At 37.9% G+C, this 288358-nt stretch overlaps 4 long non-coding RNA genes across 7 annotated transcripts; 3 read left to right on the top strand and 1 right to left on the bottom strand.

Moving 5' to 3' along the window:
- Nucleotides 1-90041: 90041 nt before the first annotated feature.
- On the top strand, nt 90042-208501 carry LOC128777085 (uncharacterized). 2 transcript variants are annotated; one of them, XR_008422265.1, is made up of 3 exons: nt 90042-90134; nt 183073-183266; nt 207428-208501. It is a non-coding gene; the product is annotated as an uncharacterized LOC128777085 (long non-coding RNA). The 2 variants fall into 2 exon arrangements; XR_008422264.1 differs by lacking the exon at nt 207428-208501 and adding an exon at nt 188283-188958.
- On the bottom strand, nt 164213-172023 carry LOC109276392 (uncharacterized). The gene is made up of 2 exons (XR_002084646.2): nt 171794-172023; nt 164213-164501 (listed from the first exon to the last, which is right to left on the bottom strand). It is a non-coding gene; the product is annotated as an uncharacterized LOC109276392 (long non-coding RNA).
- A 1799-nt stretch (nt 208502-210300) lies between the features above and the next one.
- LOC109276393 (uncharacterized) lies at nt 210301-224001 on the top strand. Of its 3 annotated transcripts, none has more exons than XR_008422083.1 (3): nt 210301-212755; nt 213212-213321; nt 223882-224001. It is a non-coding gene; the product is annotated as an uncharacterized LOC109276393 (long non-coding RNA). The 3 variants fall into 3 exon arrangements; XR_002084648.2 differs by lacking the exon at nt 223882-224001 and adding an exon at nt 217061-217686; XR_002084647.2 differs by lacking the exon at nt 223882-224001 and adding an exon at nt 215027-215267.
- A 26460-nt stretch (nt 224002-250461) lies between these two features.
- On the top strand, nt 250462-270888 carry LOC109276518 (uncharacterized). Its single transcript, XR_002084705.2, has 5 exons — nt 250462-250786; nt 250884-251153; nt 257989-258172; nt 269546-269678; nt 270027-270888. It is a non-coding gene; the product is annotated as an uncharacterized LOC109276518 (long non-coding RNA).
- Nucleotides 270889-288358: the final 17470 nt, after the last annotated feature.

Genomic DNA, 288358 nt, shown 5'->3' with positions numbered 1-288358 from the left:
TTTGCTATTAATAAAAGAGACCAGAAAGAGGAGTGTGTGTGCTTGTGTATCTATAATTATGTGTGTATGTGTGTGGGGGAGGCAAATTGGGAGAAAACAACAGAGCAGATATCAGTTGATAAAATCTAGTGATTTTTTAGAAAGTAGAGAAAATACTTATGAAGACAAAAATTATACACTTATGTGATTTGCTGCAAACCCTCTGGCCAGCATCTAAGGAGGTAAGCATTTAACAAATATACAAGGCAGTTCAGCCTAGCAGAAGAAATGCCATGGGAATGCTAGGAAGATATCTAGTTGAGATCTTGGGTCAATCATTAAATCTCTCTGATCTTCAGTTTCCTTATCTATGAAATAATTTCAGTAATATACCCTCTCTTGCCTATTGTAAAAGTTTATTTTGAAGCTCAAGCAAGAGATTAGATTAAAAACCCATACATTCATAACAGATATTAAGTTTTTCAATATTGTTATTTCTGGATATATCATCATTTGCTAAAATCCCGCTCACAACAATCGCACACAGGCCTGGTCTTTGAAGGATAAAATATCAGAGAGAACAGTTTGATAAAGATTTCAGCAGCCCTTAGGTTGTTGTGGGGGTGGCCAACCTCCAAGATGGCCTCCAGTGGTCCCTGTTTCATAGTATTCCCACCCTTAGGTAATGACCTCCCACGCTGGGTCAGGGCTGGTCTGTGTGACCAAGAGATTACAGTTGAAGTGAGATTCGGTTAGAAAAGACACTGAGTGTCAGATGTAGTGATCCTGAAGCCTTAGGGCTTGGGTGCAAGATGTGAATATTCTTTGTAGCCAGAACTTGCCAAAGCTTTACTGTGTGCATACACCTATGCTAAGCTCCTCACTAAATCCTCACATCAACTAGCATGGGAAAGTGAGCCTGGCATTACATTTTCCTGTGCTTCTCTGTGCCCTTCTGTATTAGATCTTAGCATTGGGTTTATCTGAGGACTCAAATGTAGATCTATATTCAGAATTTTGGTCCTTTTCTACAAATGCCTGTCTAGCTGCTGGAAAGGTAGTTCCAGAGTATGGTATCTTGTCTCTCTTTTCCTCCAGACATTTTACCTCTACTGGTATGGAAAAAGAAAAAGTAAAAATCTCAATCATACAAAATGAATGCAAGAATTGTGTTGCTTTTAATAAAATCCCCATTGTACCAATGGGGATATTAGAGTGCCAGAGAAAGGTAAGGTCACAGTTGTTTCAGACAGTTTGAGCCTCTCAGAGAATACCTTCCTATTTCCTAAGATTGAAAAGAGAAAATAGCAATGTTTTATGTTTTGTAACAGAGACATACAAATACAGACAGAAGCCCACACACAATGCCTTCCTTCTCTCTTTCTTTGGGCAGGAAGGGTATGTGTAAATGTGTGTGAGCAGAGAGATTTATTGTGTAGACAGTAGATAGGTCATACTTCAAAGTGTAGTGTTCCAGGAGGTGCCTCTTCAAACTTCATTTCTCAATTAAATGGGGATAGGAGAATTATGGGCATTAATCCTCTTTGAGCTGAGACAGGGATTAAAACAAAAACATGTTTCACCTAGTCAGTAACCCTAGGAATCCATGAGACCTGAGCTGCTCAGATCAAATTTATTTTGAGAGCTCACTGAAGTATTTAAGCTCCCCTTGATTAGATGTTATAATGATCAGACAGAGGAGTACAATGAGCTCAACTTTGCTGAGGGCTTGACGACATTACCAACGTGGTTTATTCTCAGGCATGTGGCAATTTCATTAATTTATTCATTTTAATTTGGAAAATTATTTGCTCTAGAAAAAAGAGTTACATGAGGACTAATGTTCAATTTGTTTTTCGTGTTCTTTAAATGCTAATGATATGTATTAGTTTAGAGGGCCTGCCCTTTCACTGATTCTTCGTCCTGTGATATATGATATAATTACAATGGCAATTGATCTTTGACCGAAACGTTGGTAAAATGGAATGGAAGTCGCTTTTCATGTGCCAAGGTTACAGTTAAGGACACAAGAAGCTTTGCTCAGGCTTGCAGATTGGCTTACAGAGCTTTGTCTAACCCCAGATATTGATTATTTGCCGTTTGCAGTTATCACGTTCACCCACCTGAACATTAAGAACGGGATGAAAGCTGCAAAAATGACTCATCATGAGAAGGTGGTTGGGAGGTATCAGAGGTAGGGACAAAGTCTGTCAACATGGTTTGGTTTTGGAGGTTCACGAAAGGAACCTAGTACAAGCCTCACAAAAGATAAAAACAACTGGGAACCTTCTGGATCAGGAATGGGACTAAACCCACAAGTTAGAAGGCTGCCCTCTGCTCTGCTACCAGACCTTTCTAAGCCGCTGCTTCCTTAGCTCTAAAATGGAGTTAATAATAAATGAAGTACACTTCTGAGGAAATTCATAAAAAATCCATGTATTGTTAGAGTGAGAAAGGACCTGAGAGGTCATCTAAGTAACTTATTCTCTCGTTTTAGGTCAACTCAAAGGAAACTTGAATTATGTCTCCAGTAATGTGATAGAAACCTTCAAGCATGGTAAACTGCAGGCTCCTTCAGTTTTAAAAGGGCTGAGATTGTCAGTCATTCATACCTAAGGGTTGATGTTTATTTATCAATTTCTTTTCTAATACTTGCTTCAGCCAGAAAAGGCTTTGGAAACACTCAGCACTGAAAGGGAAAGAGACTCAGGGGATAGAAGGGTGAGGTTAACTGGACTATATTGATAAGGGACAGTTCTGGCATGAGACCAATTAGTGACTCAGTGGATATAATACCTGCATCTTCTATTGACCTTACATGAGCTCCATTGAGCAGTTCCATCAGGGTGATCTATATGTCTCACTGAATATTGATATGTCTAACTAGGTCACCCATCGTGAAGAGGAGCAAGCCAGTGCTGGAGGAGTGCTGTACTGCTCCCCAGGGCCGCATGTATGACTAGAATTGTTGACAAAACATACCCTATAGCCATACCTGAAAATCAAAGGTGAAGTTAAAGAAAAATAATGAAAGCAGAATTTCTCATCATGTAACTTTTCATAGTATTGACTCTTCTGAAAGACCGGCACTGTGCTGACTAGGTAAGTACCCAGAACTGGTGCAAGCCACCTGAATGACGAATTTTAGGCAGAGTAGCATATAGGTTAATGGCACAGCTGAGAAGCTAGGAAAGTGTTTGCATCTGTACTACAAGAAAAAAGCCTTGCCTTTTGAGCTATAGACCCAAAACACAGATTATTATGGAGAATGTCACTTCTGAATATAGACTATAATCTCCCTTGCACACACACACTTATGCATATACAGAGTGGTCTCCCAACTTTCTACCTGCCAAAAATACCTTTAGAAAAACGACCTCTTCAATATTTTGCTGATTTTGCCTCTCTTCTCTTGAGGAAGAGCTGGAGAACAAGTTGAAGGTCACTTCAGATTTTCCAAATCAATGATTCATTTAGCAATGTAGTCATGGCTTAGAAATGCAGCTGCATACCCGAAAATGAAAGGAAATAGGAGATTTCTGCAGCCCCAATGGGATCAGAGTGAGCAGCCTACATTAGTCAAGAGCCTGAGCCAGGATTTGAAAAGACATGCTACCGAACATTGAGTAAGCCGGTTTCGTTTGATTAGACAATGAATGCTTACTTAAGAATATTTGCGCTAATGCTCCCTCTGATTTAAGTAGGTTAGACCTGAGTTCCCAACTCCCAGTTATCTGTTTGCCAACAAAAACCATCACATTAGAGGAAATTAGCCATGATTTATTATAAAAAGTAAAGACTATAGTTGGAAGGTGAAACATTTCTAGAACTTTTTCAAAGACTCCAGTCCTTCTCAACTTATTGTATTGTTATAAAAAAGCTATTTTAACAGTTCCTGAAACAGAGGCTGACCCTTCAGAAAGCATATATTTATCATCATCCCTGTATTAGCCGTATTAAAAAGGCTTCTCGAGAAGTATTCCTGGGGAACAGAGAGAAAATTAAATTTTAAAATTAGCATGTTAGGGGTAGGTAAATAAATCAGAAGCACATCTTTCTTTAAATACCAAATACATAGCAATGGATGGTAACTCACAAAAACAGACATGGAACGTTTTATAGGAAATAGCATTTTATAAAGCAGGCTAGCATCAACTTAGTATTCAAAGATTTTTTAGAAATGATGACACCAAAATGATTGTAATCAGCAATAATACTGATCCTAATACTAATAGCAAAAATAATAGCATCTATAGTTCTTTCCTTCAGAGAAATGTGTTTGCTAAAAGTAGTAAGTGAAAATGCCTATAAATGATTTTGAGGAAAACAAAGTACTTTGATTGTTGGAAAAAGTCTTAGTAAAATGTTGCTGTGCATTCACTTCTAAAGTAATTTAACAAAAAAAGTGCATATATTTTAGGCACCATATTAATCAATATGTGAATAGATCGAGATACAATTTTATAAAAGACTAACATTTTATTTAGAACATTTTGGTGTGGACCATTTTAAATCAATGACTATCTCAGTCAAGTTTTTTCAAAAACCTTTCTGGGTTGCAGGTATTTTAAAATTTTGAATAGGTAGTTCATCATGAGTGTTAGTCTATCTACCTTGCCCTTACTAGTACTTTTATCCTTTGAGGTTTGGAATGTCATATCATTTGGCTAACTACTTCAATCTGTTCCTTCCTTCTGTCAATCTCTTTCCTGCAGCTGTCTTAAGCTCCTGCCCTCCATTTTTACCCATCACACACATATGGAGGAGTCACTGAAAAAATAAATTCCGTTGAAAGAAGTTTAAAACTTGCTTCAACGTGAATGATTGGTTCTACTGATCTTACTGAACTGACCTACCTGTACATTCAAAAAATGGATGCAGAAAAACAAACTCAGTAAAACCATTTTTGATTGAACTAAACACATGCTTAAAGTTGCCCATGCAAAACAACCTACTTAATTTCAAGAATTATTCTTAAAGTGGCTACTACATGCACAGCACCATGCTAGCACCATGCTAGGCCTTGGCAACATGCAACAGAAATAAGATATGATTCTATACCAAAACATTTGTAGCTTGGTTTGGAAACAAGGCATGCATCCATGTAATAAAAAACAATGTGCAATCAAATACTAAAATGTCTAGATCACAGAAACAAACACTATGAGGTATCGAAGAGAGAATTATGTTTGGACAAAGAAATCAGGGAAAGCTTCTCATTGGGACTTTGTGGTAAACGTCTTTACCCTTTCTCTCTGGGAATTATCCCTTTGCCCAATCCATCCATGTAGTTTCACAAGGAGCTTCCATGTGCTTACCTAACTCGGCTTTCTGGAAACAGTGAACTGATTGTTGGATGAGCTGGTTATGCATGCTAAACATTCCCTGACACAAATATTTGAGCTTTGATTCAAGAAAGTTTTGAGAAGTTTATGAACAGAGATAGAGGCCTACTTTACACTTCGAGAGCTGTTGGTGGATTTGGTTCCATTCATTAGATCAGAGAAACAAAGCATTCAATCTGTGGCAAAGAAGGAAATACAAAGGAAAGATTGAGAGAAAATCTATCTGGAATTTGAATCCCTCTTTCCAATTGTTCTTCATGGTAAGTCCAAGTTTTCTTCTTGGGTTCCATGTGACTCTTCATATCTTTGTAAAATGCCTTTTTCTTTGTAATTTAGATTGAGTGGAGATTCTTTAATTTTCTACAAAGAGTCTTAATGCAAAAATGAATCTGGCTTATTATTTTAGGCCTGGTGCCTTATTCTCATTAGGAAAATCTTGATCTATAAAGATTGGTTGGCAGATGTGTATTATTATCATTAAAATTACACATTTCCAGACCACTCTTCAGTCTGTTCTGTGAAACAGAGACGTTACATATTTGAGTAATTGTGATAACTTCATAAATTTGCCGAGAGATTGAATTTGCATAGCCCAGCATCATCTTAGTATGAGCATCTGAGGGACAATTTCCTACATCATTGAAAAGTAGAAAGTTGTCCTATATTCATGCAAGTCAAAAAGAACAGAGAAAAATATGTCAATCTTTTTTTTATTTTTATCATACAGAAACACACAGATGTTTATTTGTTTTTTATAAGTCTATAGCATAATTCATCTTTCAATTACTGAAGAGATGTTTATAGATGTTTACAACATATGATTTCTAATAACAGTGAAAAAGTCTGAAAGTGACTAACCGATGATAGTATGTTATATATCCCTATCTATACCTATACCTACATATTTAATCCAAGCTCGTGTGAACCTCATGAAAACCTTGTATGATTATTATTACCCCATTTTACAAATGGAAAGACTTGTACACATACAGTGAAAGACTGCTCAAGCTTATAAATAAAACAGTAATAGAGAAATCACTAGAATTGAGATTTGTTGATATGAATCTGTTACTTCCACCAAGCCTTATTTAATTCTTCCATAAATTCTTAGGAAAACTTAAATAATAATAATAATAAAATAAGAGTAATAATTATGTGGTATCATAATATGTCATCTTATAAATGAATCGTATTTCTTAGTGTTGGCACTAATACATGACTTTTGGGTTTCTAGAATCAGAGAGTGGTCCTGTTAGGAGGAAGTTTGAGAGCATAATTTAAATCTGTTCTTGTTGAGATTAGGAGCAAAGAATCAGGGTTTCTTCTCTGCTCCTATGCTATCTTGATAACATAATGGATGGCTGGATATTTACGTGGATAACTTTGGCATTTCTCTGAAAATAGCGTAGTGAAGTCTTTATCTCCTACTTAATCCCAAGCCTCAAGAGGGTTCTTTCCTCCCAGGTTTGTGACAGTGAACAGTCTTATGTATACAGTGTTCACTCACTATGTGATTTATTGATTATAATTCTAAGGATGGAAAATTAGATGATGTAAGTTAGAATGTCTCATGTCAAAATCATGTATTTAACATATTCCCAAAGGAGTATTAAATCAGTAAGAATGGAGTTACCTCCAAATCTTGGCAGAGCCTCCACAACAACTCTTAGCACTAAGAAGAAAAGAATACCTCTCAAATAATGAAATCAGTGCATTCTCTACCTGGACACCTTCCCACAGTTGATTCAGTTGGATTGTGTGCGTGCGTGCATGTGTGTGTTATACGTATGTTTTCAGTATTTTGTGCAAGGCAGCATAAGATCTCCAGGGAAGTAGGGCCCATATTACCAAAGGTGCAAAGGCAAGAAAATGCAAGAAGTATTTTAAAAATGGAAATAAGCCAACTTTTCCTGGAAAATAAGTGGTATGTAGAAGAAAAACAAAAGGTCACACACATAGAAGGCGAGGATGGATCCATATTTTACAGCCCTTGTAAAATGTTGGACAAACTTTTATACTTAATTTTGTAGTGATGGTGAATCATTCATGGTTTATAAATAAGGAAATGATAAAGATAAATATCAGATAGATTAAAGAGGGGGTGGCTGATGTAGGAAGGTCAGTCCAGAGACCATTATAGTTGTTACACTTGACCTAGGTCTCCCTACACACTGCCAACACTTTTGGAGTTGTTTCTTCAAGGCAGTCTCAAGGCTGCTAATGCAGTTTTTCACTGTTAACATATCAAACTTTTTTATATCCAGACATTTAAATTTTTAAAAATCCTAATTCAGCACCCTCCTGAGAGGGCTGAGTGCTTCACAAACATTCCGTCAGAACAGCCCTCTGAGAAAGGCAGGCAAGCTATCCCCCACCCTTGAATGTTGGCAAATAGAAAGTTACCTTTGATTCATCCTCGTGTCCTTTGAATAACTGTTTTGTTATTTCAATAAAGGTCAGAAGGCTTAATGCACAGGGAAAGGTTTGCTCAGGTTTTTTTTTCTTTATTTTTAGAAATGAACACAAACGCAAACCCTATTCACTGGTGGCTTTGAGATACACAGTTTCATCACCAAGAAGCAGTTGTGATTTCTAATCAGAAAATGAAACCCAGACAATTCTCAGGACCAGTCTCACTTTGGCATTGACTCTTCAAAACTGGGGCCATCCCCAGGAAGATGGACAAAACAGAAATAGTGTGGTCTTTTAGGATAAATTTTCTGTTTAAAAACTCACTTTTGGTCTAATTACAAATACCATCCTGTCACTTTGGCTATGTGGTTTAATCTTTGTTTTGTTGTTTGTATTTTTTTAAGGTGGGGCTACTGGTCTGAATCTTAGGCAGGATCGATGATACAAAACTTTCTCTTTCCATAAAGACAACATTCTGTTGGAGGGAGGCCCTATTAGCTGTATTCACGCTGATCTTTACAAATCTAAGCAAACATTCTTTTGCTCCCTTTCCACATCGTGGGAGGCACTTTTTCATTCATGTATTCAACTAACCCTTTTAGACATGACGTTTATCTCTCTTCCACTCTTGCCAAAGCAGTGTCTCAGGTTTAGTTGAGATGTTATACTTCTCCAGTTATTCTAAAAGTAGAAAGTTATCAACTTCACTGGGAGAAGCTGCTGTGTAATATCAACAACAATGATATAAACAACAGTAGCAACATATTATTGATCACTTATTAAATGCCAGGCTGAGTTTTAAATGTTTGGCAAGCACCATTTCATTTAGTCATAAGAAAACTCTAATAGAGTGAATATTGTTTTCACTTCTATTTTGCACTGAGTCAAAAGAGAGAAAGAGAGGTGAGGGTAGGTAACTCACTTGAGGTCATGCAGCTTCTAGGCATACTACAGTATTTTCTCCCTGACTCCTCTGCTTCTTATCAGCTGCTATGGAATCCATTCTAGGAGCCTGCTGAGATGCTAGAAGCAGCCCTACATGCCTTCATGTTTTGAAGCAAGATATAGTTTATTGATGAATACAAACCCATCAAGGAAATACCTTCCCAAATGATGAAAAGCTCTTTTTTATTTTATGGGCAGTTTCTGGAGTATATGTATGTGGAAATCTTGCCCAGTCCATTTTAATTCTTCAATTAAAGTAGAAAAACATGGAAGGCAAAAACGGCTTAACATTCTTCAACTTAGGTGTAAATTTGAGGGTCACTTATGCATTAATTCTTTCTTCTTTCTATAAATTACAAAAAGAGGTAACATCAATGAATTAGTTTTTGTTTTTATGTATCTCATTTAATGCTGTAATTTGGGAGACTTGAGTAGCTTCCTGTAAAACCTGTCAGGATAAAAAAGCTGATTTCAGATCTTCAAAGTTCTGGACTGAATAAGTAAGAGAAAAGTGCTGGCTGTGGATTATGAGTTTGGTCACAAACCTTCAAATTATGGAATTCTAATTCCATTTTTTGGTTGTGGTTCTCTAGGGCTCCAAGTGAAGATCAAAGGCCTCTTCTTGTTTTCATTTTTAATGCGTTAGTCCTTAAAAAGTAAAACCTACTGCACTCCTGGGTCTTTCACAACAGGATTCCCCTATGAGCTGACCCCAACTTCTCCACCACAACAAACAGATCATTGTGTGACCTGTGTGTAGATCAGTTCTCAGCCAGAATTACTCCAAGTCCTATTGACCCACATCCAGAGTCTCCCCCATCTGGACTAAAATACCAATATTCAGAACTTGAAAACCTACCAAAATGGACACCAGTCTACACTGGCACTCAGTTTAGAGTTCTTAGGTGATTTCTATCCAAGACCCTCTTTGGCAGAGCCCCACTTTCTCCCTCTCACCAACAAGAAGGAAAAAAAAAACACTTTCAGAATTCACAAATAGGGGAAAAATACTGTCCAAATGAACAAAATGGTTAGGGCAATGTGTTTCTACTACAAAATATTCATGTATGAGCATTCATTTATCCTTGATAATGTGTGGATATCTCAACCGTGTTATATTACTTAAGATAATTCTATATTCATACATAAGACTAATTGTGAGACCCCGTGAGTGTGTTTGGGTGCATTTTTAACCATACTTTATATGTGGTTTTATATGTTTTAACCACATATAAAATGGATATTTAAAAAGTCTAAACATTATTTCAATTGTGACCAAAAAAAAATTTTAATTGCTGAATTTATTCTTCCATATAGAGAAATTATCAGGGAGTGATATAGAATGAACTGTGAAGAACAAAAATAGATTACTCTGTGTGTGTGTGTGTGTGTGTGTGAATGTGTGTTCCCAGATGGTAAGAGTTGGTTCTATTCTTCCAAAATTCTGGTAACAGAGGCTAAACTTTGAAGCAACACAGAGAAAAAAGAATAAAATCATGAAAGAGTTCTATTCAGAGCGTGGAGACTCATATTCTGATAGTGAGATTATGTTCCACCTCAAAGTGGCTTGCAGTTCAACAAGCAAAGGGGAAACCATTTTAAGAACTAGATTACAATTTGTATCTCCAAACCATTAACTAAGCCCTATTGCACCAAGCATAATGATAAACCTCCATGTTTCTCTGACTTGCAACAAACTCTCTTACATTCAGACTTTTTCCTTTTCTTCCTGATTGGAACACACTCCCTGAAGCTTGCCCTCTTTCCCTCATCTGTCTACTACTCACTCTTCATCTAGTTGACTTCTCAAATATCAAGGTTCAACTTAGTGCCTATATTCTCTTGAAACACTACCTTGATCCCCTCCTTCTGTGCTTCTCATGAACCCTACAGCTTTCCATCTGTGTCATGTATGACACTGAATTATCTTGTTGCATCTGGTTTTGCCAGCAAACCATACATTCTATAAGTCAGAATCCATAGGCTATCTTGTGTACCTCTGCTTTCTTCTGTATCTAGCCTAATATTTGATATATAGTAAGTTCTTGATAAAACTTTCTGGTCCAAATGGGGAACAACTGCATCCCACAGTTTATCTTAGAGCTTCTTAAACCACACAACACTTTCCTATGTGTTCACAGGGAAATTGCAACATAGACTACCAAGCTTAGGACATTTCCCTCCTTACATTTATGCCATCTACCATAGGTAATCAAGAGCCAGAAATTCATTTTTTTCTCAGGCTTCACAACGGAAAAGTTGGCTTTGAACCATGCTTCTGATGTCCCACATGATTCCTTATTCTTATGTACACTGCTGGCCCATCTGCTAGTGGGTTTGCCCAACCATCTGGCTGAGTTACACTGTTTGAGTCTTTGCTTCAGCATCTCCTCAGAGCATTTTTCCTTCCATCCCATCGTGCAATCTTTCCACTTACTATCACTTTCCTCAACAGCTGATGCCAGAGTCCACCTCTGCTGCCATTTGAGGACATCACAAGTATCGGTGTGGAGAGACGTAGCTTCCATCATACCAGTCTTGCCTCAAGATGACTTTTAAACACTTTTCAGTTGTCCTTTCATTTCAGAAGTATTTTGATAACATCAAATCTCTCCCTTACAGAAGTTTCAGTGAAGTGAAGAAATGATGCTAGGCATTCAACCACTGTCCCCCAGGTCTCAGCCATATATCACTCCATTTACCTCAAGTGACAGACTCTAAGGAGAAGGTAGGATTGGCTGATCCCCAGAAAAGAAAGTTGATATATGTTGTTCTGGAGCCTGAATGAAAAAAAAGTAGTTCCAATAACATTTTGAAAACAATCATTAAGGAAACAACCCAAAAAACATTCTCTATAGATTTATTTCCAAATGAGTGAATACTGATAATTTCCTTTTGTTTAGTATGAAAGTTTCAGAAGAGGTAGTGTTGATATTTTCCTGCACATATATAATTTATATCAGACATGCATATACATACATCTACATAGCTTATGAAATCATCTTAGGAAGAAAAATATGCTACCACCCACTAATGTTCAAAAAAGTCCCCCCCTCTTATTGAAATTCCAGTATATATAAAAGACTTAATTTAGATATCACTATGATTTAGAGGTTTTGAGACCACATCAATTTTTTTATTGAGAGAGAGAGAGAGAGAGAGCCAGCACATAAGCACGAGGGGTAAGGCCAGAGGGAGAGGGAGAGAGAAAAAATTAAGCAAGCTCCACACCTAGTGCAGAGCATGATGCAGGGCTCAATCTCACAACTGTGAGATCATGACCTGAGCCAATATCAAGAGTGGGCGCTTAACTGACTGAACCACACAGGTACCCCAGACCACATTGATAAGCATATTAAGGAAATAAGAGACTGTCATTTTAACTTATTTCTCAAGATACAGACTTAAATGTTCCATGGAATGATCCCCTAAATGAACCAAGATCAATCAAAGGAATTTATGCCGAGGAATGTTGACAAGGGAAGCAAAGCAATGTAAATTTGACCATGTCTTTGTTTTCCTCAAGAACCCCTTTCTTTGGTATAAAGAACAAAGCTTCTTATAGAGCCCTGTCTTCCTGACTAACCTCATTTCATGCCCATTCAACTTGGTGCCCTGTGTTCTAGTTCTACTCTTACTAATACCTCCTAAGCTGTTCCTTGAAGAGTCTTTCTTTCCCTGCTATTCCAGACAGGCTAGACCATTTTGATCTATACTCTTAAATCACACTGTACTTCTCCACAGCACTCAGTAAAATTCTAAGTTAAATACTCATCTGTTTATTATTTGTTCTGAACTAAACTATAAAGTCCAATGAAGATAGAGAAGTTCTAGATAGCATGTTTGCCACTATATTACCACAATGGTCATTATGTAAAAAATTTTCAGTCAATATTTGGTGAATGAATGAATGAATGAATGATCACCTAATAAACTAGATGCCTTGTGATCTCCCTATGTCTTAGTAACACATTTTGTTCATGGTCTTTACCATGGGTCAGCTGGGTAACCCCACTCTTAATGTGCCAACCAGATGATCAGCTTGTGGGATGCTTCATCTCCTTTCTGTGTCTCCTGTCTACACAAGATGTTAAGGTTCATCTTCAGTCTCAACAATTCCATAAAGTTCCATATGGTCTTCCCCTCCAGTATGATTGTGTTCTTCTCAAGTCCTGTGGATTATATATTTTGCATTGTTACTTAACTGCATCATCATAGTTATGTAATATTTTCTCACACTGGGATGTCATGATATCTTTTTCTTTCCCTATCTCAGCTTTCCTAAGTACTTTCTTAGGTAGCCCAAAGACAAATAATGAATGACACTAAGAAACACACACACACACACACACACACACACACACACACACACACAGATATAGTGTTATTTTGATGATTTTGTCTCAGATTGGTGCCCTGAGGTTCCCACTAGTCACTTGTTACTTATATTTTGAAGTTAGTTTCTACATCCTAGGGACTCCCCACTTTCTCTTTACAATGGCATTTTGGCCAGTTTTTCTATGCCAAATGACCGTGACTACATTCAGTAAGCACTCTCATTACCCAATTCTCTTTTGTAAACAAAAAAAAAATCACTGTAACAAGAGATAAAACCAGGATATGCATTCAATCAATTTATATTGAACAAATGAATTATTGCCTACATATCTCTAGCTCTCTTTCAAATACATAAAATATATTAGAAAAATAGAAGGAAATCATTTCTCCTAAGTTCTGCAATCCTATTGACAATATAACCTATGACACCAACGTTTTAGAGAATCTATCAACCAGGTTGGACTTAGCTATCAAAGGCAACAAACCACTCGAAACTCTCAGAAATAAGACACATTAAAGATTATTTCTTTCTCATGTTATTTGTCCATTATGGGTCAGCTGTGTGGCTCCACTCTTAAAATATCCAACCAAAGGATTAGCCTGACGGAGGCTCCATTTCTGTGTTTTCACAATTCCCAAAGTAGAAGAAAGGAGAAACATGAATGTGTACTGGCTATTAAAGTTTCATTGCGCCCCCCCAAAAAGTCAAATGGATATGCCCAACATCAAATGGATGTGGAAGTATAATCCTACCATGAGCCTGGAAGAAGGAAAACAAGGATCACTTAAAACATTGCACTAATGACTAGCCCAGGGAGTAACAGCTAAATTTTGCAATGTAGATCACGCATTATAAGAAAACTGAGGAAAAGACAAGAAAGGGGATAGGCTTTATAGAACAAAGGGAATATAGATCTGAAACTGGTAGTCAAGAAGGAATACATCACAGTGCTAATTTTTAAGGACTATATTAATGAAATGTAAATTTACCATTTCAAACAAATGTTTTAATGGGGAGAAACAGTTGAAAATTGAGTGAGTTTGGTCCTAAGGAGTAGAGAGCAGCAAGAGGATACACTGCTGGGAAAACTGGCTTGGTATGAGCAATCCGAGTGGATGCCAACACTCTTGGAGAAGTATGGTGTTAAAGGATAAGGTACGGGCACAGCATCTGGAACTCTATTGTGAGGCAATATATGAAGTCAAGCACTGTGGAGTGCTGGGAGAACTGTGGTTCTGACAAGTCTCTCCATTTGTAGTGACACCCCACTGCAATGGACCAGTAAACAGAGATGGACCTTCCAGGAAGTTGGACTGCTATAATGAAAGGACATGTTCCATCCCAAGCTATCTGGTAGAACTCCCAGATTTGAGGGCAACCTGAGGTGTTAACCAGGAAACTTAGAGGAAAATTTAGAGAAGGAAAATTTGGTGAAATGTGTGTGTGTGTGTGTGTGTGTGCGTGCAGAAATTTGCAAAGTCTGTGAAAGAGGTAGTTGTGTGGATGGCTCATGGAATTTGGAATGAGTATGTGAAAAGCAGACTGGAAAACTTGGATCAAGAGAGGATTCCTGGTAAAGAGAACATTTTAAGAATTCAAAAAAAAAAAAAAAAAAAAAAAAAAAAGAGGTTAGAGAGGGAGGGAGCCAAAACATAAGAGACTCTTAAAAACTGAGAAGAAACTGAGGGTTGATGGGGGGTGGGAAGGAGGGGAGGGTGGGTGATGGGTATTGAAGAGGGCACCTGTTGGGATGAGCACTGGGTGTTGTATGGAAACCAATTTGACAATAAATTTCATATTAAAAAAAGAAGAATTCATCAAACAAATGTGACTTCACAGGGACTAGCCTTGTGTTTGTTTTTGGAGTACAAGTAGGATAAGTAGGTAAGGATATATAAGGATGTATTTGCCTAAGGAAACCAAACAAAGTGACCTGAATGTAGGGAAGTGAGAAGAACATGAAGAAAGAAAAATCAGATGTCTTTAATGCAGAGGATGAAGCTACTAAACCCCTCCAAAATTTTCAGATGACACCAATTGGAGCAAGAATTATGGACACCAAGGACAAAGTAGCAAGATTCTCATGTAGAATCCTTTGTGGCCTTAAGCAAGTAGCACTGTTGTAAGAGGACTCCAGCTCCTAACTCTGTTAACTTCAGTTATTTCCCAAATGCTCCAAATGGAACTGTGCCCACTCTAGTTGAATACCAGAAATTACACCGTGTTCATTTTTCCTCCAAAGAATCCTATGGAGTCTGACTTATGCTCCCAGAGCTTTTCTCCATTCAATAACCCTCTTGGTTCCTATTGATTTTTCCAAGGTCAGTTAAAAGTTAGATGTCTCAGACAACTTCATACAATGACTGTAACTATCAATATGCTTAACTTGCCATCACACCTGCGGCCAGGTGGAGTCAACATCCCCAAACTTACATGGCCTTGTGTGTTGCATCGGGTTTCCTAAAATATCCCTCTTCATTTCTACTCAGAATTCAGCACTTACTTACTCATCCCAAATTCCAATGTTGCTTAGTAAAAATGTATACTTAATATGGTTAGATTAAAATTTTGACTTTAACTTTTGTTTATATCATTAGTAAATCTGCTAAATTTTAAAATGTGCATAAAATACTCTCAGCCAAATGTGGCCATGTTATTTCTTCAGTAACCACTTACTCTGAAATGACTGTGCTTGTTGCTTGAATTGATGTTTGCCATTGAAGGGTTCATGGTCCAGTGTGGAAATCAAACACACAAATAGGTGAAGTTCCATAAATTCTGTGAAAGAAGTATGATGACCATACTAATGATGGTAGTGATGAAAAGAATTGAAGTCTTTGACAAAGTGCCCAGTTAAGTGTAACACAAGCCCCAAATTGCCGGGGACTCCATCGTTCTAAAGTGTAACTGAATGAATGCGCTAGTTGCCTGGTAATTCTGACATTATACAGCTGCTATACAAAATAACTTATTTCTAAATTTCTTCGGGCCTCTGCTTCTGTTATCTCGGATACATTTCAAATTTCACTAGGCCTCAGTTTCCATTTGCAATCACACACGAGGGCGCTGCTTTCTCTCCTAGGTAGGTTTGAAGGACCAATCAAAGGACGCAATGGGTTTACAGGAGAGCTAAATCTGGATGCCTCACATTTTCCTGGGGACAGTCTTGCCTCTGTGGCCAACGCCTTCTTGTCTTCAGTTATTTCCTGCTTTGTTATTCAACTGTTGATAATTAAAACATGGGCAGCTGTGTTGAGAGGACTAGAATGAGAATCTTGACCGCAGAGGTTTGTGTCAAACAAAGCGACCAAGGCAAGTGTGATTTATACACCATTGGTTACATATCTTGGCCAAGATGAAAGAAGAGAAGAGCAGAATCAATATTCTGTATAATTGTTGATTAGTAGTACTGTTCCTGCTAATTACATTCCTGAGATGGTTAGGGAAATTTTATTCCCCTGGAGAAAGCTACTCAGGAGTTATTTCATCTAGTTTCTATATTGATACTATAAAAATAAGAAGTATGGGCTATAAAAATGAAAAATCATTATTTAATCTCAGAGGTTCTTGTTTCTTTTCTTTCTTTTTTTTAAAATTTAGCATCAATGAAATAGATGCAAAGATTATTACTGAAAAAAATCTGTCTGAACTCTTATTTGCCAACGTCTTGGGAAACTGGACACAGGCTGTTGGCATCTTAGGTATCATGCCCAAGAAAGAAAAACTGATAAAAAAGACTTGTGAAAGTGGGTTTCACCTCAACTCATCCAAAGGGTGATAACATCATTGTTCACTAAATCTAATGAAGGCTAGAACCTCAGAGTTATCTGATGGGCCCCAAAACTAGAAAGAAGTCCCTCTTTCTCACTGTTTCTCTGCTCCTATCTCTGTCTCTACTTCTATTTCTATCTCTGTCTCTTTCTCTGTCTCTACCTCTATATCTCTTTCTCCTTTTTATTTTGTCCTGCAGAAATGGTTGTCTCTAGCTATCATACATGACTCAGTGGCTGGAGATATCTGAGCCCTAGAAATTCTTCTGGGTAGCCATGGTGATCCCCTTCTCTGACATTCTGCAATATTCGTGCTCAGCTCTCACTGACCACATCACTACCACTCCATCCAGTAAACTTCATGGACTCTGACCTCTAAGATTTCTCATTGCCAATACCAGTGCATGTTCAAGGGCCATTGTCCAGAATCTCCCAGTGGAAGTACTGGACATTCAACCCAAGATATCTAAATTTCAGACAATTTCTGTTTGACAAACATTTATTGAACACTTATCCTAAGCCGAACATTGTAGTAACACCAGTATGAGTAGGACATATTCCATTGTAGGTGGCAAATAATAACCATTGTGTGCTTACTATATGCTTGGTGTTGTATGAATTACTCTGTATACATTATTATATTTAATCTCTGTAGCACATCAATGAGATAGTTCATATTATTATGTTCTTGTTTCAGAAGAGGAAATCAAGGCTAAAAGAAATTTAAATCATTTGCAGAGTGATACAGGTAATCAGTCGGAGGGTGAAGATTCAGACCCAGGAAGTCTTTTTTCAAAGTCAAAGATGTTAACCACCACACTTTCCTCTCTCTCTCGGTACCTCATCACAGATACACATCTCTTCTTTGTTTAGTGGGGTGGCACCTAGGTGCCACTTTCACAATATGATTATGTCATCATTCTGTAGTGGGGACACAGATTCTGGCTAGATTTATCTACTTCTAAAGTAGCCTGGAGATCCTTAGGTATAATTCCATAGTGGGCTCTTCTGCTCCTGTATTTTGTAAGGTGTCATTGTCCTGTTCACAGCTCTGAGCCACTCTAGGGCATGGTACAGTAGTTGCTACTCTCAGAGTCCACATGCCATCTCTCTCCTTTACTTGTTCATAAAGGTGACCCGTATTCCCCATCCAGGGCAGCATAACTTCTACGTAAGAGAAATCATCAGATTCCAAAGCCTCCTGGTCAAACCCAGGGACCTCAGAATCTCTCTGACTTCCAGGATTCCTTCTTTGGGGTCCCTGTCCTTTACACATCACCCTTAATCCAGTGGCCAAGCTAAACATTAAAACAAAATGCAGTGGCATAGCTATGCTTCTCTGATGTCTGGGTTATCTTACTCTCCCAAAGGATCTTTGCTAAAGTACTTCATTTTCACTCAGTTAAAATCACTTTATATAGCAAATATGGAAACTAACTTAGCAAATAGAAACCTATTCCATTCTAGTTCCATTATAGCAATTTTCCACCATATTAGCCACCATAGCCTTGAATGTCCCCCAGATCAAGCTTTGTGGTTGAAGTCCTTGAGAGGCATCTTCTGTGGCATGCCAAGCAAAGGTTTCTCCTTGAAATAGACACTGTACGGTGGTGCCCCTAAGGCATCACTGCTGTCCTGTCATCACTACACACTGTCTTCTTGCCTATGGCTCTCACTGCACCTTTCCCTGTGGGGCTCTGTCCATAGGGTCATAATGCTTAAGTGTGTTCCCTACATCCACCTTCTGTACCCATAGTAGCTACCGTTGCATTTCTATATAACCACTGACTGATGCTAGGATTTTAAAGTGAAGTCCCTGAAAAACAGAGAAATATGGACTAATAACTAGTCTTCTACTACACAGTGTCTCTAACTGATGTTTGTTCCAGAACTTCAGGAGTAGAGCTAAGATTTGGGGGGAGGAGGGGCTTGAGGCCTATGTATCTAATTAAACAGTCTCTTTAAGAAAAATAATACAAAATAAACAAAAATAAAGAAAAAAAAATAACACAATATTATGGACAAAAGTGGGTAAAAATTAATATTTACATAGTATATAAAATAAATCAAGATTTCATATTTTAATTTTAGCAGTTTGGAAATCCCACAGATATTACTATATACAGATACAAAGAATGTTAATTTTTGAATATTCTAATATTTAAAATATTTTAAAACTTTTAATTAACATAGTATAAAATGAACTTTAAGTGTACAGTTTATGAATTTTAACAGATTTAGATTCATGCAACTACTAACACAATGAAGATACAGAACAGCTAATCACACCCTATCATTTCCTCATACTTTCCCTTGTAGTTAAACATACGCCCCAAACCCTAACCCCTGGAATATACGGATTTTTTTTTTTGCCCTTCCATATAGTTTTACTTTTTCCAGAATGTCATACAAATGGAATCAGATTCTATTGTAAACTTTTCAGACTGACTTTTTCTACTTAACAAAATGCCTTTGTGATTCACCCAAGCAGTTGCATATCTATAGTTTAGTCTTCTTTATTATTGGGTAGTATTCCATTGTGTGAATGTATTCACAGTTGATCTCTCCATAATATTTTTTTCTACATTTTGTGACAGCACACTATTTATAAGACAAAGATTTTATAATATTCGTTCTGAGATAATAGAAAATTCAGTCTTTCTCCTAACATGATTGAAATTTGATTTCTACAGCTGATAGATATATTTTTAATGTCTTTTCAGTTTTATCAATTTGTTTTAGTAAATTTGGGAAAAATTTTCAGATTATTATCAAACTCTATCAAATTTCCTTATACTTGAGAAGTAAGGTTTGGAAGAATTTTCTGAAGACTAGCTCTGGCTCCCTGTATTTTTAATTTTGTACATACAACTTCGATTTGTCTCCATTTCTGTGATCCTTTGGATGCCAGGTACCACATGGCACATTCATGCTGAGAGCCAGCCTCTGACCTTGCCCTTCATCACATCACTGCTCCCTGTGAGTCAGCACAGTGAGCAGTGGTAGGTCCAGGAAGGCATGACTGATGTGGGATAGCTAGGAAGAACTTAATCATACATGCAAACCTCAAACTATACCACACTGAATACAAACCAAATGTATCCCCAGCTCAACTGCCTCTCAGCTGAATCCCCAAATTTTCAATGTCTTCCCCAAAAGGAGGAAGTATGTGAAGGGGAAGAAGGCAAAGTTGAAATAGGTGATGGTCTTAAATGATAGGAGTTCATATATCTTACTTTGTGAATGTGTAGGGCTAGGAGGTCTTGTTTTCACTATCCTGCTTAAGCTGCCCTCCATGGAGACTAGGCCACATTATTAAAGCCTAAGGTCCAGGTGGTTGTGGACAATCCATTCCCATCCCATGTCATCCTCAGAGCTCCTGCTCTAGGTATAGGAAATGCCACAAAACTGCATTGTAGACCTTGTAATTTTTCTTTGGTTTTAGAGTGTGTTTCTCGATCATTATCTGCTTTTCCAGGCCTCTTTTACTCAGGGTTTAAACTGGCGACAATCCTCATATTATTTGCTCACCACTACCTGTTCTTAGAGGAACTCTATCTCATAAAAATCTGTCTGTCTATTTTTTTTTCCTCCTGAGAGTCTTTGGAATACTTCACACATGTGTTCCCAAATGAAATAGGTCAGTTTCCTGAGGGAATCCTCAAAAAATTCCTTGTACTTTCTGTTGATTATCTATGCCCATCATATAGAGTTCCAATGGTCTTGGCAGGCCCCCAGGTAACTCTCCTATAGGACTGCCACCACTAGGGGGCTTCTGTGGCGTGTAGCTACTACCCATGGCTCTATTGCTTCTGGAGGGTCCACTGGTGTAGCGTCTAAAAGATAGCAGTGCTGCTATCCTGGGGTAAAGTAGAGAAACATCTTGTTCCTTCCTGGTGAACAATGACTTGATTAACTGCTTTGAAAAATCAAACCAACAAACAATAACACAAACATCCTAAGGTGTTAACAAGCTGAAGGACCCTTGTAAGTGTAATATTTTCCTTTCCAGCTGGCATGTAGAGTGCTCTCTAGAGACAGTTCTCTAGTCTTTATTTCCCCAAGAGGAATCTTCTGATTCTGGGAGCCATCCTCTACACATTATTAAGATGGATAAAAGGTAGTCTGAGTGAGAGTGAACCTGCCACCTAGGGAATAACTACAGTGCAGTGTGTGGGTATACACGTGGCTGTTGATCAAAAGGGAGAGCTTTCACTCCGGGCTTGAGGAGACTGTATGTGGTGTTGTGTGGTTCAACATGGAGATAACAAAAAATGAAATGTGTTACATCTGTGGAACAAGAAAGTTGTAAAGAATAATCAGTATCCTCCTTGGTATAATGAAGACTCCCAACTACAAATCATCTTGGGATCCAAGAATTCCACTTCTAGGCATTGATTCTGAGAAAATAATCAGCAAAGTAAATGACCATTTATATGCCAGAATGTACAGGCATTATCTATTAAAGCAAATATTGTGAGAGAACTAATAGTCACTGTATTCACTTGCTAGGACTACCATAGCTAAGTACCACAGACATAAGCAACAGACATTTATTTTCTCACATTTCTAAAGGCTGGAAATCTAAAATCAAGGTGTCCACAGAGCGGTTCCTTCTAAGTATTCTCTCCTTGGCTTGCAGTGGATCTTCTTCTCCCTTTGTCTTCAGGCAGCCTTCCTTCTGTGTGTTTCTGAGTCTTCCTCTCTTATTCTTATAAGGATACCAGTCATTTTACATTAGGGCCCACTTTCATGATCTCATTGTATGTTATTACCTCTTTAAAGATCCTATCACCAAATACAGCTCCATTCTGGGATACTGGGGTTAGGACTTCAACATATGAATTAGAAGGGAAACAATTCATTTCCTAACAGTCACATAGCTGGAAATCCATTAAAATAATTATGGTGCATGTACTTTAGACTCTGTAGCCACTAAGAATTGTATTTTGGGAATATTTAAGGGTGTAAGAAAATGTTCACGGTAAAGAGTTAATTTCACAAACGGGTTATAAAATTATTTAGAATACTGATTTTATGAAATTATATAAAAAAAAAAACCCAGATCTATATTATATATGTTAAGTTAACCCAATTCTTGCCCCATCTGTTCACATGAACCTAACCTATATCAAATCTCACTGTCACAAGTTTCTGGGGATTGCGTGGGAGTGCTCAGTTCAAAGTCAGAATTCAAAGAGTTCGCCAAACCTTCTGGCCTGCCCCACTGGCCAACTAATCTCTTCTGCTATTCCAACTTCTCTTCAGAAGCCACTGCCCTTCTGGCATGATGGGGATGCTCACATTCTTCTCCTGGCATCACAGTTCATCCAGCTGTGCTTCCTCTCTCTGTATCCAGTGTCAACCCTCCAGGCACTGCTTGGTCCCAGTGCTCTCTGGCTACCTTCTTGGGACCTTTTGACACCAACAAGCTCTATGAAGTCCAAGGCTGAGTATTTTCTTGTAAGGTGGGGAAGGGTGTCCCATTCCCAGTGTTGCCACTTGTGCTGCTTGAGTTATAACGGTATAAAGAATTGCAGGTGAAACAGCACTTTCTGTTTAAAATTACATCTCCTGTAGTCCCTACAACTCATTAACATGATTCAAATGGGGATTAAGTTGGGAAACAACCCAAGAGACAGGCACTTCTAACTAAAGGATTCCTACCTAACATGATGCTTGGATCCTTCAGCTTTCCAGGAGGTTCCAGAGATTTCATGAGGTTTACTGGATATCTCAAATCTTTGCTTAGACCCAGGCATCAGGGATGCTTGATAAATATGTATATATGTTGGTATCATCATTTTTTCTAACTAATTTAACTTATTATATGTATATATATCCATTATAGATATAGATACAGATATAGATAACGATATAGATGCATTCTATCTATGTATCTATCAATCATCTATCTGTTGGGAGAAATACTAACTGTTATGTCTTCTGGATTGTGCAGTCATGGATATTTCCTTTTCTCTTTTATACCTGTTTAGTTTAAAACTTTTCTTTAGCAAGCATTTATTATTTTCATCAATTTTGTTTTAGATCTCTAAAATAGAGGGAAAATACTGTCTATAAAGAAATGATAAAAGAGCAGAAGCTCAAAATGACAGAACTAATCATTTCAATTTTACCATAATTTAAATTTTACCAAATTTAAAATTTTCAATTTACTTAAAAAATTATGTGTGCTTGTATAAGACAAGGAAATCTGTTTTTTCAGATGATATGTAAGGTCCTGAGATTTTCATTGTTCTGAGCATGGAAAGTGCCCATATCCAGAGGAGAGACAGCAGGGAATGTCCAAGTTGGACTCAGGGGCTTCTTAGGAGGCAGTAAGAACCCTAGCCATCAGTAGCCTAAAGTAGAGAGGACTTGGACATCTTAGCAGTTTTTACGTATGTAATGGGCTGCCTCATGGAACAAGAATTAGGTGGATTTATTGGATTAGATAGGTGTATCTGGATGGCAAAACTAAGATCAATATTTTCTTCCTTATAATACAAGTATATTGATGGCCTACCATATGCCAAGCATTTAAGGTAAGAGGAATAAAATACATACATTCCATGGAAGCAGACATATGCTCAATAATTTTTAAAAAGGACTCATAACAGTTTTTCTTAATAGAACAGGTTGTTTTTAATATAGTGAGTCTCTCAACCTTCAAAAGTTCTGAGTGAGACTGTATGACCATGTCCTAAGGATGCCATATCAGACATTTTCTGAGTCCATGGAACCTAGAGCTGTGTTTCACCAAATTTAGTATCAAGCAAAATCACCCAGAGGTCTTGGGAAAACACAGATTCCTGGGAACACCTCCAGAGACTCCGATTCAGCATATAATTCCATTTCCAATAAGCCTCCAGGAGATACTGATGCCTGTGGTCCATGGACCACAGCTGGAGTAGTAATAACCACGGTTAGGCTACCCCAGGTTCTTCTTCTGCCAAGATCAGTAATTCTAAGACTACAGACAGAGAAAAATGTCTGCTTCCTCAAGTGTATTGACCACAGCTTACTGAAAAGAGAAAGACGGCTGAGGAAAGCAAAGAAACACAACCTGATCAAAAGCAGGAGCTGCCCAAAGTGATAGACCTGTTTCTGGGGCAGTGAGATATTTAGAAGACAAAGTTTCAAGCAAGCCTCTCCTGATGATTCCTGTAAAATGGTTTCAAATATAAATTTTTTTTTTCAAAGATCCCCAATTACACTCTACACAGCTCTTAGATTGCACTGACAAAGCTTTAAAAAATGATGCATTTACTCCATGCAGGCAGCAGTCTCTGGAGCTGAAGCCTCTGCGTTAGTGATGTGTCGCAGCTGGTTTCAGGGCTGCGTTGAAAGCTTCAAGCTTTGGCACGACCGAGCATTAACTCAGCATTAAGCAGAAGCTTTGACACTGGAGACTACAAACTTGGATGGATTAAATACACATTTTGAATATCTCACAAAACACTAGCAGTAAGGGGGATATAGAGATTTTCAAAAAGAAAGAGCAAGAGAGGAAATAAAAAGCATGCAATGCAAATGAGAAGACACATTGGTCTGGCAAATCCTAGCTGTGGCACCTTCCCTCCACATCCTTCCCCTTTCTGACCAGGCAGCATTTATATCCATCTTTTCAAGGGGAATGGTCCTTTGAGATTTGAGCCTATGTGTGCAGCACTGAAACACAACAAATATTATTTGCTACGTGGCACACTCAAATCTAGCATCTCTTACTGTTGAAGAGATTCAAGCAGACTCCTTCTGCAGGCCAGCGCCTGCCCTCCAAACAGCAAAAACGTCACCATACAGTAAAAGCATTCAGAATGCTCACATCGGTTACTAAAATGCACTACACAATAAATGTCATCTTCTAGTTGTAGTGTGCATGTAATTTTTTTGTAACAGCTTCACAGGTTTGACTCACTTGATTCTTACCATAACCCATGTGTTCAGTTCAGGATTACCGCACCATTGCCTGGAAAAAAAATTGAGTATCTAAATGATTTAGTTCCTTGCCTACATGTATATAGAAGATTAAAGGAAATGTCAGTGTAAGATTCCAGTTTTCTAAAATCAAATTCTCAGACTTTTCTTCCACTATGCATAGCAATTGTTTCCAATACCTAGTAGTGCCATTACAAGTAAATTCTACTAATGTGTTAATTTTGCAATTCATATACACAACAGTCTTTATAAATATTCTAGAGAATCTCTGTCTGAAAATACAACACAATACTAGTAAGGAACAATAATATACTATTGTAAACATGCCAATGTTCTAAGGGTAGGGATTCAAAAGGTGTCTTTTAGAGTTGTCCAATCAGTCTGCCAGAATTCCATTCCAACTCCATGAAATTTATTGGTTAAACATAGCTGATTTCTTTTCCTCCCTCCCTCCCTTCCTTCTTTTCTTCCCTCCCTCTTTCTTTTCTTTTTGGAAAGTAGTGTTGGGGGCAGGGAGCTCTAGAAATGATAAACCCAAGTAAACTAAGAAAATAGCAAGGAAGAAAATGTGCCGGCACATTTTCAATGTAACCCTGTGTTAAGTACACAGTTTCACCAGATAATAGAACATTTTGGGATACGCATGCATATTTTGTCAACTTAGACCATATTTAAAAATTCTAACACAAATGTTTGAAGGTATTCATTTACCCAGTCACCTGACTACCTTTCTTCTGCCCCCACACAACCACCAGCTTTGTTTTTATCACTAAATTGCTTCAGAAATTGTCTAGATATAATGCTGGTACAGCCCAAGATCCATTTTCTTTCTCATAATTCTTCACCTTCCAACAAAGACTTATTAAGCATCTACCTCTAAGTTCCTGGGTTAGAAAGACATCAGATACCATCCCTGTTTTCAAGAAGTTTAGAGAGTGGGGAAAGGACGCATATTTTAACAAACACGTGCAATAAATTGTTACAGATATACTAACAGAAGTTTGTACGGGAAGAAGCTCTACCCAAAGAAGAAGTGGTCAATTGTATACTAACAAAACGCGCCTAGTAGATGGAATATTTTAACAAAGAGCTTCAATTAAGAGGGGTCCAATTGGACACCGCATGTATTCATACAGTTTAAGTTGGTAGAAATCCAAGGGGCAATCCCCACTGTTTATCGGTTGAACCTTAGCGGTGAGGACAATGCACTAGAATTTTGACACAAGCTGGATGGCCAGGGTTCTAGTGTGCTTCTCTCCGTATGCACATTCTAATGAGCTCAGACAGTTGCCAACTTCTTCTCACCTCCCCTTCATGTAGGGCTGGTGGACACATCTGATATCACCACAATTACACAATATAATTGAAAAGGAAAGAAGGTTTACAGGCCTGTCGTATGCAGGTGGGTTATTGCAGAATGAATTTATTCCTCGATTTTGCCTCTTTACCCTGGCTGTCTACATAAAAAGTTATCTGCAGATATATTAAAAAGTTCAGTCTGTGGCAAATCAGATGATTCCCACTAGACAAGCCAACTATGATTAGCATGATCCTCGGGGAGAAGATTCATTGGTACATCATAGGAGAGGTTACAACCCAGTATCTGGATAAGGTGACAGGCATTAGACAGAGGGACTAAAGCCCCCAGGCAAGGGAGTCACTGCCTTCAGGGAGGACCAGCAATGAATGCAGACAGGAGCAGAGTGTGACAGACACACAGACAATGGGCATGCTGAAGACGGTGGGGTAGGGACCTTTCCTTGGCCATTCTATAGACTTTGGGAACACTGGTAGAGATAAGACATGTTCCAGTCTCAGAAAATTGAACTCAAAAATTGTCCCAGTCAGGGACAGGGCCCCTGAGAATGAATATGTCCTTGTTCTGTTTGTGTGGCACCTCATGCAGTCTGAACAGGGACTGGGGAGGCAGATAGGATGCCCCACTTTTTAGAGGAGCAAATGAAGCCTCTGGAAAGCTAGAGAGAGGAGAGATGGAGGGGCGGGGGGAGAGAGAAGTTGCACAGTTACTGGAGCAGCCACAAAGTTAACAGTGTCAAGTCACTAAACTCTGGCCCAAAGCTTCCAAAATGACCTGTGACAAAAACTAACGGGGCTAAAGCCTGTAAGGCTGTGTCTGTGCTCTGAAGATGTTTTTGTGTGCAGAGCATGCATGTGTGTGTGTGTGCGCGCGCGTGGTGCCTCTTTCAGAGGGGAATAAAAAGTGGGAAAGGAGGATGAAGATGGTCAGGTTATTACATTACCCTTTAAGATTTTAAAACACGGCATTTATGACAATCATATTGTGAACCATCTACTAAAACATAAAAACATGGAGGCCTAATCTCCCTAGGTTTAGGATGTAATTCTGTCTCCGGAATATTAAGTAACAGTCTCGAATGCAAACGCTGCCTTTGACTGAGGACACTCTGGGAAACAATTTTGCACTGCACGTTAGCGTATCTACAATCAAAGCCTGTGTGTGTCTGCGATTTTTTTTATCCGTTCACTTCTTTCTTCCTCTTTTTCTTCAACTGTGTCCCTACTTTCCCCGCCTCCCCACCATCCCCCAAAACACTTTTCTCTGGCCCATAGAGATGGGAACCAAAAGGAAATTGATGCAGTGGCGGGTTTAATATGACATTTGAAAAGTGACTTTTTGATTTTCAATTAACCTTGCACAAAGAGGAAATATTGAAATTCGCCCCTTTGTTCTTGGCTGGATCTGCAGACAGGCTGGTTGGTACCAAGAGCTGAAAGGGTTTGGGGTGGGGCAGTGGGAAGGAAGAGGCAGGAAAGAAAGAGAGCCTGGCACCCACCAAAGCACTCTGTTTCTGTTTGCACAGAATGAGACAAGACTAGCCTGTAGTAATTACTCTCCGAAGAGGCAAACAGGTAGGGGAGAAAATGCTCTTGTCATTTGTTTGACTTAATTGTATGCTTTTATGAGCCGTCTGGCTGGAAGGATTAAAGTTACTTTTAATAACACTTCCTTTCAGAAAGCATTTGATTTGAAGTTTCCCAGCAGGGCCTCCCAGCCAACAGCAGGGCCCCTTCCCCAATCCACGGCCCCCTCCTCCTTTCCCCTCTAGTCAACCGTCTCCCCTTCGCTCCTTTGAAAGCCCCATTGTTCTGTTTTGTAGAAGAAAGGCGATGCTCACACCACAATAAGATCGTAAAGTTAACTCCAATAAGTCTCCTTTTTCCGGATTTTCTATACAATCTTTCCTAAAGGCGGCGTCCGCCCCCCTCCCGTTCGCAAGAGGAAACCTTGAAAATTACATATGGAAAATAAAGTCGCCCGACGCTGTGGACCTTGTTAGGCTGCGCTTGGAGACCCGCGTGATGACAGCGGCCGGGCTCCGTAAACACACACGGCTCGTTACCGTGGCACGGTCTGGCCTCCCGAGGGACCCTGTCGCCGCGCTTCCTCCCCGCTCTCGTGCCCGTCCTTGCAGTCTGTGTGTCCCCGGCTGCCCGGCTGTTTGCTCTCGCTCTCCCTCCTTCGCACTGTTTTTGGGTGCGTTTCCACTTGCTGCCTGCCCGGCTTCCAGCGCGGGCCCGGGCGGCGGCGCGCTGGGGGTGCGCGGGGGCTGCGCGGGCCCAACCTCGCTGCACGCGGCTCGGCGGCTCGGCGGCAGCGGCGTCGGCGGCGGGGCAGGGACGGCGGCGCCCCCGGCGCGCGAGGCCCAGCGTCCCCGGCGCCCCGCGCCGCACGCGGAAGACGCTCTATCTCATCCCTAGATGGCAGCAGGATTCTGAAGCTGGCGCAGCCCTCGGCAGCCCTTCTGGTCTGTTTTCCCGAACAGATTGCCAGGGGATACGGCGGCTAAACAGCCCGGCGCCTCCCCAGAGTGCGGGTCAAGCAGAAGAGCAAGCTGGGCAGACGCAGCTGGCGGGGCCTCGGGGGGGTCAGATGCTGCGGCTCCGGACACCGCATCCTCTCTTCGCACACAGATGTGCTAGTGTGTGTGTTAAAAAAAAAAAAAAAAAAAAAATCGAAGGGAGTTTGGCCTCTTGGAGACGTGTCTTGCCCAAAGACCAGTGATTCTGGACGGTGACAAAGTCCTCGAGGCCTGGAGTGCACAAAGGACACACACACGCCACAATCGCGCGCCTAAACTCCTGGGGGAGACGCTGTCTTCCTTCCAAGGGACCAGGCCGGCCGGTTCTGCGGGGAAGGCGGCAAGACCTGAACCCTGAGACCTCAGCCCCAGCTCTGTGCGATCCTATATGGTTCGGGAGGAAGCTTCCTTCTGTCCCTGAGCCTCAGTTACCACATCTATAAAATTGGGGTTATTATAGCTTCCAGCTCTGTGTACACACAAAAGATTGTCAGGATTATCGAGAGGAACAAAGAAGGGAAAAATTCACTTTGGCAGGAAGAGTCTCACTGCTGCAGCATTTGGCCCAGAACAGGAATTTTCCTTCAGAGGATACATCCAAATAGCACTACAGTGTTTACTGTGATCAGCCAGAAATTACTCATTTGAAAACAAAGGGCAGAGGTTGTTTCACAACTTAAAAGCCAGAGACCTTTATCTCTAAACCGCTTTGATTATCTACATCCAGGCCTCATCTTTGACCTTGTCATCACCTGGAAATCCTATATGTCAGAAATCTTTATCACCAGAAAACTGCGCTCCCGCAGCCCAATAGCTGGGTCCCTGAAGGGTCCCAAGATTAAATAACAAAGGCAGAGACTGCTCTGGCGTATGGTATTTTAAAAAACATTACTGTTAACGTGGCATACAACATACTGTGTGAGTCAGGAAATTTTCTCACCAAGCCTGACTCAGAGAGAAAAAAAATATTCAAAAAAAAAATTAATTCCTCATACAGTACATTCTCTTGTCTGCCAGGAGTTCTGATCCTTTCTAGCACCATGGCAATCTTTGTAACAAGAGCCAGGAGGATCGAGGTTTCTGATACTTCTGTCTTTATCTTGCCTGTGTCTTGTGGTTTTCGTTGTTGTTTTGTTCTTTTCCTGACCTGCAATTCCAGCAAATAAACCAAGGCAAGAAACATCCTGTCCTGCCCCTCCCCCCAGGGATTATGTAATAAGTGTAAAATTTTAACTAGCTATTGACAGTTATCCTTCCTTAAGAAGATCATGGCAGATCACAGGGAAGGAGGCAGAGTAGAAATGTTTCTGTCATTTGCTTTCTCTCCTGTTCTGTTTGAATATTAGACCAATTTAGAATTATTATTAGACCCCTGTAGCATCCCCCGCAGCAATATTATATCAGTAATTCCTAACAATCTCATACTACAACATTGACTCATCACATAACCTCAGTCTTACAGCTTTGTAATAGTCCTTCCAATTGGGCCAATTCTCCAATCTCATAAAGTCCTCCACTTCAATGATCCCCTCTATTGTCCTGGAAATTGGCTTCCCACTGCCCCCCATTTGGCTTTTCCCATAAACCTTGGCAGCCTGAACCCCAAGGTTGATTTCTGAATCTTTCATATTAAGATCCTCCACCTTCTCTTCTAAAAGAAATTTTTAAAGGATGACAATAACCAAGAACTTCTGAAGAGATGGGAACAGATCAATACTTCATGCAGTCTGCAATCTCTCCTCCTAGGGCTGGATAACACCATATTGTTGATGAAAATCACTGAGTTTTTCTTATGATTGTCGTTAAAATAATTGCATACAATCTTAGATGGAACTTTATGTTGCCTGATATTTTGTTGACATCTGATTATTTCTTAATCGCTGATGGTTTTATTTATTTGCCCCTAGTTATTGCTTCCTTTCTCGGGATCTTTAGTCAGCATGGCACAACTTTGCTCTTTTCATAGTTCTCACCACCAAATACCCTCCCTTCCAGGAGATGAACCCCTCACCTGCTTCACACAAGAATCAAAGCTGTTAGGCGGAATGCACCCCATATCCCTGCTCCCCACCTAAATATTTATCTCCCTGTGATCCTCTGTTAACCTCTGCTTTCAAGGGCGAGAGGCCCTTTGTCTGCTGTAAGGCACTTTCACTAGAAATTCTTATTCCTACCTTTGCCCATTTCCCTAGGACCTACATCTGTCAGTTACTATTTTTCTCTTGTCTTTAACCACCCCCCTAACTCCCACAATTTCCTGTTTTTCCTCTTCACACTCTCTTTTCATCAATGCTTAACCGCCTGCTGCACCCTCTACAGCCCAGTAGGGCTAATCACTGGTGCGGCTGCAAATGCACACTGGCCAGAGCTCAGCTATGGCACCTCTTTGCCTTGATTCCTGCATATCTCTGTGCGGCCGAATGGCTTACCTACACTTTTTCTTTCTGATTCTTGCCCATCATTTAAGGTTCAGGCTCAGAGACACTATCCCATTAAGTAGATTTTCCTTAACATCGAAAACAGGCAAAGTCCTCTTCCTTTATTTTGCCCTAGCAGAAAGCACATACCTTTATCATAGCAGTTACACACTGATTTTTCCCCCATTGTGTGTGAAATTTCTGTTTAACACACAAGAATGTGAGCTCCTCAAGGGGGGAAAACGTGTCCTGTTCATTTTTATTTTTTTTAGTCCCAGATGCTGGCCCAGGCACATAGCATTAAATTTTGTTTTAAATGTATCAGTCATATTGCATCCTATACCTGTTGCCTTCTAAGGAAAATGTTTACTCATGTCACCCCTGCAGAACAGAGAATGTTCTGAATTTTAGTCTGTGTTAGCTGATCCCTCTACTCATTTCAGCTCTCTAGACTGTGCTGCTAGTCCACAGGCCAACAAATCTAACTGGTCAGTGGCCTATGGCCTATGAACCTCGTAGAGAAAGCTCTTCCAAAACAATCATGATGTGGTCACTGAGTCATTTCAATTGGAAGTGGATGCTGTAGAGAGAAGAAATAAGAGTTGGCAGCAGAAGCGCAAGATTTAAGGTCATGAGATAAGCTAGAGAGTAAGAGACAAGAACTAGAATGGTCGCTCAATGATCTGACTTTTGAAACCGGAAGTAGGGAACATACACTTGATCAGAGGTAAGATAATAACCCATCCCAAGTTCTCACAGAAATTGTTGGTGTGGACTAGAGTTAGGTCTCTTTCTGTTAAGCCTGATGCTCTTTCCAGTCCAATATATGTGCTTTGCTGCTCCTTGTACATAATCTAATGGTATTGCAAAGACAGACATCAAATGATTTATTAGTTAATGAACTACAAATGCCCAAAGGCAGGTTTTTTTTAAGTTGAAGAGTCATTCGTTGAGATTGTAAACTAATGATCACAATTGATTGATGTATAATCTAAGCCAAGCAGTCATTATATCACCACCACCACCACCATCACTATCCTCGTTATCAGCATCAGCACCATCCTGTAAACTCACCAGGCATTACTCAGAACTTTACAGGTATAAGCTATTTAAGTTTCCTAATAATCCCTGAGGTAGTTGAGGCACAGAGGTTAAGTAAATTGATTAGAGCCCAGAGCCCAGAAGTGGATGTATATACATATTGTCGCGTGCACTATCTTATTTCATTCTCACAGCAATTGTCAAGAGTAGTTAGTGGACCCTAAGGTTGCTTCCATATGTTGTCTCTTGCAAATAATGCTGCAATACACATAGGACTACTACCCAGCCATGAAAAAGAATAAGATGTTGCCATTTGTGAAGACATGGGTAGACCTAGAGGGTATCCTGCTAAGCGGAATAAGTCAGACAGAGAAAGACAATTACCACTTGATTTCACGTATATGTAGAATCTAAGAAGCAAAAGAAACAAACAAACAAACAACAATAAAAAAACAAACATAGAAACAAAAACCCCAGAAACAGACTCATAAATACAGAGGGCAAACTGGTGGTTGCCAGAGGGGAAGGTGGAGGGGTGCATGTGATATGTAAAGGGGAGTAAAAGGTCCATACTTCCACTTATAAAATAAATAAGTCATGATGATGAAAAGTATAGCATAAGGAATACAGTCAGTAATATTGTAATGGCATTGTATAGTGGGTATATAGTGACTATATAGAGACATTATGGTGAGCACTGAATAATGCAGAGTTGTTGAATCACTATGCTGTACACCTGAAACAGATGTAACATTGTATTTCAGCTATACTTCAATTAAAAAAAAAAGTATTTAGCAATTTCTCATTTTCTAGATGAGGAATCTGAGGGATCAGTTGAGTAACGTTTTGTGTTTGCAGCTGTAAGACCCCACCCTCTCTGATAGAAAAATCCTTGTTTGCTCTTTTGCCCTGAACTATATTATGCTTCTGTATTTCAAAATAAATATTGAGGAACAAGGAAGATGTTACTGAGCCTAAGTCTGTAAGTTAGTCATATAGAATGTTTTTGCTCCCACGTAAATAATGTTTTAAGCCTTCCTTAGGTTGCTGATGATGTTGCTGATGATGTTGACAGCAATAATAAATATTAGAGAATAAGCCTATATCTCCAGTCTGAAGTGAGTCTTCAACATCATTTCAAAGAGGGAAATTTGGTTTCTGGATTCTCCTATAACTCTTTCAGTTGTAGCTCCTCATCCCTTCTTCTAAACTTCCCAAAGTTGTCTGTCCAATTTGTTTTCTTAAGTAATAAAGCTATTATTCCTTTGGCAATATTTCTCCATCAAGTGTCTCTTAAACCTAAAATTAAAAGAGAGCCCCTTGAGAGGAGAGTAAAAGCATGTCACTTCTTCCTATAAGTAGGAGTAAGGATTAAAGGGAACCCCAAAGCAGGCCTACTGATCAGAGAAGAATCCCTAGAAAGTCCCTTCTCAGCACCACAATTGTAAGGCAGGAGTCACTAATTGTTCTAAGGGAATATAGTGACCAACAGCTTCTGTTTTGCTGAGAAGCTTAGCAAATCTGCCTTTCTGTTGGTGGAGGGAAAGGAGTTGGTTAATTTGGGTAATGAGCCAGTGGTCTGGTAATAAAGGACAGGCTGATCCTTTCCTCTACCCAGTGACACAGAAAGTCAAACTGTTCGCCCAAAATAAGTTACTGGAAGGAAAGGGACTCTAAGTTAGTGGCCCAGGCCTAGCACAAAAGACTGAGACTGTTAGTAATGTCCTATTTTTCTAGGGGGACTCCATGGCTGAACATGAAATAATATAGAGAGGAAGGAAGGAAGGAAGGAAGGAAGGAAGGAAGGAAGGAAGGAAGGAGAAAGAAAGAAAGAAAGAAAGAAAGAAAGAAAGAAAGAAAGAAAGGAAGAAAGAAAAGAAAAGAAAAGAAAGGAAGGAAGGAGTGGGGAGAAGGAGAGAGGGAGGAAGAAGAAGAAAGGAGTCAATACAAGGTACTTCTGCAGACTAGGAAGACCTGAACTATGAAAGCATCCTGTGAACGTTAAGAAGGATTTCACTGAATTAAGAGGTCCAGTTTTACAGAGTGATGCCTTGAGACAAAAAAAAAACAAAAACAAAAACAAACAAAAAAACAAACCAAGAACTAATCTATTTCCCTTTGGCTATTTGGAAGACAGCTGAAATACTTGGTTGGATAAATTCTCACGTCCTTAAGAAATTCCAGAGGGAAAGTGATTGGCAAATATACCTGTCCTTAAAGGGACTGGAAAGGGTAGTCTGATTAAGTAAAAAGAGTAAAAAATCAAAGTGTATACTTGCTCTGAATTTGTAGAACAGGTCTTATTGACCATGCACTGAAATTATGGGGATCTCTCTTTTTTTAAAATATGAAATGTATTGTCAAATTGGTTTCCATACACACACAGTGCTCATCCCAACAGGTGCCCATCACCCACTTTCCCCTCCCTCCCACCCCCCATCAACCCTCAGTTTATTCTCAGTTTTTAAGAGTCTCTTATGTTTTGGCTCCCTCCCTCTTCAACTTCTTTTTTCCTTCCCCTCCCCCATGGTCTTATGGGGCTCCCTTGATGACCTAAATATCCTCTGTATCCAGTGGGTGAGTCTCTGTTTTTAGGAACAGAAGTTGTAGGCTGTGGTTCTCAAATCATATCAGAGAGGGGAACAATCCACCTGCTGATTTCCAAAGGCTAACTGCCTATATCAATCACTGCTTTTGAGCCCACCATGACACTTGCATCAGCAGCTCCAAATGTTTCTCCGTGTTTATCCTCATGGTTACTTTGAAAAAGATTTGTTTTTCTAGTTGGAAAAGTTAAATCTTATGAAGGCTGAAAAAAGTGCCCTCAGTTTCATCAGTCACAATTCCTGATCTAGGAATGGTGTTGATCACAGCTGACCCAGAATCTGCTGCTGGACCTATAGATAATCTTCATGCACAATATAATTGTCTTAAAACATTCTTTCTTGGAGCACCTGGGTGGCTCAGTTGTTTGAGCATCCAACATTGACTCAGGTCATGATCTCACAGTTTGTGAGTTTGAGCCCTTCATGAGGCTTGCTGATGTCAGTGCAGAGCCCACTGTGAATCTTCTAGTCCCTTCTCTCTTTGTCCCTCTTCCCACTCACGCTCTCTCTCTCAAAAATAAATAAAACATGTAAAAATTTAAAAATAAGTAAATAAGTAAAACATTCTTCCTTCATGAAACATACCCCAAATTTGATATTTCATCATTCGTGGAGCATTTCCTCTTCTGACTCCTTTAACAATTATCAGAAATATTCATCTTACTACTTTTTATCTCATATACTACTTTAATTTATTGTTTGATAGCATACATAGGGAATCTTACATTCTCAACAATATAAGAGTTATTTGGGAAGGATAACTAGCGCAACGTTTGTCAAATTTTGTTCAATGTTTGTCCTTAGGTATGTTTTATGTGGGAAAGGTAAGGAAAGTCTATTGTTCATCTTATGGTTCACTCTGGGGGTATGTTCTATGGGTTTGGGCAAATGTATAATGACATGTATCCATCATTATGGTATCATAAATAGTATTTTTACTAAAGTGAGGATTTTTAATTAAAAATCATGTGTTCTCTATTTATCCATCATCCTCACCCCCCATTAGTCCCTGGCAACCACTGATCTCTTACTGTCTCCACAGTTTGTCTTTTCCAGAATGTCAAATAGTTGGAATCCTATAAGATGTAGCCTTTGATTGGATTCTTCCACTTATTAATATGCATTTAAGCTCCTTCCACTTATTAATATGCATTTAAGTGGCTTATGGCTCACTTTCTTTTAGTACCAAATAATATTCCATTGTCTGGATGTACCACAGTTTATTTATGAAGGATTTTTTGGTATCTTCCAAGTTTTGGCAATTATGAATCTTCTATAACCATTCCTGTGCATGCTTTTGTGTGGACATAGGTTTTCAACTCCTTTGGATAAATACCAAGGGATGAGATTGCTGGATAATGTGATAAGAGTATGTTTAGTTTTGTAGGAAATCGCCAAATTGTCCTCGAAAGTGGCTACATGCACTTTCGCATTTGCATTTCGCACATTTTTCATTTGCATTCCCACCAGCAATGAATGAAAGTTCCTAAAGCTCCATATTTTCACCAGTGTTTGATGGTATCAGTGTTCCTGCTTTTGGCCATTCTAATAAGTATGTGTGTAGTGTTACCTCCTTGTTGTTTTAATCTGCATTTCCTTGATCATATGTAACATGGAGCATCTTTTTATATGGCTATTTGCCATCTGAATATGTTCTTTGGTGAAGTGTTTATTAAGGTCTTTGACCCATTTTTTAAAAAATAAGTTTGTTTTCTTATTGTTGAGTTTTAAGAGTTCTCAGTATATTTTGGATAATAGTCTTTTATCATATATGTATTTTACAAGTATTTTCTCCCAGTCTGTGACTGGTCTTCTCATTCTGTGAAGATGAGTGAACAACCATATCCAAAATGTATTCATAAATAAATCATTGGCAATCTGGAGAGATGTCTTTTTGTTGGGATATGGAGTTTTACACTTGTTCACTTCTTTTTTTTTTTTAATTTTTTTTAACCTTTATTTATTTTTGAGACAGAGAGAGACAGAGCATGAACAGGGGAGGGTCAGAGAGAGGGAGACACAGAATCTGAAACAGGCTCCAGGCTCTGAGTTGTCAGCACAGAGCCCGATGCGGGGCTCGAACTCATGGACCACGAGATCACGACCTGAGCTGAAGTCGGACGCTCAACCGACTGAGCCACCCAGGTGCCCCAACACTTGTTCACTTCTGTTCAGTTGTCTTATCAAGGACTGTTTACCGAAACTGTAGGTAGTTCATAGCTATGAAGATAGTTAGAGGTATCTATTCATTTCAAGTCAACATGTCAGTATTGGCCCCCAGGTATAAAAGGCATTTTGTTAGATATTGTGAGGGCTCCAAAGATGAAGCATGGTCACTAACTTCAATAAGAATACATGTCTATAGGGGATATAAGATATGCCTGCAAGACAAAATTTGTCATGTCATGAGACAGTGTCCTTTCTCTTGCTTTCTCACATGTCATTCTCCCTCTTCGCCAAGGATGCTGGATTTCATTTCTTTCTTCAAAAATGCCAAGCACTCGCAAGGAGTTTGAACCTGATGCTCCCCTTCTCCGAAATACTCATTCTACTCATCTAACCCCTCCACTTCTTGCCACATACCTCAGCCCTCCCAAAACCCACATGCAAATACTTATATACATACCTTAGAGAGTCTCTAGATATTTTCCAGACCTTACACAAAATGCCACCACCCAAGTACTATTTACCATCCTCATATTATGCTTTTCACCTTCATAAAATTTATAATTATGCATGAATTTGTATATACTTCTTTAATATCTGGCTTCTGTATGATCAAAGAAGAAAGAAAATAAGTTTGTTTTATCTTTTACACTGTGTCTAATAACTGGACCAGATCTCTGTGTATGGTAGATGACATATTTGCTATATGAATGAATGTAAAAAATGATGGTTTACTCCTCAGCTAAGTGAAGATGTTTGTATCAAAGTGGTTAACATTTGGGCTGAAACTCGAAAGTCACATAGGAATTTTGTAGGGTGAAGATTGAGCGGATTAACAATATTAATGCACTATCTAGCTAATGACTCAAGTATTTTATGATGTTCTGACTGCCACTTTCAAAAACAGGCACTGATAAATGGGAGTGCACGGAGAGAAAAGCAACCCAGATAGTAAAATGTAAGATGTGTCAGAAGTGACTTTGTTGAAGTAATTAGATGCTTAACCTAAAGATGAGAAGACATGTGATGTCAGTCCCCATTATTTTACTCATATAGGGGAGAGATTAAAATTAATTTTTAGAGCTCCACAGGGTGTTTACCATAAGACCAATGGGAGACAAAACTGGGCTCAACATGTAAAGACTCTTATGAATATCATTACACATCATTACACATACATATATGTATATGTATGTGTATATACACATATGTATATATGTATGTGTATATACACATATGTATATATGTATATATATATATATATATATATATATATATATATATATATATATATTATTTCTGAGTCTGGAAGGGTTCATGTGACCTCTGCTAAAAGTTATAGAGGGGAACATTACATGATGCAAATAGGTGATCTGCAACCTCTCACCAAACTCTTACTGGTTCAGCGCAGCAGAAATGATATTTATGCCTTGCTCTGTTTCTCACTTGTGAAGTAGAAATGGTAATCATATTAACAACACTCCTCCTCCTCTTCCTCCTCCTCCTCCTCCTACTATCAGGTCTATGAATTGTTGAGAGGATTGAATGAAGAAAAATGTAATAAACATATATAGTGTTGGGAAAAAGAGAAATAACAATAATAACAAACATTTACTAAGCACTTATTAGGACCAGACACTGTACTACACACATTTTGCTCCATGCATAGTTATTTGTTGAACTGAATGCGTTAAATATTGTTATTGTTGTTAATGCTTAATAATATTATTTATTGTTAATAAAATAAATAGTTGTTCTTAATTGAAGGAAAATTCTATACCTTAGATCATGGTAGATTTATTCTGATGTTTTCTTTCTCCAGTTGCTGTGCTCACTCAGTAGAGGGGCCATCAATGCAGTCTTCCATCACCAAGAGCAGCAGGCTTGAGTCTGAGACAGCATTGAGAAAAGACTATAAACACGCTAGGGTTACACTTTTTGCATACGTCAAGAATTGTATATTGCATTTCACAAATAGAAGTCATTTCATGGAATGGTGATTAAAAACATTAAATAGGCATTTCTAGAACGAGATTCCAGTCACTAATTTGTCATTAACAAGTTCTGCCACCTAACCTCCCAGGTTGTTGCTACAGATGGGATATAAGAGTTATTTATTTTTGTCCACTTTATTTCTATTATCTACTTTTGGTTCAATATTCTGTTTCTTGCTTAAAAGATGATTGTCTGATAGAACTGAAAATTTTAAAGTTTAAAGTCATTTTAAATGGGACTCTAAAGAGCTGGCAAATGAATTCTAGGACTGGGGGATTGGTATGGGAACAAATTTATGCAAATGCAGTACATAGACTAGATTGAAGAGAGTCGAGTGCCTTAAGAACAGAAATTATAAGACAAGGGAAGCAATCAATTTTGAGAAAATTCTCTTCCTCATTGGGCAAAAGACAATAGGGTTTCTTACAGATAAGGAGTTCTGTGGTTGTGTGTAATTTTTATCTATTCTCTTGTCCTGTTAGAAACGAAATATAAGCATAGGAGTCCTTCTCTCCCTTACCTTTTAAGCTGGCATCAAATTGTCTTGCTAGGACATATGCTGTGGTAGTGTGCAGGGGGAGGGAGGGGAGGCTCTGGTGCTGGAAGATTTCTGGGGAGTTTTAGCAAAGTTCCAAAAAGGTTTAATCCACAGCTCTTCTATCGTGATAGTTCTCTTCCAGCTTGGTTACAGAAGCACCATTAGAATAAGAAGTCACTGATGTCAGGAAAATTGATATTTGATACTGATATTTGAATAGAAGTGTATGCAATGAACAAGAAGAAAGAAAAGAGAATTGATTGTAGCTGGGTTTCTATTTTGTGTGAGGAACTGCCTAGGAACTTTGTCTTCATAATAATCCTGTGCCGTGAGCATTACCCTATCATTTACAGTAACAGGAAACTGAATTTCAGAGAAGTTAAAACTTTCCCCAAAGACATGCCATTACTGAGAAGCAGAGGTAGAATTTGAGCAAAGACCTGCCCATGCCTACTCTTCCCACATTTTATCAAACATAATACTATTTTAATAGTTTTTTTAAGTTTATTTATTTTGACAGAGAGAGAGAGAGAGAGAGAGAGAGAGAGAGAGAGAAAGAGAGAGAGAGTCCTGAAGGGGCAGAGAGAGAGGGAGAGAGAATCACAAGTATGCCCTGCACCATCAACACGGAGCCTGATTTGGGGCTCGAACTCATAAACTGTGAGATCATGATGTGTCCCAAAATCAAGTCAGACGCTTAACCAACTGAGCCACCCAGGTACCCCTTTTTAAATATTTATTAATAGCTACATATAGTTGTTTTAATATAAAGTTCGATTGCTAAAGAAAAAGTCAACTAATCCTAATTTCTTTTTTTTTAATTTTTTAAATGTTTATTTTTGAGAGAGAGAGAGACAGAGTGCAAGTGGGAGAGGGGCAGAGAGAGAGGGAGATATGTAATCTGAAGCAGGCTCCAGTCTCTGAGTTGTCAGCACAGAGCCCAACGTGGGGCTCGACCTCACAAACCATGAGATCAGGACTTGAGTTGAGGTCAGACGTTTAACTGACTGAGCCACCCAGGTGCCACAACGAATCCTTATTTCTTAATTAAACATAAACTTTAAAAACATCAGTGGTTTGGACTATAAAACCTCTACCAAAGCATTACCAATAGTCTAGTAGCAGAATTATCTAATCGTCAATTACATTACAAAATAGAAAAAATGGTGAGGACAATTTATATCTTTGGTTTATTTTCACTCCCCTCCCTCCCAACCTGGTTACTTTTATTAGAGGTAGGTTATGGAATTGCTATAGACTCCAAATTCTTACAGCATTAAACCTAAATGACCAGGAGGTAGTCCCAATTTATCAATTTACAAATTAGGAAGGTGACTCTCAAAGAAGCTAATTACCTCGAACAAAGTAACACCTATTGTTATAGACTCAGCATAAGAACTCTGAAGGGCATTTATTCACCAAATATTTACTCAGAACCAACCATGTGACGGACATTTTTCTACGTACCGGGCATACAGTAGTGAACAATGAGGGTGATGACCCTGTTCAACTAGAAATTATGATTTGCTGGTAGGTGCAGAGAATTAAAATGAAGAGGTCCTAAATTTTAAGAAAGAACCAACCACATAAAAATTAGAGGATCACACATTCCCAGTAGATAAAACTCAAGTATAATGAGCCTTAAGGTGAGAACAATACTGGCATGTCCCAGAAGCTGAAAGAATGTGCTGTAGCTAGAGTGTGTTGGCCTGGGGAAAAGGGCAGTAAAATAGGATCCAATGTAGACTGCGGCCAGATCATGTGGGTCTTCATAGGCAAGAGTCAGAAATGTACACTTTGTTCTATATGCATCAAGACATTGTTAAGATTTTAAGCAGGGAAAGCATGGCCTTATTTGCAGTATTTACACACTACCTGGTCTACTGTGAGGGAGAATGGACCAGGAGGGAGCAGGACCAAGAAGAGGGAGGCTCTGAAGTACCTAGCAGACAGATGACAATGAATCAGTAGATGAGGTTGGCAGGAAAAAAAAAAAAAAAAAAAAAAAAAAAAGGATAAAAAGAAGGGGACAGATCTCGGATGTGAATTAATGACAGAGTCAGCAGTTCCTGCTTGTGAATTTTGTGTCAAGAGAGAAGGAAAGAGAAGAGTCAAGGATTTCTTGTTTGTTTTGTTTTGTGTTGTGTTCTGGATTGAGCAATAGGGTCGGTTGGTTGGTGGAGTAGTCCGCTAGCGGAGATGAGACAACACTGAGGAAAGAAGAGATTGAGGGTGAGGGATGGGAAGGTATTGAAGAGCTCTGTTTTGAACATGGTACATTTGAGATGCATATTAGAAATCCCTAAGAGATATTCTCCTGGAGATGGGGAAGAGGTCAAGGCTAGAGATACAGTTTGGGAGTCATTATCATATAGATGAATTTGAGGCCATGGGAGTAGATGAGATTACCTATGGAGAGGAGATAAAGGATCCCAAGAATGAGCCCTAGGGCATTTAAAAATTTTAAGAGCAATATTTTTCCTTAAATAAATGTCTTTCTATTTAACTAGCAGATTTAATTTCAGAAGTTTTCTATTTAAGGGTAGTTAAACCAAAGCAAAGCAACCATTATTTCTTCCTTGAAATCTTCTCTAATCCCCATGCCCCAAAAGCCATATATAAAGTTATAAGTAAGTTTAATAGAGAAAATATAAAAATACACACAATTATACAATTTGTTTAAGAGGGCCTTCTTGATTATTGCTTTGTACTCGATGGCATTTCTATCAATTTTTGGACATCACCTGTCATTCAGCCTTTCCTAATAATAGATTGTAATTGTGCATGTTATTATATCTTTCTAAACTCAGAAGGAAGCATTATGTTCTATGAACTGTCCCCCCATGAGTTTAAACCCTGTCAAAAGTACAACTAGGGAGTACCTTTGTCACTGAGCAATTGCAGCTCAGTATTACTAAAATCTTCTTTAAGCTGCTCATTGAAGAGTACGATGCTGCCATTTCCATCCCAAGTAACTCCCAGTTCTGAAGCACAGTGTTATTATACTGTATCAATTCCAAGGCCTGCCAGCTGCAGGTTTGAAATAGCTGCACTCAGTGAAACCCAACTTTTAAATCCCAGGAAAGGGAGTTCAACCCTTTATTGTCCTAAAATAGACCGATGTGATATGGCTCAGTAAGGGGTCTTTCGGATGGCGCCTTCAAAATTACCATCCTCAGTGTTCTATGCGGGAAATAAAAGTGCTGGACAGCTTTCCTCGAGCAGGCTTTTGGCCTCAGGCTCTTGAACAAAATCTTTTCGGTTTCTTCTTGTCTGTATTCATCATGATCCATGATTGCTTATCACCTTTGCCTGGAGAAGGGAAGACGTCTTTTATGAAGGTGCATGTCTGTTTAATGTCCCTGGCTGTACTGAGTGGTTGAATAGTGGATGTGGTTTATGATTAGTGATAATGGGATTGGTTGCTAATTTTTAAATACCTAAAAATGCTGCGTAAAATATAACATTGTCATGATTGCATGAGAGAGATGGTAAAAAATTGAACTGCATGAATTTCTAGCCTGATTTGTGTCCCAAAGGACACTCCTCGACTTCCACACCCACCCCTGCACCCTTTTCTGAGTGTTTTCACAAACACGTACACGTGACTTACTTTTGTCTTTCTGGCTGTTCATACCCAGTGCCTCATTCTGACTCCAACAGGAATTACTCAAATCACCTTACTGGACTCTAAATCTGGTTACTGGTGAAGGGAGTAAACTTTCTTGCATCCTCAGAGCTGCCTTCCAGATCTGTTTCCTCTTCTGCCTTCCATGGCCTCCTTGTATGATCTTCCCTGCCTATATTCCCAACCTGCTTTCAGGTCTGACATTTATTATCCGAAGACATTCTTACCACAGCCTAGCTCCCCTGGTCTGAGAATCCCCCAAGGGCCCTTCCTCTGTGACACCCACTTGCTTCATCTTTAGGTTCCTTATTATCCCTGGATTTTCTCATTCAACTGAGTTTCATGATTCTCCTCTCTCCTGAACCTTCATGGTTTTATGTCTGGCTCCAGAAAGTCGAAGTCCTACCAAGAAGAGAATAATTCTCTTGGTGTCCTTTAGAACACTCATCTCAATTTGCTTTGAATGAAAATGAGGTCTATGATAATATTTTTCTTAAGCACAAACACAAATGCCATTCCTGATTTTCTATTATACTTAGTAAAATAATTATCTAAATGGATGTTTCTCATTTTACTAGTCTTAGCATTTTCATACTTTTTAATATGATTTAGGTTTTCCTTTGAGGATTAACTGGCTTAAAACAAGAAAAGTCTTGAGCATCTCATTTTTTTTTCTTTTTACATCCTTGTCTCATTGACCTTTCCAAAGTGGAGGTGATGACCTGTAATATTTCTTCCAGACTGACCTCCCACTTCCTGTGCCAGTTTTCAACTCTTTACAAGTAAAGAAGTTAATAAAGAAAAGAGAGAACTTTGATTCTGCCAACTCTTAAGCAATTTAAGCTGTGACTTTACTAACCTTAAAGTAAATGAAGCCGGATCCAGTAGCTGCACGTTCAAATGCTGTTACAGGATAATTTAGTCCAATTGAATATTACCGTAATGGGGGGAAATGAATTCTGTGCACATTGAAGTTTCTGCTTCTCCAGGAGAATTAAACTGCTGAATGCCCATGTACCCCACTGAAAGTATCTCAAATACACCTTAGCATGCTGTGTGAATGTGAAGGTCAAGTCTGTTGACCTCGCTTTCCAGAGTAGATCTTCAAACTAGAACCACCCATTTTCCCTTGTTCTTAAAGCTCAAGTGTTTTCCGTACAGTTTTGAAGAACTAGTTTAATTTCACAAATGGATTATGTTAGACTACATAAAATTATTTTCAACATGTAGCTTTATGGCTCCCAAGATCCTATGGAATCTTATACCAATTGACTGGCATACAACTGAGACCACACATATGCTAACTTGCTCAGCCACTGAGAATCTATTATAAATATTTTTCAACTTTCTTTCAATGTAACGAATACTGAGTTTTATAGTTTTATGGAGATATCTTGTTTCCGAAAAACACACGAAAGAAACATCTGGGAGAAAAAATATTGAATGCTTATCTGTGGTCAAGTAAATAGATACATATCATTTAGTCTTCCCCCAAGCCACCCTGGAAGAAGCTACAGGTAGCACATAGAGTAGAAAAAAACTTAAAACATGGCTACAGCCACTATGGCTCCAGAAGGTGCAGACCACAGAAAGTGAATGAAAAGGAAAATTTTATACTCATGTGGTAGGGAGAAGCCAAAGTAGGGAAATAGGGGTGGAGGGAGGATAGGACTTGAAACAGTTAAGTCCAGAAGAATAATAAAACTGAAAAATTTAAGAAAAGATCTGGTAAATATAAAGGAAGATACAGAACACATTTCAAAGACACAGAATAATATTTAATGTAAGACCAAATATCATTATTATGTGCAAGGACACATGACTATTTTGCATAGTTTCAGCAAAGAGAAAGAGGAGAAATTCTGAGTACATCATCTAAATTGGCATATCAAATAATTGTGTAACCCAGCAAAAGAAGTTCACCCAAAGACATCTGTTTCTAAATGAAGCAACTACTTGTGAACAACATCCTGTATTTGGCCCTTAACCCATTTTCATGGTAAAAGGCTAAATCATTAGCACATGTTCAAAAGACAACCTAGCAGATACTGACCAAGACCTGTTAATGGGCAACATCCTTATAACAATTTCCCCTTGATGGTACAGAGTATGTCAACTAAATTCAAGCATCTGTGTGAGACACAGTGTGGCACTAAAACCTTTCTACCTTAGGGTACTCACCCCTATTGCTTCCCAAATCTTAGGGATTATGCCTAATTTTATGCTGACTATTGCATAGACAGAGTACATTCCATCCATCCGTGTACCCATCTACCCATATGTACACATGTTGTTTTTACTGAACAATCATTTATTGAGCACCCTTTCTTTGCCCCAAATGGTGCTAGGTGCATAGCAACATATCAAGGAAGTATTCAAAATTGCCCTTCACCTCATAGAACTCATCATCATTTTATAAAAATCACATCAAATTCTCATTTTCATTATTTTTTATTCTATTTTTTACCACCTGATTATGATTAATTTTTCTGGGCATAATTTGCTTGCTCTAAGAGTTCCTTTGTTTTTATTCCATTGACTTGCCATCTTGCTTACTTTCCACCATAATTTAAGATTGCCTAATCTCTCATTTTTTTTTGTCTAGAATCGCCACTTTGCATGCATAATTTTAGCAACAAAAATCTCTCCTTACAGCCTTCACTTCCTGCATTTTTTGAGTCTCTCCACTCTCTGCAAAAATATATATCCCAATTTCATTTATAGTTAGATGCTTACAATTAAAATGCCACTGTCCTTGTAAAGTTGCTTTAGTGATATCATTCTCTGCCAAAACTATGGTAGCTGTAAATGAGATTCGAGACTCATTTTCTTCATAGACCAAACACAACTTAAATTTATGTGCACAATTGGTGGCCAGTTTTCTTACTTCTACAAATGAGATGTAGTCAAGTGTCCAGGGACACATGTCTGTCCATACAGGGAGGATTTGCTGTCCTTATGGCCCTTTTAGTCTTCTAGAATATTCTATTGGCTCTCTTGATATCCTTATCACAATCGTCATCATTGCCATGAGACACAGATATTCTGAGTCGAACTGAAAAATTCAATTTGTCCAGGCACAAAGCCACTATGCCTGTGACTATGTCACCTTTTGTATTAGCCAGGAAAGAGAATAAGGAAGAGAAAATGTGTGAGTTGAAAAGCAACACTAAATGGAGTGATTATTTAAACATATTCTAAAATATGTTTGTCTACTTGACCTAACTACTGACTTAAACGCAATAAGAAGGCATTTTAACACCATTAGTATCTGGATTTCTGCCAGAGAAAGCTCCTTGCTTTATATCCCCTTAGGCTATACTGATGAAACTACCTAAAAATGGGGTTTAATAGCACTTAATTCATTTTAAATACTGAAGCAACCAGTAAAGTGTATCAGATGATGAAAAAAATAAGACTCTCGAGGTTAAAGTATTCCAGCTGGGACTTCCTTGCTTATATATACAATATGTCGTATTCTCTCTTGGAGTTGTGGTGAGGACTTTGACCAGGCAGTGGTTTCTGGCTGACTTTGCTTCGCGTCAACGCAGTGATGTTGCTGCTTCCACTGGTGTGTTTTCTCAGATATCACTGTCTAGTTATGACTGTAGATATGACTGATGTTGGCAGTCTTGGTGGTGAATGGGGTAGCAGCATTCTAAAATTCTTTCCACACAATAAAATTAAAAAGTACAGATTTCAGATGCAAACTGCTCAGGGACAAGATACTAAGTGCTTCTAAGTGTTTTGTTGAGAGCCAGTGTTTAAGTAAACATTACAAATTATGGTTGTCTAGTAAATAACGTGGACTGAAGCCCTTGAGAAATTTATTATTCATAAAATACATCATTTTGTCAGCTGGATCATGTAGCTTTTTTCTCATAGAAATTGATAGAGGTTTCAGTTTGATCACCAGCAAAGAACAGTAAGTGCTTTTCAAAGACCCCAACAAGGGACAAGGGCAGGGCTTAAGAATCTCCCCAGCTGTGGGGCACGTGGGTGGCTCAGTCAGTTAAGCGGCCGACTTTGGCTCAGGTCATGATCTCGCGGTCTGTGAGTTCGAGCCCCGCGTCGGGCTCTGTGCTGACAGCTGAGAGCCTGGAGACTGTTTCAGATTCTGTGTCTCCCTCTCTCTGACCCTCCCCTGTTCATGCTCTGTCTCTCTCTGTCTCAAAAATAAATAAAACGTTAAAAAAAAAAAAAAAAAAAAAAGAATCTCCCCAGCTGAACCTCCATCTGAAAAGGCAGTCCAAAGAGGCAGCCCAGTGCTTTGACAGTGGTTTTTGGTGTTTGGCCAGCTCATCTGCCGCATCCTCAGAAGGGTATGTGGTCTATCACATACCTCTTTTACTGTGTTTTCCCTCAGTAGCCTAATAAGAATTATTCCACGGGGATCAAAGATTAGTCATGTAGGTAGAACTTCATTTGAATGTGTTTCTTCCCTTTCAAGCCCTGTGTGTATGCATGCATATGTTTATGTGTGTAGTTAAGTGAAATAAAATTAACGATAAGTTAATTTTCAACACAGGAGAAATTAGCCGTCAAATCCATTTTTTCATTTCTTGCCCTGTTTCTGTTTGTGCTTTAGTTTTAGCACGTGAGAGTGTTTGGCTTCCATTCATGAATTTGTTCATTCATGCAGTGAATATTCCTTACGTTCCAACTATGAGCCAGGACTGTTCTGGTCCCTGGTAAACCGGCAGGCAGGAAAGTAAGTCTATGGTTACAATTCAATAATATACATACTGTCGTAGAAATAAGAAGGAACTGGAAACAATGAAAGAACACTTGCCTCAGCCTTTCAGATCAGGGAGATCTTCCTGGAGGAGGCAACCCCTTAGATAAGTCTTAAAGTAGGAAATATATAAATAAAGGGAGAGGGATCAACAGAAGGAAGAGCGTGTTTAAAGTCAAGGAACAGGGGCACCTGGGTGGCTCAGTCGGTTAAGCGTCCGACTTCAGCTCAGGTCACGATCTCGCGGTCCGTGGGTTCGAGCCCCGCGTCAGGCTCTGGGCTGATGGCTCAGAGCCTGGAGCCTGCTTCCGATTCTGTGTCTCCCTCTCTCTCTGCCCCTCCCCTGTTCATGCTCTGTCTCTCTCTGTCTCAAAAATAAATAAACGTTAAAAAAAAAAATTTAAAAAAAAAAAAAAGTCAAGGAACAGAGAGAGAGGTAGTGCTAGGGAGTTGCACTTTGTTGGGCCTTCCTGGAGCTCAGTAGTTGCATGGGGATGAAACAGAAAATGGGATATTAGAAAAGGTGGAAGACGCTGGCTTTGGTGTGTGGAATAGACTTATCTGTGGCAGAAGAAACTAAAAAGCACTTTCTAGTTCCCTTTGTGGAGACAGGGAAATCAGTTTTAAGTTTTCTCATGTGTAAAACGACGTATTCAGAGTTTGCAATCACCAAGGCCTTTTGCAGTTTTAAGATTCTGTGATTCTATGAATTTTTGGTACCCTGCAAGAAAACATGAAAGTATTCATGGACACATGAATCAACATTCTCTTCTGAAGGAGAAAACAATTCTATTATCCAAGATTTATATTTGGAAAATTGCTATAGTATTAGACATATTTCATGCACAATCACATCATTTAACTATTAAAATGGTATCTATTGTTGGGATAAGTAGAAACAAAACAATAATTACAAATATTTATTGTTGTTTTTATTTCCATTCTTGAGGAAAATGTGAGATCTCTCAACTTGTGCTTAAAATTTCTTAGCAAATTAGGATGTTTATTGAATAACTAGTTTCCTAAAATGAAAGGCAAGATATTTTAGTAGAAATATAACGGTGACAGTTCAAGCACATATTCATCATCACTATTTTTTGTCTATGTAAAAACTAGGTCAATAAGATTTAACTTTGGAAGTCTTTATATGAAAAGGCAAACAATAATTGATCAGTTTGCTCATTTTTCTGTTCTGCAATAGAAATTTCACGTGTACTGTTTTCAGCTTCATCATTGTTAGTAATTTCTATCTTTCCATCAACCAAAGTGTGAGTTGACTTACATCTAGTTATGTATAGATGATAGACACATGCATCTAGACATATACTTTGTTTTGTGTTGCCAGAAATCCATAATTATCGTAAAAATCTAAAATGATTGCATATGTAATTTTATCTCAAAGCGCTTTTCCTAAAACCTTTAGAAAAATGGAATCAAGTGGTTTAATTATTTCAATATTTACATGAAAAAAGAAGAAACACAGGCGGTCTGAGTTATTATTCAGAATCACATGGCAAGCACGTGATGAGATGAGAATAAAATATGGTAGTTTAGAATGCAACATTACACTGCCATTGAGACTCACCATTCCTATCGAACCCATTAGTATACTGGTTTTCAAGTACAGTATTCTAATATTATGGCAGATAGGAGAAATTTTCAGAAAACCAATCTCTTCAGTTACAATCAAAATAAGCAATCTCATTTATTCAACATATATTTGTAGTGTGACTAAGGTTTGCCAGGCATGGAATTAAGCATTGAAGTTACAAGAGCAAAAGTAAGTCAATCCTTGTTCCTACGGAATTCATAGTCCCAGGAGAAATCCACCCTGTAAATCAGCAATGACAAGCATTGTAATAAATGAAAATAGAAAATAAGCTTGAGGTACTTTGGAAGGGTCCCTTAGAGGGTTTACAACCCAATATGTGGAGGCTTTCAAGAGTCCCCTGTGGGAGTGATTTCCAAATTGAGATCTATGGAAGAAGGTGAAGTTAGAGAATTTTGGCAGTCTGGAAAGTATCAGCATTTACAGGTTATGTGCAGGAAGGGCAGTGCAAAGATGCCTGAGCAGAAGCATCCACAGGGGTGATGGAAGATCCAGGAAGCATGACTTTATGGAAGCCAAGGGCATAGAGAATTTCTAGAGGGTGATGGTTGTCAAAGTCGATAACTGCAGAGAGGTTAGGGAAGAAAATGATCAGAAAGCAGATGATGGATTTAACATCAATGCCGTAGTGTCCTTGGCAAGGATTAGTTCATGAAATGATAGGAGTAGAGTTCAAAGGGCAGTGGGCCAAAGAGGGGCTTTGAAACTTTGAATGAAGAAAGCTGACAAATCTTTTTAAAAGTAGGGTTATATAGATGAAAGATATAGTACAGTGTAGACACAGAAGGGTTTGTAGGAGTCTTTTGTTCATTTTTAATGGTAGGTCATGTTTAAATATCAATAAAAAGTACTTGGGGTCAGGTGCCAAGTAGAAAACAATTTAAGAGAAGGCATATTGGACTAAAAGAAGGTTGAGAGTATAGGGTCCAATGCATACAATGAGGGATTAGTTCTAGTGGGGAAGGGGGACTCTTTCAAAAGGAAGGACGAAGTAATAGAAGTCTATCTTGTAGATAAGCACTGGGAGTTGATGGTGTCCCTACTTAATATCTTCTATTTTCTCTGTGATGTAGCATATGGAGCCAAGGCTGGAGTGGAAGGGACAGGATGTTTCCGCAGAGATCTTTTCTTTTTTTTTTTTTTTTTAAATTTTTTTTTTTTCAACGTTTTTTAATTTATTTTTGGGACAGAGAGAGACAGAGCATGAACGGGGGAGGGGCAGAGAGAGAGGGAGACACAGAATCGGAAACAGGCTCCAGGCTCCGAGCCATCGGCCCAGAGCCTGACGCGGGGCTCGAACTCACGGACCGCGAGATCGTGACCTGGCTGAAGTCGGAGGCTTAACCGACTGCGCCACCCAGGCGCCCCAGGATGTTTCCGCAGAGATCTTTTGAAACAATGCTGGAAATAGCACCATTATCTAGCAGCAAAAAAGCCTTAGTTGTGGCTGAATTTATATTCATATAATATTGAGTAATTTTTTTCAACACTATTTAGAAATGAGCTAGAGGAGAAGGAGGACTCTTGGATAGAGAGCAGTGTTTGTATGTTGGACAACAGAGGCCAGACTGAATGATAAGGAACAAGAAAACAGGACAGGGATGATAGATAGCAAAAATCTAACCAGGTGAGCATGCCAGAGTATCAGCAAGATTGGGATTTAGATACATTTATGATAATAACCAAGGAAGAATGCTGAAAAACAATACTTTGAGATGGGATAGAATTTCATATTTCAGAAGTGCAGCAGGTTAGTTAGTTTGTTTTGGTTTTATTGACAAAGTTTATATTCTGGCTTTGGGAGTATATAGATGAAATGAATGCAGTCATTCACAGAGATGAAAATGTTAAGGAACTGAAGAATCAATGAGTTGAATGAGTGCCAATTGGGTGATGGCAAAGTTCTATCTTTCCCCGAGTTCTAATAATGAATTTGGAGGCTGGCAAAAAACGCAGAATGTTAAGGCTCATAATACCTTACCTCTACACAACATTGCTCTCCACACTATCCACGGCCACTATTTAGTCATGCCCCCACACAGTTTACTGTAGGACAGGACATCCACAGCCCATGGAGAAAAGTTTGGAGAGGCAGGCATGCAACGGGATGGGGAAAGGGGCATGAATCAGCTGAGAAAATACAGCCCAGTTTGGAATAAAAATCCAGGAGAGGAAAGGGGACTGGGAGGATTTATATTTGGGACTGGGAAGCATTGTAGGTAAGATTAACTAGCCAAATTTTCCTAAAATTAACAACCCCTGCAATGTCCTAGTGAATGGAGAAAAGGTCAAGGGTAAGAGGCAGGGTTGGGAATGCATCATTTCTGGGGAAAGTACCTTAATGTGGCTTAGGAGAGAATCCTACTCTAATAGGAAAAGCAGACTGCAGGACTATTTAGTTTCCAGGACACCAACCACTTATGCATTCTCTCTTTTATCTCATTTCTTCTTTTTTGGCATCCCGCCTCCCTTTCCCTTTCCCTTTGCTCTTGCCCCTTCTTTGTTCTGTTTTCTCCACACTCTTTTCTGTTTCCTGTCTCTTCCCCCATCATACAAAACTAAAATTCAATAAAGTGCAGGAATATAAAGCTGTGGCTAAGGACTCTCTGCTGAGACTTTCTTTGCCTTGCTATGGGCACTGTCTAGAAGGAGCCACAATGTTCTGTGTCAGACCCATGATTAACCAGTGGTTCCAACTCAGCCCAAGGCCAGCTGGCTCTGCGTCCAGAAGCAGGCCTTTGCACACAGGGTACCCTTCATTCTTCTTGCCCATGACCTTTCAACAAAGTGTAATTCTGCAGAGCTGATCCTTGTACTTTATTGCTCGACCTGCAAGTCACACGAAGACACATATGGATGTGCTCCCGTGTTTATCTGTGCCATCTGCCCTCCTCCAGTCTCTGCCACTCAGCCTTTGCTCCTTGACTGCTTGTATGTCCCATTGGAATGGCACACATTCACTTCCTTCATAATAAAAGAAAACTCATTCCATATATGATTGTCAAATTCTGAAGGCCTTGGCCAGCAAGAGGTTACCATCAATTGATGAGCAGTGACTCATTTCATTGTGGGATATTACCTTTTCCTTATTTCAAATAATGTGGCAGCTAGAAGCAATTGGCAGGAGGACTCTTCTTTCCTTCTTGTGGGAGAGATTCAAAAAAATAAAAAAGGAAAGGGAGAGAGAGATACCTTCATGAATCACGAATCATGCAAGTTGTCTCCTACCATGCCAAGGAAATTATCTTCTCTACACTACCTATCAATACCATTGACCTTTGTCATAAAAAGCAGGTCGCTTATATCTATATCCCATTAAAAGGTATCATCCTACAATCACTTCTTCAGTACTATTAAAGTCGTGTCAAAAAGAATCATTGACTTATTGTCAAACACATCCAACCTTCCACATTAATGTACCTAGAGACACCTCACTAATCAACAGGCAAACAGTGCCAGACACCAAGGGAAACCCAGGGAAGCCAGTGGGTGTGTGTATTGGGGTGGGGGGGTATCTCTAACTTCATCCTTCCTAGCTGATCTGTGCATGTTCTGTGTCCTGTACATTGGCATGGTTCATGACATGTCGTTTCGTACATCTGTCCTTATATATTTAGAATGAATACTATGTTTTTGCTCTTTCTCTCTGGAACATATCAGTGGCAGAAATACCACAGTATTTCAGAGGATGTTAGCGAGTCTTCAGGACCCATCTGACCCTAACGTGGCAGTGGGTATTAAAGGGGAGTCAAAAACCACTTACCGAATATATATTTTGGTGGAATTAACAGAAAAATAGAGTTATCAGCTTACTAAATGACAGAAATATCATGTGTTATGTCATTCCAGGAAATAAAACAATAGTTTCACTTGGTTTGGCCAGGTAAGGCTTCCTGCAAAAGGTGCATTTGGGTGGGGACTTTAATATGGTGGAATTTGAATATCTGGATATGAGTAGAGAGATTTCTGGGCAAGAAACCATTGGGAAAATAAATAATTCTGGACATAAGAATATGCAAGGAAGTGAGGGAAATTATGAAGAGTGTCTTGTCTCAAGTTGAGTGCATATTGGTGATAAGAATACAAATGGGGACCGTTTCCAAGATAACTGAGCTCCAGACAAATATTTTTTGATTTTCTCCAAAATTCCAAGAGTACTTGTTCAAGGTTTTTGAGCCTGTATAATGAAATACATAATGAAAGGAAAGGGGTGGTTTAGGATTATTCCTCAGGTAAGCCAGGTCCATCAGAGGTAAATGAGATTACTGCAGAATTGACAGAGGAGATGAACACATGGATTTTACTTGGAGTGGGATGGATTTGAAGGAACTTAGAAAGGATTAATTCACTGAGCTTGTAGAATTAAGATATTATGTACAATTTAGACCCAGGATTTTATTCATTATCCTTTCTCTCCCTTCCTTCCTTCCTTCTTTCCTACCTTCTTAATTTTGATTCTTAATTTTAAAGGATATGTTTTGACATAACTATGGAGAAGCTATCTATATGCACCCAGTGCATGTGGCTGAAACTCACCCTCCCACCCAATATGAAAGGATGCTGGTGTGATCCGGCAGCAGAGAGGCAGAATGGAAAGGACAGACAACCCTGGGTCAGAGACACTTCTTCAGAAGCGCTGCCTCCACTACTGTGGTATTGTGACTTTATACAAGACAGTTGATAGTCCTCTGTCTTTCTAATTCTCATCATTTTATATAGTCATTGTATCTAATCCTCATGTCAACCCTTCATAGTTCTCTCATCCTCAGAGTAACCCTTCACAATCATCCTCATGTGATGACTGTGTATGATCATCACAATCCAACTTCACATTCTCAAACCCAGGCTTACACAGAATTATTCAACTGCATTGACTACTTACCATTTTGAAATCTTTTTTTAATTTTAATTTCTACATGACACACTCATGACTTTTATCTTAACTCAATGGCCACATAATTTCAGTGTACTTAGATGGCTTTTCCCACTCTGGTTGCAAACACTAAATGGTAGATGGTATGCAGTTTAAGGCCTAAGGTCTCTTTTTTGTTGTCTATACTTTTCCCCTAAGTATTTGTAACCAGTTCCATTTGTATGCTTACAATTTCCAAATGTATATCTCTATTTTTCACATTTATTCAGGACATAGGATGCCTCCAGGACATGCCTTTTTATCCTGGGTTAAGTTGAACTCTTGACTCACTCTCTAAATTCTGCTTCCAAGAGTCTCTTTGGGAGACTACCATCTACTCACCAACTCCAGCCAACAAACGGAAGGAAAATTTTACTTCCTTTCTTTCCCTTACCTCTTACAGCCAATCAGTCAACAAGTAGACACAAAAGTAAGACACTTCCTTAATCTACCTTATTTCTTCTATTTCCATTGCTATCATCCTGATTTTATCCACCATCATTTCTTATCTGGATAACTCCAGTGGACTTTAATTGGCTTCTTTGCTTCTTCTTTACCATTCTCCATTCTTCACCCTATATCTAGAATAGTTGCAGAGAATGTAAAGTAGTTCTCTGCTTAAATTCCATAATGGCCTCACTTAACGCTGAGAGTAAAATCTGATTCCTTACCCTGGATTTCATGACATGATTTACTCTCTTACTTCCCTCAACTCACTGTGTTTAAGATACAAAGGCCTTCTTTCCATTTCTTTGACATACCAATCTCTCTTCTCTCTCAAGGTCTTTGAAATAACCCCTTCCTCTGCCTGGAATGTTCTTCCAATAGATCTTCAATGAGTGGTTTCTCCACTTACCTATAGCCTCATCAGAGGCAGAAAAACCTTCCATTACTGCACAATTTAAAATTCCTGCTAATTAATAGCTAATTAACAGCTATTGACTTGCTACTCAATGCATGGGGCAAAGACCAGCAGCCCTGGCATTACCTGGAAGCTTGTTAGAAATTCAGAGTCTCAGGGCACCTGGGTGCCTCACTTAGCTAAGCATCCCACTCTTGATCTCAGCTCAGGTCATGATCTCACAGTTTGTGAGACTGAGCTCCACATCGAGCTCTGCACTGACAATTTGTAGAGCCTGCTTGAGATTCTCTCTCTCTCTGTTGCCCCCCGCCCCCACTCTGCTTGTGTGCATTCTCTCTCTCTCTCCCTCCCCTCTCTCTCTCTCTCTCTGTCTCTCTCAAAATAAATAAATAAACTTTAAAAAAGGGGGATGTTTCAAAAAAGAAAGGAAGGAAGAGAGACAGAACAAAAGAAAGAAAGAGAAAGAAAATACAGAGTCTTGAGCTCTACCCAAGACTACTAAATCAGTGCATTGTAAGAAGATCCCTGGTTGATTTGAATGCACATTGTTTGAGATCCACTAACCTAGCACATCACTCTCTTTTAATTTTTTTCTTTAGCACTTACATTTCCTGATTTTCTCTTGTGTATGAATGTTTATTTGTATGAGCGGTACTCCTCATTAGCTATACTAAAAATAAACTCCATGAGAGAACATGGGCCTTGTCGGCACTGTTCACCTCAAACATGTCCCAAAACAAGAGCAGTGACTGATACTCATATGGCATGTTGAATGAATAAATGAAGTATCCACATTTGCCTGAGGCCATACTCATAAGGAGGGCAAAACTTGAGACCCAAACTCTTCCAACCACTTCTAGACTCGCAGTTCATGAAATAAATTATGCAGATCTTTGTCTCTTTGGGAAGGTTGAGGGAAGTTCACAGTCCAAGGGGTCATCTGCTTTCAAACTACATTGAGATTGAAGGGAATATCAGGCCCCTTTCAGCACCCTTGTTTTAGAACAGTGGCAACATTAGGGTTTCTGAGCACTGTCCCCAAAGTTCCCCTGAGTAAGTCTGGCCTTTCAGGGGCCACAGCTGAAGCTGAATTCACCCCACTGAGCTGTTTACATGTAAAGAGTGAATGACAGCATGAGAATCAACAGGCTTGAAGGCTACAGGTTGTGAGGTACCCAGGAGAGAGGTAAGGACCAGATAGAAGAGAATGTCTGGGAAACTGAGTGGTAGGAAGAATCAATTCCCCGAAGAGATATGTCGTTTTATGGGTGAGAGAGAAGGCCCAGTGTATCTTTATTTCCTCATAATCATTTTATTTCTATACCATCATATAACATTTTAGCTTATCAACCCATTCATGACAATAAGATCATCTAAAGGGTTAACATGGAACACATGATATATTTTTATTTTCCCAAACAATGACTTTAATTCTGCAGCCAGTGCTAAAATGTACATATTTTCATTTTCTCCATTTCTTGTTTTCTCTTGCACCATTACCTCCCCTAGTTTTTCACATGGAACTCTTCATTTCCATACAACCTATATCTTTACAACAGGAAAGAGCTAAGTAGCACTGTTTACAGAGTTAAAGTCAGAATTTTGAAATCTAACTCAGATATTCTGGAGGTCTTCTTTTTAATAACATAAGCAAAGTTATTCTGAGGTATAAATAAGCATAGTACAACAAATGTGAAAGATGAGTTCTGAAGTGGAAAAGATAAAAACAGATTGTCATAATTTGGAGAAAAAGAAAGGTAGGAAGGAAGGGAGGGATGGAGGGAGGGAATAAAGGAGAGAAAAAAGTTATGACAGCCAAAAAACAAAGTGACATTTATCTCCAGTCCTTGCTCTGACTCACCATTAGCAGTCCTGCTATTCTATCCTAGCCAGTATCTTGTTTCAAATTTTCAGAGGCCAGCAGGCTCCATCTTAGTTAGAGTTATTGAGAGATTCGATCATGGCCATCGAAATCTTCCAGAGTGAAAAACATATGTCCTTTTGAATATGTCTACATCCTCATAATATATTCAATCTCTTTATATTAGTATTATAAAAATATATAAAATGGCTTCTCTAATGAGTTAAAGCTGTTTTTATTTATTTATTTATTTTAGAGAGAGCGAGTGCACACGCATGTGCATGTGTGAGCAGGGAAGAGGGACAGAGGGAGAGAAAGAGAATCTGAAGCAGGCATCACCCTTAGCACGGAGCCTGACACATGGCTCGATCAGAATCATGAAATCGAGAGTCACTCAACTGACAGAGCCACCCACATGACCCATTAAAGCCATTTTTAAGAAAACTAAAATATTAAAACAAACACAGATAAAAAACTAAACAGATAGACACACACATGCAAATCAGCCCATTTAAAAAAAAAAATATGATTCCACACGGTCTTTATGCTTTGATGTCCTTACAACAAATTATTTTTTTCTTACAACAAATTTAGTTAACTTCACACCTTCAGTGTTCTTTTTCCAGAAGTTTAACTCCTATGGTCATATGGAATGATCACCACACATACTTTTGGTCTGGGTTGATATACCTATTTGAAAAACAACCAACGCAAACATCTGCAGGTGAGTTGGATTCACACATACGTGCACTCACACATAGGCACCATGGACACATGCTACAAGCAACTTAGTAGAGCAACATTAAACTCAACTGAATACTTTTCAAAACTATTCATTATGTTCCTGCAACATGTTTCACTTCGTATAGACCCTGGAAAGGGAAAGGCAGCAATGGGAACAAAAAGGAAAAAAAAAACAATGAATAGCAAATCTGGCATTTTCCAACTCAAGAAGCCACAGTTGATTTGAGAAGTGGCAGAACGTATAAGCTGCTTCCAATTTTATTTGAGCGAAATCTTCCATCCCAGCTTTTGTATATGCCTGGCCTCACACATCACAGTTACACACCAAAGCCCGCAGGAACCAGGGTTTTAGATCAGTGTCAGAACATTTATATTTTTAAAAAATACCCTGAAAATGCCAGCTCTACCCCAGCTAGGATTTCTTCCCCCGTGTCCTGCAGTTAGACTTGTCAACATCAGTAATATACATGATGTTTGAACTTCTTCCAAGTGACTTACCCACACACTCACTCTCCTGAAAAAAATTCAGTGTCTGCCCACCTGCTGTTCAAGTGTAGAGAAGAGATGAAAGATTCTTTTCCCCTGAAATTAAAAAGAACTGAACACAAACAATTCCAACTGAATATGTCAGTTTGTGCCAAGACCTCTTCCGCCCTATCCTGTCCACTGACCTGCTATAGTAAGTCAGTTCCTTGTGACGTCCTCTTTAACACAATCAGATGCATTGAAAATTTTTAAACATGCTTGCATTGATCTGATAGGCTGCAATTATTGTGATAGAGCACCTAAAATAGATTTTTTCACCTAACGCTTTTTTAAATGGTGATAAACATAATTGTAACAGCTTCCGTAGGATAAATTGAAGAACCCAATCTCAAAGGAACTAATGCACAAATGCTACTGCTTTCCTCATTTAAAAAAAATAGGACACTTTCATGTATGGTTCTTCTGAGAAATCTTGTGTAAGCCTTTGACCACACTAAATTTATTCATTCTTTCATTCATTTCAATTTTCTTTATTCATCCACTCATTCATTCATTCACTCATTTTTTTTTTTTTTTTACTGATACTTCAGGGATATCATGTGATAAAGGTAAAGAGAATTTTAAAAATGCATCAATCCGGTTTCTGTATTAAAAAAATTTCTGTTTTTTTTTTTTTTGGAGGATGGATTAAATGTACACCTAGAATAGGTAAAATGACAACGTGTTACCTAACAATGCAGGATTTAGGCACAGAGAAAACATATGGTAGTGTTAAGTATGAAAATAAGGTCTAAGAATTTAGTTAAGAGACATTATATAGGCAAAATGTTCAGGAAGATAGGAAGCTTCAACTGGACATTTTATAAATAGGTAGGATTTAAATAGTTGGAAAGGAGTGAAAAAGACATTTTCCATATGGAGGGACAACATAAGCAATTTCAGAAAGTTGGTCATGCATGTACCATGTGGGACAGGGAAGGAAACTAGTGTAATGATGACATTCCTATGATGACATTCCTATGTTAGTTTAAATAATTTATTTGTGGGGTGCCTGGGTGGCTCAGTTAGTTAAGCGTCCAACTCTTGATTTCAGCTCAGGTCATGATCTCATGGTGATGTGATCGAGCCCTGGTTTGGACTCTGTACTGGGTAGAAGCCTATTTAAGATTCTCTCTCCCTCTTCCTGTACCCCTCCCCTGCTAGCTCACATGCACTCTATCTCAAAAAACAAACAAATAATTTATTTGCTATACAGATCTTTTTCTATCTCCTCAAGTGTTTCAAAGGCAATTTAGTTATACTGGAAGTGTTAGTTTATTATAAGAAACTCATTTATGTTAGCTCAAGGAATAGTAGGGTGGGGAAGTAAAGGAAAGGGGTGTATATAATTTACTGTCCTGGAACTCCAGGAGAAAAGATAGAGGTCATAGCATTTCTAGTAGTCATAAGGGAAAGAATTTGTGGTAGATTTTCTTCTAGTTTTCCATTTGGCTATTCTAACAATCTTAGCTTCTTTCCGTACGTCTTGTCTTCTTACTTTTCCCTCTGTTTCTTGCTTCTTTACCTTGACCTCTTAATTTTTATCCTCTCTTTTTCTGTGCCTCTTGAGTTATAGATTCTACTTCCTTTGTCTTTGGATTAGTCTTTCTTTTAAGTTTATTTATTTATTTTGAGAGTGAGAGAGAGAGTGGGGGAGGGACAGAGAGAGAGAGAGAGAATCCCAAGGAATCTCTGCACTGTCAGCGCAGAGCCCAGCACAGGGCTCGAATTCACAAACCACGAGATCATAAACTAAGCCCAAACCAAGAGTCAGATGTTTAACCGACTGAGCCACCCAGGCACCATGAGGCTTACTCTTTTTTTTAATTTTTAAACGTTTTCCAATTTTTGAGAGAGAAAGAGAGAGAGAGACGAGTGAGGCAGGAGCAGAGAGAGAGAGGGAGACGTAGAATCCAAAGCAGACTCCAGGCTGTAAGCTGTCAGGACAGAGTCTGACACAGGGCTCAAACCCATGAACCATAAGATCATGACCTAAGCTGAAGTTGGATGCTTAAGCAGTTGAGCCACCAGGGTGCCCCCCATGTGGCTCATTCTTAATATAAGTTCATTCACAGTCCCTCATTCTGTGTTTTTCCATTCTATTTCCTGAAAGCAAGAATCTGGTTGCCCAGGTCATTCACCATTGGGCAGATAGTTCAAATCAGGTTACTCATATATTGTCAAATAGCCTTTGAGTCCAGGGCACTTCCCATCCAAAAAGTTATATTCAGCGAGTGCTCCAAAACATGGCTGTCTGGGCCTTCTCCCTCAAAGAGACCTGTGGACAGAAGAAGCTGTGGTAATGGAGGTCACCAGGATTGACCCATGTAATGGAAAAGGAGATAGGGACCATATTTACTTTATAATCTCTTCCAAAAGAGATGGCTCATTCACATAGTAATGAATTTATTGTCTATTATGCTACAGATAGTGATGAAACCTTTATTTTCAATTGGTTACTTAATCTCCAGTACAATTTTCAAAGTAGTTAATATTATTATTACCATTTTAGAGGTGAGGAAACTAAAATCAAAAACATTAAGCAATTTATCATAAATCAGATAACTAAGAACTCATGTAACTTGGGTTTTAATACATGTTTATTAAAATTGAAAGAGGATTTGGTTCTTCCATCCCTAACTTCCATACTCCTTCATTATACAACTCTGATAATTTCAGAGAGAATTTAATCCTGTACTTGGTGACTTCAAACTGGTGTAATCAATCATTTGATGAACCAAATAATTGCTTTTGCTCTCTCATTTACTTTAATTATGGGAAACATTGGGTAACACTAGTTCATATTTGTCAAATGTGAAACTAGAAAAAAAAATTTTAGACCTATTTTAATTTTAAAGTACTCCTTTTGAATTATCTATTTTTTTCTAAAGTAGACTTCCCTTGGGGTACCTGGGTGGCTCAGTTGATTGGGCTTCCGACTTTGGCTCAGGTCATGATCTCACAGCCCATGGTTTGGAGCCTCAAGTCTTGCTCTTTGCTGACAGCTCAGAGCATGAAGCCTGCTTTGGGTTCTGTGTCTCCCTATCTCTCTGCCCCTACCCCACTTGTATTCTCTCTGTCTCTCTCTCTGTCTCTCAAAAATAAATACACTTAAAAAAATAAAGTAGACTGCCCTTATGTTCTACATGTATGTAACTGATGATATTGCTTAATTAAATTGTCCATTCTTCTTGATTGCAGAGATTGTTTATTTTTAATGACTTTTTGTACTGAAAGTCACAATACTTCTAAGAAAAAGATTTGAGTCTGTTACCATTTAGCAATAGTAACCTTCTGCTTAAGGAATGTGGATATTCGTAAAACTGGATCTGTTATTTATATAACGCATTCATTCTGAAAATAAAACTTATTCAGTAAGTCATTGCAGCACAATCTGAGACAGGAATGCACAGAGTACTTCCTGAAGTACAACCCCTTCTTAGCTACTATAGAATGTCCAAACCAGTATTCATGGACTCTGGCCTCAAAGAATGTGAAAGATTTCATATATGAAATGTACTCAAAATAAACAGGGCATAAAAATAAGGTGTAATGTAGGCAACAAAAAGGATAATATAGAAAATGCATAACACAGAAATTCAGAACATTAAATCAATGTGGGTTGGAAAAGTCAAGAAAAATGTGATAGGACTAGTGATGGAAAGTTTAAGGTTGAGAGTCAAGAAAGATACCTATGAACATATTAAGGCTTGTTTAACTTATATTCTGCTAAGAATCAAGCATACTTTAGAGTGAAAGACACTGAGTGAAGCTAAATAATTAGGATATGGATTTTACTTTATTTCAGACTTGGAAATCCCAAAATATATAACACTTTATAAAAACCATCCATCAAAAATTCTAATTATTCTATTCCTGCTTTCCTCCTTGCTTCTACAATAGAGATAAATTATTTGGTAGTTAATTTTTTCTCTATAGCAAATATCTAGTTATGTTAAGGAAATTAACATTGTCTGGAGACACCCATGTCAGGTTTTTCTTTTAAGGAATGATTTAGTCTGTGCCAAAAATGAAAGATCCCCCTGTCTTCTTCCTTCCTCAAAACCTTGCTCACTTGGAACCCAAGAGGATGTGTATACCAAGTTTTGTACTTTTCTTGCTTTAATTTTCTGTAGTGGTGAATGATTAGGAATGAAAGTCTATATTAGTCTTGCCTGATCAATTTTGTAAAACTGCTTAGGACAACATATTGTCATTTCCATTTTGGCCAGCAAAACAAAGTTGGAAGGAAAAAACCAGCAAGCCATTGGCAACGGAAAATGTTCTCTTTTCAAGGATGGAAAGACATCTGTTCAAATAGTTCCATTTTCCACTTTTGTGATATTTTAAGGATCTTATGGAACTCTGACCTTTATTATCAAACTTCTGGCTTTCAGGACTCTGAAAATTTAAGTCCTCTTTATTAATAATTTCAAGAATCACTCTATTACCCTATGAGAACAAATTAAATGCAAAAGATGTATTTTAGCTATAAAAGAGCTGGATATTCTGGAATTCACAGTGCTTGAGTATGCTATTTAAGAGGTCTGAATGTGAAGATGTTGCTCTGAAACCCAGAAGGCATCTGAACATTTATATTGCTTGGAATTCATTGGGATTCTTTGACCTAAGGATTTTTGTCTTTCAATAAATGCATTTGTTTGTTTTTCAGCCACTCTTTCTTCCAAGTTAGCCACTTTTTCATTCTATTATATCTTCTTGATGATTGCATTCATGTTAAATTTTTTTAATCTATCCTGCATGACTCTTGACTCTCATATTTATTATCATTTGTCTCTCTCTGAGCTACATTACAGATTTTTAAAAAAAAGGTTGCCTATTTTCCATGTTTCTTATTTTCCCTTTAGTAGTGTCTAATCTTCTATTAATGCATCTATAAAGTTTTTATTTTCAAATATTTTATTTATTTTATTTCTCCAAGTTCCATTTACTCCAAATCTAGTTAATAATACATAATCTCTTGTTTCTTGTTCTTAGTTTTAAACATCCCATTTTTGTTTAAATATATTAAACATAGTTAATTTACATTTTGTGTTTGATAATTTTAATACCTAAAGTCTTCATGGGTCTGATTCTACTATTTGTTGTTTCTTCTATTTTTTTTAATTTCTTAAAATGTTTATTATTTATTTTAGAGAGATAGAGAGACAGAGTGCAAACATGGGAGGGGAACAGAGAGAAGGAGACACAGTATCTGAAGCAGGCTCCAGGCTCCAAGCTGTCAGCACAGAGCCTGATGCAAGGCTCGAACCTGTGAACCACAAAATCGTTCCCTGAGCTGAAGTTGGACGCTTAACTGTCTGAACCACCCAGGTGCCCCTTATTTCTTCTATTTTTAACTGATAAAGTGCTCTAAGATAGATAGATAGATAGATAGATAGATAGATAGATAGATAATGGATAGATATATTCATAGATACACAGATAGATACATAGATAGATAGAGGTGTTTTTTTCCACTATGAGCTTCTCATTTTCCTTGGAATAATGTCTGTGGGAATTTCTGAGCCCTTAGTGAAAGTAGCATTCTGCCACAGATGAATTACAATTAAATTACAATTATTTATAGTCATTGAAGGGGGAGTTTATGTAGATGGGGAAGGGGGAGGGCACTATCAAACAGCTCAGGAACATTTAAAGTTTAAGTTCTCTACTTCAGGCTGTTCAGACCACCACAGAAGAGAAGATAACCAACCTATAAGAAAGCTGGCTTATGATTATAAATTCAAGAGATATTTTTCTTTCTACAATGCCTAGGTCAAGACAGGCAAGTTTTTTTAAGTTCTCCTTTTGTGCAGTGGGTGGAACACTTTGGGTTCCTAACTTTATGGAGTGGTCCTTTATTAGACTCTCCACTTTGAATTAATCTATGCATCATCCCTTACTCCTGTGATTTAGGCTGAAATAGAATTAAAACAGGCTTTTGCACCCCATAACTGCCCTGGTTTCCAATTCTTATTTCATTTTTGTGGGAAAAGTGTTTAAAATTTTATGTGATATTTTAGAGTTCTTTTTTCCCTCTTCTTCTTAATTCAAGAGGATCATTGGCCTATCAGTCAGGCAAATGGGATTATGTTTGACCATCAACCTGATGCCTGATAATCTGACTTTCTGAATGTATAAGTAGAACTGAATGATTTGAAAAGTTGTCCTTCAGTTGGGCAGTTAGGAAGAGGTCCCTGTGTGCCAATGATAGAAGCTACCCACTGGTTAACTAGGGTAGTCCCAAAAATTTGAGACTTGTACTCATAGAAAATGCCCCTTATCACCAGTCTTATTACTCCAGCATGAGGGCAATTTGTTCTTCCCTTTTTCTCGTATAATTTTCAAATTGCCTTGGTTGTGGTCTTTGCCTACATGACTTTCTCTGATATAAAAATTAACTCGATTTCATGTTTATAAAGGAAGTGAGAAGATCAGGGATATTGAGGCCATGATTTTTCTTCTGAGAATTTGAGTAGGAATACACCTTAGGAAACACTCTTCTTGAAAAAGAGGAGTGGAATACATTCATTTAGTGCTTTCTTCTCATCAAAGATACAATTTAAACTTTTCTATATTATTCAATATCCTCAACCTATATAAATTTATTTCCTACATTTTCTTCCCTCTTTGTTTGACTTTAAAAATTATTTATAGTTACCTGAACATGCTGGGATATTTCTTGGCTCTTTCTTTCTGCACATGCATTCTCCTCCTCCTCTTAAATATGTCAAACTCTTATGCTCTAATACCTATCTTAATTGCTCATCTGGTTATGGATCCTTCTTGAATCCTCTCTCTATCCTCTGCCCTGAGAAGTGTTCATCTCTTCCTTTAGGCTATCACTGTACCTTTTATGCAAGTCTATTAAAACAGCTATCAGCCATAATCAAACAATTTATGTATATTCTTCTCTCCCTTAATGACATCTGAGCTCCTTAAAGGTGAAAGCAGCAACTTTTTCATCTTTATATAGTCAATGCTAGAGAAAATTATAATTACTCAATAAATGATTGATTCATGAATGAATTAACACACCAGACACTGTCAGTACCTGCTTTCATGAGCTTAGGTATATATGATGGCCAAAATGAACACATATAAAACAATGATCAACCAAGGCAGTCAGAGATCCATGATGTATGATTCAGAAACCAGCTGTTACAGAAATTTGTATATTTACTCCAGGCTCAAGACCATCTTACTATATGTTTTCTCCTTTGATTAATCATGACATCAGCCTGGATGCTATGAGAACTGGAATATTGATATCTCAAATCCCTTCCACCTGCAACATCCTACTTATAGTGTGGCTTCACATATGTATAGAGGGATATATTATGCATTTAATTGACTTCATCTGATTTTCTCCAAAATTCCTGATGGATATTAGGTCAGATATAGCTATACTAATTTTGCAGACCATGACATTTTGTTCAAGAAAAGTCAGTGTGTCAAGATTAGTCTCTACAGTCAATTACTGTTTGTTGTTCAGATTACCGTCGTAGTGGAATAAGCAGGACTAGCCTACCAGTAATTGGAATCCTGGTCTGACCATCAGCCCACCATGGCCATATGAAGGTCATACACCCACAGCTGAATATTCAGCCCAATTATCTGAACAAGCTAAGATATTGAGCAGTTAAAGTGTCGTTTTATTAAAACCTTCTTATGGAGGTTTGAACCACCATATTATCAAATGGGAATTCTAGCTGGGCATCTGAATCTCTGTTTTCTCTCTGTGCATTTCACTTGTGTCGTAGTGCTTGTTTCTTTGTTGTTTTCCTTTGATTTGCTTTGGTGTTTTTTTGTTGTTTTTTTTTTATTTCCCATTTGCCTTGCTTTTCTAGAATTTTGGGGTAAATTAGAAAATGGCTGTTTTCTTATGTGTTTATGGGGTTAAAAAATTGAAGAAAGCCATCTTTACCATCATCTTCTGCCAATATTCTATCTAAGAATGAAAATTGAACAAATTTCTGGTCAGTGGTAAGAGTGAGGATGTGCTTCCGAAAGAAAGGCTCAGTTGCTCATTGAGCTGCTGGGCAGCAGCAGGGACTGTGAGGGTTGGGGAGCCTTGGTTGCTGAGAGCTATGGGGCGAGCAAACAGGCATTTGCGTGTGAGTTGCCTGGGTACTGGGAAGCATCTGAATGGATATGAGGTGATGTTCAACCCCATTGTGTTTATATGAATACACATTACCATTTCCCGCAAGGAAGCTGATAACAGCACCATGATGCTTTGCTATAAAATCCATTGAACATTTTCCTGCATGTTTTACTCTTTAAAATGGCTCAGGAATGGGCATGGGAAGTGCCATTGCCCCTCTGTAACATTCTCTTTCCCCAAATGAGAACCCATTGGAACACACTGTAGGGGTGTTTCAGTGCAAAACGCTTGGCATAGACAACTAGAGCAAATGAGGGATTTTCCTTTAAACGCAGCAGGTTTGGGGGTTGTGTGTGGTGGGGGTGGGGTGGCATTCATTGTTTTTCTCTTCTCTGTATTTCTATGTTAAAGCTTACAGGAGCAGATAAAGAGCAAGGGGATTTAATTATGCGTAAATGGAAGACAATGAAGAGTCCTTAGGAGTGTAATTAGCTGTGGATGTAGATGTGTGCATTCTTGTAGCTGCATTTTATTTGCATAGGAGTAAAAAAGTTCAGAAACACATAGGTTCGGAACATGTTAAAAGACCTTTTGGCCACAGAGGCACATTCAGAGGTTAGCACAGCATTCTGCAGATAGCACTTGTTCGCACTGAAATCATAAAATAAAAGTGAAAAACTGCCCCACTCAAAAACAAAAGCAATAATAATAGCAAACATTTATCCAATAAAAGAATTCCTTCTGTAGCAAGGTAACAATATTTAAATGTGCTCTAAAATCTTTTTTTTACAAAAAGAAGAGAAAGTAAAAGAAAACCTTAAACCTATGGCTAGAGTTCTGTTCATAATTCAGTGTCTTCTGCCTCTAAGCAGTCTAGGCATGGAATCTAGAAACATGTTGATGCAATTGGAAAGTAAGATCATGTCACTGGGATATGAGAAGTGAAAAACTACTGTATTATGGTTGAAGTTCTGTATAACAAATACATTCCTCTCTGTATATATTTTATTAAAGAAATATCAGTACATATTATGCTTGCTTAAGGTGATGGATTCCTGCAGCCTGGAAATGTCTTCACTTTTCATAACCATTCTTGATAACCTGTCCTAATACTTAATAATAACCTTTCACCTGTCAACAGATATGGCTCAGTCTCCATCACTTAAATCCTTCCTTTTTTCCTTCTGGTTCATTTCCTTCTGATCTGCTTTTGGTGAAACTGGAGGACAATTACGCTCTCTTTTGTAGTATAACTGATCGTGTGTGTGTGTGTGTGTGTGTGTGTGTGTGTGTGTGTGATGGTTCTTCCCAACTCAGGACAGACCCTGTGGCAAGGGGTCCTACCAGTCTTTGTCCAGAGTTGGGGAAATTCTCTTTCACTGTGAGAAAGGAGAAGCAAAGTTCAGTGACCTGTATCATTAAAGAATATTTAGGTGAAAGACTATCAAGTCATTTAGGTACTGAAAATGGCTCCTCAGCGGCAAGGAGGATCATTAAGGATACTAAGAGAAGATATTAACCAATCAGAGGTAAGAATCAATTAGATGAAATAGACAGGGAGAAAGAAAAGAATTAGATCAGGAACACCTTACCTGGGTAAGCAGGCCATACTGAGAAAAGTTAAAGGAGAATTGGAGTTAGCAACTGGGGAAACAGGGGTGAAAGGGCCACGGATAGGATGGGAGGAGCTGGGAAAATTGTATAAGACCATGCCTGAAGGTGGAAACAAATGACAAGGTCAGATGTTACCTGAGTTCTGTGCCAACTGGAAAACTTAAGTGACACTGAAGAAACCTCTCTTCCATTTGGTTTTTGGCTAATCACAAAGGACAATTTTGCCCTTGCATATTTTAAGATATGACCCATCACCACTGTGCCACACGACTCCTGTGAGACTCATGGATCACTCCCTTACCTACCTGCCTTTATGGGAACCCAGGTCCCTTTCTTTTCATTGAGATGTTCTTCATAAATGAATGTTCTCCCTATTCAGTAACCAAAATATAATCATCTCCTTCACTGTCTGGTGCATTTTGTCTTTCATGAAATAATATACATTTCTTCCAAAAGTGCCAGCTGAATCTACAAAGCTTTATTCCCCAGTGGCATTATCATCCAGGAAATGATAATGTCCAACTTTTAAAAAGCAAAAGAGAAAGGGGGTAAGAGTAACTTAGGACCACTAAAGTCTTCATCTTCTCTGATAGAAGTTTCTTCTGAGTCTAAGAGATTGAAGTGTCCCAGGGCCAGATGAGCTGTTTAGTTTGGATCCTCACTCACCCCCAAACTCCACAGGATGAATGTGAATAAGTAATGAGGGATGAGAGACAATTCTCAGCATAGGGGATGATACAGTCTAATATGGATTTCCTTTCTTCAGTCTTCCTATAGGCCCTCCAGAGTTAACTTTGGGATAATGATTGCCAGTCTAGAAAGTGGACTTAGCAACTGAAGCTCACTCTTTTCTGGAGATGGGGGCAAATGCAGTCACTTTGACACTCAACTGCTACTTTGAGTTCAATGCTGAGAGCAGGCCACCCCCCTGAGTTCTTAGCACCTCACCTTGGGGTGCAAATGCACTTCACTGTAGCCCCAGCTACAGAGACTCAATTAATCAGCTTTATTATATTCTGTGTTATATTACTAATTTACTGTATTAAATTATTTTTTAAATAGGCAATATATATGTACTCAAGACAAAATTGTATATATGTAAAACGATATACAGTTAAAATTAAGTTTCTCTTCCACCCCGGACTACTGGTCCTTATTCCACTCCCCAGAGGCAAATACAGTTACCAGGTGTATTGTATTAAGTGTTTTCGGCATTTACGTGATGTGTGTGTATGTGAGATAGAGAAATGTTATGTATGTACATTATATATATGCTATATATAGTTTAATATTTTTGTATTTGTATATTATATCTGTGATATATTTTGTGAGGAAACTATATATCAAACTATACTTTCTATTCTGTACTTTGCTTTTTCAATTTACTAATCAGTATGCATTAAAGATCCTTTCAGATCCATATATATAAATCTGCCCCATTATTTTTAATAGCTGCAAAAATCCATCAGATTATATGCCATAAAATATTTAAGCAGTCCCCAAATGATGGGCATATACGTTGTTTCTGATCTTTTCAAACATAAAAAAAACAGCACCTGGAATTTTCTTGTTCACACATAGTTCTTAAGTGTTTGCCTGTATATCTGGAGGATAAATATCTTGTGAAGGAATTTAGAAGCCAAAGAGTAAATGCATTTGTATTTCTGACAGGTATTGTTCGACTGCCTTCTGGAGGTGTTGCACAAATTTTCACTCCTTCTGCACTGTTTCCTCACATCCAGAGTGACACACAGTGGAATCAGCTTTGTAGTCTGAGTATATACAAGTAATTAAAATGTTATTTCTCTGCGTACAAAATTTTTATTTCTCTTGTTTTCAATAATTAACTTTTCTAATGGCTATGTCACTTTGTCAAATAGACTGGTGATCTTCAATGCCAGAATATTCTTCTGTCTTCCTTCTCTCATTCCCTAGCACCTAGCACATAGCCCCATATATGGAATGTACCCAAAACAGTTTGATTCATTGATCCTATCCCAAGCATTGATTAGGTGTGCTAATCACTTGAGTCATTGTGCCATTCTTCTTTTTTTCTCCATTTACAAAGTGGCCTCATTAGGAATAAGAATAGAAAATGGCTCTCACTTCCTTGTCTGTGTTATTGATATTTCATGAGGAGTGTTTAGGTGGAGGGATAAATACAAACTCAGTCTCACATGTCAATAGAACGAAGGAGGATGTATGTAAATGAACCTTTTGACAGGAGGTAGGACTTAGAGTTTCTTTGCCTGGGAATTCTTCATTTGTGAAGCATGTTTTCCCCCAGGGAAGTAAAACAAGATTTGATTCAGTTTTTTTCCTAAATTAAATTAAATGAAATGGTCATATGATCCCCAAGGGGAGACATACTTCACATGCTGATGGGCTGATGGCTTACTCCAAAGCAAGTAACTTTTGAATAAATTGGAACTGTCTCTGATGAGACATGGGGAAGGAAATGAATTGATGTGCTGGTCTAATGAGCAATATTGTTAAAAACCCATCCCAAAGATCATGGTGTGTTCATGGCAGGTAGTTGAGTGTTATGTTCAGCTGAGAAGAATGTTAACTGCGGTGAACGTTGCTGGTGTTTGTTTGACTATTTCGTCATCATTTGCCTATATCCTCTGGGGGCTAAATAATAGGTTGGGAAGAAGAATTCCTTATTTTTGATCATAAATCTACTAAAATGACATTCCCCCCATTTCCGAGTCAACACTGGGTTTTAATTTAGAAAATCAATTAACGCAGGGAAACTAAAGAGACTCCATGAAATAAAAGATGTCTTTTTTCCTTTCCTCCTTTTCCTGCTTCTGTTCTTGCAAGGACGTGCACCCCCACATTACCTGCCTTAATGTATGTCCTCCTTGTAAAGGTCAAGCAGTTAATGATTACTTTGGAGTCTTCCAGCACAATAGATAACATCTAAGGAGTGACAGGTGATGTCATCATGAGCATTCTCGAAGACCACTGACTGCAAACACCTTGACCTCAAGACCCCTGGCTCCAGGGCACACGGATTTATGGAGGATGCTTGAGCACTGGTCCTGAATGCCTGAGAGGACACGTACACCAGATCACTGTCCTCAATAAAAACTCCATGCCTCCAAGCTAAGATGCGACTCATGCTCCTTTTCCTTTCTGAGTCTCCCAGATACTCTGTCTGTATCTTCTCTATGTCTTCTATAAACTCTCTTCTAACTCCTCTAGACTTGCATTTGATTTTCATCCTTCAGGAAGCCAAGGACCCTCTTGGCCAGTCCTTGAGGGATCCCTCTTGTTCCTAGGACCTGGCCTGCCTGTATCAAATTAAATCTCATTCTGTTGAAATTTGGGTATTTTTTACTTCCACCCTTGTTGCAACTTTGTAATAATACTCATGAAGAATTTATAAAATGCTTATTAAGTGACTAGTCCTGTGTTATTTACTGTAAAAGCACAAGGCAAAAATAAAGACACTTTCTAGATCAAAAAAACAAAGGAAGGGGTGCCTGAGTGGCTCAATCATTTAAGCATCCCAATTCGGCTCAGATCATGATCTCACAGTTCATCAGTTTGAGCCCCACGTCAGGCTATGTGCTGACAGCTCATAGCCTGGAGCCTGCTTTGGACTCTGTGTCTCCCTCTCTGCCCCTCCCCACTTCTCTCTCTCTCTCTCTCTTAAAAATAAATAAACATTAACAAAGAGAAAAAAAAAAGGGACATTATGTATGTATATGAAACAAGTAGGACCTTGATAAGGCAATAAATAAAGAACCTACCTTTCCCACCTAGCTCCAAGTCCTGACTTTCTTGCTTCCAACCTTGACTTCCCCATTTATATGTTTTTTTTTAATTTTTAAAGTGTATTTATTTATTTTGAAAGAGCATGAGTGGGGGAGTGGCAGAAAAAGAGGGAGAGAGAGAATCCCAAGCAGGCTCCATACTGCCAGCACAGACCCTGACACAGGGCTGGAACTCACAAACCACAAGATCATGACCTGAACCAAAACCACAAGTCAGACACTTAACTGACTGATCCACCAAGGCACCCTGAGGCTTACTCTTTAAAAAAAAAAAAAAAAAATTTTTTAATATTTATCAATTTTTAAAAAATTTTTTAGGTTTATTGATTTATCTTGAGAGAGAAAGCACGAGTGGGGGAGGAGCAGAGAGAGAGAGAGAGAGAGAGAGAGAGAGAGAGAGAGAATCCTAAGCAAACTCTACATTATCAGCACAGAGCCCGATGCGGGACCTGAACTCAGAAACTGTGAGATCATGACCTGAACTGAAGTCAGACGCTTAACCGACTGAGCCACCCAGGGGCCCCTAATGTTTATCAGTTTTTGAAAGAGAGGGGAGGGGAGAGAAGAGAGATAAAGAGTGAATGGGGCAGGGGAAGAGAGAGGGAGACACAGAATCTGAAGCAGGCTCCAGGTTCTGAGCTGTCAGCACAGCTGAAGTCAGAGGCTTAACTGACTGAGCCACCCAGGCACCCCAATAAATGGTTATTCTTAATTGAGTGACAATTATATCCCTTAGATCATGGTAGATTTATTCTGATTTTTTCTTTCTCCAATTACTGTGCTCACTTAGTAGAGGGACCATCAACTCTAGCCCTCCATCACCAAAAGTAGCAGGCTTGAATCTGAAACAGCATTGAGAAAAGACTAGAAACACACCAGGGTTACACTTTTTACATAAGCCAAGAATTATATATTGTATTTCACAAATAGAAGTTGTTCCATGGAATGGTGATTCAAAACATTAAATAGGAACTCACGAACTGTTGAGATCATGACCTGGGCCGAAATCAAGAGTCAGGTGCTCAACTGACTGAACCACCCAGGTGCCCCAATGTTCCCCATTTACCCAGGCTAGATATAATAGAATCGTACTGATGTGAATTCATATCCCACCTCCTGCACTGAACTGTGTGGCCTCCAGCAAGCTAATTCACTTCTCTTAGCCTTGCCTTGCTTTGCCTTTGCTGCTACTTGTAGATAAATAAGAAAGTTTCCCTCCCACATCTGTTATAAGGATTGGAAATAATGCATGCAAGCAAGTCAGCAAGCACATAGTAGGTATGACAGAAATTTCAGACTTTGGAATTATCCCTTGGAATCCCCACTCCTTTATGCACCTCAGCTAATCTCTTAGGTATTTATTTCCTCTGTGATTCCCATTATCTTTTTCTTCCTTGGAATCCCATGGCCAGTACCCTAGTTCGGCTCATGTAAGTGGTCTGTGGTTTCTTCCCCTTGCCCACTCTGTCCACTAGAACCAGAATCTTCTTTCTCAAGTCCTGTTTTCAAAATGGCACAACACTGGCTTCCATTTCCTGTTTAAAAAAAGTAAAGGGCCTAAATGCTAAGTATCCACTATAACAGGGAGCCATGGGATATGTCTGTTTTCTTCCTTCTTCCTCCCTTTCATACAGCCTTTCCTCAATCACACCAGACTCCTCACCACATGTCCAAATATTCTGTGTGCTTCCTCTTTTGGGTCTTTCTTCATTGCCATGTACCAACTCCTATTAGCCTTCAAAGCTCACCTCAACTATAACTTCTAACCACTTAACTTACATTTCTGGTTCTATAATTTTGTTCACACCCTTCTTAGAATACTCAGCACCCACTTCTTCTTCTTTTTTTAAAAAACTTTATTTATTTATTTTGAGAGAGAGAGAGTGAGAGAGTGAGAGAGTGGAGGAGACACAGAGAAAGAAACAGGGAGGAAGAGAGTCCCAAGCAGTCTCCGCGCTGTCAGTGTGGAACCCAATGCCGGGCTCAGACTCACAAACTGTGAGATCATGACATGAGCTGAGATCAAGACTAGGATGCTTAACGGACTGAGTCACCCAGGTGTCCCTCACTTCTTTTAAACTGTAGCTGTTTGGTGCCATTCTTCATTTCTGGATGATATTAAATCTCACTGAAGGCAGAGGAGTGATATTTTTTGTTTCCAGAGACTGGATTGTATTTGCTTGGGATGCAATGTGACACAGTGGCTAATAGGAAATGTTAGATCAGACTGCCTGAACAGTCTACAAGTCTACATTTTATTCTCTGTGTTGAACAAATCTGTTATATCCACCTCAGTTTCCTTCATTCCATTCATTAATTATCGATAAATAAATGAATAAATAATTTTCCAAAAACTTCCAAAAACGTAATTCAGACAGCTATTATGTGCTCAGAGTGCAGTGGTGAACAGACTTTATGGGCCTGGGACCCGTGTATCCACATAGGCCCTGAGCTGAGAAGGGCCTTGTACTTGGCTTAATGTCCTGTTACCATCATCTGGAAATTCTTAATAATTTTTTAACAAGAGGCCCATATTTTCATTTTCCCCTTGGCTCTGAAAATTACGTAGCCAGTCCTGATGGTGAGTAAAATAAACAGGGTCCCTGCTTTTATGGTGAGACAGAACATAAGCAAGCAAATTTAGGAAGTGAAAAAGGAAAATATCAGCGATAAATGCTATGAATTCCTAGGTGGCAACTTTAAATTCAGTGATTGGGGAAAACCTCTTAAGCTTACATGTAAAGCTGAGATTGGAATGATAAAGCTTACCATGTAAAATGCTAAAGAACATTCCAGGAAGAGGAAACAACACGTGCTAAGATGTTAAGGCAGGAATGAAATGAAGGGTTTACAAAATATTGTTTTGGGGAAAGAAAGAGCAAGGAAGAGAATGATAAGTCTAAAGATTAGCCTGGCCCAGATCATTAAGGCCAAGACACAGGGTTTGCATTCTATTCCCAATGTGATAGGAAGCCATTATAGGGTTTATAGTGAGGACATTAAATTTGATTTATATTTTAAAAGATCACACTTTTCCATTATATTAAGACAGAAATGGAGCAGGCATATCAGGAAGAAGACTACCTCACAAGTCCAGACAAGCAATGATGGTGGATTGAACCTTGCTGGTACCCAAGAGGTTCGAGAGAAGTGGCCATATTTAGGATATACGTTGGAGGCAGAGTTGATAGGATTCCTGATAGAATGGATTTGGGGAATGAGAGAAAGAGAGGTATCAAGGATAGCACCTAGATTGTTGGTGACAATGTCATTTATTGAAAGAGGGAAGCTGGGCAAAAATAATTTTAGAAGTTGTATACTGTGTGTTCCTGCACATCAACGTGGGGAAGTTAAGAGGGAAGACAGGTATTATCACCAAAAAATAGAGATAACAGCACACACTTCATGTAATTATTGTACATATTCAATGAGATGATACATGTAAAGAATTGTGTCCCACGCCTACCACACAGAGGTGTTCAGTATATGCTACTTATTTGCTATTTCTGAAATGTGTAGCTAAGTGTAATTGCACTTGTGATTCAGAGAACTTCATAGTAGTAAAAGTATATCTGAGAGGTCTGAACAATTAGCTAACTAGATGGCTACAAAGATTTTAAATAGGACAAGGGATGAGATAAGACTTGTCCCTCTCTTTAAACAAATCACTTTTTCTCAATAATACCTCCATATTTCAATGGTTTCTTTTTTCAGAGTCTCTCTCAGAATACAGGAGCCAAAGACCCAATGAGTGAAAGAATACAAAATAAAGACATGTATGCAGCAAGGAGAAAGTACACATTCTACACTATGAGCAAACAAGCTATTGACAAGAACTTCTTCAAATATTCTGTAATTGACACTTGATTCAAATTTCTACCCTTAGCACCCATTAGTAGGATCTGGCTTTATTTTGGAAGCCACGGAATTCCTATTGTGAAAATAGAAGTAGGATTTATTATTTTTTTTTAATGTTTATTTATTTGACAGCGGGAAGGAGGGGCAGAGAGAGGGAGAGAGAGAATCCCAAGCAGGCTTCCTGCTGTCAACGTGGAGCCTGACGCAGGGCTCAATCCCATGAACCCATGAGATCATGACCTGAGCTGAAACCAAGAGTTGGACTCTCACCCGACTGAGCCACCCAGGCGCCCCTGGAAATAGGATTTAATACATAACATCTTTGCTTTAAATGTCCTTCTAGTATTCTGTATGTGTAAAGCTGTTCTTACCACCAGCAGGGAGTCCTGGCTCTGGAAAAAGCTGCTTTAACTTGTCATTGGTTGGTTAGTGTGACAGAGAGTGGTCAGTCAGACCTAGACCTGCTGGTTAGCCTGCAGACATCTAAATGACTTTTGATGTCTCTTTTTCTCTCTTATTCTTCATCTCAGGATGCAGAAAGTACACCTTGAAGAATTTTAAATAGCATAAGTCATATATTATTGTATATGTAATCATATGTTGTCTAGCATCAAGATTACTGACGGCTATATTAAAATATTTTTGAAGTTGTGTCCTTGAATAGTATCTAAATATTGAAGTAATGAACGTATTCCCAAATGTAGTCTTATTTGCTAGGTAATATGTAAGCATATTTTGGAATACAAAGCAGTGCAAAGAGAAACCTGCTTGGAGGTGAGCGAGCTGGCTCTGGCTTCGCCCCAGATTTGTTCCTCTGGCCCGGAGTCACTTCCGATCTATCAAAAAGATGCAAAACCATGTGGCCTTACTAGCACTCCTGTATGGAAGTGAAAGTTAAGATACAAAACAAAACAAAATAGTGGCGGTGAGTACAATTTGCAATGATACAGTGTCAGACAGCAGAAGGAATGATTATAAATAGCATTTCTGCTGCCCTAAGTCCCTCTCAGGGTCTCTCCAAATTTACCCTCTGCTGACTGCAGTTCCTGCAAAGCATTTTCTGTGCAACATACTCACCAGGGTCCTCTGCATTGTCTCAATTCTATTTCTCTGCATAGGAAACTAAAAATACATATCTCGTAGATTTGTGTTACGCTAGATGATCATTTAAATGTTCAGATCGGAACCCCTGGAATTTTCCATCTGCCTTTCGTCTGCTGGGCTGGTTCTGGAAGGGCACTGCTGAGAGCTTCCCTGCGGGTTGGCTTTGCCTGTGGGTGTGATTGAAAATCTGTAGCTAACACTTGGAGAAACAGGGTAAGGGGATAGTTAATAAAGGACAAAAATAGAGATCAAAAAGATATAAACACACATCGCAGTTTGATCTCAATATCATTTTTTAAATAATACATTTGCACATTTTCAAGATCAGCCTCTCTGGGGTTTCTTGCAGGGGACAGAAAATTCTTGCAAGTTTCAGGGAGGCTGATCTAGTTTGAAAGAAAAGGGTAGAGGTGGCAAATTGCCAATTAGATTGCAGGTGGGGACAGGGATGGGAGGGTAGAGATGGATGGCTCTAACGTCAAGAAATTCACGCTGATGACACAGGGCGAAGACACGTTTTAGGCCCGTGAAAAGGAAGGCAAGGCAGACACAGGAGGTGAAGCAAATCACAGGCTTGCTTTTTGTTTTCGCTTACAAAAGGAGCCCCTACCCCCAAACATGGAGATCATTATACAGAATGTCCAAGGCAAATTAAGGAAAATAATTATTGTAGCTGATGAAGCAGAAACCCTATTAGAGCTAAATGCTACTTCACAGTACTCGGTGGTGGAGGTTTTGAACTAAATGCATTTTTCAGCATCTTTAGTGTAGTATATTAAATTAAGTTTTTAACCACTTTTCTCCTCCCCTTTATTTTCCTTACCTCCCTCCTCCCCTTTCCTCCGTCTCTCGGGCAGGTGGTGCAGAGTTGGAAGTCTGCCGCAACAAGAAATCCCTTATATCCCGACTCCTTTCTGTTTAAGATGAAAAGTAAATAAAAACCTAAAGGGGTAATTAATGGTGGAAGGCTGAGCTTGAAGTGACAAGGAGTGACCTGTCACCACAGAAAATGGGGTAGAGAAGAGGCTATTGAGAAGCAGAGAGAATCCTTAAGTTTGTCTGGCTTTTTGTGTTGTTTTGTTTTCACTTAAGGAACCTCTTGCATCCTGAAAAAGATTTCCTTTATTCCCATGTTCTCCTCTTGTCTCAGAAAACAGGTCCAAGATAGGGGACAATTTCTATTGATTTGGGATGTGTGTGTTTCTATTATTTCTTAGCTAACATCGTACTTTTTTTTTTTTTTTTTTTGAAATGATGTTTGTTAGGTGCGTTTTTCTGTATTATACTTGGAGTCTTTAAATCCATAAGTTATATAGGTCTCTAATTAGACAACAGGTTTGCCACGTAGAGGGAACTGAGTCTTACATAGCTTGTGTATCCCATGACACCTGAGCAATAGTTGCCACTTTTGACCATATGACAGATATATATTGTATACAGAAAGGAGTAAATTACTTTGAATATTTTTTTTTCTCAGTAAGTTTCTGGCCCCTAGGAAGCCCTATGGATTCTCATCTCCATAATGGATCAAAGTCAGTCTTCTTCAGCATTGTTCAGGCCTTACGGTGTCCAGTCCTCTATTAGATTAAGTCTAGCATTTCCGGTTCCACTTCATGCAGGAAAAGACACAGGCTATCCCCTCCATATAGGCTGTCCCCTCCCTGGTGGACCCCTGTGCTTTCAATCTAGCACGTGTTGTCAGGGACATCTGTTCATACACGGAACTGTTGACAGGTGGACAGAAACCATGTTGTAAAACTTCAATTCTCCTTTCAGAGTCTTTATCAAAGCTTTGCACATAGCTGATACTCAATAAGTCTTTGATAATGGTGTTGATTATCAGAAATGGGCTTTAGGCTAGTAATATAACAAAGATGGAATGGTACATTTGCTAATAAACTTCAACTCCTCTCAGTCCTCCAAAAGGATCTGTTAAAGGATTTTTTGCATCCTCCATGGCAAGTGCTTACCATCGAATACTTCAGAAAAATATGGGACGACGTTTTGTCTACAGACGTCAATGCCTATTTCTTCGCTGCCACTTAGCTATGAGATCATGGGGAAATGAGATTCCAACTTCAATCATCACTGAGACCAGATGAGAGTAACCGTAGCTTTCCTGAATTCCAATAGTGTTCACGGTGGAGGCTCTAGGTGGCTGATACTATTGTTTTCCCATTTTACTGATAAGAAAAATGAAGCTTGGGAGGTTAAAGAACCTGTCCCAGGTCCCAGAGCTGATAGACAACCAAGCTGGAATTTAGTGAGAGAGTGTGGGTAGCTCCAGTGCCCAGGATTTTAACCCATACACAGCCTCTTATTAATTGTTTGTTGCAAGGATGAAAATCAGCATGATACGAAGAAGTGCATGATTTTAAAAAATGGTAGGAAGAATTTTGAGAGTACTTTAAAAAATGAAAAAGCCTTTCACCAAACTGGTTCATGTTACACTTCTTTCTTTTATATTTTTTAATTTTACTTTTATTCTTTTTTTTTTTTTTAATTTTTTTTTTCAACGTTTTAAATTTATTTTTGGGACAGAGAGAGACAGACCATGAACGGGGGAGGGGCAGAGAGAGAGGGAGACACAGAATCGGAAACAGGCTCCAGGCTCCGAGCCATCAGCCCAGAGCCTGACGCGGGGCTCGAACTCACGGACCACGAGATCGTGACCTGGCTGAAGTCGGACGCTTAACCGACTGCGCCACCCAGGCGCCCCTACTTTTATTCTTTTTAGGGGGGAGGGGCAAAGGGAGGGAGGGGGAGGGAGAGAGAGAGAGAGAAAGAAAGAGAAAGAGAGAGAGAGAATCTCAAGCAGGCTCCATGCTCACCGTGAAGTGCAACACACGGGCTGGACCCCACAACTCTGGGATCAAGACCTGAGCCAAAATCAAGAATAGGGCCCTCAACTGACTGAGCCACTCAGGCACTCCCCATGTTACATTTCTATTCCCTCTCCCCCGCTTGGTTACTAGCTGAGAATCCCAGACTTTCCCCCTCACCACGAGCAGAGATAGTTGGTGGCAACCACTCATGCCTCTTTCAGCCCATTACTTCCTGAAGACTGTCTGTGGTTGTTTTCAGGGGTGATATACTTCTCTCTGTTTTCTGTAGTGAGCCAGGAGAACTGATTCTGGAAAGGAGTTTCAAGCTCTGTGTGTAGTAGTGTTTAAAATGCAAGATCCCCGTCTGGGAGAGAAATGACTTGAAGAGCCTTAATGCAAACCTCCATTCTGCTCTCCCAGCAGCTGTGAGGCTGGCAGACCCCATAGGTAGAGAAGGGACTTGCATGGGCCATGATGATCCATATTCAGGAGCAAGGAAGACTTGATTCTGTACCTTGCTGGTTACAGCTGCCAGATTGTGAGCGATTGATAGAGAACTTTGTTAATGATGTGGAATTCACTTTTGGCATGCTCTGCACAAATACATATGCAACATATTATTAGTGCCCTCAACTACAGGCCTGTCCAGATGTGACTTAATTCAAAGTGTGATTATCTTTTCCTCTTTTACCTTCATAATTGGAACATTGTTGATCAGATTCTGCTTTTAATAAAGATTGGCAAGCCATGCAGAATTGCTCTGAAACTTTTTTTTTTTTTTTGACAGCAAATATCAGAAAATCACAAGGTGGAGGTAATGAAATGACAGTAGATGTTCAGGTTGCCCAGAGGAAAGCAACTTGCACGGTCTTGGAGTCCACATTTTTAAGAATCATGAAGTGGGGTGGATTATCTTTGGAAATTATTAGAGAATATGTATTTATATAGATTCCTGTCCAAAAGATGAATCCAATCATCATCCCATAGACAAATGTGGAGTCTTAATGGCAAATGTTGATTTAATATTCGAGTCTGAGTCTTGCAGTAAAAAGGCTGAATTGCATTAGAAGAGCCGGACTAGAACTGGGCAGACACAGAAACCTAATACCACAGCAAATAAATCTGGCAGGACAATTTAAAGCTGAAAAGAAATAGAAAGATAAATGATGTCATAAAAGATTCACAGGGGCGTTTTTAACTGAACTGCTAAATATTTTAAAACAGAATAGCCAAGGCCATTTTGTATTAGAAACCCAAATGAGTGGCTTTCTCAATTTATTAAATTTAGTTCCCTCAGTGTTTATCAAGCCTGTTCTGTCAGAAAGATACTGTACTAGGCACTGGATATATCGGAATATTACCCAAAGAGATTACTGACTAGAAGATAAAGCAAGTAGCTCCAACAATTTAAATGAACACCATAATAAGTTAGGAAAGGGAATATGCTAGTGAGAATCTTAGATTGTCACTCCTGTAGAACCACTTTAAGGAAAAGGTCTAGAGATGTCACCCCCTATCAAGTTTCTATGCCTTTTGTGAAATGACCCAAGTGCTCTGGCTACAACCAACATCAAGGCTCTAGCCCAGGACACTTATATATTGGCCACCATGAAAAGAACAGTGACTCGTCAAGTAGCCTTTCCATATTGGACAAGAACGAAGCCATCCTATCAGATCATCTCTTTAGATGAGCCTTGGGTTCAAGAGAGAGAAGATAACAGTAGAAGCACATGCAAATGGCAGGAATCATCTGTAAGAGACTGACTCCTTGCAATGAACCAGGGCCCAAATCTGGTTGCTGTAGAGTCCCATCTTATCAACCATGGTTCTCATCTTCACTGAAACACAGAACCTTCCATGACAATGCACACTGCATTTGGACCCAGATGAGACAATATGAGAAGAACCTGGAATGATAATAAACAGAAGCACTTTTAGCTTTAAAGGAAGCTGCAGTTGGAAAAATAGAGTTTTTAAAGCCCCTTATGGAATTTGCTGACTAAAGATTTGGTTGATATGCTCAAGGCTATTGTTAATGAAAAGAAAAGAAAAGAAACAAACAAAAACACACATCCAAGAGGATCCCAAACTCATAGCAGTTGTTTTTTTTTAATAGAATATTTACAAACTTAAACACTGGGAGACTTTTTTTTTTTTTAATATTTATTTATTTATTTATTTGAGAGAGAGACCAAGCAGGGAGGGATGGGGTTGGGGGTGCGGTCAGAGGATCCAAAGCCGGCTCCACGCTGACAGCATTGAGCCCCTTGTGGGGCTTGAACTCACAACCATGAGATCATGACCTGAGCCAAAGTCGGACACTCAACCAACTGAGCCACCCAGGTGCCCCAAAAACTGGGAGACTGTTTTTAAAAAACTAGATCAAACTTTTGACAGGCAAAGTTTAAGATATTTATCTGGACCAGGCCTGAGCTGAGTAAATCACTGATGAATATGAGAAAATGAACATGCTTCCTTACACTTTAGCTACCACCTCCAGTGACCTCATGTGTCAGCCTGTTTTTCTGTTCAGGGAGTATCAGCACCAGGGGACTTTGAGCTCAGCTGAAGGACTGGGGATGATCTGAGGGATGAGAAAGAGGCCCCACCTGCCCAAAGATAGCATAATTCTTTCCTCTCACTGGAGAGGTCATCTCATGTGTTAAGGCAAATGGAAATACCTTTGGCAAGAAATTTTTGTGTTGTTTTCTATTTAGTGAGAATTTTGTTCGTAGGTCCATGGAGCCTATCAGCTGGCTAAGCATGGTAGTGGATGGGAGTTGACAGGAGCTGTATTATGTAGGCCTCTGATGGTTGGGGAGACCAGGTTGGTGTGGGAGAGATTGGACACCAAGGGTGCTGTGTGAGTGCCTGGGGCCTTGTTTGTCTGGAATTTCATGGTAGAAGGAAAGTGCTAAAAGAAGTACAAGAGAGTTGAATACAAGTTTCACTCATTTTTTCTGATTATGTGCCATCATAATTGTCATAAATGCACATACAAGGTAAGTTCTTTCTGCTTATAGTAATCCACCCTTTTACCCAATCCTGTTCACACTTTGAAACCATGTGTATTCGTATTTCCTTCCCAGCCATTCAAAATCTGGTGTCAGGCAAGAACGTTAGAAGAGTAGTTCGTATTTGAATGTGAACTACATACAGCTAAACTGGTGTTCATTTCTGGGCACATCTATAACCAAAAGGGCACAGATTCTAAGATAATTTTTTCTTTAAAAAAATTGTAATGCTTATTTATTTTTGAGGGAGAGAAAGAGAGAGAGTGAGGGGGAGAGAGAGAGCGAGGCACAGAATCCAAAGCAGCGTCCAGGCTCTGAGCTGTCAGCACAAAGCCCGATGTGGGGCTCGAACTCAAAAGCCGTGAGACCATGACCTGAACCGAAGTTGGACACTTAACTGACTGAGCCACCCAGGTGCCCTGAGCGTGTTTCTAATCATACAAAAATATTGAAAGAGGAGATTTGAAAGTGATAGTATCCTCCCAGGTGCCTCAAATCACCTCCACAATGCCACCTGCATGGGGCCATGCTGATCTGAGGTTCGGACCCTCTCTGCTCTCCCTAGGTGCCATTTCCCTACCTATTGGAGGGACACTGGCAGGCCAGCACTAGAGAATTTGGTCTATATCTTGATTTAGTCTATGCTTATAATTATGTATACAATAAGGAAAAGCCCTGGCTCATAACAGTATATTTAGTAATAAAAAATATCATTTGAAACACTCAATCAAACTGCCACTGACTAGATTTATGTCTAGTTTGGATTTGAATTTTGATGAATGAAGAAAAGACAAAAGAAAGATAAGAAGGTTAAGGAGGCAAAGTGAGGTGTGGTGGTTAGGCATTAGAAGGAAAATCATCTCTAGGCTTCATTGCGGGATAGGACCCCACTGAGCTACCTTTTTACATCTTTATTCTGATTTATATAAAATCAGATTCAGAGTTATTCACAGAGGTCCTACGAAGTCTTCTATTGGCCAAATAATACAAAAAGAAAGTAGGAAGGAAGGAAAGAAAGAGAGGGAAGTAGGGAGGGGGTGGGGAGAAAGGAAAGAGTAGAAAAGAAAATCAAGGATGTTTATAAGACCCTCCAAACTGAAACACGGAAAGAAACTCACACATCAGAGTAAGACTTTCCACAGCAAATTTTAAAATTGAAAAATGTCATCCTCAGTGACACACAGAATTTAATTTTTTGAATGTCTTATAATCCTATAGAAAAGCATAGGCAGTTACCCTTTGATTCTCCAGATTATCCCGAGGATGCAAAGGCTAACTGTCCTGCAAAAAACTATGGGAAGTGAAATAATCACAGTAATTATCTCCAAAGGCTATTTGGGAGCAACTAATCTCTTGGGCCCACACCTTGCAAGTCACATTTAAAAATTATGTAGCTATAGCATGAAAAATAACACCATGATTGTAATCATTTATTCCCCAATAAAGAGTTGCCTTTTCAAAGCTGCTTCATATCCAAGAGATCTTGATTACTCCTTGTTTCTTTCACATTATTATTTCTTTTCCTTAAAAAGAATTCTAAAAGATTACAAAAATACAAGAAAATAGAGGAAATTTAAAAGTACCCGATCTTTATTCTACCACACTAAATTCTTCCATTTTTTTAAAAAAAATCCCAATTAGTGAGCTATATTTATGTTTGTTTTTGTTTTTCACACAAGATGCTAAGTAAGTTATGCATAAACTTGTTTCTCTGTCATTACCGAGTGTGTGTGATAAGCTCCTCCCTGACTTTGACATCTTGAACGCTGTGAGATAAGGTCAAAAAAGTATTTCTCTTCCTTAAGCCATACATTTATGACACTGAACGAAAGGGCCTACACGCATGTTCTGTTGTGGTGACTGGTTCTGGAAAAGCTTAACTAACTGGACTGGAGGCATCCAGTCAGTGCCTTCCATGTTCTCAGTGTTCCCTTGAAACCCAAATATCTGAGCAATGAGAGAATGTAGCATTCAAATAAGGCTCCTAGATCTGATGGGGCCAGAGATTAATAACTTTGATTTAAATAATTTGAAACATCTATAAGCAGTGCCTTCTTTCTCTAAATCCGAACATGGCAGACATGTAGAACCCCCATGGTGAATGTTCATGTATCCATCCTCCAAGAGAGAGAGGTCTGGGCATACACCATCCCTGGAAAACTGAATGTGGCTTGGGAAAGCTAACATTGAGCCACTTCCAAGTCTCTTCTGCTAAGTAAGGTTTTCTCTTCTCTCTGAGAGTTTCTACCTAAGAGGCCCAGGAAACCCAGAGGCACAACTTAGAAGATAGATAGGTTCCTTTACTTCTTCCAGGCAATTCAAGACACTGGCCCTAAAGCAGAAATTAATGTGTAAGGAGCGAAAGCTCGTAGTGGGCTAGTTCTCCACCCCTACTGACCTTGTGCTATTTAAGCAACTCCTTTTATAATTTTAAAAGTAATTATTTATTTACTTTTTTTGAGAGAGAGAAGGAGAGAGAGTGAGTGCACACAAGCAGGGGGAGGGACAGAGAGAGAGACAAGAGAGAATCCCAAGCAGGCTCCACACTGTCAGCACAGAGCCCTATGTGGGAGTTTGAGCTCACCAACCATGAGATCATCACCTGAGCTGAAATCAAGAGTTGGACACTTAACCAACTGAGCTACCCAGGTGCCCCTACTTGAGCAAGTCTTAAAGCCATGGTCATGGTACCTACAATAATTTGCTGACCCTTACTTAAGAATGACCAGGGCCACCACATTGCACAATTCCAGGGGAGGGGGGGAATCCATTCCCCCTGTGACCAGAGTAACCAGTGCTGCTGGGGATTATACAATCCAGGAGCCAGATGCTAAGCCCATGCAGGCTCTTTCCCCTACATATTTAGGAACTGCAAGGCTTCAGTTATTTGTTACCAAAGGCTATCACATTTTTCTTTTTAATTAAGTATGCTATTACAAATGGCACAATATTTGGGAATAAAAGAAGGTATATTTTTAATAGAAAATATATACTTTTGAGGAAAACAAAGATGATTGGAAAAATATGTAATTATTTATCATCTGAAGTCCAAAACTAAAAACAAAAACAAAACAGACATTGAGTGACTGTCCTCATCAAAATTGTCAAGAAACTAAGGAGTAAATAAGTAACTGGCAGGAAATTATTTATGATCTAAACACAAAGACAGATGTCTTTCTCTTTCTGGGAAGGATAACTATCCTCCTCTGTAAGATATTCTTTCCTTGTCTCTCTCCTCAGGAAGGTGTTACATCCTGTGATAATTCCACCTCCCACTGTCTCCTGTCCTTAGTCTTTAAATTTTTCCTCCAAATTCACATGTGACTCCCATGGAGTCAAGTCAGAAGTTTGCACAGATGAAAAAATACTTCAGCAGACTCCCAAGAATATGTAAGTTTTTACTAAATATTTTTCAGTTGATGGGATCCATATCTGACTCCGCATCCTCCAGACAGACAGGCTTCTGGTAGTATTTGCCTGGAATCGCTGCTTTAACAAACAAAATCTGTTTATAAGGGAGCACAACACAAGGATTTGATCTCAGAAGGACCTTATCTTTTCCACACATTTCCTCTAACACAGAACTTTGTGGAATTTGCAACTTTTAGACATAAGGGAAACACATGTTTGCTACATAGTGTACTGGAAATAGCAGTGGACTTTGAGTCAAGTGGGAAAAAGTATATATTAGGTTTGGCATTACAACTCTAAAATGGCTTATTCAAATTCATGTACTTTCATGACAACAAATGACAGTGGTGCCACACTCAAGGCTACCGAAGAACATAAACTTCACTTTTTTCAACAAATCATAGGATAGGACTTGAAAAAGAACTAGGATACCCAGAGAGGAAGACAGAGAGAGGGAGAAAGAGAGAGAAGAGAGAGCTAAATTAATCGAAGCCAATTTATTCCATTTGCCTGAAAATACAGAGAACTATAGGATATCTTCTAAGGGGTCTGAGTTTTTCTATGATCTTTTGTATTTCTTTGGAACAGAATACCCTGAGCTGTCCAGCTGCTTCTCGGGAACAGTAGACATTTCTCTAGCTAGGAAAGTCTGCATTTATTCTGCTTTTCCAATTTTCCATGGTAGGACATTATGAACGATGATAGGTTTCACAGCCTTCGTAAAATGTGCTCTTGCCCTCAGCAACTTGGACTTGCCTGCCTCTCGGTGTAGGGCAAGAAGAGCTCAGCACGCAAACTGTCCCTTTCACGTCACCTGCACACCAACAGACTCTCCCCACACCAGGCAGGAGTTTGAGGAGGAGGGATTACTCCTTTCTCTATCTGTTTACACGGTTTTTGTTGCATATTTGTTCCTGGAATCTTCAAGGCAAGGTTCTGGGGCTCTGTAAATCACTAAGCCACATCCATTCTTATGGAAATGTGGTGATTCCGCTGAGTACCTGGTCACTTCCCCCAGCTGTCACTTCCTCTTGACAGAGGCTGAAAAACCTCATCAGACTGGGCCCTCACTAGAATTTGGATGTAATTAAATTACTTTGGTCCAGACAATATGTTTTCCTGCTGCGAGTAGATGCAATCCCTCAAAACTAGCTTGGTAACGTACAGACGGAGATAGTGAAATTCTACATATTTCCCCCACTTTGCTATTCCCCTCCCACGCTGCTGAAGGGTGCAGAGGAACAAAAGGGCGAAGTTAAAAAAGAGGTAAAGGTTTTCACTTTGTTTTCATGTATTTTCCAGGTAAGCCTCTAGCCTAGTATTTATGATTGTCATCTAGAGGCCACCTCCAGCTTTATGCAGCGAATATACCACTTAACAGATTCTCTCTGGCCACCAGGCCCATGGCCTTTCATGACTAGGTTGCTGGAGTTTCTTGAAATGACTGTCACTTTGAGCGGCAACAAAATCTTTTCTCAGCCTGCAAGGGAAGTTTGGATATGTACATATCTTGTGGTTTGCTCTTTCAGAATTCCAAATTCTGCAAAGCCAACATTGTGGCAGGCAGTCATGTGAAGACATTTTAGACCTTTTCTTTCAGAAAAATGTTCCTGTGCCAGGACATGGTGGCAGAGGACAAGACCAAAGACAACTGAAACGGGGCTTGTCTTTTCAGCTAGAGCCAGACTTTTCCTCTAAACAGAAGAGAGGATGGCTGTATCCACAGACTGAGGGCAGAAAAAAAGTGGGAAGTTGCATAAAATCTAAATTATGCAACGCGAATAAATTCTAGAGATCTGCTGTACAACATCATGCCTATAGTTAACAATATTGTTTTGGACACTTAAAAATTTGTTGAAGGTAGATTTCATGTTAAGTATTCTTACCACAATAAGAAAGAAAAGAAAGGTTGTGGTATGCAATGGCATCTGAAATATCCTCTATCCCAACTACAACTCTCGCACAGGCTGGCCTAGGACACACTGCCTATATTGTGTGAGTCCTCCTTTTGATTTATAGTTCCAAGACCATATCACTACGAAGGAGAGGAAAATGCAGGAAAGAATTACTTGTTTTTGGAGTTTATTCTGTCTGGGAACTAGGTTGCCGACACTCTGAGAGAGGGTCCTGCTATGGTATGTGTGGGGAGTATGGCAGGCTCTCATTGGTAATCATCTTCCAGTCCGGATTGTCTAGATGCTGCCAGTTGTCATCCCAAGACAAAGGAATATCACTTTGTTTTCAAACAAATCACATTTCATTGTATTTTAGAAACCAGCTTGATGGACTAGTAGAAACTTTAGTTGCAGAATGTTCGGATCCTCCCAGGACCCTCGCTTCCTAGAGTTTTTAACTAGGTTTCAGCAGGTCCAAAAATAACCAAGAATATTTTTTGGTTGAATGGGAGTCTGGTTTTTAGACATGAACCCACAGAGGTCACCACTGAGATGTTCCTTATACTAGCTAGTGTGGCCAGTCTCTGTAGTTTATAAGGTCTTATTTAGGTGTTTAGGAATCTCTGCTGTTACTGTCCCAACAAGGATATGGGGCATTTGAGAGGCTACAAATGGCCTTTCTGCTCCAGTCACAGCTATTATTTCTTTGACATTTCTTTGTCTTCCTAGGAATCTGCCCAGGAAGTTCAGAGCCCTTCTCACTGGAACCCAACCATACCCTTGCTCAGACCTCTGTCCCCTGCCTTGCTCCACTCTATCCTTTGACTTATGACTCCTTCAGACAAGGAGGTCCTTTCTCAAGCCTTATGATTGAGGCTGCTGATATGAGAATACAACTGCCATTATTAGTTTAGCAGGTATTTTCGTTTTCTTCCTTGCACACAGGGACAGCCAACTCCCTGAATAAGAAAAAAGGGAAAGCAAAAATATAAAAAGGCATAAAGAAGATATAAAAGTGAAAAAATGTAATTTCATCCCTAGAGCCTCCATGTATATCGCTGTAGGTTGTTAATTGTAAACTGGCCACAGACCAAGAGGATGAATGTGAGCTAAAATCTAGCCAGATCTTAGCTTGCCAAGCCATGCTGCATCCATCGAGAAGGAATGTCACTTTCAAATTCATACTAGATACCTTGTGAAATAGCAGTGGCCTTGATAAGCACGTGTCCATATTATCAGAAATTCCTGAGAGTTGAGAGGAGCTTTCCATTCCTGGAAGCTCTATCAACACACAGCAGACTCTGGTCTGTGATCCATTCTCTCCTCTAACTGAGCATAGGTGTTATGTATAAAAGAAGGTGATTTTATACCTTGCATAGTGTGCATAGTCTGGTCCTGGATGTAACTTTTGGAGATCTCCATTTGTAGAAAAGGTATTCTGATCTATCAGGGAAAGGAAGGTCATGAGGAAAGGCAAAGACCACATTTTGTCTTGAGAAATGCTTTTCTATCCAGTGAAACAGCAAACAATAAAGAGGGCTTGGAAAAGGAATGTTCTCAAAAAATGACAACGACAGCTCCAGCTTTAACTCACTCCTCTGACTCTGACAATAAAGTGACAAATGAAATCAGTGACTGTCCTGGAATACCTATTGCTTTGGTGGTTAAAGAATGTGGCTCTACACACCAACAGAAACACGCATCATTGGAGAAAGTGGTCTTCTTTACCAATTATTCACTTAGGTATTGGATTCTGTATTGAGATATGAAACACTTGATCTAAAGATTCTGCCAAATGCAAATGCTTGCAAAGAGTAGGCAAGTGACGGAAGTATATGGTGATCATGTGTACACAGTGTGGAGTGATAGGGACACGGGAAAATTAGGGAGGCATCCCTGGTCTAAAAGCATTCAACACATAATGTTCAACACAACGTCTGCCAGTATTAAGGTAGATTTGAGCCACCTCTATAAAATTTCTTTTTGAGAAGATATGAAGATAGCAAGAAGAAACAAACATAACTATGTACATCTACTGCTATCAGGCACCATAACAATCTAGTTTCTTTTCATTTCATAAGTGGGTAAAAGAGGCTCTAAGATGTTACACAGCTTGTCTACATTTACACTCTTAGAATGGGGAAAAGCCTCATTAATCACAAAATTAATATTCTTTCAATAAAAGTGTCATTTTACACCATCAGGCTGCCTTCCTTTGAAGATCTGATCTCACTGAAGAGTGAACTATACTCATGAAAAAGTGGTCCAAATGGGTGATGTTGACAGAAGACAAGCTACTCTAAATTTCAGTGAGTAAAAATGGTTTTACTTTTTTTTTCAAATGTTAGGAAGTAATTGCATGAGAAACACTGAATGGCCTAGAGATTTAGGTACTATTACTGAAAGCTTGTATTTGGGAGAAGAAGGAGATAAGGTGGGTTAAGCAAGGTCTATTGGCTAAAAGATGGAAGAAATTACATGTGATCTTTGCTAGAAAATAAATTTAAGAAATGGTTGTTATTTCCAATTCATGAATAAAACAATTTGCTTCATCACTTCCAGCTTTAAAACTATGACTCTGTTATTCTACCCACTAATGTTTCAGTAGGTAAACCGCCCATAACTGTATAAAAGGAGCTGTTTTCTGGTCAGTATGGATCCTTAATTCTTCATGTCAATGGGAGGAGAAGTGAAGAAATAGAGAAAACTAGAAGGGATTCTGATTTTTGGAAAGCGTTTGCCAGTGTTTCATGGAATCTTATGGAAGAAATTAATTCAAATTGGCTTGGATATGAGCCTTGTCATGTGCATCAAAGACTCTCAGAAGAGTCGAAACCAATAATGATAAACAAGACTGTATCTTGCTGGGAGGAGGTGGCTGTTACTGTGCCAAAGTCTACATTTTCTGAACAGCAGTAATCAGTTAATTGTGCTGGTGTACATCACACCATGGGAATCACTTTCAGAGTTAGATTGCATAGGATTTCACAACTTGAAGATTACAAATCAGGAAGAGACACTTTTTTGTTTGTTTTTTTAAATTTTTTTTAGGATCGAATAATGCTTACCTAGCTTTGCAAATAGCCGCAAGCCCACTAAAGAGACCAGGGAGCAAGTCTGATAATCATTACCTGAGGCCATGGAATATAGAATTCTCTTTACAATTGGATGACTTTAGACTTACTACTCCAACCCTAGGCAAAATAAAATAGTAAAACCTGTGAATTCCTTTGGTGTCTCTGTGCCTCTAACTTCCCACGAAAATAGTTTCTTTTTTTTTTTAATTTTTTTTTAATGTGCATTTATTTTTGAGAGAGAGTGATAGAGTGTGAGCACAGGAGGTGCAGAGAGAGAGGGAGACCCAGAATCTGAAGCAGGCTCCAGGCTTTGAGCTGTTAGCACAGAGCCTAATGCAGGGCTCGAACTGAGCTGAAGTTTGATGCTTAACCAACTGAGCCATCCAGGTGTCCCTAAAATAGTTTCTATTCATTGAAAGCTTATAGCATACAAGGCACTTTTTCCTAATAATTTAACCCTCAACATCCCTATAAGGTAGGTAGTTATCACCATTTTGCAGACAAGAAAATGATGGATACCTTAGACTTCTAAGCTTCTATGAGTTTCTAACTTCTATAAGACACTGTTGTCAAAATAGCCCACTTGACTCTCCCCATATATAGAGTGTGTGTTATCTCTCATGTTAAAAAATAAAATGAAAAAAAAAAACCTCTAAAGGGACAGACATTATTTGATGTGCATGTCAATACAGTAAATTAGAATGAGTATGACCTCTTCCAAAATTGGCATTTCAAATAAACATTAGAGTCTTAAATAAATGAAGTTCCACTACTAATGAAACTTGAATTAATACAAGCAGTTTGTGTGTGAAGGGTAAAGGTAAGAGATATTATTTTGTTATGGCAAGGCAATCATAGTCAGTGGCACTCCAAGGGGTGACATTGCTGTGACTTCAATGTGAACTCTTGGAGGTGTGCAACATGGAAGTTCTGTTCATGTCATGATGTACAAGTGTGGACCTAGAGGCTAAAGAGCCTCGATACTAAAACGACCATTGTCCACGGTCCTACTCTCCACACAATATGGGAACATGAACAAAATAAGATTGAAAGTATTTCAGATATGCCCGGAATATGAGTGAAACATTGGGAGCAAATGAAATGATGTTTTTTCTCCTCTGTAGACTCAAATACTCTCAAAAATTTTACTTTAAAAAAATTTTTTTAATGTTTATTTATTTTTGAGAGAGAAAGAGCACAAATTGGGGAGAGAAAGAGGGAGAGGGAGACGCAGAATCTGAAGCAGGCTCCAGGCTCCAAGTTGTCAGCAAAGAGCCCGACACAGGGTTCAAACTCAGGAACCATGAGATCATGACCTGAGCCGAAGTTGGATGCTTAACCAACTGAGCCACCCAGGTCCTCCTCAAAAATTTTACTTAAATTAATATACACTAAATTGGCTTTTCTGGGAAGTATAATTAACATAATTTACATTCATTGCAGATGTACAACATACTGATTCAATAATTCTATTATTACTCAGTACTCACCACAATAAGTATAGTCACCACCTGTCACTATACAATGTCATTACAATATTATTGACATATTTCCCTTCTGGCAACTACAAGTTTCAATTTAAGAGTCTATTTTTTGGTTTGTTTCTTTGTTCGTTTGTTTTGTTTTTTTGATTCCACATGCAAGTGAAATCACATGGTATTTGTTTGTCTGTCTGACCTATTTCACTTAGCATAATGTCCTGTTGGTCCAATTATGTTGTCACCAATGGCAAAATCTCTTTCTTTTTTATGGCGGACTAATATTCCATTCTATCTATGTATATATAAGTCATAACTTTGGCTTTTTTATGGAGTACAACCCTGAAGTTTCACACATAGGCAGATTCAGGTAATCACCACTACAGTCAGGACAGAGAACCACTTCAGCATCCTCAAAAAACCCCCATGTGCTGTCCTTAACGCATGGTAACCACTCATCTGTTCTTCATTGTTCTAGTTCTGCCTTTTCCAGAGAGTGTCACATAAATGCAATTATACAGTACACAACCTTGAGAGACTGGGTTTTCTACTCAGCATCACTCTTTTGAGAGGCAATAATGCAGCCACATGTATCAGTAGTTTGTTTCTTTTTATTAGCACTAAGCTAGCATTAGTAGTATTCCACCATATACATTCACCAGTTTGTTAATCCAATTATTTGCTGGAAGAATATTTGGCATGTTTCCACTTTGGGTCAGTTATGAATAGGACTGCTTATACACATTCATAGATAGGTTTTTATATGAGTGCAAGTTTTTACCTAGGGTAAACACCTAGAATTGAAATCACAGGGGCATATATGTTTAACTTTCTGAGAAATTGCCAGACTGTTTTCCAGAATGGTTGTGACATTTGCCTCCCATCAGGAATATACAAGATTTCTAGTTGTTTCACATCCTAGCCAGCAGTAGTATAATTGTGGTTTTTGTTTTTGTCTATAACTGTCCTGATAGATGTATAACAGTACCTTACTATGGTTTTAATTTGCATTTCCCTAATGACAAATAATATTGCACATCTTTTCATGTGTTTGCCTGCTGTATGTCCTCTTTGCAAATGTCTTTTCAAATCTTTTGCCTATTTTTAACTGGGTTGTTTGTTTCATTACTATTGAGATTTGACCATTTTGTCATTGTTGTTGTTAATTTTATGTATTTCCCTCTAGTATATTACTACACAAAGTTTAAGTATATGTGAATAGTTTTAATATATTCTGGACACGTGTTGTTTGTCAGATATGTACTTGCAAATGTTTTCTCCCTGTCTGCATATTGCCTTTTCATTCTTTTAACAGTGTCTTTCACAGGGGATTTTTTTTTTTTTATTTTGATAAGGTACAATTTATAGTTTTTGTATAGACTTGTCTATTTAGTTGCATATGGTAGGTCCAATTAACCCAATTCTATTTTTGAGAAGACAGTCTTTTGCCAATTTAATTGCTTTCATCTTTGTCAAAAATCGATTGGCGAGACACATGAGTGGCTCAGTGGGTTAAGCCTCTGACTCTTGATCTTGGCTCAGGTATAATCTCACAGTTTGTGACATGGAACCCCACATTGGGCTCTCTGTTGACACCATGGAGCCTGCTTGGGATTCTCTCACTCTCTCTTTTCCCCTCCCTCGCACATGCACATACACACACACTCTCTCTTTCTCTCTCCCAAAATAAATAAATAGACATCAAAAAAAAATCAATTTGCCATATTTTGACAGACAGGGGTCTGTTCTTGGACTCTATTCTGTTCCATTGATTTGTGTTGACTATACCTTTACCAGTATCACACTATCATGATTACTGTAATTTTTATAGTAATTGCAAAAATCAAAATGTGTGAGTATTCCATCTTTGTTCCTTTTCTTTTCTTTCTTTTTTTTTTTTTTTTCAAAAGTGTTTTGACTGTTCCAGGTATTTTGCCTTTCCATATACATTTTAGAATCAGTTTGTACAATAAATTTTTTTTTTCTGGGACTTTATGCAGAATTGCATTAGATACATGGATTAAATTTGGAGAGAGTTAACATAACTATATCAAGTCTTTCAATCCATTACCATGATAAGTGTCTTCATTTACTTATGTCTTCTTCAATGTCTTTAGTCAATGTTTATAATTTTTAATATATAGATCCTACACCTGTTTTTTAGATTGATACCTAAACATTTTATCCCTTCAAAGCTATTGTAAATGGGACTTTTTCTTGATCTGGGCTTCCAGTTGGATTTTTAGATCGCTCATGAAATTTTCTATATAGACAATAGAATTTGTGAATAGAGTGTTTTATTTCTTTCTTTCCAATCTGCATATCTTATAGATTCATTTTACTTGACTTGTTGCATTGACTAGGAAATTCAATATGATGTATAAAAGCGGTAAGAGGGATATCTTTGCCTTATTCCTGATCTTTAGGAGAAATAATTCAGTTTTTTTATCATTTGAAGTATGGTCAACTGTAGTTTTCCTATAGATGATCTCTACCATGTGGAGGAATTTCCCTTCAAGTTTTAATTTGCTAAGTGTTTTATAATATATGTGAATTAAATTTTGTCAAATACTTGAGTATCAGTTGATATGACCATGTGTTTTTTCTTCTTTAGTCTGTAATACAGTAGATTACATTGATTGGTTTCCAAGATTTGAACTAGCCTTGCATTCCCAGAAAAATCCACTTGGTCATGGTGTGTTATTCTTTTCATATATTGCTAGGTTTGATTTATTAGCATTTTGTTAAAGATTTGTATGTGTATATTCATGAGATCAATTTATCTATAGAGTTTTTTGTTTGTTTTTGTACTGTTTGTGTCTGGTCTTGGTGTTAGGGTAATTCTAGTCTCATAAAATGATTTGGGGAGTGTTCCCTCCTCTATTTATCAAGAGAAATTGTGTAGGTTTATTGTTATTTCCTCTTTAAATGTTTCATAGAATTCACCAGTGAGACTACCTAGGTCTAGAGATTTCTTTTTTCCAAAGGCTTTTAATAATAAATGCAATTTATTTAATAGAATAGAACTATTTATGTTATCTATTTCTTCTGGGGGAATTTTAATAATTTATTTTTTTAAAGAATTGGTATAGTTCATCTAAGTTGTCATATATATTTGCATAGAATTAATTGCACTATTTTCTTATTACCATTTAATGCCTGGGCACTCTCCAGTGATGTCCCATTGATGCTTGATAGTGATGATTTATCTTTTCTATTTTTAATGTTTAGTGTGGCTAAAGATTTGTTAATTTTACTGATCTTTTAAAACTGAACTTTCGTCTATTTTATTTCAATTTTATTGATTTCCATTCTTTTGCTTTAGTTTTATAATTCTCTCTCTCTTTTTAGGTTTCTTCAGGTAGAAACCTAAATTGTTGATTTGAAACATTTCTTCTTTTCTAATGAAAGTAGTTAATGCTATGTATTTTCCCCTAAAGTGTACTATGTGGCTCCATCCCATAAATTTTGATAAGTTGCATTTTTATTTTCACTTAGTTTAAAATATATTCTAATTTTGTTGAGACTTATTTTGAAATATAGATTATTCTGATGAGTATTTTGAATCTGTTTATATCTTTCATCAATTTGGGAAGTTTTCGCACATAATTTCTCAAGTCTGTGTTTTCACCCCTTGTGCTAGAACTTCTAAGACATGAATATTAGACCTTTTGGTATTGTCCAACAGGTCACAAAGACTTTGTTCACTTTTAAATTTTCTCTCTGTTAGATTGGATAATTTTTATTGATCTATCTTTGACTCTATTGACTCCTCAGTCACCTCCATTTTTTATTGAGTCCATCTAGGGAATTTTCTTTATAGCATTTTTCAGTTCTAGAATTTCCATTTAGTTCTTCTTTATATCATCTATGTGGAGACTGTCTTTTTGTCTGTTTTTAGAATGTCTGTTTTTACTTCCTGAAGCAGGGTTATAATAGATGCTTTAAAGTCTATTTTTAATAACTTACACATCTTGTGTCATTACTGGAGTTTCTATCTGTCAGTTGTCTTTTCTCTTGTGAGTTGAGATTTTCTTCATTCTTCGTATGTCAAGCAATATAACTGCTTACTAAACATTTTGACAATTACAGTAGTCTGGGTCTTATTTTAATCCTATGATGAAAGTTGTTGTGGTTTTCATTTGATTTGTTTTGTTTTAGCATGCATTTGCCCATGTGACACTCAAGATACAAGTTCTGATCTGATGTAGGGGGCTTGGTTCCAATATCAGTTCAGTTTTTAAAAATTATCTGCATTGTTATTCTCATCAGACCTGCATGTACTCAACCTGGTAGCCAACTTGAGACATGAGTAGAGATCTACTCTCCACCTCAGTTCTCAATGTCTCTGGTAGGCTATTTACAGTCAAATTCCTGAATGAACAACTCAGAGATTAGTTCATGTACAAATACAAGAATATAAAGGTATTTTTTTGCATCTTTCTTTTCACTGCCTTCTCACTGATACTTTCTCACTTCCTGAGTATTTCTTTCCCTGTTTTTCAGCCAGAAATTGGGGGCTTAATTTCATTGCTCTGTCACATATTTCCAGGGTCTATATCTGCATCCAGGTCCAAGTGGTAAACTGACAGGGAGAAAGAAAAGGGGGCGGGGGTGGATAATCTATGCTCTGGGACCATAGTTCCTCTCATCAGAGAGAATATTTGTCTTTCCTCTGAGTTTTAGATGCCTGATTGGCTGTCACTCCCTTATTAAGAAAAATTAAAATAACAATAAAATAATGGTAAATAAATTATATCCCTTCCACACCAGCTCCTCTCTTCTCACTTGCTTTACATTTAAGAATCATTTTTTGATTCCTTGGGCCAAAAGTGAGTGAATGGTGCTTATTTTGAAATTCTTTCTGTCCACACCTTTGTACACTTCTTGATTTCAGGCTGCCTCTGAGATCAGTTGGAGTGATATTAGGTTCTCATGACCAGCTCAGTGGAACTTTGAATTGCTGTTTCCATCGTCAACTGACCTGTTACCATTTACTTTGCAAGTCCTCAAGTTGTTGTTCCATAAAGTTTATCTAAGATGGATAGTTGTATTCATCAAGAGAGACTGCAAGGGGTCTATTTACTCCAGTTTCTCTAGAACGGGAACCCTCAAATTAAATCATTTTAAAGGTAAGTTAGAGAGAAGTCAACGTGATGACAGAAGCAGAGTTGGTGACAGAATGTGACAATGGTATGCTGTTGGATTTGAAGATGGAAGAAGGGATCACAGCCAAGGAATCGAGAGGCCTCTAGAAGCTGACAAAGGCAAGAAAACAGATTGTCTTCTAGAACTTCTAGAAGGAAGCAACTCTTGTTGACTTTGGCCCAAGAAGACTGATTTTGGATGTTTGACATTCAGAACTGATTTTAGGAGTGGAGCATATTCACATGAGGCTATGGAACCAACGGGTTCAAGATGAGTAAAGGTGAAGACCAATAGAAAAAATATGAAGCAAAATGCCAGAGTGGAATCCATAGGCACATGCATGTTGAAGTCACCCTGAATAATGGCATGACTAGGAATGAAAATGAGAGCCAAGAGCACAGTTGGATTCAGTGTCTTGGTTAAATAAGGTGGGATGGAGGGTGGTCAAATAGCAAGAACTTCAAAAGAGAAAGAATTTTTATTAGAAGAAGAAGTAATCATTTAGAAACTTCACTGGAACCCAACAAAAAGATCACTGACCCCATTTCTCAACCTCAGATGCACAGGGAAATGGGCCTCGTGGTGAATGTGAAAGTGCACAAGAAACTTGTTTTAACCATATTACCGTTGGTGAGATATAGTGAAGCCACATGCACGTGGATAGAGGGAGACAGAAATAGTTTTATAGTTTTGTTACTCAGAGTTCTCTGGGAGAGATAGCAGCCACCGGGGCCACCCAAGGGAAGCACTGGGGTCAGTCATGAGGCAGAGAAAGATAGGGGACTGTAGATAAGAGCTTTTGTCACAGTTCAGGTGGGAATGAATGGGTGAGGCAAGCTAAGTAGGGTTAGGGTTGGCAATTGGAGTAATCTGGGTCAGCTGTGAGGCCTGGAGTTCTTCCTCTGCTCCTCTCATACTCACCCCAGGGTGATGAGGGTGGGGCTATAGTGGCCCAGAGTGTAAGAGCCTGACATGGGAAGTAGTTGGGGTGTGGATTTAATGGGCTACTCAAGAAGGGGAAGTAACCAGCTTCTAACCATAGCCTTAAAACTAAGGCAAGGTAGCATTAAAAAATAAAACAAAACCGTATTGCAAAACTGTCATACTTTCCATGCACTAATCCCATCCTTCAAACATCAGTAGAAACTTGTTATAATAACTTAAAGGTCTTTAAAAAAAGTCTTAGCCAAACTACTGTTGTGTATTATTTTCTAGCGAAGAGAACTTCTATATTTCAGATTCTTATTATACGATAGCTTACTAACAGGTATGTTTTCCATCATTATGCACATAATGAAAGAAATGTTTCTTTCTTTATCTTTTGGAATCAAGTCATATCCAGCTCTGAGACCTCTCTTAGGAGTGTAAGCCTTTCTTTTTTTCTTTTCTCTTAGCCCCATGGTTTGTTAGAAAGTAGAGGCACGTCATGTCACATGTCTCATTTCCTAAGGCCATGATGCTTAATGTTCAGTGCCCAGGCAATTTCTGCCCACACTCTGCTGTGGCTGCAGGCTTGCTCTATCCCGCATGAGCATCATGGCCTATCACAGAACCCACCACCCTCTTCTGTTCCAGGCTCTGGGAACCCAACTTTCTCCTAGGCAGGTATCAGCATCTTCCCTTAGAAGCTCAGCCATCACGTCCCTACAGATAATCCAGCAATATTATTTCAATCATACCCATAAATCCATGTTAGAGTATTTTCATACTTGTGTTTGCACTTTTTTTATTCCTATGATTCAGAATTACAAAAAGGTGTGAATTTTCCCTGGGGATGAAGGAACTCTAAACATAATTAGACATGGGAGACGGAAGGGGAAACTTGTACTTTTTTTATACATCCTAGGAGGAAAGGGAACTTTTTTCATTCATTTGCATATAAGTTCTCAGCAAGAAAAAGAAATGAGTAATGTTTTATTAAAGAAAATATTAAAATGAGAGTACATTTCCTCAGCACAAACATTGAGATGAGGTTGTAAAGTTTACCTGGGATTTACAAAAGTTATTGCCTTGGTGCACTTTAGTCTTGGGGGAAAAAAACTGCCGGGACTCTGAACAATGCACTCTTGGTGCAACCATAAAACATTTTAAAAAACATAACAAACAAACAAACAAACAAAAAGCCAAATTAATTTCTCTAAAATAACCGAATACGTAGTGTTCTCCACTGTTGTTTCATGTGTTTATATAGTTGGGACTAAATCAAAATCACTAAATAATTAACTTAGCTCAGATCACCATAAAACGTTGCACTAACTTAGCTCAGATCACCATAAAACATTGTATTCGTTTGTTCATGAGTCAGTTTGCTTTCTTGTTTGCCAACAGGTCCTTAGAGAGCCTACTTTGAAGGTAGACTAGGAATACTATAACTAGCACTTGACTTGTACCAACGTTCAAAAATAAACATGCTTATAATTTTCTAACTGCTTGAAGTAATTGACTTTTGAGGAGGTATCTATTTTTTCCTCCACCTTAGCAACATCATTTATTTTAACTGCATTCAAGAATATATGGCCTTATAGTTAGATATTGCAATGACCAATTTCAGCCTAGTCAGCGTCTGTGTAGTCATGTTTAAAATATGTTAAGTCCACAGTAATGAGGCTTCTCTGTGTAGCTACTTTAAGCATATTTTTATTTTTGCTTTTTTGTTTGTTTTATTTTGCTTATATCAGCTTGCAATATCAGCATTTGTGAAATATTTCCTTTTTCCAATTAGGAAACTTAACTTTACACGCAAATCATAATATGATGCTGAATGTTTAAGTTGCTTATAAACTATATCCAATGCAGCACACTTAAATTTAAATACTTAATGTGATGCAAGTTATAAAAGAAAGCAATTGTTTAATCTTACAGAGTTAATCAAACACTCTCCTTTCTGCTTGCATTTCCAAAATTCTCTTAAGTATGGGTTTTAGATCCCTAAAAAGGTAGAAAATCATTGATCACCAAATTTTATAAAAATATTTATCTAGTGATTTAGCACTTATCTATTTAGCTCAGATCCAAAGGAACTTAGCACTCCTTCAAGAATGGTTTGTGGTTAGAATTCTGGAAGAGTAAGAGCTGGTGAATATGTATGCTTTGTTAAAGAAGATTTAATTGTTTCACTTGCTTTAAAGACATGCCCAGGATTAAATAAGGAGGGCTCACAAAAGCATCTTTGGGGCATTTTGGTGTCTGAAGGGGGTAAGGAATACAGCTCATGTGGATAAAACAGCCAATTGTTGCCTCAAATAATCTGGAAACAATCAGATCACCCTAGTCACTATTTGAGGACAAGAATAATGAGCTGGGAGCCTTATGGGAGAAATGCGTGCTGCTGAAGTTCAGCTCTCAGAATGAGTTTTTCACATCAACACCAAGAGGTTTCACCATCAAACCTCTGAGCTGGAAGACTGATTTCCTGAGTGCATTTTTAAAGAATGCCCATTGGAGATATTTGCTATACAATGTATAATAATTTGACATTCTTTGAAGCAGCCAACAGCAGAGAAGGATCAAAAAGATACAAACTTTTAAGACATTGCTCATTCTAACTCACTTTGAACTTTAAAGCCTCTTTTTCAGCAATAGCAGGGGCTACAATGGGAGATCAAACTTGGAAATCACAGCTTGAAATGTCCATCCAGATGAAATCATGCAGAAAATGAAACAGGTTTGGCAGAACAAGGCTGTGGTCAGGGAAACAAGACAATGTCAAAGAAAAGAGCAACAAGTAGATAATGGGAACCCATTTCTCTTCTCTCCTTCCCACAGCTCACCCTCATGTCCTGAAGCAGGAATCCTTAGAGTGTATGAAAATAAGGCATGTACAGAAATGGGCAGAGGATTCCATGAGGGCTCTTGGTGGCTGGGCAAGTTTGGTTTGGCTGAACACATGCACAGAGAGTGATGGAGGGAGGCAACTCTGGGATAATCCAGACATGCCAGATATGCATCGACCATATCTACCTAAATCCAGGACCTGGCAGCTTACAGAATCCAGCCAAGTGGGGATGAAAGATGTCCTGGCCCTGTGGGACTCAGAACATCTCCCTTCTCTCTTTGATTATGGATTTGTTGAGAGAAGAGGTGATCTCAGTTCTTTATCCTATCCCCAGTGTCCCATTTTTCTGGAGCACCTAATCTATGATTTTTTGTTCATAACTTTTTTTTTTTTTTTTTTTAGTGTGTTTGTTGCTGTTCACCGACTGGCTTTTAACCTTAGATGAGAACGTTTGTTTTGTTTTTAATTAACTGGTATTCATGGAGTTCCAAGTGTCCTTTTTTCTAGGTCATTGAAAACTTCCTAACCAAGGGAAAATTCCCTCCCCCTGCCCTGTGTAGCTATATTTTGAGTTAATACTTCATTGGCAAAAATCATTAAGAATGACTCATTTCTCTAGTTTTCCTTTTCCAGGGAAGGTGCTGCTGCCTAGCGTTGCAACTCTTCTGGTGGTGAGTGCTTTCGTGTGCTTGAGACAAGTGGAATAAAAACTAATTTTTTGTGAACTACACTTTTATGATTTTCATTTAAGCAACACAATCCATTTTCTTACTTCCTGTCTTTTATGTCTCAGTCCTTCTTTCCTCCGACTAAATGATTTCCTGGATTTGTTTTGCCTTAAAACTGCACTGACAACAGAAGAGAAACAGGTAGTGGATTCACTTAGAAAAAAATACACAGGCTCCCGGGGTGCCTGTGTGGCTCAGTCAGTTGGGCGTCCAACTTCGGCTCAGGTCACGATCTCATAGTTTATGAGTAAGAGCCCCGCGTCGGGCTCTGTGCTGACAGCTCAGAGCCTAGAGTCTGCTTCAGATTCTGTGTCTCCCTCTCTCTACCTCTCCCCTGCTCATGCTCTGTGTCTCTCTGTCTCTCAATAATAAACATTTAAAAAATAAAAAAAAAAAAAATACACAGGCTCCAAAAGCATGAGAGCTGGAGGAACTCTGTGTGACACTTGAGAACATAATCTTAGTGAGGTTGAGTGACTTGTCCAAAGTCACATAGTTGTCTACCGATGGCTATAACAGAATTCAAAGTCCCCAAATCGAGCCCACTGTATTTTCTAGTCAGTGATTGCTGCTAGACCCTGCCTTCAAGTAGGTAGGAAATATCCATATGCCTTATGTATTAGGAAAACCAAAAAGAACTCTGAGAACTATTGCATTATAGAATACATTTTAATAGAGTGAGAGCACTTCAATGTTTAACATTATGCTTTCATGCATACCATCTCTTGTTTTTCATGAAAACCCCATTTCATCATTCTCAGACTGAGGCTCGTGAAAGTGAAAGGGTTAATAAGTGGTGAATCTGAGACTCAAACCCAATGCTTTTTGTTTTCAGTTTTTTATGCCTTTTTTCTAGGAAAGATGCCCAGAGTCCTAGTTGCTGCTGGTGGACACAGACTTGCTTACTTTTATTCATATCCTTGGAAGGTCTATGTCAGAGTTGCATTCTGTTTAGACGTGGTAGCCAGACTGTGCATCTAGAATTATTTAAATGAATACGGTGGCAACAGTCTTTGACGTCAATCCAAACTATAGCTTCCTTTAACTCCATGTTTACCTTATCCTAAATTGGTCTGTGAATTTAACCCTGTAGGTTAAACTTGGACAAATAGCTAGCTACTTTTTTTTGTATCAGATCCGAAAAAGTAATGTAAACCAACAGAAAACTGAGATTAAAAATTAACAGAATTCTGTCTTAGCATTCCACACTGAGTGGCTACTCATTTAATATATTTAGCGAACGTTAACTGTTTTAGTATGATAGCACACTTATCTTGGGAGGAGACACTCATAACATACTTGGGAATCATTAAATAGCCATGCTGTACATACTTATAATACAATGTGATCAGGTGAAATTCGGTATTGAATATTACCAACTTTTCTTTTAAAGTCAGAATTCATGTTATCAGAAAATGCACCACTGGAGTCCCTCTGGTTTGAGAACATTGATGGAAACACTAGCGGTCTCCTGTAAACATTCCCTGAGTACATCATGTGTGTCAAGCTCTGTGAACGACCCTGGGGAGTCTCACAGAGTCTCTGCACAGTCCCATCCTTTTATGTTTAAAAAAAAAAAATTATAAAAAGCCCTCACTGCTTCCTTTAAGGAACTTAAGATCTTTTAAGAAAAAGAGATACAAACAGGCAATTAAAGTGCATTGTGGTTAGTGATCTCACAGAAATAGAGAGAGACCGCCAAAGGAACCCAAAGGCGTAACATCCAACAAGAAAGAGAACCTGGAGGAGGATTTGTGAAAAGGAAGACCCATGCTCAAAGGTCTGGAGGATTGCTGGTCACCCCAGCAGAGGAACCATCATGGATAAGACCAAAGGAAAAAGACAGACAGAAAAAAAGGCCAAAGGAAAAAAAAAAAAGATATTTCATCCAGCCCAGAGTGCGACATGCAGCGAGGTGAGTGGCACACATTAAGCAGGACTAGAACTGCCTACATCATGGCAAGAAGTTTAAAAGTTATACTGAGGTCTACAGTCAATGACGAACTTTAGGAATATTGTACTGGCGTATCAGTATTGTCCTCATCAAAGCAGAAGAGCCGAGTTAGAAGTAGGCAAGCCTGGAAGTAAAGAGGCCAGTTGAAGGAAAGAATTCATAACCTGCAAAGACGTGGGGATGGTCTGACCAAAATAGTGGTAGCCTAAGAAAGGAGCAAAGTGAATGGAATGTGGAAATATTGAGAATGAAGAACTGAGAGGAATTTGGAGCTGATTGGGTGGCAGGGGTGTTGTCAAAGCAGGAAACTGGGGTAAGTTTATGTTTTTGACTCAGGTACGGGAGTGATGGCTGTGTCCCTCTGTAGGGGTGGGAACCCAGTAGGAGGAAAAAGCTGACCATTTCAGAAGCCACGCGAGAGACTGAGGGGAACCACAGGATCGTCGAGCATGCAAAGATTGGTATTACTTAAATTATTTCCAAATCTCCCTAGAAAAAGCAAAAGGAAGGTGTGTGTGTGTGTGTGTGTGTGTGTGTGTGTGTGTGTATGTGTGTTGCCACCTGGAATTATTTTTTAGGATTCTATCCAGAGTATTACTGCCTGGAATGGAATGGATTTGAATGTAGACACCTGGAATCACTCGTGTAGAATTATTTCTAACATTGTATTGGAGGGTAAAGTGTTAGCATCTTTGTTTTGATAAGAATCATTGCCCAAAACACAAGTCTATACAGTCAAGAATATGGGCAAAGTCCCTTGTGTAATCCAAATAAGGAATTCAAAGGAAAGCAAATAAGTCATTGGCAGGAAACCAGCATTAAGTACAGATCTCATTGTTTTTGACACTGCTCTTTTGAAATCCTACTTCTGCTACTCATTCCTATTCAGAGGCCAACTCCTCCCTGAGGCTTTTCTGATCACCTCCATTGGACAAGATTATCTCTATCCTCTGAAGTCCTTGAATACTCTGGCATTCTTAAGACTTCGATCATGGATTACTTTGGGTTATAGCTGCTTTAATGTTTGTTGCTTGTATACGCCTTACCTTTCCTGGTGGCCTACATGCTCCTTCATAATTTCTATGCCGAACTCGTTGGACCTCCATATTTGATCACATACATAATAGATGTACAATTAGCTAAAGGATCTGCTAAATTAATTTTTAAATGGTGTTTTATTTTGGGGGTACTGATACTGGGAAATGCCATCAGTACTCCATATAGCTCTTTTAAAAGCTAATAGTTTTAATGAAAATGTCAATCAATTAATCTTTATGGCTACTGAAGGCCATTGCTAGTGTGTCTTAATGAATTTGAATGATCAGATGTTCTCCTTTAAGAAAATCTTCCCAATGGAAGTGACCCAATTATTTCAATATAAGTAATAGACAATGTTCTAGCGTGAGAAATAGAATTAAGAACCCAATTATAGTTTAACTATGAGATAGTAGGTTACATAATTTATAAAATGGATATGTTTCAATGGACTTTTTCCACATGTGTGTATACAAGCCGGTGTCTCTGTGTTTATAACATTGAAATGTGTTTTATTTTAATTTGAAATAGCTATATATTAAGAGGTATTGCATGTACAATGCTGTGGGGACGCTGGTATGGATTTGAGCAAGGATGGATTCCTAAGCAGAGGTTGTGATTTTTTTTTTTTCATTGTGCTTTACTCCAAGACCTATGACATAAAGGAAATAAAATAAAATTAATTTATTAAAATAACATAAATCTTTTCTGCTTGCCTAATGTTTTCCTGAAGTGGTCAAATATGCAGGATAGGATAATGACAACATGAAAAAGGAACACATGTTGAAAAAAATTAATGAAAGAAAACTTGATAGAGATTAACTGGGTCAGTCTGTCACCAGATATTTACTAATTGCCCACTCTGATCTTCATACTTTGTACCATGTGGGTTTGTAGGAAGGAATGTAAAAAGTTCCTACCCTCAACAATCTATAGCATTTTTAAGATATTGATGCTGATAGAAAGTATTCAATTAAGTTTAAATAACATAAGAGAAAGTGGTAGAAAGAAGCTAATATTTAATTGAGAATATATAATGGGGTAAGAAAAATTTGTTTGCATACGTATTATAAATCAATTTTATAGCTGAGGAAACTGGAACTTATAATTACTGGAGAAGTTGCTGAGTCTCAAAACTTGACTTTTCTGCTCCTCTTGTTGGCCTTAGTATAAGGGCTAGAACTCAACAGAATGCAAAGTGGGAGATACCATCCATGAACAGTATTATCAGACAAACTTGAACGTGGTCATAATTCCTTGTTTTCCCAATGGAAAAAAAAAGCCAAAATTTGCTCACCTTGAATAATTGAGTGGAAACATTTAGGACTGTTTCAGCAACATTCATATGTCTACTTAAAACTGCCTAATTGATTAAAGCTTAGTATTGTATGTGTATTTAATGTTACATATTTTTAAATGTGTTTATTGGGAAATATTGCATTTTTCTATTATCAAATTATACAAAACATTTTTATTTAGATTGCTCCTGGTCAACTTTGACACTAACTTTATCACTTTCATTAGATCTACACATTAAATCATTGGATACTTGAACTTTCCAAGACTTATAATCTGTACAGACATCTAATATGTTTGGGATAGAGCAGTGTTCTCTATATGTATTTTTATTTTGAAACAATGTCAAATTTTTGCAAGCACAGTACAATACCTTTCCTTTTCTTGAGTCACTTGATAGTATCTTGTTGATTTAGTGCTCTAATACCTCTGCAAACTTTCTTGTATATTTCCTACAAAGAAATCATGAGTCAGCAAATTATGGCTCACGGCCAAATACTATCCAGGGCCTGTTTTCATAAAGTTTTATTGGGACAGGGCACACTTATTTGTTTATATATTGTGTATGATCTCCTCCCTTATACAGTGACAGAGTTGAGTAGTTGTGATAGACATCATGTGGGTCATAATTCCCAAAACACATGCTCTCCTGATTTTTATGGGAAAAGTTTGTCAGCCCTACATAATCATAATATAAGCATCAAAACCAGGAAATTAACATGACTGTATTACTACCATATAATCCTCAGACTCCAGTCAAGTATCTAGAATTGCCTCAGAAATGTCCTGTAAGGAATCAGTTCAGAATGTTGTGTCCCATTTAGTTGCCACATCCCTTTAGTCACCTTCGGTATGAGATGGCTCTATGAAAGCCTATCCTTGACTTTTATGACCTTGACACTTTTTAAGATTACAGGCCAGTTATTGTGTAGAATGGCCATCAATCTGGATTTTTCTGATATTTCCTTGTAATTACATTCAGATTGCTCACCATTGGCAGGACTCTCACTGATAAGCTTCCCTGCTGGGTGCTTCTCATTGCATCCTTCCACATGCCATGGTGGGGATTTGTTCCATTACTGATGATGTTCACTTTGATCTCTTGATTAACATGATGTCCAACAGGCAGCTCCACCACGATATTATTTTTTATTTCTTTGATATTTACTAAATATTGTATACTTTTGACAAGTCTATAAATATGTTCTCAGGGAATATGTACACGCGTTTATGTGTGTATCCAGGGTTTGATACTGAAGGGGACCTACGAAAAGGTATTTGTACTCTAACTGAAAATTATCTTGTGGGCTAGATCCTCTTTAAGGAAATAACAATCCACTCATGGTAGCATTTTAGACCCTCAGGCAGGTGTCACACAAGAAACACAAGGACTAAAATATCAAACCATGACCTCATTTAGTGAATCCTCTAAACTTCTTTAAGTGTATGTTCTGTAAGTCCGATTTGTGTGGCACCTGTTATATTCAACCTTTGAGACAATGTAATGAGAACATCCCTCTAAAGAAACTCCTAGAGTCAAGGCTGAGTCTTCTGTGGATTTTTACCTATGGCAGACCCACTAGTCTTACCACCACCTCTTGTATATAATAGTTGCTCCATAAACATTTGTTAAATGAATGACTAAATGAATGAACAAATGGATAAATGTGCAAATTTCAAGAATGGCCTTACAAGCTGGCATACCATATTTTGCAAAAGTACTTCTTACCATTTCTTTTGAAACTATATGTTGTACAGAAATTGGAGGGTTATTTAAAAGCTCCTGAATAATTAAAATTAAAATTAAAAATATCTACTCATAGAAATATAAATGAGGAACCCAACTTTCATTTGGACTGTGTCTATTGTGCTTCAAACGTAAGTTTATTTCAAAAAACAAACAAACAAACAAACAAACAAGTTGTTTAATAGCCTACAAAAAAATTGACTAAAACTTTTTTTTTTAATCAATTCATTATCTTAGAGTTTGGCAGACATACTCTTAGAGATTTCAGACAGGTAGGCAGGCAAATAAAAACTAGGTGCACCCTCAGCTATATACCTAGAGATGCTGAAAGCCTAGTAAATATACAACATTCCTCTGTAAGTTTTTTACTCAGGCTCATGCACAAGAAGTTATGCCTAAATTTTTATATCTGGTTTTCCATATCTTGCAGATATTTTAAATTTATTCTTCCTGCCCAGATTCTGCCCCAAATCAAAAAATATGCAGAGAAAACCAACGCACTGGCATTTTCTTTAACTTTTGCTGTGTTTCATTCATCTGTGAGCTAAACTAGAATGAATTCCAAAGACTCGGAAAGGATTAGGTTAAGATATAATCTTAAAAATACTTAATAAACATAGGGAACTGGAACACATAACATCTAGCCAGGAATCCAACTGACTTCTACTCAAAGTGGCCCCCTATGATAAGCCTACAGGCTTGCCGTGTGTGAATCCACAGATTTGATTATATTATCCCTCCATTTCCTTAGCCACAGGGGTAGAGATTTTGCCGGCATGTCTCAATACCAATCCAAACAATGATATGACTTACTACTTACAGTCATAGTGCACATTCCTCATCAGAAAGCTTCATGAATGGAAGCTCCTTAATCAAGCAGTCATCCTGAGAGGCAGACTGGAGGCAAGATCTGAGCTTGGAAGGTGTCCGGAAACTGCCAGGTACAGGAAGCATGCATTTACTGACTTGTCCATCAGTGCCTGGATGCCAATAGGTCTTCCTAAACAATCTCTCTAATACTCCAGTTCTCGTTTCTGCATCTTTAAATATTTTATAGCCTGTATATATCATGTCTAAGACAGATCTTAACCTATGCCCTTAGACAGACATCTATCTGAAATCCATCTTTAGCACATATTAAGTCAGGGGCTTTGAGCAACTTATTTAAATGTTTTGATCTTTAATTTTTTTTTTTTTCATCTGTAAAACTGTGATCTTTGTTATTTAGAGTTGTTGAGAAGATTTTATAAGATGACATAAGCAAAGAACCTAGTAAGGTCAAATTACACTGCTTTCAGTTAATCCCTTGAGAAAAAAAAATGTGCTACACTTGCTTCTCCCAAACAGGATCCTTTCTCTATCATTTTGGTCATAACATCATCATTATCCTTATCCTCATATTTACTTCACTGAGTGTGGGTTTTTGCCATGCTATCCCATGTGCCTGTGTGAATGTGTGTGTATATATTTATATATAGTTAATCTCCTTTAGTCTGTGGATGTATATAGAGTTAATAAACAGCATATAAATATATAAAGTTAGACGGGATTCATTAACATTAAACAAATAATATTTACATTGACTATGAATGGTGTTCTCATTTTACAGCTGAGGAAACCAAATCTGCGCGAAATTAAGAAACATGAGTAGTGTTAGGTGACTAGACAATATCTAAGCTGAATTCTAATCAGGCTTTTTAACTCCAGTGTCTACCTGCTGCCTTCTAATGAAAGGCACCATTTGCCGCAGAATGTCTACAAGGAGTAGAGACTACAGATTATGAGACAATCAGATCATTTGACTTATATTAGCTGCTAATTTCACTTGGAAGTAAGAACTGGGTTCTCATTCTGCAACCAGTGGGCTGGACCAACTTGGACATGTAACTTAATTTCTTAGGTGCCCAATCTCTAAATTGTGGGAATGTAAGAGATAATCTTCAAACCTTCCTAATCATGTAAGCTACTGATAATTAATATAATTTTGAAAATATACTAGAAATAGAATGTACAATATAGAATAATGAATTGCACTCAAAATTTTACAGACAGGAATGTTTTGTTTCACTTCTTATCTATGCACACAACAACATATTCCCCAAAATTATATATCTCAAGATTCTTTCCATGGAATAGAAGTGTTTGATAGATGTGTACAGACCCTTATAGTAAGCAACTGTTCTCCATCAATATGTTTCATGTGAATATTCTCAATCACTCAGTGAGGGAAATGGGCACGTTCATTACCCCTTTGGAAATGAGAATATTTTGCCTTTGAGAGTTTGAACGAACTCATGTTTGTGAATGTATTTGTCTTCCTCAGGACTCAGTCACTACTGTAGTGGGTTGAATAATGTCCCCACGAAATTTATATCTACTTGCAAGTTCACATTATGAACTACACATAGAGTCCTTACAGGTGTATAATTAATTTAGTTAAGAAGAGGTTACACTGGTAAAAGTGGTGCCTTAAATGTAATATTACTCCCTTATACGAAGAGGGGAAAAGACAAGGACATGGCTGGTAATGGTAGAGATAGTGCGAAGGGGGAGGGAATGGGATGGCTTTACAACCTACTGGTGGCAAATCCTGGAAGTGAGAAAGCTGCCATGATAGAAGATTGGATTTAGAAAGAGGAATGCTTAAAGTTGAGATTTGGAGGGTGAACTTATTGGTAATGGTTTTGACAATGAGATTAGGTCATTGAGGTGAGGTGGAAGAAAAGATCATTTGAAATGCAGAGGAAAAACAAAATGAGGAGCCAAACACTTTTATATACGTTTCTAAGGACTGTTTCTAAGACAGTCCTTGGGTGTGGCTGGGTATGTCATCTCCCACTCAGCCTGGAAGGACAGACACTGTATCCCAGCTGTCTTCATATTACTAGTGCTTGTCATAATCCTGGTGTTGAAGAACTCAAGAAGAGCTTGCTGCAGGACTGAATTATTGGAATTATTAAAATATTATCTATTTCTTATTAAGCTGATTTCTAAAGGAGTTTCTGCTCCAAGTAATTGGTGCCATGCCAGCATGTTAACACTCATGATGTAACTGGAAGTGGACAAGAACAACACACACACACACACACACACACATACGCACTTAACCAGTGCTTCTGTATTTTGGAAAAGCACAGTATAATGACACATAAGTGACCCAAAGTAATGCAAGCAGGGGGAGAGGTAGTGTGTCAGTCTGTGACCCAATGCATCAGGATTCTGCTGTCAGCAGGAGGTTTCATGGCAGAAAAAGAGGTTGAAAGCCACTTTCTCCATAAGTAGTATGTTTATGTATTATTCACAGTAGCAAATAATTGCAAAATGTCAACATTTCATTTTCCTCTTAAGAGCTTCTTTTGATTAGTGACCTAATTAACCATTAAGAAGAAAAGGTTTTTTAAGTGTAAATATGAAAAGAGGGAGTGTTTCCTAGAAGCAATTTGTGATCTTAAAATGTCACAGGCAGGCACATCACGGAGGTGCTACCAGCCAGCACTTTTCAAAATATGACTCTGTGTCAGAAGCGTGTGGTGTGGATTGTTTGGTTTGGGTTTTTTTTTTTTTGTTTTTTTTTTTTGTCTTTATTCTGAAACGAGCAATGCAAATATAGATATGGTTGCCCGAGAGATTTCCTTCCCTTTTTGAAAACCCTTCAACATAGTCTCTGACAGCCTTGGAAAGGTTGTTTTTAATCTATTTAATTTGAGGCTGTATTCTCTACAGATAATGACACATTTTATCTTTCACTTCATGAGTATATGTGAAAAAAAAGATGCAGAACTGCCACACACACAGCACATCCACACTTACCTACGTATATAAGAAATGCACAACTAAACACGTCCATATACACACGTATAACACACACAATCCAATGCACACAAAATGCACCCATGACACATATGAACATACACAACACAATGCACACATTGTATGTGTATGCTCTCACATACATAACATGCATACTTCGACATACTGATACAAACATGAGACCCACATGTGTATAATCACATGGCATATTTATATATGAATTTTAAAGGCATCTCCTGAAGACCTTATTTCACAGGTCAAAGTGTGACGTCTCCTGGGAGATCTCAGCTGGAAACATTTCTGAAACAGCCCTTTCTCACAGTTGACAGTAACCTGACCTTTCCTGCCAGCTGCCCACAGGGACCAGGGATGAGCAAGATGCATAAAATGGGAAAACACAAACAAACAACATCTAGAACCATGTAACTTTCTTTTAAAAAGATCCAAGTCAGTTTTAAGTATAGTCTACCTGACTTCAACCCCATAATGAAATAATGAAGTTATGTTATCAGAAAAGAGATATAAGAACCCCTCTTTAGGGGGAGAGTCCAGAAAATACACCATATTATACAAAATAACACAGACTAAATTATTTTATAAATTTTACTACAGCAAAAAATGCACAAAATCTTAGCTGTAGTGAAGCCCATCAACCTGTTCTGCAGTATTTTACACACACCCCCACCCCCACCCCCCACACACACAGTCTTTGTAAATAAATCTTTCAAGGCAAGTGATTTTTCTTTTTCCTTCTGAACCACCAAGTATAAATGGCATGTGCTAATAATTTTTGGTGAATAAGTGAATCTCTCTTTACGAATAAGAATTCGGAGTGAATTAAAGCCTGAGTAGTATGTATACTGTGTGACTCGTTTAGCAACTACTGAGACGCTACCACATGCCAGGCACTGCACAAGACCTTATTAGGTAGCAAATATGAGAAAATCCCTGCTTTTCAGGGCCCCCAGGCTAAAGGGAGAGACACAAGTTACAGTAATTTGAGGTCAGTGGTATAAAAGAAGGCACAGGGAATCACTAGAAAAGAAGGAAAATCCCAGCAAACTCCTCCATCTCAGGTCCTTCCACACTCCCTGAACACAGCATAATTCCTAGAAACAGGCACTCAAAGACCTATGAACGGAGACAAAGACAGTCACATGGATGGCAAGGAATCAGAAATACATACTGCAACATCACAATGCCTGTTGAGCATTGTAAACACACACTTAGCTGCAAATTTCCACAGGATATAGAAACCGTTTACGAAGACCTTCCAGATCTCAGTTTGGATAGTATCACGCTCATCCAGTTAAATTCTGTAAAGCCAACTTAACTATATTGGGATGACTATGCTCCCCTATTTCTATTTCCTATTTGTGTCTCTACCTTAGACCTCCAGCTCGCAAGGGTTCCTGATGCTGAAAGTCTTTTGCATGTCTATATGGATATGTATCTGCCTATGCCTCTGCATATGTACATGTCTGTCTGTCTGTCTGTGTGAGTATATATACACCTATGTATGTATATAGGCATAGCCTCCGGCTGTTTGTTCCTGATCAGTTAGCTCCACTATGCACCTCTGAGTGTCTGAGAAAGGATCATTCCAGAGATCACCAGACTTCCCCTGGTTCAAACACTGGCACTTGCAAAGGTCAGGAGGAATAGCTTGTGCCATACCTTCTCTTTGGGAAAGATCATCTCTAGAAACGGCAGAAGATACCCTTATAAACAGCAGAAAATGCCCCTATGAGGTTGAGTATACCCTCATGCAACGAGTGAGGCCATGCATTCTGGTTCTGAGCAGGCAACCAGTACCCATTATTGGGAAAAATAACCATTCCGTCCTATACTTTTAGCAATTGATCAATTTTATCTGATCTTGTGCCATTTCTTTACTTTTCGGCTTAAACCTATATTTGACCCTCAGCCTATGGACTCTCTAACCATGTGGATGAGGGTAGTATTGTTAAATACTCTACTAATGAGGTGGAGACAACATGCCTTACTAATCACATGTTGCTGATGACAGCTCCTTACTCAACTGCTGAAAAAATATCCTTAGAAAATTTAGGCATGTGACAATAGTGACAATACTGACAAGAGGAAGGCCTCAGCAGGTGGTCCAGCAAGACTATTCTCGAAAGCATCTTCTTGCAGGCAGCACTAATTGAGCTACCTAACATGTTCAATTCTGACTTTTGCCCTAGAAGATGTTTTTTTTTCCCTTCTGAATTTTAGGTAAGAGACAATGGACCAGTGAAGATGAACTAAAGCTACTCTTTCCCCTAAACTTCGTGTAGCGTCTTTGCGAATGGAGATTCCAACCGATGCCTAAGCCACTCTAATCATTTTATTTCATATCTATAATTCTCTCAGAAAGCTTTGGTAATCCATGATGCAAACATGACATTGCTGACAGTACTATTGGTAGGAGGAGTACAGGAGAAGTGTAATGCCAGGTGTTAAAAATTCACGGAGAACATCAGTGGGGGAAAAAAACAAAGCCAAGAAAAAATGTCGGATGTACATATTAGAAATTCTCTGGATTCTGTCTGTTAAAGGAAAAGGAAACTTATCTTTAATCGTTTGTAAAAGGAAAGAATTAAAAGAAACAAGGTTTTTGGTTCCAATAGCCTCCTATCTCCACCATCCACAGGGCTCTATTAGAAGCCTGTGACAGCCTCTGCGTGGGGAAGATAACGTCACTATCCAGAAAGGACCAGCAATGGGCTGATTTTTCACACGTGCTTCAGACTCCTGTAACCAGACAATGCCCAAGCAGGCTTTGCAGAAGGAAGATTGGCAAATCACGAAAGCAGAGACTGATTTTCTCCTTTATTGCCTAAAAGCAGATGAAATAATCCTTATATAACAAGCAGCCAGCAATTCTGTACCAATTGCCTGAGCCTCAATCAGTCTTTCCTCATGGTTATAGTATCTTTCAGTCTGATTTCAAATCTAACTCTCTTTTGGTTACTGAGCAAAGCCAGATGACTCCTCGGAGCCCCTGACTGTAGCATGTGAGGGAAGATGCCCTCACTAAAGGCCCTTTTCATCCTATCAGCGCTGGCTAAAATGTCTTTTATTTTTATATTCTATTAGTTACTGCTGAATGTACATCAGTTCCTAGGTTAGTTGCTGCAAAACTCATGGCCCCAAAGATCTCCAAGAATAGATCCCAGCGATCGTTAAGCTCACCAATTAGTAATTTAAAATTTATGGAAGTGAGACATTTAAAACCATGGTTCCTGTGGACACAGATGCCCATAGCAAACTTACTCTTGGAGTGAAATATCTATCTTTCTGGAATGATTCCACTTGTATTCTGTTCGAGGATAAAGGGGAAAATGTCAATTCTTAATCACGTCGTCTCCTTTCCTAGAAGAAGTTGGTCCAGGAGGTCAAAGCAGCTGCAAGACTGACACATGGAATTTCATTTTGCAAGAGGTGCAACCCTATGCTGGTTTGAGAAATGCAGCCACTGCCTTTTCTGCTTTATCTACAGAATTTACTCCTAAGCTGTCTATTTCTTTTCACCTCCACTGACACTCAGTTGAGGTGCCATCACCTCTCAGCTGGACATCATCAAGACACGTGCAACTGGCATCGCTGCTATTATTCTTGCCAATCTACAATCCTTTCTCCATAGCAGCAGTTACTTTGAATTATGTCACGTTCATGCCTGAGTCTCACCAATGACTTCTTATTTCCCCTAGAATGAAATCTAGCTCCATATCCCAGCTACTAGTGGCCTCCTAGGCCTCATGATGAACAACTCCCTGCCTTTTCCATTATATTCTACTCTCCTTGGCTTTGTTTGCATTTTTTCCAACAGAACCCTTTAGCTCTATTTTTAGGCTTTGCACGTGCTATTACCTCTGCCTGAGCCAGTACCTCAGTATTAGTTCAGACGCTCCCTCTTCAGGGAAGCCGCCTCTGATCCCCCATTTAGGCTTCACTACCTGTGACATAAACCTAAGTATTATCTTTATAGTACTCAGTGCTGATAGGAATTGTGAGCACACAGGCAATGATGGTTACCCAATGGTATTGTCTCTGTAAATATTTAATGAAATCTGATCTGAACTTCTATCATGGAATTATAACTTTATTAGTATAACTGTTAAACTTTGATATGCTGTCTACATCTAAAGTTGTTCCAATCACATAATCCCATGGTTGAACATTGAGTTATTTGGAAAGATTTTAAGATACAATGTTTTCCAGTAAAAAATTCTAGTATGCTGTCAAAGCATATGGCCTGCACTAGGCAAAGAATAACATGATTGTGAGCATAGAATGGACCAGGCTCCTAGCAATATGCCATAAAAACTTGCCACTCCGATGATATGTGACCTTTATAGCTTGTAGCTTTTAAAATCATATTCTTACCCAGTGCTGCATGTCACTCTCATTAAAATAACAATTAACCCTATACACTGCTGAGTGGCATTAGTATCTTTTACAAGAAAAGCACATGATTTCATTTCATGCAAAATGAATATAAAAGGTCATGCAAATAACTCAACTGTTTTCTTTCTATAAGTCACCATATGAGCTGGAAGAAAACCAGCACAACTTAATTCACAGGAACATAAGCCAACACCTTCATGAGGAAGATTAAAAAGTGAAGGAAATAGAAGCCAGAAAATCTTACCTGTAGAGAGGCATGCAAAAGATGCAGAATTAGATACCAGAAGCCATGTATGATAGATGGATGGAAATCCCAATCTGTGCATGGGTGAAAATTCAAACATTCCCCAGACAGGAAGGATTTATTCTTCTGCTTTATTAAACTCAGACTCGCAGCCCTGGGTCATTTGCATTTGCATTAATGACTTTATATTAATGCAATAGCTTCATTACTGCATATAGCCATTATTTGATTATCCAATTGACAGATAGGTGTTCTGTTTTCAATAATGATAATAAAAACATTTGAATTTGAAGGTGTTGGAATTAAGCCAACAAGTCCAACAACTATTTGGAAGTCTTAGGAACAGGATAAAAAGAAATATTTTATTTATAAATAGTTGACAGAGAACTCCATTGTGTAATCTCATTTTCATAAAAATGCAAAGACAGGAAGGTAGTTGTATATTTCAAACTTCTGACTTATTTGGAAATAAATGCTAGATAGCATGATTAAAAACCTAATTCTGTGTTGATTAGGGTTTGAATTCAGAAACTGTTTTCTTTTTCAAGTGGAAAAATCATGGACAATGTCCTCAAATACAAATAGATTTCTAATAGAGAGATTCCTTAATATTCCTGTAACAAGTGTATGCTGTGGAAATAAGCCACACAATTTAGCACTTGATTAAAATTGTGCATAGGAGTATCATTTGTCAGAGCATAGTTTGATAGATGAAATTAAAGTATTAATAAATGTGTATATTGTCAGAAAGACCTTCGAATTCATATAGTGCAACTTCCCAACTAATATGAAGCCTTCGTACGGCACAGATAAATATGGTCATTTAGTTCAGCTATAAGATTTCTAGTTATGGCGTCACCATCATGTCTCACATTATATAACTCTAAGTCCAGTGGATCCCTGCAGCACACTCCTTTACCCTCTTTGGCGGTACTCACTATATGTATTCCTCTTCTACGTACAACCCTCAAAATATTTTGAGAGACCTGTTTTCTGACAAACACCTCAACGATTCCTCATAAGATAAAGTTTCTAGTTGCTTAATTAGAAAACTAGTTCCTAGTTCAATGTCTTTCCTGAATTCATTTTTGATGGATTTGGTTTATAACTAAAATATGTGGAATTAAGTGCAGTTCTTTAACCATGGTCTATTACTTTTTTGATGTCAAGGTGCCATAATTCTACTAATGTAACTCAAATTTTGTCAGTCTTTAAATAGCAACATACCTCATCATTGGCCCGTATTATCTAGCAGTCAAAATATCTCTTATTGTTTTTCTAATGATCACATCTAAATCTTGCAAATCTCTTCACCAGAATGTGGTGATTGTACTTGATGTAAAGTCCGAAATAACCAACATGTGAACCATCCATGCTGCCTAGTAGAGCCTCCCCTGATTTCCCTACTCTACATTCATCGATCATTTGGTTATCTGATTGGGTTTGTGTGATTTACACTCTTTTACATACCTAAAAGGTTTACTTTGTCTCTCCCAGTCTTACTGAACTTTTAAAGCTCATATCAGGTGTTTCTATAATGTCGTATTTTCTGATCAGGCCAGTCCATGTGTCCTTATTCTTTCCTCTGAATTTTCATAGCAAAAACCATCAATTCCCTTTGAGATTAATCACACATAATTCTGCATCACAATGGAGCTTTTCACAAATACATTCCTTGACAGCCCAGCTAGAACATAAAATGTTTGAAGGAAGGGATCTTTGCTTTGAATTTTCCCTAGACTGTTGCAATGAAGAATCAAGTAAACAAAAGCCACTTGATAATTGCTTGATGAGCAGTAACAAAAATGAAAAAGATTTGTCTATCACTGTAGCTGGGAAAAAACTAGACTTGGGTCTTCACCTTGAAGGGACCTTGTCATAGATGTATGAAGCTTCTTCTCCTTTCAGGTTGATTTGATCTTGGGCTTAAGTATTGGACTGCAGAAGGCATTACACAGGGAGAATGTCGTTCTAATCATTATTTCTGGATTATCTACTCTGCTCATTGTCAAAAATATAATGTCACTTGTTCAACATTTTCCCTTGCTATACATACAGCATTTAAACATGTTTTAATGTAGGAAGATGTTTGCATAATATAGGTCTTGTGGACTCTAGGTATTGTTCTCTTTTTCATGAAGTTTCCAAATCTTCACACAATGTGGTAAGTATGATCTGTTCTAACAAGCACAAAGAAATAATTAAACCTTAGCATGTGTTTTGTAGGCACAGGTTTTAATTTCTGAAAACCCTGAAAGAATCAAATGTGACACCATCAGTGTCTTTTCTCATATTCACTGACTAAGTATTAGTTGAGTGGCTGAGTCCCAATGGGTGTGAGTGGGGGTTTACAAACTACTTCCTAGGATATTCACGACTAATTAATTAAATTCTTCCTGACACTATCAGTGATGATACTGGTAACCCTTAAATGCACTCAGATGGACTCAAATATTGTAATGATTAGACATGCATATGTAATTCCAATTAGGAACATGGCAGAGTGATTCTAGGCACACATTTCTAGTAACTTTTCCCTATACCACCTCATCATTCTTTCTTTCAAAGTAGGTAAGGACCTGTATTTTAATAATAATAATTCTAAGAATCTTCTAAAAATCCTAAGAATGAGCTACACACTGGTTCTGGATTGGCTGTGACTTTAAATTACACCTGTTGGGTGGTAGAAAATATCCTCCAGTCTCTTTTATTTATATATCGGTTTGGGGTGATAATGTTTTATTTTGACTTATTATGAGCTTCTGCATTTCAACTAATTAAGACCAAAATAGTCAAACATTCTTATTGGCTTTGCATTTGAGAACAGTTTCTTGAAAACCTGGCTTGGATCCAAGGCAGGTTCCCCTCTCCCTGGGGTGGGGTTTTAGCGCCACAGTTTTCTACTGCAACTCTGATGCAAGCCGATAAATCTCAGCAAGTTCACGAGGTTTCACATTCTATTAGAGAAGAAGAACAAAGGAACAACAGAATTAGAGACAAATGATGTGACCAAGTGTCACAAGAAGGTTCATTAAAAACTGAAGACAAACCTGTGAAACATTTACCTAAAAAATGTTTGCATCTTCATAGAAAAAGGTCCATTCTGGTTTCAGTGACTGATTTGTGAGGGGTTACAATGACACAGTGAAATGGCATTCTTTGTTCACTGAAGCTGCTACCCAAACACCCCGAATTTTAAATCTCTTTCTTTTTGAAATACATTTTTCTTCTCTCTTTCTCTGAACAGTCATCGAGAGGCTTAATTAATGAATTAGTATTTGCAGAAATCTTTGATATTCCAAGATGAAAGGTTTTGCGTAAGGGTAAAGTCTCGGCACCAGCAGTAAAATGTCCTCTTGATGACAGAATGCATGAAGTGTTAAACTGGAATACATTTGACAACTGCAATTAAAGAGGTTTGATCCTGTTTTCCTCCTGTTTTTATCATGTACATTATTCCAGAAGATATGAGGCTAATAGGAAAGGTAAATTCTCATTGGCTAGAAATTGTTGAGATATATATATACACACATACACATTCCCCAGTGGTTAAGGCAGGTGGAAAGTTTATGGGCAGCCTCTTTCTGGGGCAATAAAAGCTTCTTTTATTTCAAATTCTCTTTTTACACCAGTTGCTATTACTCTGAAAAGCTCCTGGCATTTGGAAGGCAATAAGCAGGGCATAAAATCCATTCTTTCCTGAACAGGTCCCATTCCTAGGACTGCTTTTAAACTAACTAGTTTACAGCAAAGAAACAGACAGCTGGGTCTCCTACAAAGGCTCTCAGGAAAAGCAAGGGACGGGGGACCTGCTAACTGCCTAAGTGCAGTACACGGGTTGTAGATAAGTTACCGAGGATCTGTAACTCTTTTCTTACAGGAGTGAAATTCTTTGGATCTAAAATATGATTAAGTTGACAGAAGTGATGTCAGTTGTGGATATAGGAAATGACTTTTAAGTTCCCATTTTCTGCAGAATACCTCTTTCTTGGTTTAGGCTCACCAAAAGGCTTTCTTTTGAGAAAATCCCAGTGCTAGCTCCCGCTCAAGTTGGGGTAAGGATGTGAATGAATGTAGAGTTGGGGTAGATATTTATTGCCTTCCCAGGACAATAAATTCAGTGCTCTACTTGATAAAATGAAAGTCCACATTGTAGACTTGTAGTGTGAAAATCGAACTGAAACATACCTCACTGTATGTACAAATGTCTGCATCAGGCACCGCTACCCACCCACCCAGAAACCAGTTTCTCCTTGCTTCCTCAGAGGGAATGGTCATCCGTATCTCTAAGGGAGGCTGGACTACTCAAGAAGACCTGATTGATTGGAGTCTGGCACAGGAGACACATGTGGGCATCAATTGCTGGTATTCTGGAAAGGACTTTATGAATGTAAATAATAAGCCCCTGATAGATCTAGTCTTGAAGTAGCAAGACCAGTTTCCAGAACCACAGTGAAAAATATCTAAGAATAGAGGCAACTCCCAGGTCAGAAATGACTTGGAAACTGGGCCTGAATTTGGACCAATTGCCTTAAGTTGTACCTTAAATTGGATCCTGTTCATGCCTTCCGAATCACAACAGTACAAAACTACCTCTTGAACACAGTGCCAGAACTACAAGCACCTGACAGCTGAAAGATGTAAAGCTTCTCAGTTAGTAAATATTTTAAGAGAAAAAATTACAATAAATTTATGAAGTGAGTTGCTCCAGGAGGAGGATTTTTTATCCCTCAGTTTCTTCTATACACTTTTGTGCAATAATAATAATAATAATAATAATAACAATGACATTTACCTGCCATTACTTGGTATGCAAGTATCATTGGGCAGCCTCCAATTCCATTTTTCGGGGCAGAGGAACTGAGAAATATGTTCCAGAGAAATGGAAGGGAACCTGCTAGCAGAGTTCAGGGGAGGGGATTAAATGCAAGGAGTACTTGTATTTCCAAGAGGGCTTCATGTCACCTTTGAAGAGGGGGTAACTAAAGGAATTATCAGGAGATAAAATTGATAGAACCACAAGGGGAGCAGGACATGTGGCCAAGGACATGGTTGAAGTATCGTGGACTGAGGGAGAGAAAGGCTCTCTCACTGGGGGTTGGTGATTGGCCTAAAACCAAGGTTTCCTAATGCTTTCTGTTGCCATCTGTAATCTGAAAATGTAATGTGGGCTGATTTTCTTTCTGCTCACTTAAATTGCTTCCTGCAATGTTGCTTTGGATGATTGCAAGTATGGCTATGCTATAGATAATTTCTGCATAAATGAATTGACAGTTTACTAGCATTAAAATACATATCCAAATCCTTCAAAAGCTTTATTCAAACCCATGAAACAAATGGGGTGTCTATGGGCAAAGGCATATAGAGACAGGCAATTCCATTACAAGCATTGAATAGACACTGTCTAAGGCTGTATGGCCCACAGCTGGCATTGTTCAACTCCAGAAATTTAACTTGAGGCTGTACTTCAAGGTAATGAGTTATCTAGGAAGTTATCTAGGAGTTGATCCCCTACTGTTGTTAATTAGAAATAGGTAAGGGCTGGGTCCCCTAATACAATGACCTGTTGATAGAATAAAGCTGTGCAAATTCGCCAAGTCCTACATTTTGGGCTTCCACTTTGCCCCTTCATTAGATTTCTAGAAATGGAAGTGTCCATAGATGAAAGTTAAATTATAGTTGCTTGGAAGTCCTTGGGTGCATGGTTGGGTTTGAGGGGAGGGAGGAGGTGGTTTGGGAAATACTGCTTGCTCCCTTAGAGCCACACTAATGTCATCTGGCCAGACCTGAATAAAGCAAAGACTGTTTGCTACCTATGTGGCTATGTGTACAGTAAAATGATAATTCTTCCAATTTATCACACTTGGCAATTTGATAGATTTTGAAGGAGAGTGTTCATGCATTTTAGATGAAACGTCTGGTTAAGGGCATTATCTGTTTACTAGTTGACTAACACATCAAACTCCTCAAGCTGGCAAAGCTCTCTTTCCACATCACTGGCCTATGGGTGTCCTTTCGTTAGCTCTCAGCTCTTTCCACTCCCTATTTCAGGCAGTTGTGTGACATTTTACTCTCTTCAACCACCTCCTTCACACTCAGTTTTCTGAGACTGATAAAACAGTCCTGGAGAGTTCACTTTGTAAAAGGACTTTGTAAAAGAATGCTTAGGCTTAGGAAACAGTAGAGTTCCTTAGAAGAGATATTCTCAATGTCCCTGAAATTGCATTCTAGAGTGGTTAATAAACTTTGCATAAAATGTGCTTCTTCAGTTCAGGGCATGTTTATCTGCTCTGGGTTCATAGCTTTTATGTCCCGTCTCATTATCAATGCATTCTGATAATGCTCAGCCAAGAAAGTAAATTTGCCTCACAGTATGACGATGGGAAAATATGAGCCCTCAAGATGATTGTTTCGAGAATTAGCAGCCTCCTGCCAAATTCCTCAAGACTTCGATCAAATGTTTTAATTTGAAATTTTATGATGATCTGCATATTTTGAGTACAAACGATAGACAGAAACTGGAGACTCCATGTGGTTATAGTCTGTATTCATGTGAAGTCGCCTACGTGTCTTCTCTTAGAAATGCATGGCTAATTTAACCATCAGTTTTTGTTTTCTCCAAGTACAGTAATTACCAACTCACTGCATTCTCTCTTACCAAATTTCAGATTCTTGTTATCAGCCTACATAGTCTCATTGCAAAATCTATGCTTCAAACATTAGTGACTATCAAAGGTTTTAGTTAATATCTTTATGATAGTTAAATAAATAAATAAATGTTTGCATAATGCAACATATACGATGCATAATTGCAATGGACATTGCAAAAACAATTTGTCATTGTAAATTTTGCAGTCTACACTACAACATAGCTTATTTCATGTCTGGAAACCAGATTTTTCTTATTTCTGAATATCTCTCTCTCTCTCCCTCTTTCTCTCTTTCACACACACATATTTGTAGAATATACAAAATTTAACTAAATTTAAATAATTACCAAAACCTACTCTTATTTTTTTTATATTCTGGAAATCACTCTTTATTAAAACTTGCCTTTAAGTAAGCATAATAAACTTAAATGAAGAATCCTTCTGACAGGACCAGTCAAATAAAGTCAATTAAATTTTAACTTCTTCAACAGACCTCAACATTGGAGCTTCGTATTTCTTGACATGAAGCCAAGGTTAGTTCTGGTTTTAACAGAGTTGGTCTCCTTATAACTATTTTAATAAAGATATTTTTGAAAAATCTTATGACAGGCCATCAGCCAGAATGATACACCTCATTATCAGTAATCAGTATATATTTTAGAATGAGATATATGACTGGTGTATGTGTGTGAACAGATGTACCTTTCATCTTACTATTCCTATTTTGTTCAGGATCTTATGGAAACTAGAAATAATGGTTATATTCCTTACAGTATTTATAATAATTGTCATATCTCTAGAACGAATCATCTTCAAAACACTTTATAATGAATATGCTCCTATTGCACTCTGGAGGAATATAAGGCACACTAAAGTGTCTATTTTATAGTTATTTAGATCTGGATATGGGACAGGTTATTTACTCAAGATCACCACAAAATGGCTGGGACTGCACACACTATCAGCTGCAGAAGAGTCCAGGAAAAACAGGGGTTAGTGGAACACATTTCATCATGCTAGTTTAGTATTTTGCTTGTATCTCTAATATTGGGATATATTCACTAAGCAGAAAACTTGAGACAGAAGCTGTGGAAACACATATTTTATTCCTCAATAAAGATTGTTGATGCTGGCATACAAAAATAAACAAAACAACCAATGAACAAATACAGGGCAATGTGTTCAAAACCTACAGTGGTTGCTTCCTGAAAAGTCAAAGAATGTTCCATTAAGATTGTGATTCTTGTGTTTCGTGCTCCCTGGGGCATGGGACTGTTAATGGGGGTGGGGGAGCAGTGAATCTGGGCTGAGAGTATTGCATGCCTGGGGGCACAGAGGAACAAAGGAAAAAAGGATCTATGGGACTGTGGAAGGGCAGAGGAGCTAGAGATGAGGTATGAAAACAGGCAGAGAAAAAGTCATTGGAGGACCTGGGTGACGATGCTCAGTAACTGGGTAAGGTTTAAGGGCAACAGTGACAACTTGGCCAATTGCAAAGAAAGCATCTCACAGTGAGGTACTGGGAAATGATGAGGCTGGATGAAAGAATAGTATGGTCCTGTGTGAAAAGTATTTGTGGGGGTAGACAGGAAGAGGTGGGTTTGACATGATTAACAGGGACTTAAAGATTGATAGGAGAGTTTAGGTGACATTTGATTTAATGTCCAGACCCAGACACTTTTGATAATTCATGGAAAGTGTATCCCCAATAATTATGCCAATATGATAGTCATCAACCAGGACCGTCCTAGGTGACCAAGGATGTATGCTCGCCCTCAGGGTAGGGTCACACCTGTACATTCTTGCCAGCTGCAGAACCTGGAGACTAGGAGAACACATCCTTGGCCATGTTGTTCAGGAAGACAAGAAATCTGACAACAACTTAATTTATTAATACTCACAGGAGCCTTTGCATTTTAAAAGACTCTATTTGGAGAACTATAATGCTTTCACTCCAAATAATCACTTTCTAATGTTTGCCTGGGCTTCAACCCAGATTCATTAAATTAGAACTCTTAGGGGTAGAGCCTGTGCATTAATTTTTTTAAAAATATCCACAGATGTTTCTGATGTAGACCCAATGTTAAGAACCACTGACTTAGAATATGATCTTCTGGATAGAATTGTTGATTTCCTCAATTCCTTTGTATCAGTTCAAGTTCTTAATACATCACTTTATACTTAGTAGATTATCAACATGTATTCAGTCATTTTTTGGTAAACAAGGGACTGAGTCCCTTTGAAGGAATAAATAAGACTCATTTGTAATTGGCATATTAATTGTGTGTATGCAAATGCATGGTGCTAGGCTATTTGAAAGAAAATTCTTTCAAGTGGTTAAACAGACCTTTATAGAATCTTGTTTACATGATTAATTTATTTAGCAAACTCTTATTCACAGATAGCACAAGGGCAAACTTCAGTCCCACCACCTTCTAAATGATCACAGTGTCTGTATTTGTGGGGGTCCAAATTAACGAGTTTTTACAGAACAGATTGGTGGACTGTCAAGACTGCCACACCAACAGAGGTAATGCAAGGCTTTTTAAACTCAGAGAATAAGTGAAGTTTTCCTAGATGGTAGCTGATCTACAAGATATTTGTATTTCATACTGCTAATAAATGTTCATTAAAACATGTTTCATTATTAATTATACGGACTAGCATTCAGAGCTCCAGTAAATTGTATCCCTATTACAATAAACGTATTTAATTACAGAAGTTCAGTAGTAACGTGTATTTTCGTAAAGCGGTTTTATTAGGTGTGTCATATGGTTTAAACACCACAGAAGCAGACCTCACAATGCACAAAGATTGTTTAAACATGTCAGAGTAGAGATTACTACATTGCTACGTGATAACTGATCTCAAATTTACAATTACCACTTTTATTTTACTGTATCAAACATTGGTCTTAAAGCACGATGAACTGGCCATTGGTATTGAATAGCTGATAGGCATTGTCCATTTTGTATCTCTGAGCCAATACATCATCTGTAGTTACCTGTGGTTCTATCTTGGCCACACATTATTAAGGTATGGTAAATCATCCCTGCCCAGAATGGGAATTACACTGGGGCATCTGGGAAGTGGACTCTCGAAGCAGTAACTACTATACCCTTAATAAAATTGAGATTTACTTAGACATTACAGTTTCATGTTGGGGGAATGTCACCAGTATTGAGCTAGAAGAAAATAAGCCCCCACAAAGTTAAATGAGTGTCCCTAAATTACACAGCCAAATCTGGCAAGCAGATAGGGACAAAATAAGCAGAGAGAGGCAGCATTATGTACTGTGCTCAGGAGATTCAGAGGGCCAAGGAATTACAACTTGCCTCTGCAATCTAATCTACAATCCCATGACAGTGGTCAAACTATTCCACCTCCAGATTCAGTTTTCTTATACGTAAAGTAGACTAGTCCTCTCTGCCTCGCCAGCCTGATGTCAGCAAAAGATTCACTACAGGGTCTGGCAGTCAGGAAGCCTCAAACTGTGTGAATTCCCTCATTTGCCCCGAGAAACTGCATTTTTTCAACTTGCGATCCCTTCTGCTTTCTACCTCGGTTGCTCCTCCTTGTTCTCACAGAGGTTGTGTTCTAGGTTTATTATTTGTTCCTGGATGATAGTCTTAAGAGTGAGTCCTGCTGATGGTATTTTGGGATATTGGAAAGAGCTGCCTAGTGAGATAGAAAATCTCCCACCTCTGAGGAGGTTCTCAGCATGACCTGAATCCAATTCAGAGAATATTTAGAATATAGGCTCATAAATCGGTGAAAACTTTGAACTCGGTTGATTTCTAACTTTGCTTCATAATTGAGATTCTCTGGTGACGTTTCCTCGGCATCCAGAGTTAAGAGGGAACATTGGATAAAATTTGGTCTGACCAACTAACTTAAATGGGAGGGTGCCTCCTTCGTTTTCTATTTCCTATGACTATACTCATGCCAGACACAGGCCCTAAAACTGAACCAAATCTCATTTTACAACTGAGGGGCTTTGGAGACCTGGAGAGGTGGAATGACTCTTCCACGTTCTTACAAACTTACTGGCAGAAGATAGGATCAATCATTGCTATATTTTATACAGATGTTGGAGTATGTATTGGCCCTAGAGCCCCATATTGAATATTTAAATTGCTATTTTTTAAGCCTGCTCTCATCCAGACCTCAGTGATTTATTGTCACCTTTATATGTGAGGGTTCATGGGGTATGTGTGTTTATGTGGGCATTTAATAGTTTTTGTTGACTTTCCTAGGAAGAGACATACAGGTATCTTTCTTACTTTTTTTTTTCTTTTTTTTTTTTTTTTTAGGTCAAAGCTTTTCACACTTGATTTCAGTTTGCTGAGAAATTGAAATGTGGTTTCTCTTTCTCGAGCATAATATAAGCAAGGTAACATAAAAATAAACAAGGAGACGGTCTTCTTTTAATAAAGCTACCTCACCTTTGCCAAAATGCCTTCTTGAGTTTGTAAACCATAACTAAAATATATTTTAACCTAAATTTTGAGACTCTTCCCCCACCCTTTTTTTTTTTTTCTCTAGTTTGGCTGCAGGGAGGAAGCACTCCCATTCGTAAGCCTTGGCTGTGAGTGGCTTGCTTCAGACACAGTAGAGATAATTAGCAGGGATAAGTATCCAACAAGAGGATTAGGCATTCATATGGATAAGAATAACATCTGCAGTGACATGATAAAAATGATACAGACCATTAAATCGCATACATCAGGGCATAAACTGATCACCAGCTGAGGTCAGAAAGAAATCTCCCCTCCTGGTATAATATTGTACAATTAAGCAAATTTGAGAGTTTTATGCTTTATTTTAGAACATCCGTTATCATGTAGCCTCAAAAACAAACTCTAAGGCCCTTGACTGTCTTCTTTTCAGCATTTCCAGTGGCCTGAAACACTCAAGGTTTATACCGAAATCCATGCTGTCCTTACTACCACAGACATCCTCAACACATGCCTCCAAGGCCTTCATGCTTCTATCACTCCAATGAATAGTGGTTTGGTGCTCTCCTCTCTCTTGTGCTTGTCCTCTTTATGATCAATAACATTCATTAAGGAGACGGATGGTCAAAATTTGATGTGTAAGCTTATGATTAAGAGTTGGTGTAAGTTTCAAAACTGAACTCAAATTTGTCTTGAGTTCTCCTTCCTTCATTCATAAGATCTGCAACATAATAAAATATAAATGAATTAATTATTTAATGATGACCTACTATGTGACACGCATTGTTCTAGGTGCTAAGAATTTAGCACTGAATAAAAAATTATTTATTTCCCTCAAAGAGAAGACAGATAATTAAAGGACCAAAAAAGAAAAAAAAAAAAAAAAAAAAAGACACTTAGAAGACATGAACAACACTAGAGCCAATGAGACCTAACAGACTTCTATAGAATACTTCGCCCAACAACAGCAGAATATATTCTCCTCAAGTGCACTCATAACATCTGCCAAGACAGGCCATATGCTAAGCCATAAAACAAAACTTAATATATTTAAAAGAATAGAACTAATACAAAGTTTATTCTCAGAACACGATAGAATAAAATTCGAAATTAATAACAGAAAGAAATTTGGGAAGCTCACAAATATTTAGAAATTAACACACTCTTGGGGCGCCTGGGTGGCGCAGTCGGTTAAGCGTCCGACTTCAGCCAGGTCACGATCTCGCGGTCCGTGAGTTCGAGCCCCGCGTCAGGCTCTGGGCTGATGGCTCGGAGCCTGGAGCCTGTTTCCGATTCTGTGTCTCCCTCTCTCTCTGCCCCTCCCCCGTTCGTGCTCTGTCTCTCTCTGTCCCCAAAAAAAAAAAAAATGTTAAAAAAAAAAAAAGAAAAGAAATTAACACACTCTTAAATGACTATTAATCAAAGGAAAAACCAAATATGTTTGAAAATATTTTTAAAAGAACGAAGGTGAAGACACAAGCTTATGGTATATAACTAAAACAATTCACACAAGAAAATTTGTAGCTGTAAATGCCTATATTAAAAAGGAAGGAAGACCTCAAATAAATAAGCTATCTTCCTACCTTAAGGCCCTGGAAAAAGTAGTACAAATCTACCTATAAAGCATATGGAAGAAAATAGTAACAACTAAAGTGGGTATTAATAAAATAGCAAATAGAAAACAACAGAAGAAAATAGATGAAACCAAAAACTGGTTCTTTGAAAAGATTAGCAAAATTGGCAAAGCTTTAGTTAAAGTGATCAAACAAAAATGAGACTCAAATTATTAGAATTAGAAATGAAAAGAGACACATTACTACTAACCTTACAGAAATAAAAAGTGTTACAAAGGAAGGTAAATAACTGTATGTCAATAAACTAGGTAACAGTTGAAATGTACAAATTCCTAGAAAGACACAAACTACTGAGATTGACTCCAGGAGAAATAGACTATTTGGACAGACCAGTAACAAGTAAAGAGATGAATTAGATTATCTACAAAGGAAAGTTCAGGCCCAGGTGACTTTACAGATGAATTCTTCCTAACATTTAAGAAGAATTAATAATAGTTCTTCAAAAATTTTTCCAAAAAATAGGAGAATCATTTCCCAACTCATTCTCTGAAGACAGTTTAACCCTGAAACAAAACCAGACAAACACATAACAAAAAATAAGTCTGATATCTCTTAAAACACAGACTGCAAAATCCTCAACAAAATACTAGCAAAGTGACACCGATAACATATCAAAACAGTTATACACCATGTCCAACTGGGATTTATCCCAGGAATGCAAGGTCAGTTTAACATCAGAAAATCCATTAATGTAATACATCATATCAATAAAATAATTTTAAACACCATGATTATCTCCACAGAGGTGGGAAAATCACTGACAAAATTCAACAACCTTTTATGATAAAAATATGCAATGAACTAGGAATAGAAGAGAATGTCCTCAAACTGATAAAGGGAATCTTAAAAATGAAATCCAGCTAACAACAAATTCAATGATGAAAGACCGAATGCTTTCTTCTTAAGATCAGAAACAAAGATATTTGCTCTTGCTACTTCCATTCAACATCACGCTAGAGGTTCTTACTATGGCAATTGCATAAGAAATATAATTAAACGTCATCCAGATTGACAAGGAACAAGTATTGAAGACCTAAATGTAAGAGCCAAACTATAAAACTCTCAGAAGATAACATACCAAAATAGGCAATTCTATCTAAACAAAGTAGATTAGTGGTTGCTTGGGGCTGGAGATGGGATAAGAGGGGATAGGAAGGAGATAGTTAAAGGTACAGGGTTTCTTTTAGAGATGATGAAAATGTTCTAAAATTGACTGTGGTGACAGTTGCACATATCTGTGAATATACTTAAAAACTATTGAACTGTTCACTTTAAATGGATAATTTGTATGATATGTAAAATATATCTCAATGAAGTTCTTTTGACTTTAAAACAACACATTCCTAGAGAACCTGTCAGATAAGGTTGAGCTTTAAAAAGAGATGGTGATGGAGACGGGCTGCCTTTTTCAATATGGAGCACAAGGATGGCTTGCTCTTACCAGCTTACAATGAATGAAGCCCCATTTTTAATATATGTTGGCACTGTACTCTTACAACATTAAATATGGGAACATGTCTTCTCATTCTTGTTGACTTATATATATAGTAAATGACTTCTCTGAGGGATCCATAGAAGTGAGAAGAAAAGAGAATTTGAATACTCTCCTAATAATTAAAGATGATCCATATGTTCAGTATAATAAAAGTAGAATTCTGATTTATATTGTCTGCCCACCTCCTCCATTTCTTTCTTGCAGTCTTTCTTCTTTTTCTCCTTTACTTCTGCTTTCCTCCTCTGTATACTCCTCCCCTACTTTCTTCCTCTTCATCCACTTCTTTCCTATGATCTTTTACTCCCACCTGCTTTTCTGTTTCACTTTAGTGTCTTCACTTTCAGAATCAAAAAGGAGTGAAAGTCAAAATGGGACATGTACCCAAGCACAATAAGCCAAAAGTTCCCTAGTTAACTTACTTGTATATATATTTTTTTTCCAGAAAAAGTAATTTGGTGACTTGAATTATCTTGATAGGTTCTTGTCTGCTTCCTCATTATATAAAACACATTCATAGTTATAACCCAGGACTTCCCAACCTCAGCACTATTGACATTTTATGCTGGATGATTTTGTGTTGAAAGGATCTGTCTTGTGCATTCTGTTAAAGAGCACTCCTGTTCTCTGTACAGAAGACACCAGCAGCATGCCCATCTCCAACCTTGACAATCAATGACATGTTCAGATATTGTCCAACATCTCCAAGAGGCAAAATCACCTCTTGTTGAGAGCCATTGTAAATTAAGTCTGCGAGAAAAGCTCTTTTCTTGATTGGCTCGCATTGCTTCCTTTCTCTCCCCTGAAAGAAAAGGAGATTTTGCAAGAGATGTACTTAAAGCTGAGAGAGGGCTAAGAAGGTGGTTTGCTTTTCATTTTATACTTGTACAAGGTACAGATCCAATGACCCTATGAACAGGAATGGGAATTTTCACTTCAACATTTTAATCATTTTCCTTATGTGGTATTTATGTTCTATCATCTTTGGCTTCCTGCAAATGCAACAGTATTCATTTTTTCCCCTTCACTTCTTAGCCCCAACGAATATTGTTGAAAGAGCAACCCATTAAGTACTTTCTGTTGGATTATGGAGATAGCTGACATTCAACGTTTGAAAGAATGAACACAAATCTGAAACAGAGTCTAACAAATAAGCAATTTTGCTTAGCTATGTCTACTAGACCAGCAGCAATGGCTTATCTAAAAATGAATTGTGGGGTGCCTGCATGGCTCAGTCAGTTAAGCTTCTGACCTTGGCTCAGGTTATGATTTCATGGTACATGGGTTGGAGCCCCACATCTAGCTCTGTGTTGACAGCTCAGAGCCTGAAGCCTGCTTCAGATTCTGTGTCTTCCTCTCTCTCTTCCCCTCCCCACTCTCTCTCTCTCTCTCTCAGAAATAAATATTTAAAATTTTTTTTACAAAAATAAAAAATCAATAAATCAATAAAAATAAATTGTGATGTTGTGGTAGGTTCCCCTCCCTAAGGAAGGAAAAAAAATCCTCAAGGCAACCTGGTTATACCCCTACGTGGCAACATCCCTCAAGACCTTGTAACATGAGACCACTTAGACTATATGTTTATATGTTACCATATATTGGAGACAAAGAAGTAAAAATATGTATAAAAAACTATGCCACATGGAGTTCCGGGCATAGTTGAACCCAACTGAGCAGTGCCTGCGGAAATAAAGCTGCTTCCTGGAAAGAAAAGCCTCGTGTGTGAGAATCCTGCTACAATATAGCTCACAGTCTCTCCAGGACTTTATTCATTGTCTACCTATCAATAGCAATTGCTTTTCCATCCACTCTATTTCAATCATCAGGGCAATAAATGCTTACTTTGTGCCTACTGTGTACAAAGCACTACAATGGGGGATGCCTGAGTGGCTCAGTGGGTTAAGTGACCGACTTCGGCTCAGGACTTCCGCTCAGGTCATGATCTCACAGTTTGTGGGTTTGAGCCCCGCAACAGGCTCTGTGCTGACCACTCAGAGCCTGGAGCCTGCCTCCGGATCGCTGTCTCCCTCTCTCTCTCTGCCCCTCCCTTGCTTGCACTCTTTCTCTCTCTCTCAAAAACAAGTAAACATTCAAAAAAAATTAAAAAAAAAAAAAAACATTACAATGGGCACCCAAAAAATTATTTTTTTTAAGTTTCTTTTTTTATTTTTAAGAAAGATTGGGGAGGGGCAGAGAGAGAGGGAGAGAATCCCAAGCAGGCTCTGTGCTGTCAGCGCACAGAGCCGGAGGCGGGCTCTAACCCAAGAAGAGTAAGATTGTGACCTGAGGGGAAATCAAAAATCTGTCGGGGAGTGCAGGCTTACAAGAGGTTAGGTGAGCTGTTTTGCAAGACTTACGATTGGTGCTGTTGGAGTTAAACTATCTAACACAGGACTGGCTGTCTAAATAACATGTGATACATTATCTCTATTTCTATATATAGATTCTACTTCAAAGATCATGTTAATTCTCTAAATGTGGAGAGTTCAAATTCAAACACAAGACTGTGGTTCCACCCAACTGTAAATGACCCCATGTTCCTTAATATGGCAGTTAAACTAAAGCATACCTGCAAAGGGTGGGGATGATTTCCTTAAGGTCAGTGTGGCAACTTCCCCACCAGCCACCAACAGAATATAAACCAGAGTTTCCAGAAAGTCAAATCACTGGTTTTTCCAGAAGCCACACAGATTTTTAGCCAAATCATCCTTGAGACAGGGTAAGGTCCAACCTTAAGCATCAGCAGACATTTGTGTAAGGACTTGCTATTCCTGCGTGCAATTTTGGAGCTAGGCAAGCAAAATATGCCCTTTGGGGTTGGAGTAGGAAAAGATCAAATGAGTAATATTTCAAACATTTTTTCTTTTGAATTAAAATGCATGGTTTAAGCCATATTTCAATTATCAGCTTGACATTACTCTTTAAGCAAATGACTAGAGTTAACAAGAGAGCTACTACATTTTGAATACATTGATTTTCTGCTTGGTCTAAACTCTAAATAGCTGATTAGAAAGCTGTGAATCAGACAGACTCAGTGTACCTAATACATCCTGCAATATATTACAAACTGGAAACATTCGGATCTTTGAAGGTGAAATGAATTAAAAGCACATGATTGTTACAACTTCAATATATAAATAGTAACGACATACTAGCTCTTATCTGGCAATTTAAAAAATAGTCCACATTTTGTTATGCACGTCAACCTAATGCATAAAACTACTGAGCTTAAAGGTATAAAGAAACACAGATTTATTTTTCAAAAATGACTGTGAAATGAAATGAATACTTAATTGAACAGTTTCCAGTTACAGAATATGCTGATGTTGCCCTCCATTATTTTCATAAGCAGCAGGATATTTCTGCCACTGTGTCTCTCACTTCTATCTTGGCATGACACTCTGGTTGTCCACATTTAGCCTGGGCCCCCATTTTATCGATCAGAGGAATATCTCATCAGCTTAAATAGTATTCCTTGAATTAAGAATTAGTTGTGTTTGCTTAGCTCTACTCCCAGCATTGACAATGTGACCTTGGAGAAATGGCTTCACCTCTCAGTATCCCGTGTTTCTCTATCTATAAAATTATATTAATGAAATGATAGCACGCACCATGTCATTGAGAAGGGTAAAAGGTGATTATAACTGCACAGGCTTGTTGTTGCAATTATAATATTAGGAAAAGAATCCATGTAATGTTTCTAAGCTCTCTTGCTTACCAAACACTAAAAAGTATATTTCACTATATTTTGGTTTCTGAAATTTAAACCTTGTAATAGAATTGAGAAACTGGAAGGAGACTTTATCTATTTGATGTGATTATTTAGCATATAAATTACATTTATTGATGCAAAGCACCTCCCAGTAATTTTTCCAAGCTGTTTTCCTCATACAAATCCAGGTATCAGAGGGTCTTTGAGTTAAGGAAACTCAAGCATGGACGATTTTAAGCCTAGCACAGTAGATAGCAGCATACAGACATGGAAGCAAATCTGGAAGGAATATTTGCACCTTCAGCTGCCTTGGAGGGAAAGACATTGTAAGTCTTGTGTAGACTCTGTCCTTACCCTTAACTTTACCTTTACTGGCTCTTACCCTATCCCTGGCAAACCTTCCACTGCCTGTCAAATCTAATCGCTTTATGCCTCCATCTTACTTCCGGAAGAGCCAGGGGAGAATTTTTTCTCCCATCCAGTTTCCCAGGTAGGCCCAAGAGCTCCTGAAGTATGGCCCCCACTCCATACTGCAGTTCAACTCAGGGCTCTAGCTTCAGGAATCCAAAATCACATTCAGGTTTTATTGATTAAAAACAAAACAAAACAGTGATACATTGCCCTTCTCATGGTTCATTTGCAATAGATCTATTTGAAATAGATGAACAGCTTTTAAGCCAGATATCAGAATCTTGGGGGAGGAAAGAGTGGTGCATTGGATAATTCCCATTCATTCAAAATCATTCTGCCTCTGCAGTCACGAATTGAGGTCAGCTATGATATTGCATCATTGGGAAAGTGAGATGGAAGCAATCCAGTCCACTTGGCCAGGCTCCACTTCAGGAATTAGCCATGTTTTGCTTGGATGTGTTATATTTGAACAGTCTTTTGTTTCAAAGATAGTTAGAAAAGTTTGGAGAACACAGAAATGAAAGCAACCAAATGAAGGAAAATATTTTCTTTGGGGGCATCGTATAATCAGGTTTCTCAGTCTGTAGAAATCAAAGTTGAATAGACTCAAAGTCTACAAGTCTATAAAATTGAAAAGAATAGAGAGAGGATTGAGATATACTTATTCATCAAATTCCAGAACAAAGGGCCCCCTTTGAAGCTTGAAAAAGGAGGATTTAGGATAAATGGAAAGAACTATTTTTTAACACAGTGGGGGATAAACTTACGAAACTCATTATCCCAACTACTGCTATTCATTAAAGATATAAATAGATACAGAGACAAAGATTCATTCCTGAATAAATATCAGTAATGGGTTACTAAGGAACGTTCAGGTTTAGTTCAATGATTGGGAACTTTTGCATTATTGTCACCCATACCTGGTTTTAAATTCTAGCACAGCCCTTACTGGTGGGATGACTTAACCTTCCAAGTCCCAGTTTGCATTGTGCCATCAAGATAATAATTGGACTTATATTTTAGAGTCACTGGGGTGATGAAATGAGGTGAAGCGTGCTAACTTCATGGTAGCACGTAATGACGAAGATAAAGGAAATGAAGAAGATGAAGGCAAAGAAGAAGACAAAGCAGATGAGGAAGAAGGGGGAAGAGAAGGAGGAGGAAGGAGAAGGGGTGGGGGTGGAAGAAGGAAAGAAGATGAAGAAGAAGAAGAAGAAGAAGAAGAAGAAGAAGAAGAAGAAGAAGAAGAAGAAGAACAGGGATGGGGAGGGGGATGATGATGATGATAATAGAATCCTTCCAGGTTGATGTCTTGTCATTCTCAACTAAATCTTATACACGATATTTCTGACATTTGCAGGACAGTCCTACCCAACAAAGAGGTACACTGTTCAGAATGCAATGCAATGCAATGGGGCAAAGGGCCCCATTCGAGAAACACAGATTTAGACCAAAGATCTTCATTGAGGAAAACTATTCCATACTTAATCCTCTTAATCATGAGTTGCTAAGCTCTATTGACATATACACACAAACAAATGTATGCATGTATACACAGACTCACGTGGACACACACACACACAATTCAACTCTTTGATCCAAAGAGTCTTTAATTTAGTAAGAATTTAAATGTCTAGTTTCCTAAGCTGATTTGATCAAGAACCTGAGTAATTTTTGCTTGTAAATATAGGCTATTTTTTGGTATATCCTAAGCCCAGAAATGTTTTCCTCTTTGAATTGTGTTTTTACCCTTCTCCTGAAAATCTAGAGAGCAATGAGTGGGAAGAAAGTTATTCCATATCAAACATTGGAAAATACATCTCCATGCACATCCAACCTATATCTGCAACCCCATTTTTATTGTAGCATTACTCTCAATAGCGAAGACATGGAAACAACTTAAGTGTCGGTCCACAGGCAAATGGATAAAGAAGATGTGGTACGTGCAGTATTATTCAGCCATGATAAAAAGGAAATCTTGCCATTTGCAACAACTTGGATGAGCATTAAGGGCATTACGCTAAGTGAAATAAGTCAGACAAAGAAAGACAAATACTATATGACATAAGTTATATGTGGAATTTAACAAAGGCTGAACCCAGAGAAACAGAAGGCAGAATGATCATTGCCAGGCACTGGGGTAGAGGGACATATGAAGATATTGCTCAAAGGGTACGTAATTCTGGTTATAAAGTTATTAAATATAGCATGGTGATTATAGCTAGTAATACTGATTCATATATTTGATTGCTTCTAAGATAATAGATCTTAAATGTTCTCACCACAAAAAGAGAAATTCTAATTATATGATGGGATGGAGGTGTTAGCTAATGCTATAGTGGTAATCATTTTGCGAATACATAAATTTATGAAATCAATATATTGTACACTTTAAACTTACATGATGTTATATGTCAATTATATCTCAATAAAGCAAGGGAGGAAGAAAAAGGGAATTTGAGCCAAGCATTCTCTTCACTCCCTTCAGTCCTTCCTAAAAATGGTCTTAAATGAGGTATATTATTTCTGAAGGCTCATTGCTGATCATGTTTTGCTACTCATGCTTGAAACAGATTTTTTTTCTTTTTAATTTTGTGTTATTTTTTCCATATCTACCACACAGCTCTTCGCTTCTGAAAATACATTTCTTTTCTTTTTTGCCCACTGAAAAACCAATTCTAAACTCGCCATTCTTTCCTAACATTCATTAAAAAGACTCACAAGAGGCCATCCTTATGCAAGCTTACACACACACACACACACACACCTCTTCTCCAGAACACACATCTCTAACTCAATGTTGTGGTGCCTTCACACTTCAGGCAGAGGTCCTGACACTCAATCTGCATAGCTCTTATCTGTCCTACACAGGAGGAGGCAAAGGGGTCTGGGGGCAATGAAGAGAGAATATTTGTTGCAGTTCAAAGCAAGCCATCTTTTTTTTTTTCTTTCTCTCGCTCTCTCTCTCTCTCTCCTCTCTCTCTCTCTCTCTCTCTCTTTTTTCTCCTTCCAAGATAAATAGAAGTAGAAAGGACAAGCAGTTTTGATTAGCATTTAAAATGTTGTCAATTTTTAATGAAAGCGTAACCTCAAACCATCAACTTCACACAAGCTGGAGACAAGGTTGCAAACCGAATGCTAATATATTTGGCACACTTTCTCACACTTGTCCTTCCGTGAACTTTTCTTGTTGCTAATTTGTTATGTCAGCCCATATTAGTAGGTTTCAAAAGTCCAAACTGGCAAGTGTGGTGACCCAAAGAGAAGCAGTCTTCGGAAGATCTTTAAATCGCACAGGAGTTGGGCAGTTTATTAGCTGTGTACCTACAGTCCTGTAGACACGACTATTCGCTTGGAGGACTTGCCAAGTTTCAGGAGTCCTCTTCAGAGTCTTTCCAAATCTGTTTCTGAATGTGACATTTTTATTCAGGAAATAAATGCTTGCCAGTGAGTCAACAACATTCACTGCATGCAAATGATATATTTGTTCTACCTTTTATTAATAAAGCCCAAAATAGCAAAAGGAATGCAGGATACCAGGGCACCTGCGCAGCTCAATCAGTTAAGCGCCCAACTCTTGATTTTGATTCAGGTCGTGATCTCATGGTTGGTGAGATTTAGCCCCGCGCTGGGCTCTGCGTTGACAGCATGGAGCCTGCTTGGGATTCTCTTTCTTCCTCTCTCTCTCTTCATCACCCCCCTTAAAAAATAAATAAGCAAACATTAAAAAAAAAAATGAACGATACAATTATTTCCTTCAAGGAACTTACATTTAAAAAAATTTTTTTTTAACATTTGTTTATTTTTGAGAGACACAGAGAGAGAGAGAGAGAGAGAGACAGAACACGATTGGGAGAGGAGCAGAAAGGGAGGGAGACACAGAATCCAAAGCAGTCTCCAGGCTCTGAGCTGTCAGCACAGAACCTGACACAGGGCTGGAACTCAAGGACGGTGAGATCATGACCTGAGCTGAAGCCAAACACCTAACCAACTGAGCCACCCAGGCACCCCAAGGAACGTACATTTTTAATAACAAAACAAGAAAAAAAAGTATGAAAAGGATGGGAAAATACTGAGAAAAATATATAAATAAGTATGAAAAAATAAAGAACACACTTCTGAGGGGAATTAATAATGGCGCTATTAAGGTCCATATATAACTTAATGCATATTGGAATGTCTCTCTCAGAACAACCAGGGACTTCATGAGCTAGTACACACAGCCTATGTTCTCCCACCATTAATTTACTTAGAGGAAGCTTGGTAATAAGACAAATATATCAGGTTATCTCATAGCAGCACAAAATGGAGAGGGGAAACAATGAGCCACATTACACAAAAAACATGAGATATTTGACCTTTGAGAGCTTTGCTCTGATCTTATTTAAAAGTCAAGAAGGCAGCTAAACTAGTTTCCACTTCAGGAAGATTAAAAAAAATGTATTTATTATTTAGGTCAACTCAGGTTTACTGTTCTCTCTCTCCCTTTTACTATTTCATTTTCTCTCTTTCTCTTTTAATTCACACTCTGCACAAACGAGGGTGCTGTTGTAGAGCCCACTTATAGCCAGCAGTATGTAAGTTCTACAAAATAGGTAGATTTAGTCAGAAAGTTTGTCAAACACAGGATGTTACTCATTCCAGTGTTTTCCTGGGGAAGTTCTCATTGCCCACTTTTCCCTGGAAATGGGGATTGAGGAATACTACTTTCCTTAGGTACAAGACATGATATTTTCTCTTGTTGATTCTGAGTAGACCTACAGATATCAGTTTATCTGATTTGCTCTGTGTTTGTGGATTTTAACTGGAATGTATGGTTCTTTCTGGGAAAATACATATATATCTACTTCCTTAGATGCTATGCTTTTCAAATTCCTCCACCATCTTTTGGGGACTCTTACACTCTGGAGAAAGCTTTTCCATTGTTGTCATGGGAGAGTTTTCTATTAGTGACTCATGCTAAAAGGAAAACATCTTGTCAAAAATAGAACTTAATGAGCTCTGCATTTTATTATGAATTGAAATATGCAAATCAGTAGAAAGCAAATCAAAGGTGGAGGCTCTTAACATTATAATGTGCCCCTAGCACACTTTAAAAATAACAGTCTCTTAAAAGTATACGGTCATGAAGGTAATATAGATAAACTTACAATAAAAATAAGTATATTTATATTGTCATTTCCTGGCTTCCGTATTTAACTCTAAAGTGTTAATGTTGTATTAAGTGTCTAGGTTGATTTAGGCAGAAACACACACACACACACATCTTTATTAAAAAGAGGAATTACACAAGAAGATTTGATGGAAGAATTAAAACTAAAGGTCATGAAATTTGATCATCTCCATATTTAAGGTTACTCTAAGTACTCTGCAAATAACAAGGTGCTTTAATGCCGTGCCTGCACTTTCGTCTCATTTAATATGAAACCCATGAAAGATTGTTCCTGAAGTCATTATCTTCAACTGTTGAGAGCATAGATCATGACTAAGTGACTGAAGTGCCGTGGGAACTCTCAATGGGATCCTGTTCAGGATCTGATATATGTCTCTTGGTATCCATCAAAATCAAATGATGTGCAAAAGAAAAGAAAGGCAGAACTTTAATTTTTTTTTTAAGTTTCCATCCTGCTTGCAAAATGCAGGACCAAGGTAAGTTGAGAAACTGATGCCCAAGAAAACTAAAATATAATTTTAAAACGTCATGTGAGAGGAGTGCCTGGGGGGCTCAGTCGGTTAAGCATATGACTCTTGATTTTGGCTCTGGTCATGGTCTCGTGGTTCCATTTGTGAGTTTGAGCCCTGTGTCGGGTTTTTGCTGACAGTGTGGAGTCTGCTTGGGATTCTCTCTCTCTCTCTCTGTCTCTCTCTCTCTCTCTCACTCCCTCTCTCTCTCTCTTCCCTTTTCTGTCTCTCTCGCAAAATAAATAAATAAACTTAAAAAAATAAAAATAAATCAAAAAAATCAAGTCATGTGAGAGAATTTTTCAATATTCCCCTTGAGAAAATTACATCTGGCTTCTTCAAAAATGTAAACTGTGCAAACTTATGACATAGTAAAGGTTCTGTGAATCATACCTTATTTGTTTCCTTCCTCTCTGCAAAAGCAGTTAATCTATTTAACAAGCATGTTCTGAATACTTGGCATCCATATACATGGATGTTCGGAGAGCTGGACATAAAATAATTTTGACTTCAAGAAAAGGAGTAGCTGACTTGGGTGATCAGGGATGGCATCAAAGGTGAAAGAATCACATCAGTAAATCCACAAAAGGGGAGATGAGGAGGCGTGATTCTCATACGGGGAGATTATTATACAGGAGAAAATGGTGTGCAATCGAAAAAAGTTGAGGCTACTTTAGCTTGATGAAGATCTACCAAAGTGGACTCAGGCCCTTGGGAAGCCTTTTGAGGAAGAGAATGGCACTAACCAAAGTAGTCTAGAAGAACGGCTGTAGTGGAAGTGAAATATGTGATAAACTAGAATGGGGAGACACTGGGGGCAGGGAAGTTCAAGAAAATAATTATAATGTCTACTGTGGTGGATTTGAGAAAGACAAAAAGGAGAGCATAAAAAACATCAAAGGAAGACTTTCTAGACAAGTGAGGGAAGTTATGGACAATAGGGAAAGGTCTCTGTCAATGTTACTGCAGGTGCAAATATGGGTAATAATGAGAATGATGTATACTTATGTATCTCTCTGAAGAGAGGAAGGGGTCTCTGCGTTAAATTTAAGGCATTTTCTTTTTTTTTTTTTTTAACGTTTTATTTATTTATTTTTGAGACAGAGAGAGACAGAGCATGAACGGGGGAGGGGCAGGGAGGGGCAGAGAGAGACGGAGACACAGAATCGGAAGCAGGCTCCAGGCTCTGAGCCATCAGCCCAGAGCCCGATGCGGGGCTCGAACTCACGGACCGCGAGATTGTGACCTGAGCTGAAGTCGGACGCCCAACCGACTGAGCCACCCAGGCGCCCCTAAATTTAAGCCATTTTCAATTTGCTTTGAGCATACCATTTGAGTGGAGGTGAGCCAAAGCTATATGGAAAGTCAAGTTTGGATGTTAAATCTAAGACCTCCACTGGAGATTTAGCATACTAGACTCCCGAATAAAGAAGGCAATGGGACAGAGAAGATATTGTTACTGGACAGAGAACCAGTTCCAAATTTGGGTTCAGCTGCTTGCGGCTCAAAAATCAATACTCAAGAGACAAGTGAGGGTGGGAAAGGAAAGTTGCTTTATTCTGGAAGCCAGGAACCTAAGAAGACCCTCTTCCCTGTCCAGGTGAAGTTGGAAGGTTTGAAAGGGGAAGGAGCAAGAAATGATAGGAGCTACGTGCAGGAGACTTGCTCAGGTGGTTAGTTGTAGGTCCTCGGGAACCTGAACATACTTGCTGGCATCAGCTGACTTTGAATGTGGTCAGGCCTTAACTGCTGGGCAAGTTTGGTCTTTCACTCCGCAAGGTCAGTGGTCTGCAAACCTTAAGGAAAGTTGGTTAGTTCTACTATAGAGCAGGAGACTTAGGTCAGCAAGCAGGGAGTGCAGAGGCTTGAAACAGGTTAACCCCCTAAGACCGGTTGGGGTGCTGTTACGATATTACCACAAAAGGGTAAACACAAAAGAGCTGAGAAAGCAGGATGTGGTAGAGTGAATAATGCTCCCAAAGATAACCATGCCCTAGTCCTTGAAACCCATGGAAGTCACCTTCTATGGCAAAGGGGCTCTGTAGATTGGATTAAGTTTAAACTCTTGTGAAGGGGAGATTATCCTGGCGGGCTGTAAATGTAACCTCAAGTGTCCTTGGAAGAGGTAGGCAGAAGGAGATTTGCCTGCAGAAGAAAGGAGGCTAGAAATTGGGAATGATGCAGCCACAGGGCAGGGAATGCTGGAGGCCTCTAGAACGTTGAAGAATCAAAGGATAGATTCCTTCCCAGAGCCTCCAGAAAGAACGAGCCCTGCCCATACCTTGAATTCAGTCCTGTAAAAACTGTTTCAGACTTCTGGTCTCCAGAACTGTAAAAGAGTAAATCCTCATTGTTTTAAACCAAGTTTGTAATAAATTCCTAGCGCAGCAGTAGAAACCAAGTACACGGGGCGTGTATAAAATGTACAGTAAAAGCAGAAGGAAGAGTAAGAAGTAAGTCAGTAGGGTTCAATGAGTCACAGAAATTAAGGGAGGAGAGAATTTTAAACGAATTCCCAGTATTGAAAAGTGCACAGAAATTCTGTATCTCCCAGATTGGAAGTTTAAGATGCAGAAGGGTGAAGGAAGTCAGATATAAGGATTTTAGACTGACTCGCGTTCCTTATGCAGATTCATACAGGTTTGAGCTTTCCGGTATGTGGTCCCAAGGCTAGCTCTGTTCTGTTCTCTAATGTTTAAGAGAAAATATTTTTCTATGTATCTCATTGAGCTTTAAGCTTTTTGTATGCATATTTGGAGGCAGAATATAATACAGTGGTGCTCTCGCTGGGAGATTTCCATGTGAGCTCCAGGAAGCTGGTGAGCTAGCAGGCTGAATTACTCAGATGAAATACTAGTTTCTGACTCTCTTTCTTTGAAGTTCTAAGAAGTCAGAAATGCAAACATTTTTATACCTAACTGAATAATAATTTCTTTCCAAGCCTCTATATTTCATAAAATGGTGGTTGAGATGCATATGTGTGTATCTGTGTGTGTCTGTGTGTATGGTTCAGTAATGATATGACAATAGATGGATTTACATAAACTCAGGTTCACACGTCTGTGTATGAAATTGTCCTGGCTCCCTACCTGATCTGACCTTGAGACTAAAGAATGTTTACATCAGTGATGAGTCTATCAGTTCTTGATGAATCACAATGCTTGCTTATGTTTAATCATTGCTGATAGTACCAGCTGACAGCAAGACCTGAGGAGAGAAAGGGGAAAAACGGAAAGCAATTGAATTCTATTTAATGGAGGAGAAAAAAATTTTTTACAAATGACTGTTTTTGCATATGGATGGAGTGAACTGAAGGTTATTCTGTGTATTTATATAAAGTACATGAAATTACAGAGGATGCATTTATTTCCTTTTGAAAATAAACCCTGTAAATGTTTCCTGATAAGCCTTTTAAATTAAGATACCAGAATGGATTATCCTTTGACTTTTTAGTGTGAGAATTGCTTGTCCTAGCATTCCCAAGGAGTGAGAGATTCTCTCCCTCATAGATTGAAAACTGATTTTGGTGGGATAGAAGATAGAGAAAAGAAGGCAATGATGTCATTAATGGTCTTAACCATGGAAGGTGGGCAGGAACAAGCAGGTTTGGTTTAAGTAGCATGTGCGTCCCTCAACATACAAACCACTGGCCAAAGGGGCATGTGCTGAGCTCTGCTAGACAAATACTTGGATTTCGTAACAAGGGAAACCTTCCATTTCTGTGTATACAACCAGAAAATGGTTGTCTTTGCCAACACAAAGCAGAGCCAAGGAACACTCCATCACCAGCCTGAACACACAAACGTTTTCTTCTCCATAAATGTCTTTAAGGTGCTATAGATTTGTCTGCAAACCAGTCTGATGGGTCACAGCTGAGGATGTTTTCAAAGGAATGAGACTGTGTTGATGCACTAGCTTTTGTGTAACCATGGTAACAACAAGCTTCTTCTCCAGTGTCTTCATTTGGGAGAGGGCAGGAAATATAGCAGGGGACCTGATAGGGACTCTTGTTTCCAGCTGGGAAGGGAAGAGGAAGCTATGGGCATGGTATGTCATTTGTCCTTTTCATACCACATGTTACAAGGGTGGACCTTGGACAGCTTCTGCATTTTCTTCAGTCTTTGTCATCCAGTGGCACTCAGAACCACAGATTCAGTTCTAAGTAATGCTTGAAAAGAATTCCAAGTGATGTTTCAATGCCCCTCTGTGCTTCTCCACTGGCTTAAATGCATTGGAACTTGGAGTTATCCTCCCAGGCCCAGGCACAAAAGCCAAGGTCCCAGATGAAGCTGCTAGGGCCAATGTCTTACTCTTTCATACTTCCCATCTCTGTAGTGTCCCTCTCTCCCAAGTAAACATGTCCCAGTTCTCCTTTTGTGACAACCAGACTCTGGAAACCCTGAGTCCTTGTAAATCACATGCCATTAACAGTCACTCTATTTTGTGCTCAGTAATAAGGCTGGTTTTGGTTCTATTCCACACCTGCTTAGTCCTACCCCCATTTCTTAAAGTACCCTTCCCAACTAGGGATTGAACATATCCCTCTCCTGTACCCGCAGAGAGATGTCTAGCAAGGCATGAGTGTAGCTAGATGGTGACTATCTTCCTGTTTCCCGAAAATTGGCTGTTGCATGGTTCTACTGTGCTGAGTGTGTGTTTGGAAACAAGGTCTGATACAGGTACAGTTGTGGATACAGTTGCCCTTGCCTGGAAGCCAGGTCACTCTGGTGGCCTGGTTAATGGGGTTTTCTGAAGATCTCAACTCCCTCCTGTTTCCTCAGATCATCAGGGCTGAGGCACCATAATGCCTTTCTCCTCAGAGACTACAGAAAGTAAATCAAAACTCAAAATAGCTTTTATTTAGTTTTGTGCTTAACCTATGCACTGCCCACCCTTTGCACCGAAGCGGGAGGGCTGCAGTCAGTATGTGATCTGTCCGTCTACACTGCACTTCCTTGGGCTCCACGGTAGGTCTCTTCTGAGACAGATGCTGCCGGGAAGCAAAAACAAACGGTGGCTGTTTAGGCCAAGGATATACTAGGAGGTAGGGAAAGGCTGCTCATTTTTTTAAATTTTAATTTGTATCACAATAACTTTGTTCAAGGGATGCTCACTTGGGATGGAGGAACAAAGAAGCTGAAGACACCATGAGCCTTGGGAAGCAGGGCTGGAGCTGGTGCTGGACCAGACCGTGGGTCTAGAGGACAAAGACACCACTGGGCTAGATGTCCACTCCAGCAAAGTTGCTGCCCCTTTAGGCGCTGGTATAAAAGGTTTCAGGGGGAGTTCAGCCCTAAATGCAACTAATGCATATGTACTCATCTGAAATATTTCTGCATCATACCGACATTCTCTTGGTAGCCATTTTATCTAAAGTGGAATATTTCCAAGAGCTGATTATAAGCATGTGAAAGAAGTCTTAGTTGCTATTTTTTCAAACTTCAATCAGTTCACAGGGATGATTATATTCAACTATTGAGGGAAGCGTTGACGTAATCTATCCAAACGTGCTCCTGAGTCATCGCTGAAAATGTGTGTATCCACGGTCTGCTGTATCTAGCCTTGCCGCTTCTTTCACTTTTAATTAGCAATCTTTCCCTCGTGTGTGTGTGTGTGTGTGTGTGTGTGTGTGTTTTCTTTCCTATCCATTTAAGGTTTATAGCCTAGAAAAGATTCCTACCAACAGTAACCACTATTTGAATGGTGAAATCAACAGCACAGCAAAGGTGGTCCTTCATGACGTGAGACCTGTCGCCTCCTCAGCCTCATGAGAACTATTTGCTCACATACACATTTTTAAATGTTAAAAAAGATTGTGTGAAAAAAGCATATTAACTTCACCTTTCATAGATTGAAAAGATTCTCACAGCTCTGTGCCAACATATTTTTATTTATTTTTTTTTTTTGCAAGAATCACTTTTATAGTTATTTTCTCCTCTACTTGGTTGCTCTTGCTCCTTTATTTAGATTCTTTGCCATGCAAATATTATTTAAGCCTTACTCAGCTTATGTGGTGATTCTGCAATGTTTTAATGTTTCATTTGACATTCCCACCAGTCCCATTTCTTATCCTGAAAATGTATTAACTCCCATATCAATATATATGTATATACATTCTTGTCAGTCAAGGTATAAAAAGATATTTTCTGTCCATAATTAAAGAAGTTATTATAAGTAGAGAATAGAAGGAGAGAGGGAAAAGAGGGAGACAAAAAGAGCAAAGGAGAAAATGAGAAGAATATAAAGCAAAAGAAAATGGAAGTAAGACAGAATTTCAAAACATGGAAAGAACAAAAAAGATGGAAGAATGAATTCCTAAAGATGGGAAAAGAATGAAGCAAACTCAGTGACAGGGAAAAATAAACAGCAATTTGAGTAATCACCAAATAAATTATTAGGGAAAGGAGGGAAAGATTCAGATTAGGGACTGACAGCAAATCACAAATGAAAACAGAAGAGAAATTATGCTATTGGTAATGGGTCATGTCAATTTAACTGAAATGCTCTGATTTTCTAGTTTTATCAAAAATGTTATTCCCCAAGTATTATTCTTATTAATGTTCTCTTCATTTCTGCAGGAGGCATAAAAATAACTGATGAGTGTGGGAACATAAGCCGTGTGGTTAGTGAGGCAGGGGTGATAATTAGAACATGCTGTACTACGCAGTAAACAAAGCTATTATGAACGAGAGAGTTCTTTATAGAGTGTTTAAAAAGAGGATGGAAATAATATACTTTCCCTTGACTGGCTTAAAAGCTCAGCTGGTTTTTACCCTGAGAAATTAAAAAAAAAAAAAAAAAAGTGGTTGGAGTTAATCGGCCAGTGGATTTGGAATCTCGTTAAAGGCAACTATAAATATTATTGATAGGTGTTTTGTTTCATATTAATTTTTTCTTATGCAATACCTTTCTTATCCAAACTTCTAGTTTTTAAACAATTGCCAAAATTTCATAAAGTTAAGTCATTGAATGAAAATCTTCCATGATTTTTGAACCCATGTTTTTTTTTTTTTAATTTTTTTTTTAACATTTATTTATTTTTGAGACAGAGAGAGACACAGCATGAACGGGGGAGGGGAAGAGAGAGAGGGAGACACGGAATCGGAAGCAGGCTCCAGGCTCTGAGCCATCAGCCCAGAGCCCAACGCGAGGCTCGAACTCGCGGACCACGAGATCGTGACCTGAGCTGAAGTCGGACGCTTAACCGACTGAGGCACCCAGGCGCCCCTTTGAACCCATGTTTTAAGAGGTTTTTGGTCTGTTTGTTTTTACTGATTTTTAATAATTCTGATTAGAGTTCTCAAAATGTGAAATACTATTTGTAACCTCTGATTTTACTTTGGACATCACTTGTCCCACTTCCACTTATCTAAATCAAATAATTCTGATTCTGGAACTATATCCATTCTCCAGTTAGTACAATATTTCCCCTTCATCCATGAAGAATATGTTCCAAGATCCCCAGTAGATTCCTGAAACCGTGGATAGTACTGAGTCTTATACTTACTATTTTTCATATATATATATATGCTTATGATAAAGTTTAACTTATAAATGATTCACGTAAGAGATTAACAATAATAAAATAGAACAATTATAACAATATACTGTAATAAAAATAATGTGAATGTGGTCTCTCTCTCAAAATATCTTGTTGTACTGTACTCACTCTTCTTGTGATGATGTGTGACGATAAAATGCCTAGTGATGAGATGAAATGAGGTGAATGACATAGGCATTGTGACCTAGTGTTATGTTACTGTTGACTTTCTGATGATATGTCAGAAAGAGGATTACCTGCTTCCAGATCATGGGTGATGGTGGGTAACTAAAAACATGGAAAGTTTTTAGTTTCCCCAATAAGGGGAACTGCTTTAATACCAATATGTCTATATTTGGAAGGGTTTTTTCCCAGCTATATCAAATTTATGAAATATCACGCAGTGTGTTTCCTCTCTTCATCCTTTCATACTCCCAAAAACCTTAGTTATACTAAGAAGCCTTTGTTATACTTTTGCCTTTTCATCTAGGTAGTTTGACCATGTGCCCCCATTTTTTTTTTTCAGAATACAAGTTCTTTCAGCTATTGTGAAACACTGCAGTGTTATTTGGCCATCAAAAATAGAAGAGGATTGTTTATTAAGGAACCCTAATTTGAAATTGTGCATAATGCTTCATTTCTACAATTCCTTTCCTTATAAACAGTGCTTAATTACTTATTTGGGTTAGTCACCAGAGTCCGGATATAAAGTGATGTGTAGATGTCTTTTCTATGACCAAAAACCCTAGAGAAGGCCAGCAAAAGAATAGTAATTACTGATAAGACAAACTATAAACAAAGTAGGAAAATGCTTTGGTAACACAGGTAAAGTTACGAATGGCTTCATAAGAGAAGGCACAGTTTACCTGATTTGTGAAAATAGAGAGACAGATGTGGAAAGGGGAGATAAACTCGAGGTGAATTTTTAGACAAAAAAATTAACATAACTGCCTTCAAATGCAGACCTTTAAGGCTGACACTTGTAGAGAAATTCAGCCTGACTTCATTTAAGTATGCATGTGCCCAACACTGCAGTTGGTTCTAGGGACAGGATGAAAAGTAAGTCATGGTCTTTGCCTCGACAGAGCTGCTGGTCTATCAGAAGTGGTGGAGATGGGCTCATAAGTGACTAAGTTCACTGGAAATTACTGGGGTTATAGTAGGAGGATGTCCAGAGGAACATGGGCCTGGAGGTTGGCCAATAGACCACCAAAGATAAGGAGTCTGGGACCTATTCACCCATGGCAGTGGTCTATTTCCCTGCTTCTGCTTTTTCCCTTATGGTCTGTTCTCCACAGGGCAGCCACAGAGATCCCTTTGAAAACGTAATGCTAATGATACTATCAGTCTGTTCTGGATCTGGCAGTGGCTTTCATCTCACCTTGAACACAATCCACAGGCCTTACCCTGGTATCCATACTCCTGCCATCTGGTCCAACCTCATGTCTCTCTTGTCCATTTTTCACTAAGATCCTTCTGCTTCTCCTCCAACAGTTTATTCAGGGTGTTGGGACCACACTCTCCATTCCTAGTGCAACACTCACTTTCCTCTCCCTTTCTTCAGGTGTCTGCACAACTCTCTCCTACTCAGAGAGGACCTCCCTGACGATACTCCCTCTATCTCCCCTTTTCTATTTCTAATATTGCTTTCTCTCCACATAATGTATCCTGGTGCTATATTATGTACTAATGTCCTTGATTTGTTTGTTTCCACACAAAGATTGCAAGCTCAGTGAGTGCAGAGTGTTTGTCAGTCTTCTTCATTGAAATATCTCCAGTATCTGGAAGAGTATTGAAAAAAAAAAAAAAGACTTTCAATAATTAAAAAAAAGTAAGTAAAAGAATGGAAAGGAGAATCCTAAGAGAAATTTAAGTCATTGATGTAAAGTAATCAGAAACTAAAATTTGTACTCAATCTGAATCACTTTCCAAAAATTAAAGCTTTCCTCCATTAGTCTTTTTGGCCTCATGAGGTAGGATTTTTGAAGATACTTAAGCAAAGTCTGAGTGCTCATGTGTTAAGAAGAATTCCTCCTACAGAAAAAATCCATGCAATTAGATGCAGGGTTGGATTAAATGAGCTCAAAGTCCTTCCAACACTAATGGCTCATGATTCTATAGACAAAAGTACCTAATCACAGGAGGCTGACGGTCTAATGCAGGGTTTTTAAAACTGTTTCAGAAAGTAGTAGTTTCTTGGGATCTGAATCTTTGTGATAAATAAAAAGTTGTGATTCAAATACATTTGAGAAATTTGAATGAAATACATTGAAATAAGCTTCTGAAAGAATGAACTTAACTATGTGAATGGGTATTATTAATCTTCAAAGCAGGAGTATCATTTGCAGCTTTAACCAGATTTATTTGAACATGAATATATTTGGTTGTAGAGCAACCTACATACTTAGGGAAACACTTTTCTAACAAAACAAACAAGTTGATAGGACTTAGCAAATGTGTGAAGTGCTTGAAAGTTTGCTTTCTCTGACCCACACCTCTCTCTTCTGAGTCCCTTTCCACCTTGCAGTGCCCTCCCGTCTGAAGTAACTCAGAATCTCAAACTTTTCTGAACTGCACCTATCACAAAAACCAGTTTTCAGTGTCTTCATTTTTAAAAATAATCTAAAATACACCTTGAAGATTATCCCACATAATAACAGTAATATTTCATTTTAAATGGTTTAAACCACAATAAAAAACAACCCATTTTCCCATAGTTTTTAAACAATAAAGTTCGAAGCGATTTAATCTTTAACCTAGAAATAAACAGCACATGAGAATCTTCACTTTGCCAAGGAAAAATTTAAGACTCAGAGAGATAAAATGACTTGTTCTTGTCCAAGAACTACTAAAGGTGGAAACAAGACCTAGCTGTAAATATCTTTCTCCTTCCATTCAACACCATGAACTCCTAATGCCATACCACCAAACATTGTCGTATCAAGGTACATGGTGGCATCTGTTGAATGAGGACACACAGACTGTCTCAGGGCACTGTCTCAGTGCACCACAGTGAATCTTTAAATAGCAGGTACAATTAAACTTGTCCCCCCACTTCAACCCCAAACTATTATCTCTGTAGGACAGTGAGAAGGTGGGCTCAGCTTGGGGACAGAGAGAGGTAGTTCCTACTGATGGGAGAGGTCACCATTCCACCTGTCTTTGTTCCTTTGCACTGAGTTTGACTGCTGTGCTTCTCCTCCATTATTGCTAACAACACCTGAAGTAGAGGAATTGTTTTCAGTAGTAAAGACACAATGAAACTTAAATTTGGGAGGCTTGCCAAACATCTCCTCTTTCTGAGCCTCCACTGAATTTTTTTGCTACCAGCCATAGAGAAGGTCAAGAGAGAAAGGCATGATGATAAACTCACTTGTAAAATTGTTCTAACAAAGCATCTGTGAGCTACTGCTTGATCAAAATGACAGACATCAATCAGAATAATAACTTCAAATATGAGATTTTCAATTAGTGAGTGAACATAAATAAACGTGTCTGGAAAATCAGCATAAGGGATTTTAGACAGAGACAGCCCATACATAACAAGAGAGAGGCAGGCATCAGGGAAAAGGTGTACTGTTCAATAAATGCAAAACAGCCCCCCAGAACCCAGGGTCAAAGAGGAGCTAGAGGAATTGGCTTGCACATAAAGACCTATGCACAATTATCCTTGAGTGATGAGAGCTCATGTGTACCTTGTTACAGATCTGTAAAGATGATTAGCCTCCATTTTATAAGGGGGCAGAATACACCTTCCTCTGCTACTCAACAGGGATTTCCAGATTTCCCCAGCGAAATGTAGCAGATTAGACAAACACTCAAAATAGAAAGTGTAGCACATGTGAGGAGATACACTTTAGGGATGGGGAAAGGGAAAGAGGAATGTTATAAAGGTCAGAGAGTTTTCCGAAATGTTGAGTCTGGCCTTTCAGCAAACTACATAATCCAGAGTTTGGTCCACAGTGTCTGTCAGCATAGTAAAAAGTGATTAACACAACCAAGATGTACTGAGCACGGCAGGCTTACTTTTCAAGAATAAACAAGGAAGGAGAGAGAAGGAGATGCTTGGCTGGCGGTATGCCTCACAGACTATACAACTATTGTAATTATAACACCAACAATGACAACAAAATAAAACATTCAAAACTGTATGTATGTTCCACCTTTCATCAGAAAGCCACAAAGGTCTTTTCAAACAATAACTCATTAGTCTTTACAATACCCCTGTGAAAGAGTTGAGGATGTATATGTTATTAGCACTTCGCACTTCCATTGTACTTTCCCTCCAAGGAGATGGAAGTAGGATGGATTGAAATTGTAAAGTAGAAACCACTTCAAATTGATGGATGGATTTAAAGGAGGGCTTTGTCATGGCTGTGAATGTGCTCTTTCAGCAGGAAAAAATTATATAGTACTATGGAAGGGAAAGAAGGAGAAAGGAAATGAGTAGGCATCTGCCTTAATGATCCTTTGAAGGCTCTTTTCTCTCATATATCCGTACACAGTTCAGCCACGGAACACTTGGCCCCATTGAGGGGAGTTCAGTCCAGTGCCTCATCTGAAAGAAATAGAAATCTGACTTTTAGGCCCTCTTGTCTCATAATGAATCCAGTGTCCCTTTGTAGTTCTCTAGTTACTGTTCCAAAGAACCCTATCACAGTTCCAGAATCCTCTGCATTGTTCAAGTCACTCTGGATGCCTATGCTCCAGTGTTGTCTTTCTTACCTGGTAAAGTCAAATAAGGACCTGAAAGAGTTTAACTGTAACCATTGTAGAACTTCTGCTTTCAATCTAATCAAGATGCCCTTGTCTTAAACAATTGTGCATTGCTAGATGCTGAATTAAAGAGTCCTTTTGGACATGCAACTTCCCCAAGGAGTTTCTTAGTTAGTGCTTGTGATCTCCTCTCCTTAATAAAAGGGAAAGAGAACTGTTCAGAATAATGCCAGTAAAACTTCAGTTTGGTTATCTGATTGTATCTAGTCATCAGTAAGAACTCTTTAAACTTTATAATTTGGGAATGCAATGTAAGATATATAAAATAATGGCCACACAGCAGAGAAGGATTATCATATGTACAGTAACCAATGAATATACTTTAAAAAATCATTATAATCAATGATATAAGCTAATATCGTGGACTAATTAGAAAAAAAATTTTTGAAATGTGCTAGTAAAATGCCATGTATCATGGGAGAGTCTTTTCTTTTGTGTTGCTGTTTCTGACTTGAGAAGTAGGGTCATTCTTTTATACTCTACAGATTTATGATTCGTCATAAATTTTTTTTATGCATCATGAAAATTTTAAAACATGAGAAACTGTGTTCTATTATCCAGATTTGTCAAAAGTGAAATTGTTTTGAGGAGTATAATGCTGCAAATTCAATTAAAATGACCTTTACCACTCCCTAACCCATTTTGCTCCTTCCTTTCCCTGGGGTAATTGATATTTCTTAATCCGATGAGCATCTTCATATCTGTATTATTATGCTTTTATTACATATGCTTATATCCACATGCAAAATATAGGATTGTGTTAAATTTAAAACTTATACAATAGGCCTTATACCATAGAAATGTTTTTTCTTTTTCTTTTTCTTTTTTTTAAATCTGGCTCTTTTAGCCAATATTATCCTTTTAAAATAATGTTGATGGTGCAGACATTTTGTTGTATTTGTTTTGCACTTCTCCCTCTCTCTCTCTCTTACTTTAATGTAAGGATATATGACTGATAGAACTAAATCCTCACCCTCCAGTCCTTTCCCTTCCTCACTTTCTAGATATAACCATCTTGAAGTTGGTGTGTGTCATTTCCATGGATGTTATTATAATTTTATTATTTATGTGTTTCTCCATGGACGTTAATATACTTTTTGAATACTTACAAAATGTTATCATGTTGAACATGTTCTTCTTTTCAGCAATTTACTATGAAAAATTTCAAACATACAGCAGAGTTGGAAGAGTTTTATACTCAATACCTACACAACTACCACTTAGATTTCATCATTAACATTTTACTATACTTCCTTTATCATTAATCTCTCCCTCCATGTATTCATCTCTCTATGCATCCATTAATTCATATTAATTTTTAAATTCATTTCAAACTAAATTGCAGAAATCTTTTGCATGTTCTTTGCAATTGCATTTTCACTTAAAATTGCATTTAGCTGATTCTTTTTAACTGTTGCAAACTATTCTGTTATAAGATTAACAGTAGTTTGTCCATTTTCCCTGAGTGACTGGCAATTGGGTAGATTGCAATTTTGTATGTACTGCTAAATGGGTATCCAAGATAGCTTTGCAAACGTACACTCCCATATGGCAATGTAAGAACTCACATTTGCCCTCGTCCATCCAAACACTTGAAATTATCAGGTTTTTGTATTTTATCAATATGATGGCTGTCAAATACCACATTGTTCTAATTGACATTTTTCTAAATCGTAGTGAGGTTCAGCAAGTTTCCATGTTAGACACTTGTTTTTGCTCTTTGTGGAACTGTTTAGTATTTTTTTTGTTGTTGTTTATTTCTTTTTAGAGAGAGCATAAGTAAATGAGGGGTAGAGAGAGGGGTAGAAAGCAGGCTCCACATAATCAGCGCAGAGCCTGATGCGGGATCAGTCCCATGAACTGCAAGATCATGACCTGAGTCACCCAGGTGCCCCTCCATTTTTTTATTGTACTATTTTTCTTCTTTTCTTCTGATCGATTTGCAGGTATAAATTACACATTATGCACAGTAGTCTATTGTCATGTCTATATTCACTGTCAGTATTTTTCCTAATAAGGTGGCTTTTCTTTTTATTTCATTGAAATATCTTTTACCATACAAAGCTGAATTTTATACATTTACAGTTGTATTTTTGTATTCTTGAAATTTTTACTATAATAAAGGTATTTTCCTATATCTTCTAAACGTTCCCAAGATCAGCTTTTTGGATATAGGCTGTTTTTCATCTGAAACTAATCTGTCTTCTTTATAACTTAGGGATCTATATTATCTATCTTATTTTCCCTGTGAACAGCTATTTTTCAAGCAATGTTTGTTACAGTGTCTCCCACTGGTTTTTAATACCTCTTTTGTCACTCATCAAGTTTTTACATACGAGTAAGTCTAATCTGGGTTTTCCTGGGTTTTCCATTTTCTTCCAGTTCTGTAATATGTCTGCACTACTCCACCAGAACAGTGTTTTAATAAATCTTGGTAAATAATATGACAAGTTCTTACTCTGCCTCCTCCTCTACTTTTGTTTTAGAATATTCTTTGTCCTTTAACTTTCCAGATGGTTCATGGGTCAAGTTCTTTGAAACACCCTGTGCGATGCTCTTTGTAATTGTATTAATTCATATAAAATTTTTGCTAAAAATCATCATGTTTATGCAATTTTCATAAATCTCTAGTTAATGTGTCTTTATTTTATGTTCTTCACAACTGTTTGTAACTTTTCCCTTAATTTCTTAGGTCTTTTATCACATCTTTTGTCAGATTTATATGTAAGTGCCTTTTCATTTCTTTCATTTTTAATGGTGTCTTTTGTTATTAATTTTAGATTTATTTCTGCTGATATGGAAGGTTGTAAAGAAATGTTAGATTTCAGAAGGTAGATCTGGTATATATAGTAAATTACTGAACCCTCTCATTAATTCTTAACAGATTGTAGACTCTCTTGTACTTCATAGATAATAAAGGTTTACCATTAAGTTTTAAGTCGTCTGTTTGCTGTACCTTATCATTAGATATTCTTCATTAGGTTAAGGACATGCTCTTCTATTCTTATTTTGCTATAGTTTTCTGTTTATCATCTATAAGTACTTTACTTTATTCAATTCTTCTCTACACCTACTTAAAATTTCATCTATCATTGTTCTTTGATTGGTTCAAGAGAACATCGATTTTCTGGCATTAAACCATCCTTGCATTGTGGTATAAACCCTAACTCATTTTTTTTTTTTTTTGTGGTGCTAAATATAGTTTTGAAGATTTTTTTTTTTAATTTTACATTGTGTTCATGAGTGATATTGGTCAATCACTGTATTTTCTTACATTGTTTTACCTTATTTTAATAAAAGTTATCCTAGACTTATAAAATAAATTTGTTATTTTTCCTACTTTCTCTAAGACATATTCTTCCAAGTGTCTCTAGGAATGATGTATATAAAATTGGACAGAGAGAAAATGAAGAGAGAATGATTGCTCTTTCAGTTTCTGCAATACATAGTTTCTGTTTACTTTTTCTCCTTGATTTATTTTTGCAGTTTACATATTTCTTTCAGATTGCTCATTTACTTTATGTCTCCAAATTTTTTGGTATCAAATTGTTCATAGTGTTAAACTAAGGTATTTTAAACATTAACATACTTTCTGCAGTTATATCTCTTTTTGTTCAGAAACTTGTTTAGCTGAGCTACTTTTTATTTCTTAAACAGTATCACCAGTGTTTTTAAAACTTTTTCTTGTTAATCTTCTTTAGGAAACTTATAATTTTATTAATACATTTTTGTGTTATTTTTCTATTTCATTAGTACCTGCCTTTAAAAAAAATTTTTTTTTTAATGTTTATTTTTGAGAGAGAGAGAGAGACAGAACATGAGCAGGGGAGGGGCAGAGAGAGAGAGAGACGCAGAATCTGAAGCAGGCTTCAGGCTCTGAGCTATCAGCACAGAGCCTGATGCGGGACTTCAACCCAAACCACAAGATCATGACCTGAGCCGAAGTAGGACACTTAACCAACTGAGCCACCCAGATGCGCCTCATTAGTACATGCTATAATCATTATTTCTCCCTCTTACTATTTGTTTGTATTAATTATGGTACATTTCTGGCTTTATCATTTGCAAGTTTACTTGTAATTTTTCAGTCTATTTTTGTAACAGATAATTTTTTTATTTTTATACAGGTAATTATTTTTAAACAGATAATTTAGAACCATATATTTCTTTTTAAATTTTAATTTAAATACCATTTTATCTCATAAAATTTGATGTTTAATGGTTTATTTGCTAGTAACTTATGATTATTGTTTTATTTCTATTTTACCTTTTACTCAAGAACTAATATAAGCATATACACTTCAAAAAAAAAATCCAAACTCTTTATTATTTAATTTTGCATTTGTTGCTGCTGAAATGTATTGAAATGCTGTTAGAAAATATGACATTGATTCTTTAAAATATATGGAGACTATTTTTTTCACTAGAACATAGGTTTTTAAAAAAATAAATGTTCCATGTATATTTGAAAACAGTCTATTTTTAAGCATAGAGTTTTATACATAGTTATAAAAGAAGTAGAAATAGATATAGACTTAGGTATATATATTCAAACTTCTCAATATGCTTATTCCAATCATTTAGATGTTGACCTTTTCTGTCTCCTTGGTCTGATATGTATTAAAATATCCAGTATGACTTAACATTTGATTTTCCTAATTATATTAGATTTTGCTTTATATATTTTAACATAATTATTTTAGGAATATACAATCTTCTGTTTGTTTTATATTGTTAGGGTTGTTCCTTTTATTACTATATTACTTCTGTTCATTAGATACTGTTTTCTGTATGACATAATGCTGTATGAGTTTAATATTGCTGTATCATGAAGCATTCTTTTGTTTAGTTTTTCCTTCCGTGTTAAATCTTCCCTTCTCTCTTTCTCTCATTTTTTTTCTCATTTTTAATCATTCTGCATCACTTTTCTTGCATATACTTTTTACAAGCAGCATAATGGATTTTAAAAATCTATATTACATTTTCTGGTATTAATAAGAAATCTTAATCTGTTTACAATTACTACATTTGTTGATATATTTGACATTTGATCCTGTGTCAACCATTGTTGGTGTTTTCTTTCTTTCTTTCTTTCTTTCTTTCTTTCTTTCTTTCTTTCTTTCTTTCTAAGTTTATTTCTCTAGAGAGAGAGGGAAGGAGAGAGTGTGAGTTGGGAAGAGAAAGAGGAGAGCGAGAATCTCAAGCAGGCTCTGAGCTGTCAACACAGAGCACAACATGGGGCTCGATCTCATGCACTGTGCGATCATGACCTGAGCTGAAATCAAGAGTCTGACACTTAACTGAGTTACCCATTATAACAGTTATAAATTTCTGTTTATAATATGTTTCTTTGTCACCTTTTTGTTCTCCTCCCAGGTTTTGTTTGATTATCAGAATTTTCCTCATTGATGTTGTTTTTTTTTTTTTTTCAATTACTCTTCTGGTTTAGAAGCGCCACATTATATTTTTGTTCTTTCAGTTGTTTAATCATGTATCTACGCATATATATCATAATATTTATTAAAATATAAATTATTCATTGGTTTCTCTTTCAGAATATGATAAGGAAAATTTCTATTTTAATAACAGACTGAAAATAACCTTCCAAGCATTCTTATTATTTATTATTTAGAATTTTAGTGTTGCCTTTAAAAGACACAAAGTAGTCATTACTTAGTTTTTACATTTGATCATTAAATAACTTACTAATGTGTTTTATCCATCATCCTATTTCAAGCCTTGCTGAAGTTTCCTCTTTTACTTGAACTTTCCGTGAAGACCTGTGGTAGTTAACTCAGCATTTACATAAGAGAAAATATAGCTGTTTTGCTCACTTTTCCACTATGCTGGGCATAAAATTCTAGACTGAGGACTTATTTGCCAATCTATCTGACATTATTATCCACATTCTTTAGTGACATCTCCTAGGGGTAAGGACAAGTTCTACTTTTAGTCCAATTGCTATCTGTTTGTAATATATCTTTCTCCCTCAGTTTTTCTAAATTTTAGTATTTGTTATTTTTACAATTATCTGTCCAGGGGTGGATTCTTTTTTTGTATATCCCATATTTAAAACTTGGAGAGTGATAGAATAGATTTCTGGGGAGGGGAAGGAGAAGTCCAGAAAATATTTTTCTCTTTTTTTTTTTTTTTAATTTTTTTTTTTAACATTTATTTATTTTTGAGACAGAGAGAGACAGAGCATGAACGGGGGAGGGTCAGAGAGGGGGAGACACAGAGTCTGAAACAGGCTCCAGGCTCTGAGCTGTCAGCACAGAGCCCAACGCGGGGCTCGAACTCACGGACCGTGAGATCATGACCTGAGCCGAAGCCGGCCGCTCAACTGACTGAGCCACCCAGGCGCCCCAGAAAATATTTTTCTGAGCACATTGAAAACATCAATCTATTTAAGTATCAGAAGACTCCTATGAGGTATGTTATGACCACATTATAGAAAACAAAATGGAGACAAGACCTGCCCCCCAAAAAGTTTATTTAGAACTTTCACTTTTTAAATTTTGAACTTGAATGTTTTCAATTCAAAAAATAAAAATAAAAATAAAAAAATTAGCCCCTGTGTTTTGAATATTGCTTGTTCTCAATCTCTTTGATCTTGTCTTTGAGAACCCTTATTTTAAGTCACTGTGTTCCAAGGCCATCCCCTGCAGTAAACACATGGCCATGGTATGGATAGTATTAAAGGGAGGTAAATAATGTAGGCATGGACTCACTTGCCCTCTGTATCCGAGTCTTTTTTCCTCTGTAGTATTGTTTCTCTCATCCTCTGGTTAGTGCAACAAGGTTTATATGAAATATGACCCTCTTTCCTTTATTTCATACATTTCCAATTGCTGTATCCAAGTGTGTACTTAAAAGAATACACATGCTGGGTTTGATTCTGATTCTTTTATTTGACGCATTGGAATACTCTGATCTGCAACACGATCCTGCAACAAAGGTGCTCTGATGAGTGTAGAGCAATGAATTAACCTGCCTAGGTTTGTCTCCATTTTCTCATCTGTGATATGGATTTAACATTAGTACCTAACAAATTGAATACTTGGTGATATGAAATAGGTTGATATTTTCAATGTGCTTAAAAGAATGTTTACCAGAACTATCCTCATCCTCCCCACTCAACTCCATCCTATTATTTTTCCAAGTCTTATTAACATTAGTTCCCAAATACCTCAGATCACCCCCCTGCTATCTATCCTGCTGCTGCCTTAGCTCATCTGGACTTTTGTAATAATTTCCTAAATAGCCTATGTGCCTCCAGCTTCATTTTACTCTAATCCATCTTCCACCATGCCACCAAAATGCCTTTCTAAAGAGCAAATCTGTTCACATCACTGCTGTTCAAATTCTAGTAGCTTTTAATTACTTTTATGCACCTTAACATGACTTGTTTCAGCCTCTGGCCCCAGCTGGTTTCTTCAGGCTTCTCTCAGTCCATGAGTTTCCACTTACCTCTCCTTTTGGTTCTCCTGATCTGTATTCAGTTCCTTAGTTGGCATGTTCTTTCTCCCTTCTGTCCTTATGCTCATGCTTTTGCCATTTATGATACCCTGTCCAACCCTGTCCACTTGGCTGGTCTTCACTCATCTGTCTAAATCAATATCTCCTTCTCCCAGCAATGTTTCTTAATTCTAGTCCTCAGGCTGAGGTCTAGGCTCTTTGCCTATGTTGTTGAATACAGATACTTCACTCCTCCATATTGTGATTACTTATTTTGTTGTCTCTTTCACTGATTCTAAAATGAGCTCCTTGAGGGTAGGGGCCACACTCTGTTCATCTCTGCATCAGAAAAATAACTACCTCGTTATATTTGCATGAGAAGGCCCAACAGATATTTCCTAAACTCATGAATAAATGACTTGTTAATTGAATTTCAATAAATGATTCACACTGAGGCCTGTGGAATAAAGATGGCTACTATTAACGAATTAGAGTTTCAAAGACTTATTTTTAATATTACCATTTAATTTACAGGATTAAACAAGAAGTGAGTGCCTACCTGGTGGACAGCCATTTGCTAACAACTATGAGCCCTTATAAAGAAGATTATTTGGTCCACAGGATGTTTGCATAAATATGAAAAGAAACAGTTTTCACATAGTATAACATAAGGTGTTATTTTGAACCTTAGAATCAACAACGGTTTGGGGACATTGTGATTCTAGAACTTTAAAGACATTTTAATCTATCTACTCCGTGGAAGTAAATGCCTAATAAAATATCATGGCCGCCACCCTGCCGGCCCACCCATCTTCGTCATCTGTACCTTCATGCCCTCTATGCAGTACGGCCACCCTTGGCCCCTTGGCTCATGTGCGCAATTCCTATTAATTTCAGAAAACGGCCACCGCCAAAGCAATAAGAGTGAATTTAATTTAAAAAGTGCAATCATGTTCTGCCTTGTGCAGAACCGGACTTGGAATTATTTGTGACTGTGATTTAGCATTATTTCTGGGGGGAGAGTCACCCTGTTTAATACTAATAGTCTTCCCAGGAAGTTTCATTAGAGTGAACTGCAATTTTTATTGCTCAGGATTTAACAAACTCCAATCTAAAGTCTCACTAGAGACCTCGCGCCTCTTCCCCCCTCATGAGCGCCTTTCTCCTGAAATTTCTCTGCTCAACACTCCTGACAACAACCTGTCTGCAGATGCACCAACAGCTGCTCCTGCTGAAAAATGGGCTTGTCTCTCTCACGGGGGCTATGATTTCTGGCATATGCATGCCTCCTACTGTCTCTTTGGTTTTAAAGCAATTTTCAGCACACCTGCTTGCTTGAACTTTACTGACAAGCCCTCTTAAGAGTTCACTGAAGAAAAAAATATTCGTTTCCTAGGTACTTCCCTGTAATTCTAAATTTCACTTTAAATCTCCCAGTAAAGTGTTTACCCCTGTGGATGGAGAGACAATCTGTGTTGAGACAGTCCCGCTGCCTCGGGCAGGATCTCATCAGCTCTCATATCACAGCAGATAGAGAAAGGGATGATCCATTAAGGCAATAAGGCCAACTTGTTCCTACCGCCAAAATTGTTCCTTAGAGTACATTTGCTACTGCCATGTCCATTCTGGGCTTAACCACCACCTAAGAGATTATATCTCACTCAAAAAAATTCTCCAAATGGATGGTTCTGTTCTTTTGGTTTTGATCCTGCCAGACTTTCAATTTGAGTCAATCTCATGAAAACATTGCTCAGTTCATTGTTATTCTACTTCCTGGCCTTACCTTAAGGAAGTTCTCCATAAAGTTGTACTTTTGATTATGTCTCAAGAACACTTATGTGGCCACTGCCTTAAGAGTCACCATTTAGTCTATCCATGGGTCATGAAAAAGTGGATACTTAATCTGTACACAACTACCCAACAATTTAAAGACCGTCTTTTTCTTCCTTTAGTTCACTGGCCTGATCTTAAGGTAATTGTCTCAATGTTTCAAATGCTTCAATGGAGTCATTGTATGACACGTTCAGTGTCAGAAACCACTTTTGATTATGACTCCTGTCGAACTGGTAGTCGCTCTCAACTGTGGCCAAGGTCATTGGACAGACCCATCTCAACCATTGTGAGACCAGTGAATTGGGAGTAAATGAAAGTTTCTAAAGCAGGCTCAAGTCAGCTAATCTATATCCAAAATAGTGAGAAACAGAGGTCTGAATGCAATGGAAGGTAATTAACATGAAAGTAATATGAGTATAGACTATTCGGACATTCTCAAAACCAAGACCAATAAGCATTCTAAAAGTAGGTGATGGACAGACATAGATGGACCTTTTGGGTTTAGAATGCAGTCACAATGTCCCAAACAAAGTAACATAAAAATACAGGAGAAGAAGCAAGAAAGTCCACATGGGAACCCAAGCCAGCACTGTTAATCTTTGTATATGGAATTTGGTCAATGATATATGTAGGTACTAATCATTCATTGCTTAAATAAATATGAAGAACTCCTTTTTCTTTGCTTCAGATCAATTCTTTCTTCTAAGGAAATTCTCTGCTTCGAAACATTAAGAAATAGCTTTTCCTGGGGTGAGCTGAGTGGAAAGTTGAAATAATATTAGCTAAACAACTATTATGTATTATATTTACTTACAATAAACCCTGGACTTCACTACACGTTGTTGCAATGAATATTATCTCATTCCATGTCTGGTTAGGCTCAAAATCAAGGACAACAGAGCTAGTCAGTGTAGGGTCAGGATATGAACCCAATTGATCCTGATTCTAAAGTCAGTATTTTTTTTCATGGTGTCCTACTGCTACCAAGGTTTCCGTCTCCAGCTGAAGCACAAAATATCTCAGTTACCAAAATCACATTGACTCTAGTCCATTTTGCACTTTCTCTTCATCTTATTTTATTGTGCCTAAGTCTGTACAAGAAGGCAGCCACCATGGGGATGGGAAGGCCATGGCTCTGGAAGGAGGCCAACTCCATTTACACTCTAGCTCAGCTTCATACTAGCTCTATGAACCTACACTAGCAGAGTAACCTCTCTGAAACTTGGGTTTCTCATCTGTAGTGTGGGAATATAAGTGCTTAAAACTGACTTGCTGGGAGGATCAAATACCTGGCAGACAATACATGTGTGGCAAATATTAACTCCCGTCTCTTTTACTGTCAATTTGTCAGCTGCAGATTGGATACAATCTTCCCGCTTTGACCTTCCCTCTCCCTTTTTACAAAATTCAATTCCATTCACTTAGCATCTGAACATAATTGACACTTAATGAATACATGTTGAGTGAATGAAAGATCTCTTCAAGACTCAGATCAAATGTCCTCAGGACTCTGAAGTCCCAGCCCCACCCTTGTGAAGATTGGTGACAGCCTTAAATCCCCATAGTATTGGTTTAGGTATCTTCATTTGTATTAGCATGTTGTCTTATAATTATTGGCTCTTGGACTTTCTCACTAAATGGTAACTTTTTCAAGACCAGAGACTATGTTTTACTTTTTCTTGTAAACTTTGTACTCAGCAAATGTCTTGGAATATTTATTTGACAAATTATTGTTTGAAAGATTTAACCTGAATACAAGTAGTTAGTATAGTTAATACTGATTAATCTTGTCCATGTTTCTCAAAGTATTTAAATACAATAAGGAAGTGGAAGAAATTCCAATTATAACATAGCCAGAATATGAGTATGTTAGTTTATTAAGATTTACATCATAGTTTGATTCCATACTTTGGCCAGAGTTATAGTCTACAATCTCATGTTTAAAGATGGGGGTGAAAAAGTATTGGGTGTAGAGTATCTACAGAGCTCCATGACAGGTTGGTGTAAAAAACCAAAGAATTTTACAAAGTAAATAACTCCCCAAGTCAACTTATTTATTAAATAGTAAGTTTTCATAAAATAGGGTCCATCATAAATGAGAGATTCCTGTAATAGGTAATCTTGAACAAAGAAGCAAACAAAATTTCACACGTACACACACCCCACCATGGTACCCGTCCTCTGAAGTAACTCTCTCACAGTGGATTTAGTTTGATGGTAGTGGCTGTGATGTGACTGATTTGTTAGGTGAGCCCAGAAACATATGCCTCTGTGTTTCCTCAGGAATCTCCAGAAAAGGGTAAGTTAGGGTTACCATCATTGCATCCTGGAAGACATAAATTTAACTTTGAATAGGCATAGGGCTCAATTATCTGCTTTAAAGTAGGGACTGCCAATCTCATTTAATTGTTTCACAGAATTCTTTGAGTGGGAAAAGCATTCCATATATAGGAGAGACTCATTGTGATCTTGTGGGCTTTGACCTCAACTCAATCCTCTGTCTTTCAAAATTACCAGTAAACAGTGTCATAAAAAAACATGAAAGGGACCTTTTAAGATTCTTGCCTTCTCACTTTCCCGACTTGATCCCATCATTCTGCCCTTTGTGGCTCAGAGCAACTTCTTCACTCACGGACCCTCTGTATTAACCTGGCTGTCCACTAACCATGCCCTCGATGATACTTGATAATCACATAGTATCTTCACTAGTTTTCTCAGGCTTGTTTTCAGCTTTCAATTAATTATGGAAACTCCTCAAGTAGAATTTCGCATTGTAAATGTAGCTCCACTACCCTCAAATCTCCCCCTAGGAATGTAGCTGAATACCAGGCTTATTCAGAAACCCAGCCCCACTGAAAGAATATCCCACCTCTGAGAGGACAGAGCTCTTTGGGCTGAGCCAGAGGGTGAGACGAGGCAGAAGTGAAGGTTGAGTTTGACTTCCCTTGGAAACATTAGTCAGAATGGGGAGGTTGCCCCATTAAGAGAACTTGGGGCTTTTCAAGGGTGACTCACCCCTAGGAAAACCCATTACTTTCCCAGAACCCTGCTATATTCTCAATTTCTCCCTTTTTATGGCAAATATAAAGTGGTTAGAACTCCCACACTGTTCCTTCAGCATCTCTGAAAATTGTTCAGTCCTGTTCAGGGCTTCACCAGTGATAAAAAGCTTATTCTGCATATTCCCAGACGGTGAATGACATAGAACGCACCTAATGTGACTGCCCAGTGCATTGACATTCATATTTAGTACGCAAAGGCAAGTCGTTTCTGAGAGAGGGAGTCCGGTTTGTCCTGTAATGCCCTGAGACAGTCCTGTACCTCTTGCTGCGGCTCCTGACAGATCTTATAAAAGATCGTAAATTACTATCTGTTGAAATATATGAATTTAATGGATTCCATTAATGCACACCTGCACAGAAGAGATTTCAGGAGCCCAAAGATATGATCAGTCAAACAGCTTTAATAGTTATTAATTACAGAAGCGGACTATTTATCCCCTGCTTACATAGAAATCTGCAAGTAGTGTAATACTCACACTTCAAGGCTTTCTGGATGGAAGAAGGAAATGGGCTTTGGTTGAAAGGATCAAACACTTATTTTAGCTAATGCATTTCCATGCTGGGATTTTTTTATTTATTTATGGGAGAAAGGTCACTACTTTTGTATGTGGATTTTAAGTAATTTAATGTCATGGAGAGTGTGGATTTTTTAAAAAGAATCATAAAAAATGCTTTGACCAGCATTTAATATAGGCCACTTCCTTTTACATCCAAGTGCTTGAAAATCAAAATGTTTAGATAAAAAACGAACCGAACCATTTAGGAAAGTCCAAGTCAAATTCTCATATGCGGTTTTGGTGATACTTTGCTTGAAGTGGTTGGGCAGGGTGGTATGCATGAGGTTTTCCTAAACAGCTTTGACCCAATTATCCATGCACTGGGGACAACGATCTCACCCTCTTTATCTGATAAGAATCATAATGATGACAGAAAATAATTTTTGCCACATCCTAGATGTCTCACAGCAACTCTGTGAGGCAGATACTATTGTTATCTCAACTTTATAGATAAAGAAATTGGGGCACACGAAGGTAAAGTGTCTTACCTTTGGTCCCACACTTAGAGGTTGAATATGAGTTTCCTGTTGTCTGATTCCCTATGCCCTTAAGTCCTAGGCAATGCTGCCTCCCAACTGTTAGTGAAAACTTTCATGTGTGACCTTATTTCTATTCTGATAATGACGACTATGTAAATTTTATAACACCAACTAGATAGACACACATGCCCTAAAGGAGGGTAGACCCTTATCCAATACAGAGTGAGTCTCTAAGTCTGCAAAATCTGATGATGGAATCAAGTGGGGCAAGAACCATGTCTAATGACTGAATTAACTAACACGCTCTTCTCCAGTTATATAACCAGAAATACGTCTGTAGTCTGGGAGACTGAGGTTGGTTCCCGACACTCAACGGCAGGACAGAGGTGGGCCACGGTAGTGTATGCTACTGAATGCTGTGTCCCATATTTAGATATTTGATTATGGCTGTGCCTCTACTTAGGCCTTTTGAATTTGTTTTAAAATTATTTGCAATATGATTTATCTTCCTGGATTAGCTAGGTTCTGTGGACTGCAAACTCTGTGTCCTAGGCAGCTTTCCATTTCCCAAAGGGCCTACCACAGTGCTATAAATGTGAGTAATATTCTATATACATTTATTCAAGCATCATTAGAGACTCTCTATCTCTCTGAATAGTTTATTTATTATTAAAAGTCCTGTTGCAGTGCTCCTTCTTCTATGAAACTTTTAAAGACAACAGTAGCTCACCCTAGCTCCTTTTTTAGGAAACACACACATTCATACCACTGATTGCCCTTCTTGGGGATGGGTCCCAAATTAGCAAACATTTACTAGGTGCCCAGCACTGTTCTAAATACTTTCAATGTATCTGCACATCGAACAGTCACAATAATCTTCTAAAGAGGTACCATTTATTAATCCCATTTTACAGATGGGTTGATTGAGGTACAGAGAGATAAAATAAGTTACCCCAAGTCGTAAAGTTAGACATGGCAAAGCCAGGAACCATACCTGAGCTTTTCAACACAGAACCTGAGGCTTCTGAAGCCTTGTAATTAAGTGGGGAAGGTTAATTGGAGATGAGAACAATGGGAAAAGATACAAACTTAAAGAAGTCTAGCAGTGAAATGGTGTGGGTAACTGAAAGTTTGTTTTGTTTGTTTTTAATTTTTGTTTTAGTGTTTATTTGTTTTTGACAGAGAGAGAGAGAGAGAGAGCATGAGAGGGGGAGGGACAGAGAGAGAGGGACACAGAATCCAAATCAGGCTCCACGCTCTGAGCTGCCAACACAGAGCCAGATACGGGGCTCAAACTCATGGACTGCAAGATCATGACCTGAGCTGAAGTCTGACGCTTAACCACTGAACCACCCAGGCACCCCAAAGTTTGTTTTGTTTTTAAGATGAGTAGTCCTTAAGCATTTTAAAATCTGATAGGTTAGAAGCAGGGCAGAGACTGGAGAGAGAGGAATAACTAAGCAGAATGCAGCCCTTCACCCAGTTCACACTGTCTTGGCCCAGGAAGCCGTTCTCATTTATGTGGGCTGTGATGGGAGTCTCTCAACCAGTGTCCTACTGCCTATTTCCATTTCTTATATCACCAACCACCACAGTCCCTTTCTAAAATCAGAAACTGCTCATGTCACTCCCTGGCTAAAAATCTCCAATCTCATTTCTCACATGATAAAGTCTAAATTCCTCCATCTGACTCCACATACCCTCTGTGGTTCGCCCTTGTACGCTCTGTCTTCACAGTTCACTCCATAAGTTGAACATCCCCTCCTCTGACCCATTCTATGCTGAGATACTTTTAGTTCCCCATTGTCTTTGGCTAAGGAAGATATTCTCCCTGTTGTCTGCCTGTAAAATCACTCATATTTTAAGAACCACATCAAACACCACCTCCTTCATAAAGTCTTTTCTTTCTCCCCAGGCAGAATTAAACATTCCCTTTTGTGTCTCCCTGTGTATGCTGCATATACTTCTATCATAACAACTATAATGTTTTATTGCTCTGATTTGTTTGCGTGACTGGCTTTCCCTACTAAATGGAAAGGTGCTTGAGAACAAGGATGACTTGTTTGGCCTCAATATTCTCAATGTAACCAGCACATAGTAGGTGGCCCGGGATTAATTGTGAATGAATTAATAAATGAATGTGTATTCAAATAAATGTAGAAAATATCTTGTTGGATGATGTGGGGAGAGGAAAATATGATGAAGACATTTTTTCCTCCTCTAAAGAGCTGAAATAATGTACCTGGTTTATAAACAAATCATTCTTCTTTCAAGAACATCCCGGTAACTGTCTCAATAAGTGAAGGACATATATTAGAAAGGTATTACACTTGCTGTTGACATTTCATTTCCTGTCTTTTTTTTATGTGCCCATGCAGCTGCAATAACCTTGCTCTTACAATCCCAGTGATTGGGAAAACCATTTCTATGCATAAAGTTCCTACGTGAACAAGGGTGGGGTAGACCAGGATGAGTGTAGGTGATACAGTTGATGGCCATCACTGTGAGTTCCCTTGTTTCACCATTCTTGGTTACGTATGCCACAGAAATCACTAAATGAGTTTCACGTTGCACCACGTAGCATTCCACTCATGGGAAGAGCTTATTCTTTGCATAAACATGGTGGAGCAGTTTGACGTTGTTTAATTTGACCAGGAATGTAATCCTCCAGTGGAGGAGGCCAATATTGTATTACTATCCATTTCATGGCTGTGAAAGCCAAAAAGGTGGTTCATGAGGGAGTCAGAACAAGCATCTAGCAATTCTGACTTCCCCTTCTGTTTTCTTCAATATGCAGTACGACTTTCCAAATGGAAGCTGTATTGGAGGGAACACCACTAGCTAAATTATTTAAATAATAAATATCTCTTGCCTTAACGTGATAAAAAAAGATGTACTTATTTCTAAAGTGCTCATACCAGAATTATACGAGGTAGAACATTTCTGTATGACTGGCTACTCTAAAAAGTTGTCATTTTCACCATTGACATCACTGTCATCATCAAGTTTGCTGGCAATTTTACGCTAATTCATAATTCCTGCAATACTTTCACTTATATCATGTTTCCTGACCCTCACAAAAGATCTGTGTGGTAAATATTACAGTTATAGTACCCATTTTACACATGAAGAACTCGAGTCTCAGATTTGTTAATAATTTCAGCTGGTAAGTGGCATGGCTTGATATTGATCTCAGATATTCTAACCTAAATTACATGCTCAATGAATACCTGCTGTGCTTTCAGACTTTGCTATGAGAGTCTTATACTTCTTTTCTGGTATCCTCTCCATGGCATAAAGAGATCTCCGTAAAGCTTAAATCATAGAATTGTAGCAACACCCCTTTGTTGAATATCTATTATAGGCAAATGTATATGCCGGTCACCATAAGAAATATCAAGATGAAGAGGAAACAATTCTTACACTAAAGACACTTATGTGTTGTTGGAAAAAATAAAAATGGAATAAAAAGAAAGATCCTCAAAATTAAAAACAAAAGCAATCATGGCAGGAAAGAGAGAAATCCCAGTGAGATGTATATAGCAAGGACTGTGGAAGTTGAAGGGAAGCAATAGTCCATTATTTCTCAGAGTCATGGAACTTTGGGAGTTGATGAGACGGTTACAAAATTGGTTAAGTTTCTCAAGGGTTTCAGATCTTTCTATGGCTTCCCACTGCCTATATTATAAAATCCTCCAAACTCGAGGCTTCCACATCCTGGCTTCTCTCCTGTCCCAAATTCCTCTCACACTATAAGAAAGCTCTAGCTATAAAGCATTTCTTACATTTCCCTAATCAAAACACAGAAAACTTATTTTTCGTATTCAGTGCCATTGCATATTCTGTTTCCTTTTTCTATAATAGTCTGTTCTTGACCTTGTCTTTCTTAGAAGTCCCAGCCTGAATGTGACCTTCTCAGAGATAACTTCTAGCAACCCCCAGAAGAATTTATGTTACTCTCTTTATGTGCCACTATACATCGTCTCTCCCTCTATCATAGAATTTTTGGTCATTTGTTTATTTCCTCTACTAGAATATGAGCTATCTGAGGTATTTGAAGTGAGGGACTAAAACTTCCTTGATCTTTATAAACATATCACTGAACTCAATACTGTTCATATGTATGTTGAATGAATAATGAATAGATCCTGTCAATAGTAGAGGGCAATTCTTTCATTAAACCAAACACAGTTTCAAATATAGAAATTTCTTCTACATTAGCCCTGAGAGACAGCCATTTCTCCTTTACTTTAATCCCTGCCAATGTACGAGTTGCTACTGCTCCAAAACAAACAAGAAGTCCGAATTATTTTGTAGTTTCTCCTTTACAATCATACGCATGACGCCCTTTAAAACAACTAAAAACAGTAATCATGCTCTTTCTAAGTTCTTCTTCATCTTGAATAAACGGCCATTTTTCATTCAATTATTTCAGATATGACATAGCTACACACATTTTAGTTCCTCACTCTCTGGTCTAGGTGAAATTTGTCAGTGTTCCATTTCAAATGGATTTCCTGGAGTCTGCTTGTAACTCTCCTGAACACTTCGTAGAAACAAGGAGAAAAAAGTCAGAATTGGCCTGGAGCTCAGAGCTGCCTTAACATTGGGAAAGGCTCAGAGGAGTCTTCTAAAAGTGAGAAGGGTAGATTATTATATTGCATTATTAATATGCAATGGATATGCATTTATTCATGTATGGTTGGCTCTACCTTTTCAACATTAAATTACTTTCTACCTTATGAAAACTTAGTTCCAAATGCTTTTCTGAAGTGCAAATTGTCCAGGGAGAAAAGATGGTTCTATTAGGTTGGTATTCGACACCAGCCCTAGGAAAAATAGTGAAGCAGATGAAGATTTTTATTGGTATCTTTCCATCCTAAATTAAAAAGAAAAGACCAAAAATAAAGAAAATTCACTTTGCTAAGGGATCTGTTGTGCATTGTTCCTATGGCATCCTATATGCACCCCAACTATTACACATGCACCCGTTGCTTCATTTGGGGGTAAGGATGAGATAGGCATATGCACAGCAACAAGAGACTCCAGATTTCAGTGTCTTAATACACAACAATTTATTTCATGCTCATGCAAATCTGACATAAGCCCAACAGCTCCACAAGGCAGCTATCTTCCAAGAGGTAACTTAGCAACCCAGGCAGCTTCCATCTTTTTTTCTGCCATTCCAACACCCAGGCTCCCCCATTACATCAAAGGGGAAGAGAGGCTGTGAGGTTGTCTACCAACAATTACATTCTTTTGCCTGGAAGGGAGATTTATCAGTTTTCACTCACAGACCCTTAACTAGAACCAGTCACCTGGCTATATCTAATTGTAAGAAGGCCAGGAAGTGTCATTAAATCACAAATATTTGGTGAAAAGTAACTATCCATGTCTCGCTCTTGAGCTCTAGCCCCTGCTAACACAGAGTGGCGCAGGAAGAAACATTAAAACAAATCCTATAAGTCACATGAAAACATGAATCGAATTGAGACTTAACTTACTTAAAACCAGACTTACAGAGTCTCCATTGTCTGAAATACAGAGAGGTGCTCTTATGGAGGGAAGAGAAGCTCCAACGTGGTTTCTGGCATACCACTTTCTCCTGCATTACACTTGCCAAAGCAAGGCACCTGGCTTGACCCAAATTCATAGGGGGCATATGAATTCCCTTTTCAAGAAGGAGAAAAACTAGAACATTTGAGCTCAGCTCTGGGACTACACTAGCATACTTTGTGATGGAGAGCATCAGGATGGAATGTCTGCAGATTTGGAAGGTTACCAGAGAAGGTAATTTAGTGGTCCATTGACAATAGTCTTCTATTTGTTGGCAGTGTAATGTCATAGAAAGCACTCTGGGTCAGGTACATTCTACTTCGGCTAACCTTGCCCATCACTTATCTTCTTTCTAGACAAGTCTTTTAAAATTCCTAGGTCTTACTTTCCTCCCTTATTGAAAGATGAAACAGACACAGATGATCACTACAGCTCTTTTCCTCTTTAAAATTCTGAAATTCCATGGTTTTATATTTGCTTACTGTTTAGTTATCAGTTTTTTTCCCTTCCTTCCTTTCCAATTTTTTTTTATTCTAAAAGCGCATCCTGAATGTTACCACACATTGACCTGTAAATGAGATACATTGAAATATAGAAAACTGCTCATACTTCACGATGCTTACTGCTCAAAAAAAAAAAAAAAAAAAAAAAAAGAGGAAATGGATATGCACATGAATAATACCAGTGCTTACCCCGAAAAAAAGTATACAGTACATGCATACCATTTACTAGGGCTTCAGAGAGTAATAAATCTGCACTTAGCTAATCAGGAAAGAATCCATAGTGAAAATGCCAATATTTGAAAACAAGGTGAAGTTTCTCTTGATGGAGAGACCCAAAAAGCAAAGCAAGAAAGAGTCTCCATCAGAGGGCACCAAGAGATGGACCAAAACTTACTATAGAATGATGCCAGGCAGTAAGACTGAGAGGCTGAGTGGGCTCGGAGTGTGGGGAACCTGTGAATATTATCAGGAAATGGTTTGGGGACCCTCACCAGTTTTATAAAGGAAATACCATGATGAAAAATGTGGAACCGCTATTGTAAGTATTTAAGAAAAGAAAATAATAAAAATGTTAAGAATGAAATGAAGAAGGGCAAATCAGGATCATTTAGAGAAGAAATATATGTGAAAGGATTTACAGTGTATCATAGGCTGCTTCATGTTTATGTGTGTGTGTGTGTGTGTGTGTGTGTGCTATGATGGTTACTTTTCTGAGTCAACATGGCTAGGCTATGATGCTCTGCCATTTCATCAAACAGTAGTCTAGATATTGCTGTGAAGGCATTTTATAGATGTGACTAGCATTTACATCAGTTGACTTTAAGTAAAGGTAGTGTTTCTCAATAATGTGTGTGGGCCTCATCCAATCAGTTGGATGACATACTAGTAAAACACTGAGGTTTCCCAACGAGGAATGAATTCTGCCTCAAGATTATAAAATAGAAATTCTGCTGAGTTTCCAGCCTCTTGGCCTGCTCTACATACTTCAACTTTGCAGGTCTGCATAATCACATGATTTCATTCCTTAATCTCTCTCTCTCTCTGGTCCCCCTTCACCCTCATTGGTTCTGTTTTGTGTGTGTGAGTGTGTCAGTGGAGTTTTTTTTTTTTTTTTTTTCCTGGATAAACTTGACTGAAACAGGTGGGAAAGAAGAAGCAAAGGGGGAATCTTCCATACACTGCCCTGAGAGCAAACCCAATTATGTCCTTACATCCCTTGCTAAGACTGACAGATATGATTTAAATTGTTCTTGGTAAGTGATGAAGATCGATTCCAGAAACATCATTTCTCACTGGAATTCCTCCTCTTTCACACAGCACTCTGCTGCAGCAAATATTTACTTTACTTTTCTTTGGTTGTCTTAAAGTGCTACAGGAATCTTTCATTATTTAAATGTTTACGTGTTTACATCCTGTCTCTCTCACTGTACTGCTGGGTCATGTACAAAGCTTCCTCCCCACCAGCCCCATTCTTAAAGACATGTGTTTTTTGCCGATTGGATTGAAGAAGAACACAACGGTTGGTCCAGAATCTGAACTCCTGGAATGTGGCTGGACCTCTCCGGGAGCAAAGCATGGCGTGGCACGGGCAGCGTTGCAGAGGGCTCTCCTTGCTCTTCCTGCAGTCTGTCTGCAGTAGTTGCTGAGGCAGTGAGGGCCTCCTCCTCACACGAGAGGAACACCCATCTGTCTAGGTGTAGTGCAGAACCACTTCTACTGTTTCCCATGAGTGCCCTCATCTCACTGTGCACCGCATAAGTGATATGACTGACAACCGAGAAGCTCGCCCAATCCATTTCCACAGACACTTCAATTTGGACTACAGTATAATCATACCCCAGATCAGATTGAACAGTTTCCTGTCTCTCAAATAGTGAATATTCAGACACAAAAACGATCAATTTAGCATATGTTCTTTGTCTGTCTTCGCCTTTGTTTGCAAACTTCTCAGAGGCAAATGTGTTAAGAAAATTTGTAGTAAAGGGTGCCTGGATCAGGAGATTAGAAGTGTCTCTCTTTTTAAAAACAGATTCTTCATTCCATGTGTTATAATGAAGGCATTGGGAACAGCAACATAACGAATTAAAAGATTTTTGTTTTCCAAAACCTTGTGTAAGTTATCTCTAGGTGTTTCCTTAGGACCCACGTTGTTTCGAGCTCAAGTGCTGCTTCTATCCCATTGTAAGAATGTAGTCTCTGTGTTACAAAGCACCACAGTACCAGGAGAAGGCCATGTTCTTATTCAGCTTTGCTGAATTAATGACAACTAATGGTGCAATGGAAAAAGTTTTGTTTGGGTGGAGTGCTGAAAGAAAAGGTTTGAGTGAGATGTGTCCAGAAAGAATCTTTATTGCCTGCCACAGAAGATTTACTTCCAGATTCCTTATCAGGAGCAAGTTTAATCTTCCTGTTTGTCAAAGAGCAACAATAACAATAATATTTTCTTGGTTTAAAAAAAAATGGGAGAAAAGAAGTCACATTTCTTTATGATTAGTTTATGTCTTATTTAGATCCCCACCAAGGATATAAAAGCTCCAAAGTCTGAAGCAGGTTTTTAATAAGACAATCTTATTTTTAAGGCATTCCATAGTACATAGAGGACAGAGTTAGCATAAAACATCAATCTAAGGGAATTGAGACATTTTGGAAAAAGTTATCAGAACTGAATTTGCCCACATGGTAATATGGCACTTGGCATGGAGGACATTGACAAGAAATACTGTGCCATGCTGAATCACTAAGTTTGGCTCTGATTCTGTCTACCCTCCCCTCACACCTTCCTCTCCATCTCTTCACATCTCCCTGCCCTTCAGTGGCCTGCTCATGTCTCCTCTGAGCACTTCAGTGACTAAACCCTTTGAAGAGGGTCATTTATTCATGTAGCAACTATTTGTTGAAGGCTTAGTATTAAATCCTGTCTTTTACAAATCCAGACTGCATTCCATTTTAGAGTGTAGGTGTTTTCTCGTTGTTGCTTTTGTCTCCTTGGTACACGTTCTCCATGGAGAGAGGGCATGTTTATCTGCAACTCTGAAACTTTATGGTAGAGTTCATTATCCTAGCTTATAGTTTTAATAATCCTGCCCCAGATGCCCTGGGACCACATGTGCTCTGGGAAAATTAGAAAGGGGCAAATGCCCACTGACTCCCAAGGAATCAACCCTGTTTGGATTTCAGTATCTTTCCCATTCAGTGACTCATTAAGTCTCTACCTTGTTCCAGGCAGAAGAATAGAGTTGGACATACAGAAGGTGAGGACAGATAGACAAATTTCTCATCCAGAGATATCTAAATAGGTAGACAGGGAACTAAAGGCATGATTTAATATAATGTGGGAGGTGCTGGGGTAGCAAGGGGCTAGTCTCTAATCTCCATGGTAGTATGAGATTCAGAAATTGAGTCTGCTTAGAAAGTATTCATTTTTTTACTTCTGAAAGCTAACGTAGCTGGGTCTTCATGCCGTCAGATACCATTGAAACTCCCTGACCGTCAAGATCCATACCCACTCTCTGTCTCTTGTTCCTCTCTTTTCTGCTTCTTCCACCTTCATCTTGTTTTATCGGTTTGGATCATAAACTTGGCTTTCTATTAGCCAATGCTTTCTTTACGTAATTTAAATTTTCCCAGGTAGAATGATCTTGCGGCTCACACACATGTTCCAATGTGCCTGTCAATTTCATGGCACATGCCTACTGGGTCTTTAATTCTTTTTAAATCCATCAAGATTCCAGGGATCATCCTACTGCTGCATGAGCCTGTAGTATTCCTTTGGCACTGGTGTGTATTAAATACAATATTTTTTGATATCTATTATTTTACAAAGTGGAAAGATAACCAGAATTTGAATTTTATGCTGCCTATCTCCTATTGCAATCCATCTTTATATATTAGAAAATATGTGTAAAAAAGAACCCTTAAGGCAACCATATATTATTACTAGCTGGGATATTGGCCTCCAAACTCAAGTTAAACTTTCATCCTTTTGCACCAGGTAGGCCCTCGAAGACATCATTTGCTTCTTAACTAAACTAAATGTAGGCCTAGGGGGTTACTGAATGTTTCAGTCCAAAGAAACCCCCATTCCTTCGTTCCATTTGATGCCAAAGGGGTGAGAATAGCTAATGTAAGAGATACCACTGGATTCACTGTAACTCACTGATATCATGAGACAAAAGAAAGAGGAAAAAAACTGTAGGAAAAAAAACCCCAAATGCACAAAGAATCAAATGAAAGGAAAATGTGTTCCTCTCTGATTCGGTTCATATCTTCCCATTAAAATGTTTACTTGAATATGGTTATTTGGGACACTTAAAGATAAATTTGTTAATGCATATCAGATTCTCCTGCACAAGAAGGCTGTGTGTGTAAGTAGGTGAGGAGGGAGGGATCTGTAGATGAAGGAAAGAGAGAGTAAAGAAAACTGTGCTCTATCCAAACACATAACATTCCTCTCAAGGTTGACTCTTTGTACTGGCATGGCCATTGATGTTTCTCCTACTTAGTGTGACACCACAGTTTCTAGAATAAAACCAAGAACAGGACAACAGTCAGGACAATCTCTAATAACCAACTCCTTGTAAATACCTAAAATCTACCTTCACAAGGTACATTCACTCAAGGTCTATTTAAATCATTTACTCAGAAGTCAGAAAATACTACCTTTTATCCATCATTCCATTTTTTACTTTGAGAAAAATTTTACTTTGTGAAATATTTTAGAAAACTTCAAACCAAAATAGTTCAAAATATTTTTATATTTAAAAGAGTTAATCTTTGTTATCTGAACAACATTCATGACTGGAGGTTTTTTTTTTAATATTGATTTAAAATTTTAAAAGATTGTACTGTATACATGTTGCCTTGTTTAATTCTATTACCATAGTAATAAATATCTTTCATAACATGCATGAAATGCTAACTTCTTAGCCATCGGCTCATGGGGAAGAATTCAGCTGAAGCCAACACTACACAGGTCAGGAGATGAGGCACTAATTGGCATGGCCTAGTCATTGAGAGCTTGTATTTAGACCCCAAATCTGGCTCACTACATTTTTGGGTAAATTACCTAAGCATGCTTGGTCAGATTTTCTTATGTATAAAAAAATGGTAATATTATAGTATACATTTCATGGGTTATTATAAAATTAAGTGGAATAATGTACCCAAAGTGTTTAGAGCAACACTTGGCACATCAGTAGTACTTAATAAATATTAGCATTTTTATTGGATTAGCTCCTGACGAGCCAGAAGCATCCATTGCAATGCTCCAAGATGTGTCATTATCTCAGGCTTGATTTAGGCCAATATCCGTATCTGAGGGTGTCCAGCCCTGCCTGCTGGGGCACATAGCGGGAGGTTTCAGGCAGAGGCCATAATGACAATCAGGTGGATGGCAGCACTGTTGTTCCAGATGGTCCTTTGGCAGAGGGTCACATCCATGGCTGGAAATAGAGGTGATGGGGTCCAACCCCCAGGGGATGATAATGAAATTCTGAATAGGAATCCAAAGTGAATACAATGGTATTTAGGTGAAGTCTGTAGCTTGGTAAACAAACAGATGTCTGAGGTTCACTCTCCATACACCAAGTACTGGGCCATTGGCGACTGAGGACAATCACACTCCCCATCGTGTCTTCATGATGATAATATAACGATCTCAATTTGGGGGGCCAAGACTGGCTCAAAAAAATGGATTGGACTAGAACTGCAGTTTAAAGTATCTGCAGGTGAGTGATTTGGGGAAAAGCCATTTTAGAACATACGATGGTATTTCAAACATTGTCTCACATCTTTCTTGGTTTAAAAACGTCAAGGTTGAGATTCAGGATACTGTTTCCAAAACATGAAATTTATAAGTGATGGAGCCATGCATAGAACCTTCCTCTTCTCTTTCAGGATGGTGAACTGCTTCTCCTTTTAGTAGTGGTTTCCCTGCAACTATAGTTTTATGTATATTGAATATTCCAGTTGGAAAGTAAAATGGATGATGTATTGGGCTACTTGTACCCAGCCAAGATTGCTGCACAATAGTGCTCCATCAATGATTATTGATTAATTTATAGATTACTTTAGTATGGTCTAATTACCTCATATAACTGTGTCCACTTGTGCATGTAATAATTATTGCTTGAAGAGAATGGTGATATTTAAAATTTTTAAATTTAAAGATTAGGTTGTAGTTGTAGGGCAATAGAAGCAAAGTATACTTATAATAAAAAAAAAAAAACACTCTCCAATCCTTTTCTTTAAATTCTTTGATTTAGTCCATATTTTATGGGTTTAAATGTATAAATTATTCTGTATGTCTCATTAAATTCTGATGGCATTATGGAGAGAAAACAGTCATATATTTACCTTTCTAGTAGGGAGTATAATAAATTAAATCCCAAAGTAGGTAAAACAGGTACATGTTTAAGATTGCTTCAGATAAATTAATGTGTGATAGATCCACTGTAGAAGCTTGTAATAGACAAGGTTCTTATTGCAGACAACAGAATTCACTCTGGTTTAGGTAGAAAGAAATAGACTCTAAATTGACCTCCAAGAATCCCACTTGAAGCACTTTACCTCTGTCAAGGGCAGTAGTTTCTGCATCAGAAGCCAGAGTCAATGCCACTTCTTTCCCATCAACTCTGCTTTGATGCACCACAGCAAAACAGATTCTCTGTACACTTCTACTTCCCCCACCTAATTTAATTAAAAATCAGTTTTGTAAAGAAGCACCTGATTGGTGCAGAAACTAAAAATATTTCACTCCAGCTTCATCGAATCCAGAAAATACAGGCTTATGTATTTTTTACTATAATTCTGTACTGGAGGGGTGCCTCAGTCGGTTGGGTGTCCGACTTCGGCTCAGGTCATGACATCACAGTCTGTGAGTTCAGGTCCCACGTCGGGCTCTGTGCTGACAGCTCAGAGCCTGGAGCCTGCTTCGGATTCTGTGTCTCCCTCTCTCTCTCTGCCCCTCCCCTGCTCATGCTGTCTCTCTCTGTCTCAAAAATAAATGAAAACATTAAAAGTTTTTTATAATTCTGTACTGGAAAGTCAAAATTTGTACTACGTGGAAACAATCAAACTATTGAATGGTATTTTGAATAATCTCAAATGTTGAACAGCTACTTCAGGTGTCAAGGAAATATATAGACATTAAGAATGTTTTATCATTATGTTTTATTTTATGCTCAACAGAACATCCTCTAAAAGTCAATTTCTGTCCATATCACGCATTGGACTGCATAGAATGTGTGTATCTAAAATCTTCATGGAAATTTTTGATGAAGGAAAATGAACTATCACAATGCTCTTTTGTTATTGAATGTTTCTAACAATGCCCTGAGAGAATCAGGAATCTGGATGAGACTCACTTGCTTCTGAAACCATGTGGGGTCTGATTATGTCACCATTACATAATTCACAAACTCAACACCAGAATCTTGATTTTGAGTATAGTCAGGGAAGTATGGTAAGCTGAAAAGAACATATATATGCCAAGTCCTTTCCTATCTTTATTATTGAAAATATTCCCATATGTATACACAAAGCCATGTGGAAGCTCTTGCGTAATTTTGCTAATCTATCACTTACAAATTCTTCATACAATGTGATACAATACACATACAATGCAACAAAGAAAACAGAGCTGTAGCTTGATTAGTCAAATCTTATTTATTGCAGCCACACATCAAATACTATGTTTAGATTGGTGCCCATATTTTAGGCAAAATTATTTAGATCAGAGGTTCTCAGATAGGATGTCCAGGATATGGAGGCAGACTGGGAGATTATGCCATGGCATAATAATAATAATAATGGGATAAAAGCGAAACAAGGGTGGTCAAGGAAATGTAGGTAGTGAAACTAAAATGCGGATTATGTGATGATAACAGTATTGGTAGTAAATAGGAACAAATCTGGTTTTTCTGTGTTGTATCAATCCATGTGAAATGAAGAACAAAACCATGTTACTTAGAAAATTCACAATGTTAGATACAGTAGAGCTGATGGAAGTCCAGCATCAACAAGACTTGGCAGCTACACAGTGGTTGATCAGGAAAATCTATGAGGTCTCTGCACTATCAGCCAAATATGGGATTTCCAAGGTTCCAGATATTGTAGCTATCTGTGTGACTTCTCCATTAGCAGCAAGTAGAAAAGTCCTCAGGCCCATGGGAGGGTGGATATGAATTCGGATAAAAAGTAGAAAGGGGGTCATTCCTAAAGGCTGGGTCTGCCTGGAATGGAAGAAAGGGAGCAAACAGCAACAAGAGACAGACATCATTACTACTCCTCCACATGCTACCTGCCCTCTCTTTTCTTTCTTTGTATTCTTTCTACTACAAATCCAGAAATTCTAAAACAATGTCTATAGGAACACTGAGAAAATGCAAGATCTATCTGGGCAATATCTCTTACCTACCTGCCTTCATAGAGAAAGAGCAAGAAAGAAGAAGAATTATGATTCAAGCTCTCTAAATGAATACCCTGCCATTTCCCTTTACACACCCTACCCCATTTCATCTGGCAAACATAGCTGTTATTTTCTCTTTGCTCACAGGTTCTTGTCTTTTCCATTTATCCAAATCCCACCCAGCCTTCTTGACTCAGCTCACATCTCAGCAAATCTACCCTTTTTTTTTTTAAATCCAGTTCACATGCTTGAGCTCTACCTCTCTGCCAAATTCTTAGAGCATTTAAAGTCTGTAGCTTACAATTCAGTACTTAATATATCATCTATTTTTTGTTGTTGTTTCTTGTATCTTAATCCTCTTACTCTGCTTAACAAAATTGCAAATGATACAAAGCTATTTGAGATAGCTAATCACAGAAAATACAAATTACAATAGGCAGGAGTAATGGGTGCAAGACACCAAGCCAAAATTTGATAGGAACAAATGAAGAGTCTGACCTTGGCCAATAACAATAGCATGCCATGAACAGCCAAGCATGGTTAACTCTATTCTGTGGACTGTAGGTCCATTAAAAAAATAATAAAATGATAAAATTCTGTACATAGGATTGAAAATGGAGTTGCATGTATAGAATAGCAGTAACATATTACAAAATTGTTTCTATATAAGAAGGAACTAGGTCTTTCATTTATTCATTTATTTTTATGCACTCATTAAGCATTTATGATGACCTGAGATGTGCCTCACATTAAGCGAGGCAGGGGGGAAGAAAAATGATCTGCCTTTCTCCTCAAGGATCTCACACATTGCTATGCAAACTGAAGACTGGTCTTCACTATGGGGAGCAAAAAATATGTGCATGTTCAAAATGCTGGGTAAAAGCAAAAGCTCAGTATTAGTTATCAATATGAAAATTATAGTGGATAAGGGGTCCATGCAAACGGAGACTGATTCCAGGATGCACAGTGTCTGGAAAGAACAACGGAGAAGGTGATACCACAGTCCTCATGCAGGCAGACCAGAAGAGGGATGCTGTTAGCTTCTCAATAACACATATTATGAAAAGGATTAGGAGATTATGGTGTACTTTGAAGGGGGCCACATAAACTTTAAAGATACGGGAAATGAATCTTATAATTACAAATGACAAAAGAACAGAAGAAATAAAGAAGAGATAAAGATGATTGTATTTAGATACTTGAAGGACCCACGTAGGGAAAAGGGATAGACTTGCTCTGAAAACATATAGAAGACAAAATGGGATGTATGACAGAGTGGTAAAGAAGCAGATTTTGTCTAACTAACAAGGAGAATGTCCTAACAGTAAAAGCTGTCCAAAATGAAAACATGCTATCTTGGGAAGGAGAGTCCTCAAGTATATGACCCACTGTCCAGCAGAAATTTTATTGCATCATGCTTAACATTCTTACCATATCTAATAATGATGAAGATTTTGATGATACTTATAATGAAACATTTACTTCCACACTACTTACTGAGAATCTATTATCTTCTAGGTACCATATTAGGTACCATATATTTAGCTAGAGTATTTTGCGATTGCTGAAACGGGACACTGGCATAACTGATGGAAAGATATCAATAGGCCAAGTTCAAGGATAGGCAAGTAGGCACACACTCCCAGAGGAGGTACGGGCTTTCTAGAAAACCTGAAGTTCCCCATAAGGACATTGAGTTGCTGTTGATCCCACTGCAGTAAGTGAGAAATCAGTCAGATGCAAGAAGTTCTGTTATTCTTGTAGAAGGTTTTGTAAGCTCCATTCTCTACTCCTCGGCTGTTGTAGAAAATCTATAAGGTTAAACCGCCCACCAAGTGCAATGGAGTGGGGCAGAACAATCCTGGATTTGGCTACATGAGAGTGTGTATCAAAGGGGGATTGCTCTAGAGTGGGCTGCCCTAAGTCAACCTTGGCTTCAGGTTTGGCAATTTTATAGGGAAAGTGGGCTGGGAGGTACAGATGGAATGGTCAGTCTGCGACTAGATTCCAGCTCCTACAAAATCTCAAATTCTCAGAAGGGTTTTTTAAATCTTTCAAGTACAGGTACTTATGAATCAGACCAAGTACCAAAAATGGCTAATTTTCCCAATCTGTTAGGAATCAGATTCTGTATTTACGCACATAGAAAAATATCATAATTACGTATATCCACATTTTCTTTAATGAAAACATGTTGATTTGTAACTATTCCTTACATTCCTCCTTACATGGGCTGCATGCCATGGAAGGTGGTACCCCTTTCTTACCCATTTTTGCAGTGGACAACATTGGTACCCAGAGCATTGCAGACTGATGCTGTGTTCCTATCATAGTGTGCACAAGATTCAGCAAAATGGAATTGCAAAGTGACAAAGGAGAAGCACCACTCTCAGGGCCCCAGGAACCCCAGAAATAGTAAGAGAATGTTGGCCCTTGTATGAATACTATGAAACAGATAAGAAACAAGATGATCAGTCTTCATTACTACTACAACATACCCAGGGTGCAGGAACCCGGAGCTACCAAGGTAAGACCTGGTTTCAAAAGGATTCTGGATTATCTATAATGGAATTAAAATTACACCAATAGCCAAAGTGTCTGTAGCTACAATGGTTACAGGAGATAATGGAATTGCATCATCAAAGAGCTGAAGTTTACCCCAAAGACACCAAAGACAAATCCTAAAGTAAGCTAATAGAATGTAAGAAAAGATATTTGAAAAAAACAAATAAACAATAGAATAATATCTGTTGGGTAGAAGTTTACTAAACACACATTGTGGCTGAAGAAAAAATATTTGGCCAGCTTTGAATGCAAATATCATAGAATCAATTTCTTAGGTATAACATTAAGTCTGAGTTCTTGGCAAAATTAATGAGTGTGGCAATTTACTTACTGAGAATGTGAATGGTCAGCTTTAAAGTTTGACATTATGGTGCAGGAACAATCAGTTCTCTGTGCTATTGGATACTAACAGCTTCTCCAATGCACGAAAAGTGAGGTTTACTTGGAGCAGACATGTGATAACATCACTAAAATATTTACACACACCAGAACATAATTCAGGATAAAAAAAATCAGTAACATTTCTAGAAGGACGTTTTCTTTGAAGCTTGGGCATGTCTCAAAAACCTTTCAACTTCAGATGTTGAAAATCATCTCTAAAAATTATTTCAGGGATGCTTAAAATTTTGGTCTCCACAGTCTCAAAGGGGGATAAGGAACTGTCTTGTTAAAGTGTACTTTTAAAGAATGCTACTTTGAAGTTGTATGAGGGAGGAGAACATTTGTTTGAGCTATTTTATTCCTCTTCCACTCTTTCTTCTAGTCTTTATACTCTATATTTCCCACTATGTCGAGACCAGAAATGATTTATCTTGGATATTGTTGCACATGATTTTGCAGTTTTTCCTCCTCATGACATTTAGGGGTGGCAAAGTTGAAAATCTGCTTTTAATTCATCCTTACAAGATATCAAGTCTTCTCAAATAGGACTTTTTTTTCCTTGAAAGATTCTTGGCCTAAGCTGAATTAAATAACTAAAAATTAAATATAGCTCTTAATGCTTCTAAAGATTAGCATTGTGATATAATCTAATTTCTATTATCCTGCCTTTTTATTAGCATTTAAATTTTTATAAACATTTGCTGGCTCAAAACGGATATTATGTTCTTGTTAATGTTATCTATCTAATGCACTCTCTCTTATTCATAATAACTACTAATATTGTTTAACTATTTGAAAGTTCTTAATAATTTTTGCACACCAAATTAACAGCTTTCAAAATCAACATTAATTATTTTAAGAATTTTATTATTGTAATAAATAAATATGCTTACATTTCAACTGCCTAAAGAAGTCTAGCTCATGAAGGTTTTCACTCCAAGTTGTATCTAGAAGGCTGGCCTAAATTTGAAAATGGATCTTAATGAATATTCAAATGTTAACAATCAATTCAAGGACCACAACTTGTTCATATCTATGATACCACTGAGCTGATTAGAGAGGATGGAAATGTGCGTGACTGCACTGCCATTGAGCAGGCAGGTGACCAAGGTGCCAGAAGGAGCTATTTTGTTACTTTGTCTTTCAAAGGCTGAGGCTGAGGCTGAAACTAAGTATCATATTTTTTTCTGAATACTGAAGCCAAAGTTAAACTTCAGAGTATCCTTATTTAAAAAACAATTCCTAGATAAATTTACAAAGAAGAAAAACAATAGAAAAATGTAAATAATCCCTAAAGTGAAAGCTTGAATCATCAGTAAGCCTATGACAAGTTGTTTAACCCTGCCAGTAATTGGGTAATGAAGATTTAGACAGCAATGAGCTGCCATTTCATACCCATCAGGTTGGGAAAAAAGAAATTAACAGTGAACACCAAATGTTGGTGAGAATACATGTAAATGAAAAGCCACAAGCAATTTGTTAATACATGGTAAATGTAAAGTTTCATATACCTCACAATGAGCAAACTCATTTTTAGTGTGTATCATAGGTAAATATTTGCACATGTACACCAGAGATCACATGAGAGTTGTGTTGTATCCAATAATGAAATACTATACAGTAATTTAAAAGAATAAATGGTATCTATTTTTAACAAATATAAAAATAAAATAAAAGCAAGCTAGAGAATGGCAATTGAAACGATATAATACTTAGGTCATATTTTAAAAGACGCCAAGCATGATTTTGTGGCTAGACACATAGTAAACATACAAAGAAAATTCTTGTGAAGGTGACATAATTTTAAGATGGTGATTACCTCAGAGAAGGGAGGCAAATGCAGTTATTCTATTTTATTACTTCTGAAAGAGGTCTGAAAAATAAAATCTCTGGAAAGCAAATAATAGTACTGCCCACTTTTTACAGAAGGGGAAACTAAGGGACAGAGAAACAAAGTAACGGCCCCAAGATTGCACAAGTAATTAGGGGTAAAGCAGAGAGCTGAACCAAAACTATCTGGCTCCAGTGTCTGCCCTCTTATTACATTGTGCTGTACTGAATTGTCAAATGTTTCAGTAGATACTGAACCACCACCACCCCCCCAAATATTTCCATGACTTGGCAGGGAGGCAATATGAACCCACTCCTAGCTGACTCAAAACACCTCAACTAATAGTATCCTCATGGTCCCAGAAATTTAACAGAAGACAGATATCCAAATATTTAGCTCAAATGGAGGAAGATACTCTTGCACAAGAATTAACAATTTACTGTGTGCCACAGAGCCTAAGGATCTTCCATATAACCCGGTCAACCCCTGAGATTTGGTTGCTCTGGTAATCAGGTTTCTGTGTAGGAATCCCAGTCTGGCATTTCTCAGAACATTTATCTGACTTGTATTCCGAGAAAAATCCATTAATAATTTAGGAAAATAGGAAAAAGTATTATAATTTTGTGAGATTTAAAATTTAACAATCAGCATTTAGACCTTACTAATATTATCCAAGGAATCTGCTAATGTCAATTCAAAACAAGAACTAGAACCAAAGGTACACACTAGAAGGATAATGTTGCCATCTCTGGGAGACAGGACAGGAGCACATAGGAGAGAAGTGGTCACAATATAATCATTCTTGTTTGTTGTAGCTGACACTGTCTTATAAGTATGTGTTTGTGGCCCTGTCTGCTATATACAATGAGTCATTCTTGCAAACAAAACACATATTAATACATTTACATGTATCTATATATTATAGAAATACTATAACTGATGTTCCAAGAAATAATTTGAGAAGCGAAATAAATCCTTAAATTGGCAAGTCTGACAGGTGTGTTTGCGTGGCATCCTTAATGATGCTAGGATATCCATATGCTATGTTATGAAATGCCCAATAATGTTAGCTAGTATTTGAATATTTGCTACAACTACAGTTCTTTGTAAAGTGTACCCAATGTTTTTATTAAAAAAGGAAATTAGCTTGTGGTAGGTAGCACAATGGACCCCAAAGATACTTGCATCCTAAGTGCAGAACCTGTGAATATGTTACTTTATAGGGCAAACTGGAACTAGCAAATGTGATCAAATTAGAGATCTTGAGAAGGGGAGATTAACCTGAATTGTACAAGTGGGCCCAATTTAATAACAGGAGTCTTTAAATATTGGAAGAGGGAGGCTGAAGGTCAGAGAAAAAAAAGATTTGAAAATGCTGTCTGTGCTGCTCGCTTTAAAGATGATGAAAGGGACCACTAGCCCAAGAATGCAGGTGGCCTCTAGAAGCTAAGAAAGGCTAAGGAAAGCATGTTCCCCCTAGAGCTTCCAGAAAGAATGCAACCCTATTGACACCTTAACCTTAGCCCAGTGACACTTTTGACCTACAAATTGTAAGGTAATAAACTTGTGTTTTATTAAGCCAGTAATTTTGTGGTAATTTATTACAGTGGCAATAGGAAACTAATCTAGAATTTATATGAAATAATCTGAAGATGTTTTGACTTCACTCTTAATAATTAACTACAATGTCAATGATAAAAGAAGGGAAATTATCCACATCTGCAACACTTGTCACATGCAAAGATCAAGAATATGGAACAGGGAATTTTCCATGTTTTCATAATTTTAAGAGTAGCTTTTAAGTATTTGTGGTGACTTTCAATATTTCAGATTAGTTTATTTGACCTTTATTTGGTATAAATAGCTGCTCCTTTTATTTATTGCTATTATCAAATGACAATATCAGGTAGATAACATTGTATCAGTTACCAAAATATATTTTTTTTCACTAGTTCAAGTATTACAAAACTGTGTACTGATTATTATATATTTTCCTTTTTTAGCAGAAAAGCTGTATAAAACTCTGTCACAGAAAAATGATTCCTTGTTTATTATTACTGTGGCTCACTATAATTTTAAATATGTAAATAACTATAAAAATATAGAATATCTTATGATTTCAAGAAATCTGGAGGATCCCTGGGAATTTTGATTTGCTGTTCCTGATTCCTGAACATAAATATGTATTTAGAATTTGACAGGACTAGTTAACAGTGTGTGTATCTTAGGAATTACAAAACTAGTAACTCCTTTCTTGAGTGTATACATTCAAGGCTATGTCCTCTAAAGAAAATACAATCTATTAGACTTCTATGTAGTATCATCCAATCATCCCTGGCAGAAAATAAAGTTGAATGCTATAAATAACAAAGATGAATTGCTGGAAAACTATGATACACTAATGATTATAATCATACTAATTCTATTGCCACAGTATAAGAACAATGGTTGAAATGCTCCACATTTATGGTACTATTAGGTAGAATCAGGAATAATTGGAATAGATCTAAGAGAGCTAACCTAATTGAATAGCTCTATCCCTGAGACAGATTTCACTGTCCTATCATTTGAGTCTCCCCATGTTACACATGGGAAAGCACAGACTTGGAGTGGCTAAGTTACTTTGACACAAATTCCCCCATTCCTACTTTATTTGATACTCTGAGCCATTCACAAAAGTCATCACCTAATGAGATGTGTACACAGTCTTTGAATTAAACATTTCTAGGATTGGAATTGTTCATTGTATTCTGTTTTATTTCTAAGAAGTGAATGTAATGTAAACCAATTACTGGCAGACGAAAACCTTGAAGGAACGACTTCTCCTATTATGTTTCTCATTTTTTGTGGCTACACAATCAGTGATCATACACAGGGGCAGAGATTTCAGAGACTTCCAGGAAAACGACAAACTAGACAAAACCTCATGGCTTGACACCTCCTTTGCCAGGGGCTGAGGTGATGCCTTTCATGTTGCAATGAAGTGTGCATTAGGCATGAGTGTTCTTCCGAAGCTGAGGCAAGTTTGAGGATCTCTGGGAATGGTTTCATGATAATTCCAGCTCAAACACAGAAAATAAACTTGTACTCCAATGTCCTAATTAAGACTTCTGAGACTGAGATAGCAAAGGAAGAAGCAGAATCCATTCTCTTTATTCAGACATTCTGACAGAGAACTGTAATGGAACATCTGTTGTGTGGTATGTTTAAAACAAAATCACAACCACAACAAACAAGTTTTTTCTGTACTACCTGAGGTAGAGTCTGCCTTTTTCGGACCTTGACTAGACTGACACCCCCAATTGCTCTACATTCTCTTGGCTGTGGCTGATGGGCTCTGTCCTTTCTCTTTCAATTTGAAGACCTTCCATATTCTAACTGCCCACTCCCCCCAGTCTCCCTTGGTTTCTCAAAAACAAACAAAAAATGAATGAATGAATAAATAAATGTAATACCAATAAGACAAAGAGTATGTCTATTAATTAGAATAATTAAACTTTAGTCATGAGACATTTAAGCTGGAAGAATTTTTAATGATTATCTGTTTTACCTACATTCATTTTTAGACTCACAAAATAAGATCAAAATGCTTTTGGTATTACTGCATATTTTAACCCAGAGTCCTTTGTACTTAACAGTAAATATCATGTCTACCCCTAGTTTCTGCCATTTTTCTTTATTTTGCTATATTTCAGGATGTCAAAAAGCCTATATGGGCTTACAGCCACATTGCTAACTACCAAATTTTATTTGAAGCCACAATCAATCTGTAGAGGGAAAACAAGACCAAAAACAAACAACCCTTTCGGGTAGATCTTTAATTGCATATGAAATCAACAGTATGAGGCTTTTGTGAAGTTATAATGGTTCAGTTTGTTACAAATCATCAAAAATATGTCAGGAGATACATTTCATGAAGTATATTTAATTGTAATAATAAACCTTTCTGAGGTATTCTATAGAGACTATTTTCAAATCCTTGTATGTATTTAAGTTACTGTATTCTCTTTTTTTTTATTCTTTTTTTTTCTCCCAGAGTTCGTTCTTCAATTACATGAAAGTTTGTGCACTAGTACCCTTATCCATTGCTAACCAGTGCAATGCATTTCTTCTCTATAGTATTTGTCAGTCTTGCGATAACACAATTATATGTGTACCTATTTCTTTAGGTACCTGTGACTTGCATAAGTTTTATGCAGTCAGAGTGTAGTCTGAAATTGTTCATTTATTTTTGAATAATTAATGCAGTGTGATGGAACTGAATCATAGGCATATAAGCTAAATTTTTTCCTCAATGGAAAGCCCTTTGATCTCCCTCACAGTCATAGATTTGGGAGATATGTTAGGACTAATTTCAGACTCTATTGCGTGAATCTGTTGCGTTAATGGAAGCAATGATAGTCATCATGAATTTATTGAGCACTGATTGCATGCGAGATTTGGGGTTTCAAAGAGTTCTGACATTTTTTTTTCAATTTAACCAGAAATTTGAAGGATACAACATAAAGCATATTTGAAGAATGCTATGGGTTGAATTTTGTTTCCCAAACAGATAAGTTGTAAACCTAACCCCAGTACCTATGAATGTGACTATGCTTGGAAATAGGGTCTTTGCAACTGTAATCAAGTTCAGCTGAGGTCAGACTGGATTAGGATAGACCCTACTCCAATGCGACTGGTTTCTTTATAAAAGGAGGAGAGATACAGACACATATGAAAGAGAATGCTGTATGAAGACAGAGGCAGAGATCGGAGTTAGACATCCAGAAGACAAGAGACACCACAGATTACCTGCAACCATCAGAAGCAAGGAAAGAAGCAGGGAAAAAGATTCTCTCTCAGCCCCTCCAGTGGGAACCAACCCTGCTGTAACCTTGTTTGCAGACTTCTAGCCTCCCACATACATGAGAAAATAAATTTCTGTTTTTTTAAGCTGCCAAGTCTAGTACCTTGCTACAGCAACTCTAGGAAACTAATGCAAAGAGCTGCTGTGGTGAGGTGGAATTTATACCTGAACAATAGATGGGAATTTGCATTTTAACTCTTCAATTCAATGACTGTGTGACTGGGCAAGCTACCTAACCACTGCTAATTAATTTCTTCATTTGTAAGGTGAGGGCTGCTAGACACACTTTAAAACTTGCTATGAGGATTAAGGATAAATTTAAAATATCTCATGTAGTGTCTATTATTATAGACTAATGCAATAATACATATTCAATAAATTGCTATCATTCTTACTCATTGCCAAAAGTGTGTAACTATTCCTAACTTATATATTGCTTAAGATGAGAGGCACAATGGGTATTATTTCACTTTTAGTTTATACCACCCAGTGTGCACATTTCAGGTACTCAAAAATACTTTTTTGACTGAGGTAATGGTTTTGAAAGCAATTGGAAAGGTGAATAGCAGATGTCTAAGCTGTCTCTTTTTTTTTTTAATGAGGGAAAAGGATTGATCTGTCAGTATCAGTTTGCTTGAAATTCACAAAAATATGCAGCCCATTAAGAAGAGGATGGAAGGGTTTCCACTGAGCCTTGACCACTAAGCATATGATACGGAAGGCACCTTTTGAAAAGCGTTGTGCCCCCATTCTCATTGGCTGTTCCAGAAAGCAAGCAATGATTGTTCTTTGAAGCATCAGGATTTGTCCATGGTGATTCAGCCTTGTCACTACGAAAGTTAGAAAGGTGAATGAAATCGAACATTTGTTAGTGGTGTTTGCTCATTAGTTCATTTCCCTCTTTGTAAATATGATGTTTAATATTCATCAGGAGGATTCCTGTCCCATCTTGATTGATCACCTGTAAACTACTGGAGACAATTCCTGTTGGTGAATGAGAAACATAAACTCGTTTATCTTTATATCATATCTGTTGCAAATTAAAGTAAAAACGTAGAGTTTGCACACTAAAATGGTTCTACTGTGGAGCAATGTGGCTATAAAACAGCATGCTAACAAGCATGACATGATGAATGGAATACAATAAACTGCCATGATTTCCATTTTCCCCCCAGCCGATCAGAGAACTCACACCTATTGGGGATACAATAACAATACTCCAGGGAGCCCAGTAAACCACCTTGAGGGCAGTGATCCTCAGCTTGCCCAGGGTAGCTGTTCAGCCAAGTCAAGATGAGAGACACTGAGCCTCACATCATTTCCACACATCTCCTCCCACTGTATGCGAATGCACACGCTGACAACCACAAAATGTGCAATATTGATCAAGGGTGGGAACAATGTTAGAACGGGGAGGGCCTGGAAGTAATATTTTGCAAGTGGCAAAAGGAGCAAGGACTAGCAACTTCTTTAGACTTCATAAGATCAAAGGCCGAGGGTGAGTAACTTATCCCTTTCTTACCTTTCAAGGCACTGTTGTCATAAAGAACAGGGGAGTCATTATTTGGAGATATTCTAAGTTTGAAAAGAGTTCCCAACACATATCAGAAACAATAAACCCTTTTTTGGATTCCATCTATATACTATAGGAAATTGTGACTTGGGAAATGTGAAAGGCAGGGGGGTAAATCCACTTGCAAAGTACTTCACTGGACTATGGACTTTTTAATAATTTAGATCAAGTTCCAAGTTATGTGTACCCAACAATACCGAAGTCTACCATTCACACTATGGCATATGTCTGTCTTTCCCACTTCCCTAGGCCTTTTACAGTCTAAACTCTCCATATCATATTTCTTCTCCTTCATCTCTAAGATGTTCACTTGTCTGGCCAATTTTTTTTTCATTTTCCTAGAACATTAAAGGTATTTTTTTTTTAATTTGGGTAATACATTAGCCATTCATTTAATTTTGTTTTTGCCATTGACCTTATGTTATAGTTTTTTCAAAAGAAGAAGGAAGGAGGAAGAAGGAAGGAAGGAAGGAAGAAGGGAGGAAGGAAGGAAGACAGGGGAGGGAAAGGAGAAAGGGAGGAAGGGAGGGAAAAAAAAGAAAGCTTTATATCAACAGACACCAACCTCATTGTCTGGTAGACTCCCAAGAAAGACTTCACCAAATCAATGGCAACCACGACAGCTTACTAGCAACCCAAATGAATATTCTGTTGATTTTATTTGTAAGCCAAGCAGTGTGAGGGTTATCAAGAAGTCATGTCAAAAATGGTGTCACCTGCAGGCTTTCCCCTCTAGCTAGGATAAAGTGATAGCAACTAGGTTTCCCTTTCCACCTGAGGCAACTTAAAATATATAGAAAGTATATGAAACAATGGTTCTCAAGATGCTGAACATTCACTTATGAAGGAGAGCATGTTAAGAGTATAAGAATCAAGTGACATGAGCCCTCTGACTGTCCCCTGCCTCCTGCTAGGAGAGACTTTCCAAGCTGCAGCACAGACAGTGGGATTTGGGGAGCTGAGTGAACTTCTTGAGCACAAGAAATGAGCTGGAAGTCCCGGAAATCTCGGTGGCTAAAGTTTGCAGGCTAAATTATTTGAGAGGAGAGAACTATACAGCGGGACAACTCTGGGGATCTGCACAGGGAGCCACCTGAGTGTTCAGCTGGGTGCTGATTGACACACGAATGTGACGAAACTTCCTAAAGTTGGGAAAAACTACTCCAAAGGATTAGAGAGGGAACAACACATAGAGTCCATACAAGGCTGGACATGGTTTGTATACCTAACAGTCTGTGAAATTCCTTATAATAATTCACCAGGTGGGGTGCCTGGGTGGCTCAGTCGCTTGAGCGTCCGACTTCAGCTCAGGTCATGATCTCACACTCTGTGAGTTCGAGCCCTGCGTCGGGCTCTGTGCTGAAGGCTCAGAGCCTGGAGCCTGTTTCAGATTCTGTGTCTCCCTCTCTCTCTGCCCCTCCCCTGCTCATGCTCTGTCTCTCTCTGTCTCAAAATAAATAGAAACATTAAAAAAAAAAATAATTCACCAGGCATCAGGTAAAGAAGGGCTTTGCCTCAGCAGTAAATAAAAATGAACTCTAGACCAAATATATTTTTTGTTCTACCAAACAAAACTTTATAGCAAGAGTTGCAAGGATCAAAATGTTTCCAAGTGACTTAACTGTATCTCAGAACAAAACTTAGTAATATTTACAGGAATATAGGAGTACAAAAATATTCAGCACCCACCAAGTTAAAGTCTACACTTCCTGGTGATGAGGTTTTGGGGTGATGGTGGGGGATCCGGAGCCAACAATCAAGAAAGAATTCTCGAAGATGTCTCTGTTGCAAAAGGGTGATTTTATTAAAAAACTGGGACTGGACCAGTGGGCAGAAAGAGCTGCCCTGGGACCATGAGGAGCCGCTGGTTATATAACATGGAGTTGGGGGAGGTAAAGCTCAGGGGAAGTTTCCAAGCAGATTTTCATATGCTAAAGAAGACTCACAAGATACTCCAGGCGTAGCTATTTTCAAGTTAAGGTTGCTTTTCCCTCTAGTAAAACATTAACATTAAAACAGCAGGGAGTTCCTGGAGAAATGTTCTACTCTGCCAGCCTCAAGTATTGGTCAATGGGCTGCAGGTTATAAGGAAATTTAATTTTAATTGCCATTTCCTTCTGCCTTTGTTTCCCATATCTGGTATGTGATCTGGCAAGGGAATCTGACCAGAAATTACACAAATGCTGGAAGCAATAGAACAGGGCACTAAAACAGTTACAACTGTATCTCATATGTTTAAGGGGCAGGATGAAATATGCAACATTTTAAACAGACTGGAAAGATACAGACACAATCTGCAGACGCAATCTACCGGGAATTTGTAGAAATGAAAATTACAAAATCTACTAGGAAAAATATACTAGATGATATTAATGGCAGATTAAACATTGCAGAAGAGAGTTTAAAGTCATTGCAAGAGAAACTTTCCAAAATGAAACAATGAAACAGGGAGAGAACCACGAGAAAAAAGGAAGTGGGGAATAAGTGAGCTATAATTAGAATGCCTTAAGGAGCCAAAAAGAAACAAATACTCAGAGAAATAATGGTCATGTATTTTCCAAACTTGATAAAACCAAAACCCCACAATGAAAGCATATGTAAAAGTCATGCATATACAAAACTAATTTAAAGTCCACAAGATATGAAAATATACTATTGCAACATTTTTAAAAAAGTTTATGTATTTATTTTGAGAGAGAGCACAAGAGCATGAGCAGGGAAGGGATAGAGGTTGGGGGGAGAGAGAATCCCAAGCAGACTCTGCACTGTCAGCACAGAGCCGATGTGGGCCTCAATCCCACCAACCATGAGATCACAACCTGAGCCAAAATCAGGAGTCAGACAGACCCTCAACCGACTGAGCCACCCAGGCACCCCATGAAATATTTTTATGTCATATACTATAATATCACTAGAAGGAAGACTATTTTAAGGTAAGCAATCTTAAATAAACTGAACAACCACTAAAGTAACAGTGATAGCTAATAAGACACAAAAGACATGAAAAAGAATCCTAAACAAACATTCAGTTATTGCAAACAAAGGCAGAAAAAGAGGAAAGGGGGACAAAAAGCATATAAGCCATATGAAAATAGCAAAATAGTAAAGCTATACCCAAGCATATCAATAATCTCATAAATAGAAATAGTCTGGGGCACCCGTGCAGCTCAGTCAGTTAAGCGTCCAACTTTGGCTCAGGTCATGACCTCACAGCTTGTGGGTTCGTGTTCTGTGTTGGGCTCTATGCTGACAGCTCGGATCCTGGAGCCTGCTTCAGCTTCTGTGTCTCCCTCTCTCTCTGCCCCTCCCCGGCTTGCACTCGGTCTCTCTCTGTCTCTCAAAAATAAATAAATGTTAAAAAGAAGAAGAAGAAGAAGAAGAAGAAGAAGAGAAATAGTCTGGACATCCCAATTAAAAGACACTGATAGTCTGACTAACAAGATACACAAAACTATGGGACACCTACAAGAGACCCAGTGTAACTACAATGACACAAACAAGTTAGAAGTAAAAGAATGCACGACGATGTACCATGTTAAAGGTAGTCACTATCAACTATAAAGAGACTTATTTCATAATAATAAAAGACTCAACTAATCAGGAGAAAATGGCAATTATAAACATTCACAGAGTTAATTAAAAAGTCTCAAAATAGGGAAAGCAAAGATTGATACAATACAATGCAATGCAAAAGGAAATGGATACATCTATGCAAAGACCTGTACACAAATGTTCACAGCAGTTTGAGTTTTCCTAGCCAAGAACCAGGAATAGCCCAAATGTTCAGCTGGTAAAGAAACAAATCGTGATATGGCCATACCGTGGGAAACTATAAATTAATAAAGAGAATAAACTATCATGACATGTGGAAACATGAGTGAATCTCAAAAAAATTATTCTGAGTGAAAGAAACTAGACAAGAAAGAGGACTTTCTGTATGAGTCCATTTATGTAAGATTCTGGAAAATTCCAACCAATCCATAGCGACATAAAACAGAGAAGTGGCCACCTAGGTGTTGTGGGGATGGGGTGGAGAAATGAACACTGGCAGATGGGAGAGAATACAAAGAGGCATGAGGAAACTTTAAAGTAATGCATACTTTCTTATCTTGATTGCAGTGATGGTTTCATGGAAGTTCACATATGTTTAAAAAAATCAACGGTTTAAATATATATCCTGTCTGTCATATGCCAATTACATACTGTGATTGAAATTCACTGTTGATGTGGCTAAAATTAGTTGCTGTAAATGGCTATACTTATGGTCTCTGTTGATATGGCCTAAAAATAATATGAACATATATAGCAGTCTTTGCATGGTTTCTGTTTCCTTTGTCTTACAATCATCTTCTGAATGAATGGTTTTTTTATTTACTTTAAAATAGAAATAACTCTCCTAATTTGTTTTACTATTTTTTAAAAAAATTTTAATGTTTATTTATTTTTGAGAGAGAGCACATGCAGGAGAGGGCCAGAAAGAGGGAGACAGAGGATCCCAAGCAGGCTCTGTGCAATGAGCACAGAGCCTGACGTGGGGCTTGAACTCATAAGCCATGAGATCATGACCTGACCCGAAATCAAGAGTGGGGCACTTGACTGACTGAGCCACCCAGATGTCCCACTTATTTTAAAATTATTTTAAATAAGGTGAATGTTCTAGGGATGCAGTATCCAATATAATAGCCACCAGCCATGTTTAGCTATTTACATTTAAATCAATTAAAATTTTAAGAAAAGTTAAAAATTGGTCCTGAGTCACATGACTCACATTTTAAATACATAATGAGCAGTTGTGGCTGGTGGCCACCACCTTGAACAGTGCAGCTATGCAACATTTCTATCATCTCAACAAGTTATATTGTACAGTAGGTGCACACAATCAAAAGTATAAGTAATATGACTGCTAGAGCTCTGCTTTGAGACCGAATAGGTCTTGTGTAAGTCAGTTTATCCAAGCTACCCTATTTTTTTTTCATTAGTCAATTAATAGAATTGATCATTTGTAAGGTGCCTTTCTACGCCCCGCATCTAGGATTGATTCTATGAGGTAACTCTATGTTATTGGGAAAATATCTGTGGTGGAACACTAACATGTGTCTCTCACTCCATATCATGTGAACACGTACCACTTCTTTAATATAGTTTCTATTTAACATCTGCAGGGTTGATGGGTAAATAACTTCACTGTGCCTTCCTTGCCCATCTATCTAAACCAGTGCCCATCTTCGAGGTAGAATATTTTGAAAAGCAGAGAGAAAGTGAGTGGGTAAATGACAATTGAGACAAATCCATGCTAAGAGTTAGTGAGGAATTGCATCATCTTCTTCCTCAAGTTTACTGTCTCTTTTTAGAATGATTTTTCTCCACTAGGCTCTCCTACTACCACTCACTTTCTTCCTTACCAACCTGACTTTCACCAAGGTGGTTCCATTCAGCTTCAGTACCCAGCTCAATTATCATCTCCCCCAGTTTATAAGAGGACTTTACTGATGGTCTAGACTAATTCAGGTTCACTCTATCACTCCTTTTTTTTTTTTTAAACAATCATCACAGTTCTGGTTAAATAACGTATATTTAACCGTCTTACATATGTTATTAGGTTGAAGAGGGCAGTGACATTGTTTTTCTTGAAACTCTTTATCTCTTAAGTCTGGCCCAGTACCTGGTACATAGTGAATATGTAATGTGCATGTAATATATTGGTGTTGACTACCTGAAAATCAGAACTTCTATTTCACCGGGTATGGTGAAACACTCCTAAAGAGAACCACTGGGGTTGAAAGTCATCATAATATGCTTCTACACATTTTTGAGATTTAACATAGCTCTGCTGACATTGAGTCATTCTATCTTCTAGGCTCTCATGACCCATTGTCAATACCTCTATCATAGCACTTACTGCCCTGTATTGTAAATTGTTTGGCTAATGTCCAGCAATGTGAGCTTCTCAAAGGTTACCAATCATATCATTTTTTTTTGTAGTCCCTTAGTTATGATGTGTAAAGTACATTAGAATCTCAATAAATGTTAGTTCATAACATTCATGAAATATGATGTGACTTGCCATTTCGAGTTTGAAAAGAAAAGCTCAGGAGAATTCAAAAAGAATCTCTGTGGTATACTTGACTTCAGAGGCTAACCAAAGAGCTTGCTTTCAGAAGCAAACCAAAGCACAAAAGCTCAGTTTTTCACACAGTTTTTAAAGGTTGGCCAAAGGTGCCACAGATAGGTCAATTTCAGAAATTTACGCTATTAAATTAAGCATCCAAAAAGGAATTTATGTGCCCCAGGGAACATAAAAAGCCATGAGTTACACATGGATTCTTCATGAACCGTCATTTCTTTTCAAAAAGTTTTCAAGAGAAAGTTAAACTTTTGCCCTTGGTCCAATAGTTTATTTTTTGATGTGTGGTAACCTCTTCAGCTTTATTTTGAAACACTCTAAGTCATGTTATTAAATTTTGAAACTTAATCATATGATTTTTTTCTTCATTCATCTAGAGGTGAAGGTGAACACCACAGTGCAAAGATCTTTTATTACATAAAATTATTTCAAAACATCTTGATGAACTAGATAAGCCTCAAGGGCTTGAATGATGGGGTAAAATCTGGATTGATAGTCTTGATGTTTCAGAAACATTTCTTAATTACAAAATATATTTGACACACTTTTGTACTGTCTTACATTAGAATTGATGTCATAGTTTTAAGTGTATAAAGCTGATCTTCCAAATTATTTGTGAACTCTTTATTTTTAAAGTTTATTTATTTATTTTGAGAGACAGAGAGCATGAGCAGAGGAGGAGCAGAGAGAAGGAGAAAGAGAATCCCAAGCAGGCTCCGCACTATCAGCACAGAGCCTGATGCAGGGATCCAACTCATGAACCGCAAGATCACAAACTGAGCCTAAATCAAGAGTTGGATGTTTAACAGACTGAGCCACCCAGGTGCCCCTGTAAACTTTTTAAATGCCAGTTTCATGCCATTTCTTCTTTAATACTTCTTACAGTACCTAACACAGGCAGAGCATAGAGGAGGCATTTAGTGAATTATTTTTAAGCAGTATAGAGCACCTACCTTCCATCCATATCAGGATCTATTAGGACTGGACCTTCCATGGAGCCTAAATTGTATCTTTGACTGTCTCAACCATGAGAGGTTGATATTCTAGAAATATATAATGTTTGGGGCAGCCCTGTATTTTGAGGCCCTTGGCAAATTTTGAACCAGGAGGAGATTCTGCATTTTTGGTCCACCAAACCAAATATTTGCCTATCTCCTTTAATAATTCACTACATACATTGATATCACCAAGTTCAAAGGTTAGCCATCTATTGATCTATTTGTTAAATATTTTTGGAGTGCCTACCATGCGCCAGGCATTATGGAGGAACTGGGCATTCAAGGAAGAAATCTGTATCAGCAGCCAAAGGGAAGTGATAATTAGCAGGAAACTGGGAAGGGGTAATAAGACAAATAAAATGATAATTCTAATTTCTTAGGGTTTTTGTGAGGACTATATGAGATAATTATATAAAAATTACCACAGTGACTAGCACATTATATGTATTTCACATCTGGTACCAACCATTACCAGGAACTAATTGGGCCAGGCTGGAAAATCATTTTTCGTTCTACATTTTTGTGACTCAGTATCACAGATTGGTATGTAGCTGGAGAGAGTTTTCCCCAGAGTTCAGCTTGCATTTTTATCTTTATTTTTACCTCTCTCGGGATAAAAATACCTTCTCTGCTCAGTTAAGCCCATTTGCTAGATTCTGAATCATTATGCAATCTCACATCCAACACTTATCCTTAAGGAAACAAATAGGATTCACATAAGCAATGTTTCCACTTAAAACCTTGTCTCCACTTAACCATTTTCAAAACCTGTGTGTGGAGGGAATAGATAGTCTTGGGGGATCAGGGAAGATTGATTGGAGAAGTGACTATAAGTAGGTGAGGTCAGTCCTGGGGAACTGCATGTCAAAAACCCTTAGGCACTGCTACCATCCAAAGCCACAAGGTTCTTGCATGCCGAGAAAGACTTGACTGTGTCTGCTAGTCTGGGAAGAGCATGCATTGTGTTCTGCTCTTCTCTTTGAGTGTAGGTCCTTAAAACAAAATTGAACCTTCTGATTAACCATACTTTAAACTGCCTACTCTGTAGACGTCCAGAGCTTCGTATGGTATAGTAAAGAATAAGGAAGGGCAGCAGAACATTTGAGCTTTGTCTCTGACATTACGTTAGCTGAGTTATCTTGAACAAGCCGTTCATTTTGTATGAATCTCTGTTCCTTGAGGTGTCAGCAGGTGTCACCTTCTCTCCCCTTTCTACAGAGAAACGCTCTTCACCCCTAGTCTTAAGCCATGTAGTCATCTAGAAAAGGAACATAGACCAGAATTCTCAGCCATTAAATATGCACTTAGACTTATATAATATTAAATCTCATATAAAACATAAGTCGTTTCCCTAAAATATTAAGGGCACTGTATTTTTATTAGTAGCCTTTCTGTTTTATGCATAAAGATGCTATAGTCAGGCTGGCTTCAGTTGGATAGGCATTGACCTATAAAGTATGATTTAAAAACAGACCTTGGCCAACACAATATTGAAGGACAACAAAATTGAAGGACTGACACTGTGAGACATCAAACATTCAAGACATCAGATTGGTGGAAATATTTGCAAAAGATGGGGCACCTGGGTGGCTCAGTCAGTGAAGCACCCTGCCCTTGATGGGACATGATCTCACGTTTCGTGAGTTTGAGCCCTGCATGGGGCTCTGCACTGATAGTGTGGAGTCTGCTTATGATCTTCTCCCTCTCCCTCTCTCTCTCTGCCTCTCCTGTGCACTCTTGCTCTCTCTCTCTCTCCTTCCCTCTCAAAATAAATAAACTTAAAAAATATTTGCATAAGACATATCTAATAAAGTATAATATGTATTATCCAGTGTAAACATATATTGGATAACATACAAAAACTCTAAAAACTCAATAATAAGAAAACAAGCAACTCTATTAAAAAATAGGACAGACATTAGCAAACACTTTACCAAAGAAGATATATGATTGGCAAATAAGCATATACACAGGTGGTCCACCTCATTCATCACCAGGAAAATGCAAATGAAATCAATAACGACATGCCACTACACACCTATCAGAATGGTCTAAATCCAGAACACTGATGACACCAAATGCCAGCAAGGATGTGATGCAACAGGCACTATCATTGCTGACGGTTAGGAATGCAAAATGTTACAGCTACTTCGGAAGACAGTCTGGTGGCTTCTTACAGAACTAAACATACCTTTACCATATGATCTAGCAATCATGCGCCTTAGTGTTTACCCCCAAAAGTTGGAAACTTATGTTCACATTAAACCTGCACACAGATGTTTATAGCAGCTTTAGTCATAATAGCCAAAACTTGGAGGTCACCAAGATGTCCTTCAGCAGGCAAATGGATAAGTAAAATGAGCTAGGATACCTTGAGACAAAGGAATATTATTCAGTGCTAAAAGGAAATGAGTTACCAGCCATGAAGAAGCATAGAGAAATTTCAGGTGCACATTTGCTAAGTAATACAAGACAATCTGAAAAGGCTACATATCGTGTGAATCCAACTAAATGATATTCTGGAAAAGGCAAAATTATTGAGACAGTAAAAAGATCAATGTTTGACAGGAGTTGGCAGAGAGGGAGAAATGAATAAAGAGAGTGCAGAGGAATTTTAGGGCCATGAAACTGCCCCATGTGATACTATAATGGTGGATACATGTTATTATATATTTATCCCAAACTATTGAATGTACAACACCAAGATGAACCCTAATGTAAACTATGGTCTTTGGGTGATAATGATGTGTCAATGCAGCAACTGTAACAAATGTACCGCTCTGATGGGTGCTGTTGATAGTGGGAGAGGCTATGCATGTGTGGGGATAGGAAGTATATGGGAGATCTCTGAATCTTTCTGCTCAATATTACTGTGAACGTACAATTGCTCTAAAAAAAGAATTAAGTGTATTTGAAACAAACAGACAAAGAAAAACAGATCTTGGAGCATAGGTCCCATCAGCCCTGTCGTTGCTGTATAGTTTTTCTACAGGGCTTAGCCCTTCCTGCCAAGGACTTCATAATAAAATACTGTCAAGAATGGTAACACATTAAGATTCAAATCAAGGATTCACTTTTATTATAATCTGCCCAAATGTGGATTACCTTGAGTCAATAGAAAGAACAAAGGAGGATAAGAGGCTCTGTTTATGAGAGGATGCCTGGGTTGGGTACTATAGTTGGAGTGGCCCTGTATTAGGGTTTTCCAGAAAAACAGAATGAATAAGATCGATTCATTTTAAGGAATTGGTTTACCTAACTGTGGAGGCCTGATGATACTAAAATCTGATGGAGGAGGCTATCCAGCTGAACACTCAAGAAAAGTTGCAGTTTAAGTCCAAAGGCAGTCTGCTTTAGAACCAGGAAGAGCCAATGTTGCAGACGAAGTCCAAAAGTATTCTCCTACAGAATTTCCTCTTGCTCAGGGTCGATCAGGCCTTCACCAGATTGGATGAGACCCACCCACAATTTGCTTTACTCAGAGTCCACAGATTTAAATATATATCTAATATAAAGTACCCTCAGAGAAACATCGAGAATAATATTTGTCCACACATCTGGGCACTGGCATCCAACTTGACACATACAATTAACCATCACAGGCCCAAATAACAGGAAGCAATTGCAGAGTTTGGTGAAATCACCAATAATGGAATTGTCAAGAGATAGCATGGGCAATATACACTTTGTGGTTTTGTTAAATGCCAAGGATATTCATGGCAATAGGGCCTCTACAAGAACAGAGAAAGAAAATGAAATATTTTTTTCTAGCTAAATATTATGTGGAACCTATTTCTTGAGAGAGATGATACCAGTATCATCAGAAGTAAAGCATTTTTCAATAGCTGAATATGAAACTTCAGCATGTATGGCTAGACATGGCTACTTCCTTCCTTTTCTTCCTATTCAATGTGTTCTTAGAAATGAATACATAGGGAGCTAGTAAGCAAATGAAAGGCTGTAAGACAATAAATAAAATAGGTTAAACAACTTCTCCCTTTAACCCTTTGCATTTTTTAAGTGTTACATATTTATCTGTACTTCTCCCAGACCTTTATACTGCTACTAATCTTTTTGCTCCCCAATAAAAAGGTGTTACATGATGCTCTTTTGTTCACATCAGAGCAAATATCACTGATTCATACAATGTATTCCACAATCTCATCCACAGAAATGTACGCTGCCCCGTGGCATGTAAGCTCCTGTGTGTCTCCTTCACTGACATACGTTCAGGCTCTGGAATAGCATCCGGAACACAGCAAATATACAACCTTCAGTGAAAATATAGAAATTTGAGTCTGGGGTCTAGTGAGATGTTTTCAGGCCACTTTGTGTAAAGATTTAGTCTCCAAATCTATCAATAAGTTTAGAAACAACTTTATGGAAAAATGAGAAGTTGTGCCTTTGAAAAAATTGTCTCCAGCCAGTCCACTGCAGATGACACAGCATCAATTTATGAAAATAAAGGCTGAAATAGAGCTAATTCTCAAACCCTTCTCTTGGAGGTGAGAGAACAGCAGTCCAGAAAGGCTGAATAACTTTCGATAGGTTGGTTTGATGTAAAGATAACTTTACAAGTTCAGAGCGATTAACAATAGAAAGAGCTATCCTACTAATACGACGAAAACATTCTTAGAATAGCTTTTTCAAACCAGGTTCTGCATAACTTTATCCCATTCTAAGATTCCCAAAACAAAGCTCTGAGAGCAAGAACTTAAAAATATGCTTAAAAAACCCTCTTCGATTTAAACCTGCTATACCTTTTGCCTTCCTTTTTTAAAGTAATGTCTACTAAACCACATGTACAATAATACACAATTTATTTAACCCTGTGATAGCTGACTTCCCTTTTCTCAACTCTTAGATAGTTTACCCATAAAGAAAAAAAAAAAGATAATATCATTCGGCTTTGTTATGTAAGGGAATCAAATGAAATTGCAAGTGAAAGATTTTTAGAATTATGAAGCCTTTTGAAAATAATATAGTGTTTGGGGAAGGAACCACTATGAATCCAAAGAAAATATTATAAAATAGAGACCAGAGTCAGGATTTGGTTGGCCTTCCATATTACTAAAACATGGAACCCTGAAACATGAGGTAAAATTCTCAAAAAGATTCCAATTCTTTAGGTTATTTTGGAATTTTCTGCATTGATAGAGGATACAATCCCCATTTAAGGAAATTCCAGTCCAGTTTCACTCTAGGTAGCCAAGCTCCTTTTACAGTCTGCATATTTCAGGGGACAAATGGAGAAACTGTTTGTTTTGCCTTGAGGAAGGCCATAACAATTTTCATGTATCAAATTCCTAAAAGAATTTCAAGTTGTAAAAACGACTCATATGGGAATAAGGTTTTGAAATTACTTAATATGAAGGATGTTTGGCTAATAGAGTGTTCAACTTTAAGAAGGCTTAGGGAGTTTTCGATGATTTCTACAAATACGTAGAAGAGTGATTAGATTTATTCTGAATGCACCTGATGGTCAGAGAGCAGTCAGAAATAGGAACAATACCTGGACAATACAACAATTTGAGTGTAATGTAAGAGAGAAAATTTTAATAGATGGAGCTGCAGTTGGATGTCTCAATATATTTAGTTGTCCATCCTTAGGAAGTTTAAAATAGACAAAATATGAATAGCATCAATATTGCAGCAGGTCAATCCCCAGGTGAGTACTTGAACCAAATAAGCTCCAGGCTTTCTTCTTAAATTGAGGTTTGATGAGTTCAAATGAGATTTTCCTACACTCCAGGTGACTTTTGGAGCAAGACACCAGCTCTGTGATTTGTATGTAAAGAATGGTTTTGTAGCCCCTCAAATTCTATCCCAACCAAAGTCCTAACATTCCCATTAGTTATAAAACAAAAATAAAAACAAAAACAAAACTTGCCTGACTTGGGGCGCCTGGTTGGCTCAGTCAGTTGAGCATCCAACTTCAGATCAGGTCACGATCTTGAGGTTCCCGAGTTTGAGCATCAGGCTCCCTGATGTCAGCATAGAACCTCCTTCAGATCCTCTATCCCCCTCTTTCTCTGCCTCTCCCCAGCTTGTGTTCTCTCTCAAAAATAAATAAACCTTAAAAAAATTGCCTGACTTATTTGTAATATGTATAATCTATCCTGATTTGATCAATATACCCAGAAGTGATCATTCATCACCTCCAAAGACACCTTCTTCCATTATTGGATTATTGCAGTTGTCAGACGTTGTTTTTCTTCCTTTGATGAATTTGGACAAGTGAGTCCACCTCCCTCAGCCTCAGTTTTCTCATCTATAAATGAGGTAGGTGTTTAGGTTATAGTTTCTGAGTGTCCAGTGTGGGTCTAGTCACCATCAAAGACGGGCCGACTATGTAAAGAAAACTGCCATAGGTCATTCAGACATCTGCTTAGGAATCCCTCTCAATATCAGTGTTACATCTCATTAGGTAGGTTATGATCAAATATTGTTTTTAACCCAAAACTTCATTACCCAGTTTGATCATGCATCTTATTGACTAAACTTGGCTCTGAATAACTTTTAGCTATTTCCCAAAATCAGATCCCATCTGCAAGAAATGAAGATTCACCACTATCAAGGTCTTTAAAAAAGTGCTACAGGCTTTGAAGAAAGTTCCAAAACAAGAGTTCAAACAGCCTCTGAGCTATAGCAGCATCATTAAAGTAATTGCATAATTGCTCAAGGGACAATATCATTTGAAGGTGTGAGTTTGGATTTGATAAAAAAATAGTGACATAGCATATTTCATTCACAAAAATAGTAAGTAACAATATCAAGCAGCATGTAAGAAAGATGGAACATAATAAGCCTTACAAGGGTCCACAGAGGGAGGGTGATTACTATATACTGAATAGTCAAAGAAGGTTAAGTTGAAAAGATAAAATCTGTTCTACTTAGAAGAGTAGGCAGATTATTAGCATCTATTAGTATCTGTATAAAAATATATGTTTTACTTTATCAGAAGGAATTAATTGGTAATACTAGCCAGCTTTCACTCAGAAACGAGTTGAAATATGAGAGACTAGAAGAAAAGACAATTAATCTTTGCCTTGGCAGGGGTCTGCAAGGGCCAACGTCAGGAATCACAGTGACAGTGGAAGTGGGTAGAAGGGATGTTGCTCACTCTCTCCACCTCCATGGAAACATGTTCAGTTCTTTTGCCTACGAAGGCCAGCATTTTCCTAAAGTAAAATCTCACCTACCACTAACCACCACTTCCACAGATGCCCATAAACATCAATAAGAAACCAAAGCAGGGTCTACCTTGTTTGTCTGCCATAAATAATTATTTGATTCTTAAGCCTTATTTATCTACCCAAAGTTACAGCTTTTGTTTTTTTCCCCCCTAGAAAGATGCTACAGAAAGGATTCTCGATTCTGCCTTTAAAACCAGAATGGCTATAAAGTAACAAGATGTGACAAATAGAAGAATGACTGATATGTGACAAGATTATCAGAACATTAAAAAATATAGAAATGGGGGGGGTGCCAAGGGTGGCTCAGTTTGTTAAGTGTCCGACTCTTGATTTTTGTTCAGGTCGTGGTCTCACGGTTCATGAGTTCCAGCCCTGCATTGGGCTCTTTGCTGACACCATGGAACCTGCTTGGGATTCTCTTTCTCCCTCCCTTTGCCCCTCCCCTGCTCATGCTCTCTCTCTCTCTCTCAAAATAAGTAAATGAAACTTAAAAAAATATATAGAAATGGGTTCACAAAAGGAGACTGGAGATGATGAAAATGATCTTTCCTCACTTAGAAGTGTCTCTCAAGTGAAATCTACTTGCTCTTTCTATGTTTCAAAGAGAGCAGGGATGGGGAATGTCAGTAAACCCGTGTGTCACATGCATGCAAATCTCTAAGTGTTCTAAAGGTCATTTGCAACCCACATGGCTTGGCATTTGCCTTCCAGAACACTAAAAGGAATAATTTAATTAACTCTTCCAAAGAAACATAATCAGACTTGATTGGAATTTATGCCGATCAAAATATTTGAGTCTGGGACCTGGATAACTGGAAAAGAAATGATACAAAAAATATTTGATAGCTGGTGTCAGTAAATTAAGGTTGAGAAGCACTCGAAAAAGAAATCAGAATTTAACGTACAAGAGTTTGCACCTGATAAGAATTCAGTGTACCGCTTTGGTAATTTTTTTCTTAGCCCCCTTTCCCAAATTCTTAATCTCTAGAAAATGTATCAAAATGAGTCAATAGCAAAGCTTGCCTCTGAAACAGGAGACTTGACAACAAATACCACCCAACTGTCATTGTTTAAGCTTATGAGCAATTGAATCTCATTATTTCAGCCAAATTATGTTTTACTGCAGTGAGAAGCCAAAAAAAATATTTTAAACTGTTTTTTTTCTACACTTCAGATTTCAGTGATATGGACAAACATTGAGCTTTCAAGAAGGCAGGAATGTCCTTTTTAGCCAAGAGGAATCATCCCAGGAATGGTAACCAGATGTTTTTTTGACCTAAAACATGGGGGGAAAATAGCATTTTAGCCAGATTTTTATCAACCAATTTTAGAGTAGAAAAATAAACAATAGGTATTTCTAAAAGTTATGTGTATTTCCAAGGGATGTTATAGCTTTTAGAAAATGTATCTTGGTAAATGACTAAGAAGTATCATTAATAATAATAAAACCACTATAAATCAAGTGAGGTAATATGCTAAGTTATTTGCATCAATTATCTTGTTTAAATTATCATGTTAAAAATACTGTGAGGTGTTTCCACAGATAAGAAAACTCAGTCTCAAAAAGGTAAATAATGTGCTGAGGTTACCCAGGTAGTGAAGAGTTACACTGCCTTTATAATAAGTTGCAATACATTTCACACTTGCTTGGGGGAAAAGATGAATGTATTATTTCATGAATGTGAGCAGTCCAATGGCAGCTACACCCTCAGTATGGCAAAGATGTCATTGGGATTCAGTCTGTTTTCTCTATCCCTTGATCATTTTTCCTCTCTGTGTTCTTCATTCTCAGACAATATTCCTACATGATAGCAAAAAAAGTCACTAGCATACTAGGCTATATCTGTGGAGTTAGGCATTACATACTCTCAGAGATGCAAAGAAACAAAAGTATGTTGCATGTATCGCTACTCTGGTTTTGTTCTGAAGTTTCCATTAATGCTAAAGGTGGGGCCTCTTCCCACCACCTATTAAACTTAATACAGTCTTTAGTCAATGACATTACAATAGTGTTGGATGGTGACAGATGGTGGCTACACTTGTGGTGAGCATAGCATAATGTATAGAGATGTTGAATCACTATGTTGTACACCTGAAACTAATGTTAACATTGTGTGTCAACTATATTCAATTAACAAAACAAAACACAGTCTCTGCCACTTTACACTAGACTATTTTAGAGCATCTCAAGATGTTTCAGAAAACACGCAATCACATATGAGATTCAAACAATTCTCTCTGCTCAGAAATTGGCCCATCTATTTTCTCTTACCCTAAATGGTGACTGGTTATAGGAAAAGCTCATGAACCCTTATGGAGAGTGGTGGCTTGTTTACAATGAAGATGTCTATCTTCATTGGTCTTGGCATGTTCCTTGTCTGCTTGACCAAGGCTGTTGGCTCTCAATTCCCAAGACTGTTGGCTGTCTCACTCACCATAGTTTACTCCACATTATACAGAGTCTGGGGGTATAAACACGTGCAGTCTTGGGTCAACTCCCTTTTACCAGAGATGTTCTTCCATTGTGCTACTTCCTGTTCCATCTTGTTCCAGTGTTGGTTCGAAGCACTGTGTGAATCAGTCTCTTCCACCAATCTGAAATAGGAGGCAGGATGCAAGTCCTCCCTGTTTTGGATTTTCCTCTCAAACTTCATGTTTTTATCTTATAATTTTAATTTAATTTAATTTTTATGATGTTCATTTTAAGAGATAGAGTGGGAGGGCCAGAGAGAAGGACAGAGAGAATCCCAAGCAGGCTCTACACCGTCAGTGTGGAGCCTGACATGGGGCTCTAACTAGCCAACTCGCAAAGTGTGAGATCATGACCTGAGAGGAAATGAAGAGTCAGATGCTTAACTGGCTGAGCCACCCAGGCGTCCATCTCCTTTCTTTCTCAGATGAATTTCTTATATGTCATACCCTCTCCTTTCCAGTGGAACAGAATGTGTAATGCAGCAAAGAAAGTAACCACATTAGGAAGAAAGGAACATCATCAACACTGTAGTGAAGAAGATTCCTCTCTTTTGACGGCTTTTAGTAAAGTCATGAGCATGACTCATGGTGATACCATGTAGGTTCTATGTCCATTTTAAACCCATCATTATGGAAAGGAAATGGAACACTTTAATTGGCCAAGCCTGAGTTAAATGTTAATGTTAAAGAGGTAGTAGAAATGAGATACAGAGTGAGTTAGCTTCATCCAAACTGGATAGAATATCAGAGAAGAGAGTTTAGAAAGAAGGAAGAGATTTATAATAAGCTATGCACAGTTATGCTTAGCGTGCATTATGGATACAGTGGAATGACTAGTTTTACAATTAATTTACATTAATTTCCTTCTACATACTTGGAAAACCCAAGTACAGAAACATATAAAACAAGATACCTTTATCTACCTCCCTCCCTTCCTCCCTCTCTCTCTCTCTCTTTCATCTATCTACACTTTTATTTATCCCAGCAACTTGGCCTTTATTATCCTAAGGAAATAAAATCCTCAGCCTTAAAAGAAAGTTAAAAAAAAAAAAAAAGATAATCCAGTACTTCTGAGTATCCAAGGTCTTGGGTTCCAATAATAGATTTCACTTTATGAGATGTTTTTTTTTTCCAACTTACACATTAACTTTTCAGTCTAATTCCCAAGTAAATTATCCCCTCCACATCATATACCCTCCAATATATATGCATATATAAGTGCCCATTCTTCTGTGTTCGAAGCCTCATAATCAAGAAATGAGTTAAAACATCTATCCTAACCAGGTTCCTGGGTGGCTCAGTCTGTTAAGCTTTCCACTTCAGCTCAGGTGATGATCTAACAGTTCGGTTGGTGGGTTCAAGTCTCACATCGGGCTATGTACTGACAGCATAAAACCTGTTTCACATCTGTGTCTCCCTCTCTCTCTGCCCCTCTCATGTGCACTCTCTCTCTTAAAACTAAATAAACATTAAAAAAAACAAAAAAATCTACCCTAGCGACATTCTACCTTGAATTTTGGCAACAGCTTCAAATTATGTTTTTTGTTTTTTGCTTTATTTTTGTACTTAAACTCTATTCTGCGGTACCTCATGAACACAAATGTCTTTTACGCAATTTTATGCAGTCACTCTATTGTCCTGAAGATGGAAGCCAAAGTCCTGGGTCGAAGATGTAAGATTTTCACCACTTGAACCTAACATACATTTTGTATTGATTAAAAAAAAATGCAAAAGCCTAACAGCTCCATACATCAATAGTTCTAAAAATGTAGGAAGCCTAACATTTGTAGATTTTGCTAAAAATTGAGAATTCTAGGCTTTACCGGACCCAGATACTGATTCAAGAGGTTTGGCATATGGCCATCAAATCTATATTCTAAGTGAACATTTTTGTTAGTCAAGATAGGTTAGTTTCCATTGCAGTAACAGGCAAACCTCCAAAGTTGATATTCTACTTGACAAAACATACAACATAGGTCAGTTAGACACTCCTCTCTAGGACCATCGCAGAAATGTTACCATTCACTTCACCTGAGGAAAAGAGAATGTGTTGAACTGCTTACTAGCCCTTAAAACTTCCACCCAGAAATGTTTTTATTTTATTAGATGAAACAAGTTTTGTGGCAATATCTAAACTCAAAGTGATAGGTAACTATTTGGTGAACAGTATTTATGTAGCTATTCTGAGGACTTCATTTGAAGACACAGGTACCCTATTATTTATTCTGGAATAGCTTGTTCATTAAGTTTCAAAACCTGCCTTCAGTTTTCCTCAGTGCATTTCAATACCCATTGCTCTTGCTGAATTTTTCTTCTGTTTCTAGGTGCACAAGAACTTCCAACTATACGTTTATCTTCTGCAACTAAGAAGTCAAAAGACATTTCATGCTCAATAATTTATTTGCTTTTATTGTATTTTTAATGCTCAACTTGTCAAAAATCATTAATATATCTATACCATAAAATATAATCTTATTTTTAAGAAAAAAAATCTTTCAGCAATCAATTCAGGGCAAAAGAGATATCAAGAAAAGTAGTCTTACCTGCTCAGTGGACTCCAACTATTAATAGATTATTTTCCAAAAATTTCTTTATAAATCAGTTGTTTGAAAATCTTTTAGATTTCTCCAGTGGGACAATATTATAGTGATTGAGATTTCTGGGAGAGTATTCCAATGCCTATTTAACTCCTTAGGCTATATGTTCAAAATGAAACACTGTAAAGTAAATTTGTATAATATAAAACGAAACACCTTTACAATGCTACTAATTCAATAAAACAAACAAAAAAAGTGCTAAAATTCAAATAATATATTGTCTATATTTTAAGCTAATACTGAGACAAGCTTTTTTAATTAGGGGAGAATGAAAAGGTAGGTAGAGATTTTACAGATGTTTTGAAGGGAATTAGGAATATTTTCAAGGATTTATATGTTATTGGCAGTGGTTCTTGATTATTCCTAATTGCCTCTTCAAATTATATGATGTTCTTGCCTTAAAACAGGTATGTCACTAACCACTAAAATTTCAAACAATGATTATCCCACTGTTTGAATCATGATTTCAATAATGAAGGTGAAAATAAAAAAGTTAATGAGGAAGGAAATAAAGAGAAAATACACCATACTAACTGGGAAAGAGTTTTAACAGATAAAGGAGAAAACAATAAAATGCAAGTGGATGTGTTATGTTGTGAAACATTATGTGAGGAGGAATACCTGAGCTGGTACTGGTAAACTAAAGAGAAGAAAAGGAGCAGGATCCATTTGAGAGAAGAATAAAGTTGGTTGTGGTATAGAAACATTGGAGTCAGACACCTTAGAGCAGGAGACAAGGGAAGAGTAGAATTACTCTCTTGATGTTTAAAGTAATGAGTCTGAGTGGGACTTGAGCTTGCTTGTACAATGACGTACTGGGTGAGAAGCAGATAGAGGAATGAGATAAGAAGGGGCATAAAAGAGCTTTTCTTTAGTATTGAACGATGATACAAGGTATGTGTCATCTATTCAGCCTCTTGAAGTTGAGGCAGGGGTTCCCACAGTCCCACACCCTGTTAATGAGCCTAGCACAGAATCTGTACCTGCTTTTCATTTGTCCATCCGTGAGGTCTGACAGCCTTCTGCGTGGTTAAGTTAGCTTTATGCCTCCACCTCCCCAGCCCTCCTATTTTACCTGAATCCCATTTCTGGGTGCAATCCTGGGAATTTCCTCCGAAGAGATCATAAATTAGATTGGAACTAGGACTATTAACAAACACAAAACCAGGGAAAAACTGGATTTGCAACAATCCCTGGGGGCCGTGACTTTATTCAAATGAATCAAGTGTGTATTGAGTGCTGACTTCTGGATCAGATGCTATGCTATGAAATTTCACATTTATAATTTCTATTTAACATTTAATCAGTTTTTGGCGATTATATTCTCAGCAACCATATACAGGTGCTAGAGGGCTAACTGGCATAGATTCAGGTTCAAGTTAGAGAAGGCAGAAACCAGAGCAAGATCATGACAGCTGGGGACCACTGGAGAGGTAAGCCTGAGGGCAAACTCTGAGATCTGAAAGTGTACCTTTTGAGTCCCTGTCTTTTCCCACTCCTCCTACCTTGGATACCCCTCAAGGAACCATTGCATATCAAAACCAACTATTAGAACCTTCATCACATTGACATGTGAGTGAAACCCCCTTTAGGTACCAGCAGTCTAAGAACACCAAGCAATTTCTTTTGAATGAAAGCCTTGGGATAAATAAATCCACTCATTTACGTATTATTCAGTCATGTAATGAACACCTTCTACATGCCAAACACTAAGCTAGTCTTTCTTTTTTATTTGTCATTAGAAGCTATGAATGGCACACTGCAATTCCAGATACTAGGTAAGAAACATAAGTTTGAAGGATGTAAGATATCAAGGCCTCAGTCTCCTCTGAAATCAGGTCACAATGCTCTATGTCATCAGTTTCCCTTTATCTTGATTACATGTCCAGGAACACTGACACTCTAACAACAAAATGGACAACTCCAGTGGACCAAAATAAGTTGACTATACCTGAAATGATGGAAGAAACAGCACAAACATTAACCCTGAAGGGAGAAGGTAAGTACAGATACACACAAAAGCTTGAGGAGTCAGGGAAGCCACTTAGTCATGCAAATGCAGAAAGAACACATCCACATAGATTAGAAGGAGTAAATCTAAGCTTCAAAATTATAAGAGATTGCCAGTAGGAAAACACACTATGGAATGCAGTGTGATGCAATGGTAAAAAATTCAAAACGTTAGTTGTATTTTTTAAAAAAAGTATTATCTATCTATCTGGGAGACAACCACGTAACACTTTAAACAGCACAATTTCCCAAGATACCCCAGTCCTTTCCTGGAGCATGGAGGTGTGTGTCTATTCTCCTCTGTGATAGGGCAGTGGGTTATAAGAGCCTCAAAAGTCCAGGTGTTGCTATATGGCAGCTCAAGGTCAGGATGGGAAGGGCGTTTGTCAGGTCTTCTCTGCCTAGAAATATCTCGCATCTTCTTCTGTCACTAAATTGTACCCCAAGCCATTCATTCTTTTCCTATATCAGGACCCGGTGCTGTCACTTCTTTTGGAGACACACATATTTCCAGGAAGAGCAGGAAACTTCTAGAAGTCAGTTCAGTGTGCCTGGGTGGCTCAGTCAGTTAAGCGTCCAGCTTCAGTTCAGGTCACCATCTCACAGTTCATGAGTTTGAGCCCCCCGTCGGGCTCTGTGCTGACAGCTCAGAGCCTGGAGCCTGCTTCAGATTCTGTCTCTGTCTCTCTCTCTCTCTTTCTCTCTCTCTCTCTCCCCCTCCCTTGCTCACACTCTCTCTCTTTCTGTCTCTGTCTCTCTCTCTCTCAAGAATAAATAAACATTAGAAAAAATTTAGAAGTCAGTTCAAGGTTGTGAGTTACGTTATCAGAGAGCATCCTCCCACCTGCCAAGCTCACAACTTTACTGTAAGCAAGGGAGCCAGGGAAAACCAGGCTTGACAGAAGCTCTTCTGTGAGGTCACTGTGCTCCCACTGGAGTTTGTGTGTGGGTTAGTCTAATATCTGAAGATAGCAGATAGATCACTAGTTCAGCAGTTCTCAAAGTGTGGCCCCCAGAGCAATGGCACCAGTATTGCTTCAGAATTTGGTAGAAATGCAAATTCTCAATCCCTGTCTCATGAATGCTGAATGAGGGACCCTGGGATTGGAGCCCAACAATATGCGTTTCCACAAGCCCTCTAGGTGATTCTAATTCATGTTCAGGTTTAAGAAACGCTGATCCCTCTGGCAGTTCCACTGGGGGTCTACCCTATATTGTGGATTCAGGTAATCACCGAAGAGTGAACGAGTTTCTGATGCTTTCCTGAAATCAGATTTTGATGTCATGGAGAAAGGGCTTGAATAAAAGCTTGCAGAGCCAGGAGATGGCAGTGGCAGCTGGTGGGGTGCAATGAGACAAAGGGCAAATGCGGATGGTGTGAAAGGAAGTTCAGGAACAAAAGAGCAGAAAAGGATGAGAGACTGCAGGAAGACACAAGCATTACCATTTTTTCTAGCTTAGTTCTAGCTTAACTTCAGTCTTTTCCATGATCGAACTTTACACTGGTGACTACTGGGTCACAGACCTGGATTAGGGCTGCACTGGGGACCATTTTACCCAGGGTTTTTATTTTTCTGTCTGTAAAGGCAGTAGCAGCAGGTTAAGCTGCCTCCCCGTTTGCGAGCTTTCTTCCACCCCAACTTGTGTTTTCTTTTCTTTTTGTAATGAATTCTGATGTACTTACATCTTTCCAGGGATTAGGCCTGACAGCAAGAGCCCACAATAAAGTGAGCACGAGGTCACACAACAATATATGGGGAAGAATGAACTACAATTAAGCCAGCATAATTGCATACAAGCAACACCCTCCAAAGTACCGAACAATAAATCTTTGGCTCAAAGTAATGAGGGATCGGGAGATGAGAACATTGGAACAGCTCACTCGAGCAGTCTTAAAACTCACACTGGAAGTAAAACACATAAGAAATTACCATGGATTCCCAAGCCTGAGAAATCAGGCTGACGCCCAAGATGTAAGACCTGGAGTTTCTAAGGTACATCATTTTTGCCAAGCACTTAATTTCCTCCTAGCTTCTTGTTGGATAACAACAGACTTGCATCTTAAATTTTTTAAATGTTTTATTTATTTTTAATATATATATATAGAGAGAAAGTGTCAGCAATGGAGGAGCAGAAAGAGAGAGACACAGAATCCAAAGCAGGCTCTAGGCTCTGAGCTGTCAGCACAGAGCCCAATGAGGGGCTCGAACTCACAAACTGTGAAATCATGACCTGAGCCAAAGTCAGACGCTCAACAGACTGAGCCACCAGGCGCCCCCAAACTTGCATCTTTATTACTGGAGCCAGCGTTCAATTACCAGGGTAATGGAGAAGAGCCTTATCCAGAACGGCCCAAACATAAACCTAATCAGCACAATATTCAATTTAAGTCACAGTTCATTCTGTGCATTAGTAATTTCATCCCAACAACAAACTGAGTCATATACTTTGCTTCAAATGATTGTTAAAAGTCTCCAGTTCCTCCAGAGTAGAAACAGTTTTCTGTTTAAGTATCTTTTTCTTACTGAAAGTCATCTAGAAAACCGACCTACTCCCAGAAAGGAGATGCAACCGTGAGGGGCTTGGAGGTCCATGATAAAATGAAGACAGTTTTCACTTTTCATCTCTTCCTGGTGGAGGAGCAAAGAAGCCATCATGTTACAAATATGGAAAAAGAACAGAGAGGGGGAGGGAAAAGGGAGCTTCCTTTTCCTTCAGAAATTAGTTGTCTATTTAGTAGGACTCTAGAGCACAGCATGAAGCATCTCTGGCTTAGTGTATTTGTTCCTATATTACTTGTATCATAAAAACCTTCATAATTAGGACATTAGTGAACTAACAACTCAATCACTCAGATAATACGAGTTTTTAGTAGGCTCCTAAATGTGGCCTAGTCATTACCCAAATGGGTCACAGTTCTTCCCTTTCCCAAAGAATGTATATTCTATTGTAGGGGTGGGTTGGGTCATGACTAAGAAACCTGACAAATCACAGACTAGTTAAGTGCCTATACTTTTTGCTATGAGCTATGGATTATAGAATAAAAGGGAGACATATAGAGAAACTACCACAGAACAGAGAAGCTGAAAATACTAAAATTGAGCTTGACTTGAAATTAAACTCCTTTACTCTCTCCTCTTCCTGGTACTTTCCATGCAAACTTGGAACAGTAGGCTCCAAGTTTTAAGGCAAGTTCAAGGCCTGCTGGAACATTAATCTCACCAGGGGCTTTTTATTTTTATTTTTTTATTTTTTAAACATATTAGCTTTTTGTAGGATACACAAGAAATCATCTAACATTTAGTTCTTATCAAGAAACTGGGTAGAAAAAGTCACCAGACTAGTTTCAATCTTAAGAAACTGTGGCTTTTGAAAAATACCCTAAGTGAAGAAAAACAAGAGACCGAGAGAAAAGCACAAAGAAACAGAGACAGAGATATAGAGAGAAAGGTTATAAATCAAAGAAGAAGAGAGGAGAAAAAAAAGTTGAGAAGAAAAATTCAGGATATTTGAAATATTTCATTTTGCGTAAATGAGTTCTTATGTTTTAGAAGCATATTCTGTGTGCTTGTGTGTGTGTGTGTGTGTGTGTGTGTGTTTATGCGTGTGTATTGCCAGTTGTCTAGTTGATCTCTCACCTTATGTATGATTGGTTTTATAACTGTTATTGGCCAGTTGTATTTGAAAACTGGTCTCACGTGTGAAAACCTTTTCTACTCACTATACAGGAAGAGAAGAGTCATATGTCTTTTGGCTTCATTATGGTGACAAAGACAGTTCTGGACGCCTTGCCCATGCTTGGTACCTGCTAACCTATTGACTCGAATACGTGCGTTCTATATACACGGGCTCTCCTTTGCTTATACCACCCAAAGTGAGTTGACTTTGAGGCCAGAAGCCATAGACTTGAAAGGTAAAGTCAGAGACAAATGAGGCTGAAGCTGTAAGGACAAAGGAAATTAGGGGACCCTTGCTTACCTCAGATACAGAGCAGGTATGTGTTAGAAATGTTTGTGCTTACTAATTAAATACATTTCATTTCCTCTTACATCTTTTTTGCTTAACTAAGGAGAAAATGTGCATTATTTATAGGAACTAAACATAATGAAAACACAAAGAAAAGGAACCATTTTGATTCAAATCTTGGCAAATATCCAACTTGCAATAACTTGAAGATTTAATATTATTACGTGCACACACACACAAAAATAAAGCCTAATGCTCATCCAAGCATATTTCAATCAAAACTCTCTCTGGGAACCTTCCTACTGACAATACAATTTCGTGCAAAATAAACAATAAGATGCAAAAACTACAGTAAGCAGTTTAGGAAATTACATATCAAATATCTTCTTAAGAGCCTGGGGGTCTTACTGAGCAGAAATTTTGCCTAACAAGTCTCATTGCATATGCAGATTTAAATAATTCACTTGTTTAAGAAATCTCCTATTCTCTATTTACTCAAGCACTTCAGCGATGGGTTGTCGCCAGCAGTCATGCCAAGAGTCAAAGGGAAAAAAAAGGTTATTTTTCTAGTTTTGAAGGAAGCAATATGAAAATAAGTAGCAAAGCTAGGATTCTGCATTAAAGTCAGGTAACAATAGTATATTCAGTCAAAATCTGTTCTCCATAAGTCTGATTTCAGAAACCTGTATCATTCATATAGGTATATATACACTTACACTAAAAAATGGTGTGGGTATGATTAGCTATGTAGCCCACTGGTCTCCTATCTCTCCTAATATATAGGTGAGGATCCCAGAGAGAGATGTTGTCCAAGGTCACAAGACCAGTGAATATAAGCACTGGAATGAGACAATAGAACTTCCAAAGGTTGGTTCCTCTTTTCACTACTCAAAGATACCTCACAAGGCATCCTGCATGTATGAATAATTCTACATAAAATCTTAAGTGTGTGTGTGTATGTATGTATGTATTTTCCTAGACTTCCAAGCTATTTAGACTTTGATTAAACTAAATACATCTTTAGTTCTCTCATGCACTCACAGAATTTCTCTGATGATTTAGCCAATAATAGAATAATAAAATAAAAAGACAACAACAATAAAGCAACCAGGTCTGTTCCAAAGGAGGAAATTAACAAAATCAATGTCTACAATACACAATGTACCGAGGTAGCTCTTCAAAGGGTTTTGGTCTGAAAGTCCAGATAAAAATGGTCTGATTACTAAAATTCTTAAACTTTCAAAACATGGATTTTTATTTCAGGCTAATTTTTTAAATGTTTGTTTGTTTTTGAGAGAGGAGAGACAGAGCACATGAGCAGGGGAGGGACAGAGATGGAGGGAGACAGAGAATCTGAAGCAGGCTCTGCGCTGACAAAAGAAAGCCCAATGTGGGGGGGGGCTTGAACCCACCAACAGGAGATCATGACCTGAGCTGAAGTCATATGCTTAAATGACTGAGCCACCCAGGTGCCCTGTTAAGTCTAATTTTTAAAAGAATTTTTCAAGTAAACATGTATTGGAGGGAATATAAAAACACTGCTTTCACCACCTCTTTTTCAGATAAAAGTGGCCCACAGAGTCTAAAGCAATCGTTGATAATGAAAGCACACAATACATGTGGGCTTAGTTGGGTGTTTTATTCTAATTTCCAGACCCTATTTCACACTTAATTTTTTCTCTGTAAAACTCACAGGCATTTGACATTGACTTTCTCTGAAAACAAAAACAAAAACAAAAACAAAAACAAAAACAAAAACACTGTGCCTAGGGCAGTGGGAAATCCAAAGTGGAAGGCATTGTCCTGCCTCTGGTGGAGTTCACATACTTGCTGGGATAAGATGACCTTTTTAAACTGAAATGTTATTATCCAGTTCAAGGCCATATCTCACTGAAGGGATTTGGAACAGGTCTCCGCAAAAAACGTGCCACTTTGGCACGTGGACTATTTTGAACTGAAAACAATTGAGTCTCTGCAGGCTCAAGGGAGACTTCTGCCCCTCCCTTAACTACCTAAAGAATCTAAACTGGGGGTCTTTCCCAGAATAAGAGCTATTATCAGAGGTAAATTTTATCTCTGAGTGACCCATCGATATGGCAGGGCAAACATCTAATTATCAAACATTTGTTCTTTTTATTGCCCTGTGAATTGGTCTGTATTGAATTGCTTTCCTCCCCTTTAAAGCCCTAGGCCACTATTCCACTCCTTAGCTCAGCCTCAACTGAACCCACTTGTCTTTGGGACTCACATTTTCTTATGGGGCTCCTGTATATATGTGATTAAATTTGTTTTTCTCCTGTTAATATGTCTCATGTCAATTTAATTAATTGAATAGCCAAAAGAACCTAGAAGGGTAGAGAAAACATTTTCCTCTCCTATACCAGTGAGTTGATGTTATTTTACACAAGGCAAAGAAACATGACATTTGAGCAGCTTTTCCTCAGTTACTGAAAAAAAAGCTTTTTTTTTTTCATATTATAGATGACTCATGGACCTTTATTGCTTAGCCCTATAATTTTAAAGATCCATAATATAATTACTAACTAGGAATATAATCTTTCCTCTCTGGTAGTTAATGTTGGAGGAGTATTGGAAAGGGGGACATGTCTGGTATTCAGCCCTTCAGGAAATGTCTAAGAGCTGGATCAAAGGATCAGTTGGAGCCTGCCTCTTGTATGCCTCAATTTCACAGAATACCTCTTCGAATTTTACAGTCTTTTCCTATCTCTCATTGCACTTAGTATAGAATTGCAAATTCCTATTGATTGATTAAACCAATTTAGACCGGTTCACTTGCAGATGGCCCAAAGGGAAAAACACAAAAACAAACAAAACAGAAAAAAAAGTCTAAGTCCTTTCACTTCCCAAGCCTTTGGGCTCTTTGTACTACAGAGAACAACGCTCTTCTCAGTTATTCCGTTTCTTTTTTCAAGAGTCCATATAGGTTGTTATTGTTTTTAACCCCACACGACAGGAGAATATAAAACAGGCAGTTGTTCTAGTAATTTTCAGTTTCAGACTGAGATCTTGATGCCTTTTTCCATGAGTTATTAATCACAGGATAATGGGGCAAAATCTCAAACACACACTACCTTCTGATGAATATAACTAATTTCAGTTTCAAGAAAAGACACAGCCAACTCTCATTTCTTTAGAACCTCATGAACTGTGCACACACCCAATACAACTGGGACTTGGAAAAGGACCCAGAGGGGATTTGGGAGGACAAGAACTGAAACTAATGTGTGACTTACACATGCACGTATTCTGATTGACTCTGTTCAACAGGAAAAGGCAACTTCATTTAAAATTCATGTCATGCAGAAAAGGAAAATATCCGTTTTGGGTCAAAAACTGTGACCATGTTTTTACCCATGGTAATATTAATTTCTCAATTTCCAAGCAATCAGAAACAGAAAATGTGTCTAAGTTGGCCACATGGTTCATTGAGTGGTGGACTATGACTCTGTCATACCCATGTTTCGGAAAATGATTGTTATTCTTGGCATCAGATTCAGTGTTTGGAGGACTGTTATTATGGAGCTGTTCCTTGATGATCCATTTTACTATTATTATCTGTAAATACCTTATACAAAGTAATTATATACTCACTATTTACTTTATATCATCTCTTGGGATTATGAGATTCATCCCTCTATTTCCTAATGATCAAAGAGATTTTCTCCATATATTTTATTAATTTTCTAAATTCATAATAACTGAGAGGAGGATTTTATTTTTCAAGTGATATATTTCATTATTACATGGACATGCTCTAATTTCAACTATTCAGTCTTTATGATTTAATAGAATTTTAAATGTCTATTCTTAAGTCTTTGTTTGATGAATGGTTTTTATTATTTATTTGTTTAAAAAAATTGTTTTCAATGTTTTATTTATCTTGAGAGAGAGACAGAAAGCATGAACAGGGGAGGAACAGAGCAAGAGAGGGAGAGACAGAATCTAAAGCGGGCTCCGGGCTCTGAGCTGTCAGCACAGAGCCGGATGTGGGGCTGGAACTCACAGACCATGAGATCATGACCTGAGCCGAATTCAGATGCCCAAACGACCGGGCCACCCAGGCGTCCCTATGAATGGTTTTTAAAGTGTGTTTCTAGATCCTTTTCCAGGGTCAAGGCTAAAAAGAGGAAGGGAGGGGGAATAAGTCCCTTCCTCCTAATCAGGGTACTCCTACTTTCACTTTCACACATTGGGCTACATATTTGAAAATGAAAGTTATATAACCACCAGTCAAGACTACAGAATTTTAGCTCCTTCATTAAGTAATATATTTATTATATATTTAGGTCATTTACATGTAAGGAAAGAATGTAAAATAAATAATTATCCCTTCATCTCTGAGTCTCTCCCTTTTTAAATCATACCCTAAAGAGTGCCCTGTTTCTGCTCCCAACAGCTTGTTTACATGCCTGTTTGTCCTACTGCAATCATTTATTTCCTATCCTCCACATGACAACATGACTTTGTTGAGGGCATAGATTTTTCACACTCTTCTTTGTATACAGAATATCCAGCACTAAAGAAGAGCATAATAGATGTGTAAATCAAGGTGCCAATTGAATTTGCTCTAATCTGAGCAGAAAACCTAAAGAACTGATGTAAAATCCACTCAAAGTAAGTAATCACGTGGGAGAAATACTTCCCCAACCACACGGAGATTGTATACTCTCTCCACAAAAGACTGGGAAAGACAATAATCATATCATTGAAATAGTAACCCTCTGCCACTCAAGACTCAATCATCTGAGAGATGAATTGATTCTTTCCTTCATTCTTTCATCAAATGCTCCTTACAAACCACCTATATACACAGAGCTGTGCTAGGAACCAAAGATGAAGATGTGCTGTATGTTCCTAAGGTCCTCATAATATAAATTGGGAAGTAAGGAGAACAGAGCTACATAGAGACAGAATTAAATTGTAGTTCAAGGCAGGATATACAGATAGCCAATTAGTTCTAAGGAGAGAATTGTACTCCAGAGAGGTTCAGAGGAAACATAGAATAGTTAGGAACAAGGGCTTTGATTATGGAATGGGGGCCAAAGGAGGCCTTTGCAAACGACTGAGAGAAGAAAACATGTCTGAGCATGCCTCCAAATGGAAGGAGGTGATAAAAGGTGAGACTGGAAGGGTGTGTGTGGGGGGGGGGAGGGGGGCGGGGGTGGGGGGGGAGATGTAGAGGGCGGCAGCTCCAAATTACAAGAGACTATCAAAGCAATCCAAATAGCATGCCAGGAGCAAAGGTTCAGGTTCGATTGCTTAGTATTATTATAGTCCGCTATTATACTAGGCTTTGCTGGTGAGTTACCACCTCCTCCAAATACACTCACCAAAAAAACAAGACAAAACAAAACCATGTATATAGCGAATTCCCTGCACCTCTCCAAACAATTACAAAGAAAGCATGAGCACTATGCTTCTGCAGTAAAAATAAAACAGGAAAGAAACTGTAAAAAAGTATATGCAAGTCATTAAACATTGATATAGGTGAAGAGAGCAAGATATAAAATCTATCCTTTTTTGTTTGTTTGTTTTTGTTTTGGTCTGATTCTTACCTACCCAGCCTAGAAGCAAAGAAATTGGCCCTTTAAGTTTCTAAGTGATTCTAAGTTACTGCAACCCAAAAGCTGTGGCTCTTACCCCAGACATTTTGGGAGTAATACCCAAATTTAAACAGGAGGGCTAAACTGAGATTTGGGGTAAGTTCATTTTGTAAGGGAGGAATCTTAGAACCAGAGAGGAGCTTTCTCTGGTTTGAAGATCTGATATCCTCTCATTTGAGTCCATGGTCACGGGTGCTGATCCGTTTGTTCTATCCAAATGGCCAGCCACAGCGTTCTGGGCCTCCTTTGTGCTCCCCTCTTAGTCTGGAAACACAGGCCAATTTAGCAACTAGGTCCTGGAGTGTATGCCTGTGGAGAACCTGGGCGTTTGGGAACCCGGTAAGTCTCCTAGCTCCAGCTGTAGGAATTTTCAGGCTTCTTCACTCTGCTCTTTCTTATATGGGGGGTTTCTACCTGTGGACTAGAATTTCAATGAGCCCCCATCAGGAGAGAGTTGGTTAAACATACACATCCTTGAGAGGGCTGTCTACTCTCCACCCCTAATCTCTGCCTTGATAAATTTCCCCAGCCTGTTTGAAGAAAAAACAAAACAGAACAAAACAAAGCAGGAACCTACAATTTCTTTTTCACTCTTTTAATTTGAATACTAAAACGAACCCCTTCCTATAGGTTTGTATGTATTTCCTCTTTTGTTATCCCTTGATATTTATAAGCAGGGGTATCTGAATGGGATAAGAAGGGAAAGAAAATAAAAGGAGCACATTTCGCGCTTGGATGTTTCCATCATCTTTCTTCCCCATCTAAAAAGAAAAATCAGCTGATTATTCAAACTTAGATGTAAATGTTTAAAGTGTTAATGAGTCAGAGATTTTGCATTTTAAATACAGAGATCAAATCCTTAAAGAATAGAAACTTCCATGGGGCTTTATGAACATCACTGAATTTGTGCTCCACTGTTTCTGAAAGCAGACTGAGTGGGCAATCTGCTTGTCTTTCAGGTGGAAAAAAGTAATGCTTCCAAAACTCAGGCCAGGAACATGTATCCAGAGCAGAGAGGATTTGCCTAATTATCACCCTTGGAGACTCACTGGAGTAGCAGAAGGCTGGGTCTGCTTCTCATGAAGGTATGTTTTTATTTTTTTATTTTTTTGATTTACAGGTTAAAAAAATATGAAGAATCTGAAACTTTCAGACCAAACAAACAAAAACTCTACTTACAAAAAGAAAGGCTTAAATGGGGTAGAATTTAGGAAATCTCAACTTTTAAATTCTTCTTCCAAATCTAAATCTACTCATTTTTCTTTTTCCTCCTTAGATTTCCTCTCCCTCTTTTCTCTTTCTTCAGATATGCTCTTTTTTAAAACTTCTTTCTTTTTATCTTATAGTCTGTCTCTTCCAGGGGTGTGCTGATAATACAGCAACTAACTCTCTGGAAAACAAATGAACCATCCTGATTTGTGTTTGTGACAGTGCTGATTCCATGGTGTAAATACTCCCACTATGGCTTAGTTGGTTTTGGTTTCTCTGAGCAGGCTCCAGACCCCACTATTTCCCTCAGTTTCTCTCTTTCTCTGTCTGTCTGTCTCTGTCTCTCCTCTCTTTCTCTCTGTCTCTCTCTCACACACACACACACACACACACACACACACACACACGTAAAAAGCTACCCATCAGAAGGATAAAGAGCTTATGAACAGAGAAGAAAACCCTGCAACCAAAAAAATATATTCAAGAATTCTTCCTCTTATTGAAGTGTCATTTTGGTCTCCTGGTATTTGAAGTTTGGGGCCAGCAATGTTCTACCTCTTTTTCTGTAGAGTTGGGGAGAAAATTCAGATCTCAGCTGGGTTCTCACATTTTTTTTCCTTCTAAGAAAAAATGAGCCCTAGGGAAGAGGAGAAATCTGAAGAGTTTATGTGTGTGTTTTCATTAGTTGCTTTGAGATTCAGAACTTTTGTTCTATTGCCACTTTAAAAAATATTTTTTTCTCTTTAAGTCAGCAGGGAACTGGAGATGATGAGCCCAGGACTTGGTTTCAGCCCTGGGGCACAACATCATAAGATTTAAATAATGTCTTATAGGTTTTCATACCTTTTTTTCCCAGGGAGTTCTAAGCATGTTGAAATGTGCAAGTTTTGCTCTCAGTATTCATTTCCCACTGGCTTTCTTTCCTTTCAACATTTCCTCTTCTCAAAGCCTTTTCTCTTTCTTTCCTTTTCCTTCTTTTCATTCCCTTTCCTCTTTCTAATTCCTTTTTTCTCTATGTCTTCTTTACTATCACCCTTTCCCTTTGCTTTTCTACAGTCCTCTTTCTAATTTTCCTTTCACCTCTGACTTCACTGTTTTAAAAAATCTTTACCCAGACTTCTCTTACATAACAGCATCATGCAATAATTCCTTATTGCAATTACATGGAAACATTTTCCAGCAAGGAAAAGGTCATTAACATAAATCATGAGAATAGCCCAAATAGGAGTTGAAGCTAAGGAAGGAGACGGGGCATTCAGTCCAAACTTTAAACAAACACTGGGGGTCAAAGTCAATTAAAGTGTGGTTGTCACTAAGGCTGCTTGCCACATGGTTCTGCTTCTCCCTGGCACATGGCAGTATTGGGCTGCCCTTTCCCTTTAAGTTGGGTGTGACCATGGAACAGGCTTTGGCAGGTAAAATACGAGCTGTGGCAATATTACTTCAAGACAAATGTTTCAAGAGCTGATGCCAGGAGCGTTTACGATGTTCAGGGTGGTGGATGCTCAGTCAGCATGGGTCTCAGAGTAAGGATAAAGCAGGACAAAACCTCCCGAAGACCTTGTGGTGGAAATGTAAAATGAGCAAGAAATAAAATTTGTTTTAAGACTCTGAGATTTGGAGGTTGTCGCACATACATACATGAGATAGCCTACTCTGAAGAGTGCCGTAACCAAGAGAAGAAAACATAACATAAGCTATTGGCTTTCAGAGATAAGAGTGTAGAGGCTCAAAAGAAAATGAAAAATGAGGTTAAATTATTGTCACTTCAAGGAAGATTTCCCCAAGAGTATAAAAGATGGCTGAAACTAATCCTATATTTTGGATGAATACAGAAAGTGCTAATTCCTGTTGTCCATGCACATGACATATTTAAGGGCCAACAAATACTTCAGAGCATTTGCAAATGTTGCTGTAGCTAGCCAAGAGGAAAATGTGCCTTGTCAAAAGTGTTTTCATCCAAGATCTGAAAATCACTGCTAGATCCAGCGCAAGGCCCATGCCAACCTAAGATGTAAGTGAGCCCATTGCTTTCTCACGTTATGGGATGGGCAATATTTGTTCACCATTTTTACACTGTATTCATTAAAAATTTATCAGATATCTGAGACTAAAGTAGACTTTAGAGTTTTAGTTTTTTTATAGTTAATGAAATACGCTGGGAAGAGTATCAAACAGGAAGTAAGAAAATTTGAGCACCTGCTCAAATTCTGCCACTAAATAAATGTTTTAGGTAAATAAGCCTGAGCCTCAATTGTTCTTATTTGTAGAATGGGGGATGGTCTCTAAGATTGTATCTATATTGAATCCCCTTGGTTGCATGTATAGAAGCCACAGCTTATAAGAAATACTAATAATTGATCCTCAAAATGACTGTGCTTTTCTGGAAGAAGACAGTCCTGTGCTATTCCATCAGAGACTGTCAGGCACTCTGAGAGAGATGTGATTTTACCCGATTTGCAAGCTAACAAGTTAGCCTGCCGTACCTTTATAGATATGGGCAGAAGACATGTCACTCCTGAGTCAGAGACAAAAGATTTTATTGCTCACAGAAATAGCAGCAATGAAAATATCAACAACTCTTGTGATGGTTCCTTAAGACTCAGTTCCCAAAGGATGATGTAAAGAGGACTGGTGACCTCTATACATGGAGTGGGTCACATTTTTGGAGGAAAACCCTTAGCTTACAGAAGCCAAGTCTTTTATAATGGACATTAAGCAAGTCTGCCCTTAGCCCCAGAGGGAGACATTATCTTTATTATACTGGGCAGGAAGCATGACTGCACTTTGCTTTGGAAGGAAACACTATCTCTGTCTTCCCAGGCAATAAGAAGACTTGTTCTTTGTTCTGGAGGGAGATACCACCTCTGTCTTCCAAAATAGTTCACTATACAGACATCCTTGAAAAGATAATCCAGAACAGAGGCACTCAGTGTGTTTGCTCATTACACATGCAGACATATGTGAGATAAATATGTAAGCAAATAAGTCTCCCCTAAATAGGTACCCCTTATTTTTATATCATCTTGGCTTTTGGAAAATCTTTCCATCAGAAGGCCACTCCATTGACCACTTTGAATAATCTGACAGAGGCTGGGGCCAAATCAGCTCAGTTCATGTCATACAGCATTTAATTCAGGAATCCAACAGGATCCCAGGCAGGACGATGGTGTCAGTCTGCAATATTTGACCCTGAACCGTATCTCCAAGTTCTTGTTCCCAACCAATTAAACACAGATCAGGCCATTAGAGTCTACCTTAGAAAGCCAGGTGACTTGCTCCTTAAGTTTCTGTATTAACTTTTCTACTTGGCCCAACGTGTTAATGTAGGTACAGCAGACTTATTAGTGGCACAGATGCCACTTGGACTTGTTAAGAGAAATTATATGCTAATTTTCTTATGCATAGTGATGGCCGACAAGTTGAGGCTGACCTGAATGCCTCCTAGGACCAAGGGAATGTCATTGATCACTTTGAGTAAAGTGAGGGACAAATTTTGCACCTCCTTTTCTTTAAAATTTTTTTTAATGCTTATTTACTTTTGAGAGAGCGAGAGGGACAGAGACAGAGCACAAGTGGGGGAGGGGCAGAGAGAGAGGGAGACATAGATCTAAAGCAGGCTCCAGGCTCTGAGCTGTTAGCACAGAGCTCAGTACGGGACTCGAACCCATCAGCCATGAGATCATGATCTGAGCCGAAGCTGGATGCTCAACCAACTGAGCCACCAAGGCGCCCCTGTAACTCCTTTTCTAATTAGACGATCCACATCATATATATAACACCCAGCAGATGCACATAAGTAACGAGATAGAGGATAGTTATCTCTCTATTTCACAGCCAAATATGAAAGATTTCAAATCATATCTGATTATGAAATTGCTAGAACAATGTCAAACTAGAAAATTATAAATGATATACTTATTTACTGTCTAAATTTTATAATTTAAAGTTTCCTGCTGCTGAAGCTACTAAGTAAAATTCTTACTCCTTTGTAACTCCTAGGTTATTAAAAAAAAAAAAAAAAGGTGAGAATAAAAGTTCACAGAGCATCATGTTGGACAAGTCCTATTTGTAGCCAGAGTAGATATTTCCCCACATGTGTGCAGATAAGTATCTCTGATCTAAACACATTCCTTCCATGGGGTTCCTGGGTGGCTCAGTCAGTTAAGCGTCTGACATCAGCTCAAGTCATGATCTCATGGTTCATGAGTTTGAGTTCCGCGTGGGGCTCTGTGCTGACAGCTCAGAGCTTGCAGCCTGCTTCAGATCCTGTGTCTCCCTCTCTCTCTGCCCCTTCCCCATTCATTCTCTCTCTCTCTTTCTCTCTCAAAAATAAAATAAACATTAAATTAAAAAAAAATAGCTTCCTCCTGCTTGCATACCACTGTATCTGAAATTTCCACCATTAAATACAAATTTGTTTATATCTAAATCTAAGATATATATTCATATATATATAATTTGCTTATATCTGTATCTGTATAAGGGAGAGAATCTTGTTTAAAAACAATATCCTTAAGAAGAGAAATGGTCTCACGTCATTATCCACACATTTTTCAATTAATGTGAGAACTTTTCCACTGTGACAGCACCTATTTCAAGGAAATTTCTTATGAAATGAGACCCTCAAAAGGTCAGTTTTGGGATGGTTATGACAATGAAGAAAGGCATGAGGTGGGGAGGAAAATAGTGGAAGTTACAGGTTAAGAACACAAGTCACCAAGACACCCACAGAGGAAGGGAGGGGAGGTGGGAAGATACTGTGGAGACCAGATTGTGTCAACATCTCAGTTTTGTCTAATAATGCTCTTTTGAGATATAAGGGGTGGCTAAATGACTGAAGCGTGGAAGCCCTGCTTTTCCTGTGATGGGGTATACCAAAAAACCATGCTGGCTCCTTTTATTTCAAAACAATGTTGACCCATGTCCAGTGAGATTCATCCACAGCCCATCTCTACTGACTCATATAGCTATAAGGAAAGGTTCACAGATCAATTCAGAATAGCATAATGGCAAGGTGCACAAAGAAACAGAATTGAGAAATATCATGTAAGGCTTCTAGCACCCTTTAAAAAATGTTAAAGCAAGCCAAAAACAACAAACCAAAAACGGTAAAGAAAAAGAAAAAAACAACAGTTTGGAAATCATTTTTAGGGGGAGTCTGAGTGCAAGACCTCTACACCAGGTGCATAGTAGGAGAAAAACATAACCTTTTGTCTCTCAGAATGATAGATGGATGATCATGAAATTGTAGAATCTGGAAATGGTTTTTCCCACCACTGCCTGAATACCTGGCTCCTGCATCTCACATCCATAGCCCAGATTTCATACCTCAGAAGCTAAAGGGAGGCATGCGGGGCTCAGCTGTCAGCCTGTGTTGATACGACGCGGCAAAGGCTGTTCAAATGGACAGATTTTCACTGGGATTATGCTTAACTGAATCGTTAGTCACTCACCCTTCGTGGCTTATCTGCTTTAATTTGTTTATCTTGTTTGGTCATTAGTTTTGTCTAGATTTTATATTCATTATTCTGTATCGTATCTCTGACATTTCAGTTTAGGAGGTGATTGTTTACCATATACATTGATTCTCCCAGGCCCTCAAATATTCCACAATCGATGCTAACAAGATAGTAACTACGAATAGTCATTATTTGGCTATTTTGGGACACTCTCTCCTTCTCATTTTAATGCATTCTTATGTTTCCAGTCTCCAGGGGACTCTCACATATTCCTTTTGAACCTTTACTCTTTAATGCTACCCAGACAGAGCCTTTGTACCTCTTTGGAATGAATAAATACAGACTATCTCAGGTGATTTAAATCTCTCTCTCATGTGCCTTTAAAAATGCACACTTTGCTTTTATCAATCCCATATTTTGCACTTTCAAGAGAAAACACTGCAACTGGCATAGGTTCCCTTATCAGCCTGTATTATAGATGAGGGGACCAAGTAAGGACAGGCTTGTCTTCTAGGTTCCTAACAAGTCACAGACACAGCGAGAATGTATTATGGATGTTGTAGATCATTTGTCTGGCCTGTTTGCTATTGTAGTTTTTGTTGCTAGTTTATCTATTTACTGCACCTGGAGTTTCCATGTGGCCTTTAATTGGGACTGAGTAGGAAACAGGTACTCCTGGGGCCTAAGTGAATCTGCACAGTAATGGGTTTCCTGGGAGTTGGCTAAGCCTAGTGCAACCAACACCCCGGCCCTAAGGGAGAGACCGGTAGGAACAACTGCCCCTTTTACACTCCTTTCTGTCTTGACAATTTTGTTTTCATAGTGGAATTATCGCTGGTGTAGCTGTCATTGTTTGTGGTCAGAGAAGTCTGGGATATTGAAATACATCCCATATATTGGCAAAACTGATACACAGAGCACCCTGTGTCTTCATGCTGCAACTTTCACATAATGATGATATGATATATGATATGATATGATATGATGATATGATACAATATAACTTGATATGAATACAGACAAGCCGGCTCTAGATGGCTATGGTTTCATGAGTAGACCTAAAACAAGTTCTGCACCACGCTATTCAAAAAAGATCTTACCTCTTTATGTCAAACTGCTGAGACATCCTAGCAAAACAATAAATGCAAAATGTGGCTGACTTCTGCAAGATTGTGTGAGCAGTCAAGCACTCTGGCCACCTGCCAGACCAACCAGCACAAGGTCTATTACATTGTGCTTCACTGCAGTCTGCCCCGAGATTTGCTTGGGAAGAGACCGAAGATGGAAAAAAGAGGAGGGCCAAGCAAATCTTTCTCCTAAGCATCACATGAAGCCCATACACTGGTGGTTGAATTCTGAGCACAAATGTGACCCCCTATCCATAGCTAAGCTTGTTCGCAATATTCTGTTGTCATCTCTTCCCCAACCACCAAAATACAAAAACACTTTCAAGGAGATGATAAACCCCAAAGTAGAATACAACGCAGCGTATGAGGAGTCCTGATTAACTCGGTTAGACGTCTAGTCCAGGGAACAAAATATTCAACCTTTAAATAAATACACAATAAAAATAGCACACTCTTACTACAGGGTTACTGGACTGTAGCAGTAAATGAACTGAATAAAATTTTATGGCTTCTTAACATGCTGAGGTTTTCGCAGTGTCTTCCATCTTGTAGCTTAACAACACTTTGCAGTCTGCTATCAGTGACACTAATAGTGCAGATGAAAATTTTATGAAAAATGGGAAATCTACATTGGTTTTATATTATGTCAGTGAAATGAATAAAGATCATATTTTGGCATTAACAGCTAATGGTGAGAAAAGAAGTGGGGGCAGGTTACTCCTTTTTTGGCCCCGGAATTGATGTTTTTTAAAGAGTCGGCTGTAATTATGATATTTGAATGTCATTATCATTAAACTGATGAATTATTTAGAAAGAAGGTGAACAAGGCAAAGAGTTCCTCGGTGTGTTCATGCATTTTAGTTGTATTTTGCCAGTTGAGGTGCTCTTTTCAGAGGGCGGTATTAATCACACGGATGGTGCAGATGTGTTATGTTATTATTTCTCTTAGCAAGGTCAAAGTTTTCTACTACGGAGCATATGGGGATAAGAAGAGAGGAAAAGGGGAAGAGGAATTGCTAAATAATCACTCATATTGCAAATGTTGATAGGAAATAGTCCCCACTCTTTGAAATGGATTGTTTTATATCTTCCATGAGTTGTTGTAATGACCTCCTTATCAACTTTCTGGCCTCCCACCTTGATTGACTTCAAGAAAGCTTTTTGATAAGAAGGAAACATAATTTGAAAAAAAAAAAAAAGACTATTGCAATCTGGATGAGAAAAATATTCAGTTTAGAATACAAGCAAATTTGCCTGCAAACATTTTTCTTGATGCAAATGGCAAATTAATAATGGACAACCTTTATTTTCTCATTTTTCTCTCTCCCACTCCCTCTCTAGGAAATAACCTTTACATGTTTTCAATGGTCCCATTTCTTAAGAGTCTGAGAAATAAACTTTTCTCTAGATTTATTTTAAAAATTAGGTTTCGGTGCGCCTGGGTGGCTCAGTTGGTGGAGCGTCCACCTTCCACTCAGGTCATGATCTCACGGTTCTGGAGTTCAAGTCCCACATGGGGTGTGCTGCTGTCAGCCTGTCAGCACAGAGCTTGCTTCAGATCCTCTGGCCTTTTCTCTCTGCCCCTCCCCTGATTGCGCTCTCCCTCCAAAAAAATAAATATTAAAAAAAAGAAAAATAAATGAAAAATCATGTTTCATTTATCTGACTTAAATTAGTATGTCCTTGGGGCATCTGGGGGGCTCAGTTTGTTAAGCGTCTGACATGTGATTTTGGCTCAGGTCATGATCTCACGGCTGGTGAGTTCGAGCCCCCTGTAGGGGCTCTCTGCTGACAACTCAGAGTCTGGAGCCTGCTTCAAATTCTGTGTCCCTCTCTCTCTGCTACTCCCTTGCTCCTGCTCTCTCTCTCCCTCTCTTTCTCTCTCAAACATACATAAGCATTAAAAAATAAATTAAAAAGAAAATTGGTACATCCCTGCCTTCAAAAGAAACTTGCCATGTTAAGTCCTTCATGTCAGCCTTTGATTCTTATTGAGTGTCAAGGTGCATAATCTTGTGTGGCATGTAAGACAAAACAGATGAAGTTGTGTACTTTTGGATGCTGTAATTAACATCATACCATATTTTAACTTCATCCTAAAAAATACAAGTAGTTTTTTGTGTCCTACATATTTTTGTGCATTTTCATAGTTTATAACATGAATAATTTTAACCTATAGAGCATTCTAAATGCTCTTTCTTGGTCATAGATGTTTTTGCTTTCCTGAAGAACTTGTAGAATTCCATGATCCCAGTGATGTGACTTCTCCCATCTGACCTTGTTTTTGTGATTTTTTTTTTCCCTTCAGCTGGGGGCTGATATTATTTTCACTGGGTATTCTCTGTTGACTCACCTCCCACAGGAAAACAAACAAAAAGCTGCATACTTGGAGTGGACTTTGGGTACATGACTTTAGGTAACACTCTAAAGGGTAATTTTCTTCCATGTTTTCTCTGTTCAGTTTAATTCATCCAGGAAAGGTCCAAGAATACATGACCCAACATCTGTTTAGTATAAAGAATATGCATTTGAATGGAGTATCTTTTCGACTCTAGATTAGAGAAAAATGGATATGGATCTATGGAGATAAGGAAACTCAATAGCCAAGTAAATTTTCAATCAATATGATGAGATTTAAACAGGGAAATGCAAGCCAAAATCACAATGAGATATCACCTCATACCTGTTATAATGGCTATTATTAAAAAGACAAAAAAAAAAAAAAACCCACAAAGAAACAAGTGTTGGCAAGGATACAGAATAAACAAACCCTTTGTGCACTGTTGGTGGGAATGTTAATTGGTGCATCCTCTAAGGAAACCAGTATGGAGTTTCTTTAAAAAATTAAAAATAGAACTACCATATGATCCAGCATACTGCTTCTGAGGTATTTGTTTGAAGATAATGAAAACCCTAATTCAAAAAGAATCTGTACCCCCATTTTTATTGCAGAATTATTTACAATAACTAAGACATAGAAACACTCTAAATTTTCATTGACAAATGAATGAATAAATTGTGGTACATATATACAATGGAATAGTATTCACCCATAAAAATATCTTGCCATTTACAACACCATGGATGGACCTCGCGGGCATTAGGCTAAGTATGAAGTAAATCAGACAGAAAAGGACAAATAACTTCATATGTGGAATCTAAAAAATCAAACAAAATCAAAATGAAACAAAACAAAAAGACCCGAGCTTATGGATGTAGAATACAGAGTGCTATTGTCTGGGGTGGAGGTGAAGCAGTGAAACCAAAAGGTACAAATATCCAGTTATAATATGAATAAGTCATGGGGATGAAATGTAGAACATGGTGACTATAGTTAATACTGTATGGCATATATGAAAGTAGTTATGAGAGTGGGTCTTAAAAGTTCTCTATATAAGAAAAAAAAACCAACGTTGTAAGTACACATGGGTGGCTCAGTCAGTTGAGCATCCAACTCTTGATTTTGGCTCAGTTCATGATCTCAGGATCGTGGGATTGAGCCCTGCATAGGGCTCCGTGCTGAGTGTGGAGCCTGTTTGGGATTCTCTGTCTCTCTGTCTCTGTCTCTCTCTCTCTCTGCCCCTCTCTCCTGCTCATGCTCTCTTCCTCTCTCTCTCAATTAAAAAAGAAAAATAAAGAGAATAAAGAAAAGAAAAAAAGTTTTCTAACTATGTATAGTGACGGATGTTAACTAAACTTACTGTAAGTTAGTAAGTTTAGTTAACATTTGATAATCGATCAAATATATATACAAATATCAAATTACTACATAGTACACCTTATTATACCTTAATAAAAAACAAAACAAAGCAAACAGAATTGTTTTCTTTCACTAATTATAATGTGGATTTGTGTTTCTTCTTATATTTTTATCTAAAATATTTATGGCAAAGAAATGTAAGGAAATAATCTATAATATACTTCTTTCACTGTTAGGAGAATTTATTTTTTAATGTTTATTTATTTATTTATTTACTTTTATTTATTTATTTTGACATACAGCACCAGTGCAGGGAGGGGAATATAGCGAGGAGAGACAGAATCCCAAACAATCTCTGCACTGTCGGTGCAAAGCTAGATATGGGACTCCATCCCAGGAACCGCGAAATCATGACCTGAGCTGAAATCAAGAGTCACTCAACCAGCTGAGCCACCCAGGTACCCCACGAGAATTTCTTGATTTTTAAAAAGCTTATTGTAGCAGGCTACTCTCTTTTATCTGTTTAACCAAGTTCTTTTTCCCGCCAGTGCTTCATATACTTTACATGTTCACATATACACAGTTCAACACAAATACACATAAATGCACACATACACTCTCATCACAACTGAATATCAAAGAGAAGCCAGTCAATATGAATTTATTCAGTGTTATTTACATTGAATGAATGAGATCTTATTTTCTACAATAGTATTTACATTTTATACTGTTTAATTTATAATAAAGAGTAAGGATCAGCCACATATTTCATTCAGAGGTGAATCTTTAAGCACGGGAGCTTACACAAATTAACAAATGATTAGCCTTGACTAAATAGTAAAAGCTGAATATTAAGAAAGTGATAATATTTTGTTCTTTGCTACTGAACATGAATTCCTGTAAGATCTTTAACTCTTACCTGTCTGTCTCTTTTCTTTCTTGATTTTTTATTAATAAATGGTGTTTAGAAATTTTATAAGGCATTCAGTTTTGATTCTAGGTGTGACCTAAGGCTAGTTCTACCTAACCTTTTCAACAAAAGCACAAACACATACTATAATCTGAATACTATGTGCATGAGACGCTAACCATTTAGTGCTTATATATATATCTCCTATGTTTACATTCCTCTGGAGAGTTAACTTTATGTAGTCAAGACTCCTATTGAGGGACTCCAAAAGCTTCCCAGGAAATAATCCATAATATTTTGATTCCACTGATATGGTTTGAGCTTATTTGTTTGCTATTCTTGCTTACTTGTTTGTTGTTTTTATTCAGTCCTACCTTGATGGATCAAACCACACCACTTTCTTTCTCAAGTTGTAAGAATTGACTGTTTTAATTTGAGAAGGCTAAAAGAGGGTCCAAAATTTTTATTTACTTTTCACACCACTAGATATGGAGCAGGAAGGACGAAAACAGAGATCAAGTCTTTCCTTCTGGAGCATTTCAGAATCAGAGCTAGAAAAAGTATTTCTTTGGGATTTCATCAATCAATATTTACAAGAGTTCCATGAAATGGTTAGAACTGAGATGCCATGCTGAACAAGTCAAATGTGGCTGAAATTCACCCAGGGACGAATGTTGCAGGTATTAAATTATCCATGGGCTCCAGTCAAGCAATTCAATACTCAATCTGCTCAAAGCCCAAGGAAATAAAAATCACATAAGGAATTCCAGTTTGAAAGAATATTTTCTTTTTAATTTCTGACGTACAATGGCAGGCCATCTGACATCATGTCACATCAGCTTAACTCCCTGGCTGCAACAGACCTGTTGTGCCGTATCAGTGGGGGAAACGTACAAAGAGATTCTTGTCCTCAATCAGATTTGCCTGGTATCAGTCTGGACAGCAAGCAGTCAATCCCAATTGAGCGGGCAGATGGAGACAGAGCAGATTAATAAGTGGATCCTCTTTATCTGAAGAGCTGGCAGGCATCATGGTTCGCCAGGCACCTGAGTTATATTTTTAAATAGGTCAGCACATCGAGCGTTTACAAAGGGGAAATGGAGTTAGCTGGAAGATTGGCACCAGTGGGGAACACAATGTGGGAGGTGGAGCTCAAGGTGCACTTTGATGGAGTCTGAGGATTTGGGACAGTAGAGGATGGAAAATCAGGAGTAGCTCTCACTGTTTTACCACCTTGTTTAAAAACAATTGAATGTACTATGGAAAGCACATAAGACATATCTGGGTAATGTCTCTGAACCTCGTTAGGTATTTTTGTTTTAAAAACTTCCAACAACATCATCACTGCCACTCCACAATTATCATCAGGGCAAAAGTGAAGGGGTTTTGTTTGTTTTGCACCTTGCATAGTATAGGATCCTCTGGGAGCTACACAGAAAGGGGAGAAATTGGACCTTCACATAAAGCAGGGAGACATAAGCTATTAGGTTCAATTATGAAAAAATAACAACCGTGTGTGTGTGTGTGTGTGTGTGTGAAAAATTAATTAAACTGTCTTGAGGGGTGCCTGGGTGGCTCAGTTGGTTAAGCATCTGACTTCGGCTCAGTCAGGATCTTGCGGTACATGAGTTAGAGTCCTGCATTGGGCTCTATGTTGACAGCTCGGAGCCTGGAGCCTGCTTCAGATTCTGTGTCTCCTTCTCTCTCTCTGCCCCTCTCCTGCTCACACTCTGTCTCTTTCTTTCAAAAATAAATAAACATTTAAAAAAAACTGCCTTGAAATTAGGCCTCAAAGGAAATATAATTTTGTTTTGAACAGAGGCTACATATAAGCCAACATATAAGTAACACGTCTAAAATGATCCCTAAGATTTCCAAATAACGTTGCTTTGAAAACAGATTTTTTTTCCTACCATAGTCAACAATGTGATCAACAACTTACGTTTTGAATATTAGCCTATCTCAACCAGGAAGGTTTTGTCCCTTAAAGAATCAGAGAAACCTTGCTACCACATTTTCCAGGGTATGGATTTCTAGGGATGGAATTATAGGGAAGTCTGAGTTGAATTCTTAACAACAACAACAAAAAAGGTAACCCACTTAAAATACCCTATTTCCAAATCTTAACCCTGATTTACCAAAGACTTCCAAGGAACATAGGCAAGGATTCACTATTTAGGTAATAGTTTATGTATGAACAAATAATGTATAATTAAAAAAATAAACAAATTTTCCAACTTTTGAGAATTATACAATCTGTCTTTCACTCCTTTCTCTCTCTTGGTGGTAGGGGAGGTTTTGGGACGGTGCCACATTACCCAGATTGAACAAGGCAAGATGGAATGATTTGCGCTCACAGGGTTTGCCTCAACACTTGATTTGACAGCTGGAAGTCAGACTCCATTTGCTTGTGTTGTTTCCAAGGGTAGATAAAAAAGACATTTGAAAAGAATAATTTGGGACCTCTAGGGAGAATAGCGTATTGATTGAGATGAAGTGTGCAAGGCTAAAGGAGCAAATTTCTCCTAAAATGAGACTCAGGAAAATTAAGTAGCAAGAAAGCATTGAAGTAACAATAAATACTTAATTTGGAAAGGTTTTTAAAGTCTCCCAGAGTTCTTGAATTCTCTAATCTCAGTGTCTTAGATTTAGTCAGTGATTAAATGATTATCTGATATGACAGTACAGTGTGGTAGGAGTTTCCTCTAAAACTTCTGTGTGGGAACAATCATTTTCTTCCCTTGAATAATAGAGGAATAAGTATTGGTAATATATATCTAAGATAGATTGGGATGTAAAAGTAAATGATAGAACTCTGAATTTCTTCCAAGTCATTTGAAAAACAAAGAAGTAGAAACCAAGGAAGTAGAAACAGTCTCACATTGACAGCCAAGGCAGTCCTCAAACACAGAAAGGCGAAGTGGCCACTGGAAGACTACAGTGGCTATGGGGCAGCCATCTTGGGTCAGGGAGATATGACAGAGCTGGAATGAGCATAAGGAGTGGGGATGAACTTGACAAATTGGTTCTGGCAAAGACTGGAAGGATCTCTAGATCTTTAAGTGTTTCTCATCTTTCTTTGTTGCTTTGTCTTTCTTCAGTTCTCCTCTGCCCATTGAAAAACCTTTCCAGTGGTTTTGGTTATCACCCACCTCTCCTTGTCTCACACTCTATTTCAGAAGCACAGTTGTAAAAATGTGGCCAAATGGGTCTTCCAAGGGAACAAAAACTGATCAATCCTTAGGTGACTTCCATATCCAAAAACTAATAAAAGATCATTTATATCTCTGAAAAAAACTTTCCTCTTTGACTTCTGGTGTAATACAAGTAAAGATACCAGCAAAGAAATCTAACCAGATAGCTTTTAACAGACTATGATAAAAAATATAATAAAATCTAGAAGTAAAAGTAGATTACCAATATTGTAACATAACACCCTTCATTTCTTGCATTCTCAACTGTTCAATTTAGTCCAGTGTAACAAACATAGAGTTAGCCCTGTAAGATGGATAGAAAGATGAGTAAGACATCCCTGCCAACAAGAAATTTGAAATTTTATATGGGAGGAAAATATTCATCTATAATAACCATGCTGTTATAAGTGTTACTCTATTCATTTAAGAGACGCTCTAAGGAAGAAAAGAAGTGTATATTTAAAAAAATTCTTACAGCTAAGAGCCTGGAGCCTGCTTTGGATTCTGTGTCTCCCTCTCTTTCTCTGTTTCTCTCCCACTTTCACTCTGTCTCTGTCTCTCTCTCAAAAATAAATAAGGATTAAATTTTTTTAAATTCTTGTCCTAGATGAATAATATTTTTCATATTGTAACATGCACTTTAAATATGGTAATCTTGAGACTTGCATTGTGGGCCTATTCCATAATTTTCTTAGATATTTTCCTTTTTGTTGAGTATAAAGATGTTTCCAATATTTTCATATTATAAATATAGTTGCAATAAATAATGTTAATATATTGTTTTCTCTTGTATTGTCTTTACACTCTACTTACCTGAGTATATAGTATGTTAAAAGATAAGCAAGCAGATATTAATACACTTTTTTTTTCTTATGGAGAAACAAGTATAGATCCTTTAAAATTCATTTGGCATCTTTTGGTTCCTTTGAAAACACACCACACCCTTGTAATAACTGGCTGGTTGCTCATAAGGGAAACATGGGAGAACATTCTGGGGCATCTTTGACAGAGAATTCCAACATTGCTTAGATTTATTTTATGTGTTTGGATACCCTCAACTCTTGTACTTGACATGGTTTTGTTAGTTTTCTCTTTTTGTTTTGTCCTATATCCTTTCCAAGTTCTAGCTTCTCTTGGCTTTACTATTTAGTTAATGTTAACGTTTTCCCACTAGGGCTGTACTATGGTCTCCCTCTAAACAATTCTCAAAGCTTTCTCTGCTCATTCTATACATGGTAAATAGTAAAACACCTTTCAGCTTAGTCCAAACCTTATTCCCTTCCTCTTATAGCCAGCTACTCATAAAAGCAAGACCATGGATAAGTCCAACAGTTAAAGGACCTAAATGTGGCTTTACAGTTGGCATTCAAGCTGCCTTATTCACAGGAAATATGTGATTGGCACATGAGAGGTCAGTACATAAAAAACCTGAGAAAACTTTCTAAGGGAATTTTTACACCTACCATTTTTGCTCAGCTGAAGGTGATACATCATCACTTTCCAGAAAAGGTCTTCAAATTGCACTCATCTTTCAATATTCCCTTCCCTATCTATTTACCTGGTCTTCCTTGTCATCTTCAGAGTGTGAACACAATGACTGTACTAGAGTGGAAACCTCTATCAGATGGTATACCTTTATGCTGAAAAGATTTGTTACTCTTTATCAATTATGTGTTTATTATTATAAATACACAAATAAATCAAATATACATAATTCATGCTGGCTTTAAGGAACAATAACATAAATAATAAAATCACCCAGAAAAACTGACTGGTTTCCTTCTCAGCCTCTTAAAACCACTTTTCGGGGCACAGGGGTGGTTCAGTCGGTTGAGCATCCGACTTCAGCTCAGGTCATGATCTCACAGTTCGTGGGTTTGAGCCCCGCATTGGCCTCTGTGCTGACACAGAGCCTGGAGTCTGCTTCAGATTCTGTGTCCCCTCTCTCTCTGCTCCTGCTTCTGCTTGTGCTCTCTCTCTCTCTCTCTCTCAAAAATGGATAAATATTTTAAAAAATAAAAAAAACACTTTTCAATATACTTTATTCATCTATAGATCTCATTATAACACTCAGGTCATTTTGTGTATATATATGTGTGTGTGTGTGTGTGTGTGTGTGTGTGTATAATAAATGCGTTAAACATATAGAATATGTTAACATGAAATACATAAATATTAATATAATAATCTATAATACAACATATATATTAGGCACATGCTTTCTCTTCTTAAAATTTTATAAGCTCCTGAGGACACAGATTGTGACTTGTATTTTCCTTGTATTTCCCTCAGTTATTAGAATAGTACTAAGTACAATAAATATTATTGGATTAATAATATTAATAATTCCTGATACTATTAATATTAACATTAATATTATTAATATTAATCGGTTGTTTGTTAAATGTTAGATATATTACCAAGGTAGACTTTAGTCTATTGTCACAAATGGCTTTTGAATTCTATTTTCTACTTATAGATTCCCTAATTATATTACTATCATTCACAATCCATTGGATGACCACCAAGAAGAAGATGATGTGTTCACAGGAGCTAGTGTGAAAATTAGAGTTGCCAAAGAAGGTTGTCTTAAGAAATCAGAAAGACTTATGATGTGATTAAAATAAGCTTCCTGATACCAAAATAGGAAGAAACCAAAGTTTGAAAACAAGCCTAAGGCCCTCCTCTATTATATTTTAATCAGTATCTGTGGCACCCTCTCCTTCCTGATAACTATAGGTCTTTACCTTTTCCCCAGACGCCCCTTACTATTTTTCTTTTTCCCTTGATAAATGATTTAATTTTCCCCAACTTGGTTGGCAGAATGGCCAACATTAAATGTTCATTTGTTTAAACTAACAGAGTGTGGTCAGTTGATTCCCAAGGGAGGAGAGGAAGCCAAACAGGTCTAAAATGGCATCATTTAAGAACACAATCAATTCATTATCTTTTTCATAAAGTTCACATATGCACACATTAATCATCATGGCATGGCACTGGGCAGGAAGTTCTTACCTAAGCAAGTTCTACTTTACAATATATCTTTAGTGTTTAATGGCCTTTTGCAGCTTTGATTTTATTGTGTGCTCACTCATCTGTTGTTTTATGAGCCAGTCTGTGTCTTTGTGATGAACTGATTAAGCAACTGGTTTTGAAGTTAAATTCATAGGCAAGTCAACACTCCATCCATATCTAAGGATTTTGGCCATTAGGATCTCATCATTTCTCTAAAATATACAGTGTTGGTGGGGTAGGGGAGAGAAGTCTTCTCAAAGGACTTAAGGCTGCTTAATAAATTAAACAGTTGAAGAAATTTAGATGATGAGTAAAAAAAAAAAAAAAAAAAAAAAGAGAAAGTATTAAAGAAATACCCTGGTGGCCATCTTCACATACGCAAAGGGTTATGTATATTAAAAAAAAAAAAAATCACTAGGTACTGCTCCAGAGAACAAACAACAGTCCTATGAAAAAGAATAAGGATCAACATAAGAAAGAACTTTGTCGATGTGCAACATTGAAACAAATTAACTGAGAAGAAGTTGAAATTTTAACCAATGAAATGATTACCAAAAAATCGGTGGTTTTGTCAAGGTATTGAAGTGAATCACACTGTGAGATTGGACATGGTGACCTTCCTAGTTAAGAGTCCATGATGTTAAGCATTATTTGACATTTAACTGTCTTACCACTTACTAGCCAGTCTCATGTAATAACCCATTTATTTGTTTTATCCCTCTTTGTCTTTCTTCCTCCCTTCTTTCCTTTTTCTTTCTTTTTCTTTCTCTTTCTTTCTTTCTTCCTTCTTTTAACTTCTTTTCTTTCTTCTTTCTTATTTATTTATTTTTATTTTAGACACAGAGAGAGCATGAATGTGGGAGAGGGGCAGAGGGAAAGAGAGAAAGAATGTTAAGCAGGTTCCACACTCAGTATAAAGCCCCACATTGGGGTTGGTCCCACGATGATGGGATCATGACCTGAGGTGAAGTCAACAGTTGAACACTTAACTGAGTGAGCCACCCGGGCACCCCTGTCTCCTCCTTTTTTTCTATTTGTGTTTGGCAATTGTTTTTAGCTCAATTTAAGTCTTTTCATTATGGTTATCTATTTTATATAAAAGCTTAGTAACAGATTCAAATGTTCCCCTGGCACAAACAGAAAATTCAGGCCTGATTTGGTACCTAATTGGGTATCAAAGGGTACCTTTATTCCTTTCCATGTCCAGCTACTTTCCCTGGGTAGTATGACACCACTCTTCAAACTAACTGGCTCATATTATCAAAATTCAGAAGAGTTCACCTCATTTTTTTCTTGAATAAGGAAGTAAAAATTGCTTCATTCTTTATTTTAGAAGGAAGTTTATGCTTTTAAGTAATATATATTAATAAATAGGATCAAAGAAAAGAAAAAAAAATGTCAAGGACATTTCCAATTCCAGATTTAGATTTAAAACCCACCTAGAGAAGAAGATTGTAGAATCACTTCAAAGTCTTTTAAAAAAAATGTCTAGGCTAAACAAAATCTCCTATTTCCTTAATCTAATTTGGGCTTCCTTGAATATGCAAAATAGTTTTTTTCTTATAAAGATTTCTCCTATATTTGTAGATAGCAATTAAATCACCCCTTAGCCTTCACTTCTCTATATTAAATTAGAACTCTATCTCTTCCCCAACAGTTTTGTGCCAGCTCTTTAAAGATTTATGCTGCTTTCTGCTGAATTCTTACTCAAAAGTATGTCTATACAAAATTGGGCTGAATTCTTTACATGCTAAAGCTCGTACTGCCCTTCTAAGATTGATGTATATCATCATCTACATTTTGAAAGTTGAGGAAGAAGTTAAAGAGGAATTAGGCCTGTCATCATTAATAGATCCTGAATCATGGCTAGGATTAGAAATCAGAAGCTCACACCACAAATAATAGCAAGATGAACAGCAACTTCATCACTCACCAGTCACCTAACAGGTTGCCCTCCAATATCATCTTTATTTTATAGCACTATATTTCTTACCTCTGGGGATCTTTGTGAAATGGATGGGATGATCAGCTGGGCTGTGATGGATGAAACCATGCTGATTGCTTGTTTTCCAAGATTGAAGACTCTCTGAATGTTAAACCATACCCACTTTGTGGTGGACAGACTTTAAAGTGACCCCATAACCCCCACCTCCCAGTGTGCATGCTCTTGTATAATCTTCTCTCCTTGAGTGTGGATGTAATATGTTGACTTTCTTCTAACCAGCTGAATATGAAAAGGTGATGGGATATCATTCCTGTAATTATGTTATATACATTCTGCCTTGCTAGGGGACTTGCTTATACTCTTCTACTAGTCTAAAGGAACACACTACTATGTAGTGAACTGTCTGTGGAGAAAGCTACAAGGCAGGAGGAGCTGGGAATTGAGGATGGCTTCCAAGCGACAGCTAGTAAGAAGCTGGGTCTCTCAGTCCTATATAACCACAAGGCAATGAACTCTGCCAACAACAGAGTGAGTTTGGAAGTAGATTTTTCCTCAGTTAAGTTGCCAGATGATAATGTAATCTGGCCAAAAGATATCTTGATTGCAACTTTGTGAAATGCAAGGAAAAGACCCAACTAAGCCATGGCCAGATTTCTGAGACACAATGACTGAGATAATAAGTGTGTGTTATTTTAAGCTCTTAAGTGTGCGGTAATTTTTTACACAGCATCTTTGCAGATGAGAAAAGTGAAGATGTTGATTATAATGAAGAAATTTCCCTGAAAAGCTTGATAAAGGGGCCATAACTCAGAACTGTGAGGATAAGAATTTTTTGTTTAAGCTTTAATGTAATGATATATCAAATGGAAGAAGATATGACACAAGATTAGACTTAAGGTTAGATTCTGCAGACTTAGAGTTTTATTCTCTTTCCTTTATACTCTTCAGACAGGTACTCTGGACAGTTACTATAAATGTAGGAAGAAGAGTCAGAGGATGACACAGAAATGCTGATGTAACTTTCAACATTGCAAAGGAGCTATGTATGGTTTTATTACAAGTCTCAAAGAAACTTTAAATTCTTACCAAGCACATTAACCTACTTTTCAGATAGGTGTTTCCTTAAGACAAGAGAATCAAAACAAGAGTTATTTATACTTCATATATAAGAAAAATAAGAAAGAAACAAAAAGGAAGGAAGGAAGGAGGGAAAGAAGAAAGAAAAGAGGATAAGGGAGAGAGGGAACAAGGAGAAAGAAAGGGGAAAAAGATTGACACAAGGTAGTAATAACCCTATTCTGAGAATATATAAAATGCATTGTTTTTTAAGTGTATTTTTTATAAACTTCTATAACAGATTAATTACTTTAAATGTATGTGAATATGGAATGAATAAAACAATTATTAAAAAATAGAAATGCCTTATTTTATGTTTTGAACATATTACAGATGTAACTATAAATTTCTTTAAGATACTAAAAATTAATGACACAGAGTTTTGAACACAATGTTCACAACTTCTGGATTCTTCTCGAATTTCAAGTTTCAGCTAATCTTCAATTGCTTGTAGAGTTGGTATTATCAATCACCCTCTTTGAATACTACCTTTTAGATTCAATATCTACAGACTCCCACCTCCTTATAACTCTTATATCTTATAAATTTATAACTCTAGATACTCTCGAGACTGGTACCTATAGTCTTTCTTAATTGTATATGATTAACTCTGCTCACTTACAGAAAATTAGACAAGAAGGACCCATTTGTAGACTCTGACAAAGTCAGAGGTCTTCAAGACCTTCAGGGATAGAATCAAAATCTTTTGACAGAGTTAGGTAGTGATTTCTCAGGAAAAGTAGCATTCAGTCACTGATTCTATAACTTCCTATTATTGTTCAGATCCCATGGAAGGTTTATACCCCATGGTTCCCTACTTAGACATTTGCTGGCCCTCATGCATTTTTTGGATAGCCAAGGTTTCTAATTTTGGGTTTCCTTGTACATTATTATACCTTAAAGTGCTCTGACTCTTATAATTTCCCATCTTTGAACATTCACTAGAAGGAAATCCTTCTTCATATTGAGTATTATTAGGTAATGCTTACTGTCATGTCTAGCTCTCTAACCATTATACAGGTCCAGACTTCCACTTAAGTGAATCCACTCAAACCAACCTTCTGCTTAGAATGCCCTGCTTCTCAACACTTAACTCATGGTCTGTAGGCACCTGACTAAAGGATGCTGAATTGTAACTTCAAAAGAATGAGCAAATACCTTCCTATTCAAGGTCTGGACCAGACCTTTCTACTTCAGTTTCTTCTTTGCCAAACTTGATGATTCAGTCCTTAAAAATATTAATTAATTTAGAACTTTTAGGATCCATTTGCAAACTTCTCAAACATCACAATGAAAGCTATTGTTCTATTTATATTGTGTTTAGGCATCATTTGCATATAAACAGCTAAAAAATAAGGTTTCAAATAATTTATTCCCCATAATAATAAATACAGTATTCTATACACAGTAAGCAATAATACATTGTCTATTAAATAAATAAGTACTTGCTGAAATAAATACTTGCTAATCACCAGTTAAAAATCAATGAAAAAAAAAATCTAACATCTAGAAGTGAGCCACTTAAAGGAGTTCATTTGTTTTCCATTATTATTACATTGAAAAGCGTTATTGAAAATGCTCAAAGTTTTCAGAGCTAAATGTGGAAAATGACTCCCCCCAAAAAAGTGGTGAAGAGAATGTTTTAAGGAGATAGGACCAGGTCCCTAGGAGGCCAATAAGGTTATGTTGCCTCAGCCTCATGATTCACTGTTTAGCAGGGAGATCATTTGAGTAACAAATGCAGGAGAACAGCTGCAGGTTTGCATGGGGTGAAGGTAAATTTAGGTGTGAAAGGAAGCTAATTGCCTTACTGTGTGCCAAACTTTTCAGGTGCTAACAAGATCCTGCTCAAGGACACTGGGGGAGCTGGAAGGGGAACCTGGAATGCACTTAAACTCAGCTATTGACTCCCATCTTAAAAATCAGTCACACATGCACACAAAAGAGAGGACAAGAATGAATGTTAATTTGTTAAATGTCAACATATATAGATCAAATAAACTTAATTTAATTAATATATCTTCATTCTTTCAGGGGAAATGTAGAGTGAATCTCAATTAAATACTTTGACCAGGTGGAGATTTAGAACAAGATTTAGAGTTTCTAAAAATCTATGCTTATGTCAAGAAAATGTTAAATATGTCGTCCATAATTTCTACAATTTTGGGGAGAAGGTGACTCAAAGATCAGAAATCAAGCAAAAGTTATTTCAGTTCCTCATTGTGACTTTGTGAGTGTGTACGTGTGTATAAAGTTTTCTGGATAAGAATCAGATCAAAAAGTCCTCAACGGTCAATTATATATATTTGACACTTACTTAAAAATCCTCCTATAATGCTCTGAAATGATAAAGAGAAAAAGCAAAGTAGTGAAGAAATCAACTACTTTCAAATAAATTAGTCAGTTCAGTGCCATGGGAAAATATGGGTTTGTTTTAAAAGTGATTAAGTTGTCTGATAACATCGGCCACCTGTTCCTATTTGTTTCATGGTGGGTCTATCCATATGGGACATTCCTGCTCATGACATCACAGGGTGACTATAGGGAAGACCAGGCTTTAGGATCGATAGATCCCTAACTCTGGAATCTTAGAAAAGTCATCTATTCACCATCCTTGCCAGCTTTAGATCTGGACTCGGCTCAGGCAGTAACACAGGTGTTATATTCTTCTCTTTGTCTCCTGTACAAATGATCCAGCACCATTTATGTCAGTTCTTTACTCTTAATTTATTCTGAGATTTTCAGTCAGGGCTAGAGGGCAACTATGAGGCTGAAATTTTAATAAGCTAACATTTGAGCCTGATTTCCTACAGGCTGATTTCCACAGGCTACATTCCCGATTTCCACAAAGCCTTAACTGGTACTTGAGGAATGGGTAAATGTATTTTGTTTACACTTAAATTATAACTCACCACCAATGTCATATTTTAGGACAATCTTGTCCTAATTTCTGTAGCTCTTACAATCATGAGCACTTTTCTTCTTCTCTGTTGCACTGAGATGGGCCTCTGTCACAGGATAGAATTCCTAAGTGTGGGGGTTACCAAGTTCCCTGTCTCCTGACTTGCCTTTGGGAAAGGCAGTGGAAGTCCCTTAATTTTGAAGGCCTTACTCTCATCCTAATGATGCAATCAGTGATTCCCACTTTGTTTCCAAAGATGAATTATATTTTCATAAAACCCCCAACTCAGCCTCTGCCTCAAACTGAGATACATACACCTGGGTTTCTTCATTCTCCTCTGAAGGGTTAAGCTCTTGAGAGAAAGTATCAGGTCTTTTTTGAATCTATATTTTATATTTTATCATTCTATTAACACAACAGGTTTGCTGTATATTTACTCAATGATGTGATTTGGATCTAAATAATATTACACAAAGATATGATATAATGTCCAAAGTTTCTCTTCTGTCCCGAGGAAACACTTGCAGCCAAGAATGATCACAAATATCTCTTCTCTCTTAATCACACCACCATGCCCATCACAGAGAGTTCTTGCTCATTTCCTGAGTCTTAACATATTACCACATTTATTAGCCATGCACCATATTCTACCTCATAAGACTCAGGAAATGAGCAAGAACTCTCTGTGATGGGCACGGTGGTGTGGTTAAGAGAGAAGAGATATTTGTGATCGTTCTTTGCTCTCACCATGGAGGGGTTTGAGTAATTTTAGGTTGTTTTCATATTCAGAAAGTTTCAGTATACCAGATGGACTGTAAGCATTTATTAACCTGTGTCTTATAGAAATGGTACATGCCATTGGGTGGCTTACTGAAGAGTTGGGAAGAAATACTATATACTAGGTTTAGCTCATGACAGATAATACACTTTCTAATAGATAAAACCTATAATGTCTTGGGAAGATTACAAAGTAAGACTATTAATATACATAGACTTTTCTGCTATATGCTAAAACCTAAGTGTCTGATGAAAGAAGGATAAAGCAATGCTCAGAGAAGGAGTAGAGTTAATTAGGGAAGGACTATTATACCCAGACCCACATCTTCCATTGAGTCAGTTTCCTGTTCTTTCCTCACTGGAGATGAAGAACAGCTGGTTTCTGTCTTCCACTTAATAGATCATCATATTTCAAACACAATTCTCAGAGCACCCTTTAGTCTCCTCTTTGCCAAGCTAAACAACATCACTTTCTTAAACTTTTCCTATGGGACCTATTTAGCCTTAAATCATAGTACACACACTTGAAGTATACTGTCTTCCATAATCCACAGTTTAAGTCTGCTAATTTTAGGGAAATTGCAAGAAAAAAAAGTATTTTGACAACTGTCATGTTCTGGTAATTATTCCATCAAGGAAAAAACAAACAAACAAACAAACAAACAAACAAAACTTGCCCCATGGATGCTGGATGCACACCAAAGACAGTTTAACTTGATGGATTTGTATTAGGTTTCCTGTCCCAAACATGGCTTCAAAATATACTCATTGGATAATGCAAGTTATGGTTGACGTGTCCATCACAGTTGCTTATATGGTTCCTAGTAATGGCCATGTGCAAATGTACCATGTGATGATCCATATGGTTCAGCAAATAGGGATAGGACAGCCAATCTAGGGACTTAAAAATAACATTTTATTTTTTAGAGGAATTTTAGATTCACAGAAATATTGACCAGGAAGTACACAGAGCTCCTATATACCCACTTCTTACCCTCACCCATAGAGTTTCCCCCTATTATTAATATCTTAGATTTACTGCGGTATACTTGTTATAATTTATGAGTTCGATTGACATTTTTTTTTTACTTGGTTAGAAGCCATTTCCTATCACAAGATTTGAATCTGAGCCCCTCAAGCCTTTCCTTTAAAGGAGCATGGTTCAGCACAGTTTTCATCCCCTCTCCAAAGTGGACTGCTCGGCTATTTTGATGAGATGAGATGCTTCTGAGGCTGCTTCTATGCTCAGCAGGAGAGCAGGTAATCATTGATTCATAATGGCTGCCATACACACGGATAAAGAGAGTGGTAACATATATGATACCTATTTGTTTATCGGAATACAAAAAAGATACTGTATTATAAATCAGAAGCTTGGATTCTAGGTCTCTCTAGAACAGTTTTATAACCTCAAGGAGCTTATCTAACCTTTCTGAACCTGAGGTGCAATAAAACAGAAATATTATTTTAACTTGTGGAAAGTAGCACACTGAACTAGAAAAAGTCCTGGAATCACTCACAGCTCTAAAACACACGATTCGAAGTGTCTTTGAAGAACACTGCTGAGTCAGTTTTCATCAACTCAACCAAGAGATGTACAGCTGGCATTTTACCACTTTTTCCATAATTGAATCCAATAATTTATTTCTGGTCCAACTAAATCCAAAATCATACACTAAAAATTCAAAAGCAGGGAAACAAGGTGGGAAAGAAAAATAACTAACATTTTTCATTTGATCATTACGCTCTATTTTGGTGGCTGTCAAAAACAATATCTAATTTACAGTATTTTATATTTAAGCATCTGGCAGTTTAATTAATTTGATTAATTAATTTCTTAGAATTCTATCAACTGTGCTGCACCAAAACTTGTAGAAAGAAAAACTATGCAATAAAAAATAGCTTTAAAAGGAATTAAAGATGACATTATTTGAGGTTTGATGTTACTAAGTTCTCATCTGGAAAAAGCAAAATAAGGTGAAATTAGAAAATTAAGGGAAAAAGAAAAAAATATATTTGCAAGGTAAACATATATTGCAAAGGCATGTAATAGGTGTTTTATTTTAAGGTGTTATATTTTATATATGTTCCTAAAAACACTAGATGATTGGTTTCTTTAAAAGAGTATTTGTTGAAATATATATTCTTATATTTTGGGGTTACTCTTTGATTTCCAGTAAGAAATGAGACTACCCAGCACTTTGGATTCTGCCTTCTGTTTGGCACTCAAGTGTGTTAAGTCCAGCACGATCCTCATGCAGAAAGTCTGTTCAAGTGCTGGGTCACCTCCTTGTGTCAAACATTTTCTTCCGGGGGGAGAAAATCAATCTATTTGCTGCACTAGTTGTTATGCAATCTGCTATCTGGACATCATACCGCTGATATGCTGAAAACATCTCTCAACTGACAGCTTTCTGAAACTGGCTTTCCCAGCTATCCAGCTGATGAGCTTACAGCCATCCCACATTCTCCTGACTGCTGCAATTTCGCAAGCAGGGCCTAGTGAGGTAATCACCTGACCTCAGCAAAACCATTGTATAAAGGGAATTTTGTTAACATTGTTGTCAGCGCAGCTGGATGGACTAACACTGCTTTCCTTTGCAGATTTGGAGTCTGTGAATTCCAGCAGCCCGCAATGGTGTTCCTGAGTTCTTGCTGGCATGTGTGTGCATCTGGCTCATGCTTCTTTATCAGGTGGTTAAGCAAACTGCCCATTTCTGGAAAAGTTCAGTGGCACAAAAGAAAATTTGCTTGTGGCTTCTCTTTGGTATGGCATTGCAGAATTGACCTATTATTTCACAATTGGGGTAGGAGAATATGCTGGTTGGCAAAAGTCACATATTCTTTCAATTCTTCTCAAGTGCCCACTTGCAGGTGTAAATGCTTGTTAGGTCTATGTGTGTACTTGAGTAGAGATTGCATACATTTGCATTTTTTATTCTCACCCACGTAGACTGTTGCATATTCTGAGGCAAGACTATCACCTGAAATCATATTATCTTCTTAGAGACTTTATGCTTTGAATTTTCTTACATGTATTTTGAAATATCTTTCATATTGAAGGCTCTCTGGACATTGGAATAGGGAAAGACATACTCACAAACTGAGGACAAGGAAAGAAAGTGTCAGCAACCCCAGGGATTTTTGGCAAGTGGAGGAGAGAGCTTCAGATTCATTCCTGTTGGAAAGTAGGGGTGAGAGGTGGGGCTCAGGAACTGACAGAGTGGTCAGCCTTATGCAAATTTTGTGATTGGTATTTGTCTTCTCCCTCTCCCTTTTCTCTCACCATCCCCTTATGTCAAATCTAAACTCCAAGTCCCCAACCATTTTCCCTTATTCAGTACCACACTCAGTCCAGACATGCTGTCTTAGGGCTGCAGACCAACTCAGTGACTACATTTTTCCCCAGATCCAATGTTCCACCCCTTCAGTTCTGATCATCAGCAACACTGTATTGTATGAGAAGATCTTATTAACCAATAACCTGAAAAAACGTGGTTAGTTAACAGTAACTTAGAATCTTAGATCTCAGTGGGATGTTTATATCTAAACAAGAAATTGATAGACTGAGATACTTTGAGATAAATAATGGATGGCAAAATCAATCTGGTGCTATGGGGTGGGGGAGACAGTGGTCAGAAAGGTCATCCTGATTCTCATCAAATTAACACACAAGTGTATTAAAATTTTACACAAGTGTGTAAAATTATAAGGCAAAGTATGGTGTTGTTCAACAAGTTCTAGGTTCTGTAATCAAGAGGTGCTCATTAAAATGCAAGGAATTGGTTTTATATCTAACAAAAGGGATTTTCCTTCTCTCATTATAACCAGATGTGGTCTCCAAAATAAACACAGAAATACATTCATGAGAAACGAAGAGAAGCTTACAGGCAGCTTGATGAGATGTGTGGGGGTTAAGGGGTAGTTTAGCCATTCAGTGCTGACATTATGAAGTGAACTTTGACTACCCATCAACCATCCTTTTGTAGTCCTGAATCCTATGGGCCACTGTGCAAAATTAGGAGCAGCTCCAATGTGACTACATTCTAACAGCACTTGAACGAATTCTAAACCCGGAAATGTTTTAAAGTCAAACAATTGCTCTTAGGATTCACTTTTAATCATGAGGTAGTCCCTGACCAACCTGTGAGCTCAGAGACTGGGAATACAGGCTTCACCACCCTTTCCTCAAATATTCAAAGAAACTTGTGCAGAGTTGTAAGTCAGCACAGGAAAATACTGCCCCATTTATTTTTGGTCTCAACTTTTAAAGAAGTGTTAGCCTAGCTAGGGTATCTCTTCCAACACTGCTGGTGATACCTTTTTAATACAACTTATATTTGATTTCAGTCCTCTAAGGCCAGACTCCTTGAGCTCGCTCATCCTGTGACCACATGAATTGAGGTCTCTTGAATATTATTCTTCATATATGGAGTGTTTCAATAAAGTGAAGTGGTTAAATTGCACTGACCCATCAACTCATCTCTGGTTATTTGTTCCCCTAGCTGCTCCTAGGCAAGTCTCCATGAGATAGCTCTGGGAGCCTTGGAATTCTGGCCTGGGTTGAACTTACTCTTTAGTACTTTGTCCTTAATGCAGCTCATTTATTAGTTGCAGTGAACAAGGGTGGCTGGACTCTGTATCTTTGCTTTAAGCTCTTCAGGTAAGCAAATGAGAACATTTGCTGACTGCCCACTGTGAATAGTGCACTCCACAGGAAATTGAATTTATAAACAAAGCAGCAAAACAAACAAACAAACAACTAAACAAATCATGCTGCTTTACTCGTTCTAAAGTTTGAAGAGAGGAAGAATATTATAGGCAGAGACAATACATACATCCTATTGTAAATCATAAACAGAATTTTAATTAAAAGTCATCCTTTGAGTGTTGATTCCTTCCTACTGAAATTTGGACTTTCCCTTCAAGGACTGTTCCAGTGCTGGCTAATCTCTCTGCTCACCTCTCATATCTGTTTTCATGGGACATTCAGTAACCTTCCCAGGATTGGTATTTACTGTTTTGTACATTCCCCACTTCCTTATTTATATGGTGAAAGTTCTGAGATCAGGGATCTAGACTTGCACCTTCTGGTATTCCTCACTCTTGGCACAAGACCCCACCCAGAGGACCCAGAATACTCTCTTCCTCAGGCTGCTAGAAAACCAGCCACTTTTTGGACTTACAGTCTCAGTTTAAACATCACCTTTTCAGTGAGGCCTTGCTGGGCAGCCTATCTGAAGCATTGCTCAACACTGCTAAGGAGTTAGTTACTCTTCAGTATCCCATTTGTTTGTTTCATAGCAACTCTTTTATAATCATTTATTTTATGGGCTTCTTTATTTTCTGGTTTTCCTACTAGACCAAAATATCCATGAAAATTCATTGCTTTCATTCCCTACTGCACAACCACAGTGTAGCTCATTCTGCTCATTCATTCATTCAAAAATATTTATTTGAATTTTTATATTTCAATATTTAAAAATATTTAATATTATACATTACTCATATTTTAAAATTATGAATATGTAAAAAATTTAAACATTTGAAAATAGATGTTCATTTATTGAATTATGTGTCACTCACTTATTTGGATTCTCAAGATGATGATGATCATCTTGAGAAATTTGAAAATTTTGCAAAGAAATAAACCTTTGCAAAAAAATCCCATATATGTTATACATGTACTCTAAATTGGCTTCTGATTCCCACTTAAAAGCAAAATTTTTAAAGCAAAATTAAAAATTTAAGTTTAAATTTTAAATTAAAGATTAAAAGCAAACTTGCTACAAAGCACTAAGAATACTTAAAGTAGACAGAAAAGTACGTAGTTTTTGGTGAGTTTGGGCATAAAAGATAATGTTAACTAGAGTTGACTGTCCTATTGAATTCCATGGAACACATTGATCCAGGTGTATAAGCCCTGGGCAGTTGAAAATAGCCTAAGTCTGAGATCTAGGAGTGTCCTATCTGACAAATGAGGAAAAGTCATATTAGGAGTGGTTCTATTTAGATCATAGCCTTCATTTCAGATTGTGTAGCTTATTTCTTCATTGTCAACCATCTTGACATCGGAGATAGCTATCTTTTTTTTTTTCCTCCCCAATCCAGTTGACAGACATAATTGTTTCTATATCATGCATATCTTATCCCTGCTGCCAGTAGTTAAATAGCTATATTTGTGAGGTTCTTGCCAAAATGGTCTCACTGTTAGATCCCAACTGGGTAACCAATTGCTAAAACCCATGTATTTGGCAGCAGTCTGGACCTTTTCATTTCTGTCTATGAAAAATTGAGGTCAAAAGTAAAGGACCGTGAAATTTCATCAAGACAACACACCAACTTTCTTCGCTTTATTTCCTTGCTTCCATCTACATATCCTCACCATGGCTTTGAAAGTATTTTTGGGCCAATATGGAAAGATCAAAATCAAACACTAAAGTCATATGTATATGGCCATTTCCATTACTTGTCAGTTATCAACATGACTCAAGGAAAGCCAATGACTTGATTCATTGATTTCCATAATTGTCATCAGAGTAATCAATTTATCATGATTAGACATCTAGGGGACTTTCAAAATACAATTGAATGTAGAAATTATTATTGTTCTCAAGAAACTCACAAGACACAGCAAGGGGTGCTTTCCTGTTTAATTAACACCATGGAGTCCATAATCACAGGGTGGGTGGCAGCATTAGAAATCATCTAATCAAACCCCTTACTTTATAGCTATGCAAACTGAGGCCCAGAAAAATGTAGGTGACTTGTTCAAGGTAATTAAGTGTGCTGATGGCAGAGTCAAAGCGAGGGCCTTTGATTCCCTACCAGGTAACAATTTAGAAGGAATTAATTGACATCAACTGAACATAAAACAGGAATTGGGACAGCACCTTGGGGAGTATAGAAATGCTTGGGAGCTGCCAAACAGGAAGCTAGAGAAAGGAATTACAATAACAGCCACCATTTATTGAGAAGCTATTATGTGTGAGGCACATCGCTTGACATTTTGTAAAGTAATCTCTAATGCTCACAACAACTCTGCAAAGGAGCTATTATTCATCTCATTTTCCAAATGAAGAAATGGATTCAGCAAAGTTAATAAACTGGCCCAAGGTCACACATTTAAAAATAAGATTCACACTGAGCTAGGCTGAACCAAAGCTCACATTCTTTCTGTCAGGCCAAATTTTCTCAAGGGAATACTAAAGATGTAGGGGCCTTGTTTGATCTGACCCGATTGCTTACCTAATGGAAGCATGTGGGGGGTAGGTTCGAATGTTCGAATAGAACATGGTTAAGGGAGACTTTTCACGTTGGACTAGTGAGTGAGGACTTTAACAGGGATTCATTAACTAACGGAGCCACATTTGAAAATCGGTGCTTCAGGAAAGAATCTTTCATAGTGAAGGCCAGGTGATCAATCAGTTGGAAGACTGATGAAGACATGGATACCAATAGTAACGGCTTGATTTTTTTCTTTCCCTCTTGTTTCTTCACAACATTCAGAATTATTGCGCAGGAGGATTTAAAAAGTGATCCCAAGTCCTTAGTGGCATTTTTCCTTCCTACGCAACCAGCACTGATTTTCAGCATGTACTTATTGCAAGCAACTAGTATGATTGGTCACATATCTGTTCTGATGGAGATACCCATGCCACAGCAGATGTTCCGAATTTGAATGTAACTCCTTTGTACGTCTAAAATAAATCCAAACCATCCTTCAAGGATATAGTCCTACTGCATCATGTGTGTTGCTCTGAGCACCTCACAATTCAGCACCTTCATTAGTAAACCTAATATTAATATTAGTTAAGGTAATATGAGTGTTGTAGAAGGCCTTGGAACTTTACATGTTGTTATTCTTGTTTTCCCAGGACAACAAATGAGGCTATTCGGTATTTTGTTCATGTTTACCTTTCTATCCTCTATCTTCCCACAACTCATTTAATAGGCATCAGTTATTCCTAACCACTCAGGGAGCTCTTTGTCTTTTCTGCTCTATTTGCAGGAGCTCTCTTCTCCCCTTGGAATAGTCCTGCTCAATTTTCAAATACCCTTGAGGATAACCTCCTGCAGTAACTCACCTTATTTATGCTACCACAGAATCCTGTATTTAAACATCTCAGAACAATTATATTTTATGACTGTTGTTGATTTGATTGCATGTTTTGCCTCTAAATTGAAAATTGCTCATAGATAGAAATTTTGTTTTCAACATAGGATTTTCAACGTATAAAAGAATTGGCACTGGTCTCTAAATATTTTTAGAAGGAAATATTGAAGAAAGGAAAGCTAGAAAAGAAGATGGAAGACGAAAAATATCTATATGTGAGGGAATTAAATTTATAAGTAGTTGTGATTATCTGTTCTGAGATTTCTAATTTCTCTATTTGTGATTAGTTATAGAATGAGATTGGTTGTGTTACCTCAGCCTGGAAACCACTTAGATCTCTATTATGTATGTATTTATGTATGTATGTATGTATGTATGTGTGTTTTTGTGTGTATATATCTATTGATATCATCTATATCTATGTCTATATCATCTACATCTATCTATGTCTATATCTATCTATCTCTATCTCCATCTCTATCTCTATCTATATCATCTATCTATATGTAATCTATCTAATAAGTAAACAAGAATCTAGATTCAAGTAGAATTTGATCATTGTTTAGGCTGAAAGCATTACTGCTCTTTGCGATTATCCATTGCCAAGCAAAGGCTGGGAACATGTTGCTTGTGGGAAAAGATGATGATGGATTATTCATTATATTTTTTAACCTCTGTGCCCAGCACAGTGTTTGGCTCATAGCAACTTTCTAATCAAAATTTGGGTGAATGTTAAAATGATGTTCCATACTTTATGCTTGTTGACCAAGACCTGGTTTTGTTACTAAGTAGTTCTATAGCTCTGTGAGCTCCCGTTTCCTCATCTGTAAGAGGAACAAATGTATATCTGGTTACTTTTGCTGTTCTGAAGATTACCAAAGATAATATGCTTTTTTAAAAAAAAAATTGGATAAATGTTAAACTGTTTAAGAAATGTGACTTATACCTCTTATGGATGGATTGAAGTCAATGAATTAGTTCTCCTTATAAGCAATATTAATTTTTAGGGTGCAAATGAGAAAGATTTATTGGTATACATTAATAAGGTTGAAGCTATGGGGAATTTACACTTTCTAAGTTTTGTCCCTCAAACTATTCTTTTCAGTTAAAAGTTATCTATATAAAATAATTTCTTAAGATGGTGACTTAGTCTCACTTTGTAAATACAGCCAAGACATTAAAACAAAGTTTGGAGATATCTAAATGAATGTAGATACATCACCGCTGAGACAGATTTGTCTCTTTCCATGAGAATCCATCACCGAAACAAAGGGACTTCCATTTCAATAATCTATGAATATCAGTTGACCACTAATTAGAAATTTCTGACAAACATGCCTTATCAATTACCATAGAAAATATATATTTAACAAAAATCAAGATTTATCAACTTGTGTCTGATTGGATGCACTTCCATAAAATGCATCATCAGAAAACTGCTGTCCCACTGCTGGTCTACTCAGTTTAACATTGATTTAAAGGAACGAGTTGTGGGTTTAACTTTTGGTCCTCTTCATGAATTTTTTATACACATTACCCCACCTCTGGCCAATCTGTTCTCTGTATCTATGAGCTTGATTTTATTTATTTTAGATTCTGCATATAAAAAAGATCAAATGGTAGAGGGAGCCAAGATGGCAGAACAGCATGGAAGTTTTTTGTTTGTCTTGCATCCATGAAATACAGCCAGACCAACACTAAACCATCCTCCACACCTAGAAACTGATCTGAGGATTAACACAACAATCTGCACAACCTGAACCACAGAATTCAGCAGGTACATGGCATGGAGAGGTGAACCTGGGGAGAGAGAAGCTGTGGGGGGCAGGGAGGTGTTTTTGCATGCAGAGAGAGGACAGAGATGGGAGAGGGGGAGAATACAGGAAAAGCATCCCTCTCTAAAAGCAGCTGGAGAGAAAGTGGAAAATTGGACACAGCCACAGGGACTGAATTAAAAAGGGAGAAAGGAGAAAGGAGAAAGGAGAGGGTTTATATTCCATTATGACTATAAACAAGGGGAGCACAGAGTCTGCAACTCTGCAGCTCGATACCTGGAGGTGCTATGGTGGGAAGGGCAAATCCCCAGGAGCAGAGTGGGGTCCAGGAGATTCATAGGCCACACAGGGAGAAGTGGTTACACTGCTGGAAGGACATTTGGTAGAGGCTGTGATGCAGCCTGGGCCCAGCAGACTCCAGAGAACAGCCACATTCACTGGTGCTGGAACAAGTCGTTAAAGGTGAAGCCTGGTGCCAGATGTGTGTTGTGATTTTCCATAATCCCTGAAACGCTGATGCTACACTGTCTTGTGAACTTTTTCTGGGGCAGGCTGGCACCTGGCAGCAGTCTCTGGGCATCGGCAGCAGCACAGTCCTGTGAATTTTCCTGGGTAAGGCTGGCATTCAACCATTGTTCCATCAGACCCTCTCCAGAAGGGAGGAACCGATCAAAGTCACAGTCCCTCAGAAGTAAGGGGCTGGGGAAAACAGTCTCATATGAGACAAAACTTGGGAGAGAGGTACTACCTGGGTTTTTGTCACGGACAGTAAAAAAGCAGGAAGTGGACGAAAGCTGAAGACAAAGGACGGGTGCGCAATTGCTAATCAAGGAGAACAGAGTTCCAATACTAGAGAATGGGTAGCTTGGTGACATCATTTTCACTGCTTCTGTGCATGTGGATACGCACCTACAAGTGCCACAACAATCCACTCCAGTAGGCTAGCATCTAGTGGAGAACGGAGCAGTTACGCTAAGCCCCGCCCAACTGGGCCAACCTTGCGCTTCAAGAACAGAAGTCTCACTGCTTGCTTAGTTTATGACTGTAAAGTGCTTCATAGTCTGATATCTAGGGGAAAATGAAGTAATTTCAGTCGTATTTAAGTCTGTTAGTAGGTCCATATATTCAATTTTTTTCCTTTTCACTCTTTTTCAATTCTTTTCTTTTTCTTGATGCAGAAAGAGAAAAAATTCATTTTTATTTTCAATTTTTATTAAAAATATTTTTATTTAATTTTTTACTATATTTTTTACTTTTGTGTAAATTTTTTCAAATTTGATTTTACTTCCATCATTTTATTTTAGTCTACTTCACTGTATTCATTTTTTCAAATTTCAATTTCCTTTTTTCTTTTTTCTCTTTTTCATTTCCTTTCTTTTTTTGAATACAGAAAGAGAAAAAATTCATTTGTATTTTCAATTTTTATTAAAAATATTTTTCTTTAATTTTTTTCTACTATATTTTTGACTTTTGTGTAAATTTTCTCAAATTCTAGTTTACTTCCATCATTTCATTTTGGTCTACTTCAGTGTATTCATTTTTTCAAATTTTCAAATGATTTACATTTTTTTTCTTCTTTCCCCCTTTTTCTTTAATCTATCAAGCCACTTTCAACACCCAGACCAAAACACACCTAGGATCTAGCATCATTTATTCAATATTTTTTGTGTGTGTGTTTTTAATTTTTAATTTTAATATTTTTTTAATTTTAATTTTTTAATTTTAATTTTTTCTACCTATTCATTACTTTTATCCCTTTAAAATGATGAAACAAAGAAATTCACCGTGAAAGAAAGAGCAGGAAGAAACGACAGCCAGGAACTTAACCAACACAGATACAAGCAAGATGTCTGAACCAGAATTTAAAATCACGATAATAAGAATACTAGCTGGAGTAAAAAATAGATTGGAATCCCTTTCTGTGGAGATAAAAGAAATAAAATCTAGTCAGGATGAAATAAAAAATGCTATAACTGAGCCACAATCATGAATGGATGCCACGGCGGCAAGCATGGATGAGGCAGAACACAGAATCAGCGATATAGAGGACACACTTATAGAGAACAATGAAGCAGGAAAAAAGAAGGAGATTAAGGCAAAAGAGCATGATTTAAGAATTAGAGAAATCAGTGACTCATTAAAAAGGTACAACATCATGTCCCAGAAGAGGACAAGAGAGAGAGATAGGGGTAGAAGGGTTGGTTATGTGAGCAAATCATAGCAGAAAACTTTCCTAACGTGGGGAAAGACACAGACATCAAAATCCAGGCAGCACAGAGGACTCCCATTAGATTCAACAAAAACCAATCATCAGCAAGGCATATGATAGTAAAATTCACAAAACACTCAGGCAAGGAAAGAATCATGAAAGCAGCAAGGGAAAAAAAGTCCCTAGCCCACAAGGGAAGACAGATAACGTTTGCAGCACACCTATCCACAGAAACTTGGCAGGCCAGAAAGGAGTGGCAGGATATATTCAATGTGCTGAATCAGAAAAATATGCAGCCAAGAATTCTTTATCCAGCAAGGCTGTCATTCAAAACAGAAGGAGAGATAAAAAGTTTCCCAGACAAACAAAAATTAGAGGAGTTTGTGGCCACTGAACTAGCCCTGCAAGAAATTTTAAGGGGGACTCTTTGAGGGGAGAAAAGATGAAAAAAAAAATTAAAAAAAAAATACTAAAAGCAACAAAGATTAGAAAGGACCAGAGAAAACCACTAAAAACTCCAAGTCTACAAGAAACATAATGGGAATAAATTCTATCTTTCAGTACTCACTCTAAATGTCAATGGACTCAATGCCGCAATCAAAATACATAGAGTAACAGAATGGATAAGAAAACAAGAACCATGTATATGCTGTTTACACAACACCCACTTTGAGCTAAGGACACCTTCAGATTGAAAGTAAGGGGATGGAGAACCATCTATCATGCTAATGGTCAACAAAAGAAAGGCAGAGTAGCCATACTTATATCAGACAATCTAGATTTTAAAATAAAGACTGTATCAAGAGATGAAGAAGGGCATTATATCATAATAAAGGGGTCTATCCCCAAGACCTAACAATTATAAACATTTATGCACCAAATGTGGAGGCATCCAATACATAAATCAATTAATCACAAACAAAAAGAATCTCATATAATACCATAATAGTAGGAGACTTCAACACCCCACTCACAACAATGGACAGATAATCTAATCAAAAACTCAATAAAGAAACAATGGCTTTGAATGACACACTGGACCAGATGGACTTAACAGATATATTCAGAACATTTTATCCTAAAGCGGCAGAATACACATTCTTCTCCAGTGCACATGGAACATTCTCCAGAATAGACCACATACTGGGACACAAATCAGCCCTCAGCAAGTATGAAAAGATCGAGATCATACCATGCATATTTTCAGGCCACAACACTATGAAACTCGAAATCAACCACAAGAAAAAATTTGGAAAGGTAACAAATACTTGGAGACTAAAGAACATCCTACTAAAGAATGAATGGCTTAACCAAGAAGTTAAAGAGGAAATTAAAAAGTTCATGGAAACAATGAAAATGATAACACCACAACCCAACACGTCTGGGATGTAGCAAAGGCAGTCCTAACAGGAAAGTACATAGCAATCTAGATCTCAGATACACAACCTAACCTTACACCTTAAAGAGTTGGAAAAAGAACAGCAAATAAAACCCAAAACCAGCAGAAAACAGGAAATAATAAAGATTAGAGCAGAAATTAATGCTATTGAAACCAAAAAACACCAGTAGAACAGATCAATGAAACCAGAAGCTGGTTCTTTGAAAGAATTAACAAAATTGACAAACCACTAGCCAGTTTGATCAAAAAGAAAAAGGAAAGGACCCCAATAAATAAATTCAAGAATGAAAGAGGAGAGATCACAATCAACACAACGGAAATAAAAGCAATAATAAGAGAATATTATGAGCAATTATATGCTAGTAAAATGGGCAATCTGGAAGAAATGGACAAATTCCTAGAAATATATATACTACCAAAACTGAAACAGGAAGAAATAGAAAATTTGAACAGGCCCATAACCAGAAAGGAAATCGAATTAGTAATAAAAAATCTGCCAAAAAACAAGAGTCCAGGACCAGATGGCTTTCCAGGGGAATTCTACTAAACATTTAAGGAAGAGTTAACACCTATTCTCTTGAAGCTGTTTCAAAAAATAGAAATGGAAGGAAAACTTCCAAACTCTTTCTATGAAGCCACCATTACCTTGATTCCAAAACCAGACAAAGACCCCACTAAAAAGGAGAACTATAGACCAATTTCCCTGATGAACATGGATGCAAAAATCCTCAACAAGATATTAGCCAACTGGATCCAACAATACATTAAAAAAATTATTCACCACGACCAAGCGGGATTTATACCTGGGTTGCAGGGCTGGTTCAATGTCCGCAAAACAATTAACGTGATTCATTACATCAGTAAAAGAAAGGACAAGAAACATATGATCCTCTCAACAGATGCAGAGAAAGCATTTGACAAAATATAGCATCCTTTGTTGATAAAAACCCTAAAGAAAGTATGGATAGAAGGAGCATATCTCGAAATCATAAAAGTCATATATGAAAGACCCAACCCTAATATCATCTTCAATGGGGAAAAACCAAGAGCTTTCCCTCTAAGGTCAGGAACAAGACAGGGATGTCCACTCTTACCACTGTTATTCAACATAGTATTGGAAGTCTTAGCCTCTGCAATCAGACAACACAAAGAAATAAAAGGCATCCAAATCGGCCAGGAGGAGGTCAAACTTTCACTCTTTGCAGATGACATGATACTCTATATGGAAAACCCAAAAGATTCCACCAAAAAAACCCTGCTAGAACTGATTCATGAATTCAGCAAAGTTTCAGGATATAAAATCAATGCACAGAAATTGGTTGCATTCCTATAAACCAGCAATGAAGCAACAGAAAGAGAAATCAAGGCATCGATCCCATTTACACTTGCACCAAAAACCATAAAATATCTAGGAATAAATCTACCCAAAGAGGTGAAAAATCTATACACTGAAAACTACAGAAAGCTTATGAAAGAAATTGAAGAAGACACAAAAAAATGGAAAAAGATTCCATGCTCCTGGATAGGAAGAACAAATATTGTTAAAATGTCGATACTACCCAAAGCAATCTACATATTCAATGCAATCCCTGTCAAAGTAACACCAGCATTCTTCACAGAGCTAGAACAAATAATCCTATAATTTGTATGAAACCAGAGAAGACCCTGACTAGCCAAAGCAATCTTGAGAAAGAAAACCAAAGGAGGAGGCATCACAATTCCGGACTTCAAGCTATACTACAAAGCTGTAATCATCAAGACAGGATGGTACTGGCACAAGAACAGACACTCAGATCAATGGAACAGAATAGAGAACCCAGAAATAGACCCACAAACGTATGGACAACTAATGTTTGGCAAAGCAGGAAAGAATATCCAGTGGAATAAAGACAGTATCTTTAGCAAGTGGTGCTGGCCAAACTGGACAGTGACATGTAAGAGAATGAGCCTGGACCACTTTCTTACACCATACACAAAAATAATCTCAAAATGGATGAAAGACCTAAATGTAAGACAGGAAGCCATCAAAATCCTTGAGGAGAAAGCAAGCAAAAACTTCTTTGATCTTGGCTGCAGCAACTTCTTACTCAACACGTCTCTAGAGGCAAGGGAAACAAAAGCAAAAATGAACTACTGGGACCTCATCAAAACAAAAAGCTTCAGCACAGTGAAGGAAACAATCAGCAAAACTAAAAGGCAACCGACAGAATGGGAGAAGATATTTGCAAACGACATATCAGATAAAGGCTTAGTATCCAAAATCTATAAAGAACTGACCAAATTCAACACCCAAAACACAAATAATCCACTGAAAAATGGGCAAAAGACATGAATAGACACTTCTCCAAAGAAGACATCCAGATGGCCAACCGACACATGAAAAAATGCTCGACATCACTCATCATCAGGGAAATACAGATCAAAACCACAATGAGATACCACCTCACACCTGTCAGAATGACTAACATTAACAACTCAGGCAACAACAGATGTTGGCGAGGATGCAGAGAAAGAGGATCTCTTTTGCATTGTTGGTGGGAATGCAAGTTGGTACAGCCACTGTGGAAAGCAGTATGGAGGTTCCTCAAGAAATTAAAAATAGAACTACCCTATGACCCAGCAATTGCACTACTAGGTATTTATCCAAGGGATACAGGTATGCTGTTTCGAAGAGACACATGTGCCCCAATGCTTATAGCAGCACTATCAACAATAGCCAAAGTATGGAAAGAGCCCAAATGTCCATGGATGGATGAATGGATAAAGAAGATGTGGTATATATATACAATGGAGTATTACTCGGTAATCAAAAAGAATTAAATCTTGCCATTTGCAACTATGTGGATGGAACTGGAGGGTATTACGCTAAGTGAAATTAGCCAGTCAGAGAAAAACAAATATCATATGACTTCACTCATGTGAGGACTTTAAGACACAGGACAGATGAACATAAGGGAAGGGAAGCAAAAATAACATAAAAACAGGAAGGGGCACAAAACATAAGAGACTCATAAATATGGAGAACAAACAGAGGGTTACTAGAAGGGTGTGGGAGTGGGGATGGGCTAAATGGGTAAGGGGCATTAAGGAATCTACTCCTGAAATCATTGTTTCACTATATGCTAATTTGGATGTAAATTAAAAAAAATAAAATTAAAATAAAAAGATCATATGTTATTTGTCTTTCTCTGTCTGACTTAATTAACATAGCATAATGCCTTTGAGATACAATCATATTGTTGGAAATGGCAAGATTTTTTTTTTATAGCTGAATAATAGTCTATTGTCTATCTATCTATCTATCTATTTATCTATTATCTATCTCAGATTTTATTTATTCGTACATTCACTAATGGACACTTAAGTTGTTTCCATATCTTAGGCATTGTAAATAATACCACAGTGAATATGGGAGCGCATATATATTTTCAAGTTAGTTTTTCTATTTTCTTTGGATAGATACCCAGAAGTAGAATTGCTGGATCATATGGTAGTTCTATTTTTAACTTTTTGAGGAATCTCCAGATTGTTTTCCATAGTGCCTGCACAAATTCATAATCCTACCAACAGTACACAAGAGTTCTTTTTTCTCTATATCCTCACCAACACTTGTTATTTCCTGCCTTTTTGATAATAGCCATTCTAACAGGTGTGAAGTGATATCTCATTTTTGTTTTGATTCATATTGCCTTGATAATGAATACTGTTGAGTATCTTTTCATGTACTTGTTAGCCATCTGTACGTCTTCTTTGAAAAAATGTTTGTTTAGATCTTTTTCTCATTTGTTAAAATTAGATTGTTCTTTTGGTTACTGAGTTGTATGAGTTCTTTATATATTTTGGATATTAGTCCCCTATCAGATACATGGTTTGCAAATATTATCTCTTACTCAGTATGTTGTCTTTTCATTTTATTAATGTTATTCTTTGTTGTGCATAAGGCTTTATGATGTAGTTCCACTTTTAAAATTTTGCTTTTGTTGTTTTTGCTTTCGGTGTGATGTGAAAAAAATCACCCCTAAGACCCATGTCAAGGAAATTACTGCCTTGTTTTCTTCTAGGAGATTTATGGTTTCAGTTTTTATGTTCAAGTCTTTTGTCTGTGTTGAGTTAATTTTTATGTATGGTGTAAGATAATGGTTGAGTTTCATTATTTTGCATGTGGCTGTCCAGTTTTCCCAACACCGTTTGTTGGAAAGACTGTTTTTTCCCCACTGTATAATGTTGGTCCCTTTGTTGTAAATTAATTGACCAAAAAGTGTGGGTTTATTACTGGGCTCACTATTTTGTTGCATTGATATGTGTCTGTTTTTATGTCAGTACTCTATTGTTTTAATTACTACAGCTTTATAATATAGTTTGAAATCAGGGAATATGATGCCTCCAGTTTTGTTCTTCTTTATCAAGATTGCTTTGGCTATTCAGGGTCTTTTGTGACTCTATACAAATTTTAGGATCATTTGTTCTATTTCTGTGAAAAAATGCCAATTGAATTTTGATAGGGATTGCTTCGAATCTATAGATTGTTTTGGGTAGTATAGACGTTTTAACAATATTGATTCTTCCAATCCATGAGCACATAATATCTTTTCATTTATTTGTGACTTCTTCAGTTTTCATTAATGTCTTAAGACATTTCTTCTGTGTGTACCTGATATCTATCAAAGGAGGAACCAGGAAGAAGGTAAGAATAACTATAGGAAAACAGTTGACATTTGGAAAGAGACTAGACAGGAAGGAACTCATCCTTCCTGAGTTTTCCCTTTGTTCTAGGCACTGGGTTTGGTGATATGCTTATATTCTCCCATTTAACCCCCAAAAGGCAGTAATTAGAGTCTTACTAGAGCTTGGTGAGCTCAGGCAACTTGCCTAAGGTAACTCACGTGTTAAATATCAGAGCAGATGTTGAAACTAATGTGTCAGACATTTACCATAGAACCACAGTGTAACAGGTTTTGCCAAATATCTTCCATTTGCCTTTGGAAGCTCTCACCACCTTGTCCATCTTTCAGTGCTGCAAGGCTTATCTTCAATGGACGACATTAAAGCGCTCCCATGCCTTCTGGCTTCCATTTGAGTTTAACTGATAAAAGCCTCAGGATAAGATGGGAAGGAAGGAGGAGGGAGAGAGTGGTAGAGTATTTATTACCTGGCTCCTTCCCTGTCAAGTCTTCTTGGGATATCTGTGTCCCTCAATACTGTGACCACTGCTTTTCTCAAGGTGTCCTGTTTAATAAAACATTGTCCTGAAACCCGGAAACTTCACCTTCTCCTTGTCTCACCAGACTGTGAGTGGTAACAGCTCCTCTAGTGCTAATCCTCTGTTCCTGCACTACTTGTGTTTCCTCTATACCAGACCACACCTTTTTGTTAGATCCTCCTAGAATTACCACAAATTGAGTATGCCATCTGTTTCCTACCAACATTCTGGCTGATACAGGTGAATGTGGAATGCTGCCTTACTTACATACAAAAGTTGCATAAAAGTACAATTGCAAGGTAAATACTTTGCCCAAAATCCATAGTGCCATAATTTTGTTGGTAAATCTGTGTATTTTGAAGTGATTCAAAGTTTAAAACTGTTTGTGACTTAGGAACTCATAACTAAGAATGACGGCTCTCCTAGGATGTGTTCCCCAGACAAGCATGCTGTGACTTTTAATCATGAAAAATGCATTCACTGCAGAAATTCAACACTAACTCCACAAAGTTTTTGTAGAGAATATTTCCAGTCAACGAAACACTTCAGAGCAGTGAGTAAAGTTTTAGAGGACAGGCAGTGTTTGGGGGATGCTGGGGGAAATACAAATGGAAGATTATACATTTTGCAATGTCTGCCTCAGACATACACAAACAAATGCATCCTCCAGGAGTTTGCAATGAAGCAGAGAAACCACTGAAGCTACTGTTAAATGCTGGTGATAATTACTTACTTTGTGATAAAATCAATTTCTTAAAAAACTCATTGAAAACTTTTTTTTTTTTTTAAATTTTTTTTTTAACGTTTTATTTATTTCTGAGACAGAGAGAGACAGAGCATGAACGGGGGAGGGGCAGAGAGAGAGGGAGACACAGAATCGGAAGCAGGCTCCAGGCTCTGAGCCATCAGCCCAGAGCCTGACGCGGGGCTCGAACTCACAGACCGCGAGATCGTGACCTGAGCTGAAGTCGGACGCTTAACCGACTGAGCCACCCAGGCGCCCCCTTTTTTTTTTTTTTTAAACAAGCTTCTTAGCAAACCTGTGTGTCTTTCCTTGTAAAAAGTAAATGAATAAAGAGAAATAGTTCTTGGGTAACCTAATTTTTTCTTGCGTGTTTATTTTTATTAAAACATGCTTTAGATAAAAAAACAAAAGCATAAAGTGAAAATTATGAGTTTATTAGATACACCATCATTAGTTTCAGGGGAGTATCAATTAAGCTTAAAAATAGGTGGTTTTAAAATATAGATATGGCTATTCTAATTCATTCATTAAAGAATAAATATTTGGACTTTACCTTTGAAGACTTAGACAAATTCGCATGGAGAGCTCATTTAATTTAGTAAGGAAAAGTTTATTTTCTTAGATTCATGTCAAAAAAGGTAATCATGTTCCTTAGAAATAGAACTCAAGGCTAAATGTCTAAGCCATTATCATTTTTTGTTAAAAAATTATTTGCTTTTAAACTATTCAAAACAAATCTGAGGGGCACCTGGATGGTTCAGTCAGTTAAATGTCCAACTCTTGATTTCGGTTCAGGTCATGATCTGATGGTTCGTGAGATCAAGCCCCCAGTTGGGCTCTGTAATGATAATGCAGAGCCTGCTTAGGATTCTCTCTTTCTCCTTCTCTCTGCCCCTTCCCCACTTGCACTTTTCTTCTCTCTGTCTCTAAGAATGAAAAAATAAATATAAAAAAATAAAAATAAAAATAAATCTGAACCCCCAAATCAAAAATAATAAATAATAATTATATTTAAATTACTTTTTTCTTTTTTTTTTTAAGTAGCCTTTATCCCAGCGTAGAGACCAACACAGGGCTTACACTCACTGCCCTGAGATCAAGACCTGACATCCAGGCCTGACATCAGCTCATCCTGATCATGAGCTGACATCCAGTGTTGGACACTTAACTGACTGAGCCACCCAGGTACCCCTGAATTACAACTGCAACACCATTGACCAGTGGATTATCCCTTCCAGCCCACCTTATCACACCTGGTGCCAGATGCTCCTGGTTTCCAGCCTTTGCAGCCATCCTACCCCCACTGACAGCGCCTTTTGAGCCCCCTCTGAAACTTGGGGTTAATGGTTCTCAAATTTTACTGTCCATATGAAATTTCTGGAGGATGTGTAAATTTCACTATAAAATGAAGTTTCCTGAACTACACATCGGTAGTTCTAATTCAGCAGAGGCCTAGGCATCTGTATTTGAACAAACACCTCAGGTTCTCTGATGCAAGTGGTTGGAGAACCAGGCCATAAGCAACACTAATTTAGTGTTCTCTAGGGTTCTACATTCATCTTGATCACAGGGCTGCGAGTGCAAGCAGTGGATTAAGTAAGGTACTTTATCCAGCCCATGTCTTAACTCAGCAACAAGTCTCACTGCTTACAAAAAGTAGCTTCACTGGGGTGCTCTCATTCTACAAACAAGAATTCCACTTGTTTTCAGGACCTGGAGTGACCCTGATTCTTAGTTCTGCTAACTGGATAAAATGTGCTTTGCTGAATCCTGCCCAAGTTACTTCTGGAGGTTAATGCTCTGCTTTGCTCTTACCCACCAGTCTCTCTGACAGCTATGACTCAGTTTCTTTGGGTAAGAAGAGAATGGCAACATCAGCAACAACCTCACAACACTGCTGTGAGAATTAAATGTGGGGACCTGTGTAAAGCCCTCAACACAGTTTCTGGCACAGAGTAAGTACTAAATGTTAGTTGATAGTATTGTCAAAGGATTGACCTTATTGAATTACACTGTCTTATCATCTCAGGATAGAACGGACTCTCCCCAGCTCAATATTTAGCCACTTTCTAGCTCATCCCAGCAGAAGGGCACAGCCGCTCCTGGTCTGTCCCCCACCACCTCAGACAATCGCCACCTGAGGGCCTCAGCTACTTGAGGTCATTAACATTGTCTTCTCATTTTTTCCATCCTTTGTGTTTGCCCAGAAAAGGAAGCCGATAATCATTTATTAAGTTGATACATGAGTATATGGATAAGCTTCCTAAAACATCAAACTGGTGTTTTGTGTGTCTCTTTGTTAGTTTGCCAGAGTTATGCTATCATGGATTACTCGGCCAGTGTTGTCAATTCCTTTGACCTAAAGTGCAAAGTGAAGAAATGTGAGATGGAGATGATCAAGAAGAACATTACCAAGAAGAGGAATGGTGTTGATTGCCCCTGACCTTTAGTGACTCAGATGGAAGTATCTTTATGCATATGGGATATGCATGAACGTTTAAAAGTACTGGGTCTTCAAAACTAGCCTTCGTAGGACTTCACACAGGGCCAGCTGATGTCTGGCAGGTTAGACTCTTGCCAAACTCTCTTCCTTGGAAAGCAAACCACCCCGTTCACACGTTTCACCATTGTATGGATGCTTTGACAAACTGGGTTGCAAAGATCCAGAGAAGAGTGGGTGATACCCTTACCCTGCCTCTTGACCTAACATGGGCACGATTTGCCTGGCCCTCTCTGGAGGTCTGACTCCGTGATCTAAGCTGCGCCAAAGATGGGATTACAAACCCCAGGGATTGCTGAGAAGCGCTAATGCTGCCTCTATCCCATACTCCCGTGACTCTGAAAGGCTCTTATTTGCTCCCCCTTGCTGAGAAGGCAGCTGTGTTGTGGCGATATCGGTCCATCCGACTTTACAGCAGCCTGCGAGGCCTCCTGTGTCATGGAATAATGTCCCAGAAATCCAAACCGCCAGCGAGGCGCAGAGATCAGCACGGCATTTGTGGTTCTTGGGGCCGGACCCGAGGTCCGCCTGGGACATCTCCATGTAAATGAATGCTGGGGACAGGATTTGGACAGCTTAATCCTGCATTGTAAGAAAGGCTGGAGCCAATGTAAGTTCCAGACACGCTTTCATTCAGAACTGGAATAAAATTTGACTATCTTCAACTTTTATTTCTCATTATCTTCCAGAGACCTGAAACAGTTTACTTAGAAGAAAGAAAGAAAAAAAAGGGGACGAGAGGAAAAAAGACCAGTCTATATCCCCTCTGAAATCCTGTTCAGAGGATTTGCTGCAAGGGCATTCCAGCTTCAAATAAGACTGATTAAAATAAAATTACTCAGTCTCCTGACCCATAGCAAATTTCATGAGCTGCAATTTGTCTAGTAGTTGAGCTGTGAGTACAATCTGATTGGCTATAATTTAGGTTTATGGTTCCTTTTCTCCCCCCCTCAAACACAGTAGAATCCAGTGATCCTGAAATAAAGAACTAGAAGGGAAAGGGAGGGACAATATAAGCTAAGAAGAAATGGAAAGAAAAACATTTTTTAAAATATGATAACACTATTTGCTTTTCTAAAAGCTGGAATTCTCAACGTTTCAGGAAGTTTGCGGGAAAGAATGTCTTTGTATCTGCCAGGGTGCATTCCTTTCTAAACTTCCTAGTTGTGTTTTTCCTGTTAGATTGCTCGTTTCTTTTTTCTTTAGTCTTTGTTTCCTTCGTCTGTATCTCTAATTTCTAGGTCTGTAAATCATGAAAGAATTTCCAAATCTGGAAATGTTAAAGACCCAGAGTGGTTCTTTCTTTCCAGGGTCTACCTCCTCCCATCGTTATCAGCATTCTTGGCAAGAGGGTGGCTTCTTTTCCAAGAGACCAGTAAGGCACATTAGCAGCTGTGGCTCAAGGAATCTGTGGAGAATGCCTTTGACTTTCTGTTGTCTAGGATCTTGGGACAAGTCTTTTCAACATCCAGAAGGGGAAATGTACACTAAAGGAAAAAGAAATACTAAATAACAGGTATCTATTTAATTTTCTCTTTACCAAGCAAAACCGCAGAGATGACCTGTAGAGTAAGCCCTCTCTGGTCTGAGGTCATCAGTCTTGCTTTTTCAGACCTGTCAGATGAGTTAGAATGAGGTATGCTAGTACAGGAGTAGAGCAGAGACACAATCTGAAACCTAAACAGATGTTTACACTTCTCAATTATGAGTCACTGTAACTGAATAGTAATTATATATAGTTTGGCCTTAGGATTTCCCCAATTCTCTGTAGGATGTACCTTCCAACTCTTTCTTTCCCTAACTGGAGCTCACTTGCTGACAGTCTGGGACCAAAGAGCTTACTTAACTGTAGTGGCGAAAGAGCAGAGGGATGTGAACACAAATTCCTGGGGCCATACTGATCTCCTCTGGATACCATAATGTGGTGAGTTGTTCTATGTGGGGTGGAAATTATCAAGGCCTTCCTTATTTCCTCAGTGGCATCTGTGATATTTCTTCTGACATGTAAAGAATTAAAAAAAAAAAAAAAAGAACTCATTTCATTTTATATGCCCTGGTCATACCTGGCATATAGTAGGTGCTCAATTAAACCTGAAGCAAGGTGAATGAATAGAGTTGCTCCTCTGTAGATTATACCTCGCTGAATGGGAGGACCTCTCATCAGCCTGTATGCCTCTTACTGCCAAGGAGACAAAGCAGGACCATTGGATTGCATGCTTTTGGGCCTTCTTACAACCATCCATTATTAGGAAAAGAAATTTTGAAGAGCCCTGCCAGAAAACAGGCTCAGGAATTCCTTCGCTTCCCCATTTTGCTCTCTAAATGAAAAGAGGCCATTTCTATGGGGGGAAAAACAGCTTGGCTTCAGAAAAAAAAAAAAAAAAAACCTCTCAGTATGAATATTAGCTCTATAGGTTGCGTGATAACTGGGACAAATTGCTTTGCATCTCTGAGGCTTAGTTTCCTTTTCTACAAAATGAGAATAATAAAATCTACCTTGCAACAATGTTAGGAGGATTAAATAAAATGAGGTATCTAAAACTCCTGGTACCTAGTAGGATCTTAATAAGTGAGCACGGTTATGATAAAAACACATGAAGAACACTTGGCACTTTCCTGCAGAAATCCTTCTTTCTAATTCACTTCTTCTCATACATTGCTTGAGGCCACTCTAAAAAAAGGGGAGCTTTTATTGAACCACCAATGCTTATTTTAAAATATATAATCACAAGAGAGTCTAAAATGAGAATCAACCATTCTTCCTATCTTTTCAGGATTGGCACAGAGTCTCATTAACGTGATATTCAGGAGAACATGGAAAATTGCTTCCAACTGAAAGTCATTTAACTTTTTTATTATGAAAAGATTCAAACTTATGCATGTGTAGATAATGAAATCTAGGTATCCATCAGCCATCTTCAGGTGGTGCAAAAATCCAAGCCCTGACAACCTCATAGGATCTTAGATTTCCATGTTTCTTCCCCAAGATGACAAAAATGTCCTGTACTTATATTCTTGTTTTATATTTGAGAAAGCTGAGGTTCATGGAGATTGTGATTTGTCCAAAGTCACATTTCAACCCGAAAGAGGAGTCAACGCTATGGCCCTTATGTGATGTCCACCCCAAAGCATTTCTCTTTCATGACATTTGCCTATGGACAAGGATGGGAGAAGAAGTCCTAAGAGGAAAATCAATGTTAGTTTGGTTAGTATCTCCTTACTTGCGTCTTTCATTTGCTTGTTGGAGTAAATCAAACAGTTAATGACTTCTACATAAAGAATTCTACTATTTTCTAGAAAATTTTCCTTTGTATAACCCAAAATAGATTTCAGATTTTAAAGCAGGCAGTTTTCATACTGTCTATTCCAAAATGCACTGCCTAGATCATTCTAGTTCCCCTTAATTAAATGATAGTTAGAGGGGAGGTTTTCCCATTAGGAGTACTCTTTAGCCAACAAGAATGGTGATGTCAGGTGATAAAAGAATTTCTCAGTCTGGATTGCTGAACATCACAAGGCAGTCCATAGCTTTGGGGAGGAATGATCATTGTCAAGTTTTTAAAAACCCAGGAGAATTTTGGGTTTTTGGAAGACTGGACACCAGAGGGTGCTAAAGAGCTGCATAATTTGCTTCTGGGTCTTTCTCCATCAAGTTTCTATGGTAATGGGGCCCTCTGGCACTGAGAAAAGAGGTTGAGCAGGCTGGTGCCAGGGGATGTGTTCCCTGGCTCAACACTTTATTAGAGGTAGACGCCCACCTGGAACCACAGGCCACACTAATGGACCACAGTGTGGCCATCGCCTGGTTGTGCTGACTAGACAGTTGGTTTGGTCAATCCCATTGATTGTGAGGAAGTCAACTGTTAAAAATAGAATCAATGGTGCTACCAACAGCTCACTAGCCATTTACAGGCACTCATAAATACTGAAAATGACTGCCCAGAGGCTGAGCTTCCAGGCTTCTTTTAGCTTTACTTTGAATTTGCTGCTTCTCGCTACATCAGCAGAAGAGGGGACTTGAAAGAGCTGAAAACAGCCCAAGCTGCATGAGTCTCTCAAGAAAGGAATTATTAATAAAATGTCAACTCCTGTGCATTAAGTCTCTTTTTAAAAACTTTCCTAAATTCATGAAATACCAGGTTTTGTGCTTTGGACCTGCTCTGCATTCCCTGTAGCCACACTTCTGCCTCTCAAAAGCAAATCACTCCTGTACCCATGAGATCAAGTCCATTTCCCCAAATAAATATAACTATTGAGGGTTTAACACAATGCCTGGCACTATGTAGAATAATAACAGATTCTAATCTCAAGAAGCTTGCAATGACTTAAACATAGGAGAGCATATAATGAACAATATGGACTGTTTTATAAGCTACAAATTTCCTTGGTATATTGAGTTAGCATACTGATGAGAACTCAGTCCAATATACATTAAGAAGATGGGAAATGTCTGTGTATATATACACATACATATGTTTGTATGTGTATATACCAAATGTGTCTAGATAGTCATATAAACAATATATGGCTGAGTATTAATTTGTGTGGATTGAACACTAAATAAAACTTAATTTTGAAAAAGTCTTATCTCATAGTCTGTTATTTTTCAAATCACTTACTATTCCCTCTCATAGTCATTTAATACTCAAGTTGGCATGCACATTTCCATAATTTTGTTCATACAGTAATCTCTTCACCACTTGTTCATTCATTCATTCATTCATTCAGTTTTGAATTCAACACATATTTTGGGCTCTCACCATATACTGGACCTAGGGTGAGAATGCACCTTAGGATACAGTGATGAATAAGATGGAATTCCTAACCTCAGGAAGTTGACAGTGCACCTGGGGAAACAAGGAAACTGTTACATAGACAAATCTTAAAATAGAGATACACTTGGGGTGTTACAGGAGAGATGGAAGGCTATCAACCCCTGACATGTGAGGTCAGACAAAGCATCTTCTGGGAAGAGGTGGAATCTGGGCTGATTCCTAACAGATGAATTGAAGTTAGCCAGATAATAAAGGGAACATGAGGATAGCTGATGGGAGTGGGGAGAGTCAATGTGTGAAGTACCTCAAGGTGACAAGGCCTTGGTATATGGTGTCAATAACAAATCATTCAGGATGAAGAGATGAAGTGTCAGGGGACCAGCAGAGATGAGTCCAGAGAGACAAGCAGAGGATTGATTACGAAGAGATTTGTTTGTCATCCTAAGGGGTTTAGATTTTGTGCTGTTGGTAATGGCAGTCATGGAAATATTTTAGGGAAGAGATTGGTCGGGTCAGAGCTGCATTTCAGAAAGATCACACTGGGTCCACTGGTTTGGACAGGACAGAGCAAGAGGCAGGCATCCCAATTAGGCAATGATGTCAATACTTCAAGCAGAAGTTCAAAGAGAATTGAACCAAAGTAATAGCAGCGGTGATGAAGATGAGTGTTGAGACGCATGCAGCTTTTTGGTTGCTGTCAATGAACTCAGGGGCATAAGAGGTAGGGAGTCAGCAATGAGGCCCTGGATTCCCAATCAGGCCATTCTCTGGGTGAATGTTGGCGCTATTCTCTTGGAAAAATGAGGCTATATGCCTTCTAGAGGATTCAAGTTTTGGCTGAAGTTCTGTGCTTCATACTCTTAACTCTTTGAATTCATGTCTTAACTAAATTGTACCACTGAACCCTTACCACACTATTTTGCAGTATTCCCTAATTGTTTCAGGAAAGTGGGTCCGGCTTCTACATCAATAGGCTAACAAGGAACAGTCCTCTACCTGTGCTCACCTGCACAGCTGATTGTATAACTGGAGCACATAATCATATTCATATTCACAATGATATTCAATGATTGTCTGATTTCAACTTAGGGCTTGGGTTCAGAAGGTGTGATTATTGGTTAATAAAAAGGCTATCTTTTAACCATGGGATCAGAATGTGCTAGTAGCTTTCCAAGTCTTTCTTAATGGATCTCCAAGTAGACTCTTTTCCTCTTGTCATGCTGACTTCTTACATGTTTCTACCAATTCACATACTGTTAGGCTTTTGGTTTGAAGGAAGGAGAAATAAGTTACAATCAATAGTGACTTGGAAACTTTAATTTTGGTAAACAGCATATTCATAAGCCCAGACAAATTCATGGTTTGGGAAGAAATAAAAAGAGTCTGTTTTCCCCTCATTTTCTCACAAATGCATTTAGAGAATTCTCCAGTGTAGCATCAGCACTTTTCAAAAAGGAGTAATCTCCACCAAACCCCCATACTGTGTCCCACCTCCACAGACAGCAGCTCCCTTTCCTCAGTGCCTGCTCACTAATTCCATGGATGGGTTAACAAGACGCATAAGATCAAATCAGAATCACTTACCCCTGTGGGCAGGACTCATAGATGACTACTCCAGTTTATTCAGAGAATAAGAGGTTACTCAAATATGCCATTCAATGGTTCTCCCAAATAAAATAGTTTTTCCACAATATAAAGTATTTTAATCTATTTATTTTATTTTATTTTTATTACAATTTTTTTAATGTTTATTAATTTTTGAGGGAGAGAGACAGAGTGTGAGCAGGGAAGGAGCAGAGAGAGAGGGAGACACAGAATCCAAAGCAGGCTCTAGGCTCTGAGCTGTCAGCACAGAGCCTGTCGTGGGGCTCAAACTGGTGAACTGCAAGATCATGACCTGAGCTAAAGTCAGATGCTTAACTGACTGAGCCACCCAGGTGCCTCTATTATTTCTTAAAAGGACTAAAAAGTATAAAAAAGAAAATGAGAAGTATTACCTGAATCTAATCAATTATTATAATGCTGTTAACTTTTTTGAAAATATTTTACAACCATCTTCCTATTGCTCTAAAACATATTAGAAATTTAAAAAGATCGGTAGGTGTGTAAATGTATGTGTGTGCACATATTAAACAATATTTAAAAATGTGAATACATCCTTTCTCATTCACTAATATTGAAAGACATCTTTCCGTGCCAATAAAATGCATACACTATCACAATTTAATGGCTACATAGCATACTAGTGTGTGTGCATTCCTGTAATTTATAACCAGTGCCCATTAGAAGGTACTTAGTCTTTTGCTAAACTTTTGCAAATGTACACTATGAGGCCATGAATAAATGCGGATACTCATCTGCCCCTTCTTAACAATACTTTTAATATTAATTCCTAATAATGAAATTTAAGATTCAAAGGTATACATCGATTTTATTTTATTTTATTTTTATTTTATTTTTTATTACTTTATTTAAAGAAAATTAAGTTTATTTATTTTTGAGAATGAGAGAGGGGGAGAGAGCATGCATGCACACAAGTGGTGGAGGGGCAGCAAGAGAGGGAGAGAGACAGGATCCGAAGCAGGCTCCCCACTGTCAGTTTGGAGCCCTAACCCACAAACCTTGAGATCATGACCTGAGCTGAAACCAAAAGTCGGATGTTAAACTGACTCAACCAGTCAGGCACCCCTGTTTTATTTTATCTTTAAAGTTTATTTATTTTGAGAGAGAAAAAGGAGAGAGGCGGGGGGAGTGGCAGGGAGGGGGAGAGAAAGAATCCCAAGCAGACTCCCCACTCTCAGCAAGGAGCCTGAGGCAGGGCTTGACCCATGAACTGTGAGATCATGACCTGAGCAGAGATCAAGAGTCTGGTGCTTAACCTACTGAGCCACCCAGGCTCTCCTGCATCAATTTTAATAATACATTTATTTTGCCAAATTTTTCTCTAGCAATGTTGTACCAATTCACTGTCGCATAAAGAGTATAAGAAAGTAAGAATGTAGGTGGTGTCCCTGTATTGTCACACACAACACAAAACTTGGTCAATCTTTGTATTATTTATTAATTCAGTGAATACAAAATAATAGTATATAGTTTCCTCAAAGAGTAGAAAAACTTATTTAATCTTTTAATTGTATTTTGCCATATAACTTTCTTCTTTTGTAACTGACTTATTTTCTTTGTCTCTTTCTATGTACCTTTCATATTTGTTTCCACCAATGTGTTGTTTTCTCTTGACCAATCTTATAGTTTTTAAATTACTATGGATTCATTACATATTTAGAAAAAGTAAATATTTCACAGGAAATGCATGTTTTGTAAAGGTTTGAAAAAAATCACCAATAAAACAAATTAACCTTAATTTAAAAAATGTTTAAAAAAAATTACTCTTTACTAAATTTCTAAATTTCCTTCATGGTTGAATTTTGTTGTTTTTTTTTTTTTTTCATTTAAAAAATCATCTTTGGAGTCAATTTTGTTATCTTTTAATTTTCTTAGAATATTATTCTAGTGATTTACATTTCCAGCATTATTTTTACAGAGTTTAACGAATTTCTCTTTTATGACTAATTTAATAAAGTTATGCCATCTTCCTTTCTGTTAATTCTTAAATGCATGGATTGCTGCTTTTTAACAATTTCTTTGTTATGCACATTGGAAGTACTTTTCCCTAATACAAAGAATCTCTTTCTGGTTTATTTATGAACTTCAATTTTCAAAAATTTATAATTCTTTCATTTCAGCTCTCATACTTATTTGTCTATTTTGCTTTGATAGCACTAAATTAATGCTTTACTTTTTAATCTGTTGAGCTGTTTAATTCATATATTTTTGTTTAATAATAAATGCAGCTTTATGAAATTATTTAGTTTATTTTAACAGCTTTACTGAGGCACAATTGACAGGAAACAGATATTTAAATTGTGAGGGTAAATATGCTATGAAACAATTACCACAATGAAAACAATAAACATCTCCATTACTCCCAAAATTTCCTGAGGCCTTTATAACCCAGTGTATATTGCCCCTTCTGACCCACCCCATGCCCTCCCCTCCACTCCCAGAAAACCACTGATATGCCTTTTGTCACAGTACATAAGTTTGTAGTTTTTAGAATTTTTATAAATAGAATCATACAGGACGTACTTTCTCTCTCACTCAATGTAATTATTTTGATCTTAATCCAGGTTATTGCATGAATTAGCTGCTCATTCCTTATTGTTGCTGAATAATACGCCAATGTACTGATATATTACAGTTTGTTTATCCATTCATCTGCTGGGGGCATTTATGTTGTTTCCAGTTTGGGGCTATCACAAATAAGATGGTATGAACATCCAGGTACCCATCTTTGTAGACAAAACCTTTCATTTTTCTTTGAAAAATACCTAGGAGTGAAATGGCTGGATCCTCTGACAGGTGCATGTTTAAGTTTTTAAGAAACTGTCAAAGTCATTTCCAAAAGGATTGAATTCTTTAAACTCTTCTCAGTAGTATGTAAGCGTTCCAGTCCTTCCATGTGGAATTCACCATCATTTTGTACACTCAATCTTTTTAACTTTTGCTGTTTTAACAGGTGCATAATGGTGTCTTTTTTTTTTTAATGCTTATTTTATTTTGAGAGGGAGTGAGCACAAGAGCATGGGAGGAGCAGAGAGAGAGAGAGAGAGAGAGAATCCCAAACAGACTTCAGCATGGAGCCCCATGTAGGGCTCAGACTCACAAACCATGAGATCATGACCTGAGCCAAAATCAGGAGTCGGGCGCTTAACTGACTGAGCCCCCTGGGCACCCGTATAGTGGTGCCTTGTTGTGGTTTCAATTTACACGAAACTCTACATATTTTGATATATCCTAGATATTTGTGATTTCCTTTTGAAATAATAACTATTAAAGAGAGTTAAAAATTCCTATAGTTGGATGTTTTATTTTTATAAGTACTGTAATTATTATATGATATTTTAAGATGATAATTTATATTATTTCTAATGGGGACAATAATAATATTTACTTTGATTTCACATCATGCATTTAAATATGATAATGTTATAAAATACTTAGCACAGTGGCAGGAATCATTGGTTAAATGGCTTATGTAACTGTTGTGCTTACTTAGTATTATCAATGAAACGTCTATCTTGTTTATGATGGGACATTAAAGAAGAACTTGGGAATGTGAGAGGAACCCTAGGTTACCAGTTGTGAATCTGGCTGTGTATATGCAAGGATAGCTAACCTCAGAGATTCTCTCAACAAGAATCTCTACACACATTTCCATTCTCCTGAAGGACTAGCTTCAGTGCCACATGAAAAGCCATCAGTCTTGAAGCATCCTAAAGTTCTTAAATTCCGTATTTAAATGCCATTTAGAATGATAAAAAGGTCATAAGATAATAGTTGTGTTAAAACAATGACAGTAGTTGATACACAAAGCGTTGCTTATTGAGTGTTAAAATATCCAAAATTGAAAATCATAAACCTCTTCATTTAAAAATTATCTCTCTGGGGCGCCTGGGTGGCTCAGTCATTTAAGCGACTTACTCTGGCTCAGGTAGTCATCTCACAATTTGTGATTTCGAGCCCTGCATCAGGTGCTATGCTGACGGTGTGGAGCCTGCTTGAGATTCTCTCTCTCTCCCTCTGTCTCTGCCGCTCCCCTGCTTGCTCTCACTTTCTCTCTCAAAACAGATAAATAAACTTTATTTAAAACTAACTAAATAAATATTATAATCTCTGCATTTTGCAATATGCATGTTTTACCACAGCCAGGGCGTATCAGCATGCATATGTAAGGAAAGATAAGTAAGTGTAATGACTATCTAATAGAATCACAGACAGATTTTGGTACCACCAGTTTAAATATGCTTAGTCAATTGGTCATTAAGGGATGATGCATATATCATTAGAAATAGAAATGCCATTGCCAAGTCAACGACAGCCAGGACCCTAGAGATCCTGGCGGATTTCAAAAGCATCTCTTTTTTTTTTTCTTCAAAGAAACATGGATTTAGGAGATGTTATACTCGTACACATGAGTATCTGGGAGGCAATCACTCTACCTTTTGGGGATACCTTGTCTAAGTCAGACAGACTTTGTGGGCCTTTGTGTCCTCATTATTAAAGGGAAGAGGCACTGACATGTTCTCTACCTATCATTAAAGCTCTGATAGTTCATGATTTTGTGTGTTTAGGTACTTGCTTTTTTGATAAGAGGTAAAAAAAAATTACATGTCTTAGAAGGAACTACTTATTCCTCCAACTCAGAACAGTGGCCAGGAAATGTAGTACTCTAGAATAAACTCTATTAAGAAATCCTGGAAGAATTGGGTCATTTCGCCTGGAGAAAAGAATACTGAGGGAGGGTTTAGTACAATCTCCTGAGGCATTTTCTCAGCATCTAAGCCAGATGGCTTTTCTTAGTGTTCTTGTTTAGGCCATGTGTAAATGAAGTCATTAATATGATCTGGTGGCAGCTTTCTTTCTGTCTATTGGCCTTACAGAGGTTGTCAGAATGTCTGTGGGATATACTTGCCTGTGAAATATATCCATCCCTGGATCCAAGTGACAAGTGGGGAAGTTCGTGAATAACCAAAGATGAGGATTCTGATTGAACAAAATGAAGTGGCCCCTCCCACAGACCCCAGAGAATAAACAGACCTTAAGTCCAAAAACCAGACCTGGGCCAATAAACAGACCTTAAGTCAACATAGGAAATATAGGTTTGCTTTTAAATATACACAGCAAAGAATTTTTTATTCAGTAGAACAGTGAACTATCCTCCTGAGATCCTGACTTCTTTAGCTAGTGTTAACACTTAAACACTCACACACACACAAGACCACTATTATAGGAGTAACAACTCTTCTCATAGTGGACATCTCGATACCATAAAGAAACTTGCTGAATATGCAACTTTTATCCATTTCACAAACATTTTCTTAGAGCCTATGATGTAGTAGGCACTGTCCTGAGAACCTGCCACATAGGTAAGCCTAAGTGTGGGCAAGATAATGATCAAACTTTTGCACAATTAAATGTGAAGTTGTCATCAAAAGATGCTATAAATGGAAATGGAAAGATGTCACCTGAGTTCAATAGAAGGGACTAGCCTGGGGGTGTGAATCATTATGAAGTGATATTTGCACTAGGCTCTGAAGGCTAAACAGAAGTGGAAAGAAGATAATTCCAAGCAGATGGAACAGGATGTGCAAGCACCCTGAAGTCAAAGAAATTTGATTTAATTAACTTTCTACCCAATGGGTGTGGCTGACATGAGACGTGACCCCATGTACCCATTCATTCACTCATTCCACAGTGCTTATTATGTTTTGTGCTATGCAGAGGCACCATCCTCTATGCTAGGAACAGGGTGATGGAGAAAAAAAAAAGACCATGCCTGAGACCTAATGAACTTTTAACCTAGGGGGAGACATACATATTAAATTAATAGTCATGCAGAAAACTGTATAAATTACAATGATAAGAAATCCCAGAAAGCAGATTACATGATGCTTTGCCTTTAGTGTGGAGCACAGTTTAAGACAGAAACAGGAAGAATTCCTTGATGAAATGACATTTAAACTGAAGCTTTCAAGATAAAGAGAAGTGTTGATTATTCTAAAAGCAATAAGAAAAGCTTTCCAGGAAGAAAAAAATATTGATTCAAAGTTCCTGAGACAGGAAATAACTGAAAGACAGCCAGGGGAGTTGGAGCAAAGCAGACAAAGAGGAGGCCAGGAAAGCTAACTGGACTTTGAGAGCAATGGAAAAGGGCTTGGTATCCATTTTAGTGGGATTAGGAAGCTATCGAAATAGTTTAAAGGGAAGAAGACATCATGAGATTTAGTTTTAAGAACATTTGATGACAGCTTTGTGGAGACTGGGTGAAAGGTAGGCCACTGTGGAAGTAGGTGATCAAGGTGAAAGCCGTGGAGTTATCCAGATGACAGATGATGGTAGTTTAGAATAGAGATGTAAAACAGGAGTTAAATTTGATACATGTTCAAGAAGCATGTTTAGGAAAAGATCCAACTCTGTTTTCATCCCATGACCTAGGTCCAGTTACCCTGTTGCCAACACACGCAGATGAAATCATGTGTTGTGGTTTTTGAGCCCTTCTTGTCGTAGTGTTACATGCTTGAAGGAATATATTTCTACTGATCATTGCTCAGTGATCTTATGTTTAGTTTTGATCCATATGTGGGTTGCACTGCTGGACATATTTATTGATAACAGTGCACCAAAGTTAAGGATAATGGTGTGTTTTCTGGATCAGGGCTCACTCCTTATCTGAAATAGGAAACAATTTTTATCAGCAAAGGTCAATAACACAATAACACATTTTAAAGAAGTATTGTATCTGATGGTAAATGCCCTCCATAAAACACGGAAAATATAGTTTTAATCATAGTATGAATAATTTAGGTCAGAGATAGAAGAGTATCCTGATGAGAAATTCAAAAAATTCAATACTAGAAGTAGGGGAGTTAAGAAGGCATTGAGTTATGAAATGGACAACAGACCATGGAAACATCTAGGGCTGCTGCATGGGGCTCTGCAGATTGTCCATCATAGTCTACATGACTGGCACTTCCTGCAGTGATGCAAAGAGCAACTTGAACAAATGTTTGTAGCTAGTCTGGTCTAGCTCTACGTCTTTACACAGGTTATTTCACCTGCTGGATCTCCTAATTTCAAAGAGTTGGACTGTAAGGCCTGTACATGCTAATCTAGATCTAAAATTTTATGATTCCAAGCAATATCTCTGAAGTTGACAATAAAGTAGCTTCTGAAGATGTTGAATCAGTATTTTCTAGCCCAGGTCTGGGATAGATTTCTGGTCACTCATGGGTTCTTCTAATGGCGGCTCAAACCAGATTGCAAGATTCAGTGAAGCTAAATATCTGAGTTTACATTAGTGGACCTCAGCATAGCCTCACTTTCTAATCCCATGGCTCATTCAGGTATGTTTTTTTCTCTCTGAGACCCAGATTAGCAAGTGTTTTACGTGGTGAGGTCTCAGTAAATCTGCCAATGAAAAAATGTGCAATCCTCCATTCTTGAACTCAGTTTTCCATACAACTTGACGAGGTTTGCTATGAGACCAAAATATATTTTCAGCTGTTACAGACAGCCCTTAAACATTTGCAGCTCGATGCAGTTGAATATTCACACTGTGTTTTTAATTAGGCTAATGTGTGCTTGCTCCAATGTATAATAAAAGACATAATCCATAATTATAACCCCTTTGCACTGCTTCCTGTCAGAGGGATTGGTAAAAAAATTCTTGTTCTATCTTTCAATTTGTTAATGGGATTATGATGAGCAAAAAAGCCTGATTACCATGGCCGAGCAGGCATGCCTTAGCAAGGTGAAAGGATTAATACTACAGGTCATCAGTAATTTAAAGATGTCAATTGCCAGGCTCATCCATGGGTTTCTGAGAAACCAGTGAATCTAGAAAATGTTTGCTCCTAGGAGGTGAGCACGTTAGCCACCCTTAATAAGTACATGGAGAAAAAGTGTCCTTGCACAGCACTGCAATTCAAAACCATGCACCAATAAAAGGAAATAATCCAACCATGAATCTACATATTGGAAACAACAAATAAGAGTGAGAAGAAAAATTGTTTTCCAGTGAACAGAGTTTAAAACAAATTTTATATTATTAATCCTATCCTGGGTCTTCATTATGACTTTTAGTATCTGTTACCATGAAGTGTTATTTGTCTTTTCATGTGTAAGATTTTTTTCCCCTCCTAAATGGATTTGACACTCCACAAGGTAGGGATCTCAGCATGTGGGATTGGACATTTCCCATGGTGGGTGCAGGACACAAGCTCACTGGTAATTATGATGACAGCAATCCCTGATGTCCCATACACGTATAGGCCGGGAAAGGTCATTTCAAGGCAGTTTTGGTAGATTTTTAATGGCAGGTTTATTTTCTTTTAAAAAATGTATAAACTTAAAACTTCATGGACTATAAGTATACCACACTTAATCCTGTGTCTCTTGCCATATATGTTGTTCTTCTGGATTTATGAACAAAGAAGCTTTTGTGGATGCTTACTTACTTTATAACAATCACAATCGTGTCTTCCAGCAGATGACACGAAAATGCAAGCAAGCCATGGGTTGCACAGAATAAGCATTCAGTACAAACAAAATTAAAAAAATTAGTGTGATTCTCAGTCTCGATCAAAACCAATTCCCTAACTGGTTAAGAGCGAGAGATCTGTAACTTCCTCCACAAGTTATTTTATGGAATTATCTCCCCTCTTCCTGGGTAAGAAAGTATATTTTCTTATGAGGCTGGAGCACAGCCAAGGGGGAGGATGAAAATAGAGCTGGAGGCCTCGGAGCACCTTACAGAAAGGAAGACCTCATCCGCACTGGTGATGACAGCATACAGACAGGCTGGATGCTAGTTCTTTTGAGGATAAGTTTTAAACAATTTCTATTTAAGTAAATAAAATTCTGAAAACAATTAATTATTTAAAAATAAAAGAGCAGTGATTTAAATATCTTCAAGTCAATAAACGAAGAGGTAATATTTTATTGATTCTGACACTTAGGAGTAATAATAATTCCTTTTTCCAGGACTATTTTTCAGTTGTCTTTGATGTATCTCTGTTGTCTTAGAAGAAAATAAAAGAGTAAAATTGTGTGGGGTTTTTTGGAATTAATTTTGTCAATACCGTCTGTTCTCTTTATTACACAATATAAGAACAATTAAGTCATTTTTTTTGAAAAAAGTAACTTTGAAGATAACAATTTTAGGTTATTGCCTTTCTTAAAAAAAAAAAAGATGAGGGACCTAATAAGGAAATACATTTTATTACATTTGTTATTGATGCTATAAAACACAATTTTAACAGCCAGGAAATGCAATGCAATTGATCATATGTTAGAAATGCATTAATTTGAGTTACTGTATTTTTCATATGTAATTTGAAATTATGTATAGACATAAAAATGTCTTATTGCATGGTATAAATCTATGCATTACTATTTCATTACATTAAATTAAAACCATGTCTATAACAGATTTTCCCTAAATTTTCCCTGAATATCTGGCACAATTTCCTGGAGGATGCTTTCTTAGATTCAACTGACCATGGTCTATTATTTGGGGTAATTTTCTCCACAGTCCCGGCTCTGGTCTATACTTTGCTGCTTTTGACCTATTGTTTCTTGAAACAGTCATTGGACTAAAATAATGTCATCCATAAAAATGACCATTTAGTAGTAAAAAATAAAGGACTTTACTGAGGACAGAATAATCAAACACGAGACAGCAGTTTAACAGCCCTTTTTAAAGGCTACTTTGTTTTCAGGAAGGAGATGCTGTCTCCCAGATCCATCTCCATCACTCAGCATGTCAAGCAGCGGTGGCAAAGGGAAGTGCTCCCAGTATGTCTGGGTTCCTCTTGCATAGACAGCTGAGCTCAGAAGAAGAAAAAAGAATCTTGTAGTCATCAGGGTCAGAAGCATATTTTTCAGATCGCTTTCCAAAATAATGGCATCCCTTTGATCTAGCTGTAATGAAACGATCTGGATATTAACAAAATATTCTACTTCTAATACATAAGGGACTCTACCTAATCGCCCAATTGCCAAGGAAGTGGAATGTGTGTGTGCCTGTGTGCCTGTGTGTGTGTGTGTGTGTGTGTGTGTGTGTGTAGCTGTAGGTCTCTATGCAGTTCAGAGCCCAAATGTTTTAATTAGTTGCTAATCCTTTCTTAGGCATAATTTCAGGAAACATATTTAAGCTGATATTTCCCAGATCTATTTTTCTCACCTCAGCCACCCAAAGCACGATTATCTTGGTATCTTCCATTCTATCTCTGCCTATCCGAAACTTTCCTCGAGTTAAATTTGCAAGAGAGTAGAGTTTCTTTGGCTTTCAACTACTAACTGAAGAATGCTTCATATTTTACAGTGCCTTTTTCATGTGATGATGCAGTCTCCTGCTCAGGTTCATAACCTTGGAGGTCATCTTTCATCCTGAACACCCTTTGATTATAAATTTACATCACACAAATCTCCTTCTATCATCTCCAGAACATAGCAAGGCTGTGACCAAAGCTGTCTCAGGAAGATGCCAATTCAATAATTCATACCGTTATTATATCACGGCTGGTCGCAGTAATTCATCTTACGTGTAACACCAGTACCTCTCTGGGCCCTGTATTTTAGTGGTGCTGAAGAAGTCTCCCATCTATTGTCAGTGCTGTGGCTCTAACGTATCTAATCTATTTGTCTAATACAATTGAATTATGCATCCAAGTGTCTTCATTCCATTAATTATTTATATGGCTTTTAGCATCTCCCTATCTCAATTTCTTCAATGAAAGAGAATACAATCAATGACTTATGAGGATTGAGGGGTATCATAACCTGAGAAGTAGCTTCAGGAAAGCTGAATGTTGGCCCTATTTCTGCGAAACTACCCATCTAGAAAATAACAAAGCAACCGGAAACATAAAGAGAGTAAGTGTCAAACCAACCTGATTAAAAGAAGAATCTAAAGTGAAACTACAGGTTTCCCCTGCCATCCGGATGTAGAGCATTATGAAACCTTTCATAAGCCGAAATAGCATAAAATGAAGAGACAGTTAACATGAATTTACATGGAAACAATTTTGAGATTCCCAGACCCCCAAGATAACATTTCTTAGGCTTTTCTGATACCTTAGGACACATCTTGCTAACAGATACACAAAATCCATGTAGAGAAAGCACAGATGCGTATAGACACAGTTCAAAGCTCTGGCGGTTGACGCTGAGTGTAATTCCTGGGGAAGTTGATGGGGCTACTGTTTCTCCTCGAGGTGTGCACTGCCTCTGTATCTGCTTGCTTTAAAACAAAGCCTGAATGCTATTTTTGCTTTCCCTCCACTTTTTTTTTTTGTAAAAGTGAAAATCCTCTTCAGATTTCTTTCGGTTAGCAAAAAAAGGTTCTAATGTAGGTCTTTTGTAAAAGTGAGGTAGAAAAATGTGAGCTTTCAAAAAATGGGAATACCTGTATAGTAGAACAAACGAGGGTTATCATTTTAGTCTTGAAGTCTCTCCGTTAAGGTAATAGGGAAAATGGAGTGTAGGAAAAGAAATCTGTTGTTATTCAACAGATATTTATCAGGTGCCTAACATGTGCTAGATGCTATTTGAGAAACTGGAGATTTAGCAGTAAACAGAAAACAAAGGTTATGAAGGATTAATGCAAGTGAATGAACGAAGAGACAATTACACTGTGATTTACTGAGGCACACCGGAGGATGGCAAGACCTTGATTAGTGTTGAGAATCACCCCCACTTCCTCATAAGTCTAACAGAATGTTCTCTTTTTGTCTTGTGG

Source organism: Panthera pardus, unplaced genomic scaffold, assembly GCF_024362965.1.
Source record: "Panthera pardus isolate Hobbes unplaced genomic scaffold, ASM2436296v1 HiC_scaffold_15, whole genome shotgun sequence".
Classification (NCBI taxonomy): domain Eukaryota; kingdom Metazoa; phylum Chordata; class Mammalia; order Carnivora; family Felidae; genus Panthera; species Panthera pardus.
This window is presented reverse-complemented; position numbering and strand designations above follow the sequence as displayed.